The 288,358-nt window shown below is 46.0% G+C and overlaps 1 protein-coding gene across 1 annotated transcript; it reads right to left on the minus strand.

Annotated features, from left to right (window-relative positions):
* Window positions 1-8,098: 8,098 nt before the first annotated feature.
* LOC138283197 (protein unc-13 homolog B-like) lies at window positions 8,099-223,371 on the minus strand. Its single transcript, XM_069221253.1, has 4 exons — window positions 223,257-223,371; window positions 103,676-103,705; window positions 59,088-59,187; window positions 8,099-8,367 (listed from the first exon to the last, which is right to left on the minus strand). Exons 1-4 carry the CDS (start codon window positions 223,276-223,278, stop codon window positions 8,220-8,222), a joined length of 300 nt encoding a protein of 99 aa, XP_069077354.1. The 5' UTR covers window positions 223,279-223,371; the 3' UTR covers window positions 8,099-8,219.
* Between the last annotated feature and the right edge of the window lie 64,987 nt (window positions 223,372-288,358).

Raw genomic sequence — 288,358 nt, forward strand, 5'->3', positions numbered from 1 at the left:
TGGGGATTCTGACCCCCTTCCCGCCAGCCTGTTTCTGGCGGTTTTCACCGCCAGGAAGAGGCTGGCGGGAACGGGTGTCCTGGGGCCCCTGGGGGCCCCTGCACTGCCCATGCCACTGGCATGGGCAGTGCAGGGGTCCCCTAACAGGGCCCAGGGCGGATTTTTACTGTCTGCTTAGCAGACAGTGAAAAGCGCGACGGGTGCAACTGCACCCGTCGCACCGCCACAACACCGCCGGCTCCATTCGGAGCCGGCTCCTGTGGTGCGGCCCTCATTCCCGCTGGGCCGGTGGGAATGTTAGAATGCGGGAAGCGGTATTTTGGCCGCGTGGCGGCTAAATGGCGCTTCCCGTCTGGGCCTAAGTGTCTTAAGTCTTTAAAAAGCAAACAAAGTCTCTTTCAAGCACAAAGCACCTGGTTTAAAGTGGAAAATCTCCGCCAAGAGCCGCAGAAGAAGAGATACGTGGAAAAATGGTGTGTGCGTCGATTTCTCCCCTGCACACACGGACTTGCGTCGTTATTTTTCACGCTGGGAAGTCGTGCGTCGTTTTCCGGCACGCGCACAGTCTCTTTCTGTGGTTCGCAGGATTACCAGATGTCCCGGGCTCTGTGTGTGGATTCTTCAGCTTGTTTTCCGGCTGCGCATCGTTCCGGGAGGCTGTGAGTGGAATTTTCATTCTCACGGCAGGCGTCGCATCGATTTCCCCTCTGGAAGTCGGGCGGCATTGTCCTTGCGAGGCCGTACGTCGAAGTTCCGGTCACCCCGAAGGCGTTGCGTCGAAAAGCGTCGGTGTGCGGCGATTTTCTCGCCGCGGAGCAAGCTGTGTGTCGAAATTTTCAGCGCACGAAGAGTCCAAATGAAAAAGAGAAGTCTTTTTGGTCCTGAGACTTCAGGGAACAGGAGGCAAGCTCTATCCAAGCCCTTGGAGAGCACTTTTACAGCCAGACAAGAGTTTAGCAAGGCAGCAGGCCAACAGCAAGGCAGCAGTCCTTTGTAGAAAGCAGACAGGTGAGTCCTTTGAGCAGCCAGGCAGTTCTTCTTGGCAGGTTGTAGTTTCTGGTACAGGTTTCTTCTCCAGCAAGTGTCTGAGGTGGTAGGACAGAGGCCCTGTTTTATACCCAAATGTGCCTTTGAAGTGGGAGAGACTTCAAAGAGTGGCTTAGAAGTGCACCAGGTCCACTTTCAGTTCAATCCTGTTTGCCAGGGTCCCAGTAGGGTGTGTGGCAGTCCTTTGTGTCAGAGCAGGCCCTCCACCCTCCCAGCCCAGGAAGACCCATTCAAAATGCAGATGTATGGTAGTGAGGCTGAGTACCCTGTGTTTGGGGTGTGTCTGAGTGAATGCACAAGGAGCTGTCAACTAAACCTAGCTAGACGTGGATTGTAAGGCACAGAAAGATTTAAGTGCAGAGAAATGCTCACTTTCTAAAAGTGGCATTTCTAAAATAGTAATATCAAATCCAACTTCACCAGTCAGCAGGATTTTGTATTACCATTCTGGCCATACTAAATATGACCTTCTTACTCCCTTCAGATCAGCAGCTGCCACTTCAACAATGTGTGAAGGCAGCCCCAAATGTTAGCCTATGAAGGGAGCAGGCCTCACAGTAGTGTAAAAACGAATTTATGAGTTTTACACTACCAGGACATGTAACTGCACAGGCACATGTCCTGCCTTTTACCCACACAGCACCCTGCTCTAGGGGTTACCTAGGGCATACATTAGAGGTGACTTATGTGTAGAAAAAGGGGAGCTTGAGGCTTGGCAAGTACTTTTAAAAGGCAAGTCTAAGTGGCAGTGAAACTGCACACCCATGCCTTACAATGGCAGGCCTGGGACAAGGTAAAGGGGCTACTTGAGTGGGTGGCACAACCAGTACTGCAGGCCCACTAGTAGCATTTAATCTACAGGCCCTAGGCACATACAGTGCACATTACTAGGGACTTATAAGTATATTAAATAGTCCAATTGGGTATGATCCAAAGTTATCATGTTTAAAGGGAGAGAGCATATGTACTTTAGCACTGGCTAGCAGTGGTAAAGTGCGCAGAGTCTACGAGCCAGCAAAAACAGAGTCCAAAAAGTGGAGGGAGGCAGGCAAAAAGTTAGGGGTGACCACCCTAAAGCATGTCAGGTCTAACACTCAGCAAATAATAAAGAAACCTCAGTATTCACCTGGCAAATCAAACATCATACATCATGTATTATTTGTCCAGTGGCCAGGTAAACTACCAGTAATCTTCACTCTTTGCCCATTTGCTGGTAAAATAGCGGACTTATGTACAATTTGTATAGCAGCCATGCAAATAGCAAATAAACCTCATCGTTTACCTGGCAGCTGGCTATATAGCTGAAATGACATACTATTTGGCCAGTAGCTTTTCAAATGGCAAAAAAACTGCAATATTTGCCTGGCTGCTGACTATTTAAAACAAACTATTTACTTTTTGCCCAGCAGCCATGCAAGCTGCAATGAAAATTAATTATTGACATGGTGGCTTGCTAAATAGTAGACAGTGTGCAGTGTATGGTCAGCAGATGTGCATATAGAGGAGAAATTTCACTATTCAATTAGCTGCTACCTACATAGCTGGAATTCGGTATTATTATGCCTAGCGCAGATATAAATAGGCAATTACCACCAGGCAGAACTGCAAACGAGGACTGAACACAATTGGAACCCATCTCGTAATCCAAGTTAGTGCTAACTAAACCTGTCTTAAATTAAATTTGCACCCTAACAGCAGTATGGCAACGGTATAAAGATCTCAATAACCATCAAGGAAAATGTTTGAAAGTTTCCAAGTTAATGTGGACAAAATGGCACACAATGCCACTCACTTATATCAACGCCCTCGGCACAGGAACTTAGAGGTCAAATTATGGAACTGTGATTTAGACCACAAATGTTCTTTAACGTTTGCCTGAATAGGTCCTTTTCAAGAACAGAGGTATCTATCACTCTACTGCAGCTATGTACTCACTTTTATTCACAAAGTCATGAGAATGGATTACGGTCAGATATAAAAATGTAAAAAAAAAAAAAAACACTACGTTACCAGAACAGTATCTTCGTGGATATTTAGAGTGATCTTTTCAAAATAGAAACCACTGCATATATTATGTAAGTCATCAGCACAGTTTAATTGAAAAGCTTCTTTCCAATCTCATGTCAGAGGGAAGAAACAGTACATATCTTAAAACAAATAATCCATACCCTTGGCCAAGTGTCAATCATGGTTTTTGTCAGATACGTTTGTAACTATGTTTGAAAGTAAATAATAAATATGACTAAATGACTAAGGGGTTGGTAGTGACACCGTTATTCGAGTCTGATTACTTTAAAAAAACATGACAAGAACATTGTATTAAGATTATATTCTGTGTAGTCCAATTTTCAAATATATGGTTCTTTAAAGACAGCAATTAAGCTTTGCCTTTATAGACATGTTAATGCTGTTGATATTCCAGATTCATAGGTATTGATTATACTCCTGTTACGTTTTTTAACAAATAGTGCAGCACTAATTGCATGCAGCCAGTAATAAAACTACAGAGTCAACAAATATAGGGCCAGATGTAGCAAACGTTTTGCGACTCGCAAACGGCAAAATTTGCCGTTTGCGAGTCGCAAAACGCGTATCCCAATGCAGAAATGCATTTTGCGAGTCGTTACTGACTCGCAAAATGCATTTCAGACTCGCAAATAGGAAGGGGTGTTCCCTTCCTATTTGTGAGTCGCATTGGGATGCAATACCATTTGCGACCGCATATGCGGTCGCAAATGGCATCGCAGTTACCATCCACTTCAAGTGGATGGTAACCCAATCGCAAATTGGAAGGGGTCCCCATGGGACCCCTTCCAGTTTGTGACTGGAGCCCAAAATATTTTTTCAGGGCAGGGAGTGGTCCAAGGGACCACTCCCTGCCCTGAAAAAAACCGAAACTAAAGGTTTCGTTTTTTTTTTAAGTGCAGCTCGTTTTCCCTTAGGGAAAACGGGCTACACGTAAAAAAAAAAAAACTGCTTTATTTAAAAGCAGGTCGCTAACATGGAGGTCTGCTGACGTCAGCAGGCCTCCATGTTAGCGAGTGCCTATACTCCCAATGGGGCCGCAATTTGCGACCCACCTCATGAATATTCATGAGGTGGGTCATTGCGACCCCATTGCGAGTTGCAGTCGGTGTCTGAGACACCGTACTGCATAGCAATTTGCGACTTGCAAATTGCGAGTCGCAGGGACTCGCAATTTGCAAGTCGCAAATTGCTTTTTTCCTACATCTGGCCCATAGTCACGTAGGTGCGCTACAGTTGAGTTAAAATAACTTTTATATATTCTGAATGTAAATAAGGTGCAATCAGTCTTTCAAAAGGCCACTTTATACATCCCATAGACTGATAATGAAATTATTTGTCCTTTGTCTGTGCTAGCGCTGTGATACTTGTAGTACTAAAAATGTATTGGGAAACATATAGATACATTTGAAATGTTCTTAGAATAAACACGAGGTTGAGAGATCAAAGGGGTGTGGTTATTTCATTATTTCATTGCACTCCCAAGATCAGAAAAGGCTAACTAATTTAGTTAGATAACGGTCATCTGCTTTGCTTTGAAATGCTATGCCACCATACCCTGTCACTTATTCTGGCTATTCCTTTCCTCCACCCTATTGAACTGAACAAGTGTGACCCCTGCAAGTACTCTATCCTTTGCTTTTCTATTTGGCTGGGATCTTATGACTGGGGACACCCATGATATACCCATTATGAGTGAGACTGACTACTGACCTATCAAGCCAGGCTAAATGATGATAGGTCTTAGCGGTAGCAGATTAATTTTGCCTGGGCACGAAACGTTTAATCTGTGTTGCTGTGGGGAGATTAGCTATTGGCTCTCCAGGTCCCCAAACTGTGGTCTCTCACCTTCATAAAGTATGAAAACCCATAGTGCGTGGTTTATTGATAATGGGTGAATGATGGGGTACATTTTGAATATGGGTGTGTCTTACACAAGTTGGTAGCTTTGCCTCAGTAGGACTTTTTTATTCCCTAATGGATATGTTAGAATGAACAGATCCTAAACCCACCTCCCTGAGACAAGTTGTAGTTGTTGGATGAGGAGAAAGATGCCAATATATTACCCTGTTGTATTCCCTTGTTACATTATGTTTTGTCTTACTCTACTAAACCCCATTTATCTCCTGGTCCCTCTATCTGGCTGCTGCCCCAATATGCTCAGCCTGAACTGGTTACTTTCCCCCACTGTAGAATGACCAGATCACAGAGAGCGGTGTTTTGTGCTCTTAGGTGATATATTTACATAAAACATTAAAGTTGCATATACGCAGTTCTTCTGATTGGAGTTTTATTGTTCTGCTTTCATTTTATTTATTAAAATGTACTCATTTTTTTAAACAGATTTGGAATTTTTCTTGTGTTGTGTTTTCAGTGTATTGCTGTTTGTGTGCTGCACAAATATTTTACACTTTGCCTTTAAGTTAGGCCTGTCTGCTTTGTGCCAAGCTACCAGAGGGTTAAGCATAGGTTAATTGAGTGACTTTTGTGGTTCACCCTCACAAATAACAAAAGAGCACTTTTGATTTGAAAAACAAACACATTACCCTAGCAATCCCTGGCACTGATGGGAACTACTTGTGAAAGGGTGTCATGCCATAACATGTTGTGGCATCAACCAATGGTTGAAATGGGCTGATACATTGCTCCTTAATGCATGCTGGAGTGGGTAGAAGAAAAATGTGAGTGACACCAACCACAGAGTAATGGATAAAGAGTGGCTGAAAACACTAAGCAGCTATGTTACAAAACATAATTTTAGTAAAGTCAAAAGATCTTGGGTAACACAGACCTAATCGGTCGATCAGACAGCAAACAAGAAATAAGGCAAGAAAGAAAGAAACAAACAAATAAAGAAAGAAGGAAAGAAAAGAAGTAAGAAAGGAAGGAACGAAAAAAGAAAGAATGAAAGAAAGAAAGAAACCAAGAACAAAGGAATGGGTGAAAGAAAATAGAAAGGAGAGAAGGAAACAAGGAAACAAGGAAGGAAAGAAATAAAGAGAACAGGAAAGAATAAAGGCATGCAAGAAAGAAGGCACAAACTAAAAAAGTCAAAAAAGGAAAGAACTAATAAAAGAGAAAGAAAGAAAAGAAAGGAAGAAAGACAGAGACAAAGTAAAAAGAGGATAACTTAATACAGACAGTTTCAAATGGACACAATCATGTATGGAGTAAAACAGGGGCAGTCAGAAAAACCACAGGCAGAAAGCAAAATGATTGGACCCACTGCAGAATGTGATGAGAGGCCCTTGAATCTCTCATATATCACACATATTCATCGACCTTGGGCTAAATGGGTCCAAGGTAAGTAACCAGGCCAGGAGCGCCCTTGCACTGCAGGGTATGCAGATACCTGTGCTTCACATCTGAGAATAATAAAACAGTCCAAAATGAATTTACAACAGCTTTGGCAGGAGACGGGATCTGACAAAGATGGAATGTTCATCAGAAGCATCCTGCTATCATACTAGGCTCTAAACACAAAGGTTACTCCAAAGTAATTATAAAGAAAAAAACAAAAAACCCTGCACTGCAGGGAACTAGCTTGTGTGCAGATGTGTTAAAGTAAAGTTAACCAGTGGCTTAAGTAGGCTGACCCACTGCCCCAGGATATATGCTGTAGTGGGTGAAAGCAAAATGTAAATGATACAACAAGAAACCAATGGATGAAGAGAGGTGGCTGAAAGTCCCCTATCTGTAAGTATATTATACATATTTTAGAAAAATCGAAAGGTCTTGGCTAACGCCAGACCAGAAGAAGGCTCAGCGCACAACAGCTAAAAGTGAAAACAGCAAATGGCCACTTGATTTTGCAGGCCTACTTGCGTGGTTACCAATATAGTGGGAAACGGTCTCAGATTTTTCAAAGTTAGGCCCTCATTATGAACACGGTAGGATTTCCCGCTGTGTTCAGGCTGGAGGTCCAAACACAGACCGCCAGCCTGTTGAAGACCTCGCCGGCCGAATAATCAACATTCCGCCGGGCCAGCGGGCGGAAGCAGTGTTTCCGCCAGCCGGTCCAGCGGAATGCTAGGCTTAGACATTGCCCACAGCTCTACATGGAGCCGTCATCAATGTAGCACTGCGGCAGGTGCAGCAGCACCCATCGCGCATATCACTGCCCATAACTCAGGCAGTGACATACGCAATGGGGCTGTGCACTGGGGCCCTGCACTGCCCATGCCAGGTGCATGGGCAATGCAGTGGCCCCCAGGGGGGCCCCCCATTCCACCACCCTTTTCCTGACAGAGGAAACCACCAGGGAAAGGCTGATGGACACAGGTTCTTTATCCGGCAGGCAGCACTGCTTGCAGCGCTGCCCTGTCGGATAAGGAACTCCACCATCATCAGGCTGCCTGGCGGCAGTAGCCTGGCGGTGATGAAGTTCCACCTGTGGCAGTCCCGCCATGAACATATTATGGTGGTTCGGACTGCCTTGCCGGTGGTTGTAATTACCGCCACCACCGGCATGGCGGTGCGGATCGCCTATGTTCATAATGACAGCCTTAGTGTTCACCACATTGCTCAGCCTAGTTAATATCATCATTTTAATAACATTATATATATTTAGATGAAATAAGGGTAGCTCAAACACATATACACATTTGTAATACTAGTTCACAGTAAAGAGAACAGGTATAACTATATAAAAGTAATATTTGTGCATGAGATTTAGAGCTCTGGATAATTTTATCCTGCATGCCATGTTCCACTGACGTAGGTGTGTTACTAAGAAGCAAGGCTGTACAATGTGGGCCGAAGGTGGAATAGTAAATATAAAACATTGGTTTGATTTACAAGTTTGTACAATGCAAGCTAGTTTGCAAAGTAAATAGGCAGTAAGCAGCAGTACACGAACAATGGATTAAATTATACAGGTTATCATGGACCTGCCAAAAGAGCAGAACTTTTTTTTTCTTTTTTGTATTCAACGATCACTCATCAGAGATCGGCTGCAAATGCATCACGATTTTTGTTTTTCGTGAACTATTTCTATTTAAAGTTTTCCTAAGCAAGCGTTCCTCTCCAAGCCATATAAATCCAAACCTCCCTCTACAAAATTATCTAGGGAAGTCTTATACAAAATGATAGACATTTACAAGTTACGGTCTACTCCAACAATGCTGGCACAGCATATATTAATACATTTAAGATGAGCACAAATACTTTATCTTTACCTCTTCTGCATGTTTCACAGTGTTTAGGGGAATACATATGCTGCCTAAGAGCTTGTCCCATATCCAGCATTTTTTCCATAGCTCTACAACAAAGTTTTCTTCATCTTCACTGATGTCACTGTAGAAATACACAAAGACTAGATTGAACTTTTACAGCACAAATGCGGGTAATATCATAACATCTCTGAAAGTCATAAATAAGCTACAGCTCATACAAGGAATTGCCAGACTCTGTATCTTTAAATGTGAGACCCTTAAATTCCACTGAATAGATCATAGGTCATCTTTTAAATTGGAAGAGAGCATCACCTTTTCCCTGGTTCATTTTCCTTATATTGCCAGTCACTTATCAATTTCATAATAGTCTCGCAGGAAAGGTATAAAAACTGTGGACCGATTCACAGATTCGTTTTATGATGTATGTTCTACTCACACAGACAATAGATTGGTTTCTGCATGCTAGGAATTCACAAACGTAAACTCTACAGTCAGAAATGTTTTAGTCCTGCGTTATATTATCTCACAATGTTGTAATAAATCCAACGCAAGGGGTGGTGATTGGGTGTTTAAAGATGTGGTTTGCCTTTTAAGTAGGTGAACACTAGCAAATACGGAAAAACTCCTCTTCATCCCCTTTTTCTTCCAGAAATAGCCGAGATTTGTACCCGTTCAGTGAGGAGTAGATAATTTATATGGTGGGGTGTAGGGTAAAGATTTGGTTTTTGCAAAGGGAAGATAACTTTCCAGTGGAGAAATAAATATGGATAAAATTGTACTATTTCACAGATTCAGTGGCATTTCCCACTACAAAACTGGACAATGCTTACAATTATGCATTGGGAAAAACCAACTGCGAAGTGAAACATAGGACCTCACGCAATTTTCATGAGTACATGTGACTGGCACAGGTTTCCGGCATTAGCTCTAAAATTAGTTTGAACTGCAGGAGTAGATGCAAACTCTTAAACTTCAGAGTGTAGATTTATTCATCTCTTTCCATGTCATTTCCTCGAATTGCAACAATTTCTCCTTTTACTCCAAAAATACAATGAAAATATATGTCTAGCCTTATTACATTACATAACTCGAGACCGCTGTATTGTTCCGTCTAAGATCCTTTCAAACCTGTGTTTAATGGCTCCACGGCAGTTAAACCTTCATGATTAATAGTAACTCAATGGTGGTTTCCCTTCGAGGGTGGGGGAGCGCTACCCCCCACACCTGCTGCGAGCTGATTAATTTCATAGCCATTTTATTTCTTCCTACGCAGCGCGCACCAGCCCGGAGACATGCTGGGTGCGCCCTCTGTTGCCGGAAGCAGAGGTAGCAGAGGACTGCCTCTCCTTCCGGCAGCAGAGAGCTGGAACAATGCCTGGACTGGATGCTCCAAAGTGCGCATGTTACTTTGGCCGGCTGCTTTGAGCCGGCCAAAGTGACATGCGCACTTTGAAGCTCTCCACCCAGCTGTCTTAAGACAGATAGGGGGAGACCAGGCTCAGGCCTCCAGGGCCTGAAGGAGCGTCCAGCCAGGATGCTATATCCAATCCAGGAGCTCCATTCATGCTGGTTAACAGCATGAGAGCAGCATGTGGATTGGTTAGGGGAGCTCTTCCTCTATCGGAGAGCAGACGCACAGGAGCAGGACGTGCAGCCCGTGAGTAAGTACCTTTTTTTTAATGCGTGATGCATGTGTGTAATGTATGTAAATGTGTAGTGCATGTAAGTGTGGTGTTTGTGTTTTAGTTAGTGTACTGTCAGTTTTTGGTGGGAGGTGTGGTTTACTTTAGGGTTTTTGAGGGAAGGAGTGTTTTTTTTTCTGACGTGGTGAGGCACTTCTCTCGTCCCCCACTTTAAAAGGGTACAGGCTGCCGCTGTTAATAGTAAAAATTCCTCTACAGATGTTGGTGCAAAATGTGTGTTGATTTGGCAACATTATATTGTTAATTTTTGGTAGGATCATTCTGTCTTTTTGATCAATGTTATTTTGTATTGTATTTTTTATCTTGAGTTGAACACAGAGTTTACTCTATCTACAATGGCAGGCATAACAGGCATGAAAGGTCTAGATTAACTCCCTATGCAAGATGAAAGTTCTAAAAAAGAGCCAGGCTATTTCTAACTTAGCTAGACTCACATTTGTCTAGATTAAATTGCTGTGCAAGGAGAGGGTTAAGAAATGAGCCAGAAATTACAAAAGGCTAACAGTAGTATGCGGTGGAGTACTCAGGAGGAGGTTTGACAGATCACTTTCAAGGAAAATTGGGAAGAAAAGCAAGATGTACGAGAGAAGGTGGGGCATATCAGGAGAAGACCTGTCACAGGAAGCCTCTTCACATGTTCTAGCTAGGAAGGCTAGCAACGTGTTCTCTCAAATCTTGACCTAAGCTGTACTGGCAGTTAGTAAGCTGAAGTTTGAAGACAAGACAGTTGTCGGAGAACTTTATCTGAAATATGCTACCTGGCTCTAGAGGAGAGGAAGCTTAGTTATGAGATCAATGAGTTGGTGCACAACCTGAACAGCACCAGCTGCTAAACTTTGCCACTGCGAAAGCTGAAAATACAATGAAATTCAGTCAGGAGGCACTCAAGAAAACTGTCACATCTTATTTTCACACAATGACACATGTAGCTGGATTCTTTAAGTTTTCTTTATTCAATTCATATATTTAAAAAGCAGTATAGTCAAGGGGTTTCACCAGCTTTCTAATTGTGGCATGGAACACTTATTTCTTTGTCCACTTCTGCCTTATTAGATATATTCAAGTAATCACTTCAGGAAGTGTTAGAAATTGGGTCCCTAGTTGGCAGAGGTATACACCCTGTCCAAGTAGGGACCACAATTCTAGTCAGGGAATTTAAACGCAACCTAAATTACCCTGTGCTCAGCCTCTGGTAGTTTGACACAGAGCAGATAGGCTTAACTTAGAAGGCAATGTATGAAGTGTTTGTGCAATAACTCATACAGTAACACAGTAAAACAAGATAAAAACAACACAAATCCAACCAGTAGAAGTCCGGATATGAATTTATAAAGATTACATTAAAAATTGTGCATAGAAGTCACTAGTGGACAAAAGGTTACTTGAAGTCGCAAGGAACCGGTGCAAATATAAAAATTCAGGTTGACCGTGATGGTGTGTTGGCTGGCTTCAAAACCATGCAAGGTCCATTGAAACAGTGCCTTTGATTGAGAATAGCATCAATGGCAGGCAGTCGGGTTACTGCGTCATCATTGGACTCCTTTAAGGTGGATGCGATACATAATTGTTGGGCCGCACAGAGTGTTGGCAGTGAGCTGTGGATCCACCGCCATCAGACAGCCGATGAGACACTGTCAGAGATTGATGCACCAATGTTTCTCCTGCACTGGAAGTGATGTGTTGGCTTTTGCAGAAATCAGCGACAGAACCCACCTCTGAGGCTCAGAGCTTTGAGAGGGGCATCTCAGTCAAGGGTGAAACCCCCAGAAAACAAAGTTTAGCAGCACCAGGAGAGTTGTACATAGTCTTTGATGTCCCCTGAGACTGCAAAAGAACTAAGGGCAAGCCAATAAGCCCTTGGAGATCACTCCGGAGGGAAGGCAGAGCCTTCCAGCAGGGTCAGAGAGCAGCAGGCAGCAGGGCAACTACTAGAAAAGCAGTCCTTCCAAAAAAGCATAGGCAGCTGAGACCACAGCACTCATAACACAAGTATTTAGAACCAGAAATAGAATATAGAAGTTTGAAGTCAGTCCTTAGATAATACAGTAATTTTCTCAGTTGTCAAATGTGTTTTTTATTCCCGTCAACAGTGGCTCTGTGTAACCGGTTAGTTCATATACAGCTAACAATAGTAGCCTCTGATAATAAATATTGTCATTAACAGTCAATGTTCAACCTGTTGAACCCAAAAAAGCAGTCCATTTGAGTCCTTTGAAAAGCACAGCAGTTTCTCTGTCAGAGGTTCAGTTCCAGGTTCAGAAGTGTCTGATTTGAGAGGTCAGAGACCCAGTACTTATACCCAAAAGTGCCTCTGAGGTGGGGGGAGACTTCAAAGAATGGCTATGAAGTGCACCAGTTCCCTTTCAGTCCAGTACTGTCTACCACGCTATTTGTTGGGGGTTGTCAGTCGTTTTTGTGGGGTCTGGCCACTACCCTTTGAAGTGTAAGTGTGGACCCCTCCCATCCTCTATGAGCAGGTAGACCAATCAGTATGCAGATAAATGCAGATGCAGTTGAGTGCCCTTTGTTTGTGGCTGTCTGGATGAAATGCACAAATGTAGCTGTCACTCAGCACAGACCCGGCATGTATTGGAGATAGGCTGTAAGGCACACTGAGCAGTAAGAACAGAGAAATGCCTACTTTCTAAAAGTGACATTTCTAAAATAGTAATGTTGAATTCGACTTGACCAGTATAGAGGATGTATCATTATCATACCAAAGATATGAAACAGGATGCAGTTACTCCTTTCTGATCAGGAATTACAGCTTAAAGGTATATTAAGGAATTCCCAATGCATACCTGTGAGAGGAGCAGGCCTCCCAATAATGAAAAATTACTGTGGAGGTTTTCCACTACCAGGACTTGTAAAACGTAAAAATACAAGTCCTGCTGTTTAAATGCACTGCACCCTGTCCTGTGGGTCACATAGGGCCAATCTTAGTGGAGATTTGTATGTAATAAAATGGGGAGTCTAGGGCTTGGCAAGGGGTTTTAAATGCCAAGTCAAAGTGGCAGTGAAGCTAAACACACAGATCCTACAATGGCCTGAGACATGGTTGAGGGGCTACTTAGATATGTGGCAGAATCAGTGCTGCAGGCCCACTAGTAGCATTTAATTCACAGGCCCTGGGCACAGGTAGTACATTTTACTAGGGTCTTATACATACACTGAATATGCCAATTGGGTAGGAACCAATAATAGCATGTTAAGGGGAAAGATCACGCAGCACTTTAGTACTGGTCAGCAGTAGTAAAGTATGCAAAGTCCTAAAACCAGCAGAAATTAATTCAGAAAAATGGAGGGAGGCAGGCAAAAAATTAGGGGAAGACTACCCTAAGGCTGTCAGATCTAACAGTAACTATTTTGTGAAAGTGTGCCCCTTATGCAAACTTGGCCTTTTAGAGGTCTGGGTTCACAGGGGATAACATTGATATAGATGCCCTAATGAAGTTTGTGCCGAAGAAACAACCAACCCAAGACCGTTTTTGGACAGATTGGGACTCTTCAGTTGGGTGTAGCTTAGTTCCAGTGATACAATAAGCAAGGAAGCCATATCTGGGCACTACTGGCTACTTAGGCATTACAGTACTTAGGCATTACATCGGACACACAAAAGGCTGTTGTATAAATGCTTGCAATTTGTCTAACAATGGCAAAACAAGATCAGTTTCGCTCTGACTGTGGCTCTTCAGTGAGGTGTAGCTTAGTTCCAGTAGCACAGTGAACAGGGGGCCCAGGTCAGGCTTGTTTATGTTCTGTTTCATGGAGGATCTGGACTGTCAGTGGGCTGGACAGTTCCTATTGGAGCTCGTGCCAAGACTGATTTGAATATGGTTGGGTTGAAGCCAAGATGGCATGGTGGTCAAAGAACAATTCCTCCCATAACCTTTTGTGTGTTTGATGTTAAGTTAAATATGCACCCGTCGAATTCAAAATTTGTTGTGCCATCAACTAGCATGACAAGGAAAACATAGCTTCATGCTTATCAATGAAGACTGAATGCTACAGTTTAGTCTGTAGCCAGACCTGTCAAAATAACCCTTGTGACCGAAAATGTGTTAATTATCCTAAGTAGGCCTTGTAGCCCACAAGGTAGAGTGCCTAATACTTGAAAGTAGGACAAGTAGAAATTTAATGTTACCTTGTCACTACAGTGACAAGGCACCAAAAGCTAATTCATTGTGAAGGTTCTGGCTGCCCTATGAGGAACATTAGATTAGTGATCAATATATTACTTTATTATCTCAGGTTTGGAACAAGATAGAGAAATGGTTCAACCACTACTTTTAATGTTTATTAAAAGTTAAATTCAATGCTGAATTTGGATTTTCTACAAATAATTAGGAATAGTAAGTTTTAGAAAGTGACCTTTTCCCTGCCTGAAGCTCCTGGAGGCTATTTTGCATCAGCATGCAACTACGTGCCCACGCTTAACCTTTTGAGGTATAAAAATGGTTCCCAGGGCAGAGACAATGGCTTAGCCCTGGTAACAAGATGGACTGTGGGTGAGATATGTGACAACTGTCAGCCCAGGAAAAACACTGGGAGGGTTCAGGATTTAATTTACCTCAAGGGGATTATGGTGAGCCCTGTCTATTTACAGTCACATTTAAGGGGAAACCTGAAGAAGGGAAGCTTAGACCTCTGTAGCTTATAGAGCACTAGCCCAGTGGGAGGAGGAACTAGCCCTAGAACCAGTGTGGGGTAGCTAAGGAGAAAAGGACTGCTCATTTCCATAAACACACTCCTGGGTGGCCCATAGACTCCCTTCAGGAGCAGAAGGCCTGTGCCATCTTGATTTCCCTGAGAACTGTGTAATGTGGTGCAGTGTGCAATAATGCAAACAGAATGGGCTGCTTAAGTTTGTGGGGATGCCCCGGGAACATTTTCCTAATTGGTTAAAGAGTGTCACAGAGTCAGTCCCACCCACTAGCTAATAAAACCCACAAAAGTGGCACATAATCCACCATTTATCAGGACACTTTTTGACCCTGTGGAAGAACAGAAGAGGGCTGACCCTGCCCTCTGAAACCTGTGAGGAGGAGTTAAGTGTTGTGCCTAAACCTAATTGTATCCAGGACAAAACAGTAGACTCCAAGGGTCAGTTGGCTGACTTCCTGTGTCGTTATAAGATTGGGGGGGGGGTGAGGGTTTCTAGTACAGCATAAAGTTCTCTGTAGATGGTGCTAGATGCCTGAGACATGCTTCTACTATGAATGACTCCCTAGATGGTACATTCAGAGCAGTCTCAATAGGGTTATGATCACCAAAGTTTGTGGTAATAATAGGACCCTATAACAGGAGGTTAATTAGGTTGCAAGATACAAAGATATAGTCAATGAAAAAAGAAATGTTTCTATCCCTGTATGTGGGAAGCCCTGCACTGATAGTGTCAACTACCTCTAACACATTTATCAGGTCATGAAAGGCAAGCCGAACCTCCGATACCTTGCCTCCCTGGTCAGAGCCCCCAGCTGCATCTGACTCTTTTCAACAGCTTGGGTTAGGCAATCTAGCTTTAAAGTCCCCTGCCAAGCATAAATATGTTTGCTGCCCCTAGCTTGATTTTTCTCTCCACACTAGAGTCAATATATTTAAATACACCAGGGAATCGCTAGTTAGGTCCATTAACAAAAGCATTAATTATAGAAATGAATGAGGTATAGGGTTAAAACCCCCTTTAAAAAAGACTGCTTGCAAGTCACTTTCAGGGTTATTTAAATCTTCTGGTGGTCGCTGAGTAGTAGGTTAATCAAAATTGTTAGTCCCCCTGATGCTCGGCCAGAATGAAATGGAGTGGCCGGTAAACTGAAACACAGTAATCCTTTGAATACACAGGGATTAACGTCCAACATTTCCTGCATTAGCATATTGTCATATGGTTCCATAAATGATTGCCCCCTGGAAGGGAAATCTTAGAGCCGAGGCCTGCAATGTTCCTGCTTAATATTCTCAAGAAGGGTCGTTTTGCATGTGGGGTTTGAGGAGGTGAACCTGTAACAGGGGAGGAAAGTACAGTTAAAGGGTCAGTTGACAAAATGTGCCCTGAACATAGAGTTAGTAACGTTGCAAATTAAGTATTCTGGCTCAGCCAGTTCTGCGGGGTTAAAAGGCGCAATGTTCCCCAGGCACAAAGGTGGTAAGGCTGCAACTGAAAATTTAGATGCAAGCATGTCCCCAGTTGGTAAAACTTGCTCGACCGTCATCCTGGGTACTTCAGTCATTCTTATTGAGATCTGATAAAACTGAGTACCGAATATTACTTATAAAACTCTGCATTCAATGGGGCTGACGGGTCTATGACGATGTGCCCAATACCTGCTTGATAATACTATGGAAGTAAGGTAACAATGCTGGTTTCAAATAAAGACCTTACTGAGATTGGATCTAATAGTTTCCAAACACTACGTGGGTGTCTAAAGTTAACTACATTGCAGTCTCCAGCAGTGTTTTTGTTGAAGGGCCAATCCATCCGACTCTCCTCACCATTAGAATCTCACTTCTCTCAGCAGCATTAAAGTTACTGTGTGTGACAAGCTAGTGAATGGCCATATGGCTGGCCTATTCTCAAGACTCTGTTTGATTATTCTTTAAAGCTGACACTCCAGCCAATGTTACTACATACGGGCATGCCTCCAGGCGTAAGTGTTAATGTCATGGTACAACGATTATAATCCAAGAATCTATGTTTATCCCTTGCCAAAGTCATAGGGCCCTGCCCACCAGCTGGGATCAGTGAAGAATTGTTCTATGGCCCAATGCCAGAGGCCCTTGGGGCCCCTGCATCATGTTTTGTGGAGGAGGTACCAGCAGTATCATGAGTAGATTTATCCCGTAAGACAAACAGTGAGGTGCCCCTCTTCCCAAATGTAGTTGCAGCCAGAGTGGATTTTCCTTCCGGTGTGATCTCCAAGAACCTAAGGCACCCAGCGGGCTCAACAAGGCCCTCAATGGGGTTAATCTGGTTGCCAACAAAGATGTTTGCTAGATGAGCTTCCAGGGCAGTAAATTGTTCCTTTATAGGGCTCAGTTGTTCCTCTAATATTTCAGAAGTTGTATTATATACCTTCTCAACACTTGTAAGCCCTGCAAGCATTAGACCAATTCCATTGCCAGTGGATATTTGGCTCGGTGGGGCCTTTGCCTGTGTAACACATTTGCTAACCTTCTTATGTTTAGCAGCTGATTTAGTGAATGAGTTAGCACTGATGGTGCTTATAAGAGGAATTGTAGCACTATTCTGTACAATTACTTGACAGAGGTAATTAGTAGGCCTGGGCGTAGAACTCTGCCGGCAGCATTTGCGGAATTCAGGCACTTTGCCCTATGTGGCGTACTATGGAGGAGAGTTTTATACAAACCTTGTTAATTATTGATCATTTGTTGCTTAGGTTTCTATTTTTATTTTTTATTTTTTTTCTATTTTAATTCATAATATTTAATTTGTAATTTTAAATTTTCATGCCATTTTTTATTTATTTTTCAAATTTTTTATTTTTATTTTTTATTTTTGTAATTTCTTTTTCTTTTTCTTTTTACGTTTTATTTTTTTCAAATTATTATTACTTTATTTTTATTTTTATTTAAATCTGAATTTTGCCTTGATCCATTCATCCACATCCATCTGATCCATTCCTCCATCCACTAAAGACGCAATGGTGCACTACAGCATTCAGTTTCTTTAGGTAATTCCATTTCCTGCAGGACACCCTGGCTGCAGGTCACGACGCACAAATCAAAAGCATAATTAATTTTATTAAAGATTATTCCATTTTCCCTGGTCACCTTGCCGCCATGGGTTATTTAAAGGATTATTCCATTGACCCATGCGCCTCTCTCTGACTACCCCAGGTGTCTCCTTTCAAACAGATTGAGATGAAGCAAAGAGCTAGATCTGCCTGTTGTGTTGTATGATTTGAAATGCATTTTTTGTGGTGTGGCTTACTTTTACAATGTTTGATTAAATAGGTATATTATGTAAGTAACCAACCACTCTAAGTTGCATTTCTGTGTACTAATTCAATCTTCAAAAATGCCATATTTCACTAACTTATGTTTTTCTTGGTTGGTTGTTTTTAGGTGCACAAAAGAAGAGACCCCATAACACCTGCAGTACTGCCAAAGAGAAGGCCTTATAGTTACTTCAGTCCACAGGCACCAAACTTTTTCGCTTGTGCATCTTAATGCCACTGTCAACCTGGAGCTAAAGATGGCCACAAAAGAATTGCTCCCAAGAAAATTGGCCAGTGACAAGAAGCAACTTTCCATTAGTGGCATGGCAACCACAACCTTTTCTGGGAGATGTGTGCCTGCACACACTGGCCTCCAGGGAGGAACCTAGAGGCAGCACTTCTGCATCAACAGCACCACCCCGACCCAAGCCAAAACCACATCTGTCAGAGAGGCAGCTACTACAACCATGGTGACACTGACAAGCTCTGATGTTGAAATGGACTTGTCTCTTTCACAAAGTATTACCCAATCATTTTAGGAAACAGAACAAAGTCGACAGCAGCCGCAGCCAGATCTTCCTGAAGTTGGAGTAGAACAGGTGTTTGAGCTTAGCGAGAACCTCTGCATTTAGAATCAACTGCTCCCAGATCGCTAGCGAGAAAAAGGAAGGGTACTACTCCACCATCTTCTCCAAGCATCATTTTTTATGACAATTATAGGGACATGGAGTGGACCCAGGCAAAGTCCAGGAGATGCCAAGAGAGACAAGGGAAAAGAAAAGTTACGGAAAGCCTTAGATCATGGAAGGGGAGGATGATGAGGCAGACAATGAGCCAGTCATTGGGAGGCTGGCACAGAGGAGTCCGACATTACTATCCAACCTACTCCGAGGGATGTGGCACAGGCAGCACTGCCAGCTCCCATATTTATGTGGTCCCAGCTGAGACCTGTACCAACCATAACTCAGTAGAAGCATACACTGCAGAGACGCAATCAACATACTCACCTTCAACCAGTTCTTCTTCAGGCATTGGCAGAAAGTACTCCTACCCAGTTTGGGATTTTTTTACGATTAGCAAACAGGAGGAGAACTTTGCAACATGCTCCATTGGCCACTCGAGTGCTCATTGAGGTAAGCCAGGTTCACATTATGTTAATGGAGGCCAGACGACCCATATGAAAAAACATCACATAATCCGGTGGGAGGAGCACCTTAAAAAAATGTCTCAGTGTGGTAGAGGTAGTGAAAGGAAGGAGATCCAGGAAACCTCAGCTAAAACTGATCAAGTCACAGTAGAAGGTGAGGAAGAAGAGAGTGCCATCACCAGAATCGGCTGCTTCAGCGACCTCACAATTGCACATGAAGACTCAGAGTCAGATGGAGACATCACAGCATATGGTGACCACACCACAATGTGCATGGAGTCTACCACCACCTACTTCCCAAAAGTCGCCTGTGTCAGTGGCCCTACAAAAGAAGAAAAACCAGGTATTGGCCCTGAAGACATTTTTAAGAGTGTTCGGCGGCATGCAACAGTAGCCATGTTCACCATGGAGAAATCACACACAGCTGTAAACACCTTGGAGGATTTCATAGCAAAGTGTCTGAATGGTTGCGACCCAGAGGTCTTCGAGTTGGATTTGTAGCCACAGACATTAGCAGTAATATAGTCATCACCATGGCAGACGGTAGCTTTTTCAGGGTCCTATGTTTGGTGCACTTGATCAACCTCGATGTGCAGGGCTTTCTTAAAAAAGAAGACAGTCAGCATCATAATGACCACCTGTAGACGCATTTTCACTCATTCTAGCCATTCTTTCAAAGCCCAGAAACAGTTGCAAATTATTCAGCATGATAACTGAGTACCAGTTGAAGCCCTGATACAGGAGGTGCCAACATGCTGAAACTCAACCTATTATATGTTGCAACGTCTGTTGGAGCAGTCCAGATCAATAACTATGTCATTCAAAGAGGAGCTGATGCAATTGGGAAAGCTATGACCATGGATGTGTAAAAATTGGGACTAGTCCAATACCTCACACAGATGCTGCTACCTTTTAAGATTTTAACGTGGGAAATTAGTAAGGAGGACAGTACAATGGGCCAACCTATCCCATTATTGCATTTGCTAAAGGAGCAGCTAAAGAAAGTGTCTGAAAGGTTTGCATTCGGGGTGCAAATGAAAACCCAGAAGCGCATGCCTCGGTTGGGAGCCTAAGCTATCGCTTGACTTGTAGTGCAAGACTGCAAAATGACATTATCTCATCCAAAGAGTACCTCTGTGCCACCCTACCTGATTCACACTACAAAACTATTTCTGCAATCATTCATTTTTCTGAGGGGATGTTTCACAATACAAGAAGTGGATTGTTGAGCAAGCAGGAAAACTGAAAGAATAACGGCTGGACCCACTACAGAGTTTTGGGATGCCACTTTCAGCTTCCAGAGAGGGCAGTCTTGTCTCACATGCGTCAACCCCACCTACAAGAAAACAAGCGACAACAGCAACAGAAGAATTGGACCCAACCGCTGCATTGGCTTGGTTTCAAGTGGCATGTCTTAAGTCCAATGCAGGGGTGAAGGAAAAAGCAGTCGAGCAGGTAGCAGCACCCATGGGCATTCAGAAGACCTTCCAGGAGAATCTGGTTGACCCACAAGAGGTGTTGTGGACCAAAATCCATTAGGGTATTCAGATGGAAAGATGCACCTATGGCCAGACCTCTGCAGGCTGCCAATAAAGTTTCTGGCTTGTCCTGAGCCAGCATGTCTGCTGAACGTGTGTTCAGTGCAGCTGGGGCAGTTGTTACAGTGAGAAGGACCAGTCTCTCACCTCAACACGTAGAAAGATCGACCATGATTAAAATCAGCCAGCATTTTATACCACCTGATTACACCATTCCCAAAACAGAACAGGAGGAGGAAGAGGATGACTGGTCAGAATTAAGTGTGTTAGCTGACCAACTTCTGAGAGAACCACCAGAGTTGTTGGGATTACTCTTCTTCCAGGATTGATTAAGCCATTGCCACCATAGAACATTTTAATTATTTCTCATTCAGCCTTTTTTCTCTTTCTTTCTTTGCAAAAAAAATATATGTGCTTGTGCAACATTATGTTTGTGTCAGATTTATGCTGCCCCACCATTGATTTTACAGTCACATATAAGCCTGTATTGGATTTGGATCCATGTGCAGAAGCCTCCATATACCATTCAGAATGTTGGAGATGATGCCTGCCTCCCTCACATCCCGTTGCCTATCCTAGTTTTTTTACATCACCTAGCAGGGCTGTCCTAGAAGATCATTGATTAAAAGACTGCCAGTGTCAATGCCTAATGCCAATGTGTAGATACCATAAAATAGGATATATTTTGTTCAACCACCATGCTTGGATTTTAAGACTTAACTACTAAGTAACTATTGCACCAATGAGTGGTGATATATTGATTGATTGTGAATTTGTGAGTGATTACTGATATATGTGCTGACTGTCAGTGAGGAAGGGAGTCAAAACATTTGTAAACTTGTTTCCAGTGATTTGCATTGTTTGGGGGCTGGATCGGTAATCATTTTTTTCTGAAAGTGATTGACCTTTCAAAAGTAGTGAAATTTACCTGCAGGGTCTACTCCTTTCTGAGGACTGAGGATGGGAGTACCTCAATAGCTAGAAAGGAGAAATTTATCAACTTCAAAGAGAACCCTTGATGATGGCAAAGACTCTGAAGCCTAGTACTCACTCAGCTCTGTGAACTGGAGAGAGGTGCTGCTGAGCAAGTGATTGCTGCATTGCTAGCTCAAATGTGAAACTTCTCTTATGTACTTGCTATGCCTTTGAGTCTTCTTGGTACACTCCTGACTCCTCATGAAGCTTACCTTGCTTTCTTTTGAATAATACTGTTTATTTCAATACACAGGCCTTCTCCTAGTCCTTTCCTGCACACAAGAAAACCGGGCAGGTTTAGACAGGCACTTGAGTGATAGACATTCCGAGAAGAATTGAGCTATAGCACCCAATCTGGCAATGTAGTATCATTTTCCTTTTAACAATCATAATTCTTACAACTAGGTGGGTTGCATACAATGTTCCATATTTCAGAACTATAAGACATAACACTTAGAATATACTATTTGGGGTCTCAGGCAGAAGCACTGTTTCAAATGCATTTACTGAACTGTGTCATACTTACTTATCCCTTCATTTCCTTCCACAACAAATCGATTAAGGTGTGCTGCTCAGTACACAAAGAATATTGTTGTGGTTTCTTTTGTGTAGTGTTTATCTTTGTCACTCTTTTTCCCAAATTTATTTCCCCATCCATTCATTGAGCCACCAACCCTCTTCCCCCAGGGCAGTGTGATTAATTGAGATGTGACCTAATTTTACACCATAATAAATTAATCATACACTTTCTGGAATGTATGTGGTGAAAGCAACATCAACTCAATGAAGTACCTTTTACCTTATATTACCTGAGCAACATTCTACACTGGCCCCATCAACATCATCATTCATGCCTTATGTTTGTTTTCAGTAAATGCTTAACCTGGTCCAACCACTCAAGTCTGAGCCCACTTCTCCTGACTCCATGATTTCATTTCATAAGTTTAGTTTTATAGCTCCTGACATCCTTGGCGTGGTCTTCCTTGTCTTTTTTGCCTATACTTCCCAAGTTTTGACTGTGTGCTGGAATCTGTTTTTGCTGTTTGTGGTACTCTGGGCACTTTAACACAGCTGACCAGTGCTAAAGTGCAATTGCTCCCGTGTAAGGTGTCTGTGTAATTGGCATTTCCATTATTGGCATATCTGATTTACTAGTAAGTCCCTAGTAAAGTGCACTAGAGGTGCCCAGGGCCTGTAAATCAAATGCTACTAGTGGGCCTGCAGCACTGGTTGTGCCACCCACATTAGTAGCCCTGTAAACATAGCTCAGACCTGCCACTGCAGTGTCTGTGTGTGCAGTTTTCAACTGCCATTTCAACCTGGAAAGCGTACCCACTTGCCAGGCATATACCTTCCCTTTTAATAGATAAAAGGCACCTCTAAGGTAGGCCCTAGGACCCCATGGGCAGGGTGCAGTGTATGTTAATGGTGGGACATGCACTGATGTGTTTTACATGTCCTAACAGTGAAATACTGCCAAGTTTGGTTTTCACTGTGCATATCTCTCTCATAAATTAACACGGGGGCTTCCTTTAAATATTATTAAAGTTCACATTCTCTTTGAGAGCAGATAGAAATGTGGAGTTTGGGGTCTCTGAACTCACAATTTAAAAATACATATTTTAGTGAAGTTGGTTTTTAGATTGTTAGTTTGAAAATGCCACTTTTAGAAATTAAGCATTTTCTTGCTTAAACAATTCTGTGACTCTGTCTGTTTGTGGACTCCCTGTCTGGGTCAGTTTGACAGTTGGGCTGTTTGCACCTCTTATCTAGACAGTCACACAAAGGGAGCTGGGGTGTAGCCTGAATATCCTGATGAGCCATCTGAGCTAGAGTGGAGGAAGGAATGATCATTTCTCCCCTCACACAATGCAACCTCCAACCCCCTGGTGTGTGTCTGGGGCCTGGCCTGGGAAAAGCAGGATCTTGTGAACAACAGAGACTTTCCTTTGAAGTTTGGGGTATAAATAGGGGACCCAAAACCCAAGATATTTAGATAACTTCTGGAACCAAGAGGAACCTCTGCCAAGGAAAAGAGCTGAAGGGCTGAGGAGAAGTGCTGCCCATGCCTGTGCTTAGTTGGGCTATCCTGCAGTTGCTGCTTCTGCCTGTGAAAGGGGAGAAAGACTGGACTTTGCTGTGCATTCCTGCTTGTGAAGAATCTCCAAGGGCCTGAACAGATCCTGCCTTCTGTTTTGAAGTCTCAGGGCCATCAAAGACTTCCTCTGCCAGCACCTGCTGAGACTCCTGCCCTGCCAGGTGGTGCGTTTCCCAGTCCCTGGGACCTTGAAAGGTAAAGTTGGCAGAACAAGAGCTGAAATCCACGCACAGAATGCTGTGCAGGGAACTTTTCAATGCACCATCTGCAATGCGGCTGATAAATGATGAGCCGCCGGTTATGCAGCTGAAATCGATGCTCCACCTGCATCACGGTTGGAGAAACAACGTGCAACACCCACTTGTGGCTGCTGGTAATGACGCAAACCCCATGCAGCACGGTTTTCTAACACTGTTTGACCGGATTTCTCATGCATCTTCCCTGGGTGTCAAAGTCATCCTGACCCTGTACATGTCTGAGGTGCCCCACCTGGAAATCGATGCATCGCTCTCTTACAAAGTAGAAAAACAACGCATCACTGACCCGACTGGAGAAGGAAATTACGTACGGCCTCACTTGCGAGTAAGGAATCGAAGCATCGCTGACTTTTCCTGTTATTTTTTACACTAACCAGGTACCTTATCTAAAATCAATGTTTCCATTGTTTTCTATGGAGTAAGACTTTTCTTCTTTTGAAAATTCATATTTTAACTTGTGTATGTTGGATTTTTGTCGCGTTGGTCTTGTTTGATTTAGATAAATATCACCTATTTTGCTGGTGTGGTGTCCATTTTGTAGTGTTTTCACTGTATTACTGTTTGTGTTGGTACAAATACTTTAAACATTTCTTCTGATTTAAGCCTTTCTGTTCGTGCCAAGCTACCAAGGGGGTGAGCGCAGGTTAACCAGGTATGTTTCTCCTTTGCCCTCACTACAGTGAGGGTCCTTGCTTGGACGGGGGTAACCTGAGTGCCAACCAAAGACCCCATTTCTAACAGCTCCCCACCACTGATCAGAAGAAATTGATATTGCAATATTTTATTATCATATGGTCTACTTTGTTGTGTGTTTAATGCTGTCATTGTGGTAGTCTGGTCTCAGTCTTCCTCAAGTTATGGCATATGGTCCACAAGCTCACTGTTTTCTTTCAATCTAGTTGGCAGTGATGGATAGCCCTCAAAATAATCCTGCAGTTGGAGTTCACAAAGGTTGGAGAAGCACCTTCTGTCTTCTCAGTGCACTAGCCTGCTACAATCTCCCCAACCACCACCTTAAGAGGCCACTTTAGGAAAAACTGCACTAATAAGACTCCTTCACTTCATCTATTCAGGTAAGAAAAGGACTTTGCTTTGAAGTTAACTTGTTTAGTTAGTAATTAACTCCTATCGAAGAAGATGTTGTCTGTGTGTACTCAGTTTTTGTAAGCGAAATAGGTGTAGAAATGTTGCTTCTAGTTGGCTAGGGTATGCACCCAAGCCAGACAGAACCCAGCCACTCTAGTCAAGGTGAGGAGGTTAAACACCCAGGATAACCCCTGCTCACCCCTTTGGTATCCTGGCATAACCAGTCACGCCTAAGACCCGGAGGCACTGTGTAAAGTGACTGCACAACACACACAACACACATGACACAATAAATACACCACAAACAAAACACAACAAGTTATATGAAATTAGATTGTATTGCATATCACATCATTAGAGTTGCAGTCATTGGCAGTTCCTCCTAGTGACCGAGCAGGTCACCAGTCAACACAACAGCAGCAGTCCAAGGCGGTTCCTGGTGAGTCCCTCCAGCAGCATTCCAGTTCAGTAGTACATTAATGTCTCTAAATGTGGGGGAAACCCACTGTACTTATACTTATTTTGCACAGTCCCCACCAAAGGTGGGAGAAGGGGATACAACCAGTCCTAACCGGTTCTGGAGTATCCCCTCTCTCCTCCGGCCCAGGCTCCTGACATCAGTGGGGGTAAATGAGCACCTGTGTGTGAGGCCAGGGCACAGTTTTTACAATTGCATGTGTGCCCCACCTCTCCCTCTCTCAGCCCAGGAAGACCATTCACTTTGCAGATGCCTCTCTGTGTCACATCCACCCTCCCTGTGTACCAGCATGGAGGGGAGGTGGTGCTGCACATAAAAAAACAGCGCTGCCACCACTTCCTCAATAAAGGTCAGCTGAGGCTGCACCCCTTGAAGGCGCCACAGCCCATAAGGTAGGTGGCTGCTGTTACCCTGCTCTGCCATGGTGCTGGATGGTGTAGGGTGAAGAAGAAAAGAAACAGGAGGGTAAGGAAGGATTAAAGAAATACGGCAAAATAAACAAAAATACTAAAAGTCATAAAAAACACACAAAAAATTAAATCAATGTAGAAATAATCAGCCACAAAAAGACACACTAGTACAATAAGTAAAATTAGCAGTAGATTAAGTGTAGGGGTGGAGAATTGCAAAGATTGAGGTGAGATGAATAAACAGGCCCAGCAGCATAAACAGAGTGAAAAACAAGATGGCCGCGTCCATGCAAACCGCGTGGTGCCTTTCACACGTGATTTTGAATGCAAGCATGTACTTTTCTTGCAAACGGGCACAACAGAGACCTCAACCAGCTCGCGGGACTCCGCATAGTGCAGAGTTTTTTCCCCACTTTGCGGAGTTCACATAGCGCAACTCCCTACACTTCTCCCAGGCCTAGTAACTAGCCCCCTTCTACTCTTGCTGCTGATTACACCACTCCGCTTTGGGGTACTCCTGCAGGTGTTTCATTTCTGCAGACTCTCTCCCCAAATCCGCTTCCTTGCCCCATAGATAATAAATGCTCAGTTAGTGTTATTTCATTGGTGATGACCCCTATGGCTCTCTCTAGCATGGTGTCAATACCTGAAGGTCTGTGAGGAAGTGTAGAGCATCCAGTCACTTTGCACTTGCCCATGATAGTTCAGAAAACTGAAGAAGACTCTCACCTGTGATGATAGAGGGATTGTGAGCATAGTGAAGGCCCTCGTGAGAGTGGTGCCCCAGTCTAGCCTCAGCCAACCCCAGACAGGAGCAGATGAAACACACCCAGGCATGTCCCTCACTGCGGGTGTCGGGCCCGCACTATATAACACTTGATTAATTCCACCCCTTGGTGCTGCAGACACCTACTAGTACACAGTGATGTGGGAGTAGAAGTCCCCAAACAACAGCTTCGGTACCCACACTGCAGGTGTCAGGCCGCAATATATAGCGCTGGATGAAGTCCATCCATTGATACTGCAGATGCCTCCTGGCATGTGATGATGAGGGAATGGTAGTCCCCAAACAACAGCTTTGGTTCCCGTGCTGTAGGTAACGGACCACACAATATAGCGCTGGACAAAGTCCACCCCCTTGTGCTGCAGATGCTTCCTGGCATGCAGTGATGTGGGACTCGGAGTCCCCAAACAACAGCTTTTGTTCCTGCACTGTAGGTAAGGGCAACGCTACATAGCTCTAGATGAAGTTCACCCCCGGTGCTGCAGATGCTTCGTGGTGCGCAGTGAAATGGGGCAGGAAGTTCCCAAACAACAGCTGTTGTTCCTACACTATTTTGTCAGGGTCACGCTATATAGCACTGGATAAAGTCAGCCCCTTGTTGCTGCAGGCGTCTCCTGTCAGGCGGTGATATGGGATTGCCCCAAACAACAGCTTCGGTAGTCACAATGTCAATACCAGCATTTCAGGAGCATGAGGGGACCTTGAATCAGGAAAAATAGAAGAGTGTCCCACAATCGAGGGAACAAAGACCTCTCCAAGAACACCACATGATGCAAGATGCAGTGAGAACCAGCCTCTGAAATTCATACAGACTTGCAGGAGTCTGACTCAGACAGATAGGGATGGCACTGTAAAAGGACGATACCCTGGGGTAGCTTCCATTGCTTGCTGAATTACATGCTACAGTGGGACCCAACTTTGCTGATATCTGCAAAGCACAGAGAAAAAGTCCCATTCTTGAAGTCCAGAGAGCCAAGGTGAAGCACAGGAAAATGATAAAGGACAAAGAAAAGATCAACAGAGCACCTTCAGAAGGCAATACTTTTGACAGAGTAGTGAATCACTTTTATTGGCCCTGAGTGGAAGTCAAAGTAAGTAAATTCCATGGCCTGACAAAACAGTGGAAAATTTGGGAGGACAGCACAATTCGCCCCTCATTTGAAGGCAATGTCATTATCAAGATGTTAGAACCTTTGATATTTTCAGGAAGAAGGTTCACCTTGGTGCCTTTGAGGTTGATGACTAAGCACATAGTGGCCAGGACTCTCCTGGGTATGTTTACCTCAGGAATGCTCAAGAAAGTTGTCTCAGTTAGGGGGACAAACTTCATATCAAAGTGCATTTGTGATGAGTTTTGGGTAACTTTGAGGTTTTCCATAAATTATTACCTGAAATTAAATTTGTAGTGAAATTAAACACTGCCTTAAAAGTTGAGATTATGGTGTTAGAAGAGCCCTTCAGGAAGAAGGCTGTTCTTTTGTTGTATATACTTTTTATCTACTTTCAAGACCTGCTGAGGTTTTAGTTTCTTTGATCCTCTATATGGGCACTCTGTTAGAGGTAACTTGAGACTTGTGTGAGATGGGAGGAATAAAACCAAAAATCAAACAGGGCATAGAGGATTATGCAACAGTGGTAAAATCCAATTTGGCCCAGTGCACGAATAAGGCAGAAAATAATCTAGACACAAATCAAGAGCTAAACAAAATGTTGCATGGTCAGAAGGTGAATAGTAGGCCTGAGAGACGTTTCCTTTACACCACAGTAACCTTGCATAATTTCTAGCATTTCACATTACGGTTGTTACATGAAATGCCTGAGATTATATTATGGCACATCGTATGAGAGAATTTTTTGGGGTAAAGGCATGGGAACAATCAGAACAAACTGAACACGAATAGCTGGCACAAAAAATATCTGCTCGAGAGCACTTCAGCGGCTGAAAATTTTTATTTTTCCTGCCAAAACCAAAAGCTTCCTTTCAAACTTTTTCAGCAGCTATATGAATTCAAAGGCACAACCTTGGAAAAAGCCTTCACCTGTGCACTGCTGGACAATTTCGGATTTCAACTGCCATAAAAGTCAATAAGTTTAAAGTGTGATTGGGATGACTACCTTTGTTTACCCTGAGGTAACAGGACCTGGGTTGTTTGTGTTCCAGTGGATGAGATTAATTCAGGCATTCCATCAATTAATTTTGTGTACTTTACTATGTGCCCATAATTGGGACAGATATACCCACATTTGGGTCCTGTGCACATGGTGTCCTTGGAACCAAGCTCTACCTGGCTGATGAGCCCATCACAAGGGCAAAACCAGTCCTGGGTTGCTTGTGTTCCAGTTCAAAGGGGACCTGGCTTGGTAGTTCAGGGTAGATTGCTCCCATTGGAACAGGGTCAAGACTGATTTACATATAGCTGGGTCCGAACTGAGGTTACATGCTGTGCAAAATAGCAATTGACTGATGCAGCCTGAGTAATTACCAGTGGCTGCAATTAATTTAAACATTCCATCCATTATTTTTGTATACTTAAGTATGCCATCCAAAGTGGGACAGGTATGCCCAGATGTGGGTCTAGTGCACTCTCTGTCACTGGAACTCAGCTATGCCCAGCTGATGAGCCCATAACAAGGTCAAAACTGATCCTGCGTTGCTTGTATTCCAGTTCAGGGAGAATCTGGCTTGGCAGTTTGGGTTGGACTGTTCCCATTGGAGCAGTGTTAAAACTGATTTGCATATATCTGAGTCCAAAGTGACGGTGTGTGAATCAACAATGGAGTGGGATGCGGCCAGAGTAATTAACAGTGACTGAGATTAATTCAAAGCGTTCCATCTATTACTTTTTGTATAATTTAAAAAGTTTAATTTTGCCAGATCAAAATGACAGTTCTAAACCTGCACTACGGTCTGTAATGGCAGGCCTGAGACACTCTCTGCTACTTTAGTGGGTGGCAAATGTGTGCTACATGCCCACTAGAAGCATTTAATTTACAGGCCCTTGTTTTTTAGTACCATATACTAGGGACCTATAAGTAAATTAAATGTACCAGTGTAAGCCAATTTTACCATGTTTTAGGGAGAGAGCACAAACACTTTAGAACTGGTTAGCAGTGATAAAGTGCCCAGAGTTCTAATGCCAACAAAAACGAAATACAGAAATCAGTAGGGGGAGGCAAAAAGTTTGGGGTTACCCACTTTTCAGTCAGAGAAAGAAAAGCAAATGGAATTATTTGACAATCCTTCTTGGATACAGGTGTGTGAAAGAAAAGGTTGTGAGATATTATAATTTGAAACACAAGACACTGTTAATACCTGGAAATAAACTGTTCACATTCAGCAGTTAGGAAAGCAAAAATGAAGCACATTTTATGTAATTGAGAAGGGTGATGGAAACAAAGATGAAACCCAATTTCCACACAATGTTTTCTGTGCAATATAGTTTTTTTTCATTAAAACTGATGTCTGTGCAAATGTAGTGACCATTTCAGCAGAAAATGACAGTACCATACCACACAATGTTTTAGTTACATTAAAGATTCTCCCTCCTTATGTCCCTTTAAAGCTAGAGGGGTCCCAACATTTGCTGTTCTAAAAAATGGGTCGTTCTAAAATGTTTGATATTGATAAGATCTAAAACTGTGGGGATCACATCTGGTGGAGATGGCAGCACAGCACTAGCTGTGTGCTAAAGCTCTCCCCTGAGCAGCTCCGGCTGCGATCCACTGATGTGCTGATGGTGCCTACAGCTCACCAGAGATCAGGCTGACTAGGTGAACCTTCTAGCATCCTTCATATCTCCATGTACCTGTGCGATGCGCTTGCCTTCCCTGGTTTGTGCAGATCTGTCTGCAGCTTGCACGTGGCTTTGGAGATGAGAATGTGCTGCAGGGACCATTGGCTTTCCCGGTGATGCCTCGGCCATGCGGAGTGGAGATGATCTGGTGGTCTGCAGGACCCGCCGCTGCTGTAGGACGATGCAAGCGTGGTGCAAATGTTCAGAGTTCTGCTTCTACTACTGTTAGTGTGTTATCTGAAAATATCCGTCCACCATGAATACTTACTTGTCAGTCCGTTAAGACTATGGGCCTGATTCTAACTTTGGAGGACGGTGTTAAACCGTCCCAAAAGTGGCGGATATACCACCTACCGTATTACGAGTCCATTATATCCTATGGAACTCGTAATACGGTAGGTGGTATATCCGCCACTTTTGGGACGGTTTAACACCGTCCTCCAAAGTTAGAATCAGGCCCTATGTATAATACCATAACTGCATATTGTTAGCAAATTACATCGTAATAACTTACCTATTGTTTACTAGTTGAGGACTTTTTTTCCACGTCTACTTCATTTCTAGATCGCCCTTGTTATTTTTCCCGTACTCATTCCTTCCTTCCCCCCTCTCCTCCCTATAATGAAAAGCCAAAAGCTTTCTTATGCTCTAAATGTATCTTAAATAAATAAAATTATATCTGATTGTACTTATTCCACGATATATGTTACTTCTACCATTTGTCAAACAAAGCTTTCTAAACACTTCAAGTGTCCATCTACTGTCTTTCCCCCTTCATGGATAACACAAGATGCTCAATATTAAAAAATAGGGCATGTGAAATAATAAAACAAATATTCAACACTTCAAAAAAAATCTCCATTAATTTGTTTCCACTCTGAGATTTTACTGCCCACAAGACTGTTGATGTAGAGAAAATGAGTGGCACCCATCCGGCCCTCGATATGGTGAGGCAAGCCCCTCTGTGACATTGTAACCTTATGTCATTTGGGCACCAGATCAGAGGATTGGTTTCATATAGCTCAGCCAGCTATGGTGCTGCTGCTGCCAGAAGTGCAGTGATTCCCTGACAAAACAAGCATTTGTAATGCAATTGGTCTCACATTTGCTTGAGTTACAGCTATTGGCGTTGTAAATGGATAGCTGGACTTTTCTTCCCACAAATTGGTCAACCCTGCCACATATTCTGGTTCTTTCTGACACATAATTCCAGTAGCTTCGTATCCACTTAAGGAGTATAAACAAGCCCAGAAAGTTACCATGACCTGATCTACCTCCCCCACACTGCTGAATATGCGGTCTCTAAGGTACACAAGTGTGTATTTAAAAAACCAGAACAAATAAACGGGCAGTGTGCGATGCCTCCTTAGCGAGAGCCATAAAAAGTTAGATTATCTTTATTTCTGGAGCATCGTTATTCGATTTTGTAGCTTTGTACCTATGTAAATGTGCATTATTTTGATTTTGGAGAAGACAATTTTGAGACAAGGCCTCAGTAGCAACAACACAACAAAGTTGGTTTAACAATGAAGAAACATTATTACCAATGACAATTAAAATGTTTTGACGAACCTTGTAACAGCCATGCAGGTTTGCGGTATGAAAAACAAGGATACATTGAAAAACGGCGTGTTGTGTTAGCTTGTCAGTCAAAAGGACTTGCTTAAGCAGCTGCACAGATGGTTTGGATTTAACAACCTATTGTTAACTTCGCTGCTTGCTCTCGGTGTGGCCGGGGATGGTAGAACATAGTCAGTAGGATAGCTAAGTGGGCTGCACGCTTGTTGTACAGATGCTTTAGTTGTACCCTTCAAGTCAAGGGTTCGAGTCCCTAGAGGGATTTTGCGAGATCGATAAACAGGGGCAACTGGTTTCGATAACAGAACGAAGCAGTCGGTAATGTGTCCTCTATAAGCCTGTTGCCGTTACTATATAATGCTACATCGCGTTTTTTCAACGGTACTGCTGGTATCGGCTTGAAGGCTGCTCCTAGACCTCACCAAGCACCTAACTCTAACAAGCTATTTAACTGGTTACAATTTGCCTACGTATGTAAGATTCTACAAGGGAGACCCAGAAAGCACTCCAGTCCCTTTGCCTGCAAACACAACAATCTTCTGCTCTGGCTCCAAGGGTGTTAAATGTCAGTCAGGCAGCCTTGGACAAATCCACTCCCTAATAGCCACTTAAAAGGAGAAATAAACACAGAAAAGCATTTTCAATGCAACGGGTCTCACATTTGCTCGAGTTAGAGATATTAGCGTTGTAAAGAAAAAAAATGCAGTGCGATCGTACTATGTAAAATGAATTGCGATCGCGCTGCGTGGAAAATAAACAGATAAAGTAGTCTGGACCCCAGGCTGAAAACATGTAGCTTCGTATGTTTACCGGTGCTGTGTAGGTGGGCTAAACACCGGAAAAGGCATGACAGGCATGACGTATGGATGCCTTTCACAAATGAAAGCAAGCAGATTTTAAAAGGTTAGCCCACGAACCAATGTAAGTGACTGACGTGACATGGGCGTGGTTTGAAGCCCAAAGGGAGATTACAGAATGGACAGAGCGCTTTGCGCTCCCCCATAAAAAAGCTGGGGAAACTACAGGCTTCCCCTTTGCCAAAATCCTAATTGACAGACTGGGGTGAACCACAAGCCTTTCCCGATCCATGCTCCATCACAGTTGGCCTTAAATCATGACTTGGTCCAGGTCAAAACAAAAAGGAATCAAACACAGCTCCTCGCGGTCTGTTTGTTTATGTTATTTCTGTACTCCTATGAAAGGACTTTTACCAAAAGGCACTTAAAATAATACAAGATGGCATAAATCCTTTAATGTTGTAGTACAAGTGTAATGCTAAATGCAAGAAATTACGCACAACTACATTAGTGTAATGAACTTTTACAAAGGCCTACTGTATTGTAAACATTAACATTGATTCATCACTTAATCCTATTTTAGTCATTCTTTATTTATTTTGCATATTGAGCAATCCCAGATATTTCAAAAATGGTTTGGGAATTTGAGTTTGTTACCTGCTTGATTTGAACACCTGCAACATTAAACATTTTTGAATTTACCTCGAAAATGAGAGGGCTCATAGCTTGGAGCTATTGACAGAAAGGTAATGTCAAGGATCCTGTCACCAGCGCAGCACCTGTTTTATGCTTTTACAAGCTTCCTCATCATGCACACCTGGGTCGGAGCAAGAGATTCTCCCTCCAGCCAAGGCAAGTCTGATGGAATGATGCTACCTGCAGGACCAGCCCCAGGAAACAGCTTCATGGTTTCCATTTGAGAGTACAAAGGACTGAAAACATGCACATTTTCTCGGCTAACAGGGTGCTGTGCCTAAAGGGAGATATTTCTTGAAATCTGAATAACTCTATTTTCAAGCAATATCTCATCTGGCTTTCTGAATTCCAGGCTATCACAGTGGGATGTGATCACATAGCAAATCCACTAAACAGGGGGGATTATTTTGCTGTGGGAGTAGCCCCCAGGGCCATAAGCCTCTGCTTTTCCCACTCTCTTAATCAGTCTTTATGCCTCACTAGTGGCAGGTAGAGGTGTTCAAGATAGTGAGACAGAGGAGCTCAGGGGTGGTGCTGAGGGCTGGAGAACTGATAATTTTCCATCCAGTCAGTGACTTTTGTTAAGCAATTAAACGTACTTTACTATGCATGCTGTTAAATACTAAGCACAAATGAATAAATCTATGCAGAATAAGGTGAGAAAGTTAATGGTGACACCCTCTAAGTACATCCCAATCAACAAGGGGAACACACTGGAAAAGCAGCCAAATCAGCCCTAATCTATAACCACGAACCTCTAACTACACAATAACAAGACCACAATGACAAAAATCGAATTAGTATAACCAGAGATATTCAATTTTAAAGTTTTCAGTTAATATAGACCCAAAAGGCATAAAAGTGCCAACCATGGATATTTGGTCACACCAGGCCAGGACAAAGTCACAAGTTCAGGCTGACTGTGATGCAGCACTGACCGGCTACAGGGACCCAGTTAGGCCCAGTGAACAAAGCACCTTAAATCCAATTTGCGAGGATCTGCATCAAAGAAACATCGTGCAGCAGAAGCAATAAGTTGGTTCCAACATACGGTGAGGCTGCAGTGTAAAGGCCTGATGCGTCAATGTCGAATATCCTGTTGACGAAAGCTTACAATTCAGATAGAGAATATGTGTTGGTTCGGATGAGCTGCAAGGCTGTGATGAGGAGTCCGGTGTCATCATCGAGGCTGCCATTGACAAAGGATATGAGGACCTACGCTGCCGATGTGTTGAGCAGTGATGTTTCTGGTGTGGCGATTGGCTGCACTGCGGATCAGTGCTGCGCTTCTGATCCATGTAACAGTGTTGATGCATCAGTTCTGCTCGGGGTTGTGCTGCACAGCAGAGGATATGCGTTGGTTCCGTTGGATTCAAAGAGGCTGGCAGAGCAACTTAGGCTCACTTCCAAGGCTTCAGAACTGGGATGGCAGCACTTGACAGGGTAGTCTCATAGATGTCATAATCCACATGCAGGGGCAAAGTTGTTAGGTCAACTAGCAATTGGAGTCACTCTGGGGTTTAGCATTCAAGAGATGCAGGTCCAGTCCTTCTCACCCAGGCAAAAGTGCAACAGGTAGCAGGTTAGCACAGCAGGGTAGCAGCACAGCAAGGAAGCAGTCTGGCAGAGCAACAGACCATCACAGTGGCAGTCATTCAGCAGCGCAACAGTTCTTTTTCTTGGCAGCGTATTCACAGGTCCAAAAGTGTACTAAAGAGTTGGTGTCTGAGGTCCAGTATTTATACCCAGGTGTGTCTTTGAAGTGGGGGAGAAGCTTCTATAGGTTTGCCTTGGACGTCCACAGCCATCCTGCCTCCCCTGTCCCGACTCTACACTAAATTCAGGTGGTATGTAGCCCTTTGTATGGAGACAGGACACAGCCTATTCAAGTATAAGTAGGTGTTGGGCCAAGCTCCTCCCATTCAGCCTGTGATGGACCATCCAGGTACACCAAAGCTCCCTATTGTGTGTGGCAGTGTAGGAGGATTATACAAAGCTCAGCTATTAGCTACATCCAGTCATGTGACCCAGATGCAGAATACATGCATAAGGCAGGAAAATGACAACTTTCTAAAATTGCAATTTTCAAAATTGTAGTTTAAAATTCGACTTCCCCATAAGTTAGGGTTTCCATTAGAATTCCAAAGACAACAAATATGAACTGTGTATCTGCTTTCATTCTGATATTGGTGCTTATTAAATGTAATAAGATAAATCCAATGTTAGTGTAGTGTATGGAAGAGGTAGACCTTGCTGTTGTGAACAACAAACTTAAAAGAGTTTCACTATCAGGACATGTAAAACTTAAAAGAAAATGTCCTACCTTTAAATACAATGCACCCTGCCCTCTGAACTGTCCAAGGCCTACCCTGGTGGTGGCTTACATGTAAAAAAGGGAAAGTTTGGGCCTGACAAGAGGTGTGTTTTGCCAGGTTGACATGACAGTTAAACTGCACACACAGGCTGCAGTGGCAGGCTTGAGGCATGTTTTAAATGGTTACTTAAGAGGGTGGCACAATCAGTGCTGCAGGCCCACTAGTACCATTTAATTTAAATGCCCTGGGCACATGTACTGCCACTTTTCTAGAGGGCTACAAGTAAATTAATTATTCCATTTGGGGATAAGCCAATGTTATCATGTTTTAAGGAGAGAATGCAAGCGCTTCAGCACTGGTTAGTTTGGTAAGGTGCACAGAGCCCTAAGATCAGGGAAGATGAATTCAGCAAAAGCTGGAGGGTAAAAACAAAATGTTTTTAGGGTGACCCTGCGGAGAGAACCAGATCCAACACTGGCCCACTGGTTTTGTCAGGGAGTTACTACAATTAACACAGGCACAATATAGAGTAAAAAGCAATATGTAAACACACCTGCATAGGTCCACATATCAGTGCTATAAGACAGATGCAGTGATTTACTGTCAAAAATGAACATGTAAAAAAGGTGTTCAGTGTTCTATCTAACATGGGGTGCAAGTGTTTATTCTACCTTTAACCTGGCTATAAAACAACTACAAGATTTAATAAAGAAATGTCCATATATTTCAGACTTTTTATACTAATGTCCCAACCCCTTAAATACCCTAGAATAGTTTGCAATTGATCAGAAAAAACCCTGCTTGGATCACCCTTTTAGAGCCCCAGGAGATGTAGGGTTCTGAAATATAAAATAATGAGCATATGCTCGGCAAGGTGGACCTGGATTTGTCCTGCATGTCCCTAAGCAACAATTACACTTACCTGATGGTGCTTCTGCCCCTCTTGGGCACCAGAGATGACTATTTTGAAGTGATTGCAGGCCATACAGTATTTTCTACTTTGTTTTTCAATACACAAAGTACCTGCTGGCAGTTTTTCTGTCTTTTACGTCTTTGTGGTCAGCGTGGTTGGAAAACCAGCTCTCCCTGTTTCTCTCCACTTCTGCAGACATGGCATGATCCTGGGGAGTGGGAGAAGGCACACATTGATACTCCTGGGGAACTGGACTACCCTTGGGGAAAAATGAGGGAGCAGAGCTCTGCGCTCCCAAATTGGTTTGCTCCGGTGCACGGGCCTTTCTTGGGAGTCTCCAGTAAAGGTGTGCTGGGGCTCGCAGGCCTTTTCTGAGGGCTTTAGTCATTATATTGAAAAGAAGGGGGAGGTAAGAGGAATCTCCAGAGGGGCTTGTACTCCTACTTATTAAAGTCTTGAAAAGCGAGAGACCCACTTTTTTCATTAGACATCTGCTTGTGGGTGTGATTGTTTTCTAGCCAGTGGCCATTATGACCCGCTGGACATCCACACAAGTGAAGAGATCAAATGTGTGTATCTCTTATGTCTATAAATATGAGATTTGCAGCATTTTGCTTTTGGTGCAAGGTCCTAGTCTCTAAATCTTTTAAATATTTTTGAAGCTTGTTGCAGTCTGCCCTCCCTCCCAGCCACCTACATTCTAGCCCTGGTAGCTTCTCAGGCTATTTTACAAGGCTTTTTTTCAGCTCTTTCTCCCAGTTGCCTCCTTCCAGTAGCAAGGAGCCAAAAAGAGCCCAGGACCTGCTTTTCTTTAAAGGCTTCTGTAATCTACTAAACCAGAGTTCTTTCTTTAGCAGTGTCCAGTGTCCATCAAGGCAAGTAGCATTACCTGCCTTCACTCCCCAGACTTTACAGTGCACTGGTCACTTGCAGAGCAGACATATGCAGGCTCTCTGAGTGGTACTACTGTTTAACCCAAGCCAATATCTGCTTGCAGGTAGCCTGTCAAAGATGAGACCTTCAATAAATTGCTTATGGCATGTGACAACTATTTAATTTACTTAGGCATTACTGTAACTCTGTGGCACTTCACTGTACGTCTACAGTGTCTTATTATGTGCACAATGTAGGTGTCTAGCAAGAGTCAGGGGTCCCCACCCCAGAGGTATAAACCATAAGGCCAGTCCTTAGAGGTTCCAGGTGAACCCTCTCGTACAGGGTTCCTAGGAAGTTCACCTGCATCTGTCCCCTAGTGGTAGTGGGGAGAACAGTGCCACTTGCCCTGAAGACAAATGTTCAACTGAGACCTTAGAATTTCAGGCCTGGAGTCCTCCTCAGGCAGGAGGTAATCAGAATTGTGGTTTGTCTTCCTTTCTTTGTATTTCACAGTTCTCAGTCAATCTCAGAGTGGGGGTGGAGAGTTTTAGAGGGTGAGTATCCATGACCAATCTAAATATGCCACAACTACTAGTAAAACTCCATGCACAGCATTAAAAGTTTTTCTGAAATGGCAGCTTGTAACTTTGTTCAGTTACAGGTCTTCCAGATCACATAGCGCAGCCACTAACAGATGCGAGAAGCTAGTTTGTTCAATTTTCTCCAAAACTTAAAAAGAGAAAACTTCCTCTGAGTGCTGTAAAAGTTCAGGATGCCACCTTTGTGTGGGCCATGCACAGGTGTCCCTGTAAGTGTGAGTTTCTGAAGCCATGCAGAATTTTCACCAACCCTCTTTTTCTCCCAGGAGAAGGCTAATCACTTCCAAATGTGCTTGCTGTCTGGGACAGTCTTTGATCTACCGGTTGGTCATCAGAGTATTTACCTTTGCCCAGTAGGGTAGTTTAAACTCTGAGGGGCCGATTTATGGAAAGTGGCGCTGCACCTAGTGCAGCGCCATTTTCCTTGTGACCTTTAGCACCCCCCTACCACCACTATGTGTGGGCCATATTTAAAAAACGACACACAATGGCGCAGAGTAGGGGGCAATAGCGTCATTTTATGTGATGCTATTTATGTACTCTGCAGGATTAGCACCAAAATGTTGGTACATAGGGGCCCCTTCTAAATAATGGTATGCCCCCTTTTAATGCCTTCTCTAAGCAGGCGTTAAAAGTGCAGAGAGAACGGCACAAGGAAATCTCATAGATTTCTTTGCATCGTTTTCTTCAGCCCCCCTAATGGGGAACGCCCCCCTTGCATACATTATGTGTGGCGCAATGGTTTACAAAGTGGCACAATGCAAGCACTGCACCACTTTGTAAATATGGCACGTGGTAAATGCCACCTTAATGACACATTTGAGTCAAATTAAATGCTGCAAATGTGGCGTAAGGTGGTGCTAGGGGCTTATGAATATGCCCCCGAATCTTCTCAAGGCATGACTAAGGACAATATTGTAAAACCCAAACTACATGAACAAATGTAAATATGATGATCTTAATGTTATATCTGTACTCTGAACTTTTACGACATAAAGAGACTGGGCATGATTACGACCTCGGCGGATGGGATACTCCGTCACAAATGTTACAAGTTCCACAGTGTATAACTGAACGGTGGACAGGATATCTGTCACGTTTGTAACAGAGTATCCCATTTGCCAAAGACGTAATCAGGCCCTTTATTCTTTCCTCCTTGTTGAGCCAATGCAAAGGTATTATTTAGGCTCAGCTTTCATCTACTCTGCGAACATAGTAAAAGACTACCATCTTACAGTGAAGTACTACAGCGTCACAGTAATGCCTAGTAGTATTTAATGGCTTTCACATGCCATAAGCAATTTATTGAGGGTGAGAGAGCGCTGTGGGCCTTGGGTAAATAATTTTTCCTCCCCGGGTTCGGGTTCATAAACCACCAGCAGCGGGTGAGACACCATCACCAATCTTACCTATAAAGGTCAACTGAACCTTTGGACTTGGTGAAGAGTGTAATAGTCAGAATCTTTCAATCACAAATTAATAATATTATATCATAAACAATACTAAAACACCATAAACAATTTAACACTATATCAAACTCCAAATGGAATAAAGTTTCAAACCTTCATTACTATCCCAAAATCAATGTCATATATATGGTGCGCAAAACTAAATTATAAACATATATGACAACCATAGGCTGACCAAAATATCTGAAAAGATTTAACCTACTAAACATCATTACTGTTAAACACTCCAAGAGAATGAAATAGATTAGCAACAACACAAAATACACATTATTGTTATGAATTAACTAATGGGGTGAAATACTTAGGGTATAACAGGCGCTTAGGATCCTAAATCATGAAAAGTTTTTAGTATCCAATGAGGGGTGCCTGCACCAGGGAGAACACCCAATCCCTACTGGTTTACAAAAAAAAACACTGACAAGATAATAAGTGCGGCACTCCGCTCACAGAAATAGAGCATTATCTAATGTTCAAAAACGTAGTCTTGAAAAGAACATACACTTTTAATTCGAATTTGCAATATCCAATCACAGTAAGCATAAATTAAGAATCTACATACAGTGGAAAACCCTCCAAAATAACTCAGTAATATTTAAATTAAATTGTCCAAACTGGTACAACCAATCATCACAAATCAGTAGAAAATTGAGAATCATCCGTGGTCATAAAGTTACAGCCAACACGTGTTTCGTCAAGGGAAATTCTTATAAAATCCCGAGCGACTTCTTCAGGGCTGAAAAGTTTTTGAACAAATTAAAATAGTTAGGAACCAAAATGCTCAAACCAATAATTGCTTCATACATTTGATAGAACCCCAATTAAACACACCAATGTGCAGGAATCATTGCAGAAACCTATGTGGTGCTTCACAGGAATATTAATTAAACCACAAAGACAAAGAAACCAAAAGTGAAAGACCCCAGACAAAACATATTATTTTGAAGTGCTCCCCCTAGAAGGAATTTAATTATTTTGCAATCCAAACTTGTCATCTACAAAAACTCCACCGAACTGCAAATATTCATAACATGCAATTCCCATCTCATGCGTTCTTAGCCTTGTGTCAACAAATAACGAAATGAAACTCCAAATAGTACCTCATAATAAGAAAAAGCCTAGAGAATCCATTGATTGTTGTCCGTTAATGTACAAAATACTGTATATATTTCTTATCGCAGCTTGAGTATTCCAAATCTACCAAATAAGCAAAGAAATCCAAGAAAATAAGAGTGTCAGAAAGTTAACAAACAGTAAGTCACAAGAACCAGCAAACCAATGTGCCTAACATCAAATTAGCGTGTACAGTACCTGAAAACCAGCCTCAAAAACGAAAGACAGATAATGTCTACTCAGCATTTCTGAAGTAGTTCATCTTTGTATTCAACTGTACAAATTTAAACAGAATCACTGAGTGAACAAAATATATATCAAAACTCTAGTTTTTCACACAATATAATATGGTAAAAAACCACAATTAGTTACCCGAAACTCACCTAATATATATGTGGTTAAATAAGTAAACGGCGTTCACATTTAAGAAAACGCCGATCGCGAGTACGCGTAGCGGCTGCATTGCGCGACTGAACCAGGAAGTAAATACACTTCCGGGACAGCCGTGCGATGCTATCATTAAAACAAAAGAAAGACTCTGTGCTTGCTTCTGTATAATTGGAACAGAAACAAGCCCATACTGAAAAAATATATACGTGTAAATGTTAAACAAACACGTATACGGATTATTAGAGCACCCATTGCAAATTCTGAAAATCAGAATATTATGTACAACTGTCGCTTAGAACAACAAACAAAAAACAAAGAACCTCCACAGGGCATCCTTCAGATATTGACATCAGATGTAAGAACGATCAATATACCATGTTCTACCATCGTACAATTTGGAAATGAATGATAAACAGCCACCCCTGTGAAGTGAAATTGCAACAACCATAAATCAAATACCTATAAATTTATATAGATTATTATTATATTTATAGATCTCTCCTCCCAAGGTTCCCTGATGGCCTTTAGTTGCAAATAGTGTTTTGTGAAGCTGGTAGTTAGGAGATCTTGTCAACAGTATTAGAGAAGCAGATTTAACAAGGTACCCATCTAAATAAGATAGTGTCCCACCATATACTCATAGAAACCATTAACTGGAAACAAGGGAAATGTGTTAGAGAATTTTGGTTCATAACCGTATTCAGGTTATCATGACATGAGAGGTATTTGCATACAGTCCAACAACATATCATACATATGTATAAATACAAGCAGTAACCACAATTACATAACATGTACAGTACAAAGTTTTCTTAGTCAAAATTTTTCAAAAGACCATTACCCCAGGAAGAACTCTAATTCCCTATCTGAGTTAAGACCTGATTCCACCGCCCTCAACCTCATAATCCACAGTGCCTCTTTTTTACGTAGGGCCAGTTCTCTGTTGCCCCCCCTCCGGTCTTTAGGGACATGTTCCAGACCAAAAAATTCAAAACTCTTGTGTGTAGTTTGAGAGTGACAATCAACAATATGTGCCACTATAGGATATCTCATATCCGTATTCTTGAGAGCTCGAACATGTTCTCCAATTCTGGTCTTGAGTTGACGTATTGTGCTTCCCACATATATCTTAGTGCACTTACAACGTATTACATACACAACAAAAGTGGTGTTACAGTTAATCAATGAATTAATGGTATATTTTCTACCTCCCTCTGAAAAATCTTTGATGTTATGGCAGGCCCAGCGGCATACTCCACAACTACCACAACTAAAAAATCCAACTGATTTTGTTGAGAGCCATGTTTTCTTAGGAGGACTGGCGGTAAAGCTGGGACTTAAAATGCTCTTCAAATTTCTACCTCTCCGATAGACAGCTGATACTCTTTCGGGTATTAGATCTTTATTTGATTCATCTTGTAACAATATACCCCAATATTTAGTCATGCATTTTTCTAGAATCCAAGAAGCGTCATTGAAATCCGTGATAAATCGAACCTGATTAAGATTCTCATTCATCTTCTTGCGATCTCTAGTTTTCAAAGTGTCACTCCTCTCCAACCGTTTGACTCTAGATTGTGCCTTTTTGACTATCTTATTTGAATAGCCACGTGCTAGGAATCTCTTCCCCATATCATCAACTTGTTGTAAGAACTCCTTATCTACGCTACAATTCCGTCTAGCCCTCACTAATTAAGCGAAGGGAATTGAGGCTACCTGATGTCTTGGGTGCAAACTATCAGCATGTAAAATAGAATTACATGCCGTGGCTTTACGAAAAAGCCTACTTTGGATTTTACCATTTGCAACAAATATCTCCACATCCAAAAATTCAATATTGACTGAACTATATTGAAAAGTAAATTTCACATTCATAGCATTTGAATTTAAAAAACTGCAAAATTCAATCAATCTCTGTTCACCACCAGTCCAAATTAAAAAACAATCATCTATATACCTTCCCCCCCAAAAAATATGTGTTTGCCACTGGGCAGACAATGGGCCCCAAATCCATTTCTGTTCAAACCATCCCATGAAAAGATAAGCATAGGAGGGGGAGAATTTGGAGCCCATCGCCACTCCTTGTTTCTGTAGGAACCAGTCTTGATTAAACAGAAAGAAATTGTTGGTAAGAACAAGATTGATCATTTCAATTAACATGGCAGTGTGTTCCCACAGACTAGCTGATCTTTTATAAAGGAAAAATCTAATGGCCTCCTGTCCCAATTCATGATTGATACACGTGTAAAGAGATACTACATCCAAGGTCACTAATAGCATACTGTCCTCCCACTCCACATCATTTAAAATACTTAAGATATGTGTGGTATCCTTTATAAAAGAAGGTAGGTTGCATACCATCGGTTGCAAAAAACAATCAACAAATTCGGAAAGTTTTTCAGTAGGACGTGAAATGCCTGAGACAATTGGCCTACCCGGTGGAAAGGGAAGACCCTTATGTACTTTGGGTAAAGTATAAAGGCAAGGATATCTAGGTTGATCCACCCTCAAGCACAAATATTCATCTTTACTGAGCAATCCCTTATCCAACCAAATGAGTAGTTTATTATTGATCATTGATATCAAATTGGGAATAGGATTCCCATGAATTCTCTCGTAGAATGTTGGGTCATTCAGTTGTGATAAGATCTCATTATCATAATCACTCATGTTCATAAGAACAACATTTCCCCCTTTGTCTGCTTGCCTAATAATGATCTCCTTGTTTTGTTTCAGTATTGTGAGTGCACCTTCTTCTTCGGGATTCAGATTCTTAGTGAATTGTCTATAGTTATTCTTTGCCAGGTATTTGTCATAGTCTTGGCAGACCAACTTTAAAAACCTGTCGAAAGAGCTTAGACTCCAAGATCTCGGAGTCCAACAAGATTTCTTTTTCAATCCACTAGAAGTGCTTTTATTAGGTTCCACTTCTAAATCCTGTAGCACTCTAGATAAAATATCTCGATCCTGATCTTTTTCAGCTAAAGATAAAACTAGTGCTGTGTCATGCACTTCTTCAATAGACAAAGTACTCAAAGAAGATGTAGTCGATACTGGTATAGAGCTCTCTATTGGGTGTTGATGAAAATACTTTTTTAGTTTGAGCTTTCGAATAAATTTATATAGATCTATCTTAGCTCTACACGGATCTCCAAACAACCTAGGACAGAAATTGAGTCCTCTAGCCAGAAGACTCTTAGCACCTGCGGTTAGTTCAAAATTAGACAGATTGATAACACTAATGGATGATACTTTATCATCCATGCCTAAGTTCTCTTGTCCCGTGACCTTGTTGTAACTCCATCCCGATCTTTAGCTTTTACTCCCTGTTCCTCTGCTACCCCGCCTGGTTTTCTTGCACTTTTGTTTTGGACAAATTTGCCTTGTTTCATCCTCATCAATTCTTGTAAAAAAGTATTCTCACTTGTGATGCCACGACCTTGGGCAGACGTACTAGCAGCGCCATCTGTCTCACTATCACTCGTGACTGGGGTACTTGCAGAGGTTGAGTCTGACGCGTTAGACATGCTAGACCTTCTAGAAGTCAGATCAGTGTGGATTAAATGATCATATTTACTAGAGAAGGTGAACACCCTGCCTGTCAAGTAGTCTTTCTCATCTCTTTTCAGTTTTCGCGCTTTCCTCTGTGTTATTTCCTCTTGAAACTTTGATAGAACTCCTTCTAAAATTTTATAATTTTTATCAGTTGCTTCTTTAAGATTTAAACCCTCAATTTCTCTTTCTAAAGCCTCAATTTCAGCCTGCAGCTTGGTCACTTTCCTCTCAGCGTTAGTAATTAATATTTCCATCAGTTTCATTGAACTGGCTGTGAGCTCTTTATTCCAAAGAGTCAGCAAGTCTGTATCTAAGTCATCATAAGTGGGGAAAATCTGGGATCTCAACCCACGGGGGATGCGGTTTAGTTTTATGTATTGTTTCAGTGTTGCCCCATCCCACCATTTAGATAGTTAATTTTTCTTCAATCTTTCTAGTCTAATAAATTTACTTCTTAGACCCTCGTTTTGTACATGTGAACTATTACGAAAAGTACTTTGAAAAGTAGCCCCTTTGGCTAGACTGTCAAATATTTCCTCCGCTAATTTAGTTCTATCCATGATAGTGACTGAGTATAAAAGCTAGGAACCAAGCAGCCATCCTATACGTGCTATGAATTAACTCATGGGGTGAAATACTTAGGGTATAACAGGCGCTTAGGATCCTAAATCATGAAAAGTTTTTAGTATCCAATGAGGGGTGCCTGCACCAGGGAGAACACCCAATCCCTACTGGTTTACAAAAAAACCCACTGACAAGATAATAATAAGTGCGGCACTCCGCTCACAGAAATAGAGCATTATCTAAAGTTCAAAAACGTAGTCTTGAAAAGAACATACACTTTTAATTCGAATTTGCAATATCCAATCACAGTAAGCATAAATTAAGAATCTACATACAATGGAAAACCCTCCAAAATAACTCAGTAATATTTAAATTAAATTGTCCAAACTGGTACAACCAATCATCACAAATCAGTAGAAAATTGAGAATCATCCGTGGTCATAAAGTTACAGCCAACACGTGTTTCATCAAGGGAAATTCTTATAAAATCCCGAGCGACTACTTCAGGGCTGAAAAGTTTTTGAACAAATTAAAATAGTTAGGAACCAAAATGCTCAAACCAATAATTGCTTGATACATTTGATAGAACCCCAATTAAACACACCAATGTGCAGGAATCATTGCAGAAACCTATGTGGTGCTTCACAGGAATATTAATTAAACCACAAAGACAAAGAAACCAAAAGTGAAAGACCCCAGACAAAAAATATTATTTTGAAGTGCTCCCCCTAGAAGGAATTTAATTATTTTGCAATCCAAACTTGTCATCTACAAAAACTCCACCGAACTGCAAATATTCATAACATGCAATTCCCATCTCATGCGTTCTTATCCTTGTGTCAACAAATAACTAAATGAAACTCTAAATAGTACCTCATAATAGGAAAAAGCCTAGAGAATCCATTGATTGTTGTCCGTTAATGTACAAAATACTGTATATATTTCTTATCGCAGTTTGAGTATTCCAAATCTACCAAATAAGCAAAGAAATCCAAGAAAATAAGAGTGTCAGACTCTGAGATCTTGGAGTCTAAGCTCTTTCGACAGGTTTTTCGAGTTGGTCTGCCAAGACTATGACAAATACCTGACAAAGAATAACTATAGACAATTCACTAAGAATCTGAATCCCGAAGAAGACGGTGCACTCACAATAATAAAACAAAACAAGGAGATCATTATTAGGCAAGCAGACAAAGGGGGAAATGTTGTTCTTATAAACAAGAGTGATTATGATGATGAGATCTTATCACAACTGAATGACCCAACATGCTACGAGAGAATTCATGGGAATCCTATTCCCAATTTGATATCAATAATCAATAATAAACTACTCATTTGGTTGGATAAGGGATTGCTCAGTAAAGATGAATATTTGTACTTGGGGGTGGATCAACCTAGATATCCTTGCCTTTATACTTTACCCAAAGTACATAAGGGTCTTCCCTTTCCACCGGGTAGGCCAATTGTCTCAGGCATTTCAGGTCCTACTGAAAAACTTTCCGAATTTGTCGATTGTTTTTTGCAACCGATGGTATGCAACCTACCTTCTTTTATAAAGGATACCACACATATCTTAAGTATTTTAAATGATGTGGAGTGGGAGGACAGTATGCTATTAGTGACCTTGGATGTAGTATCTCTTTACACGTGTATCAATCATGAATTGGGACAGGAGGCCATTAGATTTTTCCTTTATAAAAGATCAGCTAGTCTGTGGGAACACACTGCCATGTTATTCGAAATGATCAATCTTGTTCTTACCAACAATTTCTTTCTGTTTAATCAAGACTGGTTCCTACAGAAACAAGGAGTGGCGATGGGCTCCAAATTCTCCCCCTCCTATGCTAATCTTTTCATGGGATGGTTTGAACAGAAATGGATTTGGGGCCCATTGTCTGCCCAGTGGCAAACACATACTTTGTTTTGGGGAAGGTATATAGATGATTGTTTTTTAATTTGGACTGGTGGTGAACAGAGATTGATTGAATTTTGCAGTTTTTTAAATTCAAATGCTATGAATGTGAAATTTACTTTTCAATATAGTTCAGTCAATATTGAATTTTTGGATGTGGAGATATTTGTTGCAAATGGTAAAATCCAAAGTAGGCTTTTTCGTAAAGCCACGGCATGTAATTCTATTTTACATGCTGATAGTTCACACCCAAGACATCAGGTAGCCTCAATTCCCTTCGCTGAATTAGTGAGGGCTAGACGGAATTGTAGGTTAGATAAGGAGTTCTTACAACAAGTTGATGATATGGGAAAGAGATTCCTAGCACGTGGCTATTCAAATAAGATAGTCAAAAAGGCACAATCTAGAGTCAAACGGTTGGAGAGGAGTGACACTTTGAAAACTAGAGATCGCAGAAGATGAATGAGAATCTTAATCAGGTTCGATTTATCACGGATTTCAATGATGCTTCTTGGATTCTAGAAAAATGCATGACTAAATATTGGGGTATATTGTTACAAGATGAATCAAATAAAGATCTAATACCCGAAAGAGTATCAGCTGTCTATCGGAGAGGTAGAAATTTGAAGAGCATTATAAGTCCCAGCTTTACCGCCAGTCCTCCTAAGAAAACATGGCTCTCAACAAAATCAGTTGGATTTTTTAGTTGTGGTAGTTGTGGAGTATGCCGCTGGGCCTGCCATAACATCAAAGATTTTTCAGAGGGAGGTAGAAAATATACCATTAATTCATTGATTAACTGTAACACCACTTTTGTTGTGTATGTAATACGTTGTAAGTGCACTAAGATATATGTGGGAAGCACAATACGTCAACTCAAGACCAGAATTGGAGAACATGTTCGAGCTCTCAAGAATGCAGATATGAGGTATCCTATAGTGGCACATATTGTTGATTGTCACTCTCAAACTACACACAAGAGTTTTGAATTTTTTGGTCTGGAACATGTCCCTAAAGACCGGAGGGGGGGCAACAGAGAACTGGCCCTACGGAAAAAAGAGGCACTGTGGATTATGAGGTTGAGGGCGGTGGAATCAGGTCTTAACTCAGATAGGGAATTAGAGTTCTTCCTGGGGTAATGGTCTTTTGAAAAATTTTGACTAAGAAAACTTTGTACTGTACATGTTATGTAATTGTGGTTACTGCTTGTATTTATACATATGTATGATATGTTGTTGGACTGTATGCAAATACCTCTCATGTCATGATAACCTGAATACGATTATGAACCAAAATTCTCTAACACATTTCCCTTGTTTCCAGTTAACGGTTTCTATGAGTATATGGTGGGACACTATCTAATTTGGATGGGTACCTTGTTAAATCTGCTTCTCTAATACTGTTGACAAGATCTCCTAACTACCAGCTTCACAAAACACTATTTGCAACTAAAGGCCATCAGAGGACCTTGGGAGGAGAGATCTATAAATATAATAATAATCTAAATAACTTTATAGGTATTTGATTTATGGTTGTTGCAATTTCACTTCACAGGGGTGTCTGTTTATCATTCATTTCCAAATTGTACGATGGTAGAACATGGTATATTGATCGTTCTTACATCTGATGTCAATATCTGAAGGATGCCCTGTGGAGGTTCTTTGTTTTTTGTTTGTTGTTCTAAGCTACAGTTGTACATAATATTCTGCTTTTCAGAATTTGCAATGGGTGCTCTAATAATCCGTATACGTGTTTGCTTAACATTTACACGTATATATTTTTTCAGTATGGGCTTGTTTCTGTTCCAATTATACAGAAGCAAGAACGGAGTCTTTCTTTTGTTTTAATGATAGCATTGCACGGCTGTCCCGGAAGTGTATTTACTTCCTGGTTCAGTCGCGCAATGCAGCCGCTACGCGTATTCGCGATCGGCGTTTTCTTAAATGTGAACGCCGTTTACTGATTTAACCACATAAATATTAGGTGAGTTTCGGGTAACTAATTGTGGTTTTTTACCATATTATATTGCGTGAAAAACTGGAGTTTTAATATATATTTTGTTCACTCAGTGATTCTGTTTAAATTTGTACAGTTGAATACAAAGATGAACTACTTCAGAAATACTGAGTAGACATTATCTGTCTTTCGTTTTTTAGGCTGGTTTTCAGGTACTGTACACGCTAATTTGATGTTAGGCACATTGGTTTGCTGGTTCTTGTGACTTACTGGTTGTTAACTTTCTGACACTCTTATTTTCTTGGATTTCTTTGCTTATTTGGTAGATTTGGAATACTCAAACTGCGATAAGAAATATATACAGTATTTTGTACATTAACGGACAACAATCAATGGATTCTCTAGGCTTTTTCTTATTATGAGGTACTATTTAGAGTTTCATTTCGTTATTTGTTGACACAAGGATAAGAACGCATGAGATGGGAATTGCATGTTATGAATATTTGCAGTTCGGTGGAGTTTTTGTAGATGACAAGTTTGGATTGCAAAATAATTAAATTCCTTCTAGGGGGAGCACTTCAAAATAATATTTTTTGTCTGGGGTCTTTCACTTTTGGTTTCTTTGTCTTTGTGGTTTAATTAATATTCCTGTGAAGCACCACATAGGTTTCTGCAATGATTCCTGCACATTGGTGTGTTTAATTGGGGTTCTATCAAATGTATCAAGCAATTATTGGTTTGAGCATTTTGGTTCCTAACTATTTTAATTTGTTCAAAAACTTTTCAGCCCTGAAGAAGTCGCACGGGATTTTATAAGAATTTCCCTTGACGAAACACGTGTTGGCTGTAACTTTATGACCACGGATGATTCTCAATTTTCTACTGATTTGTGATGATTGGTTGTACCAGTTTGGACAATTTAATTTAAATATTACTAAGTTATTTTGGAGGGTTTTCCACTGTATGTAGATTCTTAATTTATGCTTACTGTGATTGGATATTGCAAATTCGAATTAAAAGTGTATGTTCTTTTCAAGACTACGTTTTTGAACTTTAGATAATGCTCTATTTCTGTGAGCGGAGTGCCGCACTTATTATTATCTACACATTATTGTTAGAATTCAAAGCAGATGATGGTGACACAGTAAATCTTCAAAATACAGTTTAACATTCATTTTCAGGTTTCAAGGCTGGGTCATTTCTGTCACTAACACAAATTTAGACTTGCATGTGTGGGAACGGGCTAACACATGTGGACAAAAGCAAAAATAAAAGAAAGACAAAAATAATTTGGAAACATTTAACTAACAAAACTCACTAAAAATACAGAGGTGTAAGTAGCTAACTAAATGGAAAACAAGAAACCACATTTAGTTCCGCCTCTCCTCACGGGCAGCATACAGTGATAATTCATCAGGCAGGAAGATCACTTTCTTCCGGAGTCAGTTGACAGAAGCATCACGGCAGTGCAGAACATGAGCTGTACATAAGACAAATCAGCAGTTCAGAATTAGTTGGGCTTATTAGTACTGAACCACATAACAGAGTGGGGTAATCAGACTATGATGAGTAATCTCATCTGGGGACTTAAAGAATAGGAATGTGACAGCATACGTAATACAGAAGTGGACAGCATTGAGGAATTAGAGAATCTGAATGAAGACTTAAAGTTTCTCACTAATTAAAATATGCACAATCCTTTCGATTGGTCCCTCAGGTGGGCGCACTTCGGACATCAGATTCAGCATCCAACGGCTGTAGATAGCAACACCAATTCTCCTACTTTTCCAGAACTTCTCAGCAAAAGTTAATTGTTCAATCCCATGACTTCACATATTTTGAACAAAATATTACATTCTCTAATTATTTGTTACTTGAGATCCTTTCTCACAACACACAATAAACTAAACTAATACTTTGCGCATGAGAACTACAAATTTTCTGTCTTGTTCGACAGCTAGAACAAATAGTGCTACATTGTTATTCTCAAACATGTTTCTTGCCTTCAATACAATAGGAAATGCAACAATATGTTAACAGCCTAGGGAAAATAATTCAGTTCAGAAGGGACAGAATAAACAAGTGATTTTTAATAACTGCTGCAAAATGAATCATTTCAGTCCTAGTGCAGCTAAGAAAGCATAAATGCATACTAGTACATGAATAAATTAATAAACCTATTACACACCCTACAATTCATATATGCAAAGCAAATTATTTAAGTGCAAAGAATATTTAGAACATGTTAGAGCTAATTTAAACGTGCATCTATTTGTCTGCACACGTAAATCACATTACTAAAATTCATTAATTCAATATAAGTGGAATTGATTCATATTCATTTAGTACTTCAATTTTAATCTACATTTTTAAAAAAACGGTCTTAAATGTTCACTCATTTTAATAATTTATTTAATATGAATGCACCATATCTCATGTTAAAATGCTGTGAATAATCCGAATGATGGCCACATGGTTCATCATAATTTAAATGTGCAAAATTTTACATCTCATGTTATTTTCTCTGTTAGGCCTTTATATGTAGCTTAATAGTCACCATATGCTAACTTCTATGCTACTAACTTATTAATAAAGTTTGATCACTTCCAAATGCCTTATCTTTGACAGTCCAACTGTGAGCAGATGCTAGATTAAGGTATACAGTAATCCCACTCAGGATAACCAGCAACAAGTCTCCTTCTCCACCTAAGCAGCAGCAGACCGTATTGTTAAAGGTGCATCTTGGGATAGCACTTAAATCTGTATTTGCAGAAGCTTATTGTTAGTGAGACTCAGTGAGACTCAGCGTAGAGGTCTTCATTCAATAGAAAATGAACATAAAAGTTAAACAATCCTTCAGTTTTTGAAAATAGAAATCACAGTGCAAAATGGTAACCAAAATTTACCCTCATAAACTGATTACAGTTTCTAAGATTATAATCCCATAAACTATACAGTTAGCACAATGGAATTGTAGCGAATGTCTAATTAACAAATGGATATAATCTTTCAACTACTGGTATAATTTATTCAATAAAGATGTTGGCTCAGTGCAACAGTAGAATTAAAATAAAACATGTAAAAAAGGTGCAAAATATAACAGAGTGTACAATTTGGTTAGGCACAAAACATAAAGATATGTATAAAACGTATCCAGAAAGACACACCCAGAAAGATTTTCTATATTTCTTTTTTCAAATAGTTCATTCTGCACATAAGTTTAAAATCAGTTAGTTTTGTCTGCACTGGCTGTCTGGTACATTCATGGACAAGCTTAATTCCTCTGACGAGCTCCAACAAAAGTAATATACATGCATGCAAGCATGAGTTGTGTTTTAACTATTTATAATATGTGAATATTTTACCTGAACTTATTTTGTGTTTAGGTAAATAAAGATCCGTGTAGGACATTTACAGTGCCACGCTGAATTAATAATGCATTTTTGATCATTTAACCAGCATTTTAACAGTATCCTGACATTAGTTTTTTGCTAAAAAATAAAAATTTTTACAGAGGACTCAATTATTTTACATAGTTTATATTTTGCTGCATGTGCTTTTCCTTGCATTTTAGATGTATATTTCTATGTCCCAATCTGAGCAAGAAATCCCATTAATGATTCTTAATTTCTGTAAATGTTTGGCCACAAACGAGATACCTGGTTTCTTTGGAGTGGAAGCCAGAAACATTACTATGGTTGAACCTGTGCACAGTGACTTTGATCTAGCAGTATCCCTAGTGGAATGAAATAGGTGCCTCTCTCAAAACAAGCCGTACCCCTTTAGGGCTCCTAGCAAGGCCATGTGCCTTTTATTTGACAAATGAGATGGATCTTCCAAATCAGTAAACGTTAGCTCTGGTTATATATATTTTTTTACTTGGTATTATTTCCTAGTTTTTAAATCTGATCAGGTTTGACTTGATTTGATGCAAGATTTTGTGACAAGGCAAAGAGGTCGAACAACGGCAAAAATGAAATGGGGCTACACTGTAGACTTGAAGCAATATGACCAAATGTAAAGAAGTGGTGGCCTCAGGTCTAATAAAAGAAAGGATGGAACAGCAGTAAAAGTTAGTATATACGATGAAGATTAGTACTAACAGAAAGAGCGTGCCTGACGTTACCAATGCTCCTTTTTAGGCCTGGCTTGAGAGTGCTACTGTCTATGTCATGTTGTTATCAAATCTTTAACCCGTTTGCTGCCAGGCATTTTCCTCCTCAGATGCCAAGCCTTTTTTTGACTATTTGGTGCAGTTTGCGCTTAGGCCCTCATAACATTTTGTCCACATAAGCTACCAACTCCAAATTTGTGTCCTTTTTTTCCAACATCCTAGGGATTCTAGAGGTACCCAGACTTTGTGGGTTCCACGGAAGGAGACCAAGAAATTAGCCAAAATACATCGACAATTTCATTTTTTTCAAAAAATTGGAAAAAAGGGCTTCAGAAAAAGGCTTGTGTTTTTTTCCCTGAAAAAGACATCAACAAATGGTTTATGGTGCTAAAATCACCATCTTCCCAGCTTTCAGGAACAGGCAGACTTGAATCGGAAAACCCCATTTCCGGGGTGCCCATACTAGCATGTGAATTACATGGCATTTCTCAAATAGACGTCTTTTTTACACCCTGTCTTAAATTTGCCAAGCTCTCATGGCCCAAACGTAAAATCAAAACCCAAAATAATCAAATGTCCTCTTGTTTGCCGAGGGATAAGATGTTTTAGTGTGTGGTGGGAGAGCTGAAAGACTGTTACCCCTTCAGTTGGGGTGGAGGCATAACCAGGCCCATAGTGGCTGGTGGCCACCACACAATTTTTTTATTTTTTATTCCATAGCATTTAGTACACTTTTTGCCCCCCGGGGTGTGGATCAGGGTTGATTGCCCCATCTGCCCGCTGGTGGGCAGAACAACTTTGGCCCCATTTATTTGGGGTGGGAGTATGGCCATACCTCCAACCTCTTATTTTGAAAATAAAATCTTCCCTGGTCTCTGGTGGGCTTTCTGCCCCCCTTGGGGGCAGATGGGCCTTCCAAAAATAGGTTGATTTGGTGCAGATATGGACAAACAGTAATGTGTCCCCATGGGGAGTGACCCTTGCCCAAGGGGCTGCCCCCCCAAACAAAACACACACATACACACACACCAATACCTGGTGTTTGGTGGTTTCTGCCCCCGTTGGGGGCAGATTGGCCTAACAAAAATAGGCTGATTTGCCCACCAGGGGAGCGACTCTTGCCTAAGGGGTCGCTCCCCATACATAAAAACATAAAGTAAATAAAATAAGTAATATATATATATTCCTGGTGTCTAGAGGTGTCTGCCTCCCCGGGGGCAGATCGGCCTAATCATATTAGGCCGATCTGCCTCCAGGGGGGCAGAAAAGGCCTAAAAATATTTTGCCCCCTCCTGGGGAGCCGCCCTTGCCCAAGGGGCCGCTCCCCTCATGCGTTAGTATAAAAAAAAAAAAAGATTTCCTGGTGTCTAGTGGTTTCTGCCCCCGGGGGCAGATCGGCCTAATTATATTAGGCAGATCTGCACCCAGGGGGGGTAGAAATGGCCTAAAAATTATTTGGCCTCCTGGGGAGCGGCCCTTGCCCATGCTTCCAGTGCGATGGGAGGTGACCTCTGATGAGGTCAGCACGCGATTGCGTGCTGACATCATCAGACATCACTGAGGGGTTCGGGGATGGAAGGGGAAGCGATTCCCCTTCCAGCCTTGACCTGGGGGGGCCACCCTCATGGGGGAGTGCTAGCGCTTCCCCCGAGGGCCGCTATACGGACGTATGGCCCTCAAGGGTCCTAAAGTATATATTAGGCTTTGGCTGTTAGTCTCTCATCTAATGCTATTGGTTGTTAGGTTTATCATTCTCCATTCGAGAAAGTTCTTCCATTGGATTGTGGGAGAAACAGCCTTACATCACATTTTTGTGTTATTCAGATCTCCTTTGTGCATTAAACACTGGAATTAATCAATTTTTGCAACTTTCCCTCATGTGTTGGCAGCAACCGTTGGTCTGCCTTTAATGTGTTAACAAATATTTGTGCATTCAACAGATGGAAACAACATTTGGGAATGTCTGTGCTTACATGCCACAAATTAGTACATTAAGGCCAGGCCTATTAGCTTTGCAATACTTGCTACAAACCTTAATATACTTAAAAACAAATAAAAGAATATGTTCTAGCACTTCGAGAAAATCTTAAAAGCAATGGATATTCTTATACCTAGATCAGGTCACAGTGGCCATGACCGTCCCTCCCCTTTTGCATGTCCCCAAGTATTTCTTAATGGGTTGAAACTCAATATGTTTTCTATATTGTATTATTAACATACCCCTTTAGGTATCATCATACTCAAACTTCAACCTATGTCTTACTTAAATAGGTTATTACCCCTAGTACTGGATCACTATAACAGCCCACTAATATTGATTTCTAAATTTATATCAAATAGACATCAATTTCCTCTTTATCCTACAAATCCGAACAGTTTACCTAGGGCCAGATGTAGCAAACGTTTGCGACTCGCAAACGGGCCGATTCGCAATTTGCGACAGTGCAAAATCGGAAATGGGATGCAAAAAGCCCATTTCCGACTCGCAAAAAGCGATGGGACCCGTTTGCGAGTCGCATCCGTTGCGACCCCATTTTGCGACCCGCAAATTGCAAGTCGCAATTTGCGAGTCGCAAACCTTATGCAATTGCAACTCGCAAATTGCGACTAGTCGCAAAAAGCCCAGTTTGCAAGTCGCATTTACCACTAACTCAGAGCAGGTGGTAACCATTACCAAAGTATAAAAGGAGACCCAGAAGGCATCTGGGTCACTCAAGATGGCGGACATATACCTGATAGCAGTGAGGAGGAGAGTCTACGCAGCCCAGCAGAGGAGGAGGAGGGGCCACAGACAGGAGAAGATATATAGAACAAGGCAGACCCTTTTCCAGCAAACTGAAGAGGAGATCTATGATAAATACCGCCTTAGCAGCTCTGCCATTCTAGAATTAATAGATTTACTAAAACCACAGCTAGAACACAAGACTCTGCATGGCTGCGCCATCCCTACGCATGTGCAAGTACTATGCGCACTGCACCTCTTGGCCTCAGGGAGCTATCAGGGGGTCATTGCCGTGGCAGGTGGGGTATCCCAAAGTGCAGTGTCAAGGTTCCTCAGGGCATTCCTAGATGCCTTAGTAGCGCACAGGTCTCAGTTCATATACTTACCAAGGAATGAGGCAGAAATTAACAGCACGAAGCTGGACTTTTACCACATTGCCCACTTCCCCCATGTCATTGGATGTGTAGATGGGACACACATTCAAATATGCCCCCCCGCTAATCTGGAACATATTTTCCGCAACAGAAAGTGTACCCACTCACTCAACATACAGGTTGTTTGTGATGCCCATTACGTCATCACGGACATCGTAGCTAAGTTTCCAGGCAGTACCCATGACTCATACATTTTTAGACATAGTGGGATACATCAACGCCTGGAACGTGGGGAGTTTGGAGACGGATACCTCCTAGGTAGAGCTGCATACACCTTGCAGACATACACACAGGTCACTGTGCACGACTATCTGGACTTACTAACAGTGTACTTTTGTGCCCAACAGGTGACAGTGCATATGCTCTAAGGCCATGGATCATGACTCCATTTTTAACACCCAGCAATGATTCAGAGAGGCAATACAACAGTGCGCATAAGAGGACTAGGAACCTCATAGAGCGCACCTTCGGACTCCTGAAGGCAAGATTCCGATGCCTCCACCGCAGCGGAGGCGCCCTCCAATACACCCCCATTACCGCTTTCAAAATTGTGGTCGCATGCGCCATCCTCCACAACATAGCCACCCGACGTGGGCTACCTCTCACCCCTGCAGACCCAGATCCTGATGATGAAGAGCAAGAACAACCACATCGCCATCATGGGGATTGGAGTCTAGCTAATCAAGGCAGACTGAGACGGGACCACATTGCAACGCAATATTCTGGACGGTACGTGTCAACTCCCACCATACTCACCTATTAACCATTTGTTAAGTGGAACAAAAATAACAGTTTTATTAATGTCATGAAGAAACTATATACAAGTTGAAATTGTCCATGGGCAGGAAAATGCCAACCAGTCATGTGGCACATTAACGCCATGTGCCACATGAATCTGTCCTGGCTGTTATCTATGATCTCCTGCCCCTTCTGCCAGCCTGGCTGGTCCCTGCTGCGTCCATGGTGCTGTGCCTACCACTCCTCAGCACCCTACTGTGAGTGGCAGAGACACTGCTCACTGTTGAGCCCTCCTCCCAGGTGTATTTGTTAACTTCCTGGCTGTGATGTCATCATCATGTGCCAGGAAGTGTTTCCAGGGTGTTCTGGTATGCTTTCTGGAGTGTTCTGCTGCATCTGCAAGCAATTTTGAAGGTATTCGCAATTTGCGACACCCACTCGCTAATTGCGAGTTCGTTTTTGCACACTCGCAAACAGCGACCTCGCAAACTGCGGACTCGCACACAGCGTTGCGAGTCCGGCTGCGAGTCACAAAATCGGATCGCTTTTTTTTCTGGCATTCCAATTTGCGACTCGCATTTTGCGAGTCGCATCAACTCGCAAAATGCGAGTCGCAATTTTTATTTTTGCTACATCTGGCCCCTAGTGTTATTAATAATCGTCAAGGAACAGGCAATGTACTTCTTTCACGAATTTATCCTGAAATCTGCAGCTTTTATTACACTTCTCTCTCTGAATATAGTGTTTCCAAATATATTTTTTTAATGCTCTACACCCTAATATTGATAATGTTTTAATTTGGTTAGTTCAAATAAATGAAATGCACTTACAGTAAAACTTTAGTGAACACAATTTGCTTTATTGCATGCCATGAGTAACCATAAGCAGATATATAGGACTTCATTTCGAGTTGAGGTTCCAACATGCACTATTTCTATGGGGCCTCAGTCAGAAGGTCATTTACGGCTGTAACCATATGGTAATGGCGGAACAGGGCTCCATTTGTATATATCAATAACCCACAAAAACGATAATTGGCAGGTGTAAATTGTTTTACTACTGATTCATTGTACACCTCAAATATGTAGAATTACGCCATAATAAATCCCATTTGAGCGGTGGGAAGTGATAAGATCAAGGCACTGTTTTCTAGGTGAGTTTGTGAGTGCATACAAACCTGTGAATTTCTTGGCATTCCCTAACTCCTCTGTGATGCTTTCACACCCAGAAAAGATTGGAAATGTACTCCTGCATGGAGCTGGTGTGAAGGGGAGGTAAAGTAGCAAGGGGAAGAGAATACCCCCAATCTTTGTGGAAATGTAGGGGAAGAGGTTTCTCCATATGGAAAAATGCTCTCTCTGTGGACACAAAAAAAGAAAAAGAAAAATATATATGCATATGTACAGTGAACATTTTCTAATGTCGAGGTACACTCTGTATAACTGGGGAAATATGAGGAGGTACATAATACTCCCAGTAATAATCCTAGAGTTTCCTTTGAAAATTGGTGCAAACAGAGCGACCGAGGAAATGCCCCATTTGCTATATGTTGATTGTGTAAAATCATACTGCTAATGTAATTATCCATCTCTTAACTACTGTTTCCCGTGATATTGGCAATTCAAGTGCATCATTACTGCATCGGAAAACACTTATGGACTCTGCTGTTCAATAGAACATGTTTTTTTCTTTGACGTGTTCATCAGTTTATCATTTATAAATCGCTATTCTGTTGAAGATGTGTTGCATGAGCCAGTGTGCAAAATAGGTGACGCTCATAGTTATTGTAGTAATGCAAAATTCTTTTCACAATAAATAGTGCTCGATGAGCGAACTTAGAGATCTACATGTTAGGTGCAATAAAGCTGAAATACTTACAAGGTGAAATCTTGTTCCCAGCTAGGCTCACTTCCACTTCTTGTTACTGTGCAACTCTTGAGATTGTGGACTTTAAGAATAGCGTATGTTTCAAATGGGTCTATAAAACACATTTGGACATATTGAAGTATTGTGGCATTACAAAGGGGATGGTATCTGTTAACAGCTCGCAAAACAGTGCATTCACCCTTCAAAAATCACCATTATGCCTACAGGGCACATTACAGAACTCCTGTTACATAAACATTAAAGCACAAATAATGCATGCATCATGTGAATTCCTTAACTACGAATTGAACAAACCTTGCAAACATTTGGACTTCACAAAAGGGTACTGTGAGAAATTGGGTTGCTGGTTGAGGAAGGTGTGAGCCCTTCTCAAGCACCAGTCACATTCCTTGTCAGGTAGACCTACAAAACGTCACTAAATTAACCTGTGCATAACCCTCTGGTAGTTTGGCACAAAAGCAGTCGGGCATAATCTATAAGCAATGTGAAACGTATTTATGCAGTGCTTACACAGCAATAAAGTGAAGACAGAACACAAGAAAAAGCAAACTAATCTAGAAAAATAGAATAAAAGTTAATAAATTAGTTGACACCAATATGACAAAAATCCAATCAGTAGATCCAGTGTCATGATTTTTTAAATATTTAAGGTAACCTAAAAGATCAATGCACCATCCACGGACATCTAGTTGCATGAGACCAGGACAAAGTCAAAAGCTATGGCTGACTCAGATGGAACTCAGTTCAGAAACACAAATTGAATTGGGCCCGGTCTCCACTTTCTTTCAGAATTATAAGACATTTTGAAGAAGGCAAGGCAGCCAGCAGTGTCCGAGGAGGCGGCGTCATCATTGGGGTTTCACTGGACGAAGTTGTGGTGAAGATGTCTACTTTCAGACTTAGAACCTGATTCATATTTTGGCAGATGGGTTACCTCCATCACAACAGTGATGAATATTCCTTCTGCTGAAATCTAAATCCGATTGTTTCCTATGGGATTTAGATTTCGGTGGACGGGATATCTGTCAGTGCTGTGGCAGAGTAACCCGTCCACTAAAATCAAAAACAGGCTCTTAGGCCCTCATTACAACCCTGGCGGTCCGAAGATCAGCAGGACCACGGTGGTGGTCTCACTGCCGACGGGCGGCAGAGAAGACCACCACATTATCAGTGTGGCGGTTTGGCCTGTGCCAAACCACCACATCTCCGTTGGTACCACCAGGACGGTAGGACAGCTGGGCAGGAGGACAGCGCCTCTGGGCCGGCTGTCCACTGCAGACTGCTGGCAATATAATGAGTCAGCTTTCTGCCAGGGTTTCCGCGGTGGTAAAACCTCCACAAAAACCCTGGCTGAAAGGCTGCCTCTTACAGGAAATTTATTTCCTGTCACTGGCAGATGACTCCCCCAACCCTCCCTGCACATACATTACCCCCTAACTCTCACTTCTGTGACAGCAGCCCTCTCCCCGCATAAACGCATTCACCAACACTTACATACAAGCATTCATCAACATGCATACATACACTCATTTACCAACACTTACATACACACATACACAAACATTCCAACATGCACTCACTTCAACATTCACACACGAATACACACACACATACACATAAGCATTCAAACACACATACATACAAACACAAATTTAGACATGCATACATACACGCATACACACTTACATTCACACATGCAGACATACACCCACTCAAACATGCACACCACACCCCCACCCTCCCACCCCACTTGCCTGTCGGTCAATCGACTTAACTTGTTCGACGAAGAGGTCATCTGCCAGGGAACGGGAACAGGCTCTTCCACCGCCGGCAGCACCCCGCCATCAGGACACCACCACGCTCATAACATGGCAGGCGGAGTTGTTTTGGCATGGCGGTGACGGTGGTGGAAGTGCCTCTGCGGCGCTGACTGCCAGCACGACTGTGAAGGATTTCCACCCAAATTGTGGCAGAAATCCTTCAGTGCTCGTAATATGGCAATCAGAAGACAGCCAGCACTGGGGGTCTTCTGGCGCCCTCGGCGATGAGAGCCTAAGTCTTTTTTTGGGAAAATCTTCAGCAGCACGGAGCTGTAGACTGTAGCCAATGAGGATTACATGAGGCCTTACGGACAGGAGCACCTGAACAGGATTTGCTGGTGCGGAGAAAAATACAGCAGGAACTACTGCAAAATCAGGTCGACCACTTATGTGCCTCAGACAGATAGGCAAGCAGGTGGGTCCTGGTCTCCTATAGTTTCTCAGGGCACTTTCTGGCAGCAAAGTCTCAAGTTATATATTTGAGCTATCTGGGCACATTTAGCACCCCTTCCAAGGATCCAGGACTGAAGGGGCACCACATGGAGGCTCAGCATTCACTCAGGCTGGGTCCAGGTGAGTGTTCAAGATGGTTGGAGCCTTTTTAGCCCCTGTGGCTTTGATCAGCAGGCCAGCAACTAGCCCTTGGTGTCACTCTGGTACACCTGGGCCCAAGCAGGAAAGCAGGTTTGAAGCAGTAGGGCAGTCCTCTGAGGGCACAGGTTAGGCTTCAGGCAACAGGGCATTCCTCATGAAGCATCAGGGCAATCCTCTGAAGTACACAGCAGGCTCTCATCAGCCTGGCAGTCCTCTGAGAGTCCTTCCACAGATCCAGAAGTACGTTGAAGAGTGGGAGAGAATGTTCTAATGTTAAATCTGGTGCCAGCTTTGAAGTGGAAGAAACATCTGGAGTTCTCCCCCCAACGAAGTGTGTCGAATTTCCAGCATCCCTGTCTTGGTCTGAGGATGTCTGGGGGCACAATAGGTTATTGTGATGTTCTTTGAGTGCGTGCTGAGGCAGCTGATTTGACCTGCAAGTGGTACTGGGCACAGCTCTGCACCAATTCTGTTTGAATGGCCAACCCTGTAAACTTTCAGTCCCGCTATTGTGTGGGGGTCTGGATGGAATACACAAATGCTGACTGCCAACTACACCTAGGGCCATATGTATGAACACTTTTTCCCATAGACACAGAATGGGTAAAAACCTTTGCTACATCTGGCCCTTAGTCCTTTGGCCCAATAACTGTCTGCAGGCACCAAATGGTTAGGACAAGAAACTGTCAACTTTGTAAAAGTGGCATTTTCTGAATTGTGATTCAAAATCTAAATTTACCATTACATAGGATTTTAAATTATAATGCCTTAGACACCAAACATGATATTCCTATCTGCACCCAGATAATGAATCCCAATAATATTCTATTTGCGGGGTAGGCCTACTGTAGTGAAAAATGAATTTATGAATAAAAGGATTTTATATGTTTTTCACTACCAGGACATGTAAAACCTAAACATTCATGTCCAAATTTTACATACAATGCACCCTGGCCTATAGGCTGTTTACACTAGGGTAATTTCTATGTATTAAAAAGGGAGTTTTGGGCTTGCAAAAGGTTTATTTTGCTAAGTTAAATTGACAGTTTGAAACTGCACACATGCTGTAATGGCAGGTCTGACGCATGGTTTAAAAGGATACTAAAGTGGGTGGCATGATAAGTGCTGTATGCCCACTAGTAGCATCTAATTTACTGGCCCTGGATAAATGTTTGTTGGACTTTTTAGTTTATGCAGGGTCATCCACAATCTTTTTGCCTCCTGTCTCCTATTTTTTCTGCCATGTTGCTGTTGGCTTTTGAACTCTGAGCACTTTACCACTGCTAACCAGTGCTAAAATGCACATGCTCTATGTGTAAATTGTATTGTTGATTGGTCTATCCATGATTGGCATATATGATTTACTAGTAAGTCCCTAGTAAAGTGCACTAGAGGTGCCCAGGGCCTGTAAATCAAATGCTACTAGTGGGCCGGCAGCACTGGTTGTGCCACCCACCTTAGTAGCTCTGTAATCATATCTCAGACCTGCCACTGCAGTGTCTGTGTGTGCAGTTTTAACTGTAAATTTTACTTGGCAACTGTACCCACTTGCCAAGCCTACACCTTCCCTTTTCCTACATGTAAGACACCCCTAAGGTAGGCCCAAGGTAGCCCCAAGGGCAGGGTGAAGTGTATGGTTAAGGTAGGACATATAGTAATGTGTTTTATATGTCCTGACTGTGAAATATTGTTAAATTTGTTTTTCACTTTTGCAAGGCCTGTCCCTCTCATAGGTTAACATGGGGGCTACCTTTAAATCTGATTAAAGTGTAGATTTCCTTTGGGAGTGGATGGATATGTGGAGTTTGGGGTCTCTGAGTTCACAATTTAAAAATACATCTTTTAGTAAAGTTGATTTTAAGATTGTGTGTGTGAAAATTCCACTTTTAGAAAGTGAGCATTTTCTTGTTTATACCATTTCTGTGGCTCTGCCTGTTTGTGGATTCCCTGTCTGGGTCAGTTTGACAGTTGGGCTGGTTGCACCTCTCACTAGACAGTGACACAAAGGGAGCTGGGGTATAGTCTGTATTTCCTGATGAGCCGTCTGTGGTAGGAGGAAGGGGAGGCGTGGTCACTCACACCTGCAAGGGCTGTCCCTGCCCACACACAATGCAGTCCCCAACTCCCTGGGGAGTGTCTGGGGCCTGGCCTGGGCAAGGCAGGATTTCACAATCAAGAGAGACTTTGCTTTGAAGTAGGCCTACTTCAAAGGGGAACGTGGGTATAAGAAGGGCACCCAAAACCACAGACTTTAGAACACTTCTGGAAACCAAGAGGAACCTCTGCTTGGAGAAGAGCTGAAGAGCTGAGGAAGATGAACTGCCCTGACTCTGACTGTGTTTTGTGGAGCTATCCTGCAGTTGCTGCTTCTGCCTGTGCTAGAGGACAAAGACTGGACTTTGTGTGGCCTTCCTTCTTGTGAAGAACTCTCCAAGGGCTTTATTTAGAGCTTGCCTCCTGTTGTTTGAAGTCTCAGGGACAGCAAAGACTTCTCTCTGCCAGCACCTGGTGTCTCTGGAGAGACTCCTACCCTGTCAAGTGGCGCCCATCCAGTTCCTGGGACCCTGAAAGGAGAAGCTGGCAGCCTCAGAGGAATAATTCCACGCACAGGATGCCGTGCTGGGAAAAGATCGACGCAACTCCGATATGCGGCTGGAAAATTGACGCGTCGGTGGCTTCGCGGCTGAACATCGAGGCTCGTCTGCAACACGACCAGAAGATCGATGCACGGAGCTGGGAAAACGACGCGCAGCTTCGCTGACTGAGGCAGGTGAGATTGCAACCCGCGCTAAATGGTTGTCGGATTATCGCGCGGCTGGATTTCCAACGCAAACACCGCTGGACGTGTAAAAACAACGCAGGGCCTGCCCGGACCCAAGAGTGCTGACCGGATCGACGCATCACTCTCCTGCGGAGAGAAGAAACAACGCGCCCCAATCCGACGAAATGAGAAACAAGGCAAGGTCTCGCTCATGAGTGAAATCGACGCATCGCAAGCCCTTTTTGATGCACACTTGCCCGTGCTGGGTTATTTTTGATGCACCCAAGGTACATTTTCACTCTAACAGTGTTAATGTGTGTTTAAAACTATATGAAGACTCCTTTTGCTTTTAATTGATAACTTGACTTGTGTATTGTGGATTTTTGTTTAGATAAATATTTTCTATTTTTCTAAACCCGTGTTGTGTCATTTTGTAGTGTTTTCATTAAGTTACTGTGTGTGTTGGTACAAATACTTTACACCTAGCACTCTGAAGTTAAGCCTACTGCTCGTGCCAAGCTACCAAGGGATTAAGTAGGGGTTAGCTGAGGGGGATTCTCTTTTACCCTGACTAGAGTGAGGTTCCTTGCTTGGACAGGCGGTCACCTAACTGCCAACCAAAGACCCCATTTCTAACAATGTTCAATTCAGAAAAATAGGAGGGGAGAAGGCAAAACATTTGAGGCAAAGTCCAATGGGTACGAATCTAGAATGGTTTGCAACTTCATTATTTAGAGCTATTTTAGTGCAAAATGAGCCCTTGTGTTATTTTTGGCAAAAGAACAGACTTTGTGCAAAAAAGTTAAAAAAACACAGCGCCCACCAGTGTTCTGGCTGTTTGTGTTGTTACTGCCCTAGAATTCTGAAGCAAACAGCAGTGTAATTAGGCAACATGGTGTACTGGTAAAAGTTTACGAATATCGCTTAACAAGTGCAATTTGAAATTAATGAGATTTTGAATACTACACTGCCATAATTTAAATTTGTGCCAGGCCTAAGAATCACTCAAATTTGAATTGTGAGTGTACATTGTAATGATGTTTCTTCTAGTTGCCCCTTATGCTAACAAGGGCATCTATCATTTTCAAATGGCATACTCAGTGATCCGTGATACCCCCACGGTAGGCAAAACCTTAATGTAATAAGACTGTCAATCAAATTACATCACCCATGATTTCGGAAAGTGCACGGAGGCCTAACCGATTACCGCCAACATTCACATCTGCACTTCTTTTTGAATAACTATATATTTCACTTCAGATGCTTGCTGTTGTGCCATTTATGCTGAATTAATAATGGATCTACCCAATATACGTTTGTAACTCTTCCATCGATTTTTCTTTACTTTGTAAGCTTTGCAAAGTGTGAATTGAGAAAAGGCAAACAGTTATCGCTACATGAAAACAGGATAATGTTCCAGATATTGCCCAGATCGGCGAATGCAATGATAGCGTTTTCCAGTCACATACCATCTTACTTCTAAAAGTGATAAATCCAATCAGGGCCAATTGCTGGCTACGGGAAGTCACACCCTGCTTGGTAGAACTTCTAGCAGTGTTAACTAGAAAGTATATGCCTTCTGACAGGCAATTAGGCAACTAAAGATGTTTCACCTCTGCCCCTGAGGGTTAGGGGCAGCTGTGCAAGCTCGTTAGTCAGTTCCAGGCACCCCAAAGTCTCATCTGACCATATGGCTGCAGAGATCAGTCATTGAGTGATACCACTGTGGTGGAGATGGTCTGAGTCATTGAAATTCACCCACCCTTGCGATGAGCAAACATTCCCCTTTTCACACGGGCAAAATCTGAATTGTGCCTGTCCTTAATAGTATTAAGCCTGAGCCACATGCAGAACAATGGAGCCTATCCTCAAACTACTTTTAGTAGTACGTGAAGTAGTACTACAGTAATACTCCTCACGTACTACAAAATGCTGTTCACAAACCTACTGGTGTTGATCTCCACCTCTGCCTTCATTATCTTTTCTGTACAGAGATCTCCACCATCTCCACTCATGCAGGTGTACATTTTTGTAGTAATTGTGGAAGGGGCCAAGGGAAGTGGCTGGAAAATGGGTAAAATCTAATACGAAATAGGAGGGGTCCAGGGTGATGTATAAGTTGGAGTTTAGGGAGTATCTCACTAGTATAAGTACACACCTATAAAAGAGTTAGACCAGCTGTTAAACATGACAGCCTTAGGGTGGTTTTTCCCCAACTTGGCATCTCTCCCTCCATTTTTCTGATCCTGTTTTTGGTGATTTTAGGACTCAGCACACTTTACCCCTGCTGACCAATGCTAAAGTGCATGTGCACTCTCCCCTGAATATGGTAACATTAGCTCCTACCAAATTGCCATATTTAATTTACCTATAAGCCCCTAGTAAAGTGCCCTAGAGGCGCCCAGGCCCTGAAAATAAAATGCAACTAGTGGGCCTGCAGCACTGATTGCGACATTCACATAAGCCGCCCCTTAACCATGTCTCCAGCCTGCCATTGCAAGGCCTTTGTGTGCTGTTTCACTGCTACTTCGATGTTGCATTTAAAAGTACTTTGAGCATAGCAGTGCACAAGCACTGCTTCTCCGACGTCTTGGTATCTATGTGTGCTTTTAACCACGCCTACCTCACGCCCATCACTTTCACTCGTTTGTGCGCTTGCCTTTCAAAAATCCTTTGTTATATGGATGCATGGATAATTGCATGTTTGCCCATATGTTTGACTACGAGCAGACCTCTTTTTCCTTTTTTGTCTCTCTTTTGCGCTCATGCTCATGGTGGCCGAGGTGCCGTGAATTGGCTTGCTTATGTCAACTGTTTTACTTCTTATTTTTCCTTTTCTGTTTCTCTTTTGCCCTCATGCTCACAGTGGCCGTTGTACTGTGAATGGGCTTGTTGTATTTTGTCATAACACAGCCTTCTAAAACCTAGTTAGAACAGGTCATTGTGTGTGTAACAAACACACAAGGTGAGGCTTCCTAAGGTCATACACTACTTCCTAATCTGTACATTAGAGAAACGACCCTTCCTTCCTTAGTTTCATTGTTTTTGGCTGGTTATTAATGTTTACACATAAATGTCACTTAGTTGTAAGTTAGTATTGGATCTGCATTTTTTTGCCAGGGCATTGCTTCAGCATTTTTTATATTTACATATTTCATTTTGTTGTAACTCAGTGGCGGTCAGCAGCTTTAGGAGGGAGGGGTGCGGGCGGGACACACACGTTCATTCTATCACACACAGACACGCACGCACGTACATCCATTAACAACACTCATACTATTCAAACATGCATGCACGCACCAAACATTAATTTTAAAAGATCGCACACACTCATTCTTTCACACACACACACGCATGCACATCCATTAACAACACTCATAACACTCAAACATGCACGTGTGCACCAAACATTCAATTTAAAACATCACACACATACACACACACACACACACACACTTACCTCAGCCTCCAGGTCCCAGGATGGTTGGGACTGCTGCCTTCCTGGGAAGGCAGCAGTCCCAGCCTTGTCACAGAGTGGGATTTGGTCAGTGAGACTGCTGACCCCACCCCACTCTGTGACGAAGTGTCACTGATTGACACTCGCCCTGGGCACTTCAGGGCTTAAACTGAAGCGCCCAGGGAGAGAGTCAATTAGTGACACTTTCCTCATCACCCAGGGGAGAGCCTTGAGGCACCTTTGCTGTGCCGAGGAGGTCACGCCCATAGGAGCTGTGACCTCCTCAGCCCAGCAAAGTTCAGCTCAGGCAGCCAGGAGTGTGCGCAAATCACGCATGTCTGCTCCTGGCTGCCTGAGCTGAACATGGAGATTCCGCCCTAAAGGACGGGCCGCCACTGTATAATGTACCTAACTTTCTTTCAACTGCATGGATTAGTAAAGCAGTCTGTGGCACTGCATGCATTTGTTTTCCTAGCAGTCTTCATCTCAGCTTGTTTTTTTGATCGCGCATTCTTACATGCCATGGACTATTCAAACAGTTACAATGTAATCTATGCAAAATGTTTTAAATCAGCAGTCAGCTGACACTATGGGGGTGATTTTAACCTTGGCGGACGGCGGAGGCCGTCCGCCAAGGTACCGCCGTGAAATGACCGCACCACGGTCAAAAGACCGCGGCGGCCATTTAAACATTTCCTCTGGGCCGGCGGGCGCTCTCCGAAAGAGCACCCGCCGGCCCAGAGGAAATGCCCCTGCAACGAGGACGCCGGCTCAGAATTGAGCCGGCGTAGTTGCAGGGGTGCGACGGGTGCAGTTGCACCCGTCGCGTATTTCAGTGTCTGCAAGGCAGACACTGAAATACTTTGCGGGGCCCTCTTACGGGGGCCCCTGCCGTGCCCATGCCATTGGCATGGGCAAGGCAGGGGCCCCCAGGGGCCCCCAGGGGCCCCGCGGCACCCCCTACCGCCATCCTGTTCATGGCGGGTTTCCCGCCATGAACAGGATGGCGGTAGGGGCTGTCAGAATCCTCATGGCGGCGGAGCGCGCTCCGCCGCCATGAAGGATTCCCTGAGCAGCGGTAAGTCGGCGGGAGCCCGCCGACTTGCCGCTTCTGACCGCGGCTGAACCGCCGCGGTCAGAATGCTCGTGGGAGCACCGCCAGCCTGTTGGCGGTGCTCCCGTGGTCGGTGGCCCTGGCGGCCACCGGCCGCCAGGGTCAGAATGACCCCCTATCTGTGGGATCGGAAAAATGTTTAACTTTTGTTCCTCTTTTACTGGCCCTGTACTGGTGCTTCTGAGAACATTTTTGGGCCAAGAACATGTGGCAACACTTGTTTTCAATGTTTCAGATTCGCATTTTTTTCACATCGCCATTGCTTATCACATCTGCATCGTATCACCATTTAGATTAATGCTTACACATACATTTCACATAGTTCTACGTTTGTATTGGATCAGCATTTTTTTACATCGTCATTGCTTCGCCATTTCATATTCATTTTGTTGTACCTCAGTTTCTTTCAATTGCACGGATTAGCGAAGCATCTTGTGTAACTGCATGCATTTGTTTTTTAGCTTTCTTCGTCTCAGCTTTTTTTCGGAACACCATTTTGGTCTTTGTAACTTTTTTACATGACAGACTAATCAAACAGTTACAATGTAGTCCATGCAAAGAGCTGTAAAGCAGCACCCAGCTGCCATTATTTTCAGATCAGCAACATGCTGTTCAGTGCAGTTTGGATTCAAATGTTTCTATAGTGAACAAACACTTGCAGTTCATTGTAAACTGCTTTCAGATGTACTGTGCCTCTGTGGCAATGTAATTAATGAAAAGCCTTTAAAGCAGCATCCCGATGCAATATTTATTTTTTACTGAACAAGGGTAATTTCAAGTGGCTACTGGGTGCTCGGTGGCTTTAATAAAACTAATCTTCCTTGCACAGTGCACTTTAACCACAGAATTAAAAATTGACTTCCATAAGTACTTTGCAATAAATTATGTCTTCATTAAAAACTACATGAATATTTAAAGCATAATTCTTTGTTACACTCCCAATACATTCCTACATATGCGTTATAAACTTAAATAGGAAAAAATTAAAATAAAATACTATTAGACAAGCAGGCGTATCAACCAAATTGCCTTTTAGGTAAAACAAAATTCACTTGTGCAAAAAGAAAAAAAATCAAGTATATTTGCAGCTAAGGTTGCCATTAAAGGCACACCCTTCATGATGCAGTCTCTGTGGCACATTACATTAACATACTCTCACACTACAGGACCATTCACCCATTAACACACTATTAACAAGTGAAACCACATTATTTTAGGACTTGCGCTCTGATATGCAACCAACATTCTAACACATTCACACATATGTAACAAATAGCAAATTCAAAGTTACTTTGTTTTCCTATGCACAAGTAGTCCAGTTACATGCTTCATGCCAGGTCTCAACTATCAAAGCACTCTATATAACCGCATCTGTTTGTAGGCTGCATTTTTTAAAGCTGATATGTTGGCTGATAGACAAATTGCTTTAGGTTAGTGGGGCGTCACTGTCCGTGGATTTTGATAAAAGCTATTAATTGAATCACATTATTATAATTAATAATGTAATAAAATATGTTGATTATGATCACTACATTTCTGTTTTTACACAAAGTTCTTTTGAAAATGCTGATCAGTGCCATCTGGATGCAAATGCTCCTATGGTGTATAAAATTCAATCGCTGTTCATCCTAAAGTGCTTTCAGATTGACTCTGCCTCTGTAGGAAAATAATTAATGGGAAGCTCTTTAAAAGCACCATACAGCTCCCAGCAACATATTTACTTTTGTGAAGAGGCTCTTATCACACAGCTACTAGTTACACAGTTCACTTTAATGAGACAAGAAACTACACACAATTATTGCCACACTAGAAAAAGATTTATAGTACAGTCAGTAGATCACATTGCATGTGGCGGGATAGTACTCCAAGTAGCACCTTCTGGATAAAAATACTGCTAATCTAAAGCCAAAAACTGGTTGCTGTTTCTCCTGCATTGCTTTCATATGCACTCTGCTTCTAGTACAATATGATCCATGGAAACTGCTTTGAAGCAACATCCACGTGACAGCACCACTGTGGGGTACGCAACATACTGACATTTGTAAAGAGGGTCCACTGACATAGATAATAACTTCACGGTCCACTTTGATAAAGCTAATTCATTCCACTTGAACTCCACATTTTAAAAAGACGCTGGGGGTGATTACAACTTTGGTGATCCCAGGACCGCCACGTGGGGGTTGGCGGTCGTACTGCCACCAGGCCAGCAGAGAAGACACCAAATTATGACCATGGTGGTATTCCCAACAGAATACAGCCAATCCACCGCCAGCACCGCCACTGCGGTTAGGCCGCTACGGTAGGCACCTTCAGGCCAGCAGACACCACGCTCCTGCCAGATAGATTAGGAGGCTGCACACCGCCAAGGTATCTGCCGCGGTCGCACCACCACTGAAACCCTGGAGCAAACCATCTCTGTAAAAGGAGACACTCACCTTCTGGAACAGGTACCTGACTGGAGCTGCCATTGAACCTGAACTGCATGCCCTCCCACTGCTCACACAATGACTCCAGAACCAGAGACGATGACAACAACCATGAGTACACACATCTACCTGATACTGTAGGAAAAACCCAAAGTACCCACGCACACACAACATACACATCTGCGACAGGTGGCAACGGCGACACACACACACATGTAACCTCACACCCATATGCACATTCACACATAGCCACATACACCCACACACATATACTACACACACCACAGCCAACACACATGTACAATATACACACCAACCCATAGACACACAGCACCGGCACAGTCAAACAAAACAGTACAGAACACCTGTGAATTACACAACATCACAGCCGCAACTATATAAACAGCCTCAAACAAAGACAATACACACCTCCACCTGACACTACATATATACAACACGTTACAACACCTGACAACCAATAAACACAATGTCTCAGCCATACAACAAAGCATACATCATACCACAAAAACGCACCACACAACAGGTCAGACATATACATCACCACACACAACAACCACACGAGGGCATACAACACCACCATAACACATGTCAACACAAACAGTACACAAACATCAACATACATGCATGTTCCCAACAAAAACTGGGCCAACACACAATACACAACCATCTCAGTGGGACATATGCCGGGGCAACACTCACACATGTTGCACAGATACATTAACTAGCACAATCAACACACACACATCACTCACACACAAACCAAAACAGGCAAGACCAAAACAGCTATGTGGAAAGACCATTGGAGCAACAACTGGTTGGCCCAGATATATTATTAAATAGATAAATAGGTCCAAATAAAAACAACTATATACAGGATAGGAGGCCATAGGCCAGTCCAATTTGCCAAGTGCAAAATGCACAGATGGCACTTCCGTGTGCCCCTATATGACTCCTGACTGCCCTATGAGCTCCACAGGGCAGGGGCATCAAGGGGGCAGGCAGATACCTCAGGGATTGGGGGAGTGGAGGTTGGGGTTTGGGTTTGGAAGGGGTGTCTTTGAGCTTGGGTTTGGGCTTGGGAGGGGGGCTTAGGGAAAGCTTTAGGGAATGGCTGGGAACACTTGAGAGGGGTCAAATTATTGGCGGGGGAGGGGCATGGGTACTAGCAGGGGGTCCGGGGAGGACATGGAGGTGCAAGGGCTGGACTTGGGGAGGGACACAGACCATTTGGGGGTATCACAGGATGAGAGAGGAGTAGGAAAGAGGGAAAACTCACAGAGGAACATTTTCTTTGACAGACAGGGACAGTCACTGCAAAAGGGTTTGGGAGTAGGGGGAGAGGAAGTGGATGTAGGAGGTGTCATGGTGGATGTCTTGGGTGCATGTATGTGTGAGGAATGCCTGTGGGTGCTGGATGTCTGTTGGGTGGGTGAGTGTGGGCGTTTATGTGTCTTGGGAGGAGGCGGGGGAGATGCCATGCTGGATGGGTGACTGTCTGTTGGATGGTGTCTGCAGGTATGGATGATGTGCTGCATGTGGGGGTGTCAGTGGCTGTGGTGGCTGAGAATGTGATGACTGGGATGGATGTCTGAGGGTCTGCTATTGTGCTGACTGTGGGTAGGATAGGAGTTGTGGCTGTATCAATGAATGTTGGTGTGGTGTCTGCAGGTGTGTCTGATGTAGTATCTGTGAAGGTGGGTGTCATGTGAGAGTTTGTGCAGGTAGTGGATATAGGTGTGACTGCAGGTAGGTGCTGTCTGTGTGCATGTTGGTGGTGGGTCTTGTGGTGCTTGTGTTTGTCAGCGGTACCCTTGGAGGTTGAAGTGGGTGCACGCTTGTCTGTCTGTGTGCTTTGGTTGGGTGTGGGAATAGGGGTTTAGGATTGGGAAGAGGTAGATGGAGGGGGAACAGTAGACAAAGGGTGACTGGCTGCCATCAGTGTGGAGCCCAGAGCCTGAGATTATCTCTGTAGGCCATCCCATGCACCGTGAATGCCCTCCAGGAACGCATTGCTCTGCTGGACTTGAGCTGTCAGTCCCTGGGTGGCATTCACAATGGTCAAATGTCCCACAGAGATGGACCTCAGGAGGGCAATAGCCTCCTCACTGAGGGCAGCAGGGCTGACTGGGGCAGGGGCAGAGGTGCCTGCGGCGAAGGATATGCCCACCCTCTTTGGTGAGTGGGCACGGACATCTGGGTGGGGAGCTACAGATAGAGCGGTGGTAGTAAGGGGATGGTGGACAAAGAGGGTGCCTGGGGTGGTCCCAGCAGGGTCTGCCACTATCAGGGAGTGTCCACTGGAGGAGGATTCCAATGAAGATGTTGAAGATCCAGTCTCCCTTGCAGCACTCCCCTAGCCCTCCGTGCCACTGGGTTCCTCGCTGTCATTGGTAGCAGCACTCCGGGTACCGTGGCCTGCAGCATCCCCACTCGCCTGTGCCCTATCTCCTTCACTTGCTGATTCTGATGAACACAAAGAGAGGGAGGGGGTAGGGAGGGAGAGGTGATAAGAGAGAGAGAGTCAACAGATAACTCACATACACACATTTAGACATGCACAACTGTCGGAATATATACATCCTGGCTAGGCTATCTCTGTTGCCAATACACATATCCTACAACAAGTCATTTCTACCCACCCATATATGCCAGACCTCACACCCACATCTAAATTCAAATAAGTCAGCATGACTGGTGTCATTCACGTCATCACCACCAAAGCCATGTTTGCATACACATTATGCCCTGGCTGCAGTACAAATAACTATCTGAATCATCCTCATACCTCTCCGTACTCCTATCACTTACTGGAAGTGCAGGTGACAGAACAAAACACATCAGGCCTGTATTGTTACAAAACCTGATCAGCCCTTTTCTTTTGTCAAGTTCCATGATAGTGAAGACTACTCCACTCACATACCACACAGCACATGCCATTCAAAAAACATGGCTGACATGACACTCTGTACAGAGGTTGTAATAATGAACTGATTACTGATTTAGAAACTACAAGTTGAACACTCATACAGGTGACATTTGATGTGTAGAATACAAGTCTGGGGCTCATGCATGTGATAGGTCAGACCCAATCACTGATGAAGATTTTCAGACACTAACCCCATTCATACCACCAATGTTCATACAACTAAGCGTATCTACATTGGCCCAGATTGCACACATAACACATCCATACTCTATCACTGAGTGCAGTGTCACAAGTTATGAACTTCAGGAACACACATATGACATAATGGTTCACATACAATTTCACCAGACATGAAGTATCACTAGTTGGACTTCACAATATTACGACACTACCATCACTCACAACATTTCTTAAATGTGAATAACTGTGCCTGACAACACAAGTCAGACAGAAAAGAAAAGGAAGCATTATGCACACATGGATCAAAATGACCGTCATAGCACTGACAACAGATTCCACAACTACATAGGGCTGCTTCATGACAGAAGAAACAACACATAGTTGACATCTACATCACATAAGTCATACAATACCAAATCCTGTCCAATTCACCCACTACAGCTAGGCCAAGGGTATCAGTCATTTTTCCACTCCATCAGATGTGCCCCCAAGTAAGCATTGAGACTTGACGTAGGCTGCTACTGAACTATGTTGCATTGTAATTTTTAGGGCATTGGCATACATGGCATTTATGTTACATATTGTCATTGGGGAGGTCTGCCTAAGGACTTACCATCTCTAGTACTATTCCATTTGTTCAAGGTCACAGCCCCACACGCCTAGCACATTGAAAAGCATGATGACTGCAATCATACCAAATCAAACACCCAAACTTCACATAACTCATAGATAGAAGATGAACCTCATATGGGGCTACAACTACCAAGTCATGAGTCCAGTTCCATACAGCTCATACCAGTGGTGGAAATGTCATGGCTGCAGCACATGGAGTAAATACCAGTACCAGTACTTGATGTATATAGTCTCTGTGGAAAAATGAGAGACACCCAGTTGCTAATACAGATGTGCAATACAGATGGGAGTGGACTGACACCTTAGAGCCACTAATGCTCCAAAGCTGATGGATGGGCCAGGTCATACACAATGGGTAGGGTAAAATACAGGCTCACATCTATGTAAAAGTCATGATGGAGTCACACATGTGGCATTGTCATTTGACCAACTCCACATGCAGACATGGAGATGTCTTGATATAGGAGATGTACATCCACTGACAGCAAAGCATGGTAACACATCAACAACTAATACTCAGGCAAGGTGGATCCTACCCATGTCCACTAATATACATACATGTTGCACTGACTACATTATCATATAAGTTGCAGTGAGGCAGCTAACACCATACAACCAGAGCCAAGTCCGAGGATACAGTGAGTACCCACCCCCATGTGGCTGCTGTGCTGCACTTACATGCCCATCCACCTCAGGGTAGACCACTGCCAAAATGCAGGCCATTAGGGGGGTCAGGCTCTGAAGGGCACCTCTCCCTCGTTGGGAGGACATCCCCAGCTGGGCCTCCTCGGTCTTCCAGGCCCAGCGTCTCAGGTCCTCCCACTGCTTGCTACAATGGGTTCTCCACAGGTTATGGACCCCCCAGGGTCTGCACTTGCTTGGTGATGGCACGCCAGATCCCTTTCTTGTGATGGTTGTTTACCTGCATGGATGACACAGATAGAAGGTGAAAGTCATGTACACTGGCACCATACTAACAGCAGTGACCAATACACATCTGGCTCACCAAGTGCCCCCACACACCCATCCTCCCTGCTTAGATGCCTTCACTTTCTGACCTCTGCATACATTTAATCTCTCACTAGTACACTTGCACAAGTCACCGACACATGCAACACCAATCACACATGACTATGGAATTGGACTCACCTGCTCCTCTGGTGCCCGATATAGCTGTTCATACAGGGGTAGGACCTCTGCCACAAGCTTCTCCAGCTCTTCTGGGATGAAGGTTGGGCCCTATCACCTGCAGGACGTGGCATGATGGCTCCCAGAGACAGTTCACAGCAGTTCAAGTGATGGAGGTCATGCTAGCAACAGTGTTGGGAGACAAGTGAGCAAGGATGCAGAAAATGGCGGTCACGGCCGGCACGCACTGGACCATCACCACCGGCGGTCATTAACATTGGCCCCAATCTGCTACAGGCAGCAATGTTAACCAATGACAAGTAGCATGGCGGTTGCGACCGTCTACCGCCGTGATGATATCTGCCAGCAAACTTAGGTCACTTCCAACTGTCCACATCAGCAGGTCAGGCAACTGCCATTTTGTGTACAAATTAAACACTCATGTGCCTAAATAAGTGTGCCATAAACATATTCACCCAAATGGCGGAGTAAGCCTATGTTGTGCCATCATGGTAGTGCAAAACATAGTGACAATTATGAAACAGTGCCTTGATGAGGCAGTATATCTGAAGATGGTCAGGTACAGATACTAAGAGGCACATAGGTGATGGTACTACATTGGTATATTCAATTCTGTATCTTTTGGTCAGTACAAGACAGCTCAGTCAGCCACATATGGTATATTTCATATGTGACATTTGTCCTACATGACTTACATGTACGGCAATGTGCTGCTTAGATGGTGTCCAAGGTGCTTCTGCATGGACGTAATTGTGTATATAAGCAGTGCTATGCATGTCTTACAGTGTTAGATGTGTACTATTTTAATATATTCTGCTTACATGTGTCAAATGCTTTACTGAATGTACATTCTCTCCTTTCAACCTAGATATCCTGCCATGAGAAGAAAGAGACCACCACCTGTATATCGTCCACAATTTGACCTTGAAACCATGGAGGACAAGCATGTCATCCAGACCTATTGTCTGAATCGACAGACCATCATGGATCTATGTACACAGTTGGAGCCAGATCTGTTGTGGGCTATACCCAATCCCTATTGCATTTCTCCCACACTGCAAGTCCGGTCAGTGCTACAATTTCTTGCCACAAGATCCTTTCAGAATACAGTGTCATGACAGCAGGGATGTCTCACCCATGTTCAGTCTGGTGTTGAAGGATGTACTGTGTTCTTTGATAAAGCACCTGGACAGCTACATCAGGTTCCCACAATGTGCAGATTTGGCCTACATCAAGGCAAACCTTTATGATATGGGACACATTCTTTATGTGGTAGGGGCCATTGATGGCACCCATATAACCCTGGTCCCTCCCAGTGCCACTGAACAGGCATATAGGAACAGGAAGAATTACCACTCTATAAATGTTCAGGTGGTGTGTCTAGCAGACCAGTACATCTCACAAGTAACTAACAAGTTTCCTGGATCTGTGCATGACTCCTTCCTTTTGAGGTACAGCAATGTCCTACACATAATGGCACGACGACACACAGAGAGGGCCTGGCTCCTTGCTATGTATGCATTTGATGGTGTTTGACTGTTATAGCACCTGTCATCACAATCTTCCCAGTCACAGGACCTGTTATTTTACTGCTCCTACATCTGTGCACACAGGTGACTCTGGCTATCCTAATCTTCCTTGGCTGTTGACATCAGTGAGGTAACCTGCCACGGAAGGTGAACTCTGTTTCATTGAGGCCCACAGGAGGACGAGGCGTGTAATCAAAAGAACATTTTGCCTCCTGAAGGCCAGATTCAGGTGCCTGGACCTATCTGGAGGTGCCCTCCTCAACTCGCCCCAAAAGGTACATCAGATACAATTGCTAGCTGATGAGGGTGAGGAAGCTGGACCAGTGGCTGGTAATGCTAAACGCCACGTGATGAGGGAGCAGAGGAGGAAGGTGCAGCTGTCTCTAGGACTGAGCTCATCAATGAGTATTTCCAGTAACATACAGGTATGTTGAGAACGGTTTGCTAGTGTTGTATGTCCACAATCCTTGGTGACAATAGTCCTCCTGACTTGAATTCGCAGTGGGGGTGTAATGTGGTCTTGTCCCAATGGGTGAGCTGTGGGAGCTGACTGATAGGATGTAAGGTGCACAGTAAAAGTGAATCAGCTCTAACAAGTGTTCTCTCTGCAGTTCCCTAAATTCACATCTCAAATGGGCAGACCAGTATCGAGCTATGTTTGCTGCATACTCCTCATGTCATTCCACCCACTGACTGTGGTATCTTACTCAGTCCCTCTGGTACTTATGGCTTGAGGCATTCATGGTCACTAGCCATTGATAAGTGATAGCTGAAAAGTTTATTAAACATGACATTTCACAGGTAAATATATTTCAATGTATAATCTGTGACTGGTGATGTATAGGTAATATCTGGGGGCCCCTGTGCAGAAAGTATCCTGGAGTGGGCACAACATATATGACCTGCATATATTGTTTGTGTGGCATCATGCCATGCATCCTGATGGTACTCTCTGTCATGGTATTTTTGCAGGTTGGAATACTGACTATACCTATGTGTGGCTCTGGATTTCTAACTATCTGACATCTGTCCTGGGACATATCTGTTGTACTGTGTCTCCTGCTGAGGATGCCTTCCTTGCTGTCCATTACACTGCCTGTTGGATTTAGGGGGGCATTACCAGACCACAAATAGCAATCATGACATTTGTTGCTGTTTTAATAAAGACACATATACAGTGGCTGTGTTCCATGGTGTTTTTTGTGCATATCATGAAATTGTGAGGCAAAACAAAAGTGCATACATTGTCCAACAGATGATAAGTGAGGTCCCCATAGATGAAATCATCAGAGTAGGTGGTACAGCAGTTGGTTGCAATGCTCCTGTGTCCATGTGCCTTTGGAAAATGGAGTAATGGACACTCAACAGAGCGTCTCAGTGGCACACAAGGGTGACAAAGAGGTTCACTTCCTGGCAGTGGGTTTGGTCTTGACATCTGCTCCAGATGTCTGGGTGGACATCTACATTTGCGGGGGGCAGTTCTTCAGCTATAGAGGGAGGGGTGTCTGAGGCCTGTGGTTTCCTTGGTAGTGCCTCCATTCCACTAGTTGTTGCTGATGTAGATGGCTCAGATGTTACATTGGTAGCAGAAGGGACCTAGTGGTGGGTAGGGGAAGCCCACGGGTTGGGGTTGATGTCCCTTAGCACCCCTGCAATGGAAGCCATAGCGGCATTGTGTGCCTGCCACTGCTGCATGACCTCCTGGTGGTATTCCCTCTGCAGCCTTTGATTTTCCCCCAATGATGGAAATGGCCTCTCTACAGGGTCACCCCCCAAACTTTTTGCCTTCTTCCTCTTCTTTTTCAGACCTCATTTTTGCTGACTTTAGGACTCTGGGCACTTTACCGCTGCTAACCTGTGCTATAGTGCAAATGCTCTCTCCCTTAAACCTGGTATTATTGGTTCATACTCAATTGGCATATTTGATTGACTTGTAAGTCCCTAGTAAAGTGCAGTACCTGTGCCCATGCCCTGCAGATTAAATGCTACTAGTGGGCCTGCAGCACTGGTTGTGCCACCCACGTATGGAGCCCCTAATCATGTGTTTGGCCTGCCATTGCAAGGCTTGTGTGTGCAGTTTCACTGCCACTTTGACTTGGCATTTAGAAGTACTTGCCAAGCCCTAAACAACACTTTTTCCACATATACCCTAAGGTAGGCCCTAGGTAACCCACAGGACAGGGTGCTGTGTAGTTAAAAACAGGACATGTATATATGTGGTTTATATGTCCTGATAGCGGAAAACTCCTAAATTGGTTTTCCACTACTGTGAGACCAACTCGTTTCATTTGATAACATTAGGAATCCCCTCATATACTGTTTGAGTGGTGGATTCTGATCAGAAAGGGGCAACAAGGTCATATTTAGTAGGGCCAGAATGGTAGTACAAAATCCTTCTTATTGGTGAGGTTGGATTTTATATCACTATTTTAGAAATGCAACTTTTAGAAAGTGAGCATTTCTCTTCACTTAAAATCCATCTGTGCCTTACAGCCTGTCTCCAATTCACGTCTGGGCTGGGCTGGTTGACAGCTCCCTGGTGCACTTCTCCCAGACAACACCTGCATTCACCTGCATACAGAATGGGTCTTCCTGGCCTGGAAGGGTGGAGGGCTTGACACTTACATTTCAAATGCTAGTGGCCTGCCCTCAAACAATGGACTGCTTAACCACCTACTGGGACCCTGGAAGAAAGACCTGTACTGAAAGGGGACCTTGTGCACTTCAAAACCACTTTTTGAAGTCTCCTCCAATTCAAAGGCATTTTGGGGTACATAAACTGGTTCCCTGACCCCACCAAATCAGACACTTCTGGACCTGAACCTGCAACCTGACAAGAGAAAATTCCTGGCTGCCCAAAGGACTCATCTGGACTGCTTTGCTGTGAAGAATTGCTGCCCTACTGATGCCCTGCTTCCCTCTGACTTTGAGTTGAAGTGCTCTCCAAGGGCTTGAATTGAGAATACCTCCTGTTTTCTGTAGCCTTAGGGCCAAAAAGTCTTTGGCCCCCATCATGACATTGGTGGTAAATCCCACTTACCATCACGGTGATGGCCGCCAACATACCGCCGTGGTGGCAAATATCCGTTTGCCATATTATGACATACACACACACCACTCTGACAGAATACTGCCACATACACAAATCCGCCAGGCCAAAGGTCAGTGCTAAAGTGGCGGTACCGACACCCATACCGTTACACCAACAAAACAATCCTACTGTATCATTACCATGAATCACCACGGTGGACATTTAACAGTGGTAAACCATGGGCGGTACAGACCGGCGCGCTTAAAATGGACACCCATATACTAAACAACACAACATTGGCCAAAACCAAAAACACACACCTGACACTCATAAACACACCACACCCCCTCGCCCACAGCACTATAAAACACACACCCAAATTACACACAACCCTTTATGAATACAAATCATAGCCACCAGACTGACACCAAGACCACTGTGACAACTAGACACACACACCACATACACCCACACATCACTCATGCACCCCACTTCACCCACCCAACCACAGTACACAACACCCATGTCCCCAAAGAGGCACCCCTGTTTCACAGATGAGTAGTTGAGGGTCATGGTTGATTAAATAGTCAGGGTAGAGCCACAGCTGTTTGGAGCACAGGTACAGCAAATATCCATTGCCAGGAAGATGGAGCTATGGCAGAGAATCATGGACAGGGTGAATGCCGTGGGAAGGCATCCCAGAACAAAGGACAACTTCAGGAAGAGGTGGAACGACCTACGGGGGAAGGTGCATTCCTTAGCAGCAAGGCACCAGCTCACCATACAGAGGACTGGCGGTGGAACCCCACCTCCTCCCCCCCAGCTCACAGCATGGGAGGAACAAGTATTGGCAATACTGCATCCTGAGGGACTCACTGGAGTAGCCGGTGGACTGGACACTGGTGAGTCAATATTTATTACTTATCAACTCCCATACCTGCATGCTATCTCACCCCTCACCGTCACTCCCATCACTCCACTCCATCCCACACACTACACCTACACATATGACTTACCCCAATGCTGAGCCCTGCATGCAATACCAATGCATGGACAGCCCTCCCAAACCTGCATGGACACCCATCACTAAAGCATGCACAGCATAGGGGAACTAACAATCCCACACTACATCAATATACACAATCCAAGGTGGCAGGGAAACAGCAACAATAGAGGGGAAGCTAGGGATGTACAATATGTCACAGGCATGAAGCATAATACATCACCTACATCCTCGTAGGTTCCCTAGCCAATGTCAGTGGAGAGGAGGTACCACAACAAACCCAGTCCCCCAACAGAAGATGCCCCCAGTGATGACAGTAACTCTGGACTTAAGGATCTGGATCAACAACCTGGCCCATAAGAGACCACTGGGCAGTTGGTCACCCTAGCCCACTCACAGTCCACCACAGGGCCTCCCCCATTAGTATCCAACATAACAGCACTCACCCAGCATACCCACACATCTGTCCCCAGGACATGTCAATCAGCAGTGTGCGCACCTGTACAGGGACCCCAATCCACATCTCACACCCAAGACACTCAGGGACCTGGGGTCAGTGGCAGTTGGCACACCTTTCAGGGGAGAGAGGCACAGGGCAACAGGGACACTGGGAAGACTGGTGTGCGCCAGGGGGAGGACACGCCCAGGGAACCAACTCTCTAGGAGGCACTCACCAAGGTCCTGAGGGCCTTCCAACAATCCCAGGACACGATGTGCCAGATCCTTGACAACATGCAGGAGAACAAGCGGCTGCATGAGAACCACCATCAGGAGATCAGGGAGGATTTGCAGGCTCTCAACACCACCATGATCTCCATAGCAGGGGTGCTAGCAGACATGGCCAACTTCATGAGGGAATAGACAGCACACCAGCAGGCCCCTACTACGAGCCAGTCTATTGACCAGCCCACCTCCTCTGCTGCAGCTAGTGGGCAGGAGGCTCCGCCACAGAACCCACAGGCCACCAGCACCCCTCCCCCTGCAGAAGGTGAACCATCCTGCAAATGTTCCCTGCGACCCAGACAGAAGCCAGAGACACTTGCCAAGACCACCGCCAGGAAACAAGACTCTCCTGATTGTCCACCTTGTGTCCCACCCTGTCACCTTGTCCACTTTAAAATGTCTTTGCTCCCCTTCCTATGGCCCGTTGGATACTAGATTTGTGCTACAAACAGACTGGAACAATACCCTGGACTTTCCTCTGCCATCACCCCACTCCATTGCACTTTACCCTCAATTTTATAGCACCACAATAAACACTCTGGAACACAACTTGACTGATAGTATTTTAATGTTAAAAATGTGCATTTAGGGGAACAGTCACATCTGGTGCATATCAGCTCCCCTGCAACGCGATGAAACTGACGCCTCGCCTCCCCTGCCTCGCATTAAGGAACCAACGGCTCACCTACCCGGTAGCCATAGGGAACCAACGCCGCACTGGCTCCAGCGCCACCTCACCTTCCTGACTCCATGCAATGTCTTTGTTTCTTCATTTTCAAAGGTACAGTACCTGGGGTCTGTCCAACTCTGCGACCAGTTCCGCACCCCCTCACAAGTGGCATCAGACTCTTGGGAACTACTCCATCAGTAATGTTGTGATAGCCCCAGTTGGAGCAATTGGGTTTCCAAACACTTTATTAGTATTTAATCTTACTCAGGTAAATATGGATAATTTTACTAAACTGATGTGGAGCACTTTTGTGGTGTTTCTACTGGGATACTTATGAGTTATTGCAAAAATACTTTGGATATTGCCTTCTAAGTTAAGCCTTCCTCCTCTGTGCCGCGCTACCAGAGGGTGAGCACAGGATCATTTGGATTGTTCTGTGACTTACCCTGACTTGGATTATGGTCCCTACTTGGACAGGGTGCCAACTCTGCCAACTAAATACCCAATTTCTAACAACAGCTGTTCATAAACTATACTTCTAAAGTTATTACAGATGTAAATAATGCCAAACAGTTGTAAATGGAGTCCTGCCCACCCTTGGATCAAGTTCATAGCACACATGGTCACTCACAGGTATTGCAACATATTACCACAATAATACAGGTGGAGGGCTTAAAATCACAACCCATGGTAATTTATTGAAATGATCAAATTATTTAAATTTTTTAAAGAAGCTACACACACATACACATTATACTTATAGTAATTATCTTAATTTATTTTACATTTTTATTTCACATTTGTTTACTTTTTTGAGAAATAATAACGTTTATTATTTTTTGAGTGTATTTTTTTATAACATTAAGTATAATATTTTATACAGTATAATTTTGAATTAATCATTAAGGGCCTATGGGTAAACAATGCTATGTATAACTGAAGGCTGGGCACAGTGGGGGTTGGCCATCCTACAGCTGGTACGGTGTGGGTCTTGGCCTTTGGCATTGTACAGCAGGTGTTGGCCACTGCCAGGTAGTTGGGTGGAGGGCTCGGGCTGACAAACATCATACATTTCTTTCTATTTTTCAACAAATAGATGTTGTTCAAACAAGAACTGCTTATGAACTTTATACATTTTTTTCAGTAATGTTTCTGCTTTGTGGGGAATAAACTAAAATAAGAAAACAGTCCTATATATTGTGGGTGAAAAATATATTTTTTGCAAATGGTTCATGATCAGCCACCTGCATGTCATGAGCAGTGGCACTCGCATTAGCCACAGGCAATAAACTGCCACAGTCTATGCACAACAGTCCAGTACTAAAGTATGAACGGCTGAGGTCCCTCAGATGTGCAGACAGGACATTTGCTGGAATAGTATCTTCAGCCTGTAGACTATGGAGGACAATGGAATATGTAGGTATTAATTTTGTCTTCACTCTGTCTCTGTATTACCACATTAAACTGGTGGGAAAACAGTGATTTGAGATGTGTATGCACCCCAGAAATTCTGAATGAATACTTTTTTGTAGCTTCAGGTCTACATTGCAAGTACGATTTTCGTTGACAACTTCTTCTCTCCTGTGGGATACAGAAGAACTCCTACACTACACACTCAGGAGTAGTCCTCTCACGTTCTTCTAAATATGGCTCTAGGTATTCACAATGGACTCATCTTGATGCCATAGTAAAAACAATTCCAAGGTAATTAGCCGCACCAAAAACTGAGAAAACTAGAGAAAAAGTAGAACCGAATGTACTAGATGTAAACTCAGTGAATTGCTGATCTCTATTGAGAGTATTAAGGTGAGAATTACTTTGAAATGAATAGACAGTAATACCAATCAATCACAAATTGATTCATGTTAAACAGAGGCACAGTGGTTACATTTTCAGGTACAGTGGTACCTCAACAAATGCATACATTTTAATAATTAAAATAGTTATTTGTGTCCTTGATCAAAACTCGAGCTCAATTGTAAAATAAAATTATTCCTACAAAGTAAAACACAACTTTAAAAAAATCCATATCTTGCAGGAGACATTTTATTTCACATTTGCATAAAGGGAATAAGGGACCAGCGGGAGTGATATGACCCTCTGGGCTTGATTTAGGTTTCAGCAGAGGGGTTATTCCGTCACAACGTGGAGTGCTATCCCATCCACGGAAATCTAAATTCCATTGTTTCCTATGGGATTTTGATTTTGGCGGCCAGGATATCCTTCACCGTTATGATGGAGTAACTCCTCCACCAAAATCTAAATCAGGCCCTCTTTCTGGCTATGGATCCCACAGAAGTACTGCAGTTCCTATGGGAAATTTAAAAAAAATGAAAATAGCCATGTGATCGGTTACTGAGGGCACACTGCTCAAAACAATAGCCCAAAGGCTTTTAATACAGTCCCAAATGATTTCTCTCACCAATATTACCAGATTGGTGTGTTACGGAGGCAAATTGGTGTGAAAAGAACTGAATTCTATCATGGCCTTGGAGAAAAGGTCAAACTAGGAGACATCAAACACACCATCCACCGGAGCATTGGACAGGTGCATCATCACAAGATGACAGCTTTGTCATTGCATCAAGTTCTGCACTAGCAAAGAAACCAAAGCCTAAGAAAGAATTGCAGACAGTTGCATTCCTTTTTGTGCAAACAGATGCTCTGTAGTATAGTGTAATTAGCTTTTGCTTAGTTATGCAAATATTTGCAAACATTGTGCAAATTATGCATAACTACACAAAATGCGAATCTGTCTGTAACTTAAAATTCATCCTTGCAGCAATTTTTGACACATGAGCACATTTTGATGTAAAAAGGAATTGTGCAAAACAAAACAAAGCACCGCGCACAACAGAACAACCATGTTCAGTTTTCCCTGCTCTTTTGCAGTAATGGCTTACCACCAATGGAGGATTCAATGTAAATTGTTAGTGCAAGTGGTGTGTAATTACTCAAAATAGTGTAATGGCATGAAGTGTTATGTCAATCACTTGAAATTCCATGAATTACGCTGGCATCATTTAAATCTCTCCCAGACTTAGGTAGTCATTCTGACCCCGGCGGTCAAGGACCGCCGGGGCCGGGATCGGCGGTAGCACCGCCAACAGGCTGGCGGTGCTCTGCCGGGCATTCTGACCGCGGCGGTACAGCCGCGGCCAGAAACGGAAAGTCGGCGGTGTACCGCCGACTTTCCGCTGCCCATGGGGATTCCGACCCCCTCACCGCCATCCTGTTCCTGGCGGTTCCGCCCGCCAGGAACAGGATGGCGGTGAGGGGTGTCGTGGGGCCCCTGGGGGCCCCTGCAGTGCCCATGCCAATGGCAATGGCCAATGGCATGGGCACTGCAGGGGCCCCCGTAAGAGGGCCCCACTTTGAATTTCAGTGTCTGCTCAGCAGACACTGAAATTTGCGACGGGTGCTATTGCACCCGTCGCACATCCTCCACTCCGCCGGCTCCATTCGGAGCCGGCATCCTCATGGAGGGCTGTCTTTTGACCGCGCAGCGGTATTCTGGCGGTTCCCTCCAGGCGGGCGGCTCCCGCCGCCCGCCGGGGTCAGAATGACCCCCTTAGTGCTGAGTTGAAGAGTAGATAAGCCGTTAGGGACAATAGACTGCACTGGAGGAAGTGCTGCATCAACAACAAGAGGTGTGCACACAACTTTCTGTACCTACTGAAAACCGTATTTGGACATGCACAGTAGGATTGGCCAGTAGGCTTGACTTGACACCAGGCACTATGCCCTATCCTATACAGGAAGCCACACGTTGCTGTGCATGGCCTTGGTCATGAAGGTCATGTGTTGTGGGTGCTGGTCGCTCACAGAGTGTTGGTCGCAGTGGCTGGCCAGAGGCACTATCATACACCCAACCAAGTCTCACACATTCAAAGGCTATTAGCAGCCTGGGTTGGCAGGCTGTGGTGTGTTGTGCACAGCAACTATGCAAGCTATAGCACTGCATGGCCAAGGGGCTGGTGTGCAGTGGTTGTTGGTTGGCTGTGGAGCTCTGGGCTGGGGCATTGCTGGAGGTCAAGCCCTTCAGAAAACACCTCAATGTGCACAGATGAACGAAGTGCAAAGCTAAAATTCTTGCCCACATAGTTGAGCATAGGGCCTTCCTGAAACAAAGCCCTTTATCCTTCCTCCTCTGTGTCCTGGGTCCTCTCTCTGTGTGTTGACCACACACAGAGAGTAGGGTGCATAGACTGCCAGAGGCAAGGGCCTTCGGCCAACTTAAAGGCCATGCACAGTTGAAGTCACCCACCAGCAGAGAATTGGTGTTGGGCACTGCGGGGCACAGAGAATGCCAAAAAGCAGGCCCCACAGGCAAGCTCATTGCACATGGCTGAAGAACCTGTGAGTAGCCTCTCTGCACTTGATTATGTGCAGTGGGATGCCCACCAGCAGAATGTTGGACACAACACCATCCTTGCAATGTACGGCCCAATGTCATGCTCTGCAGAAGATTTGGGAACAGGGGTTAGCCACAGTCCAGGCCTGTGGTCAACTTCCTGCTATGCATAGCCAAAGAGTAAGACCATGCACAGGGTGGTCGCCCACATACCTAGTCAGAGTAAAGGATCTGTAACCAACCTAGTGGGACAAGGTGGAAGACTGCTAGCTGCCAGTGTTGGATGCCTGCAATGAGTTGGGCGCAGGGACTGGCTTAAGGTCAAGCCCTGCAGCCAATCCTTGTGCATATCACTGAAGGCTGAACCCATCTGCAGATGGTGGGGTGCAGGGAATAGAGGCAAGTTTTTTTTTACCAACTTCGATGTTTATGGTCTACTGCCATGTAAAGTGAGTGTTGGATTCCAAAGAGTGTTGGATGTAGAGCGTAGTCAGAAGCCAGACTTTGAGAAATTGGGTTATTGGTTTGGAGTGAAACCCTACTTAATCAGCAACCACAGTCGTTATAAGAGTGAAGCCACAAGTAAACCCAGATTAACCAGTACTCAATCCTCAAGTAACTTGGCACAGAGCAATCAGATGTAACTTAGAGACAATGTATAAAGTATTTATGCAGCACTTTAACCCCTTCTGTGCCCAGGACGTAATGGTTACGTCCTGAGGCACAGTGCTGCTGTGCCCAGGACATAACCATTACGTCCTGTGCACCGAGCCCAGAGGGAGCGCTAGCGCTCCCTCTGAGGGGTTCCCCCCCACCCCCCCAAGTCAGGGATGGAAGGGGAAGCCCTTCCCCTTCCACCCCCGACCCCCCCAACCCCACCTGTGACGTCAGCGCGCGAGCGCGCGCTGATTAGTCACAGGGTCTCCCCCATCGCGCTGGAAGCAGAGCTTCCAGCGCGATTGAAAAAGAAATGCTTTTGCATTTCTTTTTCAATCCCATGGGGGAGGCCCCGAGAGGCTACAAAGGGAAGGAAATGTATTTCCTTCCCTTTGAAGTCTCTCACAGGTTTCAAAAGCCGGATTGCTTACAATCCGGCTTTTGAAACCCCACTAGACACCAGGGATTAATTTTTTTTTTCTTGAAATTGGCAAAAGGGAGCGACCCCTTGGGCAAGGGTCGCTCCCAGGGGGGCATTTTTTTAGGAAGGCCTTTTCTGCCCACCCTGGGGGCAGATTGGCCTATTATTAGGCCGATCTGCCCCCAGGGGGGGCAGAAACCTCTAGGCACCAGGGACCTTTTTTTTTTTTTTTTGTGATGATTTCTTTTTTTTTAGGTGGGGAGCGATCCCTTAGGCAAGGGTCGCTCCCCTATGTGGCAATATATATTTAGGCCATTTCTGCCCCCCTTGGGGGCAGATTGGCCTATTTTGATGAGGCCAATCTGCCCCCAAGGGGGGCAGAAACCATTAGACACCAGGGAGTTTGTTTTTGCGCGCGAATGTCACGCAACGAAGCGACCCCTTTGGCAAGGGTCGCTCCCAGGGGGTGCATTTTTTTGGGAAGGCCTTTTCTGCCCCCCCTGGGGACAGATCGGCCTATTATTAGGCCGATCTGCCCCCAGTGGGGCAGAAACCTCTAGGCACCAGGGATCTTTTTTTTTTTTTTTCTTTTTGTTATGTTTTCTTTTTTTTTTAGGTGGGGAGCGACCCCTTAGGCAAGGGTCGCTCCCCTAGGGGGCAAATTATATTTAGGCCATTTCTGCCCCCCTTGGGGGCAGATTGGCCTATTTTGATGAGGCCAATCTGCCCCCAAGGGGGGCAGAAACCATTAGACACCAGGGAGTTTTTTTTTTGCTTGAATTTCACGCAAGGGGAGCGACCCCTTAGGCAAGGGTCGCTCCCTGGGGGGGGGGGGATTATTTTAGGCCATTTCAGCCCCCCTGGGGGGGTAGATCAGCCTATTTTGATTCAGCTGATCTGCCCCCAAGGGGGGCAGAAACCACTAGGAACCAGGGATTTTTTTGTTTTTCTGTTTTACAGATGGGGAGCGACCCCCTTGGACAAGGGTCGCTCCCCTGGAGGGGCAAAATGTATTTAGGCCATTTCTGCCTGCTTTGGGGGCAGATCGGCCGATTTTAGGTCAAAAACCACTAGGCACCAGGGATCTTTTTTTTGCGCCGTCACACAAGGAGAGCGACCTTGTAGTCAAGGGTCGCTCCCCGGGGGGGTTGGGGTGGGGGGGGGCAAAATTATTTTAGGCCATCTCTGCCCCCCCTGGGGGCAGATCGGCCTATTGGTATTAGGCCGATCTACCCCCAGGGGGGGCAGAAACCTCTAGGCGCCAGGGCAAATTTTTTTTTTGTGTTTTTTTTTATTGTTTTTTTTTTTTTTTTAGAGATGGGGAGTGACCCATCAGGCAAGGGTCGCTCCCCTGGGGGGCAAATTGTATTTAGACCATTTCTGCCCCCCTTGGGGGCAGATTGGTCGATTTTAGGTCAATCTGCCCCAAGGGTGCAGAAACCAGTAGGCACCGGGGATTTGTTTTTTGGCGCCAATGTCACGCAGGGGGAGCGACCCCGTAGGCAAGGGTCGCTCCGGGGGGTGGGGGGGGTGGGTGTTCGGGGGCAAATTTATTTTAGGCCATTTCTGCCCCCCCTGGGGGCAGATCGGCCTATTGGTATTAGGCCGATCTACCCCCAGAGGGGGCAGAAACCTGTAGGCGCCAGGGCAATTTTTTTTTTTTTTTTTTTTGTTTTTTTAGAGATGGGGAGCGACCCATCAGACAAGGGTCGCTCCCCTGGGGGGCAAACTGTGTTTAGCCCATTTCTGCCCCCCTTGGGGACAGATTGGTAGATTTTAGGTCAATCTGCCCCAAGGGGGCAGAAACCACTAGGCACCGGGGATTTGTTTTTTGGCGCCAATGTCACGCAGGGGGAGCGACCCCATAGGCAATGGTCGCTCCGGGGGGGGGGGTGGGGGTTCAGTGGGCAAATTTATTTTAGGCCATTTCTGCCCCCAGGGGAGGCAGAAACCTCTTGTTGCCAGGGCAAAAAAAAAAATTGAGTTTTTTTTTTGTTTGGTTGGTTTTTTTTAGAGATGGGGAGCGACCCATCAGGCAAGGTTCGCTCCCCTGGGGAGCAAATTGTGTTTAGACCATTTCTGCCCCCCTTGGGGGCAGATTGGTAGATTTTAGGTCAATCTGCCCCAAGGGGGCAGAAACCACTAGGCACCGGGGATTTGTTTTTTGGCGCCAATGTCACGCAGGGGGAGCGACCCCATAGGCAAGGGTCGCTCCGGGGGCGGGGGGTGGATGTTCGGGGGGCAAATTTATTTTAGGCCATTTCTGCCCCCCCTGGGGGCAGATCGGCCTATTATTAGGCCGATCTGCCCCCAGGGGGGGCAGAAACCTCTTGTTGCCAGGGCACATTTTTTTTTGTGTTTTTTTTTGTTTGGTTGGTTTTTTTTAGAGATGGGGAGCGACCCATCAGGCAAGGGTCGCTCCCCTGGGGGGCAAATTGTGTTTAGACCATTTCTGCCCCCCTTGGGGGCAGATTGGTAGATTTTAGGTCAATCTGCCCCAAGGGGGCAGAAACCACTAGGCACCGGGGATTTGTTTTTTGGCGCCAATGTCACGCAGGGGGAGCGACCCCATAGGCAAGGGTCGCTCCGGGGGCGGGGGGTGGATGTTCGGGGGGCAAATTTATATTAGGCCATTTCTGCCCCCCCTGGGGGCAGATCGGCCTATTATTAGGCCGATCTGCCCCCAGGGGGGCAGAAACCTCTTGTTGCCAGGGCAAATTATTTTTTTGTGTTTTTTTTTTTTTTGTTTGGTTTTTTTTTAGAGATGGGGAGCGACCCATCAGGCAAGGGTCGCTTCCCTGGGGGGCAAACTGTATTTAGAGCATTTCTGCCCCCTTTGGGGGCAGATTGGTCGATTTTAGGTCAATCTGCCCCAAGGGGGCAGAAACCACTAGGCACCGGGAATTTGTTTTTTGGTGCCAATGTCACGCAGGGGTAGCGACCCCGTAGGCAAGGGTCGCACCTGGGCAGGGTGGGTTTGGGGGGTGGGGGGTCAAATTTATTTTAGGGCATTTTCCCCCCCCCGGGGCCGGCTGAGCTAGAGGCCAAAATCCACAGGTAGGCACTTTGCAAAAAACACCTCTGTTTTCTGTGAAAAAATATGTTGTGTCCACGTTGTGTTTTGGGCCATTTCCTTTTGTGGGCGCTAGGCCTACCCACACAAGTGAGGTACCATTTTTATGGAGAGACTTAGGGGAACGCTGGGTGGAAGGAAATTTGTGGCTCCTCTCAGATTCCAGAACTTTCTGTCACCGAAATGAGAGGAAAAAGTGTTTTTTAGCCAGATTTTGATTTTTGCAAAGGATTCTGGGTAACAGAACCTGGTCAGAGCCCCGCAAATCACCCCATCTTGGATTCCCCTAGGTCTCTAGTTTTCAAAAATGCGCTGGTTTGCTAGGTTTCCCCAGGTGCCGGCTGAGCTAGAGGCCAAAATCCACACGTAGGCACTGTTTTCTATGAAAAAATGTGATGTGTCCACGTTGTGTTTTCAGCCATTTCCTGTCGCGAGCGCTAGGCCTACCCACACAAGTGAGGTATCATTTTTATCGGGAGACGTGGGGGAACGCTGGGTGGAAGGAAATTTGTGGCTCCTCTCAGATTCCAGAACTTTCTGCCACAGAAATGTGAGGAACATGTGTTTTTTTAGCCAAATTTTGAGGTTTGCAAAGGATTCTGGGTAACAGAACCTGGTCCCAGCCACACAAGTCACCCATCTTGGATTCCCCCAGGTCTCTAGTTTTCAGAAATGCACAGGTTTGGTAGGTTTCCCTAGGTGGCGGCTGAGCTAGAGGCCAAAATCTACAGGTAGGCACTTTGCTAAAAACAGGTCTATTTTCTGTGATGTGTCCACGTTGCGCTAATGGGGCGTTTCCTGTCGCGGGCGCTAGGCCTACCCACACAAGTGAGGTATCATTTTTATCGGGAGACTTGGGGGAACGCTGGGTGGAAGGAAATTTGTAGCTCCTCTCAGATTCCAGAACTTTCTGCCACAAAAATATGAGGAACATGTGTTTTTTTAGCCAAATTTTGAGGTTTGCAAAGGATTCTGGGTAACAGAACCTGGTCCGAGCCCCGCAAGTCACCCCTCCTTGGATTCCCCTAGGTCTCTAGTTTTCAGAAATGCACAGGTTTGGTAGGTTTCCCTAGGTGCCGGCTGAGCTAGAGGCCAAAATCTACAGGTAGGCACTTCGCAAAAAACACCTCTGTTTTTTTCCAAAATTTAGGATGTGTCCACGTTGCGCTTTGGGGTGTTTCCTGTCGCCGGCGCTAGGCCTACCCATGCAAGTGAGGTATCATTTTTTTCGGGAGACTTGGGGGAACGCTGGGTGGAAGGAAATTTGTAGTTCCTCTCAGATTCCAGAACTTTCTGCCACAGAAATGTGAGGGACATGTGTTTTTTTAGCCAAATTTTGAGGTTTGCAAAGGATTCTGGGTAACAGAACCTGGTCCGAGCCCCGCAAGTCACCCCTCCTTGGATTCCCCTAGGTCTCTTGTTTTCAGAAATGCACAGGTTTGGTAGGTTTCCCTAGGTGCCGGCTGAGCTAGAGGCCAAAATCTACAGGTAGGCACTTCGCAAAAAACACCTCTGTTTTTTTCCAAAATTTAGGATGTGTCCACGTTGCGCTTTGGGGTGTTTCCTGTCGCCGGCGCTAGGCCTACCCACGCAAGTGAGGTATCATTTTTATCGGGAGACTTGAGGGAACGCTGGGTGGAAGGAAATTTGTAGCTCCTCTCAGATTCCAGAACTTTCTGCCACAAAAATGTGAGGGACATGTGTTTTTGTAGCCAAATTTTGAGGTTTGCAAAGGATTCTGGGTAACAGAACCTGGTCCGAGCCCCGCAAGTCACCCCTCCTTGGATTCCCCTAGGTCTCTAGTTTTCAGAAATGCACAGGTTTGGTAGGTTTCCCTAGGTGCCGGCTGAGCTAGAGGCCAAAATCTACAGGTAGGCACTTCGCAAAAAACACCTCTGTTTTTTTCCAAAATTTAGGATGTGTCCACGTTGCGCTTTGGGGTGTTTCCTGTCGCCGGCGCTAGGCCTACCCACGCAAGTGAGGTATCATTTTTATCGGGAGACTTGGGGGAATGCTGGGTGGAAGGAAATTTGTAGCTCCTCTCAGATTCCAGAACTTTCTGCCACAAAAATGAGAGGAGCATGTGTTTTTTTTGCCAAATTTTGAGGTTTGCAAAGGATTCTGGGTAACAGAACCTGGTCCGAGCCCCGCAAGTCACCCCTCCTTGGTTTCCCCTAGGTCTCTAGTTTTCAGAAATGCACAGGTTTGGTAGGTTTCCCTAGGTGCCGGCTGAGCTAGAGGCCAAAATCTACAGGTAGTCACTTCGCAAAAAACACCTCTGTTTTTTTCCAAAATTTAGGATGTGTCCACGTTGCGCTTTGGGGTGTTTCCTGTCGCCGGCGCTAGGCCTACCCACGCAAGTGAGGTATCATTTTTATCGGGAGACTTGGGGGAACGCTCGGTGGAAGGAAATTTGTAGCTCCTCTCAGATTCCAGAACTTTCTGCCACAGAAATGTGAGGGACATGTGTTTTTTTAGCCAAATTTTGAGGTTTGCAAAGGATTCTGGGTAACAGAACCTGGTCCGAGCCCCGTAAGTCACCCCTCCTTGGATTCCCCTAGGTCTCTAGTTTTCAGAAATGCACAGGTTTGGTAGGTTTCCCTAGGTGCCGGCTGAGCTAGAGGCCAAAATCTACAGGTAGGCACTTCGCAAAAAACACCTCTGTTTTTTTCCAAAATTTAGGATGTGTCCACGTTGCGCTTTGGGGTGTTTCCTGTCGCCGGCGCTAGGCCTACCCACGCAAGTGAGGTATCATTTTTATCGGGAGACTTGGGGGAACGCTGGGTGGAAGGAAATTTGTAGCTCCTCTCAGATTCCAGAACTTTCTGCCACAGAAATGTGAGGGACATGTGTTTTTTTAGCCAAATTTTGAGGTTTGCAAAGGATTCTGGGTAACAGAACCTGGTCCGAGCCCCGCAAGTCACCGCTCCTTGGATTTCCCTAGGTCTCTAGTTTTCAGAAATGCACAGGTTTGGTAGGTTTCCCTAGGTGCCGGCTGAGCTAGAGGCCAAAATCTACAGGTAGGCACTTCGCAAAAAACACCTCTGTTTTTTTCCAAAATTTACGATGTGTCCACGTTGCGCTTTGGGGTGTTTCCTGTCGCCGGCGCTAGGCCTACCCACGCAAGTGAGGTATCATTTTTATCGGGAGACTTGGGGGAACGCTGGGTGGAAGGAAATTTATAGCTCCTCTCAGATTCCAGAACTTTCTGCCACAAAAATGTGAGGGACATGTGTTTTTTTAGCCAAATTTTGAGGTTTGCAAAGGATTCTGGGTAACAGAACCTGGTCCGAGCCCCGCAAGTCACCCTTCCTTGGATTCCCCTAGGTCTCTAGTTTTCAGAAATGCACAGGTTTGGTAGGTTTCCCTAGGTGCCGGCTGAGCTAGAGGCCAAAATCTACAGGTAGGCACTTCGCAAAAAACACCTCTGTTTTTTTCAAAAATTTAGGATGTGTCCACGTTGCGCTTTGGGGTGTTTCCTGTCGCCGGCGCTAGGCCTACCCACGCAAGTGAGGTATCATTTTTATCGGGAGACTTGGGGGAACGCTGGGTGGAAGGAAATTTGTAGCTCCTCTCAGATTCCAGAACTTTCTGCCACAAAAATGTGAGGGACATGTGTTTTTTTAGCCAAATTTTGAGGTTTGCAAAGGATTCTGGGTAACAGAACCTGGTCCGAGCCCCGCAAGTCACCCCTCCTTGGATTCCCCTAGGTCTCTAGTTTTCAGAAATGCACAGGTTTGGTAGGTTTCCCTAGGTGCCGGCTGAGCTAGAGGCCAAAATTTACAGGTAGTCACTTCGCAAAAAAAACCTCTGTTTTTTTCCAAAATTTAGGATGTGTCCACGTTGCGCTTTGGGGTGTTTCCTGTCGCCGGCGCTAGGCCTACCCATGCAAGTGAGGTATCATTTTTTTCGGGAGACTTGGAGGAACGCTGGGTGGAAGGAAATTTGTAGTTCCTCTCAGATTCCAGAACTTTCTGCCACAGAAATGTGAGGGACATGTGTTTTTTTAGCCAAATTTTGAGGTTTGCAAAGGATTCTGGGTAACAGAACCTGGTCCGAGCCCCGCAAGTCACCCCTCCTTGGATTCCCCTAGGTCTCTTGTTTTCAGAAATGCACAGGTTTGGTAGGTTTCCCTAGGTGCCGGCTGAGCTAGAGGCCAAAATCTACAGGTAGGCACTTCGCAAAAAACACCTCTGTTTTTTTCCAAAATTTAGGATGTGTCCACGTTGCGCTTTGGGGTGTTTCCTGTCGCCGGCGCTAGGCCTACCCACGCAAGTGAGGTATCATTTTTATCGGGAGACTTGAGGGAACGCTGGGTGGAAGGAAATTTGTAGCTCCTCTCAGATTCCAGAACTTTCTGCCACAAAAATGTGAGGGACATGTGTTTTTGTAGCCAAATTTTGAGGTTTGCAAAGGATTCTGGGTAACAGAACCTGGTCCGAGCCCCGCAAGTCACCCCTCCTTGGTTTCCCCTAGGTCTCTAGTTTTCAGAAATGCACAGGTTTGGTAGGTTTCCCTAGGTGCCGGCTGAGCTAGAGGCCAAAATCTACAGGTAGTCACTTCGCAAAAAACACCTCTGTTTTTTTCCAAAATTTAGGATGTGTCCACGTTGCGCTTTGGGGTGTTTCCTGTCGCCGGCGCTAGGCCTACCCACGCAAGTGAGGTATCATTTTTATCGGGAGACTTGGGGGAACGCTCGGTGGAAGGAAATTTGTAGCTCCTCTCAGATTCCAGAACTTTCTGCCACAGAAATGTGAGGGACATGTGTTTTTTTAGCCAAATTTTGAGGTTTGCAAAGGATTCTGGGTAACAGAACCTGGTCCGAGCCCCGTAAGTCACCCCTCCTTGGATTCCCCTAGGTCTCTAGTTTTCAGAAATGCACAGGTTTGGTAGGTTTCCCTAGGTGCCGTCTGAGCTAGAGGCCAAAATCTACAGGTAGGCACTTCGCAAAAAACACCTCTGTTTTTTTCCAAAATTTACGATGTGTCCACGTTGCGCTTTGGGGTGTTTCCTGTCGCCGGCGCTAGGCCTACCCACGCAAGTGAGGTATCATTTTTATCGGGAGACTTGGGGGAACGCTGGGTGGAAGGAAATTTGTAGCTCCTCTCAGATTCCAGAACTTTCTGCCACAAAAATGTGAGGGACATGTGTTTTTTTAGCCAAATTTTGAGGTTTGCAAAGGATTCTGGGTAACAGAACCTGGTCCGAGCCCCGCAAGTCACCCTTCCTTGGATTCCCCTAGGTCTCTAGTTTTCAGAAATGCACAGGTTTGGTAGGTTTCCCTAGGTGCCGGCTGAGCTAGAGGCCAAAATCTACAGGTAGGCACTTCGCAAAAAACACCTCTGTTTTTTTCCAAAATTTAGGATGTGTCCACGTTGCGCTTTGGGGTGTTTCCTGTCGCCGGCGCTAGGCCTACCCACGCAAGTGAGGTATCATTTTTATCGGGAGACTTGGGGGAACGCTGGGTGGAAGGAAATTTGTAGCTCCTCTCAGATTCCAGAACTTTCTGCCACAAAAATGTGAGGGACATGTGTTTTTTTAGCCAAATTTTGAGGTTTGCAAAGGATTCTGGGTAACAGAACCTGGTCCGAGCCCCGCAAGTCACCCCTCCTTGGATTCCCCTAGGTCTCTAGTTTTCAGAAATGCACAGGTTTGGTAGGTTTCCCTAGGTGCCGGCTGAGCTAGAGGCCAAAATTTACAGGTAGTCACTTCGCAAAAAAAACCTCTGTTTTTTTCCAAAATTTAGGATGTGTCCACGTTGCGCTTTGGGGTGTTTCCTGTCGCCGGCGCTAGGCCTACCCACGCAAGTGAGGTATCATTTTTATCGGGAGACTTGGGGGAACGCTGGGTGGAAGGAAATTTGTAGCTCCTCTCAGATTCCAGAACTTTCTGCCACAGAAATGTGAGGAACATGTGTTTTTTTAGCCAAATTTTGAGGTTTGCAAAGGATTCTGGGTAACAGAACCTGGTCCGAGCCCCGCAAGTCACCCCTCCTTGGATTCCCCTAGGTCTCTAGTTTTCAGAAATGCACAGGTTTGGTAGGTTTCCCTAGGTGCCGTCTGAGCTAGAGGCCAAAATCTACAGGTAGGCACTTCGCAAAAAACACCTCTGTTTTTTTCCAAAATTTACGATGTGTCCACGTTGCGCTTTGGGGTGTTTCCTGTCGCCGGCGCTAGGCCTACCCACGCAAGTGAGGTATCATTTTTATCGGGAGACTTGGGGGAACGCTGGGTGGAAGGAAATTTGTAGCTCCTCTCAGATTCCAGAACTTTCTGCCACAAAAATGTGAGGGACATGTGTTTTTTTAGCCAAATTTTGAGGTTTGCAAAGGATTCTGGGTAACAGAACCTGGTCCGAGCCCCGCAAGTCACCCTTCCTTGGATTCCCCTAGGTCTCTAGTTTTCAGAAATGCACAGGTTTGGTAGGTTTCCCTAGGTGCCGGCTGAGCTAGAGGCCAAAATCTACAGGTAGGCACTTCGCAAAAAACACCTCTGTTTTTTTCCAAAATTTAGGATGTGTCCACGTTGCGCTTTGGGGTGTTTCCTGTCGCCGGCGCTAGGCCTACCCACGCAAGTGAGGTATCATTTTTATCGGGAGACTTGGGGGAACGCTGGGTGGAAGGAAATTTGTAGCTCCTCTCAGATTCCAGAACTTTCTGCCACAAAAATGTGAGGGACATGTGTTTTTTTAGCCAAATTTTGAGGTTTGCAAAGGATTCTGGGTAACAGAACCTGGTCCGAGCCCCGCAAGTCACCCCTCCTTGGATTCCCCTAGGTCTCTAGTTTTCAGAAATGCACAGGTTTGGTAGGTTTCCCTAGGTGCCGGCTGAGCTAGAGGCCAAAATTTACAGGTAGTCACTTCGCAAAAAAAACCTCTGTTTTTTTCCAAAATTTAGGATGTGTCCACGTTGCGCTTTGGGGTGTTTCCTGTCGCCGGCGCTAGGCCTACCCACGCAAGTGAGGTATCATTTTTATCGGGAGACTTGGGGGAACGCTGGGTGGAAGGAAATTTGTAGCTCCTCTCAGATTCCAGAACTTTCTGCCACAGAAATGTGAGGAACATGTGTTTTTTTAGCCAAATTTTGAGGTTTGCAAAGGATTCTGGGTAACAGAACCTGGTCCGAGCCCCGCAAGTCACCCCTCCTTGGATTCCCCTAGGTCTCTAGTTTTCAGAAATGCACAGGTTTGGTAGGTTTCCATAGGTGCCGGCTGAGCTAGAGGCCAAAATCTACAGGTAGGCACTTCGCAAAAAACACCTCTGTTTTCTTCCAAAAATGTGGATGTGTCCACGTTGCGCTTTGGGGCGTTTCCTGTCGCGGGCGCTAGGCCTACCCACACAAGTGAGGTATCTTTTTTATCGGGAGTCTTGGGGGAACATAGATTAGCAAAACAAGTGTTATTGCCCCTTGTCTTTCTCTACATATTTTCCTTCCAAATATAGGAGAGTGTGTAAAAAAGACATCTATTTGAGAAATGCCCTGTAATTCACATGCTAGTTTGGTCACCCCGGAATTCAGATATGTGCAAATAACCACTGCTCCTCAACACCTTATCTTGTGCCCTTTTTGGAAATACAAAGGTTTTCTTGATAGCAATTTTTTACTCTTTATATTTCAGCAAATGAATTGCTTTATACCCGGTATAGAATGAAAACGCACGTCAGGGTGCAGCTCATTTATTGGCTCTGGGTTCCTTGGTTTCTTGATGAACCTACAAGCCCTATATATCCCCGCAACCAGAGGAGTCCAGCAGACGTAACGGTATATTGCTTTCGATAATCTGACATTGTAGGGAAAAGTTACAGAGTAAAACGTAGAGAAACATTTATGTTTTTCTCACCTCAATTTCAATATTTTTCTTTTTCAGTTGTTATTTTCTGTAGGAAACCCTTGTAGGATCTACACAAATGACCCCTTGCTGAATTCAGAATTTTGTCTACTTTTCAGAAATGTTTAGGTTTCTGGGATCCAGCATTGGTTTCATGCCCATTTCTGTCACTGACTGGAAGGAGGCTGAAAGCACAAAAAACTGTAAAAATGGGGTATGTCCCAGTAAAATGCCAAAATTGTGTTGAAAAATTGGGTTTTCTGATTCAAGTCTGCCTGTTCCTGAAAGCTGGGAAGCTGCTGAGTTTAGCACCGCAAACCCTTTGTTGATGCCATTTTCAGGGGAAAAACCACAAGCCTTTTTCTGCAGCCACTTTTTCCAATTTTTTTGAAAAAAACGAAGTTTTCACTGTATTTTGGCCAATTTCTTGGCCTCCTTCAAGGGAACCCACAAAGTCTGGGTACCTCTAGAATCCCTAGGATGTTGGAAAAAAAGGACGCAAATTTGGCTTGGTTAGATTATGTGGACAAAAAGTTATGAGGGCCTAAGCGCGAACTGCCCCAAATAGGCAAAAAAAGGCCTGGCACAGGAGGGGGAAAAGGCCTGGCAGCGAAGGGGTTAAACAGTAATCAAGTAAAAACACAAGAAAAATCCCACACCAATTTAGAAGAATAAAATAAGTTGTAATAAATAAATCAAGACCAAAGCAAGAAAAATCAATTCTGTAGACCAGGGTATATGCAATTTTAAAGATTTAAGTAAAAATGTGCCAAAATGGACAAAGCCCAAACTGTAGTTAATTAATCGCTCTGGACCAGGACAAAGTCACAAGTTATTGGGATCTGCAAAGTGCAATGCAATGACCTTGCGTGGGGATGCGTCATGCAGCAGCAGTTCTGTTGGCTGCATTGGAAAATGCAATATCCTTGTGTTGTAATTTATCATAAGTAATGTTTTGTATAAAATGTACATTCTCTATTTTCCCCTTACTTTCATTGTGTACCCACCTGCCCATAGGGATCCAAGTGTAACATTCCATTCCTCCCCATTTTCCCCTTTTCTTCCCAGTTGGTTCCTACCAGCATTCTATAACTGTTCCTGTGACAGTTGACAGCTGTGAGGAGAAATGCTCGCTACCGGTTGTGGCTGGAGGCTGTTGTTAATTCATCTTGCCAATAAATTATTTCTTAAAGAACATCATCGGAGTTAAGGAACATTTATAATACCTTGCATGGAGATGCATTGGGCTGTGGCAGTTGTGGTGGGCTACAAAGGTGATGCAAAGTCCTTTGTCGGATAAGTCCATGAAGCAGATGTGATCCATGAGCTTTGAGGACAATGTGCTGAGCAGCAGAGGTGATGAGTCAGTTCTGCGGGAGGTGTGCCACCAAAGGAGGAGATGCGTCCGTTCTGCTGAATCAGCAGATGTGCTGACAAAGCACCTTCAGGCCAAACTTCCAATAATACAAGACTGGTTGTCACCATTTGGGAAGCCAGTACTCAGATAGCAGAATCGAGCTGCTGGGTTGCAGGTTGTTGGAAGCCTGTTCTGTCCCTGAGGCATCTGATCAGGAGGCCCACCAACTATCTCTTGGAGTCACTCTGGGGTCCTGTGATAGGAGATGCACATAGAGTTCTTTTTTACCCATGCAGGATGGCTGTAGGAAAGCAGGTCAGCACAGTGGGGCAGCAGTCCACCCGAGTGGCGCCCTTTTTTAGCAGTACATTATTCCTTCTTTTTGGCAGAGTCCACAGGTCCAGAAGAGTACTGAACAGTTGGGTTGAAGTGTCCAAAATGTATATGGGGTGCCCACTTTGAAGTTGAGGAACCTTTTAGAGGTTTGTACCCCTCTGAGGTATAATATAGTAACTGTTAGAAATTGGGTCTCTAGTTGGCAGAGGTATGCACCCTGTCCAAGTAGGGACCACAATCCTAGTCAGGGTAAGTCAAAACACAATCTAAATTATCCTGTGCTCTCCTTCTGGTAGCTTGGCACAGAACAGTCAGGCTTAACTTAGAAGGCAATGTATGAAGTATTTGTGCAATACCTTCTATAGTAACACAGTGTAAACATGACAAAAAGACTCCGCACCAGGTTAGGGAAATAGAGTATGATTTTATACAACACAGTACTTTAAATTCTGGTATGTGGACTGCGTGGCGTTGCTTTGTGAGGCTTCGTGTCATTCAGTCTTGATTCTGAGAAGCTGTGTGGTGAGCCTTAGTGGGGCTTGGCGGCTAGGCTTTGAAGCGCCTGGCACCACTGTGCGTCAGTTCCGACAGGCCACCAGTTGTGCGCAAGACTTTGTGGGGCTTTGCGCCGCTCAGCGTTGAGTCCGGTGAGGCTAGCAGCTGTGCAGAGAGACTTTGTGAGGCTTCACGTTGTTTCATGGCAGTTCCAATGAACACTGCAGGAGATAGAGCACTGTAGGCCAACTTCCAAGGCTGGGCAGACTTACAGCTTGTAGAGTCCAAGTGCAGATGATTCAAGTCTTTAATGTCCCTGAGACTTGGGAATAGGAGGTAAGCTAAGAAGCCCTTGGAGAACACTTGTTGTCGAAGGCAGAGTCCTTTCCGCAACGTCATGGAGCAGCAGGCAGCAGGGCAACAAGCAGAAAAGCAATCCATCCAGAAAAGCAGCTCAGTTGAGTCCTTTGAGCACTACCACAGTCCCTTCGACAGAGTCCAGTTGTAGTTCCAGAAATGTTTGATTTTAGGAGGGTCCGAGACCCAGTACTTATACCTAAATGTGCCTTTGAAGTGGGGGAGACTTCAAAGAGTGGGTTTGAAGTGCACCGGTTCCCCTTTCAGCCCAGTTCTGTCTGCCAGGAGATTTGTTGGGAGGGGTTATAAGTTCCTTGCATAGGGTCAGGCCACTACTCTTTGATATGTAAGTAAGAGCCCCTCCACCATTCCTGCCCAAGAAGACCCATCAGTATGCAGATGAATGCAGATGCAGCTGAGGGTCCTGTGTTTATTGCTGTCTGGATGGACTGCACAGGGGGAACTGTCACCCAGCACAGACCAGACATATATAGGAGACAGGCTGTAAGGCAGAGAGAGAGCAGTCAGAGCATAGAAATGCCTACTTTCTAAAAGTAGCATTTCTGAAATATTAATGTTAAATCCAACTGCACCAATACACGTGATTTCTAGCTACTATTCCATACATACCAAACATGACAACACCAGTGCTTTAAGATTTGAAATTACCACTTAAAAGTATCTAGAAGGGAATTCCCAATGCTGGCTTATGAGAGGAGCAGGCTGATCCAGTGGGCGATGCGCAGAAACTTCTGCCACACGGCAGGTGCTGCGTCGATTCCTCTCAGGAAGTCGGGCTGCGTTATTCCAGCTTGGCTTTGCGTCGATTCCAATGGCAGGCCTGAGGCGTGGTTAAAAGGCTACTTATGTGGGTGGCACAATCAGTGATTCAGACTCACTAGTAGCATTTCATCTACAGGCCCTGGGCACATGTAGTGCACTTTACTGGGGTCTTACAAGTAGATTAATTAAGCCAATTGGGTATAAACCAATGTCAACATGTTTTAAGGAGAGAGCATATGCACTTTCGCACTGGTTAGCAGTGGTAAAGTGTGCAGAGTCCTAACACCAGCAAAAACAGTGTCCAAAAAGTAGAGGGAGGCAGGCAAAAAGTTAGCGGTGACCACCGTAAGGCTATCAGGTCTAACAGTTAAGAGCTGTGATGGCTGTCAATGAGGATTGGTAATTGAAGCTCTTGGATACTTCTTGTGCTCATAAGACCCCAAAACTATTTGAACAAACAAAGGCAATATTGAAGTTATTGTTGGCATAGCTTACAACACCTCAATGTATTTACCTAAAAAAAATACAGTTAATATACAGTTTTGGTTATGAATTAAAAACACAAAACATTGAAATTCTCAAGTTATGGTTAGGAGCATAATCCATAACTGGCACACTAAACACCCAGGGCAATTCTTTATCTCCCCTCTACTGCTTTGTAATTTATCAAAATCATGAACTGTATTATAACTAATAATTTTTAATTGCATCCCTCAATAATATAGTTTATGTGTCTCTTTAGAATAACTTGATTTCTATTGTGAGCAAATGATATGTATTATGTAAATTCAATACAAAATTCTATCTTTACAATGTGCAGTGGCAAATGCCTGACACAAAATCCTACATCTGCAATATCATAATAGTAGAGAAACATGCTTACCCATGATGCCTTCAAACTTTCCTTGTTTTACTATAAGAAAAGAAAAAAGGTGCCTCAAATTATAAACATCACTCAATGATGTTTTATGCTTTATGCATGAAATTACATTTTACTTTAACTCTAAAGCCTAGCATGCAGTTTTCAGCTAATTCCTTACACAACAAAAGCTATTACTTAATCAGTGTTTTAACAATCTAATGAAGTTATGGAAAACTTAAACTTTGTATTACCACAATTAGTACAATCAGAAATTTAAAGATGAGAAACATACCAACAAAATTCCAACAGTCTTTCATCCACAGATGCAACAGATATTAAAAAAGAAACATATGCTAGGAGACAAGCATGTTATATTATGTTAAATTGATTAGGATGGGCCATAAATGTGGTAACAACGCTTGCAGCGAACCTAGGCTCCTTTCATTGTGATTCTAATTGATGATGGTCAAAATGGTCTGGTGCTATTATATTTGGCCAAGTATCATTTTGTTTAGAAGTGAATGATGTTGGATAATGGCCAACAACTTTGGAGTGAACTAATAATGTATTGTTCAATGATGGAATGTATCGGAGGGCAGACAACAAGAGTCTGTTATGTATCAGTGTGTATCAGTGTGGAGCATTATGTGCTTACATGAATGTATCCTGAAGTCCATTTCCATCTTGTTCCTGCCAACGTGCTGTATGGCGGCTCATTTTGTTGCAATGATTCAAGGCATCTATTCCCATTATGTGACATTATTGTCATTTTATGTTTATATTAGCCATGGGTAAAATATAAATTAGGCTGGCGTATTTTCAGGAATTTTGTGTTATGCTTGTTACTCAAAATTCCCCAAATTATGCCATTACACCACTTTGCGTAATTATACTCCATTCACAGTAAAAGTTTACAATGAATGTTGCAATTTGCTTAAAACAATTATTGTGAACTTGTGAGAGCACCAGAAAGCAGGCAGCTGTTGTTCACACTACATTTATTTAAATGCATTCTCTCTCCCAAAATTTACACAATGGTACATTTCATGCTAAATGAAAGATTTGGATTATGCTGAATTTTGTGTAATTTCTTGTGATTTTACATAATTAGCAGCAATTTCACAATATATATTAGCGTTGTTATGTGCACAGCAGTCCTCTAGGCCATATATATATATATATATATGGCTGTCAATGAGGATTGGTCATTGAAGCTCTTGGATACTTCTTGTGCTATGTATATATATATATATATATGTATATATATATATATATGGCCTAGAGGACTGCTGTGCACATAACAACGCTGCTGCAGTGAACGCCACCCAAAGACAGCCAAATTGGCGGTCATCCAACCACTGTATTACGACCCACACCATGAAGACCGTCAAAAAACAGCCAAATATCCAAAACTGCCAGGAAACTGGCGAGCAGAAAAGAGGTGGTCCCACCACCAGCACTGCCAGCCTGACACAAATGTGCCCACCAGTTTATGATCTACAAATCAGCACAGCAGTACTTCCATGATGGAAAAATATTGGCGGTGCGAGCCGCTGTGGTCAGAAACCACCACTGACAGAACAAAAGACCACATTGGACAGTTTAAATACCACACAATTGACACACATCCGCATATCCAATACAATTACACACACTACTATATAACACACCCTCACACAACCCACAATCCTTTACAACTAAAACACCATACAGATACACTGAGAGTAGGCACATATACAGAGAGAGCATCCTTACACTAAGGCACACAAACATCACATGCATCACACATCTAATAAACAAACACAACACACATAACCATCACACAAATTACACTATAACCGTCCATCCCTCACAACGCACCACCCACACCCAATCATTCACCCAAAACTGCATCCCTTCATACACTACACTCTCCCACACTGTAAATACAATCACAAACTTGTCCCCACAAAAGCACCCAAGATTCACCAATAATGAGTTGAATGTCATGGTGGATGAAATTGTCAGGGTAGATCCACAACCATTTGGAGCACAGGTCCAGCTAACATCAGTAGCCAGGAAAATAGAGTTATGGCAAAGAATAGTCAACAAGGTCAACTCTGTGGGCAGCCACCCACGCACAATGGAGGACATCAGGAAGAGGTGGAATTACCTACGGGGGAGGTGCATTCCATGGCATCGAGACACCAAATAGCTGTTCACAAGGCTGGCAGTGGGCCCCCACCTCCTCCATAATTCTTCACATCTTGGGAGGAAAAGGTATTAGAGACACTGCCTCCTGAGGGCCTGACTGGAATACCTGGGTGACTGGAGTCTGGTAAGTATCCACATAATCAATGCCTCACAATTGTCCTATCCTGCATGCTTCCTCACCACCTAAATACCACATAATTCACTGATTTTCCCACTGTACCTACCTGCCTATCACCTAATGCCCCTCTCCTGCATGCCATCACCCCACACAGCCCTTGGCAAGGGGAGGGATACCACAGCCTAATTCTATCACTACGACTCCCACAATGCCCCAAACCATTAATACTGAAACCTGCAATGGGCACATTAGGTCACATTTCATGCATGCATGACTATTGTACAACCTAGACCATCTAGAATGTACGGCTGAGGACCACTACATGGCAATCACAGCAATATAATGGCACGCCACTATGGCAAGTAAGGCAAAACACAGCAACATCCCTATAACCATTCAAATTGGACACTGATCCATGTCTCCAAGTCTGTAATGCACTGACCATGGGTTGGAAAGTAAGATGCTAGACTCCATGCACACAAACAAGATCCAGAGACAGGAATATGAGCCTTGCATAACCCCATACTCTGTTCCCTATGGAACATCATGGGGCAATGTTCAACCATTATGTGCCACTACTACCAAGCCTGACTGCACACTAGGCACCAGAGACTATTTGTTGTGTCAAATCTCACACAGTTACAAAAACCCATCTGCAGTGCCATATGTACCAAACATTGATGACAGCACACAACATAGAGTATGGCATGCCTGTCACAGACTCCTAGGAACCACCAATATATGCTATGCAACAAGTGTCATTGTAATTTCTGGGAATCATGCTAAGCCATTGCCTGTATGACACAAAGAGGGTAACCAACATACTTTCTGAACTGTACTTTGTGTCTCACTACATCCACAGGAAAGCCTGCCATTGCCACCATGGAGAGGATACCAGACACTGCCAGCCATCCTCAGGATGAAGGGCCCAGTGAGGACAACACACCTGGATGTCTGGACAGTGACAACCTACCCGGCCCATCTGGGACATCTGGTCAGTCGACGATTCCCAATCTCACCCTGCCCACATCAATCCCTCCAACCCCCAGCTGCACAGACATCACAGCCAATCAAGCGCCCCCAAACCTGTGTCTCAAGGACTGTTCAAACTATTGTGTGTCCCAGAGTACAGGGTCCTGACTCTGACCTTGACACCCCAGACAATGATGACCCTGATAACACTGGGAGTGGGCACACTGTGCCAGGGGCACATGCACCTGGGGGCAGGGAGTGTGAGAGGCATGCTGTGGGACAGAGGATGGGGCAGCCAATGGACTCCACTGACCAGGATACCATCTCCCAAGTCCTGGGAGCATACCGATCTTCAAAGGACAGGATGGGTCAGATCATAACCATGTTGGGGGAAAATCAAAGGATGCAGAGGGAATACCACCAGGAGGCCATGCAGCAGTGGTAGGCATACAATGCCACCATGGCCCCCTTAGCAGGGGTGCAGAGAGACATCAACACCACCCTGCGTGATATAGCTACCCACCATCAATCCCCTTCCACTAGCAATGTTACTTCTGCCCCTCTACATCAGCGCAACTAGTGGAATGGAGGCCCTGCCAGGGAAGCCCCAAGCCTCAGACACCTCTCCTTCTGTAGCTGAAGAACCCCCCGCAAACGTGGACATCCTTCCAGACATCTGGCAGCAGCTGATGCCAAGACAAACCCACTGTCAGGAAGTAAATCTCTCCTGATTTGTCACCCTTGTGCACCTCTAGGACACCATGTGGACTGTTCTGAATCCTAACTCAATTTTCCCATGGGCCAAGGACACAGGACTTGTGTGACCAAATGTTGTAGCAGTTACTCTGATCAACCCATCTCCCATGACTCCACTCATCACCTGTTTATTATGTTCTACACTTTGATTTAGCTTCACACAATACTGATATGCACAATAAATCAATTATGGACACAGCTACTGTACATGTCCTTCAACACAAATGTGGTCTGGTAATGGCCCCCTGACTCCAACGTTCAATTTAATGTCCATCAGACGTAGGCCCCCTCAGCAGGACACACATGACAACATTAATGTCACTGGACAGATGTCACAGTATGATTCTGAAATCCACAGTAACAACAGGGTAGAGACCATTGAGGCATCTGCAATTAGAGCAAGACAGAGAGTGCAATTAGGATAGAAATCATGAGTACATAGTAAGCACATGTACCGGTAATCAATTGCGTGCCTATTGTAGTAAAACTCCAAATCATAAGCATCTAGACAGGACCTAAACAGCAGATGGTTCAGGGCCTTCCTCATATCATGTTTGTAGGAAGTTGGCTCTGTATGCACTATTTCAAAGTAAGGAATAGTATGCACAGAGTCCAAGGGTTCCCCTTAGAGGTAAGATAGTGGCAAAAAGAGATAATTCTAATGCTCTATTTTGTGCTAGTGTGGTCGAGCAGTAGGCTTATCAGAGGGTAGTGTTAAACATTTGTTGTACACACACAGGCAATAAATGAGGAACACACACTCAGAGACAATTCCAGGCCAATAGGTTTTTGTATAGAAAAATATATTTTCTTAGTTTATTTTAAGAACCACAGGTTCAAGATTTACATGTAATACTTCAAATGAAAGTTATTTCAGGTAGGTACTTTAGGAACTTTGAATTAGCAAAATAGCATATACAGTTTTCACATAAATGACATATAGCTATTTTAAAACTAGACACTGCAATTTTCAACAGTTCCTGGGGGAGGTAAGTGTTTGTTAGTTTTTGCAGGTAAGTAAACCACCTATGGGGTTCAAGTTTGGGTCCAAGGTAGCCCACCATTGGGGGTTCGGAGCAACCCCAAAGTTACCACACCAGCAGCTCAGGGCCGGTCAGGTGTAGAGGTCAAAGTGGTGCCCAAAACGCATAGGCTTCAATGGAAAAGGGGGTGCCCCGGTTCCAGTCTGCCAGCAGGTAAGTACCCGCGTCTTCGGAGGGCAGACCAGGGGGGTTTTGTAGGGCACCGGAGGGGACACAAGTCAACACAGAAAGTACACCCTCAGAGGCACGGGGGCAGCCGGGTGCAGTGTGTAAACAAGTGTCGGGTTTTCAATAGAAAGCAATGGGAGACCAAGGGGTCTCTTCAGCGATTCAGGCAGGCAACGGGGGGCGCTCCTCGGGGTAGCCACCACCTGGGCAAGGGAGAGGGCCACCTGGGGGTCACTCCTGCACTGGAGGTCGGATCCTTCAGGTCCTGGGGGCTGCGGGTGTAGTGTCTTTACCAGGCGTCGGGTTCTTAGAAGCAGGCAGTCGCGGTCAGGGGGAGCCTCGGGATTCCCTCTGCAGGCGTCGCTGTGGGAGTTCAGGGGGGTCAACTCTGGCTACTCACGGTCTCGCAGTCGCCGGGGAGTCCTCCCTGAAGTGATTGTTCTCCACAAGTCGAGCCGGGGGTGTCAGGTGCAGAGTGCCAAGTCTCACGCTTCCGGCGGGAAACGCGTGTTGTTTCAAAGTTGCTTCTTTTTTGCAAAGTTGCAGTCTTTGGTGAACAGAGACGCTGTCCTCGGGAGTTCTTGGTCCGTCTAGATGCAGGGCAGTCCTCTGAGGCTTCAGAGGTCGCTGGTCCCTGTGGAAAGCGTCGCTGGAGCAGTGTCGTTAGAAGTGGGGAGACAGGCCGGTAGAGCTGGGGCCAAGGCAGTTGGTGTCTCCGTCTTCTCTGCAGGGTTTTTCAGCTTAGCAGTCCTCTTCTTCATAGGTTGCAGCAATTTGAGTTCCTAGGTTTTGGGGAGCCCCTAAATACTGAATTTAGGGGTGTGTTTAGGTCTGGGGGGTTAGTAGCCAATGGCTACTAGCCCTGAGGGTGGCTACACCCTCTTTGTGCCTCCTCCCTGAGGGGAGGGGGGCACATCCCTAATCCTATTGGGGGAATCCTCCATCTGCAAGATGGAGGATTTCTAAAAGTTAGAGTCACCTCAGCTCAGGACACCTTAGGGGCTGTCCTGACTGGCCAGTGACTCCTCCTTGTTTTTCTCATTATCTCCTCCGGCCTTGCCGCCAAAAGTGGGGCCGTGGCCGGAGGGGGCGGGCAACTCCACTAGCTGGAGTGCCCTGGGGTGCTGTAACAAAGGGGGTGAGCCTTTGAGGCTCACCGCCAGGTGTTACAGTTCTTGCAGGGGGAGGTGAGAAGCATCTCCACCCAGTACAGGCTTTGTTACTAGCCACAGAGTGACAAAGGCACTCTCCCCATGTGGCCAGCACCATGTCTGGTGTGTGGCAGGTTGCTAAAACCAGTCAGCCTACACGGGTAGTCGGTTAAGGTTTCAGGGGGCAACTCTAAGGTGCCCTCTGGGGTGTATTTTACAATAAAATGTACACTGGCATCAGTGTGCATTTATTGTGCTGAGAAGTTTGATACCAAACTTCACAGTTTTCAGTGTAGCCATTATGGTGCTGTGGAGTTCGTGCATGACAGACTCCCAGACCATATACTCTTATGGCTACCCTGCACTTACAATGTCTAAGGTTTTGCTTAGACACTGTAGGGGCATAGTGCTCATGCACTTCTGCCCTCACCTATGGTATAGTGCACCCTGCCTTAGGGCTGTAAGGCCTGCTAGAGGGGTGACTTATCTATGCTTCATAGGCAGTGTGAGGTTGGCATGGCACCCTGAGGGGAGTGCCATGTCGACTTAGTCATTTTATCCCCACTAGCACACACAAGCTGGCAAGCAGTGTGTCTGTGCTGAGTGAGGCGTCCCCAGGGTGGCATAAGACATGCTGCAGCCCTTAGAGACCTTCCCTGGCATCAGGGCCCTTGGTACCAGGGGTACCAGTTACAAGGGACTTACCTGGATGCCAGGGTGTGCCAATTGTGGAAACAAAAGTACAGGTTAGGGAAAGAACACTGGTGCTGGGGCCTGGTTAGCAAGCCTCAGCACACTTTCAAATCAAAACTTAGCATCAGCAAAGGCAAAACTTCAGGGGGTAACCATGCCAAGGAGGCATTTCCTTACAATGTTAACAAGCTATCTGTCCCGAATACCTCTCAGAATTGTACTATATCACCATTGACTACTGACTATGTATACCCCAAGCCCTAGGTAGCAGTCCCTCAGATGATATCCACATCCTATGGGTAGGAGGCACTGGCAACAGAAGAATACATGAATTTCAGCTCTAAAATGGTCAGTCCATGATGGAAGTGAATGTTTGAATCAGTTGCTACAACACATGTTAGGGCAGAACCACTAATACTTGTTACCACCATTCTTTCTGTCTGCAACAACAACTCATAGACAGGCACTGGACATCACAAGACCATCACAATTTCCAAAGGTGAGGAGGTGTAACGTCAGCTATCCACTTCTGATTGTGCACTGGCAGGTCATGAAAGGGTCCACCTCACATACCTGTCTGTCACTGGAAGTACTGATTGATGAGCTCAGTCCTACAGTCAAGAGCTCCTTAGTCCTCTGGCTCTTCATCATTTTCCATATCACAATTTGCAGGCACAAGTACCTCCGCCTCACCCTCATCAGCTAGCAATGGTATCGGACAATTCAGGGCTAGATTGTGGAGCATGCAGCAGGCAACGATTATTTGGCAAACCATGTGGAGCGAGAAGAGGAGGGCACCTCCAGATAGGTCGAGGCACCTGAATCTTGCCTTCAGGAGGCCGAAAGTACCCTATATTACACGCCTTGTCCTCCAGTGGGCCTCACTGAAACGGAGGTCCTCTGGTGTGGCTGGGTACCTCACAGGTGTCAACAGTCAGGGAAGGCTTGGCTAGCCAGAGACATCTGTGAACACAATGGTAGAACAAAACCAATTGAAGTACTGTGATTGTACAGATTGTGATGACAGGTCACATAACATTTAGAAACATAACAATGCATACTCACCAACCAGCTAGGCCTTCTCTGTGTGTAGTTGTGCCATTATGGTTGGGACATTGCTGTTCCTCATAATGTAAAAGTCCTCCACTGATCCAGGAAACTTGGCAGTCATTTGGGCATTATACTGGTCTGCCAGACTCACCAACTGCATGTTGATTGAGCAGTAGTTTTTCCTGTTCCTATACACCTGTTTATTGACAGTAGGAGGGACCAGGAATACATGAGTGCCATCAGTGGCCCCTACTACATGAGGAGTCTGTCCCATCTAACAAAAATCACCCTTTACATTGGCCATATCTGCTCTTTGGGTGTTGCAAGAAAGCACACAGTACTTTCCTCAAAACCTAAGTGAGACATCCCTGCTGTTATGGCGACAGTATGCTGGAATGTGCTAGTGGCATGGAAGTGTAGCACTGAACGATGGGTAGTATGGAATAGGGATTGCCTGGCATCAGATCTAGCTCCAACTGTCTACATAGATACATGATGGTTTGGCGATTCAGATGGTAGGTCTGAACGACATGCCTGTCCTGCATGGTTGCCAGGTCTACCAGTGGATGGTACACTGGTGGTTGTCTCATTTCCCTCATGGAAGGACATCTAAATTGAGAGGGGAAAATGAACAATAAGTCATGCAGTTGGCACATGACAGCAGCACAATGAAATCTTGCAGACACCTATACATGTGCAGGGGATGCAGAACAGTGCTGATCTGAACACCACAGACCATAAAAATGTACATCAGACACCATAACTGCATCACATTGGCTGGAATGTCAATCGGATAGGAGATGTGACACATATGTATGTGCACATGTGTGGATTACTGTGCAGTCCTGCACTGATGACACATACGTTACAAAATTTACCTATCACTATCAGACGCCTACGTACCTCAGAGGAGATACACTGACCCATCCACATACATACAAGCTCCACGTTATATTTACATGTTTGTCCCATTATGTAGCACTATCATGAACTCACTACATTGGGTAACATAGATTTAAGGTCGATCAGGTGTATGACACACTTATTTAAGTACATGCATTAAGTACATGTGCCGAAAATGGCAGACACCAGACCTATTGTTCTGGACAGTTGGAAGTGATCCTCAGTCCACCGGCAGAAGTTGTCATGGCATTAGGCGGTCGCAACTGACATGTAACTTATCATAGGTCAACATTGCTGCATATGGCGGAGTTGGGCCAATGGCGATGACCGCCAGCGGTGACGGTCCTGTACGTGGCGGTCATGACCGCCATTTTCTGCAGTCTTATCCACTTGACTCCTGGCCCTGATGTTCGCAAGACCTCACTACGTGAGCTGCTGTGTACTGCCTCTGGGTGCCATCATGCCCCGTCCTGCAGATGATACGGCCCCTGCCTTCACACAGGAAGAGCAGGAAAAGCTGGAGGAGAAGGTCCTACCCCTGTATGAAAAGTTATATGAGGCACCAGAGGAACAGGTAAGTCCAATGCCCCAGCCATGTATGATTGATGTTGTGTGTGATGGTGAGTTGGCCATGTGAACTGTAGTTGGTGTAGATGCATGCATGTGGCATATCGTACAGGCATGTGGGCAGGGAGGATGCGTATGTGTGCCCACTTGCATTTACAGTTGTGTAGTGTCAACTACAGTTGGTATGGTGCATGTGTCCATGACTTTCTCCTTTTATTTGTGTAATCCATGCAGGGGAACACCCATCAGAAGAAAGGGATCTGGTGTGCCATTGGCAAGCAAGTGCGGACCCTGGGGGTCTACAGCCATTGTCGCAACCGCTGGGAGGACCTAAGACCCTGGGCCCAGAAGACCGCAGAGGCCCAGTTAGGGATGTCCTCGCAACAAGGGAGGGGTGCCTTTTGGACCCTGACCCCGATAATGGCCTGCATTTTGGGGGTAGCCTGCCCTAAGGTGGATGAGCGTTTGAGGGCAGCACAGCAGCCACAAAGGGGTAAGGACTGACTGTTACCTGGTACATGGCTCTGGTTGAACGTTCTTTGCTATCCCACTGTACCTTCAGTGACAATGTTTTAGCTGAGGAATATTTCAAGACTAGTGGTAATGAGTTGGTATCACCTTGCCAGGTTATGAGATGTGAAGCACCCATCATGGTTTACTGTGTGTCAGTTTTGGAATCATGTATCATGACATCATTCTGACTGCAAGTGGAAATGCCCAATGTCAATGGCACGTGTTGCACATCCTTCCCTTCCTATGCATGTGAACTGGTGTTTCACCATACCCTTTTAACCTATCCTGGACCATCCCTCTTCATATGTCTGTCAGTGGAACTTTGTCTGACTACTCCCATCTGTGTTGATCACCTGTTGTAGCAACAGGTTGTATCACTTATTTGGTACAGGCTATGAACATTACCTTTTTGCTGCTAAAGCTCTGGACTCCATGTGAGGCTGCCATCTCATGTACAACAGAGATACGGCTTGTCTAGGTCAGTACATATGTGTTTGTCATTTTAACTCCATTGTCTGTTTATCTCCATACAGTGGGGTATGTGAAATTAGCAACAAAGGGGCATTCCACTTAGGGGGGTATGCTTTGGGTATTTGTGATACAATTGCTTTTCTATGTGATTGACGTGGGCATTTCATCTCAGTCCCAATGGGTGGGTAAAAGAGAATGTTAGTGGTTTGCCAGAGCCAGCCCTATCCATTATGTGATGTCAATGGTATGTGAGGAAATGGCCTACCAATTCCTTTGTAACCTAGGTAATGTTCTGCCTACATCATGTCTCCGTGGTTAATTGGAGGCACACCATGTGGAGTAGGCCGATTTAGTTACCCTTCGCCTAGCTGATGTGTCCAGTCAGGTGAGGAATATGTATTGCATCACTTATGTGATCATTAAGTAATGGTCTGGTTGTACCACTATGTAGAAAGCAGGTATGTGTTGTAATTGAAGATGTATTTAATGCACTGGCAGTCATGTCGGGCCAGGTGTAAATCATGTGTACATGTCATTTCTGTGTAACATTTGTGTAGTCTGGAGTTTGGTAAATGTAATCACGTGTCAGGTATGGTGTGAGTGATGTAGCTGTATTCATGTTTCCAAGTCCTGGAACTTTGACTGCATGTCAGGTGGAATGGTAGGAAGCCTCTGATGTCTATAGTGGCTGCCTGTTGTGTAGTAGTTGTGACAATACACTTTGTGATTGGCTATGAAAGTTTAATGGGCGATATGTAGACCATTGTATCTGGACATGCAATAATGAAGTGATGTGGTGTATCTGTGTTTGGTCTGTGCTGATATTCCTCTGTAATTGTGTGGATGTCATGCCATGGCTGTTTTCCAGATATGTTTTCTACACATCAGTTGTCACCTCTATGGGAGTGCCACTTGTGGCTTGATCAGTTCAGGTTCCCCTGTTGCTATATATGTATTGGGGACAGCCAGCAATGTAATATGTATGGCATGTGCTGTGTGGGATGTGCTTTGGGTAGTCTACACTTTGAAGGGGCATTAGTATTTGAGATAGAGTTGTCATGTTTAGTTTCAGGACATGAATGACGTGTTGGGATTACTCACCTGCTCTTCCAATCGGTGATGGGAATATGGAAATATAGGATCTGGAATATGCATGATATATCTACTTCAGTAAGGGCATGAGTAGCATGTAGATATGGCTTTACCGGTGTACAGATTAATTAATCCAGTCGTACTCGATCACTCAAAAGTTGATGTGGGTGAGTGGGATGACCTAAAGTGGAGGATAGTATTAAAATTATGTGACATGGGATAGCAAACCGAGATAACCTAGCCTGGAGCTGTTCACCTACTATTACTGCATGTTTCCATGTGTGTATGTAAGGAATGTGATGACCCTTTATCTCCCTCTCTGTCTCTCCCTCCCTTTCTCTCTCTATTTGTGTGCATCAGCATTGGCAGGTGAAGGAGTTGGGGCACGGGACCCAGTGCTGCGACCAGTGACAGCGAGGGACCCAGTGGCCCAGAGGGAGATGAGAGTGCCATGGGGGAGACCAGAACAACATCTTCATTGGAATACTCCTCCAGTGGACACTCCTTGACGGTGGTGGACACATCTGGAACCACCACAGCACAATCTTTGACCGCCACCCCCTTTACTATCACCACCCTCCCTGTAGTTCCCCACCCAGATGTCTGTGCCAACTCACCCAGGAGGGTGGGCATCTCCTTTGCTGCACACAGTTCTGCCCCTGCCCCAGTCAGCCCTGCTGCCCTCAGTGAGGAGGCTATTGACCTCATAAAGGTAATCTCTGTGGGTCATTCATCTAACTTGAATGCCATCCAGGGACTTGCAGCTCATGTGTTCCTGGAGGGCATTCACTGTGCATTGGCTGGCTTACATAGATACTTCCAGGCTCTGGCCTCTGCACTGACAGCAGCCAGTCACCCTTTGTCTTCCATCTTCCTCTATCCAATCCCATACGCCACTTCCCCATCCCAACCAGAGCACACAGGCAGACAAGCATGCATCCACCATAATAACTAAGGATACCGCAGTCAAATACAAGCACCACAAGACGCACCACCAACATGCACACAGACAGCACCCACCTGCAGACACACCAACAGTCACTACCTGCACATACTCGCCTACAAACCCCCCCTTCACAGACACTACACCTGACACACCAACACACACCACACCAACTTTCACAGATACAGCCACAACTCCAATCCTATCCACGGTCAGCACAATAGCAGACCCACAGACATCCACCCCAGTCAATAAATCTGCACCCACCACAACCACCTAAACCACGATATGCACTACATCCACCATACCTGCAGTCACTGTTTCACTCCCCAAGTCCAGCCCTTCCACCTCCAAGTCCTCCCCTGCAAGTACCCATGTCCCTCCCCCTGTCAAGAAGTCAACCCCCCTAAGTGTTCCCAGCCCTCCCCTAAGCCACGTCTGAAGCCTCCACCTCCCACACCCAAGTCCAAAGATCTCCCTCCCAAACATAGGCCCAAACCCCCACCACTTCCTCCCCAATCCCTGAGGTGCCTGCCTGCCCCCCCAATACCCCTACCCGTGGAGGTATTTAGCAGTCAGGAGTCAAGTTGGGGCAGTCTGACATGCCAGCTGTGCATGTTGCACTTTGGACTAAGAGACTGGCCTAAGTCCTTTTAGATTTGTAAATTATGCTATCTTAAGGTTTTTTACCTCTATTTATATACATACATCTGGGTCAGCCAGTTGTTGGTTCCAACGTTATAATCTTTGCCCTGCCTTTCATTCCACATGGCTGTTGTGATCTTGCCTGTTTCATATTGTGTGTGAGTGTGTTATGTGTGTGTGTTGGTAGTGCTACCTGTTGTGTCTGAGCTGCTTGTGTGGCTGTGTGCTTTGCATTTCTCCCTCAGTGATGGCTGGGTATGGTGTATTGGGCATGTATGTGTGTGAGACATACAATTAGGTTGCTTTGTGTGGAATGATTGTAGCTTAAGTTGAGCCACAGTATACAAAAATAGCCTTTGTAGCCACAGCTGGTGCATCCGCAGATTGAGACAAGTTGGTGAGTATTCAAAAAATGCAAAGTTCCAAAAGTAGTTCAGAGAGTTCCCAAGAGAAGTGCAAAATAATCTAAAAAAATAGAAGCAGAGAAAGTCCAAAAAGAGAAAAAGCAAATACAAGTAGTATGCGGTCATGTAATGGTCTGCACTGGAAACAGTAGTGTACACTTAATCACTGTATGTCAAGCACAAATACAAGTTCTATTTTCACCGCTGATCACCAATGTTAGAAATGGGGGTCTCTTGTTGGCAGTCAGTATGCACTCTGTCCAAGCAGGGACCCTCACTCTAGTCAGGGTAAGAGAGATACACACTTAAGATAATCCCTGCTTACCCCCTTGATAGCTTGGCACAAGAAGCCAGGCTTTTCTCAAAGGCAATGTGTCAAGTGTTCTTACCAACACACACGGTAATGCAGTGAAAACACTACAAACAGGACACCACACCCATTTAGAAAAATAGGCAATATTTATCTAAATGAAGCAAGACCACAATGAGAAAAATCCAGCATATACAAGTCAAGATATGAATTTCCAAAATGATAGGATCTTCCTCAATAGAAAACAATGGAAACATTGTTGTGACACAAAGTACCTGGTTTGCGTCACAAATAAAGCCTCATGGGAGAGCGTGCATCAAAAAAGTCAGCAATGTGTAATTTTCTTACTCGCAAGTGAGGCCTTGCATCATTTTCCAGGTGGGGCACCTCAGATCCTTGCAGGTTTATGTTGATTTGGACACCTAGCAATGATGTTTGTGAAATCTGGCCTCACGTTGATGGAAAACCACACTGTGAGATGCTTGCGTCATTTTCAGCAGCTGCAAGCGGGTATCGCATCATTTCTCCAGCCGTGATGCAGGTGATGCATCAATTTCCCAGATACAATGCACGTGGTGCATTGATTTCAGCCAAGAGGCGGGTGGAGAGTTGTTTTTACAGCCACGTTGTACGTGGTGCATCAACATTTTCCTCAAACGGCTGCCTGTGCGTGGATTCCAGTCCTTGTTTTACCAAATTGACTTTTCAAGGGCCCAGGGACTCGATAGGGCACCACTTGGCAGAGAAAGTCTTTGATGGCCTTGAGACTTCAAAACAGGAGGCAAGCTCAGTCCAAGCCCTTGGAGATTCTTCACAAGCAGGAATATACAACAAAGTCAAGTCTTTGTCCTCTTTCAGGTAGAAGAAGCAACTGTAGGCCAACCCAGTAAAGCACAGTCATAGGCAAATGGGCAGAACTCCTCCTCCAGCTCTTCAGCTCTTGGCAGAGGTTCCTCTTGGTTCCAGAAGTAATCTAAAAATCTGTGGGTTTGGGTCCACTACTTATACCCCTTTCTGCCTTTGAAGTATGCAAACTTCAAAGGAAAGCATCTGTTGTATACAAGATCCTGCCTTGCCCATGCCTGGCCCAGACACACACCAGGGGGTTGGAGACTGCATTGTGTGAGGGCCAGCACAGCTCTTTCAGGTGTAAGTGACCACTCCTCCCTCCACACTAGCCCAGATGGCCCATCAGGATATGCAGGCTACGTGCCAGCTCCCTTTGTGTCACTGTCAAGAGGGGATTCACAAACAGCCCAACTGTCAGTTTGACCCAGACAGGGAATACACAAGCAGGCAGAGTCACAGGATGGTTTAAGCAAAAGAAAGTCCACTTTCTAAAAGTCATTTTCAAACTGACAATTTAAAAAACAACTTTACCAAGAGATGTATTTTTAAATTGTGAGTTCAGAAACTCTAATCTCCTGATCTTCATCTGCTCCCAAAAGGAAGCTGCACTTAAAAGTTATTTAAAGGCAGCCCCCATGTTAACCTAAAAGAGAGATAGGCCTTGGAACAGTGGCAATATTTCACTGTTAGGACATGTACAACACATCAGTACATGTCTCACCTTTAACATACAGTGCACCCTGCCTATGGGTCTACATAGTACCTTACATGAATAAAAAGGGAAGTTTTGGGCCTGGCTTTGGCCTCTGAGTGCACTTGCCAAGTCAAATTGGCAATTCAAACTGCACACACAGACAATGCAGTGGCAGGTCTGAGCCATGTTTACACGGCTACTCGTGTAGGTGGCACAGTCAGTGCTGCAGGCCCACTATTAGCATTTGATTTACAGGCACTGGGCACATCTAGTGCACTTTACTAGGGACTTACTAGTAAATCAAATATGATAATCAAGGATAAACCAATCACCAATACAATTTATACAGAGAGCATATGCCCTTTAGTACCCGTTGGCAGAGGTAAAGTGCCCAGTCATAAAGCCAACAAAAACTGGTCAGAAAAAAAAAGGAGGAAGCAAGCAAAGAATTTGGGGATGACCGTGCAAAAATGGCCAGGTCCAACAACTTATGATGGTCCATGAACTTAACAAACGAAATGTTACATTTTACTTCTGGTTCAATAAATTTGAGTTGTTTATTTTAACTTATTGTCACACTTTTGCCTTTCTAAGCACTGTAAATATCTGATGTTACCAAAATTTAATTTCATAGTACTCTGTTGACTCATCTCAGCGGGAACGACGCAGTCTGCCTTGCTGGATTAAAACTTGTTGCTTGAAGATCACCCCATTATTCAGTAGCAAGCACATACTTGACCTTTACATCATTTCACTTAATGCTCCTGATAAATACCTGTATATATTTTGGTGTAAGAGTATATTTTGGAAAAACAGTGTTAATACAGCACCTACTGGAGAGATTTCAGTGAAATCTGTACTATGTGGGCTGAATCCTAGCAGTGGCATCACAGTTTTCAACTTTCTAAGATTTACAAAATTAATATCACTGAGTTTATTAAAAGGCACTAAACATGGAAGGTCGCACCAAACCAGATGACGCAAGCACTAGGTGAACGGTATTATGTATTTGTTAAATGGCAAAGAAACATTTTTAATGAGTTAAGGTGATATACAGGCTGTGACAGCCATAAAATGAAAAAGTATCAAAAATACTGATACATATCAAATATCAGCTACAATATTTACAAAAAAATTATAAATATATGAAATAACCAATTCCCTGAACAATATATGTAGTCATGAGGTATATTTTGGAGTACTGGTGGTCATTCGGTAACAGCTAAGCGTTTACAAAGTATTATTTATAATGACTCTTATTGAGCGGCACATTTGCTGATCTGCTGCTCTGAAGCCATCTTGCTGCTCACAAGTTGTGAGCAGCAAATTGTGCCATTTTGCAGTTGCAAAATTGGCACTTTTGTTAAGATGAGGTGAGGCGGGCAGCACCTGAGGAAAAAAATCCTTTGGTGTCAATAATTCTTGTGCTAATACTCTCTTTACCTATAGAAACTTTCTGTTCGATGGAAACTTTGCAGTATGTCAAAGACAGTAACTAAGAGCCAGATGTATCAAGCCACGGTTTGCATTTCTTAAATAGCTCATTTTAAGAAATTGCTATTTTAGAAATGCAAAAGGGGATGTATGAAAATTGCGAGTCAGTAATAGCGATTTCTTAAAATCCCCAATCGCTATTTGCGAGTTGCAAATACCAATCACAAAAAATTGCGAATTAGTATTTCCAAATCACGAATTGCAAAAACAGCAACCCGGAACAGCCAGATGACATCACAACCAGGAAGTGCGTCACCCATGCTGTTTCCAGAAGCCCCACCCACAGGAGCAGGCAGAGAGACTCAGCCAAGCACCAGGGAGACGGACTTCAGAGCCAGCCAGGACCAAACAGGATCATGGCCACTGATGGGAATGTGAAGAAGAAAGGAAACAGGAAGTGCAAGTTCAAATTCAGTGAGCAGGAATTGGAGGTGCTGACTGAACAAACTCTTTGGGAAAAATTCACTACAGGTACCTTAAAGTGAGAAGAGGAAACTGTTGTCAGACATCCAGACCATAATATGCGCAATGGGTTTTGTGCAGCGTTCCGTCGAGGAGATACGCAAGCGATGGTACGACTTCAGGGTAGCCAGCAGGCTAAAGGAGGCAAGGAGCACCGGAGGAGGAAAACCCACCCAGACACCGTCTATACCAATGGAAGACATGGTGGAGTCTACACTGTTTCCCGAAGTTGTCAGTGGTGTCACTGACATAGACACCTCAGGCACACCCAGCACAAGCCAAGGTAAGGGAAGTAATGATATATTTCCACATATCTGCATGTACAAATGCCCCCTAGAAAATAGCTATTGGCACTATGCAGTGTGATAAGCAGTCCATGCCACATCTTACATACAACACAACAATGCCTTATGGGAGTGGTAGTCCACACCCCTAAAGTGCAAATACCACATAAATAGCAAGAGAGTGTTAAACCAAATAGAGAAACAACACAAATGACTCTCAGTGATACTATGTCAGTGTACATTTAATACTATTACGCAACTATTTGAGAACTATTAAAAAATGACATGTTGCTCATTGTTGTTGCCGATGTTCTGTGCCCTGACACAGCAGAAGGTGCAAAATGTGGGGGATAGCAAAACTCAGCCAAAGTCCGACTCAAACACCAGTGAGTCCTTCATACATGCACCAACTAGACGCAGGGCAAGAGTGCTACCTCTCCCTGAGTATAACCTGAACTCTGATGAAATGCTGGATGAAGAACCCACACCACCCCCAGAGGCTAGAAGCACAGACAGATAGCAGTCCCTGCCCCAGCGTCAGTCCACTCCCCTCAGGAGGTGTCACGAAGCAGGCAGACAGTGCACAGAGGAAGATGAGGGCCCATCACTCTTTGGCAGCCTGGAAGTTTCCATGCAGAAAAACAGCGCCTGCAATGTAAACACATGAGGTCAATGCACAGGCAGTTGGTGTCAATCGATCATAACATGGGCGCAATGCACAGGCAGTTTGAGTCTCACAATGACAATATGGGATCAGTGTACAAGCAGGTGGATGCACTCAATGAAAAAATGGGAGCAATGCACAAGCAGTTCGAGTCTCAATGAAAACATGGGAGTAATGCACAAGCAGTTCGAGTCTCTTAATGAAAACATGTTCAAGCTGCATGAGGGACAGCAAACCGCATCAGAAAACGCAAAGGAAATGACAAACGCCATTAGAGAACTCTGCACTGTGATGCAGCAGGAGCATGTCAGGCACCGGAGGCACCATAACCAATTGATGGGCAGGTTGTATGTGTTATGCAGATCTGTCAATCGGCTCACTACCACAACTGCCTTGATATTACGATGTGCTTTGGGCATACAAGTGGAGATGGCACATTGCAGTCGGGGCGTTGCACAAGGATTGGTACAAATAACCAATGGTTTGGAGACAATCCAGACAGCACGGAGTGCTACAAACAGCGAACTGGGTGGTGGGGATAGTGAGGAGCTCTCTAGCCTCAGCAGTTTCACAGCCCCTGAGATGGATCCTAGGCATCACACTACCAGACACAGTACTGTCTTTAAACCAGCTACAAGAGGTGCCACCAAGGACACTGAGCACTCAAGTGGAGTGTGTGGAAATAGAAAGTAATGTTGAGGGGTGCTGGGGGCAAGCCTAACATGTAGCAAAGCAGTTATACTATGATGCTAATAGTGTGACACTGTTACTCGCACCTGTTTGTCTATAGTGCATAGCTATGTCCTAATAACACATATATTACCTGAAGTCAAGGCAATAAAGATGCTACCTACAGCAATACATAAAATAGACGTGGTATTGTCATTACTTACATCAGAAATAGTTGCGCGTGATCTCAGCACATCTTTGCTCTCTGCTGCACTGCTTCTGTCTGCTGGGTGAAGGGGTGGCAAGGGATTATCATCCTCATCTGAGATCGGTTCAGTGGGTTCTACAGGTATGCCCCTCATTGTAGCAATATTGTGCAACATAGCACATGTAGCCACGATTTTGCATGTTGTTTCAGGGCTGTATTGTAGTGCACCAACACTCTTGTGTATGCATCTGAAGCGGATCTTCAGCAGGCCAAAGGTCCTCTCAACAATGCTGCGGGATGTCTTGAGAGCAGCATTATACCTTGTTTTCGGCTGGCATTGCAGGACTCAGATAGGGTGTCAGCATGAATGACCGCATGGCATAGGCACTGTCTCCTGGAATGACAGGAGAGTAAAATGAGTAATTGTTATCCGTGACATTACACATACATCAATGCGACATTGTCAACTATTACATTACCCAGTAGGTATCCTTCGCCAAACTCCCCAGCAAGTAGTCTTCCACTGTGCCGAAAGATGTAGGAGTCATGTGTGGTACCTGGATATCTGGCCACGAGATCCGTTATAAAGTTGGAGGCATTGCTAATTACTTGTATGTTCACGGAATGTGTACTTTTACTGGTCAGATAAATGTACCTTGTGGCCGATGGGGGACAGATAGCTACATGTGTACCATCAATGGCGCTTATTACATGTGGGAATTGGGCAATCTGGTAGAAGTCAAATTTTGTCTGTAGTAATTCCTGTGGGGTGTTGGGAATCTTAGGTGCTGTTGAATTTTGCTCAGCATGGCATTGAGAAATGCATTGAAATAGTGTGAGTGAGGACTCTGTGAGACCCCTCCAGCAGCCGCTATGAACCCTTGATAGGTCCCAGAGGCTAATAGGTGCGGGGAGCATAATACCTGCACATGGGTGGGTATGCTATTGGTCCTGTGTGTGTTGCGCTGCTGCGTGGGTTGTAGATCAGCTATCAGGTCAAGTACCATGGCTGAGCTTAACCTATACTTATCATATATCTCCTCCTCTGTCTGGCCAAAAACGGTAATGCACACTCTCAAAATGCACTCCTGTCTCCTCCTCCCTCTTCTCAAACCTGCCAGGATGCTCACCCTCATCGCCATCAAGTAGAGTGCAGCCATCGTGGAAAAGAGGCTGAGCCATTCTGGGCCTCTTTATGTAGGTTGCATCTGTTTACCACCTGATTTCACTTTGTGGTTAATTGAAGGTGCAAAAGGCCATTATGGGAATATTTGCTATTTGCAAATTGTTGATGCATTGCATTGCGAGACGGAATTTGCGAATCGCATTCTGCGTATTGCAAATAGCAACATGATTTTGTGATTCGCATTCTGTGATTTGCAAATCCAGGTCACAATTTGTGATTCGGAATACATAGAATACGACCTGCAAATTCTTGTAGCAGTTGCAAGGAATTGCTGTTTTTGTGATTCCTTATATTTGCACTGCGAATGCCTTTCATACATCGTGACAGGCGATTTTGCATTTGCAAACGGGGAAATTTACTGATTCGCACCATTTGCGAATGCAAAATCCTTGGATACATCTGGCCCTAAGTAGATGTACGTAGTTCACGATATGGAGAGTTTATCCTTTCTTTGAAGTTTAGCACTGTAAATATAAATGAAATGTTGTTTTCCATTAAGAATTTTGGCTTTGTTTGTGTGTTAAATTCGTACATGTGTAGCTGACGTCTGTAAATGTAAAGCTGTGAGTACACTATTTAAAACGGCATTTGGGTGTGTGGATGCACATTTTATTGGCCCAGACTAACCTTCCCTGCTTCGATCATATGTTCATTGTTTCAAAATTATATTAATTGCAGTACATTTGCTTTAGCTTGTCTGAATGTACATTAACTACAGTAAATGTACATTTGATTGTTCAGTTTCCCATGTTCCAGATAATTAATTAAGTGGATTCCAATTTCATATTCATTGGATAACCAAACCTGGTGATGGCTTTGTTGAGTAGTGTACACATCATATTTTTTTTTATACTCACTAAACATGAATTTGCTCGTTCAGCACATATTCTCACTCTGAATAAGCACTGGACGAATTTAAAGTGATTTGCTCATGCAGCTGCGCCACGTCTTTCCACTTTGTAATGCATTCATGGACGAAACAGATTATATTTGCATGCCAAAAATGAAGAAATTAGATGCAGTTTTGAAAAATGTGCACTTTAAAATATTCAACAAAGAGACTCATTAGAAAAACGATTACTCAACTGCAAAACAATTATCCTTTGAAATGTATAATGTGAAATACTTGGTCATTGTTTATTTACAAGCCCCATGCGCAGGCGGCGCATAGTGCAGGCTCATAGCTAGAAGGCCTTTGTCGGTAGCTTTTCATGGCCTTGTAGATATGATGTAAGGCAAAGGAGTGCAAGTCACTGTGCTGCCTTGCACGGTGTCATGGAGGCATATCATGGGCATTGTGGTGGGTGTTGCCATGCATCACCCATGGGTTTTGACAAATTCCCAATTTTACAAAGATCTGTAAACCTGGGAATGCGTCAACACTTGGCAGGCACAACAAGGAGAAATATCTTCTGCAGCACACATAGAAAAAGCAAAATGCCTCTCTGGTTTGTTTTTGTGTAGGAAGGTGTACCTTCCCACACAAAAACAATCCTGCTGCCAACGCAGTCACCCTTGCACCACGGTGCAAGGGTGCCTGCATTGGTGCTAGACAGCAATTTGTGAGCCAGCGCAGGGGAAAATGACAGAAATGCACTGTATTTTATAAATATAGTGCATGTCTGCCATTTGCCTGTGGCGCAGGGCAGCGTAGCAAGGTCACTTGCTGTGCTCTCCCTGCACTAAATGGGCTGGTAAAAATACCCCTACATATGTAAACATGTGTGCTTCCCCAGGACCTACTAAAATAACTTTGGTGAAAATTCAGCTATTACAATTATCATGTAACGAAAATATTTATGTTTATGCACATTGAGAAGATAAATACCGAGTCACTTAAGGATTTTTAGGTCCCTGGGCAAGGCATATTTTAGGACCGACTTTCCATCATAACTTCCGATTTTATTACCCATTTCCTGCTACTTGAAGCCCACATGATGCCAAATAAACTTTCAAAAACAGGGCATACACAAACACAGTTGCAATATGTCTTTACAAGGCGCCCAAAAATCCTTAAGATGCCACTGGGCAAAGAGAAACTGTATAGATGTTAGAGGGCGGCAGAGAGGAGAGAGTCAGATACAGAGATAGACGGGGGTGGGCTAGATAGAGAGAAAGTTCACTCTCGGACAGGGTAGATTGTTCAGGTCTCTCAACATCAACCAGTAAGATATATATATTTTTTTATTTGCACTACATTAGCTTTCCTTGAACTTCAAATGAGGAAACACATTTTTTCCACGTGACACTAATGAAACTAGTGAAACCTCTGGCTTTTGAGGATGTCATATTGCATATAATCAATTATTATCATCTATCCACGCATCAGCTCACTGAGGACACACAGACGATAAAAAATAAATTCCTGCACTACAGTGCCAAATGAACAAATCTAAAAGCCATGACAGAATTATTTTTAAACCCGTAAACATGATCTAAATACCACTTATGTGAATGCAAAATGTAAAAGTAATGCAAGCATTTCTCCTATACTAAACGCTCTTTTGAGGACCTTCACGGGCCCCGTATGGAATTTCACAATCAGTGGTCCCTCAGAAGGCTCACCAGGAATGCATACTGATCACTGACGGTGAGAAGGGCAGTATAAACTGCAATATCTTGCTCAATTACTCCTTTGTATAAACCTTTCTTTTCCATCCTCCTAGGCAGAGGAAGAGAGAGAAAGAGAAATTAAAATATCCAGAAAGACTTTTTAAGACGAGGAAATAGAGGATTTGAAAGACAGTGTTGCATGAAAAACTGGCAATATTGTTAAATAAAAGCATGTCCTAAGGTTTACGCTGCTTAATATGGTAGTTAGATCAAACCATCACATCAAGTCACCTCAAACCAATGAGGACGGGGAAGACAGGAGGGATGGAAAAGAGAGACCAGGATAAAAGGAAAGTGGAGATGAATGAGGAAGAAAAAATCTATTTGGATTGTCCTTCAGCAACAAAGGAAATCTCACTGTAACAGACCTGAACAGTTTCTTGGTAGGGTTAAAAGGGAAAAGCAACAACAAAACATAAAGTAGAAGAGTGCTGAGGGGAACATGAAAGGGGAAAAGAGTTTGTGGTGGCAGTTCGTAGGGAGAGGAGTCAAGAATGGCAGGTACTTAGACATAAGGGTCTGTTATTAATTATATTAATTGATACTGGAGCTGGCCAAACACAAAGACCCTGTAAATCAGTAGCCTGACAACTCAAGCCTCTGTGTCTAACGTTAAACCTTACATGAGCCTCCTGAAGATATTTAGATTTAGCTGTGTGCGGATTATGGAGAATGATTGAGGGTGGACAAGCACTGGGAAGACTCCTGAGAATACCATAGGGATTAGAGATGTCTGGTCTCAAATCATAACTTCAGAGGAAAGGTTGGGCTGGGAAGAAGAGCAGTGCACGAAATGGAAAATATCCAATGCAAGTGTTTTGCTCTCTTGGGGTACCTACATTTTGTCGCACGATAAATCTCTGTGCCTCTGAAAATAAAGTACGATTGGGATTAGGATTACCATGGATTTATATTTTACCTATTTCCCTTTCTAATACAACTCATCACAATTTAGCTGCACCCTTTGTGTTAGTAGCCTGATTCGTGCATTTATGAAAGAACTTTGTTATTTTAGTAATTTACCTTACGAAAGGATTCCACAAAATTACTCTTCTTGTGATATCCATAAAACTTCTATAGACTTGTGTGCAGCTTTTTTTTTCAGCAGTTACCAAATATTTTCACAAGAAGTATTGCTATACAATATTCTCTTGCTACCTGTATTCATGGTTGTTAGACGTGGCATCCCTGGTGCTGTTATCCCCTGACCGTTTGCCTTCAGACCTCCTGTGTTGCTGACTTCGTTTCTGCTGGATTTAGGATTCTGCACACTTTACTTCTGCTAACCAGTGCTAAAGTGCTTGTGCTCTCTCCCTAAAACGTGGTAACCTTGGCCCATCCTTAATTGGCATCTTTAATTTACTTATAATTCCCTAGTGAGTTGTACTACTTATGCCTAGGGCCTGTATATTAAATGTTACTACTGAGCCTGCAACACTAATTGTGCCCCCCACCTAAGAGGGCCTTTAAACATGACTCAGGCCCAGCGGTGGTTTCTCCCTGAGGGCGGGGGAGCATCACCCCAAGCTCACTGCGAGCCGTGCTAAATGTGAACAATAAAATGACAATGAAATGACTTAATTGCCATTTTATTTTTCAAAAGGCGTGCTGCAGCAATACAGACTGCCTAAGAGACAGGAGAAACAATGGGCATGTCCTCCTTTGAAGGGTGGACTAGAGCAGTGCTGGCAGACAATGCAAAGTACGCACGTCAGTTTGGCTGGCAGACTTGACCCGGCCAAACTCACGTGTGCACTTTAAAGCTCTCCACCCAGCTGCCTAGGACAGCTGGGTGGAGACCAAGCAAAGGCCTCAAGGGCCTGAAAGAACATCTGACCAGCCTGCTTCATCAAATTCTGGTGCTGCTCTCATTCTGATTACCAGCATGAAAGCAGCGCCAGGATTGCTTAGGGAAGTTTCCTCTACCACTTGTGCCAGTTGGAAATTGTGAAGGACACAGAGGACAATGCAGCCCGAGTAAGTATATTTATTTATTTTTAATTTTAGTATGATGCATGTGAGTGTTTTTACTGTGCAAGCTTTTATGACTGTGTATTGTTTTAATTGTTTTTTGATGTGGTAGGCCACTTCACTCACCAGACCACTTTCATATATTGCTGGTCGCTGCTACTCAGGCTTGCCACTGAGGAACGTGTGTGTTCAATTTTGAGCTGTCATGTTGAACTGACAAAATAACCCTTTTGAGGCCCAAACCTTCCTTTTTAATACATATTCAACCTCCTAAAATAGATCCTAAGCAGCCCCAAGGGTAGGGTGCAGTGTATAGTCGGACATGTATTTTTGTTATTATTACATGTCCTAGAAAGGAAGACACTTAAATTAATTTTCATTACTGCAAGGCCTATTTCTCCCAGAGGTAAAATATTGGGATTATTTTATTACATTTTATAAGTGTAATTTACAATCTGGAAGAGATACTTTTTTTAGTTTGGTGTCTCTGGAATCACAATCCAAAAACACAACTTATGGTAAAGTCAGATTTCAAATTTCACTTCTAAAAATGCCACTCTTAGAAAGTTGGCCTTTTCTTGCATTAGCCACTTGATGCCTGCTGCCTGTCTCTGATCTAGTCTCAGTTGGGGGATAGCTGGGCTTTGTGTATTTCTCCTAGTTAGTCATATACAAAGTGAGCTTTTGGGTGAATGGATGGGCCATCTGTGTCCTGATTGGTCATCTTTTGCAGGATGGCAGGGAGAAGCTGAATACAGCCTCACTTACACCTGAAGAGGCTCTGTCCTGTTCACAGACAAAGGGCTGCATACCCCGACCCTGTAGTGAGACTCGAGCTAGGGCAGGAAGGGCATGGACTCAGTACACTTCAGAGACATCTCTTTGAAGGCTCCCCCCCTTGAAATGCACAAATAGGTATAAGTATTTGAACGCTGACAACACCAATTCAGTACACTGCTGGACCTGTGGATACTCTGCCAGGAAGAAGGACTGCTAGGTTGCTACTAGCTTGCATTGTTATGGTGACCTGCTGCCTCCTGTCCTCTTGCCTGGGACTAAGAAGGACTGGACTTGCATCTCTCCAACCCAGAACCAGAGTGACTCCAAAGGCCAGCAGACTGGTTTCCAGATTGCAGTCTCAGGGACATAAAAGACCACCCTGCATCTACACCTTTCCTTTTCCATCTGTTAGTCTGCCCTGCTAAGTGGTGCCACCCCAGTCCTGGACCCTTAGAAGTGGGCTTAAGGTGTATGCCGCAGTTGAAACCATGAATCGCCACTGCTGCACATATTCGAACTGGCACATCGCCCTTGTTGCATGGATTTGAATCAGAGCATCAGCCCTATTGCATGGATCGGGGTTGAAGCATTGCCTCTCCAATGCAGCTTGACCTAGGTGCATCATCCTCAGAACTGTCACATCTTGAACCCGATGCATCACAACTGGTGTGTGGAAAAAATCAAGGCATCTTCGCTACTGTGATCGACTCAGCCTGCTCCCCACATCTTCAACATTGACGCAAGCAGGATTAAAGTACTTTGGTTCAGTGGGCCCAACGGGGTCCCTCTAGCTGATCCACACTCTATCACAGTCACCCTCAACTTTTGACTTAATCCCAGTCTTGCACGACCAGATACCCTAATTTGAAGCTTCTTGTTTCTAAATGCTATTTTACAGGTTATTCTTTAAAAATTCATATCTCAAATTCTACTTATTGGATTTTTGACGTATTGGTCTACTTTTATTTAATAAATTAAGCTATATTTTTCTATTCTGGTGTGGCATGATTTTGCATAGTGTTTTTGCTCTTTGAAGTGTTGCAAAAATACTTCACACATTAAGGCCCTCATCATAACATTAGTGGTAAATCCCGCTTACACCCGCGGTGACAGCTGCCAACATACCGCCGTGGTGGCGAATATCCATTCTCCATATCATAACACACACCAATCCAACAGAATACTGCCACATACACAAATCCTCCAGCCCAAAGGTCATTTCTATATTGTCGGTACCAACACCCATACCGTCGCGCCAACAGAACTACGCCCACCACATCATGACCCACAAATCACCACGGCGGACATTCAATGGCAGTAAACCATTGGCAGTACAAACTGGCACTTGGAAACCCAAAAACTAAACTACACAAAATTGGCCAATACCAAATATGCACACCAGACATTGATACACAGACCACACCCACAGCACTATAAAACACACACCCAAATTACCCACAACTCTTTTCGAATACAAATTATTGCCACCAGACTGACAACAAGACCAGTGGACAACTAGACATACACACCACATACACCCATACATCCCTCACGCATGCCACTTCACACACCCAACCACAGTACCAAACACCCACACACTCACACATATCACACAACACCCAGCCCCATTTCACAGATAAGGAGTTGTGGGTCATGGTGGAGGAAATAGTCCGGGTAGAGTCACAGCTGTTTGGAGCAGAGGTACAGCAAATATCCATTGCCAGGAAGATGGAGCTATGGTGGAGAATTGTGGACAGGGTGAACGCCATGGGACAGCATCCAAGAACAAGGGATGACATCAGGAAGAGGTGGAAAGACCTACGCGGGAAGGTACATTCCGTGGCAGCAAGGCACCAGATGGCTATATAAAGGACTGGCGGTGCACCCCCTCCTCCTCCCCCACGGCCCACAGCATGGGAGGCGCAAGTCTTGGCATTACTGCATCCTGAGGGACTCACTGGAGTTGCCGGAGGACTGGACACTGGTGAGTCAACATTTACTACTTATCACACCTCATACCTGCATGCCATCTAACCCCCTTACCCTCACTCCTATCACTCCACTCCATCCCACACACTACACATATGACTAACCCCAATGCCAAGCCCTGCATGCAATACAAATGCATAGACAGCCCTCCCAGCCCGCCATGGACACCCATTACAAAAGCATGCACAGTATGGAAAACTAATAATCCCACAATACATCACCATACACAAACAAAGGTGGCAGGGCAACAGCAAAGATAGAGGGGAAGCTAGGGATGTACAATATGTCACAGACATGAAGAATAATACATCACTTACATCCACAGAGGTGCCCCAACCAATTTCAGCGGAGAGGAGGTGCTACGACCAACCACTCCCACCAAAAGAAGATGCCTCAAGTGATGACAGTAACTCTGGACTTCAGGATCTGGATGAACTACCTGCCCCATCAGGGACCACTGGTCAGTCGGTTACCACAGCCCACTCACAGTCAACCACAGGGCCTCCCCCATCACTACCCAACACCACAGCACCCACCCAGCTTCCCCACACACCTGTCCCCAGGACACATCAATCAGCAGGGTGTGCACCTGTACAGGGTCCCCAGTACACACCTCACACCCAAGACAATCAGGGACCTGGGGTCAGTGGCAGTGGGCACACCATTCAGGGGACACAGGCACAGGGCAACAGGGACAAAGGGAGGACCACTGTGCACTAGGGGGAGGACAGGCCCAGGGCACTGACTCTCCAGGAAGCACTCACCAATGTCCTGGAAGCCTACCAACAATCCCAGGACATGATGGGCCAGATCCTTAACAACATGCAGGAGAACAAGCTGCGGCAAGAGGAACACCATCAGGAGATCAGGGAGGACTTGCAGGCTCTCAAGACTACTATGATCTCCATAGCAGGGGTGCTGGCAGACATGGCCAACATCATGAGGGAATGGATAGCACACCAGTGGGCCCCTACCATTAGCCAGTCTATTGACCAGCCCTCCACTTCCGCTGCAGCTAGTGGGCAGGAGGCCCCGCCACAGGACCCACAGGCCACCAGTACCTCTCCCCCTGCAGAAGGTGAACCACCCTGCAAATGTTTCCGCAACCCAGACAGAAGCCAGAGACACTTGCCAAGACCAAGACCACCACCAGGAAATGAGACTCTCCTGATTGTCCCCCTTATGTCTCACCCTGTCACCTTGTCCACTTGAACTGCCTTTGCTCCCCTTCCTATGGCCTCCTTGGACACTGGACCTGTGCTACAAACAGATTGGAACAATACCCTGGACTTTCCTCTACCATCACCCATTCCATTGGACTTTTCAGTCAATTATTTGCACTACAATAAACACCCTTGAACACAATTTGAGTGACACTGTTTTATGTGTTATGTGTTTTAGTGCAAATGATCTGTGACAGCATACAAGTAATGACCTGTAGCTGTCTGCAGTACACACATCAGGACACTGTTGTCATTTAACCAACATCTGTAAAAAGACAGAAAGTGTGGCAGTAGGTGACAGTAAGTTGAGATGCAAAGGACATGAATGCCTTCATGCTACAGCCACACAGAAAACATCAATAGTCAGAGTAATGGCCAGTTGCACTGTCTCACCTGTGTGTGATTGAAAGTATTTACGTATAACTGATGTTCTGTTGTCCACATCTTCATCCTCTGCCTCCTCTTCCCCACTGCCCTCAGGGTCCACTGCTGCCACAAGGTCATCTCCAGTCCCCTCCTCCTGCAGAAAAGGCACATGTTGTCTGAGGCCCAGGTTGTGCAACATGGAGCATGCCACTACTATCTGGCAGACCTTCACGGGTGAGTAGCACAGGGAATCACCTGTCAGGTGCAGACATCGGAACCTGGCCTTCAGAAGGACAAAGGTCCTCTCGATTATTCTCCTGGTTTGCCCATGTGCATAATTATAACGGTTCTCGGCCGCTGTCCTGGCATTCCTCACAGGGGTCATGGGCCACAATAGGTTTGGGTAGACAGAGTCACCTGCAAATATTGAGGGACAAAACTTTGCCTTACACAATCTTATGGGGATAACACTTGAAGGCATATACTGACATACAGTGGGTGGGGAATCTGGCTCACCTATTAGCCACACCCTGTGCCTCTGTAGTCGGGCCATCACATTTGGGATGCTGCTATTCCTCAGAATGAAGATGCCATGCACTGACCCAGGATAATTGGCAGTGACGTGGGAGATGTACTGGTCCACCAGGCACACCATTTGCATATTCAGTGAGTGGAAACTCTTTCAATTCCTAAACACCTGTTCATTCTGGCAGGGGGACAAACGCAATATGTGTACCATCAGTGGCCCCAATAATATTGGGTATATGTCCTATTGCATAGAATACGGCCTTCACAGTGGCCAGATCTTCCACCTGGAGGAAAGAAATGTAGCTGCACATGTGTTTCACCAAGGCAGACAATACCCTTGCCAGCACGATTGAGAACATTGGCTGTGACATTCCTGCTGCCAAGCCCTCTGTCACTTGGAAAGAACCAGTTGCCAGGAAGTGGAGCACTGATAGAACCTGCACAAGAGGGGGGATCCCAGTGGGATGACGGATAGCTGATATCAGGTCAGGCTCCAATTGGGCACACAGATCTGTGATTGTGGCCTTGTCCACTCTCTAGGTGAGTATTGTGTGCCTGTCCTCCAGTGTAGCCAAGTCCACAAGAGGTCTGTACATGGGTGTTTGTCTCCTCCTCCTATTCATCCGTAGTGGTAGCTATCTAAGGGACACAAGAGTGAGTAGGCCATCACAATGGAACCACCACCTCAGTGTGCATACAGCATTAATGTGGGACAGTGAGAATGGCAGTGTATGTGTACTTTTCGGCAATGACTCAGTTATGGAATATCTGTATGTAGTCCACCACCATGAAATGGCGACCGTCTGTCCTGTATCTAGGGACAGGTGGAAGTGAGGTAACCCCGCCGATGTCGGGCAGCATGGCGGAAGGCGGTTTTGCACCACCGTGTAATTCCTCATTAGCTAATATGGGGTTCTATGGAGTACAGTGGCCATTGGGGATCAGCGGTGACGGTGGTGGTGTACACCGCCATGGAAGTGACCACCATTTTCTGTCTATAACCTCACTTAATTTCTGACTTTCCACAGGAGAACACCTACATTGCGTGTGCTACTCTGACCTGTGTCTGGAACCTACCATGGCCCGTGTGACCGAGAAAAGGGCCCCAGCCTTCACTTCAGAGGATTTGGAGTGCTTGGTGGATGGGGTCCTACGCCAGTTTGGACAGCTGTGTGGGCCTTCAGACCAACAGGCGAGTACACCTTGGGCACAATGGATGTGGGAAGGTTGCATTGAGATGTGTGTGCAGGCATCGTCTCATTTGGGGGGATGTCTGTTGGTAGTGTACATGGTGGCACCCGGGTGATGTGTGTGCCAATGGAGCTCGAAACGGCATTTGTGGATCATATGTGTGACAGGCTGGATTGTATGTGTAATGGTGTCCTCCTGTCTGTATTACCTCTGCAGGTCAGTGCCCATCAAAAGAAGGGATTGTGGCATGCCATCGCCAAGGGCATGCAGACCCTGTGGGTCTACAGTAGGCGGAGCACCCACTGCAGGAAACGGTGGGAGGACCTGAGACACTGGGCATGGAAGACCACGGAGGCCCAGCTGCGGATGGCCTCCCAATGAGGAAGGGGTGCCCATCGGAACATGACCCCCATGATGGCCCGCATACTGGCTGTGGCCTACCCAGAGCTGGATGGGCACTTGAGGGCATCACAGCAGCCACAAGGGGGTGAGTACAGTGGGCGTTACTACAATAATTGGTAGGTGGCATGGGATATGGGTGGTGGGTGTGAGATGGTGGGTGGTTTTCAATGCCAGGTCAGAGTTTGCAGTGTGATCCAGCTCAAGGGTAATGGGTGTCTAGCAAATTCAGGTAATCTAGCTCAGGTGCATTCCACGTCAGTCGGGGCTTTGTGGGTCCCAGGAGGGGTGCAGTTGGCGGTGGTTGGCCCTCATCTTGCTGTGGCATCTAGCCAATTGAATGCCAGTGAGGTGCATAGTGCTAATTTCTCATCCCTATGTGTGACGGTACTGTGTATGTCAACTGTGGTGTTGGTGCTGTAATTGACCTAGTGCTCCATTTCTCTCCCTCCCCCCTTTCTCCTTCTGTCATCCTGTTCATGTGTGCATTAGCATCATCTGGCGGAGGAGCAGGGGTACCAGCAACAGGGAGAGCTGCATCCCACAGGACCCAGGAGGCAGAGTCCACCGGTGCTGAGGGGACCAGTGGGATGGAGGGCGAGGGGAGCACCACTGATGGAAGCTCCCTGGTGGTGGCGAACACCTCTGTGACCACTCCAGCTGTAGCTGTAGCACCGCCCTTGCAGTAACCCTTCACAGACTTGCCTGTACCCGCTCACCCAGGGGGGTGGGCATCTCCTTCGCCCCAGGCACCTCAGGCCCTGCCCCAGTGAGCCCTGCTGCCCTGAGTGAGGAGGCTATTGACCTCCTTAGATCCATCTCTGTAGGGCAGTCAACCATTGTGAATGCCATCTAGGGGCTGGAATCCCAGATGCAGCAATACAATGCATTCCTGGAGGACATTCACTGTGGATTGGCGGCACAACAGAAATCGATTCAGGCTCTGACCTCCTCGCTGATGGCAGCCATTGTCCCTGTTTCTACCATCTCCCCTCCAACTACCACTTCCCAGTCCCATTTTCCTCAAACCCAACCCATGCCTTGTACACATACAAACGAGCATGCACACAAGACATCACACAAGAGTGGCACAGTCAAACACAAGCACCACATTTCAGTCCACAAGCACTCACACAAACTGACAGTTGCACACACATCCACAGCCACTGCCTCCACTGTATCCGGCTCCTCCTCCTGCTCCACCTCCCTCACAGTCACATCCACACTGACACCTGCATGCACTGATTCATCAGCCACCACCAGCATCAGCACACCAAGCAGCACACACACCTCACTAGCTGACACCTCCACATCATCCCTCCACGTTCCCCTGTGTCCTCTCTTACCCTGTCTGTCCCCCCTCCTAAAGGACACAAACGCAGGCACTCAGACACCCAACAGCCATCCACCTCACATCAGACAACTGCCTATGCACCAACACCCAAGTCCAGCAGACGTACTCCTCTAAAAACCACTCCCTCAACTCCACTCCCATCCCTCCTCCCTCATCCCGCCCCACCTGCCCTAAGAAGCTTTTCCTTGCCCAACTTGACCTCTTTCCTCCCCGTCCTGCCTATAAGAGCAGGGTCTTAATGACCCAGACCAGCACCTCAGGCAAACAGTCATGGGGACAGTAAAGGCACCTCCTAGTCCTGGAGGCAAGACAGTGAAGGATCCCACTCCACTAGCCAGGAAAGGGAAGGATCCCACTCCACCAGCCAGGAAAGGGTTGGATCCCACTCCACCAGCCAGGAAAGGTGAGGATCCCACTCCACCAGCCAGGAAAGGGAAGGGAAGGATCCCACTCCACCAGCAAGGAAAGGGAAGGATCCCACTCCACCAGCAAGGAAAGGGAAGGATCCCACTCCACCAGCCAGGAAAGGTGAGGAGGCCACTCCACCAGCCAGGAAAGGGAAGGATACCACTCCACCAGCCAGGAAAGGGAAGGATCCCACTCAACCACCAATACAAGAAAAGGTTCCCACTCAACAACCAATACAAGAAAAGGTTCCCCCTCAACCACCAATGCAAGAAAGGGTTCCCACTCAACTACCAATGCAAGAAAAGGTTCCCACTCAACCACCAAAGACAGAAGAGGTTCCCACTCTACCACCAATGACAGAAGAGGTTCCCACTCATCCACCAATGACATAAGAGGTTCCCACTCAACCACCAATGACAGGCAAGAAGCCCTCACCTCCCGTTGGGACACTGCAGCCCTCAACTCCAGCAGAGGCTGCCCAGGAGACACCTCCCCCAGCAGAGACAATGCAGCCCTCCCCTCCAGCAGAGGCTGCCCAGGAGGCACTTTCCCCAGCTGAGACACAGCAGCCCTCACCTCCAGCAAAGGCTGCCCAGGAGGCACCTTCCCCAGCAGACAATGCAGCCCTCACCTCCAGCAGAGGCTGCCCAGCAGGCACTTTCCCCAGCTGAGACTCAGCAGCCCTCCCCTCCAGCAGAGGCTGGCAGGGTACCACCACTACCACCAGTGGTCATGGAGCCCTCACCTCCAGCTGAGACACAGCAGCTCTCACCTCAAGCAGAGGGCATGTAGGCTACACTCTAAGGACTATTTTACAAGGAGCCCCCTCAAGGATTGTAGGCAAGTTCCCCCCTCAGAGACTGTGACCTTGCACTCCCTAGAACTGGGAAAAAGGCATGGAGCCCCCTCCAGGATCAGTGGGCAAGTTCCATACTTCAGCTAAGTTGCCCCCCACCCCTTTTCCCCCTGAGGTGCCTGTCCACTTCCGTGATGTTATCTCTGCACAGTTTTGCACGTAGTCAGTCAGGATCAAGTTGGGGCTTGTACTGTGCCCTGTGGCCATGTGGGCCTTATGGACTTTGGACTGGGCATTGGCCCTTTCTGGACAATTGTTTATGTATCTGTGTTCTAAAATTGGTTCACATGGTGGCTTTTGCCTTGCAATTACAATTTCAGTACTGCCAACCTCTAGTCCTTGTATCATTATGCTGAGGGTCCTGTGCCATTGATTTATGTCTGCAGCTGGTTGTGTGTATGGTGTGTGTGTGTGATTGGTGTGTGTCATGCATGTGTGTGTCACTCTCCTTTTCCTCCCTCCCTCCCTTGTGTGCTAGGCGGCTGTACTCACCATCGTCTTCGTCAGCATTGGTGTTCCAGGTGGAGCATGGCGTAGAAGAGCATCAGGAAGACTTGAAGTTCCGGTTCCATGGCGGCATGGATCTTATCTTTGTCTATGTTGGTGAGTCTTTGCTCTTCTGTGATGTGTTTCCGTCAGGATTTTGATGGCGTTGGTACCGCCCCGGAAATTGTGGCTGTTTGCGGTGTCATTATATAGTGGGCGGTACCTTATCTTCCACCTGGCTGTTGATGGCTACTGACGTGGTGCGTGGCGTTAACGCCCTGGCGAATGGAGTGGTACATTGGCTGTCTATGGGGGTTCTCACCACGATGGTCTTAATTTGGTGGTAATTACCACCAGCCTGTTGGCAGTATTACTGCCAGCCTGTTGGCGGTATTACCGCGCTTTAACAGTCACTGCCAATGTCATAATGACCACCTAAGTGTAATGTGTCTCTTAAGTTCAGCTTAACCACTCTGTGCTAAGCCACCAGAAGTTGAGCACAGGTTAATTTAGGGTGTGTTTGTGACTCACCATGACAAGGATTGTGGTTCCTGCATGATCAGGGTGCATACCTCTGCCAACCAGAAAACCCAATTTCTAACAATAAGTATTTATCAGTATTGTGGTTGTGTTATGGGCACACTTTGAGTAGTTACACTTTGTTCTTCAATCCAGTGCTTTTATGTGCATTTCTAAGGTAAGATCTTTTAAAACGTGCACTGGATTTGAGGCTACAGAACTGCCCAGATCAGACCAATCACTATCTGACAGAAGCCAAAAAAAGGGCTTCACTGTAGAACCATTTAGTATTATGTGCTATACAGGTTAGACATCTGGCACCCTCCCCATTATTGCAGTAGAGCTACCACTCATGATAACATTATTGTGGTCATTATGACCCTGGCGGTATTATGACCGCCAGGGCCAAAACGATGGGAGCACCGCCAACAGGCTGGCGGTGCCTCCCAGCGTATTTGTCGCACCGTCGGGGACGGCGGTTTACCGCCACAATGGCCCCGGCGGATGTAATCCGCCAGGGCAGCGCTGCTTGCAGCGCTGCCCTGGGGATTACGACCCCCTTACCGCCAGCCTGTTTCTGGCAGTTTGCACCGCCAAGAAGAGGCTGGTGGTAAGGGGTGTCCTGGGGCCCCTGGGGGCCCCTGCACTGCCCATGCCAATGGCATGGGCAGTGCAGGGGCCCCCTAACAGGGCCCCGGCCAGCTTTTCACTGTCTGCCTAGCAGACAGTGGAAAGTGCGACGGGTGCAACTGCACCCGTCGCACGGTCGCAACACCGCCGGCTCCATTAGGATCCGGCTCCTATGTTGCGGCCTCATTCCCGCTGGGCTGGTGGGCGCAAACTTGGTTTGGGCCCGCCGGGCCAGCGGGAATGTCATAATGGGGGCCGCCTGAGTGCGCCGCCCGCCAAGGTCGTAATGACCCCCATTATCTTGCAAATAATGTAAATGTATTGAGTGCTGGTATATGTAAGGTGAACAAAATAACTAAAGAATTGTCTTTGCTGCCATGTTTCAAAACTTGATGTGGGGAAATAACATCCTAGTATTTTTTTAATGTTTAAGAACTCCAAGGGTAATGCAAATGCAACTGTTCTAGTGTGTTTTAAAATGAACTGTTTGCCCCTCAAATTAAAATCAGAGGTTCTGCATTCTACTAGGGCTACAGGCACAATGTATCATAGAGTGCAACATTTATAATCCGTTCTGCTAAAAAGAAATTCAGCAAGAAACCTAAACCCACGGTTTATGCTAAGAACAATGTAACAGATGACTACACTTTAAAATTCACTGAACTCCAAATTTTGTACAGACCAATGGCACCCCTTATTATGAACTGTAGCAGTACAGAGAAAGAAGCACACAGAAATAATTTTGATTCTGGATTTGAGGATGGCTCAGTACTAATATCTTATCATCTATCTGCACATGAAGTGACATCACTCCTCTCTCCTGTCAGGACCTACATAATACCTGCCAGAGCATAGCTAGTGTGCCTCTGGCATGACAAAGGTAAACCCATCCTTGTGTGGACTGTGTCCAGTTCCAAGAACCCTGCTATTCTCTCTTCCACCCACTGCCAAGCTGGAAATGTCTGCACCCTCAACCCCAGTTGATGCTCCATATGCTGCTGCCTTGCTGCACCACACAACACCAACAGAGCATTCTCCTGTGTTTCCTTCACATTTTTATGTATGTGCCCAAACCCAACACTTACTGTACCAATAGCACCCAACTTCCCACTCTCTCACACTCACACAGTCTGCCACCACCCACACAACACTTCACACTCATGAACGCTCCTCAACACCTAACCACTCACCAAATACAGAAAGATCTAGGACCTGCTGCACAACAATGCTCCTGACCCACTTTTCCTGACAGAAACCTGGCTGAAAAGTGCATCAGCACAAGACATCACCACAGCTATCTTCACACCCCCCTCCAGCCACAAGATTGTCAGGCAAGGCAAGAAAGACTTCACAAGCCCAGAGTTGGAATCACCATCATCCACAAGAACACCATCAGCTTCACCCCCTCCATGGACATGAAATTCTCCAACATGGAACAACTGTCATTTGAGTGTCACTCTCATCTACAGACCACCGGAACCAAGCACCAATTCCATTGATAAACAGCACAGATTTCATTGTATCACTCACCTGGTATGCTACCAATTACATCTTAGTTGGAGACCTGACCTTCAACCTAGAAGATCATGCCAACCCAACTCTTGAGCACTCAATAAAGACCTTGGAACCGGGTCCTCACCCAGCAAGTACAGGGACTTACCCACATTGCCAGACACCTCGTGGACCTTATTTTCACCATCTTCAACAACATCCAAGTCAACGAACCCACACCAGCCCAGTGGACAGACCATGGGGGTCATTCCAACCCTGGCGGTCGGTGTTAAAGCGGTGGCCAACCCGCCAACAGGCAGGCGGTAAAAGAAATGGAATTCCGACCCTGGCGGGAACCGCCAACAAAGACCGCCATTTTAACACTCCGACCGCCACGGCGGGACTAACAAACAGCGCGGCGGTCACCGCCAACAGACAGGCGGGAGCCAATGTACCGCCCACCCTATCACAACCCACCAATCTGCCACCTTTTCCGGGGCGGTAGCCCCGCCGATAAAAACACGGCGGAAACAGACATTACGAATGGAAAACGCTCACCTCTACACACTCCACGAGGAATCTGGACAGCATGGAACCCGAACTACACATCCTACCAGCTATTGTCTTCCTGCTCCTCTAACAGGAGCACGAATGCCGGCGCAGAAGACACCAGTGAGTACTGCACCTACGACACAGGGGAGGGGGGAGGCAAAAAATTACGGGGACACACATACGCGACACACCCACCCTCACCCTCACCCACAACTACATACACATCAATGCAGAGCAACAACTCAGAGTGACACCCCCCAAACCCCCCGGAAGAATGCAAAGACAAAATAAAATGCTCATGAATTTTGAAGTATATTGAACGGCTAAGTTAAAAAATATATCCAACATCTATAACTATATATACAAATGTAAATTGTACTGTGCAAATTGGGTATCAGCCATTGTTCGTGGGCCAATGGGCCTAAACACATGGGCAAAGCCCACACACGATACCCGAATCCATTGGAGAGAACACTGCAGGGGCATCAGATAGCAAAACTACAGGCACCTCAGGGGGAAGGGAAGGGGGGGGGCACCTCAGCCAGATGAGTCCACGACGCCAGATCCACGAGGGGCCTCCATGCCCACTGTTCAATCCTGGGGAGTGCAAAGCCACAGTCTCACAAGTCCAGACAGTGGGTGGATTGCCCACTGTCCCATCCTGGGGAGTGCAAAGCCACAGTCAATCAAGTCCAGACAGTGGGTGGATTGCCCACTGTGCCATCCTGGGGAGTGCAAAGCCACAGTCTCACAAGTCTCTACAGTGGGTGGATTGCCCACTGTGCCATCCTGGGGAGTGCAAAGCCACAGTCTCACAAGTCTCTACAGTGGGTGGATTGCCCACTGTGCCATCCTGGGGAGTGCAAAGCCACAGTCAATCAAGTGGATTACAGACTCCTCTGGTTCTGGAGGAGGCATGGTGCCCAGAGTGCTTCGTGCAGCCCTGCCCGACACAGATGCGGCCCTGCCCCTTCTGCCAATGGGCCAGCGGTGCATGAGACTGCGGTGCCCTGTCCAGCGGTGCTTGACTTGAAGGGCCCAGCGGAGCGGTGCTTGACTTGAAGGGCCCAGTGGAGCGGTGCAGAGACGGCGGTGCCCAGCGGAGCGGTGCTTGACTTGAAGGGCCCAGCGGAGCAGTGCAGAGACGGTGGGGCCCAGCGGAGCGGTGCTTGACTTGAAGGGCCCAGCGGAGCGGTGCAGAGACGGCGGTGCCCAGCGGAGCGGTGCTTGACTTGAAGGGCCCAGCGGAGCGGTGCAGAGACGGCGGGGCCCAGCGGAGCGGTGCTTGACTTGAAGGGCCCAGCGGAGCGGTGCTTGACTTGAAGGGCCCAGCTGAGCGGTGCAGAGACGGCGGTGCCCAGCGGAGCGGTGCTTGACTTGAAGGGCCCAGCGGAGCGGTGCAGAGACGGAGATGCCCTGTTCAGCGGTGCTTGACTTGAAGTGCCCTGTTCAGCGGTTCTTGAGACGGCGGTGCCCTGTTCAGCGGTGCTTGTCTTGAAGGGCCCTGTTCAGCGGTTCTTGAGACGGCGGTGCCCTGTTCAGCGGTGCTTGTCTTGAAGGGCCCTGTTCAGCGGTTCTTGAGACGGCGGTGCCCTGTTCAGCGGTGCTTGTCTTGAAGGGCCCTGTTCAGCGGTTCTTGAGACGGCGGTGCCCTGTTCAGCGGTGCTTGACTTGAAGGGCCCTGTTCAGCGGTTCTTGAGACGGCGGTGCCCTGTTCAGCGGTGCTTGTCTTGAAGGGCCCTGTTCAGCGGTTCTTGAGACGGCGGTGCCATGTTCAGCGGAGCTTGTCTTGAAGGGCCCTGTTCAGCGGTTCTTGAGACGGCGGTGCCCTGTTCAGCGGTGCTTGACTTGAAGGGCCCTGTTCAGCGGTTCTTGAGACGGCGGTGCCCTGTTCAGCGGTGCTTGTCTCAAAGGGCCCTGTTCAGCGGTTCTTGAGACGGCGGTGCCCTGTTCAGCGGTGCTTGACTTGACGGGCCCTGTTCAGCGGTGCTTGACATGTGTCTCCAGGGCACCAGATCCGGCCATAACATGGATCTCACTCACCACCCGACATGTGGCTGCCGTGCCCTTCGTGCACATCTGTCTTCTCGCTTGCGGGGCCCTCCTGTGCTGCCGTATCGGGCCCGTGGATGTCCTCCTTCACCCCTGGAATGGGGCTGGTGGGGCCCTCCTGGGCAGCTGGCCTGCTGCCGGACTTGTCGGGCGTGCTGCCCTTGCCACCCTTCCCTGCTCCTCTGTGGCCCTTTCCTCCCTTTGTCGGTGTGCCAGGTGGCACCCCACTTCCTGACGGTGCCAGGGTAGTGCCCTTGGAGCCTGCTGCCTCTGGCCTCTCGCGCCGGGCACTGGCTTTTTTGGCTTTCTTTCCAGGGGGTGGGCTGGATGTATCTTTACTGCTAGCCGAAGTAGCTGGCCTTGAAGGTGTTGGACTCCAAAATCCTTGGACTATTGTCCTTGTAGGTCCAGGTTTTGTGGTGGCTGAGGTGCTGGTTGGAGTCTTATGAGATGGAGGGGGTGGGTCAGGTGATGGAAAGAGGTTAATTTTGGACAGGAAAAACTTTTTTGGAGCAGTGGGAAGGGTAGGTGTAGTGGGTATGGGAGTGGAGGAAGAGGATGTGGTTGTAGGTGAGTCAAGTCTGGTGTCTTTGGGTGCAGGTGCTTGTGCTGGAGGCTGTCGTGAGGTGGATGGCTGTTGGGTGGGTGGCTGCCTGCGTTTGTGTGGTTTGGAAGAGCGGGTGAAAGACACACTGGGAGAGGACACAGGGGACGTGTAAATGGTAGTGGGGGTGGTGACTGCACATGTGCGGAGTGTTCTGGTGGGTGTGCTGGTGATGGACGTAGTGGCTGATGATGTTGTGCATGCAAGTGTGAGTGGAGACGTCACAAGGAGGGAGGAGGGAGACGAGGAGGAGGGGGACACAGAGGAGGCAGTGGCTGTTGGCATGTCTGCATGTGGCTGTTGCTTGGGTGAATGCTTGTGTGATGTGTGGTACTTATGTCTGGATGAGCTTCCCTTGGGTGTTGAGGTGTGTGCAGGCTGGTCTGTAGGTGTGTCTGGGATAGGCAGAGGTACAGGGGAGTGGGACTGGGTTGAGGAAGTTGGAGGAGGGAGGCAGGAGACAGGGACAATGGCTGCAGTCAGTGCTGAGGCCAGAGTGTTGAACGATCGCAGATGGGCAGCCTGACCCAAATGAATGCCCTACAGGTATGCATTACTCCGGTGCACCTCCCTTTCTACACCCTGGATGGCATTCAAAAGGGTAGACTGCCCAACAATGAGCGTCCTCAGGAGGTCAATGACCTCCTCACTGAGGGCAGCAGGGGTAACTGGGGCAGGGCCTAAAGTGCCTGGGGCGAAGGAGATGCCCACCTTCCTGGGTGAGCGGGCACAGGCGAAGGCTGAGGGGCTGCTGGGAGGGCGGAGCTGGTGCGCTGGGTGGCGGCTGTACCTGTTGTTGCGGTGGGCACGGATGTTGCCGCCACCACAAGGGAGCTCCCTTCCGAGGACGTGTCTGTGTCGCTGGTGTCACCATGTGTCCCCTCTGTGGAGCTTCCCTCGCCCTCCGTCTCACTGGTGAACTTCGAGTCGGTTGCATGGCCCTCCATGGCCATGTGAGATGCAGCTCCCTCGTGCTCCGATGCCACTTCTCCTCTGCCTGATTATGCTAATGCACACATGAACAGGAAGACCACCAAAAAAAGGGGGGGGGGAGAAATAAAGACATGTTGAGTGCATGCATTGGCGACACAGTTGGTGGAGAGGACAGACACAGAAGCCCCCTGCACTACGCCGCGCACTTGGGGTACACTACTCAATCCGTGGGACATGGCCTACAAGCCTATGGACGACAAATCCACACATAGGTGACACAGCTGTACTAGGCAACCTACAGAGGTGGGGGGCGGGGCACAGGGCCATGCCTAACGGAGGGGCATAGCCAACGGAAATCGCCCTGGCCTAGGGTTAGCCACAGCCCTCCTCCCCCACCCAGACACCTCCACTGCGCGCAAAGTCAGCAGAATGTATTTGTACTCACCCCCTTGTGTCTGCTGTGATGTCCTCACGCGCCCATCCAAATCGGGGTAGGCCACCGCCAGGATCCGGGACATCAGGGGGGTCAATTGACGAGTGCCACCCCTCCTACGTTGGGAGGCCATCCCCAGCAGAGCCTCCGCGGTCTTCCTGCTCCCCCGGCGGATGTCCACCCACCTCTTGCGGCAGTGGGTGCCCCGTCTGTTGTAGACCCCCAGGGTCCGGACGTCCTTGGCGATGGCACGCCAAATGTCGATTTTCTGATGCGCACTGACCTATGTGACATGTACAGGGGGAGAAAAATAAACAATCATTTTCTGCATGCTCGATGTGAGTGGCCCCCCATCCCCACCTTTGCCATGTGGCACATGCTCTCATCTGTCGTTTGATGCATGCCTCATTCGCTCCCCTCCCCACCATCGTTCATTCACCCCACTCAACCCAGGCATTGGCCACAAAGCATGGTCCCAGTGTACTTACCTGTTGGTCTGGAGGACCGTAGAGTAGCGCATACTGGGGGAGGACCCCATCCACGAGTTTCTCCAATTCTTCAGAAGTGAAGGCAGGGGCCCTTTCCCCAGTCGCAGCAGCCATTGTCTCTTCCAGACCGAGGTCACAGCAGCACTTGCAGTATAGGTCCTCTTCTGTGGATGATCAGGTATCGAGTGATTAAGCAGATAGAAAATGGCGGTCACGCCCGCGGCGGTGCGTACCGCGACCGCCGGCGCACATCGTCATTGGCTCCTGAGACCCATAGGGTTCAATGTTAACCAAGGCGGCTTTGCGCCGCAGTCTTCGACCGGCTCCCGCCACGGAGCATTGACCTCACATCCCACTGTCACACTTCACAGGTCAGGCAGCCGCCATTTCAAGGGCCCACATGGCTTAAAATCTACTGCGTCACACATACCTAGGCCTTGCATCAACACTCATACAAGCCATTCAATGCATTGAGAATTGTGTACTGTGCAAGCTGTGGGAACGTACATGTGGGTTGATTGACTCTGTGCTCCATGTTGTCCTTCCTAGGCACCGTCTGCTGGGACTTGCGAGGAGATGAAGGAATCTTCCCGTGTACAGACCACTGGTGGACCTGTCGACAATGGAAGAAAGACATGTCATACTGACATACAGGCTTGACAGAGCCACTATACAGGAACTGTGTGCCCAACTGGAGCCAGACCTGATGTCACCCATCCGCCAACCCACAGGGATTCCCCCTCTAGTGCAGGTTCTGTCAGTAATCCATTTCTTGGCAAGTGGGTCATTCCAAACTACAGTGGCCATTTCATCAGGGATGTCACAGCCTATGTTTTCCAAGGTGTTGTCCAGAGTGTTGTCTGCCCTGTTGAAATACATGCGGAGCTACATTGTTTTCCCTGAGGTGGGCGATTTGTCTACGGTGAAGGGTGATTTCTATGCGCTTGGACATATTCCCAACATCATTGGTGCAATTGATGGGACACATGTTGCTTTGGTCCCCCCCAGCACAATGGAACAGGTGTACAGGAACAGAAAAAGTTGTCATTCCATGAATGTCCAGGTGGTCTGTTTGGCTGACCAGTACATCTCCCATGTAAATGCCAAGTTCCCTGGGTCAGTGCATGACGCGTACATCATGCGAAATAGCAGCATCCCTTACCTGATGGAACTACTTCAGAGACACCGTGTGTGGCTAATTGGTGACTCTGGTTACCCTAACCTGTCATGGGTACTGACCCCAGTGAGGAATCCCAGGACAAGGGCAGAGGAACGGTACAATGAGGCCCATGGGCGTACTAGGAGGGTGATCAAGCGGACCTTCGGCCTCCTGAAGGCCAGGTTTAGGTGCCTCCATATGACAGGTGGATCCCTAATGTACTCACCAAAGAAGGTGTGCCATATAATCGTAGCCTGCTGTATGCTTCACAACCTGGCTTTGCGCCGCCAGGTGCCTTTCCTGCAGGAGGATGGTCCAGATGGTGGTGTTGTGGCAGCTGTGGAGCCTGCGGAGAGTGAAGAGGAGGAAGACGAAGAGGACGACACAGACAACAGGGACAGAGTAATACAGCAGTATTTTCAATAACATACAGGTAAGAATCAACACCGGAATTTACATTTACTTAAAGTCTCCTGCCTCTCTACTGTCTGAGTTTCCACCCAGTGTATGTTCACTGAGTTGTGTCTTTCCCTTCCAATTTCAGAGATGTGGGCCCCACTCCGTGACCTCTGCTTTGTGTCCCCATGGACTACAGCTGTGTGACAGTGGTATGTTGTCATCACAATGTAACTGGACATTTTGGCACGGTTCTGTGTAATACATTTGTTCAAAAATACAGGCAGACTCCAGATTATTTTTGTGCAATAAGTGTGTTTATTAAAGTGTAAAATTTTGGGAAATGGTTGCAATTCGGTGATGGGTGATGGTGGAGGAATGTCCATGGCAGAGTCCAGATTTTCAGTCTCACAGGTGCATTGTCCATATGCCTGTGGAAGGTGGAGCAGGGGCAGTTTAAGATTGGACAGGGTGACAATGGGCGAAAGTGGGATGGCAATCAGGGGGTATCCTTTCGTGGCGGGGGTCTTGGCATCCTACTCTGTCTTCTTCCTAGAACTCAGGCACCGCTTGCGGGGTGGTTCTCCTTCTGCAGGGGGTGGGGTTCTGGTGGCCTGTTCTTGTGTCGGGCCTCCTGTCCACTAGCGCCGGCGGAGGTGGTAGCCTGTTCTTGGTCCATGCTAGTGACAGGGGCCCTTTGTGGTGCCACATGGTCCAGCAATGTGCTGACAATCTGATTGAGTGTGGGTTCCCTGGGCCTGTCCCCCCCTGTCGCACAGCAGCCCTCCCAGTTCCCCTGTTTCCCTGGGCCTCTGTCCCCTGGACCGTGTGCCCACTGCCACTGCCCCCAGGTCCCTGTTGTTGATGGGGTGGTGGGTTAACCTGGGTGCCCTGTAGTGGTGGACACACCGCTGATTGACGTGTCCTGGAGACAGAGGCATGGGCCCGCTGGGTGGGTGCTGTGCTGGTGTTCCCAGAGGGGGGTAGGTCTGCTGTGGCCTGTGGCTGTCTGACGGGAACCGACTGTCCCGAGGTCCCCGATGGGCCAGGCTGGTCATCTGGGTCCAGGGAGACAGAGCTGCTGTCATCACTGTGGGCCTCTTCTGGGGGTGGAATGGACATTCCTGGACCCTCCTGGGCGGTGTCGTGGCGTTCGGGTCCTGCAGGGGTATAAGAGTATGGTTATTGCTTCTGTGTGTGCCATAGCGTGCAATGGGTGGGTGCCCGTGTACCCCAGTGCTGGCATTCCCTTGTGGGGGCTGTTGAGATGGTGGTTTGGGGGGGATGGGTATGTGCAGTGGGCATGCTTAGGTGATGGGTGTCCATGGTTTGTGGTCGCATGCAGGGCTTGGTGTTGGGATGGGTGGGTTGTGATGGTGAGACATTCGCAAGGAGGATGTGTGATGGGGGTGAGGGGGAGGGCGGGGGTATGATTTGGCATGCCGGTGGTTGGGGGGGATGAAGTAGTTGAGATTCCACTTACCAGAGTCCATTCCTCCGCCTACTCCTGCGAGGCCCTCAGGATGCAGGATCGCCAAGACCTGTTCCTCCCATGTTGTAAATTCTGGGGGTTGAGGTGGGGGTCCGCCGCCAGTCTTCTGCACCGCAATGTTGTGCCTTGATACCATGGAACGCACCTTCCCCCGTAGGTCGTTCCACCGCTTCCTGATGTCGTCCCGATTTCGTGGATGCTGTCCCACAGCGTTGACCCTGTCCACTATTCTTTGCCATAGCTCCATCTTCCTGGCAATGGTGGTGTGCTGCACCTGTGCCCCGAAGAGCTGGGGCTCTACCCGAACTATTTCCTCCACCATGACTCTGAGTTCAGCATCTGAAAACCTGTGGTGTCTTTGGGGTGCCATGGGGTGGTGTGGATGAGGTGTGGGGTGGCGTTTGTGGTGATGAGTGTGGTGCGTGTGGTGGTGTGTGGTGTTTTGTGCATGGATGTTGTGTGGGTGATGCTGTTGTGTGCCTCTGTGTGGTGGGATTGTCTATTCTGTGCTCTCTCTCTGGCCTTCGTCAATAATTTTGGGTCGTAGGGGTTTGTGGGTGATGTGGGTGTGTTTTATATTGTGTTGGGTGTGTGGGAGTGGTGTTAGTATGTGTATCAAGTGTGTGTGTTTCAAAATGACCAATGTGGCAGTGTTTTGGAGCTGTGTGTGTATTTTGACCGTGGCTGTGTGTACCGCCAATGGAATACCGCGGTTGAAAGACCGCTGCGTGGATTCGTGGGTCGGAATGGAATGGGTGTATTTCTGTTGGCGTGACGGTGGAGGTTTGGTCATCGCCAGTTTTTCACTGGCCGTTGGTGTGCCGGACTTTTGTGGATGTCGGGTTTTTGGCGGTTTGCCTGTTGCGGGTCAGAATGACCGTGGCGGTTTCCCGCGGCAGCGGCGGTGTTATGGCAGTCTTCTGACCGGCGGTAAGCACCTTTTACCGCCGAGGTCAGAATGACCCCCCATGTCTTTGTTAAGTTTAGCATCCCCATCCTAGTCCAAAACACATGCATCACCGCAGGACAACCCCACAAAAACAGAGAAAACTGTATCACTGCCCTCAACATCCACTGACCCAAACACAGCAGCAGTCTCCCCAAAGATGTTAAGAATTTCAACAATTGGATCATGTCCTATGTTGACTCCCAGGCCCACCTCCAGACCCTAGGTCAGTTGGTACAATGATGAACTAAGGCTGATAAAATGCCACTGCAAACAACTGGAGCACAAATGGAGAATGGAGAATGAGCCAGGACAATGAAGACAGGAGCATATTGAAAACCATTATATGATGCCATCACATAATGATACGGACCACCAAACATGTTGCTCCAGTGGACCGCATAGATACCAGCACCAACAGAATATTTTTGCTAGCTGAGTAAAACTTGATCACCCCCTTGAACGACCCCTGCAACAATTTCTCTAAATACTTCGACAACAAACTCATTTACAGCATCTTCAGCCCCCAACCAGCCCAATAAACCTTGCCAAACTCCTCCTGACCTTATCCAAAGAACCAGTGCTGACCAGATAGCCAATTGTCACCCCAGATGAAATTGCTGCCACCATGAAGTCCATCATCCCAGGGGGTCCAGGAGACCACACTTACTGCAGAGCACTGCAACCCACTAGCACAAGGCTCACATCCCTTCTGAAGGCCCCTGCCACTTCTGCACCCTTCCCAGAAACATGGAAACATGTAGCTGTCTCCATTGCTGAAAAAACCTTTTGAATACTCTTCAACTCTCACCTACTACAGACCATTGAATGTGCTACTATTCCTTGCAAAGGCCTTAGTTTTATTAACTCACTGAATACCTCAAAAACCACCAACTCCTTGACACCATGCAGTTGGGTATCAGAGACAACCGGTGCATGGAAAATGTCCTCATCGCGACCACAGGTGGCATGAGCATGACTCTGAACAGCAGAGACATTGCAGCTGTGACCCTCCTGGACTTCTCTGAAGCATTTGGTAAAGTCTCTCACTCCATCCTCACCCAATACTAAATCAACATAGGAATCCAAGATCTGCTCCTTCCTGACTAGAAGGACCCAGTCAGTCAGGCTGACCGTGACCTCATTTGCAGAGTACTGTAAAGGATCCTCCCTGAGCTGACCCTCGTCAACACATATATGATCCCTCTAGCCAGCATCATTCGCTCTCATGATATCAACAACTTCTCCTCTGCTGATGACACACAATTCATCCTTTCCCTCATGGACAAGACACCCAGGGGGTCATTCAGGGCAAAAAAGACCAAAACACCGCCAACAGGCTGGCGGTGCTTTTTTCCCCATTCTGACCGCGACAGTAAAGCCGCAGTCGGACTGCCGGGGCCTGTGGTTTTCCGCCATTTCTGCCCCGGCGGCGATAATCTGCCAGGGCAGTGCTGCAAGCAGCGCTGCCCTGGGGATTATGACCCCCCCTACCGCCAGCCTGTTTCTGGCGGTTTTCACTGCCAGGAAGAGGCTGGCGGTAAGGGGTGTCCTGGGGCCCCTGGGGGCCCCTGCACTGACCATGCCACTGGCAGGGGCAGTGCAGGGGCCCCCTAACAGGGCCCCGGACAGCTTTTCACTGTCTGCCCAGCAGACAGTGAAAAGCGCGACGGGTGCAACTGCACCCGTCGCACGGCCGCAACACCACCGGCTCCATTCGGAGCCGGCTTCTGTGTTGCGGCCTCATTCCCGCCGGCCCAGCGGGAATGTCGGAATGGGGGCTGCGTGAGTGTGGCCGCATTGGCGGCCGCGTGGCGGTTTCCAAGGTCGGAATGACCCCCCCAGTGTCCAGCCCAAGTTCAATGCCTACATGGAATCAACAACTGGATGAAGATCAACTGCCTAAAGCCTAAACATTGACAAGACTGAAACTGTGATCTTTGGTAGGAGCACTTCCCTGTGGGACTCCACCTGGTGGGCAACAGAGATAGGACAGACACCCATCACTATCACCCACACCAAGAACCTCAGAACCATCATCAACAGAAAATTTGACATGATCACCAAAGTCAATGCTGTCATTGCCTGATGCTTTCATACCCTTAAGATGCTGAAGAATGTTTTCAAATGACTCCTGATTAGTACCTGTAAAGCTGTCACATATGCCCTGGTCACAAGCAAGCTGGACTACAGGGACACCGCAATGCCGGGATCAACAAAAAACTCACCAGAAGGATGCAGATCATTCAGAAATCAGCAGCCAGCATCACTGTCAACCTCTTATGTCATACTTACATCACACCACACCTGAAGGAGATCCACTTGCTCCTCATTTTCAAACAAACATAATTCAAATTCTTCACCACAATGCTTAGGTCACTACATAACACTGGCCCAGCACACCTCAACAATCGCATCTGCTTTCATAAACTTTCCTGACGCCTCCACTGGTCATGACACCTACATGCACAAATCCCATGAATAGAGAAAACTAGATCCAGCAGTTGAGGCTTCGCCTAAATTGCCTCTAAAACATGGAATAACCTGCCTCCACACATAAGATCCCCCTCCTCACTTCTTGAGTTTCACAAGTGGTTTTAGGCCTGGTTTTACAAACTGGGTCTCTAATTGGCAGAGGTAGTGTAGGAGGCTGGTCTGGTTTGTACTGGGTACCTTAGGTACTTACACCTTATACCAGGTCTAGTTATCCCTTATTAGTGAAATGTAGTAGTGATGTAGCAGCTTAGGCTGATAGAGGTAGCTGTAGCTGAGCAGCTTAGGCTGAACTAGGAGACATGCAAAGCTCCTGCAATACCACTATAGTTACACAGTACTTATACACAATAAAAGACAATACTCAGTGTCACCAAAAATAATGGTACTTTATTTTAGTGACACAAGGCCAAAAATATCTTAGAGGCAATACTCCTTCTGGAGTTAAGTACTATACACATTATAGACACTAGAGACCAAAATCAGGTAAGTAAATATTCACAGGATAGTGCAAACAATAGAAAATACCATAGAATGTAATAGGAAGAAATAGGCTTAGGGGCAACACAAACCATATACTGAAAGTGGAATGCAAATCACAAATTCCCCTAGGCAAGTGTAGTGTGTAGAGCGGCGCTGGGAGTGTACGAAAACCACAAAGGTGAGTAAAATACCCCAACCCAGAGCCCAGGAAAATAGGAGTAAAGTACTGCAAGTTTCCTCAGGACACACTACATGTCGTGATTAGAGTTATTGCAAGAACCAAGCAAGACTGCACACAACAAATGGTGGATTCCTGGACCTGAAGACCTGGAAAGAGAGGAGACCAGGTCCAGAAGTTGCAGAAGATTCTAGAAAGGACAGGAGCCCCTGCCAACCTAAAAGATGGTGCAAAAGAGGATGCTCCGGTTGGAAGAAGTCTGCAGAAGAGCACCAAAGAAGATGGCTGCGGGTTCCTACATGATGCAAAGGTTGTCCCACGTCGAGATGTTGGATGCAGGTAAGTTGGAGCACTGGATTCGTCCAACAAGCCTTGGTTCAAGCAATGTCACGGTTTGTGACAAAATGGTGCTGCCTGGACCCAGGAGGGACCTGGGGGCCTAAACTCAAACTGAGGAGGCAGATGAGGCTCCCTACACTGGAGGGAACCCACAGATGACCGGGCAGCACACACAGAGGTCCCAGGACACGGGGACAAAGAAGGTGCAAATTGTGGTTGCTGCAGCACTACAAACGAAGGTCCCACACCGCTGGAGAACAACTCAGTGAGTTGAGCATCGCAGGATAGAGTGCTGGGGACCTGGGCCAGGCTGTGCATGAAGGATTCTTGCAAATAGTGCACAGAGGCCCCAGGAAGTAGAGATGACGTGGAGCACAGGGGTACTGTCGCAAATGGGGAAGACAAGCTCTTACCTCCACCAAATGTAGACAGCTGGACCTTAGGACAGTCTCTGTCGAAGTGGTCTACCACTTGTGTTCCAAGGAGCACGCTCGTCACCAGGAGAGTAGTCCCAGAGAACTGGTCTTCATCTTAGAAGGTGCCTGCTGGAGCAGGGAAGTGATTCCGTCACTCCATGGGAGATTTCTTCTGTCCTTCTGGCGCAGGGTGAAGACAGGGAGTCCTCAGAGCATGCACATCTTGGAAACTGTTGCAGTTGCTGGCTGGAGCTGAAGTTGCAGGGTCACAGTAGCCTTTCTGGATACTTTGTTGCAGTTACAGCGGTTCCTGGAGCAGTCTGCGTTGATCCGACAGTCAGAGGATGAAGCAGGAGTTGCATAGGATTCCTGATGGAAACTTGCAAGCTGAATCTGAAGAGGAACCCACAGGAGAGACCCTAAATAGCCCTAACAGGAGGATTGGCTACCTAACCAGGTATGCACCTATCAGGTGGGGTCTCCGACGTCACCTGCTGGCACTGGCCACTCAGAGATGTCCAGAGTGTCCCCACACCTTGGAAAACAAGATGACTAATGCTAGGGACACACTGGAGGAGCTCTGGGCACCACCAATGGGGTGGTGATGGACAAGGGAGTGGTCACTCCCCTTTCTTTTGTCCAGTTTCCTGCCAGAGCAGGGGAGAAGGGGTCCCTGAACCGGTGTAGACTGGCTTACGCAAGAAGGGCACCATCTGTGCCCTTCAAAGGATTTACAAAGGCTCTGGGAGGCTACCCCTCCCAAACCTGTAATACCTATTTCCAAAGGGAGAGGGTGTAACACCCTCCTCCCAAAGAAAATGCTTTGTTCTGCCTTCCTGGGACTGAGCTGCTCAGAAACCAGGAGGGCAGAACCGTGTCTGTGAGGTGGCAGCAGCTGCAGCAGCAGTGCAAGCCTCAAACAGCTGCTTTGGCAGTACTGGGGGTCCATGGTCCATGGGATTGGCCCCCAATACCAGATTTGTAATGGGGGACGATTCCATGATCTTAGACAACTTACATGGCCATATTCAGAGTTACCATTGTGATGCTACATATAGGTATTGACCTATATGTAGTGCATGCGGGTAATGGTATCGCCGCAGTCACGAAGTACGGGGAATTGGCCCTGGACAGCGTGGGTGCACCTTTGCTAGTGCAAGGGTGCCCTCACACTTAGTAACGTTGCACCTAGCCTTCGGTAAATGAAGGTTAGACATATAGGTGACTTATAAGTTACATAAGTACGGGGAAAATGGCTGTGAAATAGTGTGTGCTCTATTTCATGCAGGTTGCTGTGGCAGTCCTGTGAAAAGGTTTGTCTGAGCTCCTTATGGGTGGCAAAAGAAATGCTGCAGCCCATAAGGATCTCCTGGAACCCCATTGTCCTGGGTACCTAGGTACCGTATACTAGGGACTTATAAGGGGGGTCCAGTATGTCAATTGGAATTGGTAAATGAAGTCACTAAACTATAGTGACTAATTTGGAAGCAGGGAGAGCATAAGCAGAACTTCAGTGACACAGTTAAACACTACTGACAACACACACATTAGGCCACAAACTATGAACACTTGGGTCCTGGCTAGCAGGATCCCAGTGAGACATTAAAAACACACTGACACACACTCACAAACAGGTCAAAAGTGTGGGGTACCATGTTAAAAAGAGGCTACTTTCTCACAGGTAGGCCCCCTGTCCGAGTAGAGAACACATTCCTAATAAGGGTAAGTCACAACACAACTTAATTTATCCTGTTCTCACTCTCGGATAGCTTGGCAAAGAGCAGGCAGGCTTAACTTAGAAGACAGTGTGTAAAGTGTTTGTGCAATAACTCATAGAGCAACACAGTGAAAACAGCACAAAAAGACTCCACACCAGAATAGAAAAATATAGAATATTTATCTAATTAAAATAACACTAAAGAAATACAAATTCATCCAGTGGAAGTCAAGCTATGAATTTTTAAAAATTCAATGTGAAAACAGTGCTTAGAAGTCACTAGCTGTCCAAAGGTTACTTGATCCGAAATCCAGGCCGACCAAAACCCACGCAGTGCCTGCTGAAACAGTACCTCTGGTGGAGCAATGTGACAATGCTGAGGGCACAATGCATCTGTATTTTACATAGATTGAGGCCACCGCATCATCAGTAGGCTCTGTTTTCTGCTGCGCTCGGGTTGATGTGCCAATTGTGGCAGATTTAAGCTGCAGAATCCACTTCTGATGCCCAGGTCTTAGAGGGGGGCAAGTCAGAAAGCCCTTGGAGCTCACTCTAGTGGGAGGGCAGATTACTTGCAACAGGGTCAGAGAGCAGGGCAACACGTTGAAAAGCAGTCTTTAAAGAAAAGCAGTCCAGTTGAGTACTTTGTGCAGCACAGCATTTTTTCTGACAAAGGCTCCGTTCCAGGTCCAGAAGAGTCAGATTTGATGGGCTCAACAACCCTTTACTTAGACCCAAATGTATCTTTGAAGTGGGAGTGTTGGAAAATGGGTTATTGGTAAGGGCAGGTAGGTACCCACACTTAGCAATAGGCCACTAACCTCCACTTAGGTCCAGTTAGGTCTCAGCAAATTAAACCCAGCTCAACCCTTGGTAGCTTGGCAACGAGCGTCAAGGCTTAACTTAGGAGACAGAGGGGGTCATTACGACCTTGGTGGGCGGCGGGCGCCCGCCAGGCGGTAACCGCCGTGCGGCCGCCAATGCATCCGCACTCACGCGGCCCCCATTATGACATTCCAGCTGGGCTGGCGGGCGCAAACCAAGTTTGCGCCCGCCGGCCCAGCGGGAATGAGGCCGCAACATAGGACCCGGCTCCTAATGGAGCCGGCGGTGATGCGGCCGTGCGACGGGTGCAGTTGCACCCATCGCGCTTTTCACTGTCTGCTATGGAGACAGTGAAAAGCTGGCTGGGGCCCTGTTAGGGGGCCCCTGCACTGCCCATGCCAGTGGCATGGGCAGTGGTGTGGCCCCCAGGAGCCCCAGGACACCCCTTACCGCCAGCCTCTTCCTGGCGGTGCAAACCGCCAGAAACAGGCTGGCGGTAGGGGGTCATAATCCCCAGGGCAGTGCTGCTTGCAGCGCTGCCCTGGCGGATTATCACCGCCGGGGCTAAAATGGCGGTAAACCGCCAGCCCCGACGGTGCGACTGCGGCGCTACCGCTGCGGTCGTAATAATGGCCTCCGTACCGCCAGCCTGTTGGCGGTACGGACGCCACATTACCCCTGGCGGTCTCTGACCGCCAGAGCCATAATGACCACCAGAGTGTAAAGCATTCAAATATCACAAAACAGTAATTAAATAAAACACAGGAAACAGTTTAAAAATCCCAAACCAATTTATAAAAATAGAATGCATTGTTATCTTTAAAATAAAATGACACAAAAACGAATAAAATCGGATAAGGGGAACCGGAGATATGAATTTTTAAAGAATTTTTTTTTTTTTTGCGCCTAGAAACAAAAAGTGCCAAAAGGGTCATCTGGTTGCACCTCAACCGTGGCAAAGTCAAAGTTTAAGGCCGACCGCGATGGAGCCCTGCTCGGCTACAGGCCGCGGGAGGCCTTGGTTAAAAGTTTACCTTCACACTTAGGGGGTTATTACAACTTTTGAGGTGGTGTTAATCCCTCCCAAAAGTGACGGTAAAGTGACGGATATACCACCAGCCGTATTACGAGTCCATTATATCCTATGGAACTCGTAATACGGCTGGTGGTATATCCGTCACTTTACCGTCACTTTTGGGACGGATTAACACCTCCTCCAAAGGACTTAGGGGGTCATTCTAACTTCGGCGGGCGGCCAAAGTTCCCCCGCCAGAACACTGCAGCGCGGTCAAATGAGCGCCGCAGTGATTCTGACTTTCCCGCTGGGCGGGCGGGCGACCGCCAAAAGGCCGCCCGCCCGCCCAGCGGGAAAGCACCAGCAACTAGGAAGCCGGCTCCGAATGGAGCCGGCGGAGTTGCTGGTGTGCGACGGGTGCAGTTGCACCCGTCGCGATTTTCAGTGTCTGCCACGCAGACACTGAAAATCAATGTGGGGCCCTGTTAGGGGGCCCCTGCAGTGCCCATGCCAGTGGCATGGGCACTGCAGGGGCCCCCAGGGGCCCCACGACACCCGTTCCCGCCAGCCAGGTTCTGGCGGTGAAAACCGCTAGAACCAGGCTGGCGGGAAGGGGGTCGGAATCCCCATGGCGGCGCTGCTTGCAGCGCCGCCGTGGAGGATTCCCTGGGGCAGCGGGAAGCCGGCGGGAAACCGCCGGCTTCCCTTTTCTGACAGCGGCTTTACCGCCACGGTCAAAATGCCCCCGGAAGCACCTCCAGCCCGTTGACGGTGCTTCCTCCGTCACCTACCCTGGCGGTCTATGACCGCCAGGGTAGGAATGACCCCCCTAGTCATTTTTTCGAGGTGAAAATCCTTCGACTGGGGTAAACCTGGATCTTGATCCGACGTCCATGGAGCCCTCCTCGGATACGCTGGCTGGGAGGTCCCGGTCAACTTTTTACCTTCGGACTTAGGGGGTTATTACAACTTTGGAGGAGGTGTTAATCCATCCCAAAAGTGACGGTAAAGTGACGGACATACTACCAGCCGTATTTCGAATTCCATAGGATATAATGGAGTCGTAATACAGCTGGTGGTATATCCGTCACTTTACTGTCACTTTACCGTCACTTTTGGGACGGATTAACACCTCCTCCAAAGTTGTAATAACCCCCTTAGGGGGTCATAATGACCTTGGCGGTATAAGGCGCTTACCGCCGTGCAGAAGACCGCCAATACACCGCCGCAGCCACGTTAGACCGCCACAGCTATTATGACACACATCTCGGAATCCGCCGAAATTCAGACACCCACACAACACCGCCACACAAAAGGTCAGCGATAAACATGCGGAAACAAATCCTCCACCTCCACGCCAACAGAAACACGCCCATGCTATTACGACCCACGAATCCACGCGGTGGTCTATCAACCGCGGTATTCCATTGGCGGTACACATCGCCGCGCTCAAAATACACACACATATACAAAACACCGCCACATTGGACAATTCCAAATACACACACCTGATACACATACAAACACCACTCCCACACACCCAATACAATATAAAACACACACCCACATCACACACAAACCCTTACAACCACAATTTCTGAGAGAAGGCCAGAGAGAGACAGCACAGAATAGAGAACCCCATCACACAGAGGCACACTACACCATCACCCACACAACACCCACGCACAAAACACCACATACCACTACACTCACCACACTCATCAACACATACACCACCCCACACATCACACACACCACCCCATGGCACGCCAAAGACACCCCCGCTTCTCCGAGGAGGAGCTCAGGGTCATGGTCGAGGAAATCCTACGGGTAGAGCCACAGCTATTTGGCTCACAGGTACAGCACACATCAATAGCCAGGAAGATGGAGCTATGGCAAAGAATAGTCGACAGGGTCAATGCTGTGGGACAGCACCCAAGAAATAGGGAGGACATCAGGAAGAGGTGGAACGACCTACGAGGGAAGGTGCGTTCCACGGTATCCAGGCACAACATCGCGGTACAGCGGACTGGCGGTGGACCCCCACCTCCTCCCCTACAACTAACAACATGGGAGGAGCAAGTCTTGTCCATCTTGCATCCTGAGGGCCTCGCAGGAGTCGTTGGAGGAACGGACACTGGTAAGTCAAATTTCAACTATCATATCCCCCACCCTACCTGCATGCTATCACACACCCCCACCCTCACACCCTCCCCTATCACTCCAAATCCTCACCTATCTACCCATGACACCAACCACCCATCCCAACCCCACAACCTGCATGACCTAACTAAGCATGGATACCCATCACTAAAGCATGTCCACTGCACAGACCCACAACACCCCCCAACTATCACCACACAAGCCCCCACACAGGAATGCCTGCACTGGGGTACACGCACACCCAAACATTGCACATCATGAAACACACACATGCAATAATCATGTACTCATACCCCCGCAGGAACCCGAAGGAATGTCACCACACCAGAGGGTCCAGACAACACCACTCCACCCCCAGAAGAGGCCCACAATGACGACAGCAGCTCTGCCCCACTGGATCTTGATGACCAGCCCGGACCATCGTGGGCCTCAGGACAGTCGGTTCCCCTTGCCCAGCCACAGCCCAACACCGAACTGCCACCCTCTGGGAACACCAGCACAGCACCCACCCAGCAGGCCCAAACCTCTCTACCCAGGACAGGTCAATCAGTGGTGTGTCCACCACTACAGGGCACCCAGGCTAACCCACCACCCCAACAACAACAGGGACCTTGGGGCAGTGGTAGTGGGCACACGGTCCAGGGGACGGAGCACAGGAACACAGGGGAACTGGGAGGGCTGCTGTGCGACAGAGGGAGGACAGGCCAAGGGAACCTACTCTCAACGGGGCCCTCTCCTCCATCATCGGAGCATACCACCACTCCCAGGAGATGATGGCAACGGTACTGGCCAAGTTGCAGGAGACCCTGCGTCTGCAGGAGGAACAGTATTTGGGGTTCAGGGAGGAGCTCAGGTCCATCGGCTCTGCCCTGGGCACCATTGTAGGGGTGCTGACGGACATTCAAAAGGCCTTGAGGGACACCGTGGCACTCACAGGGGCCCCTGACACTAGCCACGACGATGAAATGCCCACCACCTCCGCCGGCGCTAGTGGACAGGAGGCACCGCCACAGGACCAACACACCAGCACCCCATCCCCTGCAGACGGACCACCACCACGCAAGCGGGTCCTGAGATCCAGGAACAGGACAGAGCAAGATGGCAAAACCCCCGCCAGGAAATAAGACCACCCTGATCGTCCTCCCACTGTCCCACTTTGTTACCCTGTCCAAATCGGAACTGCCCCAGCTCCACTTCCAATGGCCAGATGTGCAATGTACCTGTGAGACTAATAGACTGGACTCTGCCATGGACATTCCTCCACCATCACCCATCCCCATTTCACAACCCCCCTTCATTGTAATGCACTTAAATAAACACCCTTGAAACACTAATAAAACTGGTGTCAGTCAATGATTGTGAACTTTGTATTGTCAATTACAGTGTTAAAAAAGGTTACCCATTGGAAGGCCAACATACCAATGTCACACATCACAAGTCTTTCAAGGGTGCAAGCTGTTGACACGTAGGTTACCACAATAGTGAAACTGAAATGGAAGGGGACAACTCAGTTAACAAATAGGGAGTGAAATGTAGGTACAGGATAGAGGTAGACGTGTGAAAGTTAATAATATGTGAAACATAAAAATGGACTCACCTGTGTCTCACTGAAAATATTGCTGTATGACTGACTCCCTGTTGTCGTTTTCATCTTAATCAGCTTCATCCTCATCACTGTCCACAGGCTCCACAGGCTCCCCCGCTGCAACAACACCGTCATCTGGATCATCCTCCTGCAGAAAAGGCACCTGGCGTCGCAATGCCAAGTTATGGAGCATGGAGCAGGTGATGATGATGTCGCACACCTTCTTCGGTGAGTAGAATAGGGATCCTTCAGTAATATGGAGGCACCTGAACCTGGCCTTAAGAAGGCCGAAGGTGCGTTCGATTACCCTCCTAGTACGCCTATGGGCATCATTGTACAGTTCCTCTGCCCTGGTCCTGGGATTCCTCACTGGGGTCAATAGCCAGGACAGGTTGGGGTAACCAGAGTCCCCCAATAGCCATACACGGTGCCTCTGGAGTTGACCCATCATATCAGGGATGCTGCTATTCCGCAGGATGTAGGCGTCATGCACAGAGCCAGGGAACATAACATTTACCTGCAAGATGTACTGGTCTGCCAAACAGACCATCTGTACATTCATAGAATGATAACTCTTCCTGTTCCTGTACACCTGTTCATTCCTGCGGGGGGGACCAGAGCTACATGGGTCCCATCAATGGCACCTATGACGTTGGGGATATGTCCAAGGGCATAGAAATCACCTTTCACTGTAGGCAAATCCTCCACCTCAAGGAAAATTATGTATCTCCTTACGTGTTTCAGCAGGGCAGACAACACTCTGGACAACACGTTGGAAAACATAGGCTGGGACATCCCTGATGCCATGGCCACTGTTGTCTGAAAAGACCCACTTGCAAGGAAATGCAGCACTGACAGCACCTGCACGTCAGGGAGGATTCCAGTAGGATGGCGGATTGGTGACATCAGGTATGGCTCCAACTGGGTACATAGTTCATGGATTGTGGCACGGTCAAACCGGTAGGTCACGATGACATGTCGCTCTTCCATTGTCAACAGGTCCACCAGCGGGCGGTACACCGGAGGATTCCGCCATCTTCCAATATGTCCCAACTGACGGTGCATAAGAAGGACAACAGCGAAGAAACTGTCAGCATTCCTCCAGGTATGTACCCACAGTCACACACAAGACTACAACAGACAATTAACCCATCCGGGAAAGGTTTTGAGTGTAGGCCTCGGTATGTGTGACGCAGTAGTAATTGAAGCCATGTGGGCCCCTGAAATGGCGGCTGCCTGACCTCTAAACTGGGACAATGGCATTGTGGGGTAACTGCGCTGGCATTGGACACCGTCGCGGTAGGCAGTCGTAGAGCGCGGCGCAATGCTGCATTGGTTAACATTGGGCCCTATGGGTCCCAGGAGCCAATGAACAGGTGCGCCGCCGGTGATGATGCGCACCGCCGCGGACGTCACCGCCGTTGACGTCACCACCATTTTCTATCTCTTCAATCACTAGATACCTGACCTTCGACAGGAGAGGACCTACACTGCTAGTGCTGCTGTGACCTCGGTCTGGAAGCAACGATGGCTGCTGCATCTGGGGAAAGGGCCCCTGCCTTCACTGCACAGGGGTTGGAGAAACTTGTGGATGGGGTCCTCCCCCAGTACACGCTACTCTACGGTCCTCCAGACCAACAGGTTAGTACACAGGGAGCACGTTGGATGGGCAAGGCTTGGGTGGAGAGGGCTGGGTGGATGAGGTAAGGGGGCAGAGTACATAGAACAGTTATGCATGGGGATGACTGGGCCACAGGGATAGAGTTGGGAGGGGGCCAATCACAACGACGGTGCAGTAGGTAATGACTGTCCTCTTTCCTTGTGCATGTCATGTAGGTCAGCGCCCACCAGAAGAGGGACATTTGACGTGCCATCGCCAAGGAAGTCCGGACCCTGGGGGCCCACCAGAGACGGGGCACCCACTGCCGTAAGAGATGGGAGGACATTCGCTGCTGCAGCAAGAAGACGGCAGAGGCTCAGCTGGGGATGGCCTCCCAAAGTGGGAGGGGTGCCCGTCGCACCATGACCCCCCTGATGTCCCGGATCCTGGCGGTGGCCTACCCGGAGTTGGATGGGTGCTTAAGGACATCACAGCAGACACAAGGGGGTGAGTACTACCTCATCATATGGACTTTGCGTGCAGTGGAGGTGTCTGGGTGGGGGTGGTGGGTTGTGGGTGTCCCTAGGCCAGGGCGAGTTAGGTAGGCAAGGCCCTTCCGTTATGTAGGCCATGTGGCATCTCTACCCCAGCTCAAAACAGAGGGAAGTTGATGTATAGTTGCCCCTTTGCCATCCATGTGGGCAGATTACTACCATTGCCATGTAGGCCATTTCCCAGAAATAGCATGTGCAGAGGTCACAAGCACGGCGTAATGCATGTAGCTGCTGCGTCTGTCTTGTCCGCCAATGGTAGCGGTATGCCATGCACTAAAACTCTCTTTCTTCTGTCTCCCCCCTTTTCCTGCTCTCCCTGTCCTTCTGTACATCAGCATCAACAGGCGGAGGTACAGTGGCACCGGAGCACGAGGGAGCTGCATCCCACATGGCCATGGAGGGCCACACCACAGACTGTGAATTCACCAGTGGGACGGAGGGCGAGGGGAGCTTCACGTCGGCCACCAGATCACAATCCAGCGACACGGACTCGTCCGCCGATGGGAGCTCCCCTGTGGTGGCGGCACCATCTGTGCGCCCCACTTCTACAGGTACAGCCGCCACCTCCCCTACCAGCACCACCCTCCCAGCAGCCCCTCAGTGTGTGTCCCGTGCCCGCTCACCCAGGAGGGTGGGCATCACCTTCGCCCCAGGCACCTCAGGCCCTGCCCCAGTCACCCCTGCTGCCCTCAGTGAGGAGGCCATTGACCTCCTCAGGTCACTCACTGTTGGGCAGTCTACCATTGTGAATGCCATCCAGGGTGTAGAACGAGAGTTGAAACACGGTAATGCATTCCTGGAAGGCATTCATTCTGGTCAGGCTGTCCTTCAGCGAACCCTGCAATCTCTGGCTTCAGCACTGATGGCAGCCATTGTCCCTGTGTCCAGCCTCCCCCCTCCAACCTCCTCCACCCAGACCCAATCCCCTGTACCCCAGCCCATCCCAAGCACACCTACAGACCAGCAGGCACACAAGTCAACACACATAAGTAGCTCAAGCAAACATAGGCACCACACACACCACAGGCACTCACACAAGCATCACACCCATACAGACACAGCAACATCCACTGTCTCCACTGTGTCCCCCTCCTCCTCTTCTCCCTCCTCCCTCCCAGTCTTGTCTACACACACACCTGCATGCACCACATCTACAGGCACTAGGACTTGCACCAGGACACCCAGCACCACAAGCCGCTCACCTGCACTCACCACCTCCACTGCCATTTACACGTCCCCTGTGTCCTCTCCCAGTGTGTCTGTGACGCCCCCTCCCAAAGTACACAAACGCCGGCAATCACTCACCCAACATCCATACACCTCACGACAGCCTCCAGTACCTGCACCTGCACCCAAAACACCTAAAGTGACACCTCCTACAACCACCTCCTCTACCTCCACTCACAGACCCCCTCCAACTACCCATCCCAGTGTCCGTCAGAAACTGTCCCTCTGTCAAATTGACCTGTTTGCCCCCACCCTCCCCTTCAATTCATCAGTCCCGTCGTAGCGCCTCAGCCAAAAAGCCTCCAGTACCAGTGGTGCGTGTTCCAGGTTTTTGGAGTGCACCGTCCACCAGGGCAGGCAGTAGGACCCGGAGCCAAGGCACTGTCAGCCCACCCCCTGTAAAGGCACCGAAATTGGAGAGTGGACGACGGGACCGTGTCAAGACTCCTGGTGGGACAACAAGTGAAATGGGATCCAAGGCAATTGGTGAGTCAGCTGTCACTCCAAAGAAGGTGGGGAAGGTTCCGAGGAAGTCTGCCCAGCCTGTTGTGTGTGTCACGGCGGAGAAGTGCGCCATCATTTCCGGCGGTCCAGACACAACCGCCAGCACTGTCGTTACTGGTCAGGAGACCACCGCCAGAGTCAGTGCCCAGGAGGGCCCGAGTAGCGTTACTGGTCAGGAGACCACCGCCAGAGTCAGTGCCCAGGAGGGCCCGAGTATTGTTACTGGTCAGGAGACCACTGCCAGAGTCAGTGCCCAGGAAGGCCCGAGTATTGTTACTGGTCAGGAGACCACCGCCAGAGTCAGTGCCCAGGAGGGCCTGAGTATCGTTACTGGTCAGGAGACCACCGCCAGAGTCAGTGCCCAGGAGGGCCCAAGTATCGTTACTGGTCAGGAGACGCGCAGGAGGGCCCGAGTATCATCACTGGTCAGGAGACCACCGCCGGAGTCAGTGTCCAGGAGGGACCAGGATCCCACAGCCCCGCTGGGCGATGATGGAACGTCATGCCACACCCCAATGTCCAGTGTGGAGTTTGTCTTGCCACACCCCAATGTCCAGTGTGGAGTTCGTCATGCCACACCCCAATGTCCAATGTGGAGTTCGTCATGCCACACACCAATGTCAGTATCTGAACCGCCATCTCAGGCTACCGCTGAACAGTCCATAGCCAGCCATGGTGAAGACCGCTGAACAGTCCATAGCCAGCCATGGCAAAGCACCGCTGAACAAGGCCAAGACCGCCATGGCAAAGCACCGCTGAAAAGTCCATAGCCAGCCATGGCAAAGCACCGCTGAACAAGGCCAAGACCGCCATGTTGAAGACCGCTGAACAGTCCATAGCCAGCCATGGCAAAGCACCGCTGAACAAGGCCAAGACCGCCATGGTGAAGACCGCTGAACAGTCCATAGCCAGCCATGGCAAAGCACCGCTGAACAAAGCCAAGACCGCCATGGTGAAGACCGCTGAACAGTCCATAGCCAGCCATGGCAAAGCACCGCTTAACAAGGCCAAGACCGCCATGGTGAAGACCGCTGATCAGGGCAAACACCGTGTGGGTATGAATATGCCGCCACATCAGGCATCCTTCTCCCATGTGCAGCTGTGACAGTGACAGGACAGGAACTTTCACGGGGAGACTCATCCAGTCTGGCCACCAGTCCCACCCAGTACCAGTTGAGAACTGCATCTACTTGCGTCAATGTGGCTTTGCACTCCCCAGGATGGTCCAGTGGGCAACCCACCCACTGTAAATACTTGAGAGACTGTGGCTTTGCACTCTCCAGGATTGAACAGTGGTCAACCCACCCACTGTAGAGACTTGAGAAACTGTGGCTTTGCACTCCCCAGGATTGTTCAGTGGCCAAACCACCCACTGTAGAGACTTGAGAGACTGTGGCTTTGCACTCCCCAGGGTTGAACAGTGGGCAAACTACCCACTGTAGAGACTTGAGAGACTGTGGCTTTGCACTCCCCAGGATTGAACAGTGGGCAAGCCACCCACTGTAGAGACTTGAGAGACTGTGGCTTTGCACTCCCCAGGATACATCAATGGGCATGGAGCCCTGTCGTGGATCTGGCTTTGCAGTCATGTGGCTGAGGTGCCTCCCCTTCCCTTCCCCCTGAGGTGCCTGTAGTGTTTCAATCTGATGCCCCGGCAGTGTTGTTTTGGATTTTGGTCAGGTATCTATTGTGGGCCTCGCCCATGCATTTTTGGACTGTTGGTGCACGGACATTGTTGTGTACATATCTGCACTACTTCTTGTATTGTATATATAAATATGACAGATTTCGAGATATGATTCAGTATATTTTTATATGACATGTATATTGGCACATTACAATATTTGAACGGATCTCGCTTTGTCTTTGCATTCTTCCGGGGGGATTGTGGGTTGTTAATGTGATATTTTTTACTGCATTGGTGTGTATGTTGTGATATGCGAGGGTGGGGGTGGGGGTGTTTGGTGGGTGTCCCCCCAGCTTTTGCCTCCCCCCTCCCCCGTGTCGTAGATGCAGTACTCACCGGTATGTTCTGCGCCTACGTCGCTGTTGTTCGTACAGGAGCAGAAAGACAAGGGCAGGTAGTATTTGGAGTTCCGGCTCCATGGAGTCGTCGTTCCTCGTGGAGTGTGTTGAGGTGAGTGTTTTCCCATAGCAAAGGCTGTTTCCGCCGTGTTTTTATCCACAGTGAATCCACCCCGGAAAAGGTGGCGGATTGGTGTGTTGTAATAGTGTGGGCGGTACTTTGTCTCCCGCCTGTCTGTTGGCGGTGACCGCCACGCTATTCGTCTGTACCACCGTGGCGGGCGAAGTGTTAAAGTGGCTGTCTTTGTTGGCGGTTACCGCCAGGGTCGTAATTCCCTTTTTTTTTCTGCCGGCCTGTTTGCGGTATTACCCCACCTTTTACACCGTCCGCCAGGGTTGTAATGACCCCCTTAGTCTCTTTTTCGGAGATTTTCTTTACTGGGACGAACCAGCAAATCAGGCTGGGTCGCGGTTAAGGCATGCCGGCTAGAGTTGCCGCGGCGGGTCGGTCCCTCTATGAAGCTTTTTTTCAAAAGTTTTCCAAACTTCTCCAAACTTCTGGGGCTTCTCCCAGATGTCCTTTTAAGGTTCTTTTGAGGTCCACAGCTCACCCCAAGGGTCCAGAAGTTCTGAGATGGTCCTTGGGGGGTGCGGACTACAACTCCCAGAATGCACCTGGCGCAAACTCCTTTTTGGCCACTGGACAGTGGTCAGCTGGTTGCTTTCTTCAGGAGTTGTTGCAGGGGACTCTGGTTAGCAATTTTTCACCTGTCGCAAACAAGGAGTCCCTCCTTGAACCAGTTGAAGCCAAGCAAAGCCCTTCTTGTGGTGAAGCCCAAGTGTGCAGCTGGTGCAGTCCTTCTTAGTGCAGGTTCCAGGTGCAGGCCAGGGGTCCAACAGGGCAGTCCTTCTTCTTCTGTAGTTCTTCCTTGTTGGATGTGGTAGGGAACTGAGGTAGGTGCAGGTCTGCCAGTTTTATCCTTGCTCCTGGGTGAAAAGCAGGGGGGCCCTGGTTCTCCAATCAGGTGCAGGGTCCTTCCCCCTGTGATGACCACTTCCTGGGAAGTGTGGCAAAAATCAATCCCAGGAGGCAACATTCTCCAAAAATCCATCATGGTTGAATCTGATTTTTGGAGGTTACATCTGGCTGAGCCCACCTACTGGTGTGGCTAAAAATCATAAACACACCCCTCTCCTGCCCTCTCCTAATCTAATCAAGGGGGCACCTAGTTGTCTGGGGTTGCAGGATGTGGGGGTGTTGCTGGTTGCTCCAAATGTCCTTCTCTGCCTTTGAAGACCAGTTTGGCAGCCCTCCCCCTTCCTGCCTCACCATCTGCTGAGGGGAAATTGCTTCCCACAGGCACATTCTTTTGTGTGAAGCCAGGCCACTTCACACCTCATCAAGGCAGCCTGGCTAGGCTTACTAGAGGCTGGCCAATCAGAGCACAGCAGCAAAAACAATGCAGGGCTGAAATTGGCAACTTTTCAGGTAAAGTTTAAAACTCTTTACCTGAACAAGTTATATTAAATCCCACAACTGGAAGTTGTGGGATTTATTACAACAATTAATTTGATACCAAATTCTTGGTATGCATCATTTAAGGAGACTTTAAAAATTACAATAAAGTCTCCCCATTCTAGCCTATGAAGGCCATTTACTACAATGAGGGAAAAATGAATTTGGCTGTTTTTACCTCACCAAGGCTTACAAAACTATTTTTTATAAAGTCCCTGCTTATAGTTACATGGCATCCAGCCCTACGGGCACATAGGGCACAACATAGGGGTGACATATGTAAAAATAAGGTAGTTTAAGACTTTGGAACTACTTTTAATTCCAAAGTTGAATTTGCATCTAACTTTAATTTAAAAGCAGCCAGCAAGGCAGGCATGCCTTTAAAATAACACTGGGCACCTCAGCAGTGCACCTATGGGTGCACTACCTATGCTGTGGTCCCTAAACCTACATGCCCTACCACATACTAGGGACTTTTAGGTAGGTTCACTTAGCCAATTATAATTAGCCTAATTTGCATATCCATTTTACACAGAGCACTGGCCCTGGGGCTGGTAAGCAGTACCCAGGGCACAGCCAAGAGTCAGTTAAACACCAGCAAAAAGTGAAAAATGGGGGCAAAAAGTTAGGGGGCCTCTGCAATCAGCCCTGTTTTCTCATACAAGCCCCCCCAGCCCACAAGCCCAGGAGACTCAGCCCAACCCTGGGAGAGTCTTCCTGGCTTGTTAGGCGAGGAAGACAGTGAAGAAAACTGGCTGTCCCTTTGCAGGGCCTACTCTGCCTTACATCCTCCTGCCATGGTCACTCCCTCTGGGTAGTGAAGCCATCCCAACAGTGAAAGGACCCATCTCAAACTGAAACTTCCCTCTAAAGGGGTCTTCCTCCTCTCTCTCTGCCAACTTGGGTAGTGAGGTGCCCACCTCCCCTACTCCTAACTTTGCTAGGGCAACACCTAGCTTACCCAAAGAGGTCACCCAACACTTGAGCAACCCCACCATGACCAACACGGTCAGGGGGCCTACTTTGCTATTGGCCCTGGGGTCTGTCTCCCAGGCCAAGTACAGTGCTGCCAGGAAGGCTGGCACCCAGCAGAGGCTACTGACTGCTGTCAGTGCCCAGAACCACACCCTAAGCTCTCCACTGACAGGTGGCTGAGCTGCTTTATGGGCAAATGTGGGGTCCTGGCACCCCTCTTGCTGTCTAGAGTGGGGGGCTACCACCTCCTGTGGCAGACACCCTCCTTCCACTCTCCCTTCTGTCAGTGCAGGGGCAACACCTTGCATCTGGACAGCTGCCTGACTACTCAGGACTTCCTTGGGGACAGGTGAGGCCTCACCAGTGCCAACTCTGGGCTCCCCCCCTACTGGGGCAGAAGTCCTTTGGCTCCCTGGAACTCTCAAAGAGTGGCATACCATTCCTTTTCTTCTTTCCTTTTCTTGGGGACCCCTGTCTCCTAACTGTAGGGACTGACTCCCCAGGACTTTGGGTTGGGGGGGGGGCGTCCTGGGCGACCGCCCCATCTGGGACCAGACTCACCTCTGGGAGGTCGTTGCCAAGGATACAATCTAGGGAGAGATCAGCACTGACTACCACCCTAACCCAGTCAAGGATACCCTCCCACTCTAGGGGCACTATGGCTACAGGTTTGGAGGTGACCTCCCCTGTGGCTATCCTGACTTTCCTGGTCTCTCCTGGGACATACATGTCTGGGGTCACTAACCAGTCACTCACCATAGTGTGACTGGCACAGGTGTTTCTCAGGCCAGTGGTAGGGATCCCATTCACCTGAATGGGGTGGAAGTGCCTACTCCCACCCTCAGGGATCACTAGCTTACCATCTGGTCCTGTCTCCCAGCTCAATGCTAGGAGAAATTCATCATCTGAGGAGTCCTCCTCCATGGCTACACTGGACAGCCCAGTGCTAACCACCTTCTTTGGACAGGCTACATCTCCTCTGAAGTGACCTGTCTGCTGACAGTCAAAGCAAGCCTTACTGTCCGAGAGCTTTTTAACCCTGGGTCTCCCTGTCTCTGCTTGTCAGAGTGGGAGTGGGATTTACTCTCCTCCTTCTTAGGGTTCTGGGGTACAGAGGGAGTCTCTAGCGCCTTGAGACCCGCACGGGTGAGTAGCGCGCTTTATAAATGTTAATGATTTGATTTGTGGTGGGCTTACCACCTCCCTCCTTAGGTTTTTGGGGACCTGACCCTCCCCTTCTTGGAGTCTCCCCCCTGGGACTTGACAACCACCCTGGTTCTCAACCACTCATCAGCTGCCTCCCCTAGCTCTCTAGGGTTGGTCTACTTAGAGTCCACTAGATGCTGGCGTAACATTTCTTGGGTAAAATTGGTCAAAATGTGCTCTCTCATGATCAGATTGTATAACCCCTCATAAGTATTTACTTTGTTACCAATAATCCAGCCCCCTAGTGCCTTAAGTGAGGTGTCTACAAAGTCAACCCAAGACTGGGTACTGACCTTCTGGGTGTCCCTGAACTTCATTCTATACTGCTCTGGGGTCAGACCAAACTTCTTTGTTAAGCACCTCTTTATACTAGGGTATGAATCTGCCTCCTCCCCCCTTAAGGTCAGAAGCCTTTCCCTCCCTGAGTTGGGGACCAACTCCCACAAAAGGGAACCCCAGTATTGAGGCCTAACCCTTCTCATTTGGAGTGCCCTCTCAAAGGCCTCCAACCACTTGTCTATATCACCCCCCTCTACATAAGCAGGAACCACCCCCTTGGGTAATTTGGGGCAAAACCCCCCACCCATGGACACCTCAACTTCTCTGTCGCTGCCACCATCTCTTTTCTCTCTCTTTGCCCACTTTTTCTTTTCTAGGGCCAGCTTCTGTGCTTTCAAAGCTATAAATGCTAGCTGGGCCTCCAGCTCTCTTTCTCTGAGGGACAGGTTCTCTCCTCCTGAAGGGACCCCCTTCCCTAAACTAGCTTTGGGTCTGCCCCTAGTGACTGTGTGTAATGAGGACCGGTCTTCCTCATCCTCACTTAGGCTCCGATGCCCTCCCTCCCCTGAGTGGTTAGAGCTAGCATCCTCCCCTACTTCTCCCTCCTCTGGAGCTTCCTCTGGGTCTACCTCTTGGGCCTCAGCCCATGCTGTCAGGGATTTGATCAGGACATGCTTCCTGAGGTCAGTGGTTGCAGGCAACCCTCTTTCAGTACACAACCCCCTAAGCTGGACTACTGTCAGTGTGGGTAGGCTAGCCAGATCAAGCTCCATGGTTCCCTAGTTTTGTGTCAACAAAAACATTTTGCAAAAATTGGAAACAAAAATTTAGAAAAATCACCAAAAATGCAATAATTAAAATTAATCCAAATTAAAAATGTAAATTGTTTTTGCACTAGGACAATTTAAAAGATTTTTAATTTGTTTTACTTAAAACTGTAACGTGATACTGAACACAAGTACAGGATCCCACCACTGCTCACCAAAAATGTTGGAAAATGGGTTATTGGTAAGGGCAGGTAGGTTCCTACACTTAGCAATAGGCCACTAACCTCCACTTAGGTCCAGTTAGGTATCAGTAAATTAAACCCAGCTCAACCCTTGGTAGCTTACCAACGAGCGTCAAGGCTTAACTTAGGAGACAGAGGGGGTCATTACGACCTTGGCGGGCGCCATCAGCCGCCCGCCAAGATCTGACCGCCATGCGGCCGCCAATGCGGCCGCACCCCGCCACGGCCATTTGGAGATCCCCGCTGGGCCGGCGGGCGGAAACCTGGTTTCCGCCCGCCGGCCCAGCGGGGATCATGGCCGCAACATAGGAGCCGGATCCAAATGGAGCCGGCGGTGTTGCGGCCGTGCGACGGGTGCAGTTGCACCCGTCGCACTTTTCACTGTCTGCACAGCAGACAGTGAAAATCCGCATGGGGCCCTGTCAGGGGGCCCCTGCACTGCCCATGCCAGTGGCATGGGCAGTGCAGGGGCCGCAGGGGCCCCATGACTCCCCATACCGCCAGCCTTTTCCTGGAGGTTCAGACCACCAGAAAAAGGCTGGCGGTCGGGGAGTCGTAATCCCCTGGGCAGCGCTGCAAGCAGCGCTACCCTGGCGGATTACATCCGCCGGGGCCATTGTGGCGGTCTGCCTTTAAAATGACACTGGGCACCTCAGCAGTGCACCTATGGGTGCACTACCTATGCTGTGGCCCCTAAACCTACATGCCCTACCATGTACCAGGGACTGATAGGTAGGTTCACTTAGCCAATTATAAGTAGCCTAATTTGCATATCCATTTTACACAGAGCACTGGCCGTGGGACAGGTAAGCAGTACCCAGTGCACTGCAAAGAGTCAGTAAAACACCAGCAAAAAGTGAAAAATGCGGGCAAAAAGTTAGGGGGCCTCTGCAATCAGCCCTGTTTTCTCACAGGGAGAAACTTCAAAGAGTAGATTTGAAGTGCACCAGTTCCCCCTTCCGCCCAATCCAGTCTGTGAGGAGATCTGTGGGGGGGTTATCAGTCCTTTGTGTGGGGTCAGGCCACTACCCTTTGAAATGTAAGTGTGAGCCTCTTGCCCAGGAAGACCCATCAGTATTCAGATGAATGCAGATGCAGTTGAGTATCTTGGGTTTATGACTGTCTGGATGGAATGCACAATGGGAGCTGTCACCCAGCACAGACCAGACGTGGATTAGAGACTGTAAGGTACATAGAGCAGTAAAAGTGGAGAAATGTGTACTTTCTAAAAGTGTTTAAAAAAGAAAGAAGGGGTTGGGTCCATACCTGCCAACAAGGCTAGGCCCTACGAACAGTGTACAAGATAAAATGACCAACTCTGATGGTTATTTAACACTCACACAGACTTACTTCTGTGGGTGCACAAATCAATTAACACGTCATGTAGTAAAGCTGCAGGTATAAATTTCACAGAAAATATTGCTTTGTTCCACACCTTTGGTTTCTCAAAATTAAATCCCCCCTTTGCTGGCTGACCTCTGAAATTTATTATTTGCAAAATAGACATGTAATGGTGTTGCAGGTATAAATGTCACAATAAATCACGCTTAATTCCACACCCTTGATATTTCAATAGAACTTATGATCTCAGAAGATGGCATGCAGTAATTAGAGGCTGGCAGGCTATCATAAGAGTTAGGTGAGTATAGGCCTAAACTTCATAAAGTTTGTTTACGTTTGAGATGAAGATACAATTTACCATCCTGAAACGAATATAAGGATTTGTGATCCTTTTTGAGAGGAATTGAAAAACCAACAAAACAACTCAGATTCATCTTTTGGCTGAAGATAAACAGTGGAATTAATAGGCATTGGATGCTAGGTCCCATGCACACTTTTATGAGACAGTAAGATACCATGTTTTCCTTTTAGAGTATCCATGTGCTCTGAGTCCTAAGGAGAACTTCCAAGTGGTTCAGGGTTCGAAACACGTCAACAAGTGTAAAATCCTAAGAGCGTTTAATAGGTGAATTTGGGCTTACAGGCCAAATGTTGTAAATTGTGTAAAGAAAATATCCCTGTTATGTGCCACTATTTGGATATGTTTTTTCCGCTTCAGGTATAGACTGGAATTGGTGCAGCTCTTTTCTGACAGATTAATTTAGAACCAGGATACAAACATTAGTACATGCTTACACACAGGTGAAATAGCATTGCATTTTTATTGTTATCTGGAATGTACTGTGTGGATTGACAGATTGTTCTAACCTGTGTTTGTCCGCAGTGTAAGATTTCTATGTATACAAATGACTTGCTATTTTTTTCTGAGTATAACAAAAGTAAATGGCTGTGTTAATTGGTGTGCACACCCACTGAAGTAAAGGTCTGTCTGGGTGTTTAAGTAATCGCTTCTTTCTAAAAGAGTAATAATAAATCTGACTTTACCAGTAAATTAGATTTATCACTACCATTCCAAAAATAGGAAACATGAGGTAGATACTCCTTTCAGTTCAGGCACTACAGCTTAAAAATATATTAATGAAATTCCCAATGCTGGCCTATGAGAGGAACAGGCTTCACAATTGTGAGAATCAACGTTGGGAGTTTTTCACTATCAGAACATATAAAACCTACAGGTACAAGTATTGCCTTTTACATATAGTGCACCCTGCTTCATGGGTCACATAGGACCTACCTTAGTGGTGTTGTATATGTAATAAAAGTGGAGTTTAAGGCTTGGCAAAGGGTATTATAAATGCCAAGTCGAGGTAGCAGTAAAACTGCACACACAAACCTTGAAACGGTGGGCCTGGGATATGGGTAAGGGGCTACTGTTATAAATGGGGTTTCTGGTTGAGTACTGTATGCACCTATGCCAGGAAGAACCCACCATTCTGGTCAGGGCAACTAAGGGGGTCATTATGACATTTCCCGCTGGGCCGGCGGGAGTGAGGACGCAACATGGTAGCCGGCTCCTAATGGAGCCGGCGGTGTTGCGGCCGTGCGACGGGTGCAGTTGCACCTGTCGCGCTTTTCACTGTCTGCTATGCAGACAGTGAAAAGCTGGCCGGGGCCCTGTTAGTGTGCCCCTGCACTGCTCATGCCAGTGGCATGGGCAGTGCAGGGGCCCCCAGGGGCCCCAGGACACCCCTTACCGCCAGCCTCTTCCTGGCGGTGCAAACCGCCAGAAACAGGCTGGCGGTAGGGGGGTCATAATCCCCAGGGCAGCGCTGCTTGCAGTGCTGCCCTGGCGGATTATCACCGCTGGGGCTAAAACGGTGGGAAACCGCCGGCCCCGGCGGTGCGACCGCGGCTCTACCGCCGCGGTCGTAATAAAGGCCTCCATACCGCCAGCCTGTTGGCGGTACGGACGCCACATTACCCCTGGCACTCATGCGGCCCCCATTATGACATTCCCGCTGGGCCGGCGGGCGCAAACCAAGTTTGTGCCCGCTGGCCCAGCGGGAATGAGGCCGCAACATGGTAGCCGGCTCCTAATGGAGCCGGCGGTGTTGCGGCCGTGCGACGGGTGCAGTTGCACCCGTCGCGCTTTTCACTGTCTGCTATGCAGACAGTGAAAAGCTGGCCAGGGCCCTGTTAGGGGGCCCCTGCACTGCCCATGCCAGTGGCATGGGCAGTGCAGGGGCCCCTAGGGACCCCAGGACACCCCTTACCGCCAGCCTCTTCCTGGCGTTGCAAACCGCCAGAAACAGGCTGGCGGTAGGGGGGGCGGATTATCACCGCCGGGGCTAAAACAGTGGGAAACCGCCAGCCCTGGCGGTGCGACCGCGGCTCTACCGCCGCGGTCGTAATAAGGGCCTCCGTACCGCCAGCCTGTTGGCGGTACGGACGCCACATTACCCCTGGCGGTCTCTGACCACCAGGGTCGTAATGACCACCTAAGTTACATACTAAAGATAACCTGTGCTCACCTCCAGGTAGCTTAACACGGAGCAGTCAGGCTTATTCCCAGAGGTAATATGTAAAGCATATACACCACAAAAGAGACTTCACAAAGGGTTATATATAAAAATGTGTATCTATATTGTATATCTCACAACATGAATTATATATTTGTTAGGCATTAGATATTATTTACAAATACATTGTACTTTTTGTATGAAGATTAGCTACTTTGTACGTTAGGTATAATAGGCATGTACATCCTTACTCAGCCAGTACTCATTACTAGTACATCAGTAAAAATTACTTTGCAGGATATGGTGCATCATACGTAAATACAGAATTAGTTCTTGTTGTCTTGGGCCACGTAAGATGAGAATGATAACCATCACAATACCAGTAACCACCTGGGGCATGGAATACATTGCAACATTGTTAGAAATGGGGTCATTGGTTGGCAGTCAGGTTACCCCCTGTCCAAGCAAGGACCCCCACTCTACTCAGGGGAAGTCACACACAATCCAAATTCTCCTGTGCCCATCCTCTGGTAGTTTGGCACTGAGCAGTCAGGCTTTACTTAGAAGGCAATGTGTAAAGTATTTGTGCAATAAATCATGCAATAACACAGTTATTTAATTAACAGGCCCTGGGCACATGTAGTGCACTTTGCCAGGGACTCACAAGTAAATTAAATATGCCAATTGAGTATGAGCCAATGTCACCATGTTTTAGGGAGAGAGCATATGCACTTTACCACTGATTAGCTGTGGTAAAGTGCACAGAGTCCTAAAGCCAGCAAAAATGAGGTCAGAAAAAGAGAAGGAGGAAGGCAACAAATTCTGGGGATGACCCTGTAGAAAGGCCTTTTCCAACATAGCCCATAAGCAATTCCAATGTTTGAGGTGTCAAAGGCACATTAGGCACCTCACTGTGCCCCAACTTGACTCCTATCAGCAAAATTACCTCCACATGGTAGGGGCATCAAGGTGGCAGGCACGCACCTCAGTGGCGAGGTGGGGTGTGGAGGGAAGGTTTTGACTTGGGAGGGGATCTTTGGGTTTGGGCTTGAAGGGGGGGTCCTTGGGTTCGTGTGGAGCGTCTTTCGGTCTGGGCTTGGAAGGGGAGGCCTTGGCATTGGAGGAGTTTACTTTTTTTGCAGAGGGAGGAGCAGGGGCAATATGCAGAGGTGGTAGGGGACGACTTTGAGGGGAAGGGTTGGACTTGGGGTGGGACACAGAGGGCTACGGGGTCTCACAGGGTGGGAGAGGGATAGAGAACAGGGAAAACTCATAGAGGAAATATTTTTTGGCACACGGGGTGGTCATGGGAAATGGCTTTGGGATTGGAGGGAGAGGGAATGGTCGTAAAAGATGTGTCTTTTCGTTTGTCTTCGGTGCAGATGCATGTGTGGAAAGCTTGTGTGTAAAGGGTGTCTGTTGGGTGGGTGAGTGAGGGCGTTTAGGTGTCTTGGGACATGGGGAGGAGGTGCTAGGAGGTGCCATGGTGGATGGGTGACTGTCTGTTGGGGTGGTGTTTGCAGGTATGATACATGTGCTACATGTGGGGTTGTTGTTGGTTGTGGTGAGTGCAGATGTGGTGACTGGGGTGGATGTCTGAGGGGCTGATATTGTGGTGACTGTGGGTAAGATGGGACTGGTGGCTGGATCTGCAATTGATGATGTGCTGCCTGCAGAAGTGTCAGGTGTAGTGTTTGTGAAACAGGTATAGTTGGGGATTCTGTGCAGGGAGTAGACATTGTTGTATCTGCAGGTGTGGTCTCTGTACATTCCTTTTGTGGGTCTTGTGGTTCTTGTGTTTGTCAGTGCCAACCGTGTCTGTTGAAGTGGATGCACACCTGTGTGAATGTGGGCCCTGTATGGGTGGTCGAAGAGGGGTTGGGGATTGGGAAGAGGCAGGTGGGGGGGACGGTAGACAAAGGGACACTGGCTGCCATCAGTGAGGTGGCCAGAGCCCGAAAGGATCTCTGGAGGACGGCCATGGCACCATGAATGCCTTCCAAGAATACATTGCTCTCTTGTACCTGAGCTGCTAGTCCCGGGTTCGCATTCACAATGGTTGACCGATCTGGACCTCAGGAGGTCAATAGCATTCTAACTGAGGGCAGCAGGGCTGACTGGGGCAAGGGCCGTGGTGCCTGCAGCGAAGGACACAACCACCCTCCTGGGTGAGCGGGCAAGGGCCACTGGGTGGGGAGCAACAAGGAGGGCAGTGCTAGTAAGGGGGTGGCAGACAAAGATAATGCTAGGGTGGTCCCCAATGGGTCCGCTACCGACAGGGAGTGTCCACTGGAGGACTCCAAAGATGATGTGTTGAATCCAGTCTCCCCCATTGTACTCCCCTCGCCCTCTGTCCCACTGGGTCCCTCGGTGTAAGTGGTGCTACCTTCCTGGGTCCCGTCGGCTGCTGCTTCCCCACTCACCTTTGCTCCTTCTCCTCCACCAGATGATGCTGATGCACACAATGAGCGAGAGTGAGGGATGGAGGGAGAGAGAGGGATGGGGGCAAAATGGTTAACATACACTTCCCATTGACACAGCTGATCATGTACATCTGTCACTATACATATCATGGCTAAGCAATTTAATTTGCAAGGACACATTACCTACATCATGTCATGACAAGGAACTACTTTCCACAATGGCCTGGCAACCCTCAAACCCACAGCAATACCTAAGTACGGCAGCACTACTAGAGTCATCCCCATGATGCCAAACTATGCCCTCTTAAGCTGGCACAGCATGCCCTGGATGCACTACCAATACCATGCCAGATTACACATCTTACCTCACCATACCCCTTTCACCCATTGGATACACAGATTACACAACAATTCACTGTAGTCCCCTACAGTGACAACACCTAAATAGTCCATGTCTACTGTCAAACGTCCATCACAGTGTAGACAACTCCAAACACTGACCACATAACGCTTAACTGTCCTTACACATGGCTGGCCACTTGAGGCCATCATGGAAGACAACTCAGATTTGGCCAATACCAGTCAGATGCCTAGACAGTTCACAGCAGTTGTGTCATGCAATACCCAAACCTCTCTCAATCTGCCACAACCTAATAGCCAAGCCAGGCTGTAAGAGTCACAGGTCATCAGAAGTGCCCCCAACTATCTGTGTCCACATGATGTAGGCAGTCAGTCAGCAATGCAGCAGAGGACAAGCTAGGGCTTTGTTATACATGCCATATACATAACATGGTGTCACATCTGGGATCTCCCAGGGCACTTACCACCATCAGTAGAAATCCATACTTAGGAAGGACACATACCCACAAGTATAGACCCCAGGAATGTTAGAACTGAGCAGTCAGACCTCATCAAATCTACATGTATCAGTGTCTCAGGTTGCCTACCTATACATACCGTATAGTCAGCATATCACCTATTTATGCCTAGTCAGCTCTCCGGCCAGTACTCCTGTCCCATGAAGGGCAGTGCAGTGGTGGAACTGTAATGCCAGCCCCAAAATCTATCTACTGTATACCAGCTTCAGTACTTGATATACACAGTTCCATGGATGGAAGGAGAGTTACACAGTCTCATATACAGTTTGGCTACACAGATGGGAGTGGACTGACACCTCAAAGTCACTAATGCAGATAGCTGGAGCTGGTCTTACACAATGAGATGTATGGAACAGGGAGATGAAAATCCACTGACAGTAGAGCATTGAGACACAACTACATAAGATACTCAGCAAGGGTGCCTATTGCCCATTTCCAAATGTTGATGCACAAGAAGCATTAACTGCAATGCCACTTTGGCAGCACTTAGGCACCCAATCCCAATAATGGCCAGCAAAGTCCAAGGATACAGTCAGCACTCACCCTTTTGTGGCTGCTGTGCTGTCCTCAAATGTCTATCTATCGCAGGGTAGGCCACCGCCAAAATGTGGGCCATTAGGGGAGTCATGGTCTGACGGGCACCCCTGCCTCATTGGGAGGACATCCTCAGTTAGGCTTCCATGGTCTTCTGGGTCCAGCATCTCAGGTCCTCTCACCACTTGCGACAATGGGTGCTCTACCGGGCAATGACCCCCACGGTCCGCACTTGCTTGGCGATGGCATGCCAAATCCCCTTCTTTTGATGGGTGTTGACCTGCATGGGTGACACAGACAGAAGGACACAGGTTTGTAGACCCGCACCATACCAACAGAACTGGACTATAAAAATCAGACCCACAAAATGCCCACATATACCCATCCTCATGGTTCACATGCTTATTCTTCATGCCCCCTGCATGCATGTACTCCCTGACCGGCACATGTATGCCACTCACCCTCATGCACAACCCTATCACATATGACTATGGAATTGGGCTCACTTGCTTCTCCAGTGCCTTGATAAAGCTGTCCATACAGGGGTAGGACCTCATTCACCAGCCTCTCAAGTTCTTCCGGGGTGAAGGCAGGGGCCCTATCACCTGCAGGACGTGGCATGATGGCTCCCAGAGACAGTACACAGCAGCTCAGCTCATGGAGGTCTTGCTTGCTAGAGTGTTGAGAGTCAAGTGAGCTAGGCTGCAAAAAATGGCGGTCACGGCCACTGCATATAGGACCCTCACCACTGGCAGTGATCACCAATGGCCCCAGTCTCCCATAGGCAACAATGTTACCAAATGAGTCGTTGCACAGTAGTTGCAACTGCCTACCTCCATTACGACACACGCCGGTGGAATTAGGTCACTAACACCTGTCCAGTGCTGCAGGTCAGGCGGCTGCTACTTTAGGCAAATATCATGCCATTATGCAGTGAAATAAGTGCACCATACTCCTTATACAGCAGATAGCAGGGTAGGCCTAAGTGGTGCAATCATGTTTTGGCACATACATGTGAGATGCATGACACAGTGACCCTATGTGGCTGGGTGTCTGATGACCAGCATGTCCAGGTACTCGTCGTCTGATTGGCGGTGACTCCATATAGGTAAATGGAATGACTACATACAGGCTCAGTGCAGGACAGGTCATTGTACCACATATGGAACTTAACACATGTGATGTATATCAGACACTAGTGATCAGGGGCAGCAATGTGCATCAAGGGAGAAGTCCATGCTGCTTCAGCATGCCCAATATGCTATTTCCCAGCAGTGAGCTCCATGTGGACAATGTTAGGTGTCTGCAAGTTAGATGTGTTGTGCCAACATGTGTGGTGTGCACATTGTGCTATTTCTTCGCTCCATCCTTGATACCCTGTCTTGAGGAGAATGAAACATGCACCAGTGTATTGTCTGCTAGTGGACCTTGCAACCCTGGAGGAGAGGCACATAACTCAAACTTAATGTCTGAATCGACAGCCCATCACGGAACTATGTTGGCCCAGTTGGAGCCAGATCTGATGCCTGCCATACGTAATCCCTATGCCATCCCTCCCACAGATCAAGTTCAGTGTTACACCTTTGCCATAGGCTTCATCCAGATGACAGTGGGCTTGGCAGCAGGGATGTCACAGCCCATGTTCAGTCTTGTGTTGAAGGATGTACTGTGTGCTTTTTTGAAACACCTGGACAGCTACATTAGATTCCCCCAACAAGGGGTTCTGGCCCACGTGAAGGCAGACTTCTATGATGTGAGACACATCCCTCATTTGATAGGTGCCATAGATGGCATCCATATACTCTTGGTCCCTCCCAGTGCTAAGGAACAGGTGTATAGGAACAGAAAAAACTACCACTCCATCAATGTGCTTGTGTGTGTGTTACAGACCAATACATCTCTCAAGTGACAGCCATGTTTCCTGGATCTATGCATGACTCCTACATTCTGTGGAACAGCAATGTCCCACACATGATGACATGTCTACAGTGAGAGAAGGTTTGGCTCATAGGTGTGTAAGCATTTGGTTTTATGTCCCTGTTTTAGTGCCTCTCAATCCCAATGTTTCCTGTGGATGTACTCATCCTATAACAGGTCCTACCTCTGTGCACACAGGTGACTCTGGCTATCCTAACCTTCCTTGGCTATTGACACCAGTGAGGTGCCATGCCACTGAAGGGGAAAACTGTTTCAATGAGGCCCCCAGCAGGATGAGGCATGTAACTGAAAGGACATTTTGTCTCCTGAAGGCCAGATTCAGGTACATGCATGTCTCAGGAGGTACCCTCCTCTACACTCCCCAAAAGATATGCCAGATCATAATAGCCTGCTGCATGCTCCACAATCTATCCCTGAGATGTCAGATACCTGTATTAGCTGATAAGGAAGAGGCAGCTGGACCAGTGGCTGGGGATGCTGAAATGGAAAGTGATGAGGAGGCATATGAAGAAGGTAGAGCTGAGTCCTAGGGCTGAGCTCAGAAACCAGTACTTCCAGTACCATACAGGTAAGTTGTCTGTGTATGTGTGGTATTTCAGCATAGGTTTTTCATCTATGGTCCTCCTGATTTGGTACATCAGTGGTGGTGTAATGTGTTCATTTCCCCATGTGAGTGTTGTGGGAGGACACCTCCCACGCGTTCTGCCCCATGTGCCTATGCCCCTAGCACGGTGTGCCCACTCCCAGTTTCACCAGGACCTTAATTGTCTTGGGTGTGAGGGGTCGACTCAAGTCCCTGTACTGTGGGGCATACTACTGACTGACTAGTCCTTGGGGCACAGGTTTGGGGATGAAGGGTTGGCTGAGTGGTTGTTGCCATAAGGTGGGGTGGTTTGCTGTGGGCATGGTGAGGCAGGGAGTGGTAGACTGACCAGGGGTCCCAGATGGGCCAGGTAGGTTGACTCTGTCCAGACATCCAGTGGCGTTGTCCTCACTGGGGCCTTCATCCTGAGGACGGCTGTCAGTCTCTGGTAACCTCTATGTTGTTGCTGTGGCAGGGGTACCTGTGGATGTAGTGAGAGAGAGAGTTACATGTTGTAGGTGTGCATGGTTGCCTGTTAGTCTGATGCACACAGTGGCTTGGCTTGATTCCCAGCAATGGCATTGACAGGTGCGGCACTGCTAACACTGTTTGTGGATGGTGGATTGAGACATGTGTACCATGCTCCTGGTCATTTTAGCTTATTGAGTTGGTTGTTTTCCTGTGTGATGGGTCACATGACAGGTTTGTCCTGCTAGCTGATTGGCATCCTAGGCTGCAAGGTATGTGATTGAAAATGGCTATACATTGTATCACGATGTACAAATGGGAGGTATGTATGTGTGAATGCAAGGTTGTTTGTCCTGTTTGTGCCTGTTGTGCATGGAGTATACCTCCTTACTGTCATGGCCACGATTGGTCCACTACAGGGTAGTGTGTCTGGATTAGTGGCCCTTTGGATTGGTGACAGTGCTGTGTCTGTTTCTGGGTTCATTTCCATTGCGTAGTGCCATTGCATTGCGGTCATTGCCGTGTAGAGGTCCTCGGTTGAAGCATCCAGTTGCTGTAGCTAGTGAAATTTCTCATACATGCAAGAGGTGTGATGTGATGTGCACAATGCAGGTTTTATGGTGGATGGGTTAGTGCATTGTGGGAGTTGTAGTGATTGTTATTGGTAGTGCTATCCATACACTTGGCAGAGAGTGTGTGGGCATTGGGGGTGGGTGGCAGTGTGGCATGCAGGACAGGGGCATTAGGTGAGTAGGGAGGTGTAGTGGGAGTTGGTGTGATTTGGGGAGTGATTGGGTGGTGAGGAAGCATGCTGGACAAGATGACTTACTGGCAGTGGAGTGTTAGTTACTCACCAGAGTCCAGTTCTCCAGGTATTCCAGTCAGGCCCTCAGGATGCAGGAAGTCCAAGATCCTCTCTTCCCACGATATAACCTCTGGAGGAGGAGGTGGGAGCCGACCGCCAGTCTTCATTACCACCAGGTGGTGCCTGGACACCATGGAAGGCACCTTCCCACATAGGTCTTTACATCTCTTCCTGATGTCCGCCCTTGTGCATGGATGATTGGCCACTGAGTTGACCCTGTCGACTATTCTCTGCCATAACTCAATTTTCATGGCTATGGAGGTCTTCTGAACCTGTGCTCCAAAGAGTTGTCACTCTACCTTGAGGATGTCATCGACCATGACCCACAACTCCTCATCAGTGAAACATGGGTGCTTTTGGTGTGACATGTTGGTTGTGATGGGGGGATGTTATATGTGTGTGGGGTGCAATGTAAGGTGCTTGGTGGGGTGGGGGTGCTTGGCAGTGAGTTGTGGGAGGTGGTAGTGTTTCTGTGTAGTTGTGATGTGTGTATGGTGTTGGTGGTGTTGTGGTGCTGTGTGTGGCATATATGTGCTATATGTTTGAATTGTGGCTTCTCAGGTCTGTGTAATTCATTAGCTACGCCAAGGATTGTGGGCTGTGTGGGGGTGTTATATAGTGCTGTGAGTAGGTGTGCGTGGTGTGTGGATGTATGTCAAGTGTGAGGTATTCTAACTGTCCAATGTGGTGTTGTGTTCTGATAGGTGTGTGTTCTGAGCACGGCGCTTCGGACCACCAATGGTTTTCTGCCATGGAAGGACCGCTGTGCTGATTTGTGGGTCGTAATCTGGTGGGTGGAAAGTTGTCGGCATGGCGGGGCAGGTGGTGCAACCGCCTCTTTCCTGCCCTCCTATGTCCTGGTGGTGTCGGATTTGTGGCTGTTTTGGGGTGGAATACTTTGTGGAATCTTAATACGCCGGACAGGATACTGCCAGCACTGGTGGTCTTTGGCGGCTGCCACTGCAGCATTCTTGCCAAAAGACCACCAAAGTCATAATGAGGGCCTTAGTCTACAACTAGTTGTCAATGATTTGTTCCTGGTCCTTGAAACTTGTATCAGAAGGACTTGGGCCCTTTCTTATGGCTGTTTACCAATTTCTCCATACTGTAGTGTAGTGCAGTTGTGTATTAAATATTAGATAAATCTGCATTTTTGTTCACAATTAGTGAATATATAGATGGCTCAAAGTTACATTAATCAAGTTGTATAGTTTTATCAGAACTTATCTGTGAGATAGGAAGGCTGTGTAACTGGTATTTGAGAGACTCACATTGCACCTCCACTAAGCTATATTTTCACTTCAACATCTGTAGGTACTGTGCATTGTTAGACTGCAGAGGTGGCTATTAGACAGGGATCCTTTGTTTAAGTGTGAGCTCTATTCACAGAATAGGTCCTCTTTTTTATTTCATGATAACACTATTCTTGATGAGCATTTCTTCTGCTGGATGAGTATTTATCATGAGAATTAATTTTGTCTATTGTTTCACTACTCAGCTGACGTATGACTAGAAAAACTCAGTGTTCTACTTTTTTTGGAACAGATGTGTTTCTGGGACTACAGAGGGCTAATGCATTCAGGGAACAGTTGGACATGATCAAGTATTAAAGAATTGCCTTGGGTTTTTATCAAATCTATATATAGCTAATGTTCTGCTGTCATGATCCACAATTGCAAGATGGCGAATAGTGAAGGCTAAGAATCATTACTTGGTCAAGTGAAATACCCCAATATTTCTACTATTCCAGTTGTAATAAAAAGTGAATCTGGATGTATTTTGCCAAAGCTTGAAACTGAGGTCTAGTCAGTAGATGGAATCATTTACATGTAAAAATGTGAGGGAACTCTTTAAACAGACCAATTTCTTATTAGCTTGTCTAAAACCCACTCAATTTTCTGAAAGAGTTTTAACAAAGGTAAGTGTTTTTGTGATGGGGTGTGCTTATACCTAATCAAGCAAGGCACACAACCAAGGAGTAGTGGTGACACAAAGATACCGCCACCGGCATGGCCGTCTGAACTGCCATATTCTGAACAAGGAAGGGCCACCACAGACGGCCCTCTGCCACCACCAGGCTACCGCAGACAGGCAGCCTGACGATGGCGGATGACTTTATCCGACAGCCTTCGGATAAAAAATCCTTGTTCCTCCAGCCTTTCCCTGGCGGGTTCCCCTGCCAGACAACGGCTGGCAGAATGGGTGCTCCGGGGCCCACCTGAGGGCCCCTGCACTGCCCACCCCTGAACTGCCCATGCACTTGGCATGGGCAGTGAAGGGGCCCCCATGCAGTGCCCCGTCGCGCAGGTCACTGCCCGATTTACAGGCAGTGATCTGCGCGACGGATGCTGCTGAATTCGCCGCACACCAGCATTGACGACGGCTCCATGTGGAACCGTCAGCAATGTCCCGGCCCAGCAGAATGCATACAACCGGCGGGGTCTCAAAGGGGCTGGCAGTCTGTGATAAGACTGCCAGCATGAACACGGCGGGATTTCTCACTGTGTTCATAATTACCCCAATAGTCTGTTCCTCTAAGAAGCATACACGTCTTATTCCTCTTATTCATAATAGGTGGTCTTATTTATCTCCTATTAAGTCCTGTTTGGTATATCAATGTGTGTCCCAGATCTAGATGGCCCTGGTGCGGTAGAGGCAGAAACCGATTTTGACTTAAATGAACATGTCAATGCCTTGCAGAAAATCACAACCGTTTTGTGATGAAAATTTAACATATGCCACCACATTGGGAGTGAGGGATTTGCCACCATCCATTGGCTGGATTCCTAAAGTTGAATGTCCCATATTTAGGTGGCCCTGGTTTGGTGTCAGCAGATACACCTTTTGACATAAATGAATGTCTAACTGTCTTACAGGAGCTTCAGCAATTTCATGGTGATAATTCCTCTGCCAGTGCTGCCACCCTAAGAATAAGGCTGAATTCCTAAAGTTGGAGATCTAGTTTGTGAAACAATACCTGTGATGAGGTTTCTACCATCCTAAAGAGCAGACGTTCCAGCCTTGGGAATACACAGTACCAGAGCTGTCATTCTACTACCCTCGCCTGGTTCTAAAGAAAACTGCTTTGTTTCTGTTGATATTGTCAAATTGCACCATGTAACTGATCCTGCACAGTAGACCACAAGGACTCCTGGGTAGTTCCTGTACCTCTCTTACTACCATCCAAGAGTTTCCTCTTGAAGTACTCAACAATGCTGAAATTAGTTTCTCGAACTTGGGAAGAGTGAAGAATTCACTTTTGTTGGTTACTGTCACCCTTTCTTTGACAAGAAATGTCCAGAATTTAAATTTGCACTATCCGAATGCAACAAAATTGGATGGAATTGTTTATTATAAACCATCAATGGATACATCTAACTGTTCCCTTCCACCTACACCAGCTCCAGTTTTTGCATAGACTGATTCTGGTTGCTTTGCTGACATTGATGACCTTTCTTCAAAATTCTTCAGCGTCATCTACAGTACCTGTACCAAAAGTATGTAAGCTCTAAATGTGGCTTAAACATTTGGTTCGTCCATGGTATTATCTGTGGATACTTCTGACACTGCTTGTCTTTCTCCTTTTGAGTGGTTTTGTAATTGTTATATTCATGCTGACACATGGTCATTATCTTCCTGAATGCTCCGCTGTTGAATGGGTGGATGAGGCTTTGAATCCTTAATTGTCCTCACATAAGGTCCAAAGAGACTTGCCCCTTGTGAACATTTGAGACGTTTCAGTTCACGATGGGATTGTTTGGGTTAAAGTACTGTCCTTACAGAATTTATTGAAATTATTGAAATTCCAAATGTTTTTAGAGCATGAATGAATGATATTTTTACGCCGGGAGTTGTTTCTGATGACTGGGATATAAAAGCAGTTGATTCTATGCTTTCTGAGCTTGAACATTATACTGCATTTGAAAGTGAAGATATGTACATAAAAACTAAAAATTATGGTGCAATGTTCTGTTATTACCATTATGGACATAATTTTCTACACTGAGCTAGTACCTTAAGAATAGTGTCCAATTACACACAATTGGAACATTTCACAACTCCACCTGTGGGGAGTTCTAAAACATATGTAGAAAGGTTTTCTTATTTTACTGGGAATTATATTAAAGATGCTGAGTCCTATTACTTTTAATTACCACCTTCAAAAGCAAGGAAAATATTAACAGGCACCAAATTAATTTATTCATATTCATTTGTTTCCCAGTCGGCAATAGAAGGCTATAAGTATTGGATGAAGTTGATTGACTTAAAGAGTGTGTGGGGAATAAAAGATTGCCAAATACAGAACAGGGAGGCTTTATTTAGAGCATGCCTTATTCATTTCCAAATTATATTTCTCATTGACACTATACAACAAACAACTTGTTTATGATTGGAAAAAATTTAAGAAATGAATGTGTCCAGTATTGCTTCACCAGCTAAGTTTGATAATTAGCAAAATATTTTAAATGTCACTGAAGAACAGCTCAGTGGTTGGGTTCAGAATAGTATCTTGAATTCAACACTTTCAGGTCCCAGCGGGTGGCTATTGTGGCCAGTGGACACAAATGGTTATCAAGAACGGTTTGTTAACTCCACCTGGGGATTTACAGAGCACAGTCTGGACCCTTTTTTCTCTGGTATTGTGACATCAGACAGCGTGAGCAAACTCTGTCAATAACGATTAAAATCTTCCACATTAACAGCTGTAAAAGAACACCTTAGTCTCCTTTCAGAAGATGTAGACTTACAAGATTTCTGGTTGGGTCCCAGAAAACCATGCTTGAAACATTTCTTATTTGTAATATATAACAAAATATTGAAACTTTCACAAATGGAAGCTGCTGCACATTTAAGGCAAATGGATAAGTTAAATTTAGAGAAAGCTCTAGCCATTTTCGATAATGGTTTGAACACATTGTCCAACCGCATTCACACATTAAAATAATATTGTGGGCCTCATTATGAGTCTAACGGTCACAGACTAGAACATTGCGAGGGCGCCGGTGCACCCTGTGCTGTACAGCATTGCCTCTGGCACTATTACAAGCCAAAGACAATACTGTAGGCTGTTTCCCGCTAGGCCAGCAGGTGGAAACTCAGGTTTCCTCCCACTTGCCTAGCGGGAAACTTTTAATGGGGCAAGCGGGGAGGTAGCCTGTACGGGAGCAACCTCCCTGTCTGAAGTTCAGCGAATGGTGTAAACCGTCCACCTAACTCATAATGAGCTCCTGTATCTTATGGAATTGACATTATTCAAAATGACATGCCACTTTTGCACCATGGACGGAATCAACTTGGTCCATTATGCCGTTGAGTTGGACGAAAATAGCTGAAGGTGTAGGCGGCACGTTAACTCTACTAAGTTGTTTGCCACATTTTTTGTGGCACCGAAACAATAGATAATGGTTAAGTAAGAAGCTAGTTACATCATGCTCAACATTAAAAAGTTTGAAAAGTTGCCTTTCACTGTGTGAAAGTACCATAATCAGTGTGGTTAATACAAGGAGTGATTAATCTGCCCATTTCAACATTTCAATCGACTTTGTGTTTAAAACATTTTCCTCTGGGCAGATTTAAACAGTTAGAAGATAGTTACATTGATGAGGTGTGGGAGCCGCCCTTCAATTACAAATGCTTTAATGGTGACAAAGACTTCTTTCTTAGTGGTAGCAGATGTGAGACTTCCGTAAGCTATTTTATGATTTATAAAGGGGTGTGCTTACACGGAGAATGCAACGCTTTCATCACAAATTTGGCTTACTATCTAAAGGGTATTCCCATCCCTTTGATTCACCCAGTGTTTGAGCTGCTTTTGAATGGGAATAATTTGATGCTGAGCAATCAAGGTTGCTGAGGGGTAAGACTAGGTGTTCTCTATGTAATTTCAGTCTCTAATATTGTGACTGGTTGCAGGCATGTACTTTACTCCCTCACACATGAGAAAAAAGTAGCAGACCTATGGCATCATATTGCTACTTATAATATCAATTTTGACATGCTGAGCAGACTGAAAGCCCTTTTGTTTCGAAAACATGTGGCTCTCGCAGCCTATGAAACCTATGACCCCCAAGTGGCAAGGTCATCTGTAGAGATACAGTCGTTTCTGTATACTGACTTCTCAAAACATTTTCGGAAATTAATGTCACATCTTTAATGCGTCCAACACTGCTGGTATTGTACACTTTCTTATTGTTGTAGGTTCTGGTTTTGTCAGCATCTTCCAGACTGATTTTGAAGTAATACCTTAAGCCATCCACTCACTTTTTTCAAGCTTTTTGGAGGATTTCTAATGACATTAGCATTAATTGGTGGTATTATGCTGTTGCTATGTTTGATTCACAGTGGCTGCCCCATTTCAACGAAGAGACATGATGGAGTTCCCACATACCCCAACTGTCTTGTGAACGCATGATGCAGTATGTCAGAGCAGCTCTGTTGGAAGAACTGGACAAGAATTAGTCACTGTCATTTCAACCGGTTGTCAATTGTGTGCAACCCATCTTCCTTTGTTTGTGATGCCCTTGTGAAAATGCACTGTAAGTGTGTCTTGCTCTTCAATATATATCTTCTTTGGACGTACATCTGATAATGCTCCTGATGAGGGCTCAATGCCAGAATTGTCCATTGAGATTGCAGTTGTTGTGGGATACCTTGTATGAGCAGCCCTTTGTGGATGTAGGGGCTCCTGGTGATTCAACATCCGATACAGCATGGAACTCTGCCCCCATGGTGGGAGCTGATGATGAAACTATGAATCACATATGTTCCTTGCACCTTTTGTTTGACAAGCTGGTGAATTTATTGCCTGCCGACATTTGGTCGATCTTGGATTCCATTTCCATTTATGTGCTTGGAGACCTCCCGCAGGATCATGATTATTGTTAATTTGGCATTTTGGATATTTTTTCCTAAAATTCTTAAATTGACCTCTTTTAATTTTGACACATAATTTGGACCAGTCTGCTTGTCAAAATGTGGACTAGTCTGCTTGTCACCTTAAATATTTGTATCTCTTTTATGTATATTTTTTTAACCCTTTAAGTAGTTGTAATAGTGTAGTTCATTTTAAGTCATGGACCCTGCACGCCTGTACCGACAATGGGGAAGTTGTTGTGGTTTCCTTTTAGAACCCAGGTTCGGCATCCATATTTTAACTCTTAGGCCCACAGTCTGCGCCTTTAAGAAAAAAATAACTCCTTTTATTATATATTAGCACAGGTTCCTATAAGCTTGTTGTTTTGTATTTGATCAGCTGCCTTTCTTAAAATACATGCTTGCTGGTGTTCCACATTAATCTGTCCCATGCACACATTTCACTCTGTCCTGCTCAAGGCTGTCATATTTATACAAAATAGTTTCCCAGAGTTACGGCGTCAGATTTCTAACCATAGACATACTGTCATGTCTGCCCTGTTCTCTGATCATAACACATTTTGATATACAGACCACACACGCCAAAGAAGGATAGAGGGGACATTTTAGTCAGCCATCTCATGCTTTGTGCCACTTCATCGACATCTTCTCTGATCTTGGCCTTGTCCTCTAGACAACCAGGAGGACTACTAGCTGAGCAATAGGCACACCTTTGCTTTCTCTCAAGTATGGGGTCGGGACTCCTTCCATAGAACAGGATGGGCAAAAGGGCTAACACCGCTATGCTCTCATGTTAGACATTAGGATGTAGGTAGGAATTCTTAAACTTGTGATTGTGTCAGTCACGTTGGGACTGTTTATATGTTTCACTGTAATGGTCACGATCATCACTATATTATGTTTAATCTTCCTAATAATCACAGTTTATCATAGAATGCAGTTTCTTCAATGAATGTATTGTAACTTATCCTGCATTCCTTTGTCTGCCTTCGCATGTGTGAGACTTTATGCAAATGAGAGAAAGGGGTATGATCTGTTCCACTATGACTTCCCTGAGGAGTCAGAGTGTCACTTTCTAGGCTGCCACAAACCTCCTTTACTTTGCAGGTTTGGGTGATGAGCTGCTATCTAGGCAACAAGTTCAGGCAGACAGCTTCAAGTCACTGTGGGACTGACTCAGTCACCCAAATGCAATGGTGCTGCTGCCCTAAACTTAGCAGTCTTACCCCCCATAGTAAGAGTCCTACAACACTGGCAGCAAACTGGTGTGATCTAAATGTGTCCCTTGACAATATTTTTTGCATAAAAGAGTCTCTTGCATGCAAAAAGTATACTAAATTATGTAAGAGGAATTTTCCAGGAAACTAAAATTTGAGAATTGGACAAACGTCACTATCGTAAGTAAAATTTCTCCCAGCATAATATTTATGTGGGTCAAAAATCCAGTGGTCGTTGAAACAGAATTAACCCCTACAAGTGAATAGAATCTATGCTTCAGGATAGGCTAGATAGGTAGATAGATAGATAGATAGATAGATAGATAGATAGATAGATAGATAGATAGATAGATAGATAGATAGATAGATAGATAGATTGATTTAGAAATGGGGTCTTTGGTAGGCAGTCAGGTTTCCCCCTGTCCAAGCCAGGACCCTCACTCTAGTCACGGTAAAGGAAAACACACCTGGTTAACTCCCACTCATCCCCTTAGTAGCTTGGCACGAGCAGGAAGGCTTAACCCACAGGCAATGTGTAATGTATTTGTACCAACACACACAGAAACACAGTGAAACACTACAAAATGGACACTACACAGGTTTAGAAAAATAATAATATTAATCTAAATAAAACAAGACCAAATACAATAAAAATCCACGATACACAAGTTAAAATACAATTTTAGCAATTACGAACACAAAAATAGTGCCTAGAGGCACAAATGCTGCAATCTGCACAGAGTCGGGGATCAATGTGTCACTGGATCCGATACAGAGTCAGTTCCGGTGCTGTGGGGCGAAGGAGAGGAGGAGTCATGAAGAGACATCTGGTCCTTGCTGCAGAGTGGTGGAGGTGAGGTGGCGTCAGTTGTGAGGAGTCAGGCCGTTGGCATCTTCGGCAACGTAGATGTCCAGTGAAGTCACGATGTTGTGTGGCGACCTCAAGGAGTCGCAATCATGTCAGAGAGTTGGGTGTCAATAACGCCAGGTGTACGACATTCCAAATCAAGTTTGTGTGGATGTCAGCGGCTGCAGCGATGGCGGACCAACATTGATAGTGGGGTTGTCGCGCCTCGGCGGGATCCACGGATCCAGGTGTAGGTGACATTGCAGGCTTCGTGCAGCAGCATCCTTAGTGAAGTCGCACAGAGTTGTCCGAGGTCGTTTCACTGGATTTCACCAGAAATTTATCTCCAGGGGCCCAGGAACTGGAATGGCACCTTCTGGCAGGCTAGAGTCCACAGCATACAGACTCAGAGACTGGTTAGTGAAGTCTTTGCTGTCCCTGGGGCATAAAAAACAGGAGGCAAGCACAGTCCAAGCCCTTGGAGATACCTCTCAGGCAGGAATGCACAACAGAGTCCAGTCTTTGTCCCCCATTAGCAGGCAGAAGCAGGAACTGCAGGGCATCCCAACAAAGCACAGTCACAGGCCGGGGCAGCCCTTCTACTCAGCTCTTCAGCTCTTCTCCTGGCAGAGGTTCCTCTTGAATCCTTGCAGTAATCTAAAGTCTGGGGTTTTGGGTCCAATACTTATACACCTTTCTGCCTTTAAAGTTTACTAACTTCAAAGAAAAGTCTTTGTTGATTACAGGATCCTGCCTAGCCCAGGCCTGGCTCCAGACACACCAGGGGATTGGAGACTGCTTTGTGTGAGGGCAGGCACAGCCCTTTTAGGTATAAATGACCACTCCTCCATCCAGCTTGGCCCAGATGGCTATCAGGTTATTCAGGTTACACCCCAGCACCCTTTGTGCTACTGTCTAGTGGAAATGCACAAACAGCCCAACTGTCAGTCTGACCCAGACAAAGAATCCACAAACAGGCAGAGTCACAGAATGATTTAAGCTATAACATGCCCATTTTCTAAAAGTAAAAAGAACAAATGATGGACAGAATGCTGAACAATGCAAACACTCACCCCCAGTCGCAAAGATCTGGGTTTAATCCATCATTGTTTTGCTCACCATGCCAGCCCAGTTTGGACACAGCCATATGCAAATCAGTTTTGCCCCTGTTCCTCATAGGAACGGTCCAGCCTGAATCGCCAAGACAGGTCCTCCCTGGACCGGAAACAAGCATCCAGGGACCGGTTTCAGGGTATCACCCTTCATCAGCCAAGCTAACTTGTTTCCAGTGGCATAATGAGCCCGGAACCCAAGTCTGGGCATACCCAACGCACTTATGGCGAGAAAAGCAAAAAGAACAAATCATGGATAGAATTCTGAACAATGCAAACACTCACCCCATCTCAAAGATCTGTGTTTAATCCATTGATTTTTTGCTCACCATGCCACCCCAGTTTGGACCCAGCCAGATGCAAATCAGTCTTGACTCTGTTCCTCGTGGGAACAGTCCAGCCCGAACTGCCAAGCCGGGTCCTCCGTGGACAGGGAACAAGCATCCATTTCAGGGTATCACCCTTCATTAGCCAGGCTGGCTTGATTATTTTTGCATCTGTCGCCCAAAGTGGGAAGGTGTGGGTTCCGTGCTCACTGTCAACAGATTCAAACCCAAACTGGAATGGCATGGTGAGCAAAAAAACTGATGGATTATACCCGGCTCTGTGACTGGGGGTGAGTGTTTGATTTGTTCTGCATTGCGTCCATCATCTATTCTTTTTGCATTTGTCACCCCAAGTGGGAAGGGTATGCTGAGACATGGGTCCCATGCTCCCTATTGCACCAGATTCAAGCTAGCCCGGCTGAAGCGGGGTGATACCTCAAACCCAGTCACAGGATGCTTGTTTTTGGTCCAGGGAGGACCTGGTCTGGAAGTTTGGGCTGGACTGTTCCCATGACGAACAGGCTCAAGACTGATTTGCATATGGCTGGGTGCAAACTGGAATGGCATGGTGAGCAAAAAAACTGATGGATTAAACACAGATCTGTGACTGGAGGTGAATGGGTGAATGTTTGATTTGTTCTGCATTCCGTCAATCAACTGTTCTTTTTACATTTGTGGCCCCTAGTGGGAAGGGTATGCCCAGATGTGGGTCCCGTGCTTACCATGGCATCAGATTCAAGCTAGCTTGGCTGAAGTGGGTTGATACCCTGAAACTGGTCCCTAAACTGGTCCCAGGATGCTTGTTTCTGGTCCAGGGAGGACCTGGCCTGGCAGTTCGGGCTGGACTGTTCCCATGGTGAACAGGGTCAAGACTGATTTGTATATGGCTGGGTCCAAACTGGAATGGCATGGTGAGCAAAAAAACTGATGGATTAAATCCAGATCTGTGACTGGGGGTGAATGTTTGATTTGTTCTGCATTCTGTCCATCAACTGTTCTTTTCACTTTCTAACAGTGTCATTTTCAAACTACCAATCTAAAAACCACCTTCACTAAAAGATGTATTTTAAAATTGTGAGTTCATAGATACCAAACTCCATATTTCTATCTCCTCTCAATGGGAAACTACACTTTTAGGATTATTTTAAGGCAACCCCTATGTTGACCTTTGAGAGAGATAGGCCTTACAACAGTGACAACCACATTTGGCAGTATTTCAGTGTTAGGACATGTATAACACATCAGTACATGTCGCACCTTTAACATACACTGCACCCTGCCCATGGAGCCTCCTAGGGCCTACCCCAAGGGTGCATTACATGTATAACAAGGGAATTTTGGGCATGGCAACTGGGTACACTTGTCAGGTCGAATTGGCAGTTTAAAGTGCACACACACACACACACACACAATGCAATTACAGGGCTACTCATGAGAGGGTCGCACAGCCAGTGCTTGAGGCCCACCAGTAGCATTTTATTTACGGGCTCTGTGCACCTCTAGTGACCTTTACTAGGGACTTACTGGTAAATCAAAATGTCAATCATAGAAAAGTCAATTACACATACAATTTATACAGACAGCATATGTACGTTAGCAGTGGTAAAGTGCCCAATCCTAAAGTCAACAAACACTGGTCAGAAAAAATAGGAGGAAGAAGGCAAAAAGTTTGGAGATAACCCTGCAAAAAGGGCCAGGTAGATAGATTCTATCCATTTCAGCATATTACATTTCATGTTAAGGTTCCACGATTCTCCAAGTTTGACTTAAATACAAATCATTGTAATTTGAGGAAAGTTTTTAAGAACCAACTCCAAATTAAGGCGGTCATTACAACATTGGCGGTAAACACCGCCGCGGCCGTGGAATTCCGCCACAGCTATTATGACCCACATCTAGGAATCCGACAAAATTCAGACACCCACACAAGTCCACCACACCAAAGGTCAGTGATAAACTGGCGAAAAAAAAAAACTCCACCGCCACGCCAACAGAAATACGCCCACACTATCATGACACACGAATCCATGCGGCGGTCTTTCAATCGCGGTATTCCATTGGCGGTACACACAGCCGCACTCAAAATACACCCACATCTCCAAAACACCAATACATTGGACAATTCGAAATACATACACCTGATACACATACACACACCACTCCCACACACCCAATACAATATAAAACACACACCCACATCACCCACAAACCACTACGACCACAATTACAGAGAGAAGGCCAGAGAGAGACACCACCATCAACAAAATAGCATCCACAGGCACACAACACCATCACCCACACAACTTCCACGCACAAAACACCACACACCACTACATATCACCAGACTTATCACCACACACACCACCCCACATATCACCTACACCACCCCATGAAACAGCAAAGACACCCTAGGTTCTCGGAGGAGGAGCTCAGGGTCATGGTGGAGGAAATCGTCTGGGTAGAGCCACAGCTATTTGGATCCCAGGTGCAGCACACCTCAATTGCAAGGAAGATGGAGCTATGGCGAAGAATAGTCGACAGGGTCAACGCAGTGGGACAACACCCAAGAAATCGGGAGGACATCAGGAAGAGGTGGAACGACCTACGGGGGAAGGTGTGTTCCGTGGTCTCAAGACACCACCTGGCGGTTCAGCGGACTGGCGGCGGACCCCCACCTCCCCACCCACAACTAACAACCTGGGAGGAGCAGGTCTTGGCGATTCTGCATCCTGAGGGCCTTGCAGGAGTCAGTGGAGGAATGGACTCTGGTAAGTCAAATCTTAACTATTACATCCCCCACCCTACCTGCATGCTATCACATACCCCCACCCTCGCCCCCACCCCTATCACTCCAATTCCTCACAAATGTACCAATATCACAAACCACACATCCCAACACCAAGCCCTGCATGCAACAACGACGCATGGACACCCATCACTAAAGCATGCCCACTGCACATACCCATACACCCCCCTAAACCATCATCACACAAGCTCACACACAGGAATGCCAGCACTGGGGTACACGGTCATCCACCCAATGCACACCATGTCACACACAGATGAAATAATCATGCCTTTCCACCCCTGCAAGACCACTACCCAACGTCACCCGACAGGAGGGTCCAGACATGTCCACTCCACCCACAGAAGGGGTCCACAGTGATGACAGCACCTCTGTCCACCTGGATCTAGATGACCAGCCCGGACCATAGGGGGCCTCGGGACAGTCGGTTCCCCTTACACAGGCACAGGCCACCACAGACCTTCCCCCCTCTGGAAACACCAGCACAGCACACACCCAGCGGGCCCATACCTCCGTCCCCAGGACACGTCAATCAGCTGTGTGTCCACCACTACAGGGAACCCAGGATAACCCACCACCCCAACAACCACATGGACCTGGGGGCAGTGGCAGTGGGCACACGGTCCAGGGGACGGAGGCACAGGAAAACAGGGGAACTGGGAGGGCTGCTGTGCGACAGGGGGCGGACAGGCCAAGGGAACCCACTCTCCACGAGGCCCTCTCCTCCATCATGGGAGCCTACCACCACTCCCAGGAGACGATGGCAAAGGTACTGGCCAAGTTTCGGGAGACCCAGCGGATGCAGGAGGAACAGTATTTGGGGTTCAGGGAGGAACTCAGAACCATCAGCTCCGCCCTGGGCACCATCGTAGGGGTGCTGAAGGAAGTACTCAACACCAGCAGGGACACTGTGGCACTACGAGGGGCCCCTGACACTAGCATGGACAATGAACTGCCCACCACCTCAGCCGGCGCTAGTTGTCAGGAGGCACCACCACAGGACCACCACACCAGCACCCCACCCCCTGCAGACGGAGAACCACCCCGCAAACGGTCCTGAGATCCAGGAACAAGACAGAGCACGATGCCAAGACCCCCACCAAGAAATGAGACCACTGTGATTGTCATCCCACTGTCCCACTTTGTCACCCTGTCCATATTGAAACTGCCCCAGCTCCACTTCCTATGCCCATATGGGCAATGCACCTGTGAGACTAATAGACTGGACTCTGCCGTGGACACTCCTCCGCCATCACCCCTCACCATTTAACTTCCCCCTCCAATATTTAGTATTTAAATAAACACACCTGAAGCACCAAAAGATCTGCAGTCCGTCCGTGATTTCGAAATAGTGTATTTGCAATTACAGTGACAAAATGTTCTTGAAATAGTAATGTCAACATACCTATGTCACACAGCTCTAGTCCATGAGGAATCTAAGCAGATGACACACGTTGGGACCCACACCTGTGAAACCGTAAGGGAAAGTGACAACTCAGTGACCATACACTGGGTGAAAACGACAGACAGGATAGAGGCAGAAGTGTAAAAGTACATGTAGTAGGCAGGAATGTATTCTCACCTGTGTTTCACTGGAAATATTGCTGGATCACTGAGTCCCTGTTCTGCATGTCTTCTTCCTCTGCTTCCTCCTCATCACTGTCCACAGGCTCCACAGCTGCCACAACACCGCCATCTGGACCATCCTCCTGCACCTGTCGTCACAAAGCCAAGTTGTGAAGCATACAGCAGGCCACGATGATCTGGCACACCTTCTTTGGTGAGTAGAATAGGGATCCACCTATCATATGCAGACACCTGAACCTGGCCTTCAGGAGGCCGAAGGTCCGCTCGATCACCCTCCTAGTTCGCCCATGGGCCTCATTGTCGCGTTCCTCTGCCCTTGTCCTGGGATTCCTCACTGGGGTCAGTAGCCATGACAGGTTGGGGTAACCAGAGTCACCTAATGGCCACACACGGTGCCTCTGGAGTTGACCCATCACATTAGGTATGCTGCTATTCCGCAGGATGTAGGCGTCATGCACTGAGCCAGGGAACATGGCATTCACATGGGAGATGTACTGGTCTGACAAACATACCATCTCTACATTCATCGAATGATAACTCTTCCGGTTCCTGTACACCTATTCACTCCTGTGGGGGGGGACCAAAGCCACATGGGTCCCATCAATGGCACCTATGATGTTGGGGATATGTCCAAGGGCATAGAAGTCACCTTTCACTGTAGGCAAATTCTCCACCTGAGGGAAAACGATGTTGCTCCGCATGTGTTTCAGCAGGGCAGACAACACTCTGGACAATACGTTGGAAAACATAGCCTGGGACATCCCTGATGCCATGGCCACAGTTGTTTGAAATGACCCACTTGCAAGGAAATGGAGCACTGATAGCACCTGCACTTGAGGGGGGATTCCTGTGGGATGGCGGATTGCTGACATCAGGTCAGGCTCCAACTGGGTACACAGTTCCTGTATTGTGTCATGGTCAAACCTGTAGGTGATAATAACATTTCTTTCCTCCATTGTCGACAGGTCCACCAGCGGAAGGTACACTGGAGGATTCTGCCATCTCCTCACATGTCCCATCGGATGGTGCCTATGAAGGACAACAGCGAGCAAAGAGTCTAACAACTCAGAGGTATGTATTCTCAGTCTACACAGAACACCAATCATACACAAAATGTGGCCTGTATGTGTGTTGAGACTAGGCCTAGGCATGTGTGATGCAGTTGGTAATTAGGCCATGTGGGCCCCTGAAATGGCTGCTGCCTGACCTGTAAAGTGGGACAATGGGATGTGAGGTAACTGCGCTGGCACTGTACACCGTTGCAGTAGGCGGTCGAAGACCGTGGCGCAATGCTGCTTTGGTTAACATTGGACCCTATGGGTCCCAGGAGCCAATGACGATGTACACCGCCGCGGACATGACCGCAGCGGACGTGACCACCATTTTCTGTCTGTATAATCACTCGATAACTGATCTTTGACAGGAGAGGACCTACACTGCAAGTACTGCTGTGACCTCGGTCTGGAAGAGACAATGGCTCGTGCATCTGGGGAAAGGGCCCCCGCCTTCACATCGGAGGAGTTGGAGAAGTTCGTCGATGGGGTCCTCACCCAGTACACGCTACTCTACGGTCCTCCAGACCAACAGGTAAGTACACAGGGAGCATGTTGTATGGGCTATGCCTGTGTGGAGAGGGCTGGTTGTAAGAAGGAAGGGGGCAGATTTCTGCGTGCATGAAAGACGGTGGGTGCATGTGCCACATGGTAAGGGTAGGGATGGTGGCCACTCACTTTGACGGTGCAGTTGGTAATGACTTCTCTTCTTCCCCTGTACATTTCATGTAGGTCAGCACCCACCAGAAGAAGGATATTTGGCGTGCCATCGCCAAGGACGTCCGGACCCTGGGGGTCCACCACAGACAGAGCACCCACTGCCGGAAAAGATGGGAGGACATTCACCGCTGGAGCAAGAAGACGGCGGAGGCTCAGCTGGGGATGGCCCCCCAACGTGGGAGGGGTGCCCGTCGAACCATGACCCCCCTGATGTCCCGGATCCTGGCGGTGGCCTACCCAGAGTTGGATGGGCGCTTGAGGGCATCACAGGAGACACAAGGGGGAGAGTACACTCTCATTGTGCTGACTTTGCACACAGTGGAGGGGTCTGGGTGGGGGAGGAGGGCTGTGGGTTTCCCTAGGCCAGGGAAAGTTCCGTAGGCTAGGGCCCTCCGTAAGGCATGGCCCTGTGGCCCCCCACCCCACCTCTGTAGAGTGCCAAGTACAGCTATTCATGCACCTGTGTCATCTATGTGTGCAGATGTCGTCCATAGCCTTGTAGGCCATTTCCCATGAATTGCACTGTAGAGCCCAACAGCGCGACTTAGTGCAGGGGGCTTCTGTGTCTGTCTTGTCCGCCAACGGTAGCGGTAATCCATGCACTCAACATGTCTTCCTTCTGTTTCCACCCCCCTTTTTTGTGGTCTCCCTATTCTTCTGTGCATTAGTATCATCAGGCGGAGGAGCAGTGGCACGGAGCACGAGGGAGCTGCATCCCACATGGCCATGGAGGGCCACACTACGGACTCAGAATACACCAGTGGGACGGAGGGCGAGGGGAGCACCACGGCGTGGAGAGGAGCTGAAACCAGCGACACGGATTCGTCCTCTGATGGGAGCTCCCTTGTGGTGGCGGCAACATCTGTGCCCCCCGCATCTACAGGTACAGCCGCCACCCCCCCTACCAGCACCGCCCTAACAGCAGCCCTCAGCCTTCGCCCCGTGCCTGCTCACCCAGGAAGGTGGGCATCACCTTCGCCCCAGGCACCTCAGCCCCTGCCCCTGTCACCCCTGCTGCCCTCAGTGAGGAGGCCATTGACCTCCTCAGGTCCCTCACTGTTGGGCAGTCTCCCATTTTGAATGCCATCCAGGGTGTAGAAAGGCAGTTGCAACAAACGAATGCATTCCTGGAGGGCATTCATTCTGGTCAGACGGCTCTTCACCGAGCCTTTCAAACTCTGGCCTCAGCACTAATGGCAGCCATTGTCCCTGTGTCTAACCTCCCCCTCCAACTTCCTCCACCCAGACCCAATCTCCTGTACCTCTGCCTATCCCAAGCACAACATCAGACCAGCCTGCACACACATCACCACACAAGGGAAGCTCAGGCAAACATAAGCACCACACATCCCACAGGCACTCACGCAAGCATCACACGCATGCAGACACACCAACATCCACTGCCTCCACTGTGTCCCCCTCCTCATTGTCTCCCTCCTCCCTCCCAGTCTCGTCTACACTCACACCTGCATTCACTACCTCTACAGCCACTACGTCCCGCACCAGCACACCCACCAGCACACCCCGCTCACGTGCAGTCACCACCCCCACTACCATACACACGTCCCCTGTGTCCTCTCCCGTTGTGTCTGTGACGCCCCCACCGATGATACACAAACGCAGGCACACACCCACCCAACAGCCATCCACCTCACGACAGCCTCCAGCGCATGCACCTGCACCCACAGCCACAAAACGTACACCTCCTACAACCACCACCTCTTCCTCCACTCCCAAACCCCCTCCAGCTACCCGTCCCAGTGTGTCCAAACAACCTTTCCTGTCCAGCCTTAACCTATTTCCCACCCCCCGTCCAACTCATAGGTCCCGAACTTGCACCTCAGCCACAAAATCTCCAGGACCAGTGGTGCCTGTGGTCACAGGTATGTGGAGTGCACCGGCCATCAGGACAGCCAGTGTGGCATGGAGCCACAGCACAGCCAGTCTCCCCACTGTGAAGCACCAGAAGTTGGCCAGTGCCCGGCGGGAGAGGGGGAAGACACCAGCCACCCAAGCCGCTCCCAGGGGTCCCAGTGGGAGTGTGGACTCAGCTGTGACTCCTCCCAAGGTGGGGAAGGGCCACAAGAAACCCGGCAAGTCTGGGAGGAGCAGCACGGCGGAGAAGACCGCCATCATCCCCGCTGCCCAGGAGGGCCCCGCCAGCCACAGCCCAGCTGCCCAGGAGGCCACCGCCAGCCCCATCCTCGCTGCACAAGAGACCAGCGCCAGCCCCATCCTCGCTGCACAGGAGGCCACCGCCAGCCCCATCCTTGCTGCACAGGAGGCCAGTGCCAGCCCCATCCTCACTGCACAGGAGGCCAGCCCCATCCTCGCTGCCCAGGAGGGCCCCGCCAGCCACAGCTCAGCTGCCCAGGAGGGCCCCACCAGCCACAGCCCAGCTGCCCAGGAGGGCCCCGCCACCCACAGCCCAGCTGCCCAATGAAGGACCGCCAGCCCCAGCCCAGCTGGGCAATGAAGGACTGCCAACTCAGGCACCGCTGAACAGGGTACCACCAACTCAGGCACCGCTGAACAGGGCACCGCCAACTCAAGCACCGCTGAACAGGGCACCGCCAACTCAAGCACCGCTAGCCCATGAGCGTCAGGGGCACCAACGCAACTGGGACCATCACGGGGTGTGTGATGCACTCTGGGCACCAGTCCCCCTCCAGAACCAGTGGAGACATGCATCCACTACCTCTGTCCTTCACAGGATGAAGCACTCTGGGCACCAGTCCCCCTCCAGAACCAGTGGAGACTGTTATCCACTACCTCCGTCCTTAGCAGGATGAAGCACTCTGGGCACCAAGCCCCCTCCAGAACCAGAGACTGTTATCCACTTGAGAGACTGTGGCTTTGCACTCCCCAGGATTGAACAGTGGGCAAACCACCCACTGTAGAGACTTGAGAGACTGTGGCTTTGCACTCCCCAGGATTGAACAGTGGACAAACCACCCACTGTAGAGACTTGAGAGACTGTGGCTTTGCACTCCCCAGGATTGAACAGTGGGCAAACCACCCACTGTATGGACTTGAGAGACTGTGGCTTTGCACTCCCCAGGATACATCATCGGGCATGGAGCCTCCTCGTGGATCTGGCGTTGTGCACTCATCCGGCTGAGGTGCCCCCCCTTCCCTTCCCCCTGAGGTGCCTGTGAATTTCTATCTGATGCCCCTGCAGTGTTCTCTCTGATTTGATCTGGTATCGTGTGTGGGCCTCGCCCATGCATTTTGGGCCCAGTGGTCCACGGACTATAAATGGTGCAATACCTGGACTAATTTTCTCGGTGTATATTTTGTAAATAATGTTTATATGTATATTTTTGCGTACTGCATTTTGATATATTACAATGGTTACACTCATTTCCTTTTGTCTTTGCATTCTTCTGGGGGGCTTCGGGGGTGTTACTATGATGTATAGATATGTATTAGTGTGTGTGTTGTAGTGGGTGAGGGTGGTGGTGGGGGTGTTGCGTGTGTGTGTCCCTGTTTTTTGCCTCCCCCTTCCCCTGCGTCGTAGGTGCAGTACTCACCGTGGTCTTCGCCACTGGCGTTGGTGCTCCTGGTACAGGAGCAGGAAGAGTATCGCGGGTAGGATTTGGAGTTCCGGGTCCATGGTGTCGTCGTTCTCCGTGGAGTGTGTAGAGATGAGCGTTTTCCCTTCGAAATTCCTGTTTCCTCCATGTTTTTATCCACGGTGAATCCGCCCCGGAAAAGGTGGCGGATTGGTAGGTTGTGATACCGTGGGTGGTACATTGTCTTCCGCCTGTCTGTTGGCGGTGACCGCCAAGCTGTTTGTCTGTACCGCCGTGGTGGTCGGAGTGTTAAAGTGGCTGTCTTTGTTGGCGTTTCCGCCACGGTCGTAATTCCAAATTTTTTACCGCCGGCCTGTTGGCGGTCTTACCGCCACTTTAACACCAACCGCCAGGGTTGTAATGACCACCTAAATGTTCTGCCACTTCAGCTTCAACAATCTCTCCCTTAATGTGGCACAGTATATCATCATTAAATCAACTGCATGCAGATCATTCTGGTTGGGGGAGGATTGGCACAATACTGCGTAGCCAGGGAATTGCTCAGCCCCTTACCTGGCGATGCCTGACGCACTCCTGTGCCGATGCCTCCTCCAAGCTCCATGGAAGGTTCCTAGAAAGGCCATGATCTTTTGGAGCTTGGCATGGTATTGGCCAAACGTAAAATGTACCTTCACAATCCAAGAAGATAGCCATATTTTTTCATTTACTAGACACTGCAGCCCAATTGGCTAGCGAACGTGGATCATGACATACTTCTTATTCACTCTCCAATTAAGGAGGAGCTTAGAAACACCTCCTTGTGCTGAAACTCATACCAAAGTGTATTTGTTATTGGTTCTTCATAACCTGGTCCAATTGTTGTCCTAGTTTTATTTTATCCCTTTCTGACGCTACGATTTCTTTCAGGATTCTCCAGCATCCTCTTGACTCCAGCTTTTGTGCAGATCTTCTTCGAACTTCCAGTCTTGAAGACTTCAACCCTTCGCTGAGCTCAAGGCAGACTTTTTCCAGTTGAGTCTCTTTTTCCTCTTGGACCGCCTTCTGCAAGGCACTAGTTCCTGGGCATATGCCTTGCACCAGTATCGCCATGGTTGCTGGAAGGGGCCGCCCTGACCTCTGGCAGACGAAAACCAGAAGATTGAGAGACATTCTATTGATTGGCTCTCGTTCATTAACTGCATAAACTCCTTTCTTTGTCAATATCTATGCATAATGTGCTACCGATAAATGGTTATATCTTAGCACCCCACTTTTTATCAGCATATTTGTGAAACTGCCTTCCAAGATGCACCAGTTATTGTCAGGCTACTCTAAACTCATGCTCGCTTGGTACATGCGCTCTCAAAGAAGCATTTGTATTGTTACAAACTCTTTCTTTATTGAAAGGACATCAATGACCAGCACCCCTCTCCGAAAGCAGTTCCCTTTTCACAGCCTAAAAGTAAACACCATATGTTCCCATATTGTGAAAAGTTAAGTAAGTTAGCATGTTGTCTATTTGCTGTTTACTTTGCATCCGGAAAACAATCGACTAAAAGTGAAGAATGTGCATGCAGAGGCTTTTCGACAGGATGAAAGGAACAACAGTTGGAGCTTATTTGACCTGATCTAAATGCATTGGCAAAGTTCCTTCCTGAAAGTTAACTATGTGTTTACATTGAATCATTCCACAGCGCCTTCAAAGCGGCGGCAGTTACACTGAATTAATAATTCACTTTCGCATGCTACCGACAAAGTGAAAAGGGAAGGCTGGCATGAGATTAAAATGTGCCATTTGCATTGAGAGGCAGCTTAGGGTTAATATTATTTGATCTTGTACAAATCGACAAACATACAGACAACAATGCACACACACCAAGGCATACACCTGAAGGGCCGACAAGCCGACAATTTCTCTCAGAAGGGTCAAGAGGAAGCAAGGAGCAAGAGATGGGCTATATGACAAAAGCGGGCACTGAAAGTATTTTGAGACGTTGTTCCACAAACGTATTGGTTGTATCCTGTCTTAAATAGTTAAATAGTTTGAACAGCGATATGTTGCCACCTTAAATGGTTGTTAATGGTTGTCTGCCATTTTGGATTAAAAAAAGTATGGGAACTGTGGTGCTGTGCACAATGGTGGGGGGCTGTGGGTTGTAGTGAGGATGGGGTTGTGGTTAAAAAACGTGGCTAAAAATTTATTATACTGTAACTTTTTTCGGTCTTTCGCCTTCAATAAAAATGAAATGTAAATTATGTTAATAAGTGCAAAATACACTGTCGTACATTGTGAAACTTCTGTTTTTAATGCACTACACCAGAGAACCATAAAAAGGAACCCTGGTTGGTGCAGAGGACAATAAAGACTTCTGTATAGTTAGTCCTACAAAGTCCCAATGACAGAAAGCAATGTGAATATGTAAGTTATTATATTAAACTTGCATTGCACAAAGTATAAGATGGGCTGCTGTAAAAGGTGCAAAACAGTATAAGGTAACAAAAAGTGCTTCCAAAATATAGATTTTATTAATACACAGACTGTAGGTGTAGGAGGCTGGCCTGGCTTATAGTGGGTACCTAATGGTACTTACACCTTGTGCCAGGTCCAGTTATCATTTATTAGTAGATTAGTAGTGTTCTAGCAGCTTAGGCTGATAGAGGTAGCTATAGCAGAGCATCTTAGGCTGAACTAGGAGACATGCAAAGCTCCTACTATACCACTTATATCATATAGCACTATATCATAAGAATCACAATACTCAGTGTTACTAAAAATAAAGGTACTTTATTTTAGTGAGAATGTATCAGAAATATCTCAGAGGATATACTCCCTTAGGAAGTAATTAAAATACACAAAATATACACACAAACCAAAATCAGGTAAGTAAACAGAAAAGTAGTACAAACACTGTAGAATACAATAGGATGCAATAGGCCTAGGGGCAACACAAACCATATGCTAAGAAAGTGGAATGCGAACCACTTAGGGACCCCAGGCCTAGTGTAGTGTGTAGAGGCTCGCTGGGAGTGTAAGAAAACACTAAGGGTGTCCAAGATATCCCAACCCAAGACCCTGAAAAGTAGGAGTAAAGTTACCCTACTTCCCCAGAAACACACTAAAGTCGTGAAAGGAGATTCTGCAAAGTCAACAACTGACTGCAAAGCACTGAAGATGGATTCCTGGACCTGCGGACCTGTAAAGGAAGGGGACCAAGTCCAACAGTCACAAAAGTGACCGGGGGGGCAGGAGCCCATTAAAACCCCGGATGAAGGTGCAAAATGGCTGCGTCTGGGTGGAAGCAGCTGAAGATTCTGCAACAACGGAAGATGCCAGGAACTTCTCCTTTGCACAGAAGATGCCCCATGGTGTGCTGGAGGATGCAGAGTTGTTTCCATGCAGAAAGACCGCAAACAAGCCTTGCTAGCTGCAAAGGTCACGGTTGAAGGAAATGGGTGCTGCCTGGGCCCAGGAAGGACCACGAGGTCACCCATTGGAGGAGGAGACAGAGGGGGTGCTCAGCAGTACAAAGAGCCCATGCAGAAGCAGGCAGCACCTGCAGAAGTACTTGAACAGGTGTTCATGATATCTGAGCACGGCGGCTGTCTCAACACTACAAAGGAGGGTCCCACGATGCCGGTGGTCAACTCAGCGAGTTGAACAATGCAGGACGGAGTGCTGGGGACCTGGGCTATGCTGAGCATAAAGGATTCCTTGCAAAAGTGCACAGAAGCCCTAGCAGCTGCAGTTCACGCAGTACACAGGATTACTGTCTGGCGTGGGAAGGCAAGGACTTACCTCCATCAAATTTGGACAGAAGTACCTCTGGACTGTCGGGGTCACTTGGATCTAGCTCCTCTGTTCCAGGGACCACGGTCGTCAAGATGTGAGGGGACCCAGAGGACCAGTGATGCAGAAGTTTGGTGCCTGCATTAGCAGGGGGAAGATTCCGTCGACCCATGGGAGATTTCTTCTTGGCTTCCAGTGAAGGGTGAAGGCAGACAGCCCTCAAAGCATGCACCACCAGGAAACAGTCGAGAAAGCCGGCAGGATTAGGCGCTATAATGTTGCTGGTAGTCTTCTTGCTACTTTGTTGCAGTTTTGCAGGCGTCAGGGAGCAGTCAGCGGTCGATCCTTCGCAGAAGTTGAAGAGAAAGATGCAGAGGAACTCTGGTGAGCTCTTGCATTTGTTATCTGACGAGAAACCCACAGGAGAGACCCTAACTAGCCCCCAGAGAAGGATTGGCCACCTAACCAGGTAAGCACCTATCAGGAGGGGTCTCTGATGTCACCTGCTAGCACTGGCCACTCAGAGGCCTCCATTGTGCTCTCACACCTCTACATTCAAGATGGCAAACATCTGGGACACACTGGAGGAGCTCTGGGCACCACCCCTGGGGTGGTGATGGACAGGGGAGTGGTCACTCCCCTTTCCTTTGTCCAGTTTCGCTCCAAAGTAGGGGCTGGGGGATCCCTGAACCGGTGTAGACTGGTTTATGCAAGGAGGGCACCATCTGTGCCCTTCAAAGCATTCCCAGAGGCCAGGAGAGGCTACTCCTCTCAGGCCCTTAACACCTATTTCCAAAGGGAGAGGGTGTAACACCCTCTCTCAGAGGAAATCCTTAGTTCTGCCTTCCTGGGACTGGGATGCCCAGACTCCAGGAGGGCAGAAGCCTGTCTGTGGGTTGGCAGCAGCGGTAGCTGCAGTGAAAACCCAGGGAGAGGTAGTTTGGAAGTACCCGGGGTCCATGCAGGAGCCCCGGGGATGCAATGGATTGGCACCCCAAGATTTGGCATGGGGGGACAATTCCATGATCTTAGACATGTTACATGGCCATATTCGGAGTTACCATTGTGAAGCTACATATAGGTATTGACCTATGTGTAGTGCACGCATGTAATGGTGTCCCCGCACTCACAAAGTCTGGGGAAATTGCCCTGAACAATGTGGGGGCACCTTGGCTAGTGCCAGGGTGCCCTCACACTTAGTAACTTTGCACCTAACCTTCACTAGGTGAGGGTTGGACATATAGGTGACTTATAAGTTACTTAAGTGCAGTGTAAAATGGCTGTGAAATAACGTGTATGTTATTTCACTCAGGCTGCAGTGGCAGTCCTGTGTAAGAATTGTCTGAGCTCCCTATGGGTGGCAAAAGAAATGCTGCAGCCCATAGGGATCTCCTGGAACCCCAATACCCTGGGTACCTAGGTACCATATACTAGGGAATTATAAGGATGTTCCAGTGTGCCAATCAGAATTGGTAAAAATGGTCACTAGCCTGCAGTTGCAAATTTAAAAGCAGAGAGAGCATAAGCACTGAGGTTCTGGTTAGCAGAGCCTCAGTGACACAGTTCGGCACCACACAGGGAACACATTTAAGCCACAAACTATGAGCACGGGGGCCTGGCTAGCAGGATCCCAGTGAGACAGGCAAAAACAAACTGACACACAAGTCAGGCAAGATGGTACTTCCCTACAGTAGGTAGTGTAAATTTTATTTAGAACTGTCTTTTAAAACATGCTCTTCATAGCTTAGCTAGTAACTCCCTTTCCATACCTCACAAGCAGAACAAATGTGTGTCATCAGCAAGCATTTTTTTATGCCTGACTTTTAAAAACACACACTTCACAGTTTAGCTGGTAGGTCCCTTACAATGCCTCACAAAAATCATAAATCTGTGTCACCAGGAAGCTTCAAATGATTCCATCAATTAAAGCCAACACCCTTTACATTTGAAGACTGACCAGTTGTGCACATTCAAATTTTCTTTCAGCAAAGCTGGCACACTGGCAAAAAAAATTTGCCCATCACTGGGTTTGCAGCACAGGAGGCTCCTTGTCTTACATTTCAGCTGAAGCGTTTTAACTGTCACGATTAACCTTCCCGTAGCGGCTGTTTGTTCACATAAAATAGGACAACTTGTTTTTCTAAAATTAAAATGTTATGCCGCGCACACCCCTAACTTCGACCACTGACTTTACATGAATGGGCTGTTTTGTCTGAAATATATCAGCAATTGTCGTCGACTAATCATAGAGCGCAAAAGAACACACAATAACTGAAGCCAAAGCAAGATAACGCAAAATGGTATCAGGCACAATGAAAAAAACAGAACACAACACAACCATAGACCAAGAAAACGAAATCACAATAAAATAATGCAGCACAAAACAACACACCATCACTATATCGAAATGCAGTGCAAGAAGTCACTTACAAATTATTACCAGATGTTACAAGCACTACAAATGTCCATTCCTAATGTGGTGATAAAAGGTGTTTGCATCAAGCAGTGCCTGAATTACCACAATAGGACAAGCAATAGCACCAGCCAAAATGATTTAGGAGTCGCTCCATGGTCTCACGATGAATCGGAGGGGGCTGGGTATTGGAAGGAATAGTACTTTGCACATTTCAATTATGTCCATAGATGAGAAACCACGAGGAAACCGTACTCAGCAGGTACTTAAGATTTGAAATAGATACATCGGTGCAAAATAGTCGCGGCTCCTTCATACTTGCCTTCAACTCAGAGTGAGTTGAAGAAAGCTGAAGGTTTTCCTGAATTCCGTCTCACCCTCTTCACTCTTGTGTGAGGTTAAAGCGTCTTCCCTTTCTCTATTTCCTGCTTGCAAATTGTACTATTTGGTTAATTGTGTGAGAGCAACTGTTTACGCAAGGAACGTAACTGGATTTGTATTTTCTGAACAGTACGTCACACAATGTACAGGGAAATGAAGCAAAGCGTCAAAGTAGGTCGGTGGAGCGCAATTAAGGACCTGGTTGTAATATAAAATGTCTGGAAATTCAACAGTCTTCTCTCAGGGTTCAGCAAACACCAGGCTCGTAGCACGTGTTAACAAGCACTGACAAAGCCAATAGGGCTTGCCTATACAAGCGCTATTGGCTTTGGCAATGTGTTTTGCCACGTTGTACTCCCAGTGTGGCTCCTGTTTAGTAGTGTGGAGTGTCAATGTGGAGAGAGGGAGTAAAGTGTAAATAGAATGGATTTGTTTGAATGTTGTAGAGTGGAGTAGGAGGAGTGAAATATTGTAGATTTTAGCAGAAGGGAGTAGGGGTAAGTGGTTCAGTGGCAGAGAGTGCCATGCAGTGGATTCGGATTGGGGTGGAGTGAGTTGAAGTGGATTGAGGTAGTGGGGTGGCTTGGACTAGAATGGAGTGGATTGGGGTAGAATGGTGAGGATTGAGTGGAGTGGGGTGGATTGAAATGAGGTGAAGTGGATGGGATTAGGGTGGATTTGAGTGGGGTGGATTAGGCTGGATTGGGAGTGGGTGGTTTGGATTTGAGTGATGGTGGTGGGGTGGATTGGATTGGGTGGGGTGAATTGGATATATGTGGTGTACAGTGGACTGACATATGATGGAATAGCATAGAGTGCTGTGGCATACAGTGGAGTGGTGTAAAATGAAACAGTGCATAATGGAGTAGAATTGGTTACCATGGAGTGGCATAGACTGAACTGCATTCAGTTGACTGTGTACAGTGGAGTTACGTAGAGTGGACTCGCAACTGCTGCAATGGCACTTAGTGAAGTGGGATACAGTGGAATTCCATGTAGTGGAGTGTTGCAAAGTGGAGTGCCGTCAAACGGACTAGCATAAATGGGAATGGCATACAGCGGAGTGACGTACAGTGGGGTAACGTTCATTGGTCTACCATACAGGGAAATAGTAAAGAGTGGGGTTTCGTTAAGTGGAGTAGCATACAGAGGAATAGCACACAGGGAAGTGGGGTAGAATAGAATAGCATATAGTGGAGTTGCATACATACAGTGAAGTGGGGTAAAGTGCAATGGCATACAGTGTAATAGCATAAAGTTGAGTGGTATATACTGTACTGTACAATAGATTAGATTGGGCTGCAGTGAGATTGATTGGATTGGAGTGGGGTGGATTGGATTGGAGTGAAGTGGGATGGAGTGGATTTGATTGGGCTGGATGAAGTGGAATGGGGCAGACTGAACTGGGATGGGGTGGGTGGATTGGATTGGGATAGAGTGGGTGGACCGGACTAGAGTGTGGTAAGATTGGAGTGAGTGGGTGGACTGTATTGGAATGGGGAGAATTAAATGTGGTGGGGTGTTTTGGGGTGTGGTGAGCTGCAGTGTGATGGACTGGAGTGGGGTGGATTTAATTGGGGTGGGGTGGATGTGTTGAATTGGATTAGGGTTGATTAGATTGGAGTGGGGTGAATTGCATGGAGGTAGGATGGATTGGAGTGTGGGTGGTAGATGGATTGGGTTGGGTTGGGCTGGGGTGGACTGAGATGGGGTGGGGTGGATTGATTGGGCTGGGGAGGATTGGAGTGGGGTGGATTGGAGTGGAGTGGATTGAAGTGGGGTGGATTGGAATGGGGTAGGCTGGATGGATTGAGCTGGTATTGGGTGAACTGAACTATGGTGGGGTGGATTGGGGTAGAGTGGGTGGACTGGAGTGGGGTGGATTGGATTGGAGTTGGGTGGAGCGGATTGAAATGGGGTGGGGTGGGTAGATTGGGGTGGGGTGGGCTTGAGGGGGTGGATGGGTTCAGGTTGGGATGGGTTGGATTGCGGTGGGTTGGGTTGGACTGGGATGGGATGGATTGGACTAGGGTGAATTGCATTGAGGTGAGGTGGATTGGATTGGTGTGGGGAGAATTTGACTGCAGTGGGGGTGCTGCAATGTGGTGGACTGGAGTCCAGTGCAGAGGGGTGGACTGGAGTGGGGGGATTGGATTGGAGTGTATTGGGGTGGAGTGGAGTTGAGTGGAGTGAGGTAGATTGGTTTGAGTTGGGTGACTGGATTGAGTTGGGTGGATTAAGGTGTGGTGGGGAGGATTGGATTGAGTTTGATCGACTGGAGTGGATTGGAGTGGACGTGGTGGAATGAAGTGGAGTGGATCGTGGAGAAGCAGACTGGAGTGGGCTGGATTTGATTGGAGTGGGTTAGATTGGATTGGAGTGGGGTGGAATGGATTGGTGTGAGGTGGAACGATTGGACAGGGGTGTACTGGATTAAAGTGGGGTAGATTAAGTGATGTGGAGTGGGATGGATTAGACTGGAGTAGTGTTGATTAATGTGTACTGAAATGGACTAGCATGGGGTGGGGTGCATTTGGATTCTATTGGAGTAGGGTGGATTGCATAGGAGTGTGGTGGATTGGTTAGTGGGAGGATTGATTGGAGTGGGGTGGATTGGAATGGATCGGAAGGGGGTGGGTTGGTTTGGAGTAGGGTGGATTGGAGTGGGGTGGGATGATTGGAGTGTGGTGGGGTGGCTCGGACTGAAGTAGGGTGGACTGGATTGGAGTGGCATGGACTAGACTGAAGTGTGGTGGATTGGACTGGAATGGAATGGGGTGGGATGGATTGGAATGGGGTGAGGTGAGGTGTAGTAGATTGGAGTGGGGTGGATTGGATTGGTGTGGGGTGGGTTGACGGAGTGGGGCAGATTGTTTTGGATTGGAGTGGGTTGTTTGGGATTGTAGTGGGATAGGTTGGAGTGGGGCAGGTTGCTTTGGATTAAAGTGGGGAAGAGTGGAGTGGGGCAGATTGGAATGGCGCAGATTGAAATGGATTGGAGTAGGACAGGTTGTTTTAGATTGAAGTGGGGCAGACTGGAGCGGGGCAGATAGGGGTGGGGCAGATTGTATTAGAGTGGATTGGGGTGGACTGGGTTGGAGTGGATGTATTAGACGGGAGTGGGGTGGATTGGAGTGGGGCAAATTGGATGGAGTGGGGTGGGTTGGATTATGGTGAGGCAGACTGAAATGGAGTTAGTTGTTTTGTTTTTGGATTGGAGAGAGGTGGATTGGAGTGGGACAGACTGTTCTGGATTGGAGTGGTGGCAGACTGGAGTGTGGTGGATTAGAGTGGAGCAGACTGTTTTGTATTGGAATGGGGAAGATTGAAGTGGGGCAGATTCACGAAGGACAGATTGTTTGGATTGAAGAGGGGAAAATAAGAGTGGGGCGGAATAGAGTGGGGCAGATTGTTTTGTTTTTATGTGGGGCAAACTGGAGTGAGGTGGTCTGGAGTGGGGCAGATTGGAGTGGGGTGGATTGTTTTAGATTGGAGTACTGCAGATTTCACTAGGGCAGATTGATTTGGATTGGATTGGGGCAGATTTAAGTGGTGCAGATTGTTTTTGATTGGATTGGGGCACATTGTTTTGGATTGGATTGGGGCAGATTGGATTGGGGCAGATTGTTTGGGTTGAAAGGGTCGGATTGTTTTGGAGTGGTGCAGATTGTTTTTTATTAGAGTTGGCCAAATTTGAGCGAGACAGATTAGATTGGGGTGGGTTTTAATGGGACGGAGTGTAGTGCGGTGGATTGAGGTTTACTGCACAATTATGTGATAAAGCATCATTTCAGAGATTACTCACTATAAAGAAACAATGTCCTTTGCAATATTTCAAACAAGTTAATTTTCATCTTTTGAGAAGAGCGCCCACAAGCAAAACTAAAGAAAACATGAGTGGAAAGTGAGAAAAGACGGCTTGGCAAAATAAATGAAAGTAGCTTTAAAAAATTTAACTTTTCAATTTTGTTTGTCCTCCACATTTTTGCCAGTAACAAGCCTTCTGTTTGCAAGGCAATAGAAGTTAAAAGAATAAAATAGTACCTCAATCACTTGGAAGCAGTGGACTGGCACTAATTTAGTTGAATCAATCAGTGCTTGGTCCCTGCTCCACACAGAGGAATGGAAATGATGCCAGACGTGCCTTGATGAGTTACGAGGCTGTAAAGAAGAGAACCACGCAAACCAACAAATGGTGAGTGACAGGTAGGCTCTCTTTATTGTACACAACAGAGTCTCGCAAGCGAGACGTATGCGCTAGTGCATGTACTCGCAGTCTGCCCCTAAAAAAAAACTTTAGTTGGGACCAATGAGACTCTGTGTGCAGACTACCTTCACCTTAGCATTGCACAGTTTACTTTCAGTGGCTCTCACACATGCTTTTGAAATACTCTGTATTGTGCCCAGCTGTATCCTGAACAGTTTGTACAAAACGTGTTTCATGACTGTACAGCAATTCTTGCTGTCAGGACAGCTTGTACAACCGCTATGCTTGTCACACAGAGCAGTGTATTTGAAGTGTTTTCACAGCTGGGTATCAGTCTTACTTCTTGCAAAGGGCAGCCTGTAGATAACAAGCTGGAAGACTAAGCCTGTTTGCAGATTGAAATGGATTAGAGTAGGACAGGTTGTTTTAGAATGAAGTGGGACCGATTGATGTGGGGCAGATTAGAGTGGGGCAGCTTGAAGTGGAGCAGATTGTTTTGGATTGAAGTGGGGTAGGTAGGGGTGGGGCAGATTGTTTTGGAGCGGATTGGAGTGGGGTGGATTGGGTTGGAGTGGAGTGTATTAGACAGAAGTGGGGTAGAAACAGTGGAGGCAAAACACCGGCCATACCTCTCACCCAGAGAATTCTCTACAGATTCATTTTAGTGACTAAGGCCCTCATTCTGACCCTGGCGGTCCAAAACCGCCAGGGCCGCGGGCAACGGAAGCACCGTCAACAGGCTGGCGGTGCTTCATTGCCCATTGTGACGCCGCGGTCAGAAAAGGGGATCCGGCGGTTTCCCGCCGGAATACCCCTGGCAGGGCTGAACCTCCATGGCGGCGCTGCCAGCCTGTTTCTGGTGGTTTTGACCGCCAGGAACAGGATGGCGGGAACGGGTGTAGTGGGGCCCCTAGGGGCCCCTGCACTGCCCATGCCACTGGCATGATTTTCACTAACAGGGCCCAAGCATGATTTTCACTGTCTGCATAGCAGACAGTGAAAATCGCGACGGGTGCAACTGCACCCGTCGCACCCCTGCAACACCGCCGGCTCCATTCGGAGCCGGCCTCTGTGTTGCAGGGCCTTTCCCGCTGGGCCGGCGGGTGCTCCTTTGGCGGGCGCCCGCCGGCCCAGCGGGAAAGCCAGAATGGCCTCCGCGGTCTTTTGACAGCGGAGCGGCCAAATGGCGGTGACCGCATGGTCAGAATGACCGCCTAAGTGTCAGTCCTGTTAATCCCACAGAGAAGCCAGTGAAAAGCCTGGGGATGACTTCTACTTATCCCACAGAAGAGTCAGTACTAAGTCTGATCTTGTAAGCTTGATAAGCAGTACTCATGCTCACATAGAGCAGTTTGTACAAAGTGTGTTTGCAGTCTGTACAGTATTCACAATTTTCTCACAGTAGACTAGCCTCCAAATAGCTCATCTGAAGTCTGTCCTCCAGCCATAATTCTCACATACTGCAGTGCAGACTATAGAGAGCAAGTCTGCATTCTGACTATAGTCCGTTCCTGGTCTCTCATAACGAGGTTGAATTGTATGACAATAAAACACATGCCTTTTCCACTCATCCTTTACCATGCACGCCTTTACCATGTATACATATATATATATATATATATATATATATATATATATATATGAAAGAAAACCTGTGAACAAGGTCCGGTGAGACCGAAACGCGTCAGGGGATTCCTGTTTGTTTGTTTATGATCTCACTAATGTATTAAAAGTTAAGGTATTTTTGGCACAACGACAGAGTGCGGTTTTCTCTTGCTAAAACAGAAAGAGAATCTTGTTTTCTGGATATATATATATATATATATATATATATATATATATATATATATATATATATATGTGTGTGGCTTACGGTGGAGTGACATATGGTGGAGTAGCGTAGAGTGCTGTGGCGTACAGTAGTGTGGTGTACAGTGAAACAGTGCATAGTTGAACAGCTTACAGTGGAATTGGGTACCATGGAGTGGTATACTCTGGACTGCTTCCAGTTTACTTTGTACTGTGGAGTTGTGTATAGTAGACTCGCAACTGCTGTAGTTGCACTGAATGGAGTGGGATAGAGTGGAATTGCATGTAGTGGAGTGTCACAGAGTGGAGTGTTGTCAAAGGGAATAACAGATTGGAATGGCATACAGAGGAGTGGCGAACAGTGGAGTAGCGTGCATTGGAGTGCCATACAGTGAAACAGCTTACAGTGGGGTGTCATAAAATGGAGTGGCACATAGAGGAATAGCATACAGTGGTATGGGATAGAGTAGAATAGCGTATAGTGGAGTTGCATGCATACAGCAGAGTGGTATACAGTGCAATGGCATACAGTGGAATAGCATAAAGCTGAATGGTATATGGGGTAGTGGTATACAGTGTAGTGTGGAGAGGATGTAGTTGAAATTTTGGAGGACTGTAGAATATGGTGTGCAAAGTAATGCAGTTATGCATATGGTGTCATGCGCTGCACTGTGTTGCTGCACATGTACCTAGCAAAGCAAGGAGATGTATGATGGCTTTGCTAGGTTTTGTAAATGTTACAGAAGTATTGTGCTACCCTTGCAACACTATGTGTAAAGCAAGGGTAACGCAATCCCATATTTGTCCCCTAATGATAGACAGAATTGCAGTAGTGGTGATTTGATATTGCAGTGAATCCAAGAACTCAATCTATGTTAACCATAATGCACTTTGTTTAGGAATAACTGTATGATGTTCTGCCTTTTCATCCGCAAGGCTCAGTGAATTAAGAAATAGATCATTATCGTTGGAAAGTCAGGTCAATGTTATGCAACTAAATTGAATTATATCAATGAACTAAGAATGCAGTTGGAGAGCTTTACTTAAGACACGAACTACGCACACATAACAAACTCATAAATGACTAAATACAAACATGCTAATTGAGAATTCTTTAATGCCCTAATTAAAATAAGTGCAAAAAGAACAGATGATGGATGGAATGCTGAACAATGCAAACATTCACCCCAGTCACAAAGATCTGGGTTTAATCCATAATTTTGTTGCTCACAAAGCCATCCCAGTTTGGACCCAGCCACATGCAAATCAGTCTTGACCCTGTTCCTCATGGGAACAGTCCAGCCAGAGCTGCCAAACCAGGTCCTCCCTGGACCGGAAACAAGCATCCTAAGACCGGTTTTCAGGGTATCACCTTTCATCAGCTAGGTTAGCTTGAATCCAGTGGTGCAGTGAGTACGGGACCCACATCTGAGCATACCCTTCCCACTTGGGACAACAAATGCAAAAAGAACAGATGATGGACGGAATGCTGAACAACGCAAACATTCACCCCCAGTCACAAAGATCTAGGTTTAATCCATCATTTTTTTGCTCACTACATCACCCCAGTTTGGACCCAGCCATATACAAATCAGTCTTGACCCTGTTCCTCATGGCAACAGTCCTGCCCAACTGCCAAGCCAGGTCCTCCCTGGACCGGAAACAAGCATACGAGGGTCGGTTTCAGGGTATCACCCTTCATCAGCTAGGCTTGCTTGAATCCAGTGGCGCAGTGAGCACAGTACCAATGTCTAGGCATACCCTTCCCACTTGGGCGACAAATGCAACAAGAACAGATGATAAACGGAATGCTGAACAATGCAAACATTCACCCCTAGTCACAAAGATATGGGTTCAATCCATCGTTTTTTTACTCACCATGCTACCCCAGTTTGGACCCAGCCATATGCAAATCAGTCTTGACCCTGTTCCTCATTGGAACAGTCCTGCCTGAATTGCCAAGCCAGGTCCTCCCTGGACCACAAACAAACATCCAAGCCCAGTTTCAGGGTATCACCCTTCATCAGCTAGGCTAGCTTGAGTCCAGTGGTGCAGTGAGCAGGGGACCCACAGGATCACGGGTCCAAACTGGAATGGCATTGCAAGCAAAAACTAAAATGAGCCCAGATCTGTGACTGGGGTGAATGTTTGATTTGCTCTGCATTCCGTTCATCATCTGTTGTGTTTGCTAATTAAAATAAGGGCATGAATCTTTATAAAAGACACTGTGGGGTACACGTTGGAAAAGAGCGTTTGTCAATTGCACACAATGGGTAAACAGCTGTTTTCAGAGGTGAGCTCATAGAAAGGGAAAAAATAAGATTTGTAATAAAAAAGTGCTGTTGGGCGCTTTCAGAAACATCCCATGATCAAGGTCCTGGTGACCGAAACACAATGCACAATTTTGTCAGTTGACTTACTTCAATAAAAGCAATTAAGCCAATTGGGAGTGCATATCTTTATCTTTATGCCGTTTTCACTTTGAAGGTAAGGGGGAAATATCATATTTTGGCACAGTTGGCACAGCCCTACCAAAGAGAGACGCACTATTGTTTATTGAAATGAAGGCGCCAAGACACTATAAGGGCCATCCAGAGGAAATAATATATATATATATACATATATATATAGTATTACCTAGTGGTGGCCACCTCTAAGTAGTTATAGTTAGGTAGTTAGGACCATTATTCCATAGAAAAAGCATTTTTTGACGTGTCTACATCTTTTGCACTGTTTGACTAATTTTCACAAAACTTTCCCCTAAAAAGTGATTCTTGTTGCACATGGAACATTTCAATTGTTCATCAATCAGGGGCTGAGAATAATGGGGTGTAAAAAAAAGTTGCATTTCCCATGTTAATTCCCATAGGATCTTTAGACACGACTACGGCCCAAACCGCTGGGTGGAATGACACGAACATTGGCAGAAAGCTAGCTTTCAGTATGCAGATTATGCGTTTGCTTATTTGATGTCAAATTTGTTCAGTAGTTTAGGAGATATTAAAGGGAAAACAAATTTGTATATCTAGGTCCGCGGATTCTTCATGACGAATTCACAAATAATGATGAGCTTGTGCAGGGAAAGCACAGCTCTGATTGGCTAAAAACACTGACACTTCAACCAACAAGTGTTGGCAGCCATCTTGGGACTCGACTTCAGCCGAGTCCCAACAAAAAAAGCAAAATAAACAAAAAAGAAAAGGGGCCAGGGTAGAGACACCCTGACCCCTTAGCTCTTGTGCTGGCATCCCAGAGCTGCCTCCCCCCCACACGCACACAAAAAAATTACATTTTTTTACCGCAAATGGTTGTCGCAAATTTACTGTATTCATTTAAAAAAACAAGCAAGGTCCTCCATACTTGTTTTTTAATAAGCCCTCAGATGCGTCAGGTTCCAGGGGCATTGAAAATATAAGGAGGGGGCGCACAGGGTCCCCACTCCAAGGGTTATGTTTACCATATTGCATGTGGAAGGGCCCTTTGCCCCTCCCACGCCCCAGGGACCACTATCTTCCCAGGAAAAAGATCTTAATTAATATGGAGGGTCGCTACCTCCCTGGGCTTTTTGGAGTATATGCAGGGGGCTATGCAGTCTCCCGCAAGCCTGGGGATCGCCACCTCCCTGGGGCTTCAAAAAAGAATGAGGGGTGTCTGTTTTGAACTCCTGAGCTCTAGAGACCACCACCTTCCTGGGGCTAAATTACACTGGAATTGGGCCGCGTAGCCACCATCAAGGAACCATTGATGGCCTTGGGGACCACCAAACCCCCAGGGCTAACTCCTGCAATGTCCCAGAGTGCCCACCCCTGAGACATATCTGTTTGCTTAAGCTGAGATTTCATCAGTTTTGCCACATGTAAATACGCATGCATGGAAACAGCTGAAAACATTGCTCCCACAAGCAGGGAGCTGCTATTTAAAGCAGCTCCCAGGTGGGAGCAATCCGGCTCTCACAGGACATGTAGAGACAGCTAGGACCGCAAGGACCCTCAGGCTCCCCCTGAGGTACTGTCACTCTCTCTGTCTCTCACTCTCTTGAATCCCATACTGGGATGGAAGAGGGAGAGAGAGAGAGAGAGAGAGAGAGGAGAGAGAGAGAGAGAGAGAGAGAGAGAGAGAGAGAGAGAGAGAGAGAGAGAGAGAGAGAGAGAGAGAGAGAGAGAGAGAGAGAGAGAGAGAGAGAGAGAGAGAGAGGAGAGAGAGAGAGAGAGAGAGAGAGAGAGAGAGAGAGAGAGAGAGAGAGAGAGAGAGAGAGAGAGAGAGAGAGAGGGAGAGAGAGAGAGAGAGAGAGAGAGAGAGAGAAAGAGGATTGTCATTCCAATGGTCTCTCCATGCAACAACTTCACAGAATCAGACTAGCAAAATGTTTGGTATGAATGTTATAGTTACATTTTGGATGCAGAATATAGTCACTTCTGCCTAATTGTCAAGGTCTTGTGCTGTCACTCAGTAGTCTGAAGGTTTAAATCCTAGTATTGCCTGGCAGTTTGTTTGTTTATTTAGTAGTCTTTTGACTGTTAAACCTTCCTAGAGATGGAACATTCATGTTTCTTTCCAATCGCAGGCATGGATTGACTGTCATGTGAATGTCTGGAAGCAGCACAATAAGGAGTCACCTTTGGCCTAAAGGCTAAGTTCACAGACCCTCACAATGAAAGTTGAGGGTTATACTCTAGGGTGTGTCCGTGGTTATTTTCCTTCTGTAATTTGTTTTAAACTTCAAAACTTAAAGGTTCATATTGAAAGGTGATCTCACTCTTTTTAATTGACAAGTACAGGATATTACCCATCCAAGCCTAAAAAACTCTCTATCTCTCTCCCTCTCACTCTTTCTTGATCTCTTTCAATATCTTTCTCCCTCTCATGCACCCACTCAGACCCTTACGCACCCCCTCACAGATCCACTCAGACACTCACACACCCACTCTCAGACCCTCGTGCACCCACTCACAGCCCATGTCAGACCCTCACGCACCATTAACAGACCCACTGAGACACTCACGCACCCACTCACAGATCCACTGAAACCCTCATGCACCCACTGAAAGACCTACGCAGACACTGACACACCCACTAAGACACTGATGCGTGCACTCTCACACTCAGACAGAGACTCTCACAGGCACTCTCACCCACAGATGCACCCTCTTCCACCTATTCTTTCTCACACCCAGAGAGTCTTTCTTTTACACTTTTTTTGTGGGACTCGGCTTGAACTGAGTCCCATGATGCCTACTTATTTTGAAGTGTTGGCAGCTAATCAGAGTTGTACATTTCTGTGCGCAAGTACGCAATTGTTCGCAAAGCCTTCACGATCCCAGATATACAAATTTGGATTTCCTTTCATATCTCAAAAACTACTGAACGGATTTACACCAAAGTGAAAGCATAATCTGTGTACCGAACGCTAGCTTTCTGCCAAATTTGGTGTAATTCCATCCAGTGGTTCAGGCTATAGTCAGGCCTAAAGGTCCTATGGGAATTAACATTGGAAACAATACTATTTTTACCCCCTTTTCTTTGGCCCACACTTGACGGATCACCCCAAAAGTTTCTGTGTGCAACAAGAATCACCAGGACACATTTTTAAAAAAAACATTTGTGAATATTGTCGAACAGTGCCAGATATATATGCATGTCAAAACTATAACTACCTAGATGTATATATATCATTTTAATTCTAAATGTGTTCCTTTTTTCTTCTTAGAGGAGAATACCCACAAACTCCTCTTTTTTCATTTGCTCCATCCTGCCTTTACCACTACTGACCCCTTAATCCTAAAATGACCCTTGCCACCTTTAACTATTACACACTACTAAACCTAAAATGACCCTTACTAACCTTTAACCCTAAAATTATCCTTTACCACTATCCACCGATAAACACTAAAACTACTCTTACCCATTAGCAATATCCACCCCTAAACTTTAAAGCTACCCTTTGCACCCTTTACTTCTACCCACCCCTAAACCCTACCTTACAACTCTTAACCTTTACCACTACCCAGCCCTTAACCCTAAAATTACTTTAGCGCCCTTTTAACCTTCACCATTAGTCAACCCTAAACACTATATACAAATATATTTTTTTCCAGTCTGAGCCCAAGCTCTCACACAGAACACATGGACAGAGCCTGTTTGCAGTCTGGCCACACTCCCAACATCTTATACAGTCCGTAAACAGCTAGTTTTCAGTCTTGTCATCCATTCCTAACACTTACAAAGAGCAGTGGTACAAAGTATGCTTGTGGTCTGAGAAATATTCTTACCGCTCAGACCGAACAGCACAAAGCCCCCTTGAAGTTTGGACCCCACACCTGCCTCTCACGCAGTGCGCAACAGTCTGTAAAGGGCCTGTTTGTATGCTGGGCATTAGTCCTACCCCTCACACAAAGCGGTCAGTAAAAAGCTACCTCTCAATCTGAGAGAGGTTTTTTCAGTCCTGGCAATGGTATTATTATGCCCTCTTGCACAGAGCAGTCCGTACAGAGAGCGTGTGAAGTTTGCGAATCTCTTCCACACAACAGTCTGTACAGAGCCTGTTTGCGTTCTGGCCAGGACTCTTACCTCACACGCCAAACAATCTGTAGACAGCACGTTTTCAGTCTTAGTACTGGTGGTCATACCTCTCACCCAGAGCAATTTCTAAGATGTGCGTATTAAGTCTTGGCACCTCTCTCCCAAGGCCGTTTGTACAGTCTGAACGCGGCGTGGACAGTAGTTCTCCGCTCACATAGAGCAGTGTGTACAGTCTGTTTCCATTATGAGCACTAAAGACACTGCTCACACAGAGCAGTCTGTATACGGCATGTTTACAGTCTGTGCTCTAGTCCTACCCCTTACTCACAGCAGCCTGTCCACGGAATGTGTGCAGTGTGCTCTCTGTTCTCACACGCAAAGCAACCTGTAGAAAGCTGTGTAACAGCCCTACCTCTCACACAGAGAAGTCCCATGATAGCAGCAGCTCCCAGGAGGCGGCTCGTTTCCGCGGAGGCAGACACAGTGGACTGAGTCCTGCCGGTCCGAGTTTGACATTGAAGCGCAGACGGTTCCTCCGCCCAAGTTCCTCCCACAGCTTCCCTGGGAAGCCGGGGACCAGCACCGGGGTTGCACGTCACTTCATAGCAGCTGAGTGGCACCGACCAGGCGAACTATTGAGTATGGAAAAACCTCTGAGTTTCACCTGGGACCGGCGGAAGCGAGTTTCTTCAGCCTCCCCAAGCAGGTGTGAGCCGCGACAGGTGTCTGCACACTGTGGTCATGGTTCTCTCTAGCGCCGGTGAGTGTACAACATTGGCCGCCATCCAGCGTCCCCTAGGATCGTGCTGAGGCTCCGGAAAGATTTTACAATTACTACGGAACAATCCTTTACGGACTTCAATGCATGTGGATTCGAAGCACAAGTATTTTTCCAACGGGTCATAACCCTCTATGTATAATGCAGACACTGTTACTTACAGTTCCTTAAAATTCATGGAAAAACTTTATTGACTCTTGGTATCTATAGCAAACAAGTGTAATCACTTATTTTCTATTTAATCCCCTACTGTGACAGGACCGATCGCTTTGTTGCAGGTTGGGTTCACCAGCACTAATATTCACTCAGCAGACTTTGGTCAAGAGGAAGAGAGGTAAAACACAGAGGCCTGGAAGGCAGAAGAAGAAAAAACCTAAAAACAACAGCATAAGGTGAAAACGGATATGGAAAAGAACCTGCAAGAGTGAGCTAAAGAGGCATAGAGGGCATGGGGTGGATTAAAGACTCATGAGGTGAAATCAAAAGTATCCAACCTTGGTATTCTGCATTTGAGAGACCCGGCCACGGCTTCTGAGCAAAACTTTGCACAGTGGCCCTGATTCCTTTACAACTTAAGCACTGGACCATCAATGCAGGCTTGTATTTCAACACCACTCTTCAATCTCCGCCAGGTTGATGCCGACCGAAGTCCCAAACTTGGGCTCAAGATAACATGTGTCTTATTCAGGTCTTTAAGAGGACAACTTTGAAGTTTAACTAATATACTCTTTGAGACTAGGCTTTGAGGGCATTGGACATACAAGATAAAGAAACAATAGAGTTTGTAAGAAATTGGATTATTAAGGATGGGTGACTACCCACCTCAAGGAAAGAATGGAACCCCTGACAGAGAGAACCCTCAAAGTCACTAAATTAACATGAGCCCAACTGCTTAGTTGATATAGCACAGAGCAGACAGTTTTAACTTAGAGGAATGTGTACATTATTTGTGCAGTCCCCAAAAAGTAATAATGTCAAAATGCAAAACAATAACAATCCCAAATTGAAACAGAAATAATGAGTAACATTCAATAAACAAAATGATAACAAACTGGGGCACTAAAGATATGTATTTGTAGTTTTAAGTAGAAATATTCAAGGGTCATGGTGGGATCGAACTCAGGTGCTTGGAACGCAGCTTGCATTCATCACCAGGTTCTTTTTGATCACAGATTTTATATGCTGACTGAGGCTTGATTTAGAGGTAGCCGAATGTGTTACTCCTTTTCAGCTGTATTCCAAGTGCCATTGAACATAATCCACTTGTAATACAGTGGACTAGATAGTCACCATCCCCTTTACCAAACCCTAAATTAGGCTCTTACTCATTTAAGCCCCTGCCCACCACTGCAGTATACTACTAAAGCCCCCGAGGACCTTAGGAAAGACACCTAGAGACTCACTATCCTAATGAGACTACTGGATTTTGAGCAGCAAGATCGTCCACAGTGTGGGAGACTGAGTCTGACCCACGGTGGGTGACACCTGTCGCTCCAAATCCGGGGTTTGCTCCGGCTAAATAGCAGTGTGTCATCTCTCCTGAAAGGTAGAGATGATTGGGCAGCCGAGCGCATGACATATCATACTTCTCAGGGAAGTCGTGGTCACTCAGGTCGCATCCAGTTCTCTCATTCACAATGCGGTCTCATATATAAATGACAATGAAAGCAGTAAAAGTTTTAAAGACTGGTTTAATAAAATGACTGCATTTTAGATAGCAAAGCGTGAGCTGCAATAACCAGAACAACACAACATAACAATATTAAAATGGTGACGATGAGAGTGAAGCATAAGAATGATGCTATCATATTGCCACTAAAGTCGATGGACTCATTTCTATCTGAATCATAATTTGAGCACGGCATGTTAAGCTCTAATCCTGCCTTTCAGGTTCCCCCGGGAGGACATCTACCCTCATACCTGAGCAAAGGCCTGTAGTCTGCGTTAGCATCTGCAGTGAAGCATTCAGCATACAGTTGTGGTTCCCTGGCTGGAATCTCCCTCTTAATGTGTAATGAGACTAGGAAGTGTTTTTATAATAACACAGCTAATGTTCTAAGAAAATGTCCATACGTAAGGATGTGTATTTTCTATGAATGTTGGAGACTAAACTTCTACCACATTCACCGGCAATGTACCAAACTGTAGCCTTGACTGAAGCACAAAGTGATCAAGAATGTGTTGTTTGAGAACACAGTGCTGGGCTAAGCAAAACAGTTAGATAGAAGAAATTAAAACAAGACCGTAAAACTGGTTATTGTAAAAATAACAATGCAAAGCTGAATAAAATATATCTAGGTCAAGGTGCACAGCGCCCTAGTGTATTAAACTAACGTGCATGGAGCTATAACTAAAATGGCTACACAACACCCTTCCCTGGTCGGTTGAAAGTGGTTCAAGCCAAAACAAAAATTTCTCAAACTAAGATATATATAAAACCCTAGTCAATTTTGACAAGTTAAAAGGACACACAAGCACACTACTTGGCAATTTAAAACATGAGCATGTGGCTTATAACCGAATTCAATGAAAATTTCAATTTAGAAAAGTTTCAAATTAAGTACGAGTCATGGAAAGTAGGAGATCTTCCACTTCGGCAGATGACAGAACCGGAAAGTCTGCGCCAAAAATGATCGAGGAGCAAGTGTGTTCCCTAGCCCCAGTATCAACCAAGGCGGCATCCTGTGGAGTGCTCATTGATGAGTTGATGGCAACTTCCTCCAGGAAGGGTAACTCATAATTAGCTTCACATAGCGAACGCAGCCTCAGTGCGCATGTCTGGTAATGAACCCTCAGCGAGAACATTAACAGATCAGCATCTATTGCTGGGGGGCACTGCTGTGAAAGACAAACTTCCAGTGCATGTTCAAAAGAGTACCAAAGGCACTGGAACACGGGCTGCACACAATACAAAACCAGTCTGAATGACAAAGACCAGTCACACTCCAAATGCTTCAGGAGTGTTGCTCCAAAATGCTGCATCATACGTTCATGACACAGCTGCGCTGATGGGAGCACCGTCATTTGCCCTTGTTGCAGTGGGACAGCCATTGCACATAAACAACAGCAACAGCAGGATGCCAGCTAATAAAGCCAAAGTTATCGGAAATCCCCCAAAAATACTACCGAAAATTGAGTGGATAGGTGAAGGTATCAAACCGAATATGGAGGGGAAGGTGTGAACAAAACCATAACAGGAAAGACACCTAGAGACTCACTATCCTAATGAGACTACTGGATTTTGAGCAGCAAGATCGTCCACAGTGTGGGAGACTGAGTCTGACCCACGGTGGGTGACACCTGTCGCTCCAAATCCGGGGTTTGCTCCGGCTAAATAGCAGTGTGTCATCTCTCCTGAAAGGTAGAGATGATTGGGCAGCCGAGCGCATGACATATCATACTTCTCAGGGAAGTCGTGGTCACTCAGGTCGCATCCAGTTCTCTCATTCACAATGCGGTCTCATATATAAATGACAATGAAAGCAGTAAAAGTTTTAAAGACTGGTTTAATAAAATGACTGCATTTTAGATAGCAAAGCGTGAGCTGCAATAACCAGAACAACACAACATAACAATATTAAAATGGTGACGATGAGAGTGAAGCATAAGAATGATGCTATCATATTGCCACTAAAGTCGATGGACTCATTTCTATCTGAATCATAATTTGAGCACGGCATGTTAAGCTCTAATCCTGCCTTTCAGGTTCCCCCGGGAGGACATCTACCCTCATACCTGAGCAAAGGCCTGTAGTCTGCGTTAGCATCTGCAGTGAAGCATTCAGCATACAGTTGTGGTTCCCTGGCTGGAATCTCCCTCTTAATGTGTAATGAGACTAGGAAGTGTTTTTATAATAACACAGCTAATGTTCTAAGAAAATGTCCATACGTAAGGATGTGTATTTTCTATGAATGTTGGAGACTAAACTTCTACCACATTCACCGGCAATGTACCAAACTGTAGCCTTGACTGAAGCACAAAGTGATCAAGAATGTGTTGTTTGAGAACACAGTGCTGGGCTAAGCAAAACAGTTAGATAGAAGAAATTAAAACAAGACCGTAAAACTGGTTATTGTAAAAATAACAATGCAAAGCTGAATAAAATATATCTAGGTCAAGGTGCACAGCGCCCTAGTGTATTAAACTAACGTGCATGGAGCTATAACTAAAATGGCTACACAACACCCTTCCCTGGTCGGTTGAAAGTGGTTCAAGCCAAAACAAAAATTTCTCAAACTAAGATATATATAAAACCCTAGTCAATTTTGACAAGTTAAAAGGACACACAAGCACACTACTTGGCAATTTAAAACATGAGCATGTGGCTTATAACCGAATTCAATGAAAATTTCAATTTAGAAAAGTTTCAAATTAAGTACGAGTCATGGAAAGTAGGAGATCTTCCACTTCGGCAGATGACAGAACCGGAAAGTCTGCGCCAAAAATGATCGAGGAGCAAGTGTGTTCCCTAGCCCCAGTATCAACCAAGGCGGCATCCTGTGGAGTGCTCATTGATGAGTTGATGGCAACTTCCTCCAGGAAGGGTAACTCATAATTAGCTTCACATAGCGAACGCAGCCTCAGTGCGCATGTCTGGTAATGAACCCTCAGCGAGAACATTAACAGATCAGCATCTATTGCTGGGGGGCACTGCTGTGAAAGACAAACTTCCAGTGCATGTTCAAAAGAGTACCAAAGGCACTGGAACACGGGCTGCACACAATACAAAACCAGTCTGAATGACAAAGACCAGTCACACTCCAAATGCTTCAGGAGTGTTGCTCCAAAATGCTGCATCATACGTTCATGACACAGCTGCGCTGATGGGAGCACCGTCATTTGCCCTTGTTGCAGTGGGACAGCCATTGCACATAAACAACAGCAACAGCAGGATGCCAGCTAATAAAGCCAAAGTTATCGGAAATCCCCCAAAAATACTACCGAAAATTGAGTGGATAGGTGAAGGTATCAAACCGAATATGGAGGGGAAGGTGTGAACAAAACCATAACTAACAGCTTTGAAAAAATGTGCTATTCCAGTCATGCTGGACGCATTAAATATTCATCCCACATGTTCACCAAAGTGTTTTGGAAAGATCATATTTAACAGGGACTGTATTTCTGCTGATGACCTTGCCACTTGAAGTGTGTAGGTCTTGCGTGCAGATGTAAGGGCCACATGCTTTTGAAACAATAAAGCCTTGAGTCTACTTAACTTGTCAAAATTCACGTTTGAAGTGGCAATGTAAGGCCCGATATCAGCCAAGTTTGCAGCCGAGGCATTACACGCAAGGACATCTGTTTACAAATCATCGAATGACTGACTGAAGTCTGGCATTCACTGCCGCTAAGAAAGACCTCTTTCATGTCATTGAAGCATTTGTACGAGAAGGGAAGCTCCCACACCTCATGAATGTAACAATCTCCCAGCTTTTCCTATCTGCCTACCGGAATGTGTTTCAAACAGGAAGTGAATTTTAGTGTGGAAATAGGCAGATTAATAACCCCGTGTGTTAACCACTCTTCCGATGGTATTTCAGCCATGGTAAAAGGCAACTTTTCTAATTTCTCGATGTTAAGCATGACATAAGTCGCTTCTTTCTTAGCCATTAGCTGTTGTTGTCGAGTCAGATTAAAAGAAGAAAATATCTCCCTTACACTGACGTGCTGCCATGGAACGCGACCCGCCTTCAATGTTTGAAGCGTCCAACCCAACTGCATAATGGACCTGATCTGACTCTGTCCATGGTATAAAGAAGACATATCACATTGTATAATGTCTATAGCAGAAGAGACAATGTTTTTAATTGTATATATTCGGTCGGACAAGGTGTTAATCCCATTATCCACAACAGCTAATGCCTTTTTTAGATTTTCCTGATCTATTTGCCTTAACCGGGCAGCAGCATCCATTTGGGAAAGTTCCCATATTTCACGGTATACTGCATATAAGAAATGCTTCCTACGTGGTGTTCTGGGGCCTGACAAGAAGTCTTGTAAAACAGTTTAGTGAGGATGATTTTAGCTTCACTGTTGGCATAATTTTCCTACACTATATGTTGTAATGATATCTGCATGTTCTGGAGATATATAGCGAGGGTCTGGCCTACTAATCCTAAAACCCCCATAGGAGTTAATAAAACGTTGATGACACCCATTAGTGTCTATTGGCCACAATAACCACCCGCCTGGACGTGTCAGTGAAGCATTAAATGTACCATTCTGGACCCACTCATCGAGCTCATCTTTAGTTGCATTCATGTATTTTTGCCATTTGTAAAATTTTGCAGGGGCAGGTATACTGGGCATGTTTAATTCTCTGATTGTTGCTAAGCCTAAACAACTCGTTTGTTGCACAGTTTCATTTAAGAAGATCATCTGAACAGGAATAAGACATGCTCTAAACAGTGTTTCTTTTCCCTTGATTTGCCAATTTTTTGTTCCCCAGACACTTTTCAGATCAATTGATTTGGACCAATATTCATAGCCTTCTATTGATAATCAGGAAACAAAGGATTCCGAATATATACATTTCGTATTAGTCAATAACATGTGTATATCCTTAGTAGGTGGTACCTTAAAGTAATACGACTCAGCATTCTTTTGATTGTGCCCAGAAAAATATGCAAACTTTTCATAATATGTTTTAGAACTCCCTTGCAGTGGAGTTGGACAATGTTCCCATTGCGTGTAATTAAATACCATTTTGGGACTGCTCACTCTATGTATGAAGTGGTGCCCATAATAATTATAGCAAAACATATCACCATAATTTTCTTTGAATTGGTAAACATCTTCGTTTTCAAAGACAGTATAATATTACAATTCTGTCATCATAGAATCAACTGTTTTCACATCCCAATCATCAGATACAATGCCTGGTATTACTATATCATTAATTGATAATTTGAACACATACGATATTTCCGTGGGACCATATATATCAAACATTACTTTGTCCCAAACAATCCCATCAGGAACTGGCACTGCGGAAATGTTCACAAAGGATAAATCTCTTTGGACTTTGTGTGACGAAAAATGTGGTTTCAAAACCTCCTCCACCTGTTCAACTGTTGATCTATCAGGAAGAAAATTAGCATGTATTAATAAGAAAAAGATAATAACAAAACCAATCCAAAGTAAAAAGGCTAGGACAGTCAGAGAAAGCCATATATAGTTCCATGGAAAAACGAAATATGTTTCTTTAAGCCAGATTGTTAGCTTACATGCACTTGACAAATCAGCTATCGAAGAGGCAAATGAGTCTGAGAAATCATAGTTGAAGTCGGCAAAATACCCAAAGGCAGTTCGTGCAAATGCCGTAGCCGTTGTCAGTGGTGGAGTTGGTGTTTCCTGTGGTGACACACTATAGACAGCACCATCCGTTTGGCTTGTAGTCAAGTTGACTTGGCCAAATGTTTCTAAGTTAGTTGATGTTAGTGGAACTAATGCAAGATCATCTTCCACCCTCCCCAAGCTCGGTGAGGTATCATTGTTGGTATCAACAACTTGTAGTGGAACTTCTTCGCCAGTAGTGAGAGGTATTCGGGAACTACTGGATGTTCCTCTTGGTCGGCTGTGCAGGATCGGCCACATGGTGCAATTTGACATTGTCAATTGAGACAAAATGATTTTCTATGGCACGTGCCAATGGTGGTAGAATAACAGTTCTGGTACCGTGTATCCCTAGTACAGGGACTGGTGCTCGATAAGAAGGGCTAAATTCCTTTTTCACTGCGACTTTTTCATGTACAAGATCCCCAACTCTGGGAATCAAGCCAGTAGATGTTACTGGCACATCCTTAATTCCTGTGGAGGCGGCCCTTTTGGAAGAATTATCATCACTGAACTGTTGCAATTCCTGTAAGACAGTGACACGTTCATTTATGTCAAAAGGTGTTTCTGCTGCCTCCACGCCAGGACCATCAAGATCCGGAACATACATTCGAGTTCCGAACAGGCACTCATATGAAGTACGACCCACAAGGGACCTTCTAGGCAGGTTATTTAGTGCTCTCTGGTCTCCATATAGGTGATTAAGCCAACTACGACCTGTACCTAAGACTCCAGCTGTTAAGGATTGCTTTAAATCGCGGTTTAATCGCTCCACAACACTATTTCCATCGGGATGAAATGGAGACGAGTATTGTAGTTGTACCCCCAACGAAGCCCTGGTGTCCCTTAATGCCCTTGAGGCGAAAGCAGGACCTAGTCCGAATGGAAGGCCGCAACTGCATATGTACAGATAAAGACTCGCAATACTTTAATAACAGTCCGAGCGTCAGCCGAGCGTTGTGGCCACACCCACACAAATCTGGAGCATGAATCATCAGGGACTAATATGTATTTGTATGCACTATCAGGTGATACGGGACCGCAGTGGTCCAAGTACACACACTGTAACAGTTTGTTTGAAATTAAGAGGGGTGTCTGCGGCGGGTGCTTGGCCGTGGAAACTTTGATTTGTTGACAGATGTCACAACAAAGGACATACTGCTTAGTTTCTTTGTAGAGACCTGGCCACCAATAAAGGGCCTGTAAGATTGAAATTGTAGCCGCCACACCAGCATGTGCAGATGCCACCCCTTCATGCGCTGCTTTAATCAATTGTTGTCTTATATCTTTGTTAGGTATGTCTCGTACGCCTACGCCTGGTATCTTAACTTCAGCGTTCAGCATACTTCCCATATGATAATGATATTTGTTAGGAAATCCTTTAGGATGGGGCGTACCATCAGCCGTAGCTTTCACGGCAGCCCAAATGTCTGTGTCTGGTTTAGAACCCGAGCGAGTCACTGCAGCTACAGTGGCTACTGCCACTGCTGACTTTGCGGCTTCATCAGCCAATGTATTTCCAGCAACATGTATTCCAACGCGCTGGTGTCCAAGTGTATGTACAACATGGACATTCAGTAGCATCTCTTTCAGGTCAGCTACTTTCCCCCACAGTAATCTGTGTTTAATGGTGTTGCCTTTGGAGTCTCTGAACCCATTCTGGTGCCAATAATGCAGGTATTCATTAAAGGACTGGACACAATAATATGAATCACAAACAATCAGCGTAGGCTGTGCCGGATCCGTGTGTTCCAGTGCCATCAGCAGAGCTTTTAGCTCAGCCAATTGTGCTGTACAATCCCCTAGGGTCTGTGTAAAGTTATGTAGAGGTCAAAATGTATCCCTTTCCATATAGCCACTTACGACTGCGCAAGCAGCAGAATATTGATGTTTAGTTCCAATTGCAGGTTGTGCAGAGACATCGGTGTACATGACTCTATGATACCGATCAATAGGCAAGGTATGTGCTGGAACTGGATATTCTACTTCATATTGTAGGAATTCCTGAGTTTGTAACTTTGGGTCACAAATATAGGTGGTCATTCCGACCGTGGCGGTCGGCGGTGAAGCGGCGGTAAGACCGCCAACAGGCTGGCGGCCTTTTTTCATGAATTCTGACCATGGCGGTTACCGCCATGGCCAGCCGCCGCTTCACCGTTCCGACCGCCACGGCGGTAACGACCGCCGGGCTAGAGACCTGGGTCTCCAGCCCGGCGGTCGTCACATACCACCGGCGGTATTCCAACCCACCTGACCCCGGCTTACCGCCATGGATTTCATGCGGTTTGGGACCGCCATGAAATCCATGGCGGTAAGCACTATCAGTGCCAGGGAATCCCTTCCCTGGCACTGATAGGGGTCTCCCCCAACCCCAACCCCCACCCGACTCCCTCCCCTACCCCCCCACCACCCCTGCCACCCCCAAAAGGTTGCAGGACCCCCCTCCCCAACCCGATCCCCAACATATACACACACATACACGCACACATTCATGCACGCACTCATGCACATACACACACACCCCTGCATTCATGCACGCACTCATGCACATACACCCCCCCGCATTCATGCACGCACTCACACGCCCCCTCAACATACACACACGCACACCCCCATGCACGCACACAACTCACAACACCCCCCCACCCCCCTTCCCTAACGGACGATCACCTTACCTGTTCTGGTGATCCTCCGGGAGGGAACGGGACCCATGGGGGCAGCTCCACGGACACCGCCACGCCAACAGAACACCGCCACAGCGAATCACAGGTCGTGATTCGCTGGGCAGTGTTCTGTTGGCGTGGCGGTGGAGCTACCTCCACTTCCCCGCCTGCCGCCAGTATGGCTGTTGGCGGCTCTTCGTCCGGAAACGGGCGGAGCGCTGCCAACGGTCATAATGGCCCGTGCGGAAGACCGCCAGCACTGGCGGTCTTCCGTACGGCGGTCCCTCGGCGGTCCATTGAAAAGACCGCCGAGGTCGGAATGACCACCATAGTCTACATCAGTGGCTGTTAGAGAAGTAGCCCATTGTATCCAACGTGGATGTAGTGCTTTTGCGTTCGGAACGCTAGCTTTTGTAACAGCCTCTAGGGCTGGGATTGGAGAAACGACAATAATGCGTTTTCCTTGGGCAAGAGGTCTTTCTTTAATAACAGCCATCTGTACGGCAGTGAGAATTTTCTCTGTGGGAGCAAAGCGTTGTTCAGCTGCTGAATACAAATGTGATTTGTATGGAATCGGGACTATCCCACCTTCATTAAATGTCACATAGTTGAAACCGATGGCCCCAGCTTTTACCCTGATGACCAAATGTGTTTTGTTGTCCCTTGTGTGTAAATGTTGTGCTGCAAGCATGTCTGTCTGCAACTTTCTAAGGATGCGTGTATGTTCAGTTGTCCAGAATTTACTTGAAAAATCGGGACATATTAAGTCATATAAAGGTTTCATGCGCGTAGCAAAATCTGGAATGTGTGTTCTGCCAAAATTTAAGAAACCCAATAATGATTGGAGTTTTTTAATCATATTCGGTGGTTGTAACTGTGCGCACTTTTCTAAGAATTGTGGCGCTAGGCTCTTCCCTTCACTTGACAGCTCATATCCTAGAAACAGGACGCTGAGGAAGGCAATTTTTGTTTTTTTTAAGTTAAATTTGTAGCCAAATTCGACAAACTCTACAATAATGCGGGCTACCCGTCATAAATGTTGTAGTAATTCATCATCCGCGAGATATATATATCATTTACATAGGACAATGCTTCAGGGTTGATCTCGTGTAAAATGGCAGTTACACGAGCCTCGAACAGTCCTGGGCTGTTCTTATACCCCTGAGGTAAACAACAGAATTTTTTCTGAGAGCCTAGTGCGCTAAAGCTTGTTAAGTCTCCGCTTTCAGGCACTATATTCTGGCAGAAAAACCCATTGGAAATGTCTAGTGTTGTTTTGTATTTTTTACGCACTATGTTGCTGATTAGTGCAGTGCTATGTGAATTTTGTAGAGCATATGTGCACATATGACTATTTAGATGTCTGTAGTCTAAGACTATTCTGTATGAATGGTCCGGTTTAGCTACGGGGAATAAAGGGTTATTCATTGGCGAGACACAGGGTTCAATCACACCCTGGTATTCTAATTGCGTGAGTATTTCTCTCACTGGTGTTTAGCTTCATGTTTTATAGAATACTGCGGTTGTGGTTGAGGTTCACTTTTAATGGGAATTACATGGTAGGGGGAGCCTTTATCCCATCCCATGTTATTTCTGTATAATGCAGGTGCTTGTGCTACAGCCCATTCAATGGAATAGGATTTAGCTAGTTCCTCTGGAACAAGGGGCGAGAAGGAAGGCTTAATGACATCTTCTCCATATGGGCAGGTACAGACAAAGTCAGGCGGCCAATCTTGTTTGGCCAACAAGACATCATATACTTTTACTGTGCGATCCCAAAAGATTGCGTCTATTGTGTGTTCAATGTCTCCTTCTAATTGCAGCATTACTTTGTACACCCTATCAGGCTTGGAGACACGCATGTCTGCTGTTTCTACTTGTAGAAAGTCATCAGTTGCTTTCACCTCCAGATGCTCTAGAAGATTCGGGCGAACTATTGTGACCTCTGCCATGCTGTCTAGCAATGCTAGAGCCCAATTCTTGTTCTTCAAGAGGACCCTCTTCCTGTGTGGCATGTCGGACTTCAACTGCTGCCACTTTTTTCTTTTTAAATTGTTGTTTTTGTTGGGCAGGTTTCTCTTCCTTTTTAACAGAAACCTCCGTAGAGTGTTGTGATTCCTGTCTCGGTTTCACGTACTCTGTTCTTCGCTCTGATCACCCACCTCTCTCATTTCTCTTTTCCGATGAGTCCTGAAAGGAACGAGATTGGCGTGTATCAGTATATTAATATCTATCTGGAGTTTTGATATTATCTCTATTTCTGAGATTATACCTATTCTGTGGGGTCTCCGTGTGTGGAGATTCTCCCCTTTCTTTTTTAGGCATTTGTTGCTTTTTATCCCAGCATTTCTTATTACCCTCAAGTTGTTGTTTGGAGTTATCTTTATTTGATTTACCCTGGAATTGAGGTTTTTGTGGTCTGGCCCCTAGGCTATCTCGACCGATACTTGAATACGTTTCTGCAATTATTTTAGGCAGCTCTCGTTCTTGATCTTGTTGCGGAACGTCACAAAGCCACATGTGCACTGCAAGTGCGACTGCTTCCCCTTTAAGGTTACTTAAAATGATTGAGGACACTGTGGCAAAATTGCCCATCAATTGCATCCCCAATTCTAGGGCCGGGGCAGCCCCATATTCATCTTGAATTTGTTTCAGCACTTCTGGTAAATTGGCAAGTGTCGGTGTACCGGGTGCGGTTGTGTAGAGCGTGGCAAATACCGTACCCCTGGTATTACAGTTTTCTACTGTAGGAACCATCCCAAAGGGCTAGCACATCGTTAATATTCTATGTTCATCCTAAGGTCCCAGATGGGGAAATACTGCCTCCAGCGTATTAATTTTTTGTGCTAACCAAAACGGAGTTTCTTCTCGTTTGGCAGGTACTTTACCCATAATTGAATGTACAGTCGTAGGATTTATACCTGGCGTTACTGCATGTGGGTGTGCTGGAGCAGCACGTGCTGGGTTTGTATTTAATGTTTGCATCACAAATTGTACTAATCGTCTGTATATTGCTGTTAACTCAATGTATAAGCGGCAAACCTCAGCTACTGCTAAATTTCCAACCGCAGGATGTGGTGTATAGGTGGCCAATAAAGGCCAGGTAGGACCGTTATTACTTAGTGGACCTAACCTTACTGGTAATATTATATGGGGTAGGGTGCCATCAAGCCAATTATTATGTTCTTGATAAGATAGAGGTATCTCTAAATATGCGTGCACTCTGTATTGTCCAGACACGTTTGCAGGTGTATATTGGTGAAATGTATTTGTGTTCCCATCAACTGCTGGAAATGTGACCCAAGAGTAAAAAAGTTCAGTTCTATAAGCTGCGTGGGCGTCCACCACGAATGTGACTGGACCTCCCTGGGCCATTAGCCCATCTGTTAATAAGTGTGCTGTGAGAGGTTGTCTCATGTTAACAGCTATTTGTACATGTTGGGGATTCGCCATGATAGTAACACTATGAGTTCAGAGAAGGCATGCCAAAATGGAGTTTTCTTTTTAAAGTTCAAGCTTGAACAACCGCCAGTTGTAATAGGATTACCTACACAGCTGTGGTGGAAATCCTCAGTACCACGGACGTCTCCGCAATACGGCATTGAGGTGTCATTATATATAATGAGACAGAGATACTCCGAAAATTAGAGCCTGACCAAACGTTGGCAGCGCCATGTCGCGTAGGCTCTCATTATTCTAATGAGACTACTGGATTTTGAGCAGCAAGATCGTCCACAGTGTGGGAGACTGAGTCTGACCACGGTGGATGACACCTGTCGCTCCAAATCCGGAGTTTGCTCTGGCTAACTAGCAGTGCCTCATCTCTCCCAAAAGGTAGAGATGATTGGGCAGCCGAGCGCATGACATATCATACTTCTCAGGGAAGTCGTGGTCACTCAGGTCGCATCCGGTTCTCTCATTCACAATGTAGTCTCATATATAAATGACAATGAAAGCAGTATAAGTTTTCAAGACTGGTTTAACAAAACAACTGCATTTTAGATAGCAAAGCGTGAGCTGCAATAACCAGAACGACACAACATAACAATATTAAAATGGTGACGATGAGAGTGAAGCATAAGAATAATGCTATAATACTGCCACTAAAGTCGATGGACTCATTTCTATTTCAATCATGATTTGAGCACGGAATGTTAAGCTCTAATTCTGCCTTTCAGGTTCCCCCCGGAGGACATCAACCCTCATACCTGAGCAAAGGCCTGTAGTCTGCGTTAGCATCTGCAGCGAAGCATTCAGCATACAGTTGTGGTTCCCTGGCTGGAATCTCCTTCTTAACGTATAATGGGACTAGGAAGTGTTTTTATAATAACACAGCTAATGTTCTAAGAAAATGTCCCTACGTAGGGATGTGTATTTTCTACGAATGTTGGAGACTAAACTTCTACCACGTTCACCGGCAATGTACCAAACTGTAGCCTTGACTGAAGCACAAAGTGATCAAGAATGTGTTGTTTGAGAACACAGTGCTGGGCTAAGCAAAACAGTTAGATAGAATAAATTAAAACAAGACAGTAAAACTGGTTATTGTAAAAATAACAATGCAAAGCTGAATAAAATATATCTAGGTCAAGATGCACAGCGTCCTAGTGTATTAAACTAATGTGCATGGAGCTATAACTAAAATGGCTACAAAACAGTGCAAGCCAGAGGCAAACAGCGGGGTCCAGTTCAGGTCCAGTTGCACTGATCACCTGAGTAGTTTAAAGAAAAGCCCACTTGCAGCTTGTTGTCTTATGGTAGCCAAAAAGGACATCTGCTAACTGACGCTTGGAGTTCACCTCTTAGTCCCGGGTACACGGACTAATTATTCAGGGATCCTCTCAAGTCAGAAACAGCAGGTCCTCCCATCTTCTGCAGATCCAGAAAGTCTTCTGGAGTGGGTGCATGGAGATGCCCCATTTAGGTCTATATCAACTAGGTGTGGGGGTGACCCCTCGCACCCCTACCCAATGGGATAAATGTTCTTTCAGTGGGAAGGTAAGAAACAGGGGAACATCATGCAAAAGATGGAGATTTCATATAATGCTTTAATAAATAAAATCAAAGTTAAAACTGCACAATTTAAAATAGATTGAGACCAAAATATTCTCTATTGTCCACAGGAAATATTACTAAAATATGGAAATGCTGAAAATGTCCTTGTCAGTTAAGGGGACAAACAAAACAAAGTACTTCATCTTGGCAATTCCAATAAAAATGAGAATAGGGAAAAAGAAAATCTCATTAACTTAATGCCACACTTTGAGTGCCTCAAATCTAAATTGCATTTCAAATTTGGACGTAGGCTGCTGTTTATGTAATCAGATATGCCACATTCGCCAGCTGGTTTATATTCCTTAATTCCTGAATGATGTCCAATATTTCTCATGCTAGAAAAATATTTTTCTTGGCCTGTAGTCCCACGATAATGGTATTCGTGCTTTATAAATCATGGTTTTCCTGTTATTGTAGCCCTGGATGTTAGTCACCATTGAACTCTGTTATTGTATTGTCACCTACATTGACCTCAAGGTGAAGAAGATATTGGAATGGCAGTTTTAGTGGCCATTGGTGAAACAGCATGCACTGGATGTAGTTCCACATTGAGGGCTACTTACACGTGAACAGGTGGGGAGTCTGTATGAAATTCATGAATTTCTGGACAGGGATTATCTGAGCTGAAACAGTCAATGGTGGTTCCGGAGGAAGTGAGATTTAATAGGATGAATTATTTCCGAAACCTTTTTTTGCAATTGGGTCAGAAGCCTCTTAACCTCCTCTCTGTGGGTGTACAAATGTTTGGTCTCTATTTCACTGTATGTTGGTGTGGATTGTTCATTTATGGGCCTCTCAAGAAGTGGAAGGCTTTCTTTGATACTTTTAGTTAACTTTGCTTCTTTAGGAGGGCGGTATGAATTATAATCCATTGAAACCGAACTCTGCTGTGATATTCACAACTGGGTGGGTGGAGTTTCATGGGATGCCCAAGTCCCAAGTAATCTAATAACGTGGAAAAAACAATCCCTTTCTGAGTTTCCACTTTCCTTTTGATTTGGTCCAGAATGTATTTAACTCTGTGTTTGCTTTTTTTAAAAAAATCATCAAGGAAACCTACTATTAAACCTACCAGTACTCATGATCTTCCTTTCAGTATAGCATCCTTCCTCCTCCTTACTTGAACTCATGTTTTTTTGGCTGTCCTTTTCATAGGTCTCTGCTTAGCCTCGGTGTAAAAAAATGTATTATTAATTAGGGTGGATCATATTCTGCCAGGAGCAATAAAGTCAGTAAACTGTTAGTTCCAAGAAAAGGTTTCAGTACATTAAATCTGAGCTCAACCTCTGGTATCTATGTCTCAGAGCTGACATGCTTAACATAGCCAAAATGTATAAAGCATTTAGAAGTACCAGAACGGTTACATGTCAAAAATATAACATGATTTAAAAATCTCTCTCCAATTTATAAAAATGGAGATTTTTTGAATAAACAAAATGACACCAAAATGACAAAAGTCCAATGAGAGGAACCGAAATATGAATTGTAAATACTTAAGGCAAAAAGCACCAAGAAAAAGTAAAGAGCAAATCAGTGGTCACTGTTTCAAGCTGCCTATGATGTAGGCACAGTTTCATCCCAAAGGTGAGGATTGGATACACCCAGTGGGTATGTCCCAGATGAAGATTTTACCTTCTGATTTAGTCTCTGAATTGGAAAGGGAAATCCTTTATTTGGGCAAGTTTGCAGGCTGTTTCCACTGAAGTCCTCTTGAAGCTAGGCAGCTGCCAGATGAGGTTCATTTAGTTAAGAGTGACTCAGAACAGAAGAAATATACATTTCACATCAGATAAAGTGCTCACACCAGGTGTATACTTTTTGCACCTTCACCTTTTAACGGTCAAGTTTTCTACTATTGGACTTTGGGCCTCATTACTAGTTTGGTGATCTGACCACCCTCAGGATGGCAGGCGGACCACCGTATTACGAGTCATGCAGGCCAGTGGACCAAGGACCACTGCGGTTCTGCCGGTACTATCAGGCAGCAAAAAATGCCACAGTAACAAGGCTGCACCAACAGGCCAGAGGAGCCTGTGTCTCTGCTGGACATATTATGAGGTTGCACATTCCCAACGTGTCCATGGCATTCCAACTACCATGTCTTAGAAGGCAGAAACCGACAGTATAAAGGGAGACAGACACTCACCTGCAGGCAGCCGAACTCACCTGCTGCCGCCATGGAGCCCATCACGCATGTCCTGCTACTGATGATCATCCTCGAAGGTGCACGAAACCAACACCGCCATGGACACCTCTGACTGTAAGTACACAAACCTACCTGTAAAAGAAAGCTCATAAACAGACCACAGCGGTGTTGTCCACATCATATGGGGGGCACACCATGTGTACCAAGCACACGCCACATACCATAAACAGTCCGAAATTTACATCAAGGTGGACACATACACAGTCACAATATGCCCCCTTTGGGATGTTCACTCACACTGCACTGCAACTCTACACAAAAACTCACACCCCCATATCTCAGGCATGGGGACAGTGAGGGCTACACAACACTGTCACACACATCACAAACAACACACAAACATCACATCTACCAACACATCTCACACACTCACATTCCACACAGACCAGTTGCTGTTGTCACATAAAACACATATCTCCATGTCCATACAAACAAAACTCAAACTAACACAAATCAGATGAATACATAAGCCATATCAGGGGGACAAGTTCAACAGCATACATGCTCACATTGAGCAACACAAGATGAAATACTTACCAGAACAAACAGAACACAATGCCCTTCCACCACCATTACATTTACACACAAACATCCATGAACTCAACATATACCCTTCTCTTGGGGGACACCAGCACTGCCCACATTGTCAGATATTGCAAGTCACTTAGGAGCAACATAAAGGTAGAAAAGGAATTGCAGGACAAATGTATACCCACATAAAACCAACTGGTTGGGTTTAATAACAAAGAAAATGGAAAACGTTTAAGGCCATCGGCCAGTCCATAAGCAACTGTTCATGCACATCACTGTGCTCAGACTTGACTCCTGAAGTGGGATGGAACCTCTACTTCAAGGGACATCTAGGGGGCAAGCAGGATCCACAGGGATTATCCCGGGGGTGGAGGGGCGGATTTGGGAGGGGGGTTTTTCTTGGGAGGGGTTGGCTTCTTCTTGGGGAGAGAGAGGTATGGGTGCTTGCAGGGGGGCAGAGGAAGCCTTGGAGGTGGAAGGGATGGCCTAGGATGTTGGGTGAAGGCCTCTTTGGTTTGGGACAGGGGTGGAGGGAACAGGGCAAAGGTTACGGTCAACCCAAAAAACTTTCTTAGGGACACAGGGACCGTCATCAGAAGGGGATCGGGATTTGGAGGTTGAGGGAGTGGTCATAGGCTGTATTGGTGTGGACGTCGTGGGTGCAAGCTTCTGGAAGGTAGCTTGTGTGTGGTGAGTGAGTGTGTGCGTTTTTGTGTCTTGGGGAACAGGGAGGTAGACATGCTGGGGATGTGGGAGTGGTGGATGTGTGTGGCTGTTGGGGTGGTGACAGCGGGATGGCTGGATGTGGTAGATGTCTGTGTGTTTCTAGTTGTGGTGTCTGTAGGTGTGGAGCTTGTGGTGGATGTCTGCGGGTCTGCTGGGATGATGTTTGCGGGTATGATGGGTGTGGTGGTTGTGTCACTGACTGTTGGTGTGGTGCCTCTGAGTATGCTGGATGTGGTGTGTGTAATGCTGGGGGTGGGAGGTGTCTATGGAAATTGTGAGTGTTGTGTCTGTGGTTAGCCATTGTTTGTGTGTGTGCCAGTGTGTTTTGTTGTTCTTGTATTTGTGTGTCCTCCTCTTGGTTGTTGATGTGAATGCCTGCAGATCTGTCTGTGTGCTTTGAGCTGGTAAGGGAAGGGGGATTTGGAATGGGAAGAGGCAGTTGAGGGGGCTGGAAGGTGGGGGTGACTGGCTGCCATCAGTGAGGAGGCCAGAGTCGGAAAGGACCTCTGTGACCAGACATTGCACCATGAATGCCTTCCAGGAATGCATTAGTCCGTTTTAACTGACGCCAATTCCTGTATTGCATTCACAATGACTGACTGATTCACAGAGATACTTCTCAGGAGGTCAATAGCCTCCTCACAGATGACAGCAGGGGTAACAGGGGCTTGGGTGGAGGTGCCTGCAGAGAAGGAGATGCCCACCCTCTTGGGTGAGTGGTCACGACCAACTGGGTGGGGAGGAACAGGGAGGGTGGGGATAGAATGGGGGGTGGCGAACAAAGATGGTATAGGGGGATGCTCCGATGTGTCTGCCACCACTAGGGAGTGTCCACTGGTGATGTTGACGATGTAGATTCGGTCTCCCCTGTGGCACTCCCCTCACCCTCTGGGCCACTGAGTCCCTCTGTCTCTGTGGTGTCTTGACCGAAGGTGCTGTGGCCAGATGCTTTCCCACTTGGCTCTGCCCTGTCTCCTCCACTTGCCTGTGCTGATGCTGCCAAGACAAGAGCAATAAGGTCATCACATGTCCATGATCAAACTTGAACAACAGCTCTGATTAGCAGGCATTACATAATGTCAGGTAGGCCCCAGCAAAACACTCCACCTAAGTGGCCATACATGTGCTATACCATATGCATGCCTGCCACCTGATTTATCATCAGTTTTCCACAGGAAATCTGGATCTCACCAACTTTAATTGTATGGCTGAAGTTGTGCAATTCCTATAACCCTTGAACAACTAAGAGAACTCATCACCCTCAAAGCTCTGCCCCATGGAGCAGACTACAGTCACCTGTTGGCATACAATTGTAGGCCAAAGCATAGTCCATTCCCACAGATCCCACACAAGCTCCTGCACACATCTATTTGTCTCATACATAATGACCCACAAATAAGAAATGGTGCTTCAAAATTCAGCCATGTTGATGACAAAAGTACAATAGCCTGGAGGAGAAGGTGACATGGAAATACCCATGTCACACTAGAAACACATCAACCATGTACAATTCACCAAGTGATTTTTATCCCAATAGAGTCAAGAAGGCAGTATCAATGTCATACAGATAGGCCACACATGCGGCATGGAAATTAACACTGTAGACAAAGAGCCTGTTTACAACCTTGGCAGAGGGGATTACTCTATCCCAAATGTGACAGCTATCCAGTCCGTCATATTACAAGTTCCATAGGATATAATGGAACTCGTAATACGTCGGGAGGGATATCCATCACATTTGGGACAAAGTAATCCCCCCTGCCAAGGTTGTAATCAGGCCAAAATTGTGCAAGATGTCAGGGAAATATGTCCCCAAAATACATCACACAATGAATCAGCAAGCCCCAGGATAATCACAACTAATGTCTGGCACCCCTTACATGACATACTCTTGAGTGACAAAGTGGAGTTACAGTAACAGTGCCTCCTGGCCTTAGCAGTTATGTCAGTCCCTATACTACATACACTATACAAATGTTATCCTCCCAGGTCTGTACATTGCAACACTATTCGGGTGTTTGGAGTTACAGAAATAGTGCCTGCTGGGAGTTGTAATAATGTCAGTCCCTGTACTACTACACGCATACTATACACAGATGTTGATCCCCCAGGTGAATCTACTTCAATTGTGAGATGCCAGAGAGGGGTCTTTGTGTAGATGGACACTAGGCTGGTGAGTGGAGTGACAGTGAAGGTGGCACAAGAAGGGCAGTGAGCATGCGTGACATGGCATTTTGGAGACATTTTTCTTGTTGTGACTTACCAGACTCCAATCCCCCAGGTATTCCTGTCAAGCCCTCAGGGTGCAAGATGGCCATGACCTTCTCCTCCCATGGAAAGAGCTGTAATGGAGCACTGGGAGGGCCACCACCTGTCTTCTTGACCTGCAGCTGATGCCTGGAGACCAGGAAACGCACCTTGCCCCTGAGTCATTTCACCTCTTCCTCATGTCCTCCCTTGTGAGCAGGGTGGTGCCTACAGCATTGACTCTGTCGACTATCCTGTCCCACATTTACATTTTTCCTACTGAAAGTAGTGTGTTGGACTTGGGCTCCGAACAATAGTGGCTCTACTTTTATGATTTCACCCACCATGACTCTTAACTCTTCACCAGTGAAATGGGAATTTTAATATGTGCCATGGTGGAAAAAATAAAAATATGTTACAGGTGACAGTGACTTACTAAAGAGGGATAGTGCCAAAGGATGTGACTGAACAAAAGTGTGTGCAGGGTGTTGTGTGGGATGATGAAAAAAGAAAATGGTGCCTAGTATCTGTGAAGTGTGGGAACACGTTGCTCTGTCTTGCTGAGTCTTGCAGAGGATTGTGTTGTGAGAAGGGTGTTTTTTATAGTGCCCTCTGCAGGTGTGTTGAGTGTGGCAATGTGTGTCAGCTGTGTTGTTTTCAAATTCATCCAATGTGCTGTTGTGTATTACTTTGGTGACTGCGAACCGCCGTGGTTCAGACCACCATTGGCCGACCACCATAGGTGTCCACCACTGCAACTCTGGACTTGTAATACTATCAGTGTTTGGTTGCGGGTCTGTTGATGCCGGGTTTTTAACCACCTGTTTCTGGACCTCCACGCTGCCGGTGATCTGCCATTTTTGGTTGGAGGTAGGCAGTCCTGCCTGTGTAGCTCATGATAGGGTGGTCTGTGATTTTTCGGGACCGCCAAACTCGTAATAAGGTCCTTTGTCTTTTTAATTCAGTGAAAAGTTCTTCAGCAGGCAAAACTCAAGATGTAACTAACAAACTCACATTAAAATTGGACGCAGTTAGAAATGGGGTCTTTGGTTGGCATCCAGGTAACCCCCTGTCCAAGCAAGGACCCTCACTCTAGTCAGGGTAAGTCACACACAATCCAAATTATCCTGTGCTCACCCTCTGGTAGCTTGGCACTGAGCAGTCAGGCTTAACTTAGAAGGCAATGTGTAAAGTATTTGTGCAATAACTCATGCAATAACACAGTAGAACACCACAAAAATACACCACACAGCGTTTAGAAAAATATATAATATTTATCTGGTTAAATGCAGGTCAAAACTATCAAGATTTGATAAGTACACTTAAAATATCACTTTAAAGGATGATAAAAGGAGTCTTTAGTCTTTAAAAAGCAACAAGTGTCTCTTGCAAGCACAAGGTACCTGGTTTGCATTCAAATTGTCTGCAAGGGACCGCAGAGGAGGAAATGTGTGGAAAATGGGGAGGTGTGCGTCGGTTTCTCCAGGCTCACCCAGATGATGCGTCAATAGGTTTTCACCCAGGGAAGGCTTTGCGTTGATTTCTGGCATGCTGACTTGGATCCTCTTCGGGTTGTGGGGTTTTCTGAGGCCCTGGGGATGATGCTGAGAAATCCTGGGCATGCAGGACGAAGTTACAGGAGCTGCATCAATCCAGTGGGCGATGCAGGTAAATTTCGGTCACACGGCAGACGCTGCGACGATTCTTCTCGCAGGAAGTTGGGCTGCGTCGTTCCGGCTCGGCTATGCGTCGATCCAGTGGGCCGTGCATCAAAGTTTGGGTCGCAACGCTGGCACTGCGGCGATCTCCTCTCAGGGAGCCGGGCTGCGTCGTTCCAGTTCGGTGTATTATTATTTTCTCACCGTGATACAGGCTGTGCATCGTTTCTGGCAGGCTGTGTGCCGAATTTTGGCCGCCCAAGGAGTTCTTTGCAGGAGGAAGTCTTTTTGGTCCTGAGACTTCAAGGAACAGGAGGCAAGCTCTATCCAAGCCCTTGGAGAGCACTGCTCAGCAGAACCAGAGGGCAGCAAGGAAGCAGGGCAACAGTAGGGCAGCAGTCCTTTGCAGAAAAGCAGTCATGGGAGTCCTTTGGGCAGCCAGGCAGTTCCTCTTGGCAGGTTGCAGGGTCTGGTTCAGAGTTTCCTTACCAGTGGTATCTTGTCCAGAAGTGTCTGAGTTGGTAGGGTCAGAGGCCCTGTTTAAATACCCAAACGTGCCTTGGACGTGGGGGAGACTTCAAAGAGTGGTTTAGAAGTGCACAAGGTTCCCTTACAGTTCCATCCTGTCTGCCAGGGTCCCAGTAGTTGGTTTGGCAGTCCATTGTGTGAGGGCAGGCCACTCTACTTTCAAATGTAAGTGTCAGGCCCTCCACCCTCCCAGCCCAGGAAGACCCATTCATTATGCAGATGTGTGCATGTGTGTCTGAGCATCCTGTTTTTGGGGTTGTCTGAGTGGAATGCACAAGGGAGCTGTCAAGTAACCTAGCCAGATGTGGATTGTAACACACAGAAGGAATTAAGTGCAGAGAAATGCTCACTTTATAAAAGTGTCATTTCTAAAATAGTAATATTAAATCCAACTTCACCAGTCAGCAGGATTTTGTATTACCATTCTGGCCATACTAAATATGACCTTGAGACTCCTTTCAGATCAGAATCTACCACTCAAACAGTATGTGAGGGTGGCCTATGAAACGAGCCAGCCTCACAGCAGTGTAAAACGCATATTTGAGTTCTACACTACCAGGACATATAAACTACACAGTTATATGAACTGCCGTTTACCTACATAGTACCCTGCCCTATCGGTTACCTAGGGCCTACCTTAGGGGTGAGTTATATGTAGAAAAAGGGGAGTTTAAGGCTTGGCAAGTACTTTTAAATGCCAAGTCGAAGTGGCAGTGAAACTGCACAGACAGGCCTTTCAATGGCAGCCCTGAGGCATGGTTAAGGTGTTACTTATGTGAGTGGCACAATCAGTGCTGTAGGCCCACTAGTATCATTTAATCTACATGCCCTGGGCACATGTAGTGCACTTTACTGGGGACTTACAAGTAAATTAAATAAGCCATTTGGGTATTAACCAATGTCACCATGTTTTAAGGGAGAGAACATTTGCACTTTAGCACTGGTTAGCAGTCCTAAAACCAGCAAAACAGTGTCCAAAAAGTGGAGGGAGGCCGGCAAAAAGTTAGGGGTGCCCACCCTAAGGTGTCATGTCTAACAGACACCTTTGCTGCAAAGTTCCACTGAAGCTCTGGAGATCTTGGAAGTGCCAACTTTTCAGAATTTGTGGGGCAGCTCCTCTTAGTCACTTCTGAGGCTCCTAGGACCTCTAAGACAGCACTTTAGGGTCAGGGCTCAGTCCATCAGAGGACCCTAGGAGGGCCATGTACAGTTCCAGTTGCTACTCGTCAGCTGCACACTTCAGGAAGACGGCCTCTTGAAGCTTGTTGTGTCACTGTAGTAAAACAGGAGTTCAGCCAACTGACCCTTGGAGTCCACACCTTAGCCCTGGAACAAGTGGGAGCAGGTTCAGCTCTTCAGGTCTCCACACAGGTCTTAAACAGCAGGTCCAGTCCTCTTGTGTTGTTCTCAACTCCAGAAAGTGTTCTATAGATCATGTGGTAAGATCCATTTAATTAGGAAGGCCCGTGGGCCACCCAGAAATTTGTGTTTATGGAAATAAGCTGTCATTTCCTCTTCAGCTATGCCTTTTGGTTTTGGGACCAACTCCCCCTTCCACTTAGGTGAGGCCCATCAGGCTACTGAGTGTCTAAAGGATACAATCCTACTATTCTTTAAGTTTTTCCTTAAACACAAAATTGTAAATAGACATGCCTCACTCTTTCCCCCATTGAAGTAAATTAAGATCCTGAAACTTCCCAAATGCTCTTCCTGTACTGACAGTTGTCACATATCTAACCCCCAGCCCATCCTGTCACCTGGCCTGAGTCATTATGGGAATAACTTCCCTTCTATTGGGTTGAGAGACAGCCTCGCTTTAGGGGCAAAGGCTTTCCCTTCTTCATACCTCTCCTTAAAGTCACTGAATGAATCGGAAAGACTCACCTCTATCACTTTCCTTGGCTGGAATGGATCTAATGCCCCAACCCAGTCCATTCTGCCACCTAATCCATTGTTCTGCTCTGAGGTGAAAATAGTGGATAGTAGCGCAAGTGTTGGAAGGTGGGTCATTAGTTGTGTGGCCTGCACAAGTAACGAGTCCGCACACGACTGCCACTGGGAACCAAACACCCCATTGTAGCGCTTGACTCTCATAGGGTAGCGTTGCAGAGCAGTCCAAGGTTTACTCAAGGGAGGTGGTGTGGGCTAGTAATCCCCATTCACAAGCACGCAAGCATGACTCTCAATAAATGAATGTCCAGTCTGTGCTTTTTCTTTTGATAAAGTAAAAGTACATTTATTATTCACACACACTACTCAATACTATGCAACTATCTACAAATATATACAAAGTGATAAAATCACTCTGGACCAACAGTATGTAATCATTCAGGTCTCCTTAAGGGAGAATATAATCCAACAACCCACATGGCAAAACAATCCCAGTGCCCCCCCTTTGTGACATTTGAACATTCTGACAGTATTCAACAGTACAGTGCAATGATGACACCTACATTTGTGAATAAATACTTTCATTCTGCCAAGATGTGACTATCAGTATCATTATTCAAATTAACATAATCAGAGAACATAAGAGACCAAATTCTAGCATTCTAACCATCAGGATTACTTTTAGATTACTTTAAAATTACTTTTGAATTACTCTTATTTAAACATAAAATAACAGTAGAAGACATGGGGCCATACCAACCTACACCTATGGTAGGCACCCGTACACAAACAGGAACAAAAGTTCACTGAAGCTTGTGCTTCAAATATCTATCCAACCCTTGAGGGGTTATCTCTCAGGGGTCCCACCACACAAAGGGTGGGGACACCAACAGATGTTGGGGGGAGGCTGGGCTGCTCCTGCAGCTCCCCCTGTCTCCCAGTTCTCCGTTGGTGGTGGACCCCATCTCAATGGGACCACCACAGGCGTTTTAAGGGCTCAAAAGCAGCCCCTGCCCCGCAAAGCATGCTGGGGCGGCTGCATAATTGATGAGCGGCTCTCCCGCAGAGAGGGGAGAGCCGTGATTCCTTTTCTGTTGTGCTTTTCCTTTTTCTTTTTGCTTTTTGGGGGTGCCGGTCCCACCCGGACACCCCCCACACCAAAACAAGGATCCCTCGTTGGAGGGCGGCTCAGGGAGCCCACCCATGGCCGCCCCCGCCGGCTCCCCGCACGGCCAGCACCTCCGGGTGCTGCCGCGGGAGCCGGCCAGCTGATTTGGAGTCTGCCCGCTCCAGCGGGCAGACTCGGGATGCTGGCGGCGGCCGCTGGGGCCGCACGGGGGAGTGCAGCGGCACTCCCCCTTCCTCCTGGCATCTTCAGGGCCCCGGGATGGGGTCCGGGGCCCCTCCTCCTTACCACGGGGAGCGCGACGGCGCTCCCCGGAGTCCTCCTGTTCTCGGGGCCCCGGGATGGGGTCCGGGGCCCCTCTCCTTTCGTAGGGGGGAGCGCGACGGCGCTCCCCCAGGCCCTCTTCTGCTCGGGCCCCGGGATGGGGTCCGGGGCCCCTCTGGCCATTATTCACGGGGAGCGCGACGGCGCTCCCCGACTTTTCTTCAGCTGGCGGCGCACCCCCACTCCCGCCTCTTCTCGGGGCCCCGGGATGGGGTCCGGGGCCCCTTTGGACTCTCTTCACGGGGAGAGCGACGGCGCTCCCCGACTTCCCTTCTGCTGGGGGGTGCGCGACGGCGCCCCCCCCCCCCCATTCACTCTTTGTTCACGGGGAGCGCGACGGCGCTCCCCGGCTTGTCTTCGCCGCAGGGGGCCCCGGGATGGGGTCCGGGGTCCCCTCTCCACAGCGGCAGGGGGGTGCGCGACGGCGCCCCCCCCCCATTCAACCTCCTTCACGGGACCAGGCTTCACGGGGCCCCGGGATGGGGTCCGGGGTCCCTTCTTCTTCAGAGAGGGGGAGTGCGACGGCACCCCCCTTGCTCCTCTTTCTCCTGGGCAGCCCCCCAGGCCCTGGCCCACCCTGGGGGCACAGTCTCAAGCAGCTGCGGAGCTCCACTCGCTTCGTAGCTGCTTTCTCAAAGGTCACCATTCTTTGTCCTGTGATATCTCGGGCCCCCAAGGGCCGATTTTCTTCATTCTTGTGTCGTTCCGCTCCTGGTGACAAGCCCTTGCCAACAGGAACACTCTCCTTAGGCCTCCTGGCCTGGAAGGGTCCCAGATCTTCAGGGAGCCAGTTCCACTGACTCCTGCGCCAATCTTTCCTCTGGGTTTCCTCTTTTCCTTCTGGGCTGCGCGCTCTCCTTGCGCTAGCCCAGTCCTTCCCCCAACTGGTCCTCTGGGGGGGTAATGGGGCCAGCTTGCCTGGCCCTGGCATTCGCCTCGCTGGCCTGGGATCCTTCAGGGGCAGAGTCCCTGCCCCATGGGCAATCAGGAGGTTCTTCCTTCCAGTTGTCCATGACGCCCGTCTGCAGTCCCAGTGTCCAGCAGTGAAGCACAGCCAAGAGAGAGAGCTCTCCCCTGTGCAGGACCTTTTAAGTGGGGCGGAAGTGTCCAGCAGGTCTGCACCTCTGGCCTATCCAGATGTGCCACATCACTTCCTTGCTCCCATCCCCTCCTTCTTGCACAGTCTTCTGGGATAGCTCAAGATGGCATCCTCCAGGAGTTAGTTGCCACATGTGCTCTGAAAGTCTCAGCCCCTCCTTCCTGACATTCCTCGCAGGGCTTCTCCAGCCTGCTCCTGGCACTGAATGACAGCTGGCTGATTGATGCTAGGCCCTGCTCCAGCAACTGGACAGAGCAGTAATTGGCCCTAATCCTGAGCTGAGGCAGAGAAATATGACATCCCTGGATGACCCATAAGTTGTACAACTATGCTCCTGTAACCTACTGCATCATTCTTTTCTTACAGGTTACAGTGTACTTTGGTGTGACTCTGGTCTCGGTGGACCCCAGAGAACTGGAGTTGCACCCTAGGCCCTCCTTTCCCATTGACATTCAATGGAGTATCCCCCAATGCAAATACCTTAAGCACCCTGACATTGGCATTGAACTGGGTGTCCCTACAGTGAAAAGACAGTAAGCACACTGACTCTCCCTCACATGTATACACCCCTCTCATGAGACCTACTCCAGGTCACCACCCACTCTGAATAGTTCCTCCTGCACCAGGACTACCTAAGCGCAGTTCTAGGGCTGCGCACACTAGGAATCCTCCTCTCACAGCCCTCACATGGGTGCACATCCATGCGCACACATGATCACATGTAACCTGCCTGGGGCCTCCTGCCTTGCTGCGCCACAGCAGCCTTTCCTTAGCACGGCGACACCAGCGGTGAACACGTGCAGTCCATTTTACCATGTGTTTATTGTGCGGTAGTCACCTCATAGGAGGCTTCCTCACAGTAAACAGTCAAAAACCAGGTGGTCAAAAATCGAAAAATCAGGGCAGTCCTGATGGTCAGAACCGTCCTCTAACAGCAAGGCACTAACTTTGGTTAGCTGGTAGAGCTGGACCAGGCCAAAGTCTCAAGCTTAGGTGGACCATGATAGAGTGTGTACTGGCTTATAATGCTGACTTGGGCCCACTTAACACAGAACCTTAAATCTTGGTGTGTGATCTGTGTGGCGTTGCTTTGCATGGCTTTGGGTTTTTCTACATTGCTTTGTGGTGAGTCTGATGAAAACCACAGAAGGCAGAGCACCCTAGGTCCAATACCATGGGTCCAGGACTGGCGTGGCACCACTTGGTAGGGTATACTTACAGATGGCAGAGGCTAGATGCTGTAGCAGATGAGTTGCAGGTAGTCTTTGATGACTGCAGGAGGAAAATGGGCAAGCCAACAAGCCCTTGAAAAATCTTGGGTTCAAGGGTGTAGAGAACAGGCCCAGTCCTTCTCACTGCAGGCGAGAAGAAGCAGGTAGCAGGCCAACACATCAACGCAAGTAGCAAAGTGGCAGTCGCTCTTACAGTACAGCACACTGCAAGCAGTATGCCAACACAGCAAGGAAGTTACAGAGTGGCAGTCCTTCCTGGTAGCACAACAGCACTTCTTCCTAGCAGAGTGTCCTTGCTTCCAGTAAAGATCTGATTTGGTGGGGCTTGAGACTCAGTACACATACCCTAACGAAGCCTTAGAAGATCACAAAGTCCCTCCCCTTCCTTCCCTGGCTCCAGACACTCTACATGGGTTTATGCAGCCCTTTGTGTAGGAAGAAGTGCAGCCCTGTTCAGGTGTAAGAGTCAGCTTCTCCCCCCCCATCTGGCCCAGGAAGACCCATCAGGCTGGTGACGGGCCATCAGAATGCAAATGTCATACCCTTTGTGTGTGACTATCTAGAAAAAATGCACAAAGCCCAGCTGTCAACAATCCCAGACATGTTTTAAGAGACAGGCAGAGACACAGAAGGGTTAAAGGAAGAAAATGCCAACTTTCTAAAAGTGGCATTTCCAGACTTACAATTTAAAATCTGACTGCACCATAAGTTGTGATTGTAAATTCTGAGTTCAGAGACACCAACATCCATATTTCTATCTTTTTCCAATTGGAAATTACACTAAAAGATGGTTTAAGGTAACCCCAATGCTATCACATGGGAGAGATAGGCCTTGAAATAGTGAAAAACACATTTTGAGAGTTTTTCATTATCTGGACATGTTAAACTTAAAAGTACATGCCCAACATTTTAAATACACTGCACACTGCCCTTGGGGCAAACTAGGATCTACCATAAGGGTGCCTTACATGTAATAAGAACGATGACTTTAGCCTGGCAAGTGGGTACACTTGCCAGTTGAAATGTCAGTTTAAAACTGCACACACAGGCTCTGCAGTGGCAGGCCTGAGACATGTTTGAAAGGGTACTGTAGTGGGTGGCACAGTTAGTGCTATAGGCCACTAGTAGCATTTAATTTACAGGCCCTTGGTACTTATACACATATACATATACACATACATATACATATACATAGGGGCTTACAAGAAAATGTATTATGCCAATTGTGGTGAAGCCAATATTACCATGTTTAGAGTACAAAGCACCTAAACTTTAATACTGTAGGACACAATCCTATTCAGGGTAAGCCAGATGCACACCCTAAATTGCTCTGTGCTCACCCTCTGCTGACCAGTCAGACTTAACTTAAGAGGCAATGTTTGAAGTATTTGTGCAAAATGTGATTACAGCAAACCAGTGAAAGACACCACACAAAAAGCCTCAATACCAGTTTAGAAACATAGATAATATTTATCTGGTTAAAACAAGACCAAAATGGCAAAAATCCAGTAAGTAGATCCTGAGCTATGGAATTTTAAGGATTTATGTGAAAATACCATATAGAGGCGCAATGCGCCGACTCTGGTTATCTGGTCGAGCTGTTGCACAAACCCAAATATATGTCATTTGTAAGATAGCCCCAGATGGCTACACAAGGAAGTAGAACCCTAAATAACACATTCATACACAGCAGGGTAAGTAGCCCTGGAGTTGACACACAATACATTGCCCACTTACTGTCTTTCTAGGAAAGTGTGAAACATAGGTTTCTTGTGGCTCCATTCTACCTACAGCTGTGACCCCATCTTCAGAGATGACATCCAGCCAAGGGTAGCCTACACAAATCTGTCATCTAGTGACTTAACCCCAGTACTATCTAGTACATCCCTTGGGCCCCTGTACTACTTCATCCCTTTGTTACGGGTAATCAAAAGTAAGGCCCTCCAGAAGGTATATAGCACCGACCTATGCACCCTTGTAGTGTTGTAACTGTAGTCAAGAACAGAGCTGGGTTCAATTCATGGTTAAGCTTTGAGTTACTGGGTGTCTCATTCATTGTAACTGCTGTATGGCGCTAGAGGCAAGTATCTCCTGCTCATGGACCTAGTGGTATTCCAGATGCCATTCAACAGACCCTTCACTTACTGCAGTGGTCCCAGGTAAGAATACATCTTCCATCGGGGCTTGTGAATCACCTCCTCTCTGTGGGGAAAATGTTGATTGAAATAATTTTCTTCTGAGTATTTGATGTAACTGCTAAACCTGGCTGTCTGGTGTATGGTACTGAGGAGGGTCAAGTTCCAAGGTCCTAGCAGATTATGATTTGCTTTGTTGTGGCCCATTCCTATCTAGACCCTGACAGTGCAAAAAGTTTAAGATTTTCTACACCATGTCATTGACTTATGATAAGGACAGAAAGCCCAATGTTTTCATTACATTTTAAAAGTCCTTACTGTCAAAATATGATTTGGCATCCTAGACCTTTTGATATATCACAATAGTTAAAATTGACACAGTGCTGTGTATTGCTATCAAAATATGAACAGCAATTCCCCAAATTGGTTACATATGCAGCACTCCCTACTATAAAATTTCAACTTGAGTGTGTTTTGTTTTACTTATTGCACTACATATGAAAAGGACTCACTCTTGGAAGTACCTCACAGTGGCCCTCATGTCACTAAGGCCCTCATTCTGACCCCGGCGGTGTCTCACCGCCAGGGCAGAGGGCAGAGGAAGCACCGCCAACAGGCTGGCGGTGCTTCCGGGGCATTCTGACCGCGGCGGTAAAGCAGCGGTCAGAAAAGGGGAACCGGCGGTTTCCCGCCGGTTTTCCCCTGCCCCAGGGAATCCTCCATGGCGGCGCTGCATGCAGCGCCGCCATGGGGATTCCGACCCCCTTCCCACCAGCCTGGTTCTGGCGGTTTTCACCGCCAGAACCAGGCTGGCGGGAACGGGTGTCGTGGGGCCCCTGGGGGCCCCTGCAGTGCCCATGCCACTGGCATGGGCATGGGCACTGCAGGGGCCCCCTAACAGGGCCCTAACCAGATTTTCAGTGTCTGCATAGCAGACACTGAAAATCGCAACGGGTGCAACTGCACCCGTCGCACCCCAGCAAATCCGCTGGCTCCATTCGGAGCCGGCTTCATCTTTGCTGGGGCTTTCCCGCTGGTCCGGCGGGCGATCTTTTGAAGAGAATGACCCCCTAAGTCTCTTATTTGTAAAATCAGAGATCTTCTGTCAACAAAATGGCATTTTTTAATTCACTAAACCCAATTTGTGATTTGGCAAGATATTAACGAATGTTACCGAATTGCAATTTGGTCTTGGCAATAGATACCAGATCTGTATTTGGAAAGAGCATGGAAAAGGCATTACTTCCAGATACTGATTCCTTTAGGGATGAATGAATGTTTTATGACCAAATTCCAGTCACAAAGGTTTAATATTTTACCACATCTTTTAAGGAAATGTTAAGCCATTCACAAACAGAACGGAGTCCCCATGGGACCACTTCCCCTGTGTTGCTGTTCACAAAAGAAACTTCTTTAGGAACAGGAAGTGGTCCATGGGACTACTGCCTGCTCCTTTGTGTAATGTTTTTTTTTTTTTAAAACACATTCCCTTTTCCTTTGAGGAAAACAGGCTGTATTAAAAAACATATTGCTTTATTTAAAAACAATCCCAGACATGGTTAACTACTGACCCCAGCAGACCACCATGACTGTGAATGTAGCCAATAGTAATAGGTCCCAATTAGGACCTATCATGCATGTTAATGAGTCAGGTCAAATTGCGACATACTACAATTCTGTTTTTTGTGACCTGACCTATTAGTACATTAGTGCACCAAAATATAAATGCATTTAAATAAAGTTTATATGCTTTAATTTATACATTTTTGTATATTCCTGATAGGAAATCGCAAATTGCAAATCAGTAAATGTCACAATTTATGATTTCTCAACAGTAATATTTGTACATGAGGGATAGAGTGTCAAGATAAAAACAAAAGTAAAAACTCAATTTGAACGAACAGGTGGCAATTTCATAAAATTGTACAACACTCAACTTTGGGACACTAATGAGATGCGGCCCTTCACTAAACTGTCAGCAAAAAATATAACTGCAAATTAAATTAGATTTGGACTATCCTCACTGTGGTCCTCTCCTATCGAATATAAAGACTTTAAATTGCCTGAATTTATAAACTCTCTGCTTGATGTTAGAAATTATTGTAAATTTATTCATTTCCACCATTTGTTACTTTTACAAAGGCTATCAAGAACTGTGAAGAACACTTGAATGTGTCTGCAAACTCTCCTCCTGGTAAAACTACACTATTGTCTTCAAGTTGAATGACATTTTTTAATGTTGAGGGAGGATGAAAAGAAACAGTCAAGGGGAAAAATACAAATAGTTTGGTACTGGCAGGATTAAGAATTGTGTGTCGAAGCAAACTCAGAGAATTTGGATTGGTAGATAGAAATAGCAATTGCTGTGATTAAAGTTTTTTTTAAAAGAATTGCACTGAAGTTAACAATGGGACATGAGTTTACTGACTCTCTTTATTCAGGACCTCCGCATGGGATCTAGTTCTGACTTATTTGTTAGGCTACAAAGAAGTCTGTTAGTGTCTTTAGCTGTTTGGGATTACATCAGGCCAGATGGTCTGATCCTTAAAAAGCAATTCTAATGCTCAAATAGAAGAGTAAACTAGATTGCGGTCTCAATCCTTTTCCTAGGCCATCAAAAACAGCAAATTGTTCCTCTTCTGTTTTTCTCCAGGTTCAGTTGTCTGGTAATGTTGCTTTTCTGGGAGTCGCTCTTTAATCAATGTCCAGTGACAGATCATGGCACATCAACCAATGCTGTTCTTCACTCTTTTTCAGTAGTTCCTGTGTTTGACGGTTAAGCCCTCTCAGTGGCAGGCTTATTAAAGATATATCCTTCCCTGTCCACCAGCAAGAAACCGCCTGTAACTGGTACTAGGCTACTGTGATAGAAGTCAGGCTAGCTGTGGAAAAACCCTCTTCAAAGAAGAAATCACATTGTATCTCTATTTAATGTAAACATACTATTGAAGTCTTTCCCAGGTATTTGTTCATTTTCAGTGCTTTCATACCCACCCATATTTCTAGATAACCATTGGTGTATGTTCCTGTAATTATCCTCAGATTTTCTTCTTGCCAGAGCTCTAGAGATCATCTGCTCCCAAAAATCCTTTTCTTTACTAAGAGTCACTCGGGAAATGTACCTTCTGTCACAGTCAGGAAAAATGCTTGGCAGAACCAGCCTATTGACTGCCTCATCTTCAAGCAGAAAAGAACAATCATTCTACAGATCATCTTTGGGGCATAATTACAAAAAATCCCAAGTTCTGATTTTTTTATTAATATTAAGTAGGCTGTTACTAATAAAAGATAGATTTTTATCTTGAAGGAGGCTTCCTTAAAATAGAAAGGCTGTTTTAGTCTTATGCAGTAAATGCACATTGGAATCCCATTACTGCAGACACATGTCTGATTTCTTAGTTGACTTCTCTAATCTTAAAGGTAGGTTTTTCAACCTGTCAAAACAGTTTCCTTTGATTTGTGCTGGGTGCACCTTTAGCTTTCAGTAGATTACAGCTGCAGGGGTATCCCTGAAACACATTTTTGTTATAATTACACATTGCTGTGCAAATGTGATATCTGACCAATATATAACCTGTTAACATTCTGTGCCTGATTTAGATCTTGACCATATTACCACCAATCCGCCGTAGTGGCAGTCTCAATTACTCCGTCAAGCTTAGGTCTATGGCAGGTCAACCACCATCAGCGTTGACAGTGTGTTATGTCGTGTCAGCTGTATCCCACAGCCGACGTGGTGCACTCCAATGTTGGGGAATAGAACACTGCGGCCGTCGGGATCCAACCGACCATATTTAGATAACATAGACATACTGGTGGTATATCAGGGGCAGTCTCATGGCGGTGGGAGTCCATTAAGGAACCCATTCAGCATTGTACTATGGCAGAGGCTATTCAATGGATGCTAGCAGCCCACACCTGATATATATTAGACAATTGTGAACAACTGCAAAACACACCATTTCAGACTATGTTTCTTTGCCATTCCATTGCACAACATCATTTTGCTGCAGAAGTTGCCACTCAGGAGCCAGGTCTTTTTTTCAGTGTTTATTCCCTGCTGTTTATTTTATTACTATCATTTTATTGATTTTTCAGTAATTTTTGGGGCACTAGATTTTCTGTACTCATTTACTGTGGCAGGGAGGAGAAATCCATGTTTCACAGAAGGAGAATTGTCTGTCATGGTGGATGAAATTATGAGAGTAGAGCCACAATTGTTTAGAGCACAAGTACAAAATACAATCATATATCAGAAAAGGCAAAGGTGGAACAGAACAGTGGAAAAACTGAATGCTTTAGCTATCACTCTACACACACAGGAGGGACTTAGGAAGAGGTGGAATGGCCTGCGGGGAAAGTGCATTCCCTGGCCTCCAAGCATCACCTGGAGACCCAGAGGACTGGTAGTGGTTCTCCCAGCCCCCTTTACAACTCTTCCCCTGGAAAGAGAAGTTCTTTAAGATTCTACATCCCAAAAGCTTGACTGAAATCCCTGTTGGGGTAGAGACTGGTAAGTTGCACTTAGCAATATCTCAACAATCACAAATAGAGTTCTTGCTCTTAAAGTAAAGGTTAGCAACATTTATACCTAAACTTCTGTCCACAAATATCTTGTTTTATCCCAATTACTAGCGTCATGGTTCTATCTCTCTTTCTAACAACTATGTTTTGTCAGATTGTGTATTGTTCCCCATGGATCATCCCTTGCATTTGCCTAGTACCTTACTTTCTCTCAATGTATGCTGTTGATAGTGCTTGTAAGTGGTATTTTCACCTCTTCACATTATACACATATGTGTGCACATGTTGTAAATGTTTGTTCATCTCCACTATACTAATTGAAATAGGTATGTGTGACTCACATTTTAACAGGTATTGCCAATGGTATTAACAAATGATTACAAATACAATGATGCCCTGTTTTTTGTATCTGAAAAACAATAGTACAAGTAATGTTGCTCTAACTTCCTTTACTTCCATATATGCACACATTTCAAAGTGTTGTGCATTTGCCAGTCACAATGTCTTGCTATGTATGAAAATGTCAGTTGTTGTGTTGATCAAGCACGTTGATGCCTTCTTATTACTACATTTAATTGATGTAATTGCTTACATAATTCATAGTCTGCTGTATCCAAGATGTGCTATCATGGTTTGTGGCATGCTGAAAAGTAGTAGTATTGATACACAATTTTGCGGTATCTATATGATGGTCAATGTCAATATTTCCATTAAGGTTTACTGCAGGTTTTCTATTTTTGTTTAGCCTGCAAGGCCTTGGATTGGTTTAGTGCACAATCCTCCTCACTACTGTATTGGATTGAATGTCTGGTACATGTATTGTGCACCTCTACTCCAGACCAGGACCAAGCCTTCATTGAAGATTCTACTCCTGCATGTCCAGATGATAGGAGCTACCTGGTCCATCTGGTCTGTCTGGGCAGACAGCTCCATTGGGTCTCACACCTACACCTCCCACCCTAGTTGCAACAACACCTCTGCCTCAGAATACCTCAATTTACTGTGTCCAGAGGACCTTTTACCAGGCCTATGCCCCCTAGTCCTAGCTGCTGTTGAGACAACACCAACACCGCCTCCAGTTGTGCCAGGTCCCAGTAGTCTGGGGCACACTGTCTCAAGGGGACAGGGAAGTGGGGGTAGGGGTAATGGAGGGAATCTGTAGGCCAGCATAGTGAGGTCACTGGCATCACTGTCACCCAGACCACCATTGACCAAGTCTTGGGAACACTACAACAGTCCCAAGACGTGATGGGCCAGGTCGTAACAGAGCTCCAGGACATTAAGCAGGTGCAGCGGTAGCTCATGTTAGAAATACAGAATCACAACTGCAAAAGGAGCTGCCTGACTGGGGTGGTTTTTGACATCTGTCACCATATTCACACTGTGGATTACTTCAGGGATACATTTACCGTTTTTGATGACAGTTGCCTCTACTTTGCCTCCACTACTATACTTTCATCCACCATGATATACTTTTCCCATCAGTTTTATTTTGAAACACTTTTTAGTTAATCCGTCATAAAGTAAATGCAAATAACACATAAGCAAACACTGTTGTTATATTTATTGTGGTATTTCCTTTTTCATGTCTTCCTTTCACCATCATTTTGTTAAATACTGTATATTGACCAATAAGTTCCAAAGAAAATTAGATATGACAAATAGGTAATGTGTTTCCCATTTCATTGAAACATAACAAATTTAAATCACAATGTATTGGTGTCATATATTTGTAGGTAATTAGTCTTTGACAAAATAGTAGGTGATTTTCACAAAGCATCCATAAGCAAAATCGTCTGTGCCATTTAGAGGTTGACACTCCATGCCCTTGACACGATGGAGGAAAGGGAAAATTTCATAAAGCCAACTTAAATAGAGAAACTATTGATTCATGATATCAGTAGGAGCCAGACACTCTTCCCTCACAATAGGAATTCTATATCAATAACAGCTACATTTTACATCATGGCAGTAGCACAATTTGAGGCCGTATGACCATTTCAATACACTGTGGCAGCATCTGATGGAATGTCACAGCCACCTTTCAGTGGTATGGTACAGAATGGTATTTCAAATATAAGGAGACACAGCAACAGCTTCATACACTGAATATTAATTGAAGATTTAGGCATTGTGAAGGGAGATCACTAAGTTATGGCATGACATATGCATATGTGGTTAGAGCAGGTTAAGCAGCACATATTGTCTCAGTGGCAACATCCAACAGAAAACAAGTCTAATACAATCTCAAGAACTTCCATTCAGTCACTGTGCAAGTTGTCTCTGTACACGATCTGTACATCCCAAGTGGGTGTATGTTCCTAGATCAATCCATGTTCCCGTTGTACTTTCCAGCAGCAACATATCGTAGCAAATGGCACAACTCTGAAATGTCTAAATGAAGATGACATGATGAAGGATCCTAACAAAGAATAAAAAGGTAAAATTAATGTTTTCACAGAAGAAAATGTACACAAATGATAAGTTAGGAAGATGCATATACTTAGCATAAGCTGAGAAACTCTATGTCAATAAACACAGTAGTCAATGTATGGAAACTTTAATAAATAAACATCTTTGCCTTGGACTTTCCTGAACTGACCATTCCTACTAAATTAGCATCACTGACTGATATGTTAAGTATGTCACAAGTTGTTATGACATTGGATGTTACAATATGTAATGGTACACTTAACTCAAGTGAAGAAGAGGCCAATAACATCTTGACGTAGGTCAATTCCTTCCTCTTCACCACTGTCATCTTCATTGGGCATTTTAATTTCCTCACCGGGTGGCTGTTCACGCTATCCATCCTCAGCTATTATTGGGATGTTCCGTCGCAACTGTGATTTGGCACACGTTATCCAGTGAGTAGAGGAAGGCTCCACTGGCCCTGTGCAGACAGCCAAATCTGGCCTTCAGGAGCCCCAAAGCCCATCCCACTGGCCTCTGTGTTCTTCCATAGGCCTCTTTGAAGTAGACATCCCCTGGCATTGTTCAATTCCTCAGTGGTGGTAACAACCATGGTCTGTTAGGATAAGCTGAGTCTCCTATATGTAAGCAAAATATCAATAGATTAATACCATATCAAGCCACTGTACCTTCCTAAACTAGGATTAAAGCAAATGATCCTGAAGTCTTATTGTACTTACCAAAAAGCCAAACTTTCTAAGGTCAAAGTTGTGATATTTGCAAGGGTATGGTGTTGTTCTGTAGTTCAAAGGAATCATGTTGATCCTGGAAAGTGGGCATACACACACTTGAGATGTGTAACTCAGCTAAGCAGACAATTTGCACATTGTTGGAATGGAAGTTCTTCCGATTGCGGTAGAGCTGTTCCCTGGCATGTGGTGGCACCAAGGAAATATGTGTGCCATCTATTGCTCCAACTACATGTGGAAGGCCATTCAAAACATATAATTCTTCCAACACATTGGGAAAATCCCATTGTTTTAGGAACTGGATATAGATGTTAATGTGTCTCAGCATTGAAGAATGGACTTCATGTAGCACACCACTGAAAGTTGGCTGTGACAGGCCTTTAGATAATCTCACAATATATTGGAAAGATCCTGTGGCCACAAAATGAAGTGCTACCATGAGTTTCACTATTACTGTTATTGCTGTTGTATTCATATTGTGAGGCAGGAGATCAGGCTCCAACTGGTGACACAAATCCAGGATAGTTTGTCTATTTAATCTGAATTTCTTTATGATGTCCCTTTCCTCAGCAGTGTCCAGATCTGGAAACAGTCAAAAGACTTGAGGCCGTTGTCTTCTACCCACCCCTGCGTTTAAATGTCTGCATGTATGGAAACCAAAATATCACTTTAAATGGTCACACCATACTTTGATAATCAACACACATCTTATGTCTTGGTAAACTTAGGGATCTCATTGTGTCAGATATTCACACATAATTTTATCAAATTGTTCCAACATGTCAGTTTTTAAAATGTATTATTGGTACCCTTTTTTAAAAAATACCAGCAACAAAGGTATAGAATACACTGCAGCACTATTGATGTTAAACAAAGTCAAGGTTCATTTTTTAATGTGTCATACATTGCCAAAAACAGTGTTGTTCATATCTGACATTGGTACACAAACTGGCCTCTATTTTGAGTGCTGGTGACGCATAAACAATTTAAAAATACACAGCTTTACATCCTAAAATTGCAGTGCCTGACCTTGACGCCAAGACAGTGGGTCTGCGAAGGCAATCAGCAGAAGTTGACAGAGTTGTAGGTGTAACACTTCAAGACGGACACAGGCATAGGCTAACTTGTGTGACAGCTACACACGAAAGCCAGTGGCTGTGTCCGTCTCTATCATGGATCATGTACACTGTCTACCTGTACTCAGTTTATTGGAAAACAGCTCACTTGCCTCCTAACACTGCAGCCAAAGTACCTCCTGGGCTTTTGCTGTTGATGCTAACCTCTGGGAGCTAGAATGCTGGGCGAAGCAGATGACAGGGTCCCTGCTTTTAACATGGAATAGTTGGAACTCCTTACCAGGGAGGTTCTGTTCCTGTAAAGCCTGATCTAAGGGAACCCTGAGGAACAGGTACATGATTGAGTGAGAAATGTTTGACAAAGTAACTTGTTCCTTCTTTGTCCACAGATTAATTTGTCCCTTTTTGTTCATGAGTGAAATGTTGTGATTACAGTGTAGTGATCTGAATGATTTAGCTGCGTACACAATGTTGTTTGACAATGTTATTGAACACATCTGTACATTAAAATGGAAAGTCACCTGAAAGATTAAGCTAAATGTTCTGTTCCTGTTACTCAAATTACAGATTTCATTAGACAAGCTGCAGGCCCCTTACTTCCAGTGGCCAGTAGACACTGTGCCAGTAGGATAAGTGAAAACATACATTCCATATAAAAAAAGAAATGTATAGTGCAAGAAGAATCTTTAAAGTTATAGAGTTGTCTGATTCTGTTCTTTCTAGTGAGATTACAGCCCATATTTTGCAATAAGAATATCTGTATGTTCTAAACGTGTCATGGTGTCACATGTGGGAAAAGGTATTTCCTGTGCTACAAGTCTAAATGACAAATGCTCTCAATCATCTATACCAGTATGTCCCATTACTACTTACATTTTTTCACACATCACCAAAAACCATGCACTCACTGGTACACGGCAGCCCTTCCATACTGCTTTTTGTCAGTTTATGTGGTGCAAACCATAGTATCTGACTCTTAGGAGTTTAGGCATGTAGCCAATGTAGCTGTACATGTTGTTATGTGAAAATAATTTACAGATTGTTTAGCCTTTAGTAGCTCACAGTGTTTAGGACTAATCAGGAGTGGGTCTCACTACACAAAAGGTTTTATAGCCCGGGCCTAAATTATGTTTGTAGCCTGGATTGATAACATGAGGAAATAGAAAATGTTTAGGGTATTCAACAGATCAATGCAAATTAGCATTTCATAGGAACCTTTACATGTTCTGAACTGACTGTTTTAGGAATGCATATGAGAAATGCAGCAAAATTGTGTCACAGTACTACAGACAAACAAAATCACTCAAAACATCTTTTGATGTTATTTTTTCTCATTCATACAGGTCAACCCCCATCAAAAGCATAATATCCGAAAGGCCATTGCCAAGAAGGTGTGGACCGTGGAAGTCCATAGGTGGTGCAGCCTGCATTGCAGGAGGAAGTAGAAGGATCTACAATGCTGAACCAGAAAGTCAGCTGAAGTCCAGCTTATCCAATCCTCCCAATGACTCAAGCATATGTGCCACACCCTAACCCCCCCGAATAGTCTGTATCCTCATGGTCACATACCTGGAGCTTGATGGGCAGTTGATGGCCCAACAACAGCATCAAGGGGGTGACTTAACTGTAGTTTTTTAATGTTTAACTTTGTTTTATTCACAGAAGTGTGGTATGGCATCCCCATGACGGGTGGCACAAATCCAATGCACATGAGGATTTCTGGAGGAGCAAGTTATTCAGACGGTGTCTGATGCATTGATTGGTGTATTGTTTTGTGCTGAAGGTTTCCACTAGATTCTGCATCACAAGCCAAGTACTGTTTTGAGCAGACACATGGCTGCATGTTAAAAGAGGCACTTGCATTTTTCTATGTTATTGGGAACAGTTGGACCAAGCATGCCCAATTTGATGATTGGGTCAGGTGTGATGCTCCATCACAATTGTGAGTAAGTAATGTAGGCCCTATTACTGGTGACATGGCATACTAAGCACTTATGACACAGCTGATGTTTCAGACTTTACATCGGTAAGTTGGTACAATGACAATATGATAATGAGCATCTGCTCCAAAAGGACTAGAAACATGTGCAATCTCATCATGTTGTATCTGAAACACATCAAAATTTAAGTAAGTTCATGTAGACAGTAGCAGAATGTCATGAAGCCTTAGTCCTTCACAAAAGTGCATGTAAGCCAGTCTGTGTCAAACAACATGAATTTTTATGCCACACTGTATTCATTGAAACAGACAGGAATGTGTCAAAATTTGTGAGAGTTACATGTATACCAAATAGCGTTTTTGTGTCCTTAGATATGTCCAGATGAGAAATCAATGATGTGAGAAATGTGATACTTAAAGGGACAATTGCAGATGGAAGGATACATTACATAGATGTTGGAGTAGCTCAACTTGAAAAGTCAATATCAGGCCCAAAACATGACTCTTTTGGACAGGTGAATACGCTATTGCTCTCAGTCACTACTGTAGTGTGTTAGAAATGTATCAAGGCTTATGTATTTACTCATTTGTCATAGAGAGAAATAGAGAATAAAGCCGCATGGCGAGTGTGCATCAGAAAATGCAGCGATGGGTCAATTCCTCCCTTGCAAGGGAGGCCGTGCGTCGTTTCTTCTCCGGTCGAGTCGCTGATGTGTCATTTTTCTCCCCTGCAAGAAAGTGATAAGTCAATTTGTGGAAGGGGCACTTCGGATTCTCGCAGAGTCGGGTTGACTTTGACGACCAGGAATGATGCGTGGAAAATCCTGTTGCACGGTGTTAGAAACCCGTGCTGCATGAGGTTTGCATCATTATCAGCAGCTGCAAGTGGGTGTTGTGCGGCGTGATTCCAGCTGTGATGTGTCAATCTCCCAGCCACGATGTAGGTGGAGTGTCAATCTTAGAGGCGAGCCATGCGGCGTGTCGTTTATCAGCCGCATTGCAGATGGTACATCGAAAATTTCTCTGCACGGCGTTCTGTGTGTGGATTTTCAGCTTTTGTCTGCCAGCTTCACCTTTCAAGTACACAGGGACTGGATAGGACACCACTTGGCAGGCAGGAGTCTCAGAAGAGAGTCCAGATCTTAGCAGAGAGAGTCTTTGATGGCCCTGAGACTTCAAAACAGGAGGCAAGCTCAGTTCAAGCCCTTGGAGATTCTTCACAAGCAGGAATATACCACAAAGTCCAGTCTTTGTCCTCTTTCACAGGCAAAAGTAGCAACTGCAGGATAGCACAACAAAGCACAGTCACACGCAGGGGCAGTACTCCTCCTCAGCGCTTCAGCTCTTGTCCTTGGCAGAGGTTCTTCTTGATTCTAGAAATGATCTAATTTTCAGGGGTTCTGGGTCCAATATTCATCCCCTTTTCTGCTTTTGAAGTAGGCACACTTCAAAGGAAAGTATCTGTTGTTCACAAGATCCTGCCTTGCCCAGGCCAGGCCCCAGACACACACATGGGGGTTGGGAATTGCATTGTAAGGCACAGCCCATTCAGGTGGGTAAACATCCTTTATGCCGAATTTTTTATAACAAAGTCCTGGTTAACGAAAGCGGAACAACGCTTTCTTTAACCACAACTTCGTTATTTTGTGCCTTAACCGCGCATGTCCTGAACAACGAACATGCATGATTAAGGTACAAACAAGGGAGTCGGCTGAGGAGGACGACGCAGATGACAAGGTGACGACTCAGGTAAGTGGGGGGTTTTAGGTTTTGGGGAGGGGGTGGGGGGTCAGGGGGTTTTAGGTTTTGGGGAGGGGGTGGGGGGTCAGGGGTTTTAGGTTTTGGGGTGGGGTTGGGGGGGTGGGGCATTTTTGGTTTTAGGTAGTGGGTGGGGGGTCAGGGGGTTTTAGGTTTTGGGGTGGGGTTGGGGCGTTTTTGGTTTTGGGGAGTGGGTGGGGGGTCAGGGGGTTTTAGGTTTTAGGGTGGGGTTGGGGCGTTTTTGGTTTTGGGGTGTGGGTGGGGGGTCAGGGGGTTTTAGGTTTTGGGGTGGGGTTGGGGGGGTGGGGTGAGGGATGTAGGGTGGATGGTGCCTATTGCTAATGATTTTATCAGGAATGCCTTTACAACGAAATATCGTTGTTAAGGCATTCGTGGTAAAATCATTAGTAGTAAAGACGAGGTCGGTGTTCCGACCTCGTTGTTAAGGTTAGTAGTAGTTTAAGATTCGGTGTTCCGTCATATAACCATTCAGGTGTAAATGACCACTCCTCCCTCCACTCTAGCACAGATGGCTCATCAGGGTATACAGGCTACACCCCAGCTCCCTTTGTCTCACTGTCTAGAGGAGATTCACAAACAGCCCAACTGTCAAACTGACCCAGACAGGCAATCCACAAACTGGCAGAGTCAAAGAATGATTCAAGCAAAAAAAATGCCTACTTTCTAAAGGTGGCATTTTCAAACTAACAATCTAAAAGCAACTTCACTACGAGAGGTATTTTTAAATTGTGAGTTCAGAGACCCCAAACTCCCTATTTCTATCTGATCTCAATGGGAATCTGTCCTGAAAAGTTATTTAAAGGCAGTCCCTATGTTAACGTATGAGAGTGAAGACTAAATTTAGCAGTATTTCACTGTTAGGACATGTAACACACATCAGTACATGTCCTACCTTTAACATACACTGCACCCTGCCCATGGGGCTACCTAAGGCCTACTTTAGGGGTGACTTACATGTATGAAAAGGGGAGGTTTAGGCCTGGCAAGTGGGTACACTTGCCAAGTCGAATTGGCAGTGCAAGACTGCACTCATAGGCACTGCAGTGGCAGGTCTGAGCCATGTGTACTAGGCTACTAATGTGGGTGGCACAACCAGTGCTGCAGGCCCACTAGAAGAATTTGATTTACAGGCCCTGGGTACCTCTAGTGCACTTTATTAGGGACTTACTAGTAAATCAAATATGCCAATCAGGGATAAACCAATCACCAATATAATTTATACAGAGAGCATATGCACTTTAGTACCGGTTAGCAGAGGTAAAGTGCCCAGAGTCGTAAAGCCTACAAAAACTGGTTAGAAAAAATAGGAGGAAGGAGGCAAAAAGTTTGGGGATGACTCTGCAAAAAGGGCCTGGTCCAACAACTATATAAATATGAACCCAACAAAAGAAATTTTACATTTTACTTCTGGTTCGATAAATTTGAGTTGTTTATTTTAACTTAATGTCACGCGTCTGCCTTTCTAAGCACTGTAAATATCTGATGTTACTAAAATGTAATTTAATAGTGCTCTGTTGACCTACCTCAGTGGGAACGATGCAGTCTGCATTGTTCGATTAAAACCAGTTGCTAGAAGATCACCCCATTATTCAGTAGCAAGCACATACTTGACCTTTGCATTATTTCACTTATACGTGTATATATTTTGGTGTAAGTGTATATTTCGGAACAACAGTGCTAATACAGCACCTACTGGAGGGATTTACGTGAAATCTATACTATGTGGGCTGAATCCTAGCAGTGGCATCACAGGCTTTCAACTTTCTAAGATTTACAAAATGAATATCACTGAGTTGATTAAAAGGCACTAGACATTGAAGGTGGCACCAAACCAGATGACACAAGCACTAGGTGAAAGGTATTATGTATTTGTTACATGGCAAAGAAATGTTTTAATTAGTTATGGTTATATACAGGCTGTGACAGCCATAGAATGAAAAAGTATCAAAAATACTGACACATATCAAATATCAGCTACAATTTTTACAAAAAAATAAATGATAGAAATATATTAAATAACCAATTCCCTGAACAATATGTGTAGTCGTGAGGTATATTTTGGAGTACTGTTGGTAAAAGTTAAGTGTTTACACCCTATTATAATGACTGTTATTGAGCAGCACGTTTGCTGATCTGAAGCCATCTTACTGCGCACCAGTCGTGAGCGGCAAATTGTGCCATTTTGCAACTGCAAAATTGGCACTTTTGCTAAAATGAGAGGTGGGCAGCACCTGAAGAAAAAAAATCCTTTGCCGCCAATAATTCTTCTGCTAATCCTCTCTTCACTTATAGAAACCTTCTGTCCGATGGAAATGTTGCAATATGTCAAAGACAGTGACTAAGTAGACGTACGTAGTTCATGATATGGAGAGTTATGAGTACATTTGCCAGGTCGAACTGGCAGGTTAAAACTGCCCACATAGACACTGTAGTGGTAGGTCTAAGCCATGTTTACAGGACTACTAATGTGGGTGGCACAACCAGTGCTGCAGGCCCACTAGTGGCATTTGATTTACAGGCCCTAGGCACCTCTAGTGCACTTTGCTAGGGATTTACTAGTAAATCAAATATGCCAATCACAGATAAGCCAATCAACCATACAATTTACACAGAGAGAGCCTATGCACTTTAACACTGGTTAGCAGTGGTCAAGTGCGCAGCGTCCTGAAGCCAACAGAAACAGGTCAGAAAAACAAGGAGGAAGGAGGTAAAAGGTTTAGGGAAAACCCAAGCAAAAAGGGCCATTTCCTACTCCCACCATGCCACCCCAGTTTAGACCTAGCCATATGCAAATCAGTCTTGTCCCTGTTCCCCATGGGAACAGTCCAGCCCGAACTGCCAAGCCTGGTCCTCCATGGACCAGAAACAATGCTAGCTGGAATCCAGTGGCACAGGGAGCATGGTACCCACATCTGGGCATACCTTTCCCACTTAAGGCAACAAAAGTAAAAAGAACAGAAGATGGTCTAAATGCTGAACAATGCACACATTCACCTCCAGTACAAAAGATCTGGGTTTAATCCATTGGTTGTTTTGTCCACCATGCCACCCCCTTTTGGACCCAGCCACATGTAAATCAGTCTTGACCCTGTTCCTAATGGGAGCAGTCTAGCCTAAACTGAAGATGTTTCCTTTGCCCTGGCCCTGAACCCTAACACATCCAAAACCACCATTCCCAAATATAAACCCATCCTTCCCAAATGTATTGCCATAGCTTCTATGCCCCAATCCACCCCGCTCACATTCAAATCTACCCCTCCCAAATTAAGACAACCCTCCCAAACCCAAACCACCACCTTCCAAATAAGATCTATGAGGTGCCTGTTCTGTCCCCATTAGATGCCTATTAGGAGGAAAGTTCAGGGCCTGAAGCCCACTTTTCTTTCTGAACTATTTTTACATTTAAAAAAAATAAGTTTGCACTTAGAGATTTATCTCATTATCTTATTTTTTTTTTTATTATTCCGAATACCTTTGTCACTGTTACTAATAATGTTAACTATGCTTATGTGTGTGACATGCACTAATTCTCATTTCTGGCAGTGACATGCAGAGGTATTATTTTCTACATATTTATATTGTGCATACATTGGTGTTGTACATTTGTGATGGACATATAGATTTTGATACAAGCATTCATCGTGTTAGTGGGCAGTTGCACCAAAATTATAATTGGTCCTTTTTTTGCGACTTGAGAATGCATCTGTGTTTATTTTAACATGGTGTGTTTAGAATATACACAAATGCCTTACGCAGGGAATTTGACACTTTAGAGTTAAATGACATCTAATGTGTAACAGATATTGCACAAACCAAGGGAACATGTGACCTTCATACATCTCTGACTTGTTTGAAAATTAGAGGTGACCTCTGTTGTACATTCTGTCTAATCCTGTTGTAGCTTTGTGTAGTGCACATACTACATTAGGTTAGCTTTATGTATTTACAATGATGTGTAATGTTTGTGTATATAAAATATTAGTTTGTGTTAAATGATTACATACACCTGTATGGACGCATTCCCATTTAGCGATTATTGCGACATTTTTTGTAGGCGTCCATTGACACGAAGGCAGTTGGTACCAGAATGGTTAGTGTTTATGATACATAGAGGTGCTTTTTCCAAATTTTAAACTACCACATTATGTATATATGCATTGTGCATAATTGTATTATTGCTTGCTAGTATTGTTTAAACATGCACGAGTCCAATTGTTATGTATACGGACAATTCTGATAGTGACAGGTTATACTGTGACTTACTTTCTGTTCCAGTGACAACAGGGTTGATTTTTGTCTTGGTACAGTAGCAGCAGCAAAATTCATACTGGTACGATCGGTTTAATGGCAGCAGGAAGGTGGAAAAGTAGGAAAAAGATACGTTTTGTGCTTATTTCTCTCTCAATCTACCAACTCAGGTGTGTCTGTTGGGAATACATGGCAGCAGGAAATGGAAAAAGTAGAAAAAAGTTACGTTTTGTGCTTATATCCCTCTAAATCTTCAAACTCAGGTGTGTTGGTTTGGCCACCACAGTAAGGTTGATGGGAAAGCCTTAGGGCCTGATTTAGATCTTGGTGGTCACTTCTGTGTCAGACCCAAAAAGACCATCAAGTTGATGATGTTTTGTCCGCCCTATTTAGATGTTACAGCTATGCAAGTGGTGGACTGGCAGTGGTTCACTGATGAAAGGATGACATTGTGTGACCCAATGGACAGTAGACAACTGAAGTTACTCTCACACACACACACACACACATACACTGTACCTTTTCAAAATATGTCTTCCTGCACTACACACAACACAACACATCACATACACATCCATATCCATTGCTATTCCACCACAACACAATATGTACATGCCACAAATACACATTGATGGACATCCATCAACATACATTCACCATTGACACTGCTCCCACACATGACACAACAACAACTAACACAACTACACACTCAACTACATAAACACACTTGCAACTATACACATCACCAAAACAGCCACAACACAACATCACTCCCCTGAATGTTGCATACAGGAACACAACACACAACACAACATATACAGCAACATCACAGCCATATGCAGGTGGCACACATACTGACACAACCACAGCACCCACTCCGGCTCCCTCCCCCTCACCCAGCGAATTGCATTGCATACACACATACATGTACTGACTGACGCAGCACAACATGACAAGTGCAGGTCCCCTGGCAATGTGTACACATGAACACCGCTGACAGGTGTGAATGTACTGTCATTGTGGTGCCATCATTCATTTGCCAATGAATATTAGCACCATAATAACAGTTATGTATGATATGTGTTGTGTACCAGTGTGTCCTATCCGTGTCTGACCCACTTGTGTCCCTGAAATATGCATGTTACAGTAACTTTCAAAATTGACTGTGATATGTATACGCCTGCAGTGGTCCTGATCTCCAGTGCAGTGCCCACCCAACATACCCTGGCAATGTGGCATCCTTACCTTTGAGTCCGCTGACAGGGGTTGTGTTTTCTTTGTGGGTTGTGACAGCAGTGATGGCAGGCGTTGTCCAGTTGTGCCCAGTTGAAGGCATGGGTGGTATTGGGGAAAAAGGTGAGTTTTCACCCCTTCCCCACCCCTCAATCCGCCAACTCAGACATGGAGGTCAGACCGCCACTTTTTTCTTGCCACATCCAAATCTGCATGGAGAAAGTATGACTAGGGTCAAGCCGGCATCCACTTTTCCCTCTCCCACCATCGATGCGGGCAGTGTTTCTCGGCGGAGGTGGCAGTTTCAATGTGGACTTTGGTCTATTGGATCACCAACATCTGAATACAGTGGGTGGACCTCCACAGTGGTAAATGGGTGCACTTGGAGAGACATTACGAACAATTTTCTGCTGCAATTACTTATCTTGTTTAATCAGGCTTGTTTTAAAAAAAAGTGTGTGGGTAAGGTTCCGCATTATTACTCAGACATGAAGAGTTTGAGCCTGGGTGTAGGTTGTGAAATTTAAATTTAATTTTCTTTGTTCCATTTTTATTTTTCAAATGTTTATTTCTACATTTAATGTAAAGTTATGACAAAAGTTGTGTTGCTTTAAAATTGGGTCTCTCCTAGAGACTGTTATATGTGAATAACTTTACATGATTTGCATTTCACTGTTAGTTGGAGTTCAGTTCCCTAAAGTGAAGAAATAAAACCATGACCATTAGACATGGCATTCCTAGTGTGGTAATCCCCCAAAAGTTTTGCCTCCACTTCTCTGGTTTTGCTGAATATGTTTTTTTTTACATTGGGTCACTTTACCACTGCTAACCAGTGCTTGTGCCTTCTCCTACAAACATGGTACAATGGACCACACCTAATTGGCACATTTATTTGATTTGGGGGTCCCTAGTAAATGCTACCACATGTGCCCTGTGCCTATAAAATAAATGCTAGTAGAGGGCCTGCAGCACTCATTGTGCCACACACTGTAGTAGCCTTTTAAAACATGTTTCATTGCTTCCACAGCAGCCTGTGGTGCAATTTTAAACAGTCATTTCAATCTGACAAAATTAACCTTCTCCCATGGCTAAAACCTCCTTAATAATTCATATACATAATCCTAAGGCAGGTACTAATGGCTCCTAGGGAAGATGCAGTGTGTTAGAAATTGGGTTGTTGGTTGACTGGGGTGTGAGCCCAGATCAAGCAAAAGTCACATTCCCTTGCAGGGTGAACCACAAAAATTCACTAAATGAATGTACGCTTAATGATGGGTAGTGTGGCACAAAAAGCATTTAAACTTAACATAGAGCCAATGTGTAAAGTGAAAATGCAGCACAAAAAAGTCCCAAACCAATTTGGAAAAATAGAGAAACTCCTGTTCAATTATTTGACACCAAAATGACAAAATCCAATCAAAAGAATAGAAGTTATGAATTTCTAAAGTTCTTAGTGAAACTAGCTCTTAAAAGATCAAAGAGCCAATTGCAGACAACTAATTGGGCAAGACCAGGCCAAAGTACAAAAATATGGCTGACCGTGATGGAGCGCAGTTCAGATACAGTGCTTACTTTGGAACTTAAAAATAATTCTTGAGAAAAAATGTTCTGAAGTTGTCTAATGAAAGAGTGTTGTTGTCAGATAGCCTTGGGTTAAGGTGCGGTGAAGAATTCTACGTTCTATCTTAGACGCCAAAACAGAAGTAAAAAATGGTGACCAAATAAATGACAAAATATGACAAAACATATGTCCAGAGACACAATCCCTTATAGGAATTTTGCTTTAATAGTTAATGGCATCCAAATTACCTCCTCATAAAGGGGTTATGTCACTCCATGAACATACAGATGGTATCCAGACACCTTAATTAACCTATCGATGGAGATGTGGGCCTTTGCTTCAGGGGATTGGGGGGAGTAGAGTTGATTTCGGAGGAAGGGTGGATGGGGTGGGTGGAGGAGTTGTGTAGGACGTCGAGGGTCTAGGAGCAGTTGCAGTGGTGGTGGATGTCTGTGTGTGTTGTCGGGCTATGTACGTGTGTTAGAAGTGTCATGGTGATGTGTGGTTGTGATTTTGAGTGTGTGGATATGTAATGTGGGTGAAGTTTTTGATTGGGATTAATGTGTTTGTTATGTGGATGTAGTGACTTTATGTGCATGTTTCTGTGTTGTTTATAGGGGTGATAACGTGTGCCTTTCTTAAAATTTGTGTTTCTGTGGTGTTTGTTTAGGTGATGGTTTGTGCTTGTCTGAGAGTGTATATTTCTCTATGGTTTTGGGGTGATAAAGTGTGTCTCAGTGTTAGTGTTTCTGATGTGTTTGTTTGCGTGATTTTAGGTTGTCTGAGGGTCTGCATTTCTGCGGTGTTTGTTTGAGTGTTAGTGCGTGCTTGTCTGAGGGTTTGTGTTTCTATGGCGTGGATTGTTTTTTCTGAGGTTGTGTGTTTGAATGAAGTTGTGTTTTTGGATAAGGTTGGATGAGTTTGTGGTGATTGTGGGTGTGGTGGTGGTTGAGGTTGTGGTGGTGGTTGTGTGTGTGTGGTGGTTGTGGATGTGATAGTGTTTGAGGGTGTGGTGCTAGCGTTTGTGTCTGTGTGTATACACTTGTATGTATGTTTTTTCTCCGTACTAAGACTGACAGGGTGTATGCCTAAGTGTGTAGGTGTGAGTGTGGAAATAGTGGCTGATGCTGAAAAAGCGGTTGTTAGGCAAGCCAGAAATGCTTCTTCTGTGGAAACATAGTCCTAACTATAACTACCTACTGGCGACCGCTAGTTGGTAATATATATATATATATATATATATATATATATATATATATACATATATATATATATGTGATCAAGGCTGTGGAGTCGCCCAAAATGCATCAGTGTTGGAGTAAATTCCTCTGGTCACTTGCAACCTGAGTGAGCGTGTTCTTTGTTATTATGTACAGAGGATATTCATTTGCCGGCATATGCTCCACCCTCCATGTGTAGCAGGCCCGTTTCTGGAGCACCGTCTGTATATTATACCATTATTTACAAAAGGCCTAGTGTGCTTTGCAGGATAAGCGTCAACATTTTTTTTACGCTCATCCTGCAAAGTGACAAACTAGCATAAAAAATGTTGATGCTAGTTCCCTAACTACCGCCATGGTGCGCTGTATCTTAAATACGGCATACATATGGTGGCATTCTGGGGTCGTTAAGGTGCGCACGAAAAGTGGCTTTTCATTAGATGCAGTGCCACTTTTCTTAAATCTGCCCCTAAATTTGGAAAGGAACAAAATTAGGGGTTTCATTTTGTCAGATAAATTATGGTTAGTGCTGTAGAAAATAAAATTAGGACACATTTTATGTAATTTACTAAATATTTTCCTCTCCTATTTCATTAAAACATTCTGACATGTCGGCTGAAACATATACTTTCAATGCAAGAAAGGGGACTGCCAGTTAACTCCCTGGTGATCAGCACTTTACTACAGTGTTCTAATGGGCAACTAGAATGCTAGCATTCAAAATTTTTGCCAAAAGTGTGGCACATCAGCCTGTCATTTTGATGGAATCAAAGTGGAAAACTGAAAGCATTTTCTACTGAGGATACTGCGGTAAATGAGGAGATTAAGGAGCACCATAACAAATAAGTCACCAAAGATGGCCACCAGAGAAACAAAAGTCCAAATGCTGCACAAATATCACCCAAAGTAGCCTAAGTATAACCCAAGAAGTGTGCAAAACACTAAGGGGCTCAACTACAAGCCCCTTACACTGCTATAGTGTAATTGTTTGTTGCTATGGTGGCACAAACATTCCCCTACCCGACACCATATTTATAAACTGATGCAATGGGACCATTGCACCAGCTTGTAAACTCTTGCGCCATATTACACCTGCACCAGGTATAATGTAAGCAAAGGAGGCATTCCCCCGGGGTAGTGAAATCGACAAGATTTCACTGTGTAATTTTAGCATATTTTTTTTAACTACTGCTCAGGGCATGCGTTAAAGCGACAATGTGCTTTGTTCTATGGGCCTCCCTCTGCTTTGCTGGGCTAGTGTCAACATTTTTAACGCTAGTCAAGCAAAGCGCCAGAACTGCATCAGAAATTCTGATACATCTGTGCTAACGAGATCCATGGTACGCTGTATTGTAAATACATCGCTACCATGGTGTCGTTAGGAGGATGCATGGCGGCACAAGCAAACTGGTGCCTCATCGGCGATGGCCATTTTCTTGTAAATGAGGCCCTTGTTTTTTTGCAGTTTTATATAGTGCAAACTTGACCTGAAGGTATTGGAGTGCTTTATTTTAGCATCAGTTACATTACACAAGGACACACTCCTTTTGGGCTTTAGACATAGATAAATTAAGTGATTTGCCCAGAATTACAGGATGTCAAGCTGACACCAAAACTTGAATCTGGTTCCCCAGGTGCAAAGTCTGCAGTTCTGACCGTAACACTACTTTCTCTCCCCTAAGTGTAACGTTTAATCAGTTGATCAACTGGATAAAAACATCAAGAAAGTGATTTGTAGCTATTTGTCAACTCAGAAAATATGTACCCAGTTTTGTTTTTTTAGCGCACAAACCATAATTTCTGTGGAAATAAGACCCTCTCATGTTTCAGGTATTACAGTTTTGACTTCATCAAGATGACGTCAGGCATGTCACACTTTCTTAATAAATATAGAATGTTAGCAATGTCCCTTAGAATGTCCCTTAGAATACTGTGGGGACGCAGATGTCAGGGGCACAGACACAGTTAATTGAGGACAGGGAGTAGAGTGCAGAGGCAACAAGTTGATCACGCTGGACAGTTGGGAGGGGCAGTAGTAACACAACAGACTATGGAGGGCAGGAGAAAAGGAGTCAGGGGCAACAAACCTACCTTGCAGGACAGGCAAGAAAGGCTGTGGCAATATAACAGACCATTGAGGGCAGAAGCAAGAGGCAGTGGCAGTGCAACCTTACATGCCAACAGAGCTGATTAATGCAGGAGATTCCTGAGCTCAAAAGGGCTTTTTTTGTCTGCCTCCTGCCTAAAATATCCTCTTATTCAATGTACGTCAGTGAGGAAAATCAATTTTCCAGTTTTTTTTTTTCAAAATCTCCCTCTTACCAAGGGTGAAAGGGTTGGCAAGAATAGTACTTTGGATAACTGAGGCAGGAGAAATGGGCAGGGACATGGACTCGGATAACAAAGGGCAGGAGGGAAATGGACAGGGGTACCAACTGACCGTACAAGCAGGCATCAGGGGTTGCAGCAGCACATTACACCAAACAGGACGAATGGATCAGCAGTGAAGAACAACAGACCATGGACAGCTAAAAAGAAGGGGACAGGGCCATGCAAATGGACAACAGAGAGCAGAGGGGAAAGAGGCAAGAGCCGCAAGCTGACCAAACCTGACAGACAGGAGGGACAGTAGCAGCATAACAGACCATGGAGGGCAGGAGGGTAAGGGCAGGGGCACAACAATGGACCAGACAAGGTAGGAGGGAGGGGATACATGCTGGCACATGGACATCAGAGGACAGGGGACAGACTGAAGGAGCATTCTGACCCTGGAGGACAAGCAAAATGGGCACTGAAAGCACAGCACACCACAGAGGGCAACAGTGAGAATATAATAGCATACACCCAAACAACTGAGGGAAGGTTGGAGGGGGCCTTTGGCTGAAAGCTGACCATACAGGGCAGGTGGGATTGGCTATGACAGCAAAGAAGGCCATGACAAATGGGAGGGTTAGTGGCAGAACAACAGCCATAGTAGGCAAGAGGAAGTGGGCAGGGGCATGCACAAAAGACCACGGAGAACAGAAGGGATGGGTTTCTGGACACGGACAAGAGGGGGCAGGAGAAGGGGCTTCACAACAGACCACATGGAGTAGGCAGGAGGAGCAGTGCAAGGTGTGCAGAAGGGAGTGGCTGCAAAATGGACCATGGAGGACAGGAGGAAGGGGATAGGGGCATGGAACTTGGACAGGCAGGGTGGAAGAGGCATTGATAGGCAGAAGTCATATGACTATAAAAGGCACATGGGGGAAGTGGCACCTCAATAGAATGCTCAGAGAAGATGAGAGGGGCAATGGCATGTCCACAGAACATGGTGGGCAAAAAGTAGGGAGCAGGGGTAAGCAAACAGACATCAGAAGGCAGGGGGAAGGAGGGTAGAGGCAGCAAGCTAAGAACAGAGGATAAGAAGGAGGTCAAGTCAAGTCAAGCAATATTTATAGAATAAAACTTTGACCATAAAAGCACATTAATAAAACAATCTACACCTTTAAAGATTAAAAGCATTAATTAAATAGTTTTAAAATACATAAAAATGCTTACAGTACAACCATTAATTAAAAGGGATAACATTTCCTCATTCTGATTGCTGCAATTATGTAACTAAGTATGGAGGTGCACATTTCCAGCGTAGCTCAAGAATGGAGACAGCTGAAACCATCTTTATATGGTACAATGTTCTTATGATGTAGGATAGGGCACAAGAACTGGGCTCGAAGTGGGAAATACAGATTACAAAACAAGATAAAGTGCTCTGAAAAGGAAGTAACATTGCATGGGGAGCATGAGGAAAGGTCAACTCTGGAGCCAGCAATGGGAAAGGGAACTAAGTGGTGAACCAAATTTAATCTACACCTTGTTAGATACAACCTATGTTGAGGGTTGGAAACCCAAGTTAGGTACAAAATCATTGCAGACACATTACAAACTTGGATGTAACTTACAACTGAGTGCATACTAAGAGACCTTATGATTCAGCCCTCTTCCCAATATTAGGCATGGGCCTTTTTCACTCTTTCTTTTTCATTACAGTTTATCACTTCGGGAGAGTCAAGCAGTGTGATCAGTCCCAGGCTGCAAAAAGTATTCTTGATATAAGCCAGCCATGGGATAGCTTGCATATTATCTAAAATCAAACAATCTTTAAGGACTTCTTGAGAAAAACCAGCCTTCGGTGAGCCCCCTATTTTCTACCATAATAACAGGGGGGCAATGCACGCAAAGTCGTCTAAGTGCTCCACTCTATATTCAAGGTGTAGAATATAACTTGAAGTGGTGTGAGAGACTGTGAGTAATCGGCACAAGAATTTATTTTCAGCTGCCTGTAATTTCGTTGGTACGGTTTACCCCCACACTCCCGCCCAATAAACTACAGTGGGAAAACATTTACTCCTATAAAGCTGAATCATCTCCCTAATTGGCTTAAAACCAATCCGTGCTGCAAATCTAAACACAGGCTGCCCCCATCTTTTGTGCTCTTTGTTTAATTAACCTCTCTCATGATCCAGTCGCATCAAACAGAGTACGTAATAATTAAAATATGGGACTTTCTCAATTGAGTTCCCCCAAAAACTAAAATGCTTAGATTTAGTGTTTCAAGGCCCACATGTCATTACAAATGACTTGATTGACCTTAAATTTAGTTTTTATCATTAAACCATTCTAACCATTTAAAAGACTCTGGAGAACATTTGCTGTAAAAACTAAAAGGACAGCATCATCCTGTAGGAGGCTGGCCTGGCTTATAGTGGGTACCTTGTGGTACTTACACCTTGTGCCAGGTCCAGTTATCCCTTGTTAGTAGATTAAAGGTGTTCTAGCAGCTCAGGCTGATAGAGGTAGCTATAGCAGAGCAGCTTAGGCTGAACTAGGATGCATGCAAAGCTCCTACTATCCCACTTATATCACTTAGCACTATATCATAAGAAAACACAATACTCAGAGTTACTAAAAATAAAGGTACTTTATTTTAGTGAGAATATGCCAAAAGTATCTCAGAGGATATACTCCCTTAGGAGGTAAGTAATATACACAAAATATACACACACAAACCAACTCAGGTAAATAAACACTTAGAAAAGTAGTTCAAACACTGTTGAACACAATAGAATGCAATAGGGAAGAATAGGCCTAGGGGCAACAAAAGCCATATACTCCAAAAGTGAAATGCAAACCACGAATGGACCCCAGGCCTAGTGTAGTGTGTAGAGGGTTGCTGGGAGTGTAAGAAAACACTAAGGATGTCCAAGATACCCCACCCCAAGACCCTAAAAAGTAGGAGTAAAGTTACCCTACTACACCAGAAAGACAGTAAAGTTGAGATAGGGGATTCTGCAAGAACAACAACTGACTGCAAAGCACTGAAGACGGATTCCTGGACCTGAGGACCTGTAAAGGAAGAGGACCAGGTCCAAGAGTCACGCAAGTGTCTGGGGGGCAGGAGCCCACTAAACCCTGGATGGAGGTGCAAAAGGGCTGCCTCCGGGTGGAAGAAGCCAAAGATTCTGCAACAACGGAAGGTGACAGAAACTTCTCCCTTGGTCAGAAGATGCCCCACAGCGTGCGGGAGGCTTCAGAGTTGTTTCCATGCACAAAGACCGCAAACAAGCCTTGCTAGCTGCAGTTGAAGGTTTTGGGTGCTGACAGGGCCCAGGAAGGACCAGGAGGTCGCCCCTTGGAGGAGGAGACAGAGGGGGTGCTCAGCAATACAGAGAGCCCACGCAGAAGCAGGAAGCACCCGCAGAAGCACCTGAACTGGCATTCAGAAGATCTGAGCACGATGGTCAACTCAGCAGAACAAAAGAGAGTCCCACGAAGTCGGAGTCCAACTCAGCGAGTTGGGCAATGCAGGACAGAGTGCTGGGGACCTGGGCTAGGCTGTGCACGAAGGAGGTCTTGCAGAAGTGCACAGAAGCCCTAGCAGCTGCAGCTCACGCAGTAGACAGGATTACTGTCTGGCGTGGGGAGGCAAGGACCTACCTCCACCAAATTTGGACAGAAGGGCCACTGGAGTGTTGGGGACACTTGGACCCAGTTCCTGTGTTCCAGGGACCACTCTCGTCAGGATGAGAGGAGACCCAGAGGACTGGTGATGCAGAAGTTTGGTGCCTGCATTAGCAGGGGGGAAGATTCCGTCGACCCACAGGAGATTTCTTCTTGGCTTCCAGTGCAGGGTGAAGGCAGACAGCCCTCAGAGCATGCACCACCAGGAAACAGTCGAGAAAGCCGGAAGGATGAGGCGCTACAATGTTGCTGGTAGTCTTCTTGCTACTTTGTTGCAGTTTTGCAGGCGTCCTGGAGCAGTCAGCGGTCGATCCTTGGCAGAAGTCGAAGAGGGAAGTGCAGAGGAACTCTAGTGAGCTCTTGCATTCGTTATCTGGTGAGATACCCACAGGAGAGACCCTAAATGGCCCTCATAGGAGGATTGGCTACAGAGAAAATTAAGCACCTATCAGGAGGGGTCTCTGACGTCACCTGCTGGCACTGGCCACTCAGAGCTGTCCATTGTGCCCTCACACCTCTGCATCCAAGATAGCAGAGGTCTGGGACACACTGGAGGAGCTCTGGGCACCTCCCCAGGGAGGTGCTGGTCAGGGGAGTGGTCACTCCCCTTTCCTTTGTCCAGTTTCACACCAGAGCAGGGCTGGGGGATCCCTGAACCGGAGTAGAATGTATTTTGCAAGGAGGGCACCATCTGTGCCCTTCAAAGCATTTCCAGTGGCCAGGAGAGGCTACTCCTCCCAAGTCCTTCACACCTATTTCCAAAGGGAGAGGGAGGAAATCCTTTGTTCTGCCTTCCTGGGACTCAGCTGCCCAGGCCCCAGGGGGGCAGAAACCTGTCTGAGGGTTGGCAGCAGCGGTAGCTGCAGAGTGAACCCCGGAAAGTTAGTTTGCCAGTACCCGGGCTCTATGCTGGAGACCCGGGGATGCATGGAATTTTCCCCCCAATACCAGAATGGTATTGGGGGGACAATTCCATCATCCTAGACATGTTACATTGCCATGTTCGGAGTTACCATTGTGACGCTACATATAGGTATTGACCTATATGTGGTGCACACGTGTAATGGTGTCCCCGCACTCACAAAGTCCGGGGAAATTGCTCTGAACAATGTGGGGGGACCTTCGCTAGTGCCAGGGTGCCCTCACACTAAGTAACTTTGCACCTAACCTTCACTAAGTGAGGGTTAGACATATAGGTGACTTATAAGTTACTTAAGTGCAGTGTAAAATGGCTGTGAAATAATGTGGACGTTATTTCACTCAGGCTGCAGTGGCAAACCTGTGTAAGAATTGTCTGAGCTCCCTATAGGTGGCAAAAGAAATGCTGCCGCCCATAGGGATCTCCTGGAACCCCAATACCCTGGGTACCTAGGTACCATAAACTAGAGAATTATAAGGGTGTCCCAGTGTGCCAATCAGAATTTGTAAAATTAGTCACTAGCCTGCAGTGACAATTTTAAAAGCAGAGAGAGCCTAAACACTGAGGTTCTGGTTAGCAGAGCCTCAGTGATACAGTTAGGCACCACACAGGGAACACATATAGGCCACAAACTTATGAGCACTGGGGTCCTGGATAGCAGTATCCCAGTGACACATATAAAACATACTGACAACGTAGGGTTTTCACTATGAGCACTGGGCCCTGGCTAGCAGGATCCCAGTGAGACAGTAAAAACACCCTGACGTATACTCACAAACAGGCCAAAAGCGGGAGTAACAAGGCTAGAAAGAGGCTACCTTCCTACACATCCACATATAAAAGTACAGGAACTGCCGTCGACCCTATTCGGGTAATATCTTTACTATATGTCTGTAAAGAAGCCCATAGGAAATTAATATACAATAAAAATAAAAAGGGAGCTAGAATGAAGCCTTTCCTTCCACCTCTGGTAACTGTATTTTGTTTAGTACTACCCCCACCATAGGTGAAGCGGACTGTGGTGGATTTGTCCTGGTGCAGACACTATTAAGTTCAATAAAGGCTGATCAATGATCGCCTGACCCATTTGCTCCCAAAGAATTTCCCTATCTACTAAGTCAAAGGCATAGAACAGTTACATAAATGCAATGTGGAGAGCACCTCTCCTGGCTTTGACATACTTCCCCCGAATAAGTGTTAAATTAAGGGCTTGTTCCACCGTCCCTAGGCCGGATCTAAAGCTATAATGAAATGGTGAGAAAAAGGAAGGTGACTCTGCCCAATCCTCCAACTTATTGAAGATTACTCGTCCTGAGACTCTTCACAGTAGAATCTAATAATCTACTTGGGTGGTAACATATGGGCAGATTCCTTGCGCCCTTTTTAAATATGTGCACTACAATGGCCCCTCTCCAAGAGTCCAATAGGCTGCCCTTAACAGACGCTCTTAAGACATTAGTCAAAAGAGGGCCCCAGAAGTCAACATTGTTTTTAAAGAGATCTACTGGGGCCCCATCTGGCCCTGGGGTCTTACCACCAGCTCCACACTGAATTGCTGGAATAACAGCTGCATGATCAATCAAGTCAGCTAACCATTCCTCATCTACCTCTGTAAAGGATGTGGTGGAATCTTGTCCTTGCTCACCTATCTGGATTATGAATAAGAGAGAAATGTTCTATCCAATCCTGTTCACTGACATGGCATTCAGTGCCAGTGGATGGTTTATCATAAAAAGAAGGTTGATTAACGGTCTCCCAAAAAAGTTTCTTGTCTTTTAAATAGGCAGCTTTTTCCAAATCTTCCCAGGCCTTCCTTCTAATTTCTTCGCTCCCATTCCCTAGAGCCTATTTAGAAGCTTTCCTTGCTTCCTTTACCTCCTCTGCATTCCGTGGAAATTTATTAGTGGCCCTTTTTAATGCTTTAAGTGCTACTGTGCATTCTGTGCTAAATCAAGCTTTAACAGAGGACTTTCTGTTCGAGATAGTTTTAGATAGTTGTCTTGCCACCATGGTACCAATTTTAATGAAACTCTCTGTAACATCGTTGGGTGACCTATCTAATAAAACATAGACGATAACATCATTAAAGGCTACACTTATCAGTTCATTAAAAAGCTTAGCTGGTTCTATAATTTGCCACTTTAACCAAACCCCTTTATTTACAGCGTGACAAACAGGCAACATTGCTGTATGCACTGTAACATATTTAATGTTAAAGGAGAAGAGTAGGCAGATGGGATTATGATCACTGAAAGGGAGGGAAAGCACTTCATAATGTGCTATCTTGCCCAAAAGATCAGCTGAGAGTAGCACGAAATCAATCGTGCTAAGCTTTTCCTTGCCAGTACAAATAAGGGGGTCAAAGTTGCCCTGCCTGTGAACCTCAGATGCATTGGGTAAATGATCTGATAAGATCTGATAAGATCAGTTGATTTAGTGCTTCACCATAGGCTGAATGCAAAAGGTGGCTGGCAGGAGTTCCATATATATCAGTAAATCCACAAATTTGTTCTGCAGAATAAGTATATTTTGTGATATTAAAATCTGGAACAACCTTTTCCTCTTGTTTTTCAACAAAGACCGTGTTTGTACTCCCTAGCTCTTCAACTATCTCAGTGGACTCTACAGAAAAAAAAATGAAATAGATATTTATTAAAAAACACATTCATCATATTAACTAGGTGCAAATATAAAATTTTATATTATTGTGTGGTTGCAACTATTCTAACATTAAGGCTTTTAATGGCACAAGAGATAAATACAGCCGAACCACCCTTACCTCCCCCTGTAGATGACAGTATTGCAGGTTCACAGTATGATTTAAACCCATTCAAGGCCATCTGATTAATGGCCCATGTTTCTTGACAGACAAATAATGTCAAATGGTTGGGCAAAAAACACCCAATGCTCATTTGAAAGTTTTCCCAGAGCCCCAGCAGTGTTCCAAGAAGGAGACTGCAAATTCTGAACAAGCTCAGCATTGGTGTTATCGCAAATTTTGTTGTACAATAGTTGTAAAGTGTGGGTAGGTGAAGTCTCCCTGACTATTTTGGTAATGGCTGGAACTGCTAACGGCTCTGAGCATCAATCATTTTCTATTAAGTCTGACAAGGCTTCAAACGGATTTGAATGACCTGGAAGAATCAGGACAATGTTCTTTGTGACCTTAGTGGGGTTCTATAAGGCCTACAGTGGGAACAATCAGCAATTTTATCCGGCGGGAGGGGGAAGGAGATAAAAGAAGCCTAAAGGTTGTACCCTCAACCTCCCACAATTGCTGTTCATAAAGCTAGCTTGGAATAGCAACAAACGCACACAATCCAGATCTTTAAGATTCAGAACCACACAATCCCCTTCCACAGACTTCATCCAATGCACTCGATGTGCCATGAGTATTTTATCAGTTACAGGTTTGCTGTATCCCAAATTATTCCTGCACCAAAATGCAGCTTTATTTATGAGACTCTGACAACTCTCATGTGCTCCTTCTACCAAAGACGGAACATTCACAAGAACCAATGTGAATGGGGTACTGTCAGGGGGTAAGTGCAAAGAGTCTAAGACCCCGTTTGGCTGAACAGAAGTGGTTTTACTGAATTCATAACTCTGGAAAGATAATTAGATTGGTGCCTTTCTCTTGATCGCAAAGGGTGAAGATCCCCCCGCTATGATGGCAGATGATGCAGTACAATTTTGTAAAGCAGAGTCGTCTTGAATTAAAGCACCTTGGCGGGGCCCATCTTCACCTCCTAGAGATTGATTACAGGCTTGCATTGTAGGCCCCACTTGGGGAAGAATTGCTTATTGACCCTTATTAACAACACTTCCCAGGGCCTCTAGGTGATCCTTAATGTTTCGTAGGTGGATCATTAATGGATTTAAAACATCAACAATTATGTTACCAATGCGAGATTGAAATCCTCTGCTAAGTTCACTACCATCCCTTTATCAAAATCAGCAGTTACTATACTTTCTTCCTGACTGAAATTCTGATTTAAAATACTTTTTTGGGTTCCCAGTTTCTGCTTTTTGACTTTCGTGCCCACCTTGTTTATTTTCCTTTCTGCCCTTTTAGTTTTTGGTCCTACTTCGGCACCAACATCTGAATTAAAACTTTGAGAAAAAGAAGATGGGGCTACAGAAGTGTTCACACAGGAAGTCGCTGGGGAAAAGTCTGCAAGACCTGTTGAGTTTCTGCCACTCATGGTTCAAAGTCCTGAGTTACATTGTTATCAATAGGCGTAGGGGAAGATAAAGACAATCTCCATTCGGCCAGTTCAATTTACTTTGTCATAACCTCTATAGAACACTGGAGGAACCCATTGAAGGTGGTACCCACTGCTGATGGCATAGGAATAGGTGGATTAACCTCAAAGAATCACACTCTCATGGGCAATTTTGGGGGCCCTTCAGTCAATTTTTACAGTACCTTATAAACTTCAGGAGACTCCCAGCAAATGGGGCCAAGAGGGGTGGCCCAGCCCAGCCTTTTATGGCTGAGGATTCGAGCATATGAGCCCGCTCTTGGCCCGGTCTTTGCCAGGGCATGCTCCCACGCACATCTGCTGCTGTATAAGTGCCTCTAGGCATGAAGAGTGGTTGGCAGGACCTCCAGGTGCCGCAGTGGTAGCCGGAGGTTGAAGTCAGGCTTCCTCTGGTCAAGATCAGTGCGCGTTCCTCGCAGCAGGAGCCCCTGCTGCTATATAAGCGCCTCCTGGCATGAAGAGTGGTGGGCGAGACCTTGAGGTGCCACAGTGGTGGCCGGGGATTGAAGTCAGGCTTACCCCAGTCAAGATCAGTGAGCATTCTAGGAGGTCCTAAGCAGGAGGTCAATAATGGAACACAGAATTGGACAATGGAGGGCAGGAGAATGGGGCAGGGACATCACGATAAATGGGGAGCAGTGGCAGCACATCAACCTGTCAGGGCAGGAGGAAGAGGGCTGCTGTATGCACTTGGACAACAGAGGATAGGAGGGAGGAGGAAAGGGGCAGCACGCTAACTGTTCAGGCCAGGCAGGAAGGGCAGTGGCAGAACAATGTCCACACAGGGCTGTAATGAGGGAGCAGGGGCATGGGCTTGGACAATGGATTGCAAGGAGGAGGAGGTAGGAGCAGCAAGCTTGGGTGTGGGCAGCACAATGCCAGGCCAGGGCCTGCATCCAGTGCCCCCTGTGCATTGTGATAGGCATTTTACTAAGCATCAGAAAACCCTAGAAAATCACTGTAAAAACAAAGGTTACAGAGACGTTATAGTTAGGAGATAGAATTGTAAAAAACCTTAGAAATTCACGAAAATTCAACGAGTACCTGGACTTTATACTTAGGTTCAGATTTTACATGCACAATACTATAGACATTCAGATGTTATAGTTATAATTATTTCAAGTAACTATAGCTCGTACCCAAAGGTGACTGTAACTCACATCCTCATTATGAACTGCTAATTACCCCAGATATAACATCAATCATGACATATTTTATTACATCATTGATAATATCACTGTAGCATTTGCAGTCAAATTATTGATAAGAAATCTGTGCCTGGCGAGGGCATGAGTTACAATTACCTTAGGGGACGAGTTATAGTTACTTGAAATAACTCTAACTATAACAGCTAAATTGAGATGGTTTTGCACTTGTAAAATCTGAAGTTAATTATAATGTCCCTGTAACCTTGGTTGTTTTAGTGAAGTTAGTGAATATGTATATATTTATGTGTCTGTATATATATATATACATATATATATATATATATATATATATATGTATATATATATATGTATATATACACTCACTTAAAAAACAAAGGTTACAGGGACATTATAGTTAGGATTTGAATTTAATTGCACAAAACATAAACATTCAGCAGTTATAGTTATGGTTAGCTCAAGTAACTATAACGTGTGCCCTATGGTAACTATGACTCGTGCCCCTGTCATGCACGGTTTTCTGCTAAAATTATTTACAGCCAATGTGACATTGATATATTAACAGTTAGGCTAAGCCAGGAGATGTGCTAAGCATTCTTTGTACTCACACTATCAATAAATGTGGACACAGACTTGAAAGAATAACTCAAGACCAATTTACAAAAATACTTCCGATTTTTAGAAAAATGTTAAACTCAACAAGACATGGTAAGTGCTTATTTTCTTATGAATTGTTTTACAAAAGTTCATTTTTTATGTGTAATTACGGACCATAGGAATCAATTGAAACATCTTTAAAAAAGCACATAAAATCAGGCAATGCTCTCACAAGTGTCACCTTCTGTTTTTAGGTTGAGGTAGTCGAGAGGTCCTATGAGCCAGCCAGAAAA

The sequence above is a fragment of the Pleurodeles waltl genome, chromosome 3_1 (genome assembly GCF_031143425.1).
Source record: "Pleurodeles waltl isolate 20211129_DDA chromosome 3_1, aPleWal1.hap1.20221129, whole genome shotgun sequence".
NCBI lineage: Eukaryota > Metazoa > Chordata > Amphibia > Caudata > Salamandridae > Pleurodeles > Pleurodeles waltl.

Bases quoted from the DNA above. Each gene is read 5' to 3' on its own strand.
- LOC138283197 (XM_069221253.1), bottom strand. From the start codon at position 223,278: ATGGGACTTCTCTGTGTGAGAG. The intron at 103,706-223,256 runs GTAGGGCTGTTA...CTTTTCTTATAG, and splicing joins GGGACTTCTCTGTGTGAGAG to TAAAACAAGGAAAGTTTGAA. The intron at 8,368-59,087 runs GTAAGTATTTCA...GTATTTCTACAG, and splicing joins TGGGAACAAGATTTCACCTT to TGACATCAGTGAAGATGAAG.